Here is a 288,358-nt window from a genome sequence, read left to right as displayed (position 1 = left end):
AAAGCATGGTGCTCGGCCCTCTTTATCAGGGGTGGATTGGGCACGACAAAACTGGTATAACTTGCAGAGTGTTTCCGACCGCATTCGTGTTTTACAATATGAGGCTCATACTCGAGCCGGGAAAGGAAAATCGTTTATTTGTGCGGTACTTGGTGCTGCTTTAAAAGCTGCCGTGGAGTTCCGAGATGAAAAGCATTCGGCAGAAATCCAAACCATACAAGCATTACAGGAATCAGTTAAAGTAATGCAAGAATTGGTAAAAACTCTGCAGAATCAAATAGTGAACCTTGAAAAACAATTACAAAGAGAGCAACATAATACAGTTTTGTTGCAAATGGCTTTTAAGGAAGTATTAACATATAAGAATACTAGCAATACTGTTGTCCATAATTTGCCTCAAGAAAAAACTTTTCCTCAGAAGGAACTACAAGGATGTCACGGTTTGAACTAAAAATCCACCTGCGTCCGTGACAGGGGGCCGTAGGCCCCGGAGGGGCCCTAGGCCGAAAGGAAAAAGTTAATTAGGAAAAGAAAACAGCGGCAACGATCTAAGGAGGCACACTTATTTACTAAATACTATATCGAAATACAGGATAACACAATATAATACAATATAATTGAAAATTGAGCTAACGAATCAAGCAAAATAGGAGAGAGAATGAGTCCCGTAACCGAGAGGCCTACTGTAAATCTAGGCGAGACGGCTGAAGGCTCCCACACACTCCCCTGAACGCCAGAACTCGAAAGACGTCAGTCTGTTCTGCGACAGAGTTAATATAGAGTCCAGGTCCCGTGACCTATCGTGTTGTTCCCTGGGAGATGTAGTCTTCTTCTGATAAGTTGCAGATTCAGTAAAATTATTCATGCTTTATATGATGTTATGATGTGGAATACTGATAGCAAAAATTACAAAATTATTAAACCATGACATTCCACCCCTTATTCTACATCATTACATTATATTTATACATACATACACACTCATATGTATAATTGTGAATAATCAGCAACCTTATTTTTTTCTCAACAATCTATATTTATTCCATACAAATCCCTAAGTTGAGAACAAAACTCTATAACCTAATTTACTATTTATTAATTTTGAGAAAATGGCAAAACTGCCAGAAAAAGGAAAACATGTCAGCGGTAGAGGGGAAAGGCAGCGCTGGTAGGGCGTCCCCCACATCAAGGTGCACTCATCCTTTCCCAGCCACCACAGCAGATTTCCTTTTGACTTATACTTCTTTCCATGTGTGCTCTACACATGCATGGCCAGTGCAGGATATAGAGTCCAGATGGAAAACTTGCTTACAGAATGCCTAATTAAGGTATATAGAGAAAAGTGTTTCCTTAACATTGATCCACTCTATCTTAAGTCCTATACCTAATTGAACTATTCTGTAACCAATTGAAATATTTTCTGAGACTCTACCTATATATTTACAGGAAAATCATTGGCTGCACTCCCCCAACATCAAATTCCCTTGTGGTACACATTGAACATTCCCATTTTTGTCCATCACCCACCATGTGCACCCAGGTCCCTGGGCAAAGACAGTACCCCGGAGAGGTTTGCCCTTTCCAGACGCTGGAAGGACCCAAACTGTTTTTCCCAACACACTCTTTATGTGTACTACAGGAACCTTATCTCCCTCCACGGTACGTAGGGAGCTGGATTGGTTAGGACCATTACGATTACTAGATCCTCGAGTGTTGACCAACCAGGTGGCTTCTGCTAAATGGTTCTCCCAGTTTTTATACGTTCCACCACCCATTGCTTTCAACATAGTTTTCAACAACCCATTGAATCGTTCAATCTTACCAGAAGCTGGTGCATGATAGGGAATATGGTAAATCCACTCAATGCCATGATTTTTGGCCCAAGTGGTTACAAGGGAATTTTTAAAATGGGTCCCATTATCTGATTCAATTCTTTCTGGAGTGCCATGCCGCCACAGGATTTGCTTTTCCAACCCTAATATGGTGTTTCGGGCAGTAGCATGGGGTACTGCGTATGTTTCGAGCCACCCAGTGGTTGCCTCCACCATGGTGAGTACATAACGCTTACCATTGCGAGATCGTGGCAAGGTGATATAATCAACCTGCCATGCCTCTCCATATTTATACTTTTGCCATCGCCCTTCCCCCCAAAGAGGTTTCATCCTCTTGGCTTGTTTAATTATGGCGCATGTTTCACAATCATGAATAACTTGAGCAATAGCGTCCATAGTTAAGTCCACCCCTCGGTCTCTGGCCCACTTATATGTTGCATCCCTTCCTTGATGACCTGAAGTCTCATGGGCCCACCGAGCTAGGAATAATTCACCCTTGTTCTGCCAATCCAAGTCTATTTGAGCCACCTCAATTTTGGCAGCTCGATCAACCTGATGGTTATTTTTATGTTCTTCTGTAGCCTTACTTTTAGGCACATGAGCATCTACATGGCGCACCTTTACAACAATGTTCCTTATTCGGGCAGCAATGTCTTTCCACAGTTCAGCAGCCCAAACAGGTTTACCCTTTCGTTGCCAATTATCATTTTCCCACTGTTGCAACCACCCCCATAAGGCATTTGCCACCATCCATGAATCAGTATAAAGATGAAGCATTGGCCACCTCTCCCGTTCAGCCACATCTAAAGCCAGCTGAACAGCCTTTACCTCTGCGAATTGACTTGATTCTCCTTTACCTTCGGTGGCCTCTGCAACTTGTCGTGTGGGGCTCCATACAGCAGCTTTCCATCTGCGATGCTTCCCTACAATACGACATGATCCGTCTGTGAATAGGGCAAATTTCTTTTCGTTTTCTGGTAGCTCATTGTATGGTGGTGCCTCTTTAGCACGTGATACCTCTTCTGTAGGTGGTGTTTCAATTTTTTTACTCTCAGGCCAGTCCATGATCACTTCTAGAATTCCAGGACGGCTGAGTTTTCCCATTCGAGCTCGTTGAGTAATTAATGAAATCCACTTACTCCAAGTGGCATCAGTAGCATGATGGGTGGAGGGAACCTGTCCTTTAAACATCCAGTTTATTACTGGCAAGCGAGGTGCTAGAAGAAGCTGAACCTCTGTCCCAACTACTTCAGAAGCAGCCCGAACCCCCTCATACACGGCTAAGATCTCCTTCTCAGTTGGAGTGTAGCGCTCCTCAGACCCTTTATATGCTCGACTCCAAAATCCTAGGGGTCGGCCTCGGGTCTCTCCTGAGGCTCTTTGCCACAAACTCCAGGTGGGACCTTTCTCTCCAGCAGCAGTGTAGAGGATGTTCTTCACATCCTGTCCCGTCCGTACTGGCCCCAAGGCCACGGCACGGGCTATTTCTTGTTTTATCTGCTCAAAAGCCTGCTGCTGCTCAGGACCCCATGAGAAATTATTCTTCTTCCGTGTTACCTGATAGAGAGGGCTCACTATGTGGCTGTAGTTTGGGACATGCATTCTCCAAAAGCCCACTACTCCCAGAAAAGATTGGGTCTCTGTTTTATTTGTGGGCGGAGACATAGCAGTGATTTTGTCAATCACATCTGCTGGGATGTGACGACGTCCATCTTGCCATTTTATGCCTAAGAACTGGATTTCCTGGGCAGGCCCCTTCACCTTGCTGCGCTTAATGGCAAAACCAGCTTTCAAAAGAATTTGGATTATCTGTTTCCCTTTCTTGGAAACCTCTGCTGCTGTATGGCCCCACACCACAATGTCATCAATATACTGCAAGTGCTCAGGAGCATTACCCTGTTCCAAAACAGCTTGGATCAATCCATGGCAAATTGTTGGGCTGTGCTTCCACCCCTGGGGTAAACGGTTCCAGGTATACTGAATACCTCTCCAGGTAAAAGCAAACTGTGGCCTACATTTTGCAGCCAATGGGATGGAAAAGAAGGCATTAGCAATATCAATGGTGGCATACCACCTAGCTTCTTTTGACTCCAATTCATACTGGAGTTCTAGCATGTCTGGTACAGCAGCACTTAATGGAGGTGTAACTTCATTCAGGCCACGGTAATCTACCGTCAGCCTCCATTCCCCACTGGTTTTACGCACTGGCCATATGGGGCTATTAAAAGGCGAGTGCGTTTTGCTAATCACTCCCTGATTTTCTAATTGGCGAATTAGCTTTTGAATGGGGAGCAATGAGTCCCTATTGGTGCGGTACTGCCGTCTGTGAACCACTTTGGTGGCAATTGGTACCTCTTGGTCTTTTACCTGGAGCAACCCCACAGCAGAAGGATCATCTGACAGACCAGGTAAAGTTGACAGCTGCTTAACACCATTTGTGTTTACAGCAGCTATCCCAAAGGCCCATCGATACCCCTTGGGATCCTTGAAATATCCCATCCTAAGGTAATCGATTCCCAGTATACATGGAGCCTCTGGACCAGTCACAATAGGGTGCATTCGCCAGTTTTTACCAGTGAGGCTTATTTCGGCCTCCAACATAGTCAATTCTTGGGAACCCCCAGTCACTCCATGGATATAAATTGGTTGTGTCCCTTGGTGACTTGAGGGCATTAGGGTGCATTGTGCACCAGTGTCCACCAAGGCTTTATATTTCTGTGGTCGAGATGTGCCAGGCCACTTAATCCACACAGTCCAGTATACTCTGTTGTCCCTTTCCCCCCCCTGGCTGGGGGCAGGGCCCCTCTATTGTTTACCTCGTTGACTTGCAGCAACTGGAACTCTCCCCCGTTTGGAAGAGTTCACCTTGGTGGTTGTTTTGGATTGTAATTCTTTCACTCGTGCCTGAAGTGCAGAAGTGGATGAGTTATACCACTTCTTTATATCCTCCCCATGATTACTCAAGAAATACAACAAAGCAAAACGTATGGTCTTATCATTGTCGTTTGCTTGAATACGAGGTGTCTTATCGTTGTCATTTGCTTGAATACGAGGACGTCTCTTTTTTATGGTTGAGATTTTCGATGATACAGGTCGAGAGGAACTCATGTTGTTTAGCTCTCTCAATAGGCGATCGTGGAAATCCTGGTTTCCATCATCTGGTACCACCGTGGATTCATCTACATCAGGCACATTAGCCAATTTGTCAATAATATCACTTTGTGTTTCCTCCACTTTGTCTAACCTTTCCACTATTTTTTTTCCCATTTGGACAATGGCTGAAGTATAAAGCTTAACTTCTGTAGCGCTTATAAATAATTCAAGCTCCTGAAGTCTGCTAATTAGCTCATTTACAAGGGGCTTTCTTTCCCCTTTGCCATATACCAATGCAAGTGCACTGGCATGCTTTTCTGGAGCTGCCTTTGTAAAGTCACGCCACATTTGTCGTGGAACGTGGACTGCTTCAGGATCATGTAATTGGTTTGGATTGTTACGATTGAACTGGGGGCTGTAGAGCATTTCCACCAGAGCCCTTTCTCTCAAAAATTGGATACCTTTCTCCATATCAGTCCATTTCTTTTTCTCAGGCTCCAAGTCCCGTTTAAAGGGGAATCTATCTCTTACCGCTATCAACATCCGCTTCCAGAGGGTGTAGGACCGATTTTGGCATGTGCCTATACCTCTGTCCACACGTGAGTCCCTGGAAATGCTACCCAGTTGGCGAGCTTCACTGCCATCGAGCCACGCACTATTGGCACCATTGTCCCAGCAGCGAAGTAACCAAGTGACCATATTTTCTTTTGGCTGACGTGTGAAATCCTTTCTCAGATCTCGAATTTCACTCAGTTTAAAAGATCGATCAATAATGGTCGTAATACTTTGCTCACCTTTTGCTCTATCAGGAGTCCCAGGTGTTAATGTTGGCAGCTGTGTTGATGAGGCTGCCCCATCTATAAGTTTGGACTCGAGAAATTCTCGTAAAGAAAATTTAGCTTTTGGCTCCTCGTCTGAATCTGACCCTGACTCTGACGCTTGTGTTATTTCCTCCAGGCGACCTTCCTCCTTCTTCCTCTCTCCTAACTTTCTCTCTCCTAACTTTCTCTGCTCCTCTGACTTCTTCTCCTCCTCTAACATCTTCTTATACTGCTCTAACAACCTCTGCTCCGCCGACTTCCTCTGGTCTTCTGACTCCTCCTGCTCTCCTGAGTCCCCCTGACCTCCTGAGTCCCCCTGCTCTCCTGAGTCCCCCTGCTCTCCTGAGTCCTGCTCTCCTAACTCCCTCCGCTCTTCTAACTCCTTCTGCATTTTCTCTATCTGAGTTGAAACTCGTTTTGTTTTTCGCCCTCTTACAGGGGCAACCAACATTGTATCTGGTGCCCCCGGTGGTTGGTTAAGTTGGAGTACATACGGTTCAGACTTGAGGGTGTCGCATTCTGCCCTGAGGACGTTATAACTAGACTGGAGGGCGTCGTGCTCAGACTGGAGAGCGTTGTGCTTACACAGGAGGGCGCTGCGCGCTGCCCGGAGATTGTCGTACCCGGACTGGAGGTCTTTGTGTTTGGACTGGAGAGTGTCATACTTGGACCGGAGGGCGCTGTGCTCGGACTGGAGAGTGTCGTGCTCGGACCGGAGGGCATCGCGCTCAGTCTGGAGAGTGTCATGCTCGGACCGGAGGGCGCTGTACTCGGACTGGAGAGTGTCGTGCTCGGACCGGAGGGCATCGCGCTCAGTCTGGAGAGTGTCATGCTCGGACCGGAGGGTGTCGCAGTTGGATTGGAAGGCATCATACTTGGCCTGGAGGGTGCCGCACTCAGACTGGACGGCGTCATACTTGGACTGAAGAGTGTTGTGCTCGGTCCGGAGGGCATTGTGCTCGGTCCGGAGGGCATCGCGCTCAGTCTGGAGAGTGTTGTACTCGGACCGGAGGGCGCTGTGCTCGGACTGGAGAGTGTTGTGCTCGGACCGGAGGGCGCCGTGCTCGGACTGGAGAGTGTTGAGTTGGGATTGCAGGGAGCTTTTCTCATCCCAAAGTTTTGCTGCGTCAGCTCTAAGATTCTCTTTCTCGTACCAGATTGAGTCTCGTTGGTACAGGAGATCTTTTCTCTCAGCTTCAAAAACTTTTTCTCTCTCTACCTTCTCATCCCAAAGTTTTGCTGCGTCAGCTCTAAGACTCTCTCTCTCGTACCAGATTGAGTCTCGTTGGTACAGGAGATCTTTTCTCTCAGCTTCAAAAGCTTTTTCTCTCTCTACCTTCTCAGTCCAAAGTTTTTCTGCCTCAGCTCTAAGACTCTCCTTCTCGGCCCTGAGACTCTCTCTCTCAGCTTCTAAAACTTCCCTCTCAGGAATGGTATTGACTAAGGCCCGATAAGCATTAGCTAGGCCCAAAATCATTTGTGCCTCCTGAGATCTGCCTGAGCCACAACATTCCTGCCTCAAATATGCAATCAAACTCTCAGGATTCTTCAAGTGTTCAGGAGTGAAGCTCCATAACACTGAAGATGTCTGTCCTTTGAGAATCTCTTCAAAACCTCTCCACACTCCCTGCCACTCAGTATTCTCTGGTTCTAGGGAAGACTTCCTCCGGATGTTATAAATCCAGATACTGAGTGAGATTATTACAATAATCAACAGTAAGATCAGGGAGATTAAGAGTGTGACCCACTGATCATTCAAAAACTGCATAAAGGATTCATAGAAAGAAAGAGGAGCACGCTTAAAAATCACCATTTCTGTATAATTAGTTGCATTAGTTGCTCCCTCTGGAGCTGTATACAGATACGAAGTGAGCATTGCTAACCATGCTTTCAATCCATTATACAATTGTATAGCTCCATAAGGAAAAGTGGCTAGCTTAAACATGGCCCAATATGTTCGGAGCGTCTCAAAAAAGGAACCAATGGCACACAGTCCCTGGTAAAACAAATTTAGTAGAGAAAACATCTTTTTTCCTCCAATAGAGAGAAAAAAGTAAAAGAAAACAAAGCTCAGCAGTGTTTATAAAATATACCGGAGTATTGGCAGTCCGCCTGGACTTTCAAGGTCAAGCTCGCAGGTGCAGAATCCCAAACACGAGATAGCTCCTTAACAGGGAAAAAAACTCGTAGCTCTGTTAAAAGCTAAAAGAGCAACAGAAGAAAACACAGAAAAACAGCAACTCAATTTGCCCGCATTCTCCACCAAAATCTGTCACGGTTTGAACTAAAAATCCACCTGCGTCCGTGACAGGGGGCCGTAGGCCCCGGAGGGGCCCTAGGCCGAAAGGAAAAAGTTAATTAGGAAAAGAAAACAGCGGCAACGATCTAAGGAGGCACACTTATTTACTAAATACTATATCGAAATACAGGATAACACAATATAATACAATATAATTGAAAATTGAGCTAACGAATCAAGCAAAATAGGAGAGAGAATGAGTCCCGTAACCGAGAGGCCTACTGTAAATCTAGGCGAGACGGCTGAAGGCTCCCACACACTCCCCTGAACGCCAGAACTCGAAAGACGTCAGTCTGTTCTGCGACAGAGTTAATATAGAGTCCAGGTCCCGTGACCTATCGTGTTGTTCCCTGGGAGATGTAGTCTTCTTCTGATAAGTTGCAGATTCAGTAAAATTATTCATGCTTTATATGATGTTATGATGTGGAATACTGATAGCAAAAATTACAAAATTATTAAACCATGACAAAGGAATAAAGGAAGGGCTTGGCAAATTAGAGGACTCGCCAGCCCAATTGCGTCCTTTGATAAAAACTGAATATACGTTTGATAACACTGAGGATCTGGACCCTCAAATGAATGTTAAAGAAATTCCCTTTTCTGCCACTGAATTAGCAAAACTGAAAAAGGATTTTAGCCGCTCTCCAAAGGAATCGGAAACAGAATATGTATGGAGAGTCAGCTTAACTGGTGGAGACCAAATTATGTTAACCGAAAAGGAGGCTGAGGGTTATTGGGGGCCAGGTGTATTTTTGACTACTGGTAATAACCGTGCTCCCTGGTCCCTAACACAAAGGGCTGCCTATTGGGCAGGTGGTCTTAACCCTTTAGAAAGGGGAGACCCTCTTGCTGTTAATGGGACAGCTGATCAATTAGTGGAAAGTGTTCAAAAAGCTGCTTGTCTGCAAATGATGTATGATAGAAAGCTGCAGACACATCATGGATCACCTATGATGATGCCTGTTGATCCTGAACGGATGACTCCTTTAATCAGGGGGCTTCCAGAATCACTGAAACCTATAGGTATACAACTACAAGGAAAGATACAAGCTATGCCTCAGGGAGAAAGAACCCTGGCAGCATTAGAAGGAACTGGCACCTCAGGCCATTTGCAGTCAGGATATAAAGTATGGACATGGGGGGAGGTTGCCCAAGAGTTGATTAATTATGAAAGGAAATATGGGCCTGTGGCTTCTTCCAGTATATCTGAACCAGAGGAAGTAAGGCTCGCAGCAACCACCCTTGCTCCTAGGTCACCTAGTCCAAAGCTCAGTGGAACTGGAAGGGTCTCACTGCCAGTAAGAACGGGTAGGCGAAATATTGATCATAAACGTAATCGTCTCTGGACACTGGGCTGGCAAAAGGGTGTTCCACGAGATCTGATGAATGGATTACCCACAGTCAGGTTAGAGAAATTAGTTAACTTGTGGCCAGAACAAAAGCTCAAGGAAAGCTGATGCTTTCACCCCCTCCCCCAGATGAGTGGGAAGTGGGGGGGGGGGGGAAGGCAGTGAAGGGTGGATGTTTATTAGAAAGCTCACAACAAAAGGAGATCCTCGATTTAACACCTTCTGTCCCAAGGCCTCCCCACTCCTGCCAATTGCCCCTGTGAGTCACGATCCAGTTGCTGATAAGCTAGGGAAACACTTATCTCTCTGGCCAGCCTGTGTCTACTGACTCAGCTAACGAGGTGTTTCCCTAACCTTAATGAAATCCCTTAACAAATATCCTTAGAAGGCTAAGGACACCCCGAAAAAGGAATGTAAAATATACTCCTCGATGGATTGTTCTCTCATTTTTTAATTGTATTAACAAAGCCCCAAAAAGGGCAAGTTGTTGTCTTATTTTTCAGAAGATCCCCGTGGGACCTTTACTGAACACAGAATGACTGATAGCTGACTTTAACCATTTGTGTTTTGTGACAGAAAAGTTGAAGATGTGATCACGCTAGAATTCTGAATATACCTCTTGATTACATATTTTGGTTGCAATAGTATTACGTTTTGTTTGTTGTGGTTGTGGACTGTGATTGATATCAGTCCTTGGATCTGTTAAAACTTCACAATTTGGTTCATAGTTTCTTTTTCAGGTCATTCTGGATTTCTGGTACTTTCTGCACAGTGATAACCATTCCTTCTGATCCCTTCTTTTACCCCTTTTTTTGTCAAACTGATTATGATTTGCATGTAACTCCTCCATAGTGTTTCCAAATTCCTAACAAATTGGGAAATGAGCCAAGGGACCTATCTAATATCTGTTAGATGTGGTCACAAATGAAATCTATCATAAAAACTTTGCACTGATGTTTTGCAGTGTCACATAAGTCCAGGAGTTCCATACAAAACATGGTTGTTGGAAAATGTCTAAGTTTTGATAAGAGATGTGTATATTTCTGGGATTATCCCTATTATGGTTTATAGTGTGGGGTATCCTACACACACACCGTCCTGTGAAAAGTTCAATAGACTATAACAGTATTTTAACTTGCCAAACTAGTATTTATATCTCTCAGCAATTGAACTGCTTTGGAAATGCTCAAGTGGACAGCAGCTGACACAAATACCCCTATTTATTTGTTTTACTTGTTTATTTGATACTATTAGTTATTGTCACTGTCTTTGTGATTGTTAAATGTTTATGGTATATATAAGCATGGATTGCTAAAGGAAAGTTATATGGTATTAAGGGTGTTAATTTCTATTTTAAAGAGATCTGATATAGTGGTTTCTTTGGTGGTTTGCTAAAATACATGCCTGTATACTGAATGTAATTATGACCTTACGAGTAACCTTATGTTTAATGTGTTATCAATCAAGGTTTTGATTGAATGATGATGATTGTTAACATTTAATTCCCCCATATCACCCATCCCTCTTTTCCCTTATGCTTACTTTTTTTTTTATTTCCTCACCACCGTGAACGGTCATTTTTGCATCAATTTCAAGCAACCTTTGAGCCACGGGGTGGTGTGAAAGACAGAACTGGTTTTCTTTTGTTGTCTCAAAGCTTGCTTCATGAGGCCTTTCTGATGATAAGACTGGCGACTGCTAACTATCTAGGAGGGTGAATGGTGGGTGTTGGTGTGCCATAGTGTTTCTGCTTACGACTGCAAAGATAAGCAGAAATGGGAAGAGCAGTCTTTCTCAGGGGTGCTGCTCGAAGGAGTGGACCACTGCAGAAGGCGATAACGCTTGTGTCCGGCAACGGAGACCCCCCTCTTCCTTCCTTGCTGGCCCATCTGTGGCCAGGAATGTCACAAAAGCTGGTTGTAAATCATCTTTCGAGAAGTGTTTGCCTGTTTGTTTGGAAGTTTGGTATTTCCCCCAAAAATGCTGAGATGCAATTCTCAGACTTCGAAGAAGAAAAATTCCCACCGAAATGGGGGATAAAAGGCCCTCGCTAAACTGGGGACTTTGGAGACAAACTCCCAAAGACACCTTTGACAGAGAATTCCCTGAGGGGAAAACCTCGTCGGAAGAACCCCCGGGACCGGCTTGCTGCGGAGCTCCCTGACTGTCTCCCGTCCCCCGCGGTGATCAGACGAGTTCCTGAGATCAACGAACCTACTGTGTACCTCGCTGGACCCACGGTGGTGACTATCTCTTTTGCTCTCTGCAAAGACTCCTTGCTTATATTTCCTACTTTCCCTATCGCCTACCTTCCCTTCCCCATCTCCCCAAAAATAGCTAGGACCCTAATAAACTGGTTGGATCAACATTTGAACCGTTGCTTCTTAATCTCACGCCGGGTATACACATATCAAAGAACCTTGCCTCCCTCCTACAAATTGGAGCGAGACACTTGCTCATACATTGAACATAATATAAACAATCCCTTTGATGCCTGGAAGCTCCATCTTAGAAAACTGACCTTCCTCTTGCAAGGGTTTGATTTAGCGTGGAGGAGCTGCTTGGTCTTTTCTACTTCATCAGAATCATAAGAGATAATTCATCTCACCTAGCTGCAGACAGCCCTACTATTAAAAGCTGGGCTGGTCTTTCTAGCGTGTGGTACATTTCTGTTGGTCCATTCAAGACATCTATTCAGGATATAAAACCCATAATAGAAATATGAGAAGGGTTTATGTCTCTACTTTTTAGAAGAAAGTCTAAATTCACTCAATATCTGCTTTGAAGAAACTGACATTACTTAGAGGACTTACTAGTTCCTCCGTTTATATTGTGGAGAATCCATTCTACTGCTTAAGGAGACAGGCAAGCCTCCAATACAGCATCTAATGCTGGTCTTTCAAAGTGATACATGGGTCAGGTTTGATTGACAAAGAAGGCTATAAGGAATATTTAGATTGGGAGTGGGGTTAAAAATAATATGCAAATGGTTTTTTTTTTTAGCTGCCTGTATAAGAAAGTTGGCAGCTACTTATACTTCACCTTGGCTTTGGATATTCTTCAGTATCCCAAAATAAGGACAACTGTATTTTTTTCAGAGTACTTGGAGTTTCAGTTTCTTGATCTGAAATGTCTAATTTGAATTCAGCTAAAAGCAGCTCGACTTCTTGAAATACGGCAAATAAATGTCCTTTACAATTCAATGGGATTTGTTGGCCAGTCTCTAAATCAGGCAAAGGGAAGGCTTAGGAACACTGAAGGCACTGAAAAGCAGGTTTCGACACTAAAAATCTGTAGCATTTTTAAACACATATGAGAAGGGAGATATTAGGTAACTGTAATCAGAACCAGTGCAGAAATCAAGGATTTTCATGTGGTTAAGGAGCCTTACAGTCCTTTCCACTATAGGAAATATTATGCAGCTATTTCATGCGTATCCAAGAGCAAAAGTAAAAATCTGCAACCTATAGTAAAAATCTGTACCCATAGGGCTGCAAAGGAAACTGTGCCTACAGTGTCCTACTGTAGCATGCTTCCATTAACAAAATCTAATAAATAATAAAAATAATCTGAGCTTTTATAAAAATTACTCAAAAGCTTCCCTCTAATATGCAAAACTTCCCCCCAAAATCCAAATTATTTACATCTGTCTTTCACCTGCATTCTGCAGACCTAATTTCTCACACAGAGCAGCTCTAGAATAGAGGTAAAACTGAAGAGTTTATGAGGATCTCAATAAATCCTTTGTAAGCATTGCTATAATAAAGACTGAATCATAAGCATGCACTTTATGAGCTTTTTTATGAGCTTATATGAAAATTTTTGAATCCCATCTGACCAAGTGTCCTATCCACAGTGAGCACAATGTGTTTTAACATGCCCTGAGGGAGGTGTCTATTTGTGGTTCATTAATAAGGGCTGTTTTTCAAAGAGCTGTCTGTTATATAATTATAAAGAACACTAAAAAATGACCTCCCCATTTACATTATGAGGCTGTTCAGCATCTTCTGATGGCACGAAAATGGATGAAAACATCTGCACAGCTCTAGCTGTCTAATGAGACAGCTCTTGTGTGTTTTCTCTTGCTTAAGTTATGCAAGCAAATTTTTAAAATGCATTATATTATGTATTGGGTGTAGGGATGAAACATAAATTACACTAGGTAACAGTCTGTCTATCTGCAGACATGTAACATTGACCCCTCTCGTGTGTCTGTGTGTGGCACAGTGTTGTCTGGGAATTGCAGGATGCAACTGTGGCTGACATGTCAATAAGGGGAATAATACATTACAAGAACAGTGGCCGAAAGATGAAATGATTTCTTCTGATGTTGGCATCACATCTGAGCAAAGGTGGAGTTGCAGTGTGTTCCTTCCATCTCAGCAATCTGTGTGACAGAGCTGAGTGCTGTTTTCCTTTGCCTTTGTGAAGCAGCAGTGCTATTATCCAGCATGCAGGGAAAGGGTCGTTTTGCTTGCAGTGGGCTTTGAGCTGCTGGAATTAATGTTGCCCAGTAAAAACAAAACATTATGATGGCTCTAACGTTGAACAGTATATCAAAACATGGAAAGTGGCTTGCTGGATTATGTGAAGTGACTCCAAATGAACATTTTTCTGGTGTTTTTTTCCAGGAGATTATTGCTTTACTTTAAAGTTTCTTGCATTGGGTTGAGGGATAATGGGGTGAACAGATCTTGTGTTATTTCTGTTGGTAGCTGAATTACCAATAAAGGATAAAATTTCTTTTCTTTTTTGGCTTTTTCCTACAGTCTCTTACTGTAATCCTTAATTATGAAAAAAACACATAAATACCACCACACTGTATTTTCTCTTTCAGTTTTTCAAAACTAGTCCTTAATGTCATCCTCTTCCGATCACCTTATAACATGTGTAACACTGTTCCATTGTAAAAGTCATTGAAGAGTAAAATCCCAAGCTATGTTTGAAGTCATTACTATAGGAGTAGAAAAAGAAGAATTTTTCAAGCTTGTGATTAAATCTTCATGTATAAATTAATGTATAAGTGTTTAGTGTATGACTAATTGATATTTCAATAAATAATAAATTCCTATAGACTTCATCAAGTAAATAGGTTGCCAATTATCATGGTTTATTACTTGCTCCTGACGTATTTATATCTGTCTGGAAAACGCACAGCTTAGATCTGTGGTAGCTGACATCTCTTAATCACTTTACATCATTTATAAATGTAATACTTGAAAGTTATGTCTTTTTAAGCATATGAAAAATAGAGATTTCAGGTTTCTTATAAAGGAGGAACCCTTCAGATTTTGGTTGTGTTCAGTGTGATCAGTGTCTACTTTGATTTTTTTGCTTCTCTCAGCTTATGATGTGATCTTCCTCTGGCAGCTTTCCTTTGACAGTGTCAACACTTGCTATTGCTTGTTCATGTGTAAATACTGTTTAATAAGTCTCCATATTCATATGTTGTCATGCCGTGGTAGTAAAATAAGCCACCATTCTTTTCAGGTATAGGGAGCATCATCTTTCAATAGGAAGATAAAATAAAATGCTGAGGAATGCTGCCTCCTTGTTTTTTGAGCACAGTGAACTGAGCTGATGTGGAATTAACTAAAGACAGGAAAAAGATAATCCCACTGAATCCACCTCATGTGAATTACAGGCATCAGAAAAGCTTTTCATATGTAGAGACTAGATTCAAGAGCTCTCAAACACAGGGTAAAAAAGAGAGGGGAAAAACGTGTTGGTTTTCTGTGCTATTTTATTTTTCCCCCTGTGAGCAGCACACAGTCTCAGTGATCAGTCTGCACAGACATTAGCTCCTGGAGCCTGGAAACTATGATTCACCTCTATTGTGTCGCAAGTGTTTTGGGGAGGTAGATCTTCAAGTCCTACCAGATTTGTTCACAGAAACTAAACAATAAAGGGAAAATCTATTATGACTGCATAATGTTAAATATTTCCTACTTGAATTCCCTTCCAGGAATAAAGGTCAGCACTACACCCTTCTGACTAAAACAGGCGTCAGAAAGGTGAGATTGACACTGGTTCACAAGGAAAGTTTGCCTAATGGAAGTAAAATGATAGGGAAAGTTCTACTTCATAAGGATTATTGCATGCTTAAAACTCTTCCTTTCAACATGAATTTTAGAGGCACATGTTCTGATATGAGTCAAAGGAAGGCAGGTGCCCTGAAATCAATATTATCTGACCTGGTGCTAGGATCAGACAGACTTGCATCACCAGAGCTTTCTGATAATGAGAATGTCATGCGTCCTGTACGTTTGTGCCATTCTCCACAAACTGTCTACGGGCTGTGATTAACTCAGACTTAACTCAGATGCTATGTGTGGGATTTAACTCTGAAGACTCTTTCTATTGAAAAGTACAAAGATCTATAAGACGTATTGCTGTTTTTTACTGTAAGCAGGAAGAAAAACAGAAGTTTTTCCCAACTACCTGCAGCAAGATCAGGAGAAAGTGTGTAATAAAAGGTATTATTTATACAGTACCAGCAAAAGGGACTGGTGGTGGTCTTCTGCCAAAAGCAGACACTGAAAATGTCCAGGAAGTCTGACATACCACTGCAGCTGTAATTGCTGTTACTGCAGTAACTTCAAAGCGCAGCTAACACACATCAGCACCCCATAGTACTGGCTCTGTACTAACACAGGCCAAAGGATGAACCTTCCAATAAAGCTGTACCATTCTAAAGCAGAACAAAGTATTCCTTCTGCTAAAACTTGCTGATCTGTGCTAATCTGACATGTAATATTTGATTGCAGTGAGGACAAGCCAATCTCTTCAGCTATACGAGTATTTGCTGAATCTGAATTTTTCATTTACCTTTTTCCACTGCTCTGGTCATGTGGATGCCAGTGAATTGCAAAGGCCATTTATATATTCTGCTGCTGGACCTAGCTCTTCTCTGCAATCTACACTTTCTTCCACTTTGGTTGCTTTTTGTAATGTGCCATCCTAAAATACTTCCCATTGTTCCTAGATAAATTTTCTTGTCTTAACTGAAACAGTTTGTCCAACATCTGGATGTTTCCAGCATCTGGAATGACAGAATCACAGAATGGTTTGGGATGGAAGGGACCTTACAGATGCTCTAATTTCAACTCCCTGTCATGCTCAGGGGCACCTTGCTCCAGAAAAGAAAACATATCTGATTTCTCTGTTTGTTTTCCCTATCTATGCAATTCTGGGTCATGTTCATATTTACTTTACATATAAAAAAGAGATAAAAGCAAAGATAGTCTCCACAGGACAGTCAGGTGGAAGCCAGCTCTCTCCATGCCAGGTGCACAAAGCAGCTTGTTCCAGATAATCTTCATTTCCACTGCTTCTATTGGCTCATGACATCAGAGACAGATGTTGGTGTGTGGCAGTAGAGGTTAAATCTTCCCACAAATATTCTGTTCCATTTTGTTGCCGTGTGACAGATGGCAGCAGAGGGGCAATATGAAAGAATGGCATCTGACATGGAAGTGTGAATGAAGCAAATGTGTGAAACTGAATTTTTCCGTGAAGAAAAAATGACATCCATTAACATTCATCAATGTTTGCAAAACATTTAAGGAGATCTGACAGTGGATATCAGCACAGTGAGGTGGTGAGCAATGAGTTTTAGCAGTGGCGACAGAGACAGTGGTACATCTCCATTGGTGCAGACTGTTATGAGTGCAGTATCCAGGCTCTTGTTTATGGCTTGTGAAAATGGTGGTGACTATGCTGAAGAAGAGTGCTTTGTAACTGACAACTTGCTCTATTAAGTAGTGTCATTGTGTTCTTTGTATCCTTTGTAATTTCCATGGAAATAATAGGAAGCATTACTTTTTGAGTGTTCTTCAGTGATGAACATTTATTTCTCTATATTTAAATTTGAGCTTCTGATACCCACTTTGTAAAAACTTTAGTCTCTATATATGAAATATGCTATGTAAGACTTGGGTATGATTGACGTTGCTGTTATTACTGAATTCAACAAGAGCTGTGCTGAAATGACACTGTTGACTCTGCAGATTACTTCAGAGTTTGTTTTCCTGTGTGCACGTGTGAACAGGGAGGCGCCAAATGTTGACTGCAATATTTGTATGATCAAAACAAGCAATCACTACTAATTATTTGTCCCGTGCCCCCCTAAAATTTATAAATCAGAAGCTGAGTGGTGAGGCCTAGCTGCAATCAATTACAAATGTGGGAAATGTGAATATAGCAAAGACTTCATTATGACTCCAGTGCCTGATAAAATGAGGGAGGAAGGATAAAAGTAAAAATAAAGAAAGAGCTTTTACAAGTTTGCTTATACTCCAGGGAATTGCTCTATTTCCAAACATAAAAAGAATGCTTTGGCTTACAAGCATATGGCACACTTGTTGTACTCAGAGGCATCTAATCTGCAAAAAAGCAAAAAATATTCCAGTAGCTTTATTAAGGATTCTGTTTTCACCAGAAAGATATGTCCTGGCTTGGAATCAGTTCAGAGATGGGTTCTAAGGCTTCACCAAAGGCATAAAATGCAGAAATTACATTACCCAATCAGAGGTTCTGCCATCACTTCCCTTGGGAGCCTTTTTTAGAGTATGTTAGAATTCACTGTATGGAAAATCAGCCTAAAATGCCACTCTATACTTCAGTCTACTTTCTTTCTTCCTGCCCACCAAATGATTGTAAAAAAGTATTACAACCATTATCACTGAAGTACAGGCTTTTCTGTTTCTGAAACTTAGTTGTCCCTTCCCTGATTTTGAAACTTTTGGGTAAAAATAATGGGTAAAATAATAATTTCTTAGTAAATTTCCTATGACAGAATCGATTTGGACCTTTGCTGCTATAAGCTGTTAATGCCTCTACATTTAATACAGCAGGAGAATGCAAGGAATACACAGAAATGTAAAGAAGGATTTTTTAGAAAAAATACTGTCATGGTTTTGTAATTTTGTAATTTTGCTATCAGTATTCCACATCATAACATCATGTCAAGTATGGATACTTCTGTTGAATGTGCAGTCCACAGAAGAAGACTACATATCCCAGAGAACAACAGGAGTAACAATAAGTCACGGGACCAGGACTCTATATAATCTCGTTCCCAGGCTGGAGTGCCCTCCTTCTTCTCTCGAACTTCTCGGAGAGTGGGAAGCGTTCCAGCCGTGTCGCCTAGAGTTCACAGTAGGCCTCTCGGTTTTCGGAGACTCTCTCTCTCTGTTTCGTTCAATTTTGTCAGCCTTAATTATATTATATTGTGTTATCTTGTATTTCGATATCATATTTAGTAAAATAAGTTTTTCCTCCTTAGATTGTCGCTGTTTTATCCCACTCCCCTTTTCCCCCTCCTTTCCGGGCCCCGGGGGGGGGGCGTGGGGTGGCTTCCCCTGTCACGGGCATAGGTAAATCTAAGTAACCCGTGACAGATTTTTTGGTGGAGAATGCGGGCATAGAGCTTTTTAGCTTTTAGAACAACTCTCTCTTTGCTCTTAAAGAGCTTCGTTACGGGAGTGTTGGGAGTGTTATCTTTCCGTAGCTGCTCACAGAGAACGTGACCTTGAAATACCAGACAAATTGTCAACATTAAGGGCTGCTGCACATTCTCAGCATTGCTATCTAACTTTTGTGTAGAAAACAAAGGGATTTCTTTCTCCCTTAGAGCAAAGCTAGCTAGCTCTGACTTTTACAGAGCCTGCCAGCTATGAATCCACTCTTCATCCCAGTTGCTCTGTTTAAGGGATTGAAAGCAATTATGATCTTCTTAAAGTATTGGTCAACTATTAACACCATAATTTGGTGTTGTGGAATTGTGCAGATATATAGCCTAATAAGGTGGATACTGATGGAGACACCTGCCTGGTACTTTTACGAGATGTGGTATGGTCAGAATTTTGGCATCTACACCCCAGATGGAATTGTGAATCTTACAAACACTTGCATCCCAGATGGAACAGGCAATTTTACAAATACTTGCATCCCAGATGGAACAGGCAATTTTACAAACACCACCATGTTTAATTCATTGTACAGGCTAAAAAAACCCTTTTTATTTAGGTTGTACTCTCAGATTTCCACACGCTTTTCAATAACTGAGATAGGGTTCATACTTGCATTCATGTTATCACTATCAATGCATGCATATATGTTCCTATGCATTCGTTCTATGCGGAAGTCTCCTCCAGAACCAGAGAATGATGACTGGCAGGGAATATGGAAAGGTTTAGGAAAAGTCTTAGAAGCATGGGGACCCGCAGTGTCATGGGATTTCACTCTTGAACACCTAAGGGACCCTAAGAAATTAAGTGAGTATTTGGGTCAGAGATCTAAGGAGGTAAACCTTATGTGGGGTTTGGCTTATGCATACCGTGCTTTGTATCATACTATTCTGGAGAGAGAGAGTTTCCGATCTGAGATTCAAGCCCAAGTTAATTCTGATCAGTCACAGGAGGCATCAGTAGCAATATCAGTTGCCCCTGTGGAAGGCAAGAAATGGAAACGGGTGTCCATGCGTCTAGAACGAAAAGAAGGAGAAGCACAGGGGGGGGCAGCAGAAGACCCAGGTGCCGGGCATGGAGCAGTACCGAAAAAAGCAAAGGCAAAAACCAAGAGGCATGAAGAAGAGACTGATGATGAGGAGGAAATCACCTATTGTCGACCTCTGAAGCTGACTGAAATCCAAGGCTCAAGAAAGGAGTTCACACGGCGTCAAGATGAAGGTATCCTTGCTTGGTTGCTTCGCTGCTGGGACAACGGGGCCAACAGCTTGTCTCTAGATGGTAATGAAGCTCGCCAACTAGGAAGCATTGCCCAAGATGCAGGTATCGACAGAGGGATTAGCAGATGTTCGGATGGAGCTGCTACTCTCTGGTTGCGGCTGTTAGAAGCCGTGAGAGAAAGGTACCCCTATAAGGATGCTTTGAAGCCTAAATTTGATAGTTGGAATACTGTCCAAAAAGGTATTCAGCGCCTGAGGGAATTGGCCATGGCGAAAATGCTGTACAGCCCTGATCCAAGCGAACTTGACCCAGAGAGAGTGAGGGCCGATCCTGACATGTGGCAGAAAATCACAAGTACAGCACCAGAGAGAATTGCACAGTCATTGGTATCAGGATCTAAAGGATTCGTGGACAGATGGCCCCGAGTTGTTGAGCTGATTATAATGCTTCAAACCACCGATCAGCAGCTCCCCCAACTGCATGCCGCAGTTTCTGCCATCTCACGGCTAGAAAACCGAGTAGATGAAATGTGCAAGAAATTGTTTCCATCAACTAATTGTAATGATCCCGTAACAGTATCAGAAACAACTGATGAAGGTCAATCCTCGTACGGGCCACCAGGTCTAATGAAGGATCTGATCAAACTAGTCCAGTCCTACTCCCCACCTGCATCATCAAAAGTCTCAGCTGTTAAACGCACACGCTTCCCAGCTCGAGCAAAGAACAACAGTACGATTGCACCGCGTGTTTCCATGTGGCGCTACCTACGTGACCGTGGAGAAGACATGAGGAAGTGGCATGATCAGCCCACGTCTGCACTACGAGCACGGGTGAAAGAACTACTAGACATACCAACCACCAGTGGAGTTGCTCCAGTCATCACAGGTAACCAATAGAGGGGCCCTGCCCTCAGTCAGGGGAGGGAAAGGGATAATAGAGTTTATTGGACTGTGTGGATTCGATGGCCTGGCACATCAGAACCACAGAAATATAAGGCACTGGTGGATACCGGTGCACAGTGCACCCTAATGCCCTCCAGTCATGAAGGGACAGAATCAATCCATATTTCTGGAGTGACTGGGGGCTCTCAAGAATTGACTGTGCTGGAGGCTGAAATAAGCCTCACTGGCAAAGACTGGCAAAAACATCCTATTGTGACTGGCCCAGGGGCTCCATGTATACTGGGTATTGATTACCTCAGAAGGGGGCATTTCAAGGATCCTAAGGGGTATCGATGGGCCTTTGGGATAGCTGCTGTAGACATGGACAACATTAAGCAGCTGTCTGTTTTGCCTGGCCTGTCAGAGGACCCGTCTGTTGTGGGGCTGCTACGAGTAAAAGAGCAGCAGGTACCGATTGCTACAAAGACAGTGCACAGACGGCAGTATCGCACCAACAGGGATTCCTTGCTCCCCATTCATGATTTGATTCGCCAGTTGGAGAATCAGGGAGTGATCAGTAAAACTCACTCACCTTTTAACAGTCCCATATGGCCAGTGCGTAAAGCCAGTGGAGAATGGAGGCTGACAGTAGACTACCGTGGCCTGAATGAGGTCACACCCCCATTGAGCGCTGCTGTGCCGGACATGTTGGAACTCCAGTACGAGCTGGAGTCAAAAGCAGCCAAATGGTATGCCACCATTGACATTGCCAATGCCTTCTTCTCTATTCCTTTGGCCGCAGAATGCAAGCCACAGTTTGCCTTCACCTGGAGGGGCATTCAGTATACTTGGAACCGTTTGCCCCAGGGGTGGAAACACAGCCCAACCATTTGCCATGGGTTGGTCCAAACTGTACTGGAACAGGGTGGTGCTCCTGAACACCTGCAGTACATTGATGACATTGTTGTGTGGGGCGATACAGCAGAAGAAGTTTTCACAAAAGGAGAGCAGATAATCCGGATTCTTCTACAAGCTGGCTTTGCTATTAAGCGAAGCAAAGTAAAAGGACCTGCCCAGGAAATTCAGTTCTTAGGTATAAAGTGGCAGGATGGACGTCGTCACATCCCAGCAGATGTGATCGACAAAATCACTGCCATGTCTCCACCAACTAGCAAGAAAGAGACACAATCTTTCCTGGGTGCAGTGGGCTTTTGGAGGATGCACATTCCAAACTACAGCCTCATTGTAAGCCCCCTTTATCAGGTAACGCGGAAGAAGAATGATTTTGCATGGGGCCCTGAGCAGCAGCAGGCTTTTGAACAGATTAAACAAGAGATAGCCCGTGCTGTAGCCCTGGGGCCAGTACGGACTGGACAGGATGTAAAGAACATCCTCTATACTGCTGCTGGAGAGAAAGGCCCCACTTGGAGTTTGTGGCAAAGAGCCTCAGGAGAGACCCGAGGCCGACCCCTGGGATTCTGGAGTCGATCATATAAGGGGTCTGAAGAGTGCTACACTCCAACTGAGAAGGAGATCTTAGCCGCGTATGAGGGGGTTCGGGCTGCTTCCGAAGTAGTCGGGACTGAAACACAGCTCCTTTTGGCACCTCGACTGCCAGTGCTGAACTGGATGTTCAAAGGACAGGTTCCCTCCACCCATCATGCTACCGATGTCACCTGGAGCAAGTGGATTACGCTGATTACACAGCGAGCGCGAATGGGAAACCTCAATCGTCCAGGAATCCTAGAGGTAATCATGGACTGGCCTGAAGATAAAAAGTTTGGAACATCACCAGCAGAAGAGGTATCACGTGCTAAAGAGGCCCCACCATACAACGAATTACCAGAAAATGAAAAGAAATATGCCTTATTCACAGACGGATCATGTCGCATTGTAGGGAAGCATCGCAAATGGAAAGCTGCTGTGTGGAGCCCCACACGACAGGTTGCAGAGGCCACTGAAGGTAAGGGAGAATCAAGTCAGTTTGCAGAGGTAAAAGCTGTCCAGCTGGCCTTAGATGTTGCTGAACGGGAGAGGTGGCCAATGCTGTATCTTTATACTGACTCATGGATGGTGGCAAATGCCTTATGGGGGTGGTTACAGCGGTGGGAACAAAATAACTGGCAACGGAGGGGAAAATCTGTTTGGGCCGCTGAACTATGGAAGGACATTGCTTCCCGAACAAAGAATATGGTTGTAAAGGTGCGTCATGTGGATGCACATGTGCCCAAAAGTCGGGCTACTGAAGAACAACAAAACAACCATCAGGTAGATAAAGCTGCCAAAATTGAGGTGGCTCAAATTGACTTGGACTGGCAGAATAAGGGTGAATTATTTCTAGCTCGATGGGCTCATGAGACCTCAGGTCATCAAGGAAGAGACGCGACATATAAGTGGGCCAGAGACCGAGGGGTGGACTTAACCATGGACGCTCTTGCACAGATTATTCATGATTGTGAAACATGTGCCATAATTAAACAAGCCAGAAGGATGAAACCTCTCTGGGAGGAAGGGCGATGGCAAAAGTATAAATATGGGGAGGCGTGGCAGGTTGATTATATCACCTTGCCACGATCTCGCAGTGGTAAGTGTTATGTACTCACTATGGTAGAGGCAACCACTGGGTGGCTTGAAACATACGCAGTACCCCATGCTACTGCTCGAAACACCATATTAGGTCTTGAGAAACAAGTCCTGTGGCGACATGGCACCCCAGAAAGAATTGAATCTGATAATGGGACACATTTCAAAAATTCTCTTATAAATACTTGGGCCAAAGATCATGGCATTGAGTGGATTTATCATATTCCCTACCATGCACCAGCTTCTGGTAAAATTGAACGATATAATGGGTTGTTGAAAACTATGTTGAAAGCAATGGGTGGTGGAACATTTAAGCACTGGGAGAAGAATCTGGCAGAAGCCACTTGGTTGGTCAATACTAGAGGATCTGTCAATCGTGATGGTCCTAGTCAATCTAGCCCCCTACACACTGTAGAAGGAGATAAGGTCCCTGTTATACATGTAAAGAACATGTTGGGAAAAGCTGTTTGGGTCCTTCCAGCTTCTGGAAAGGGCAAACCTATCCGTGGAACTGTCTTTGCCCAGGGACCTGGGTGCACTTGGTGGGTAATGCAGAAGGATGGGGATGTTCAATGTGTGCCACAAGGGAATTTGATGCTGGGGGAATGCAGTCAATAATTTTATGTATCTATCTATATATATATATGTTTGCATGTGTAGTGTATTTTAGTTATTATAGTTGTACATTTAGTTATGTTACATGCAATTCTACTATTTAGCTATCACAATTTTACATACGTGTATATATATGTATATATATGTATATATTAACCATGATGTAATAATGTAGAATAAGGGGTGGAATGTCATGGTTTTGTAATTTTGTAATTTTGCTATCAGTATTCCACATCATAACATCATGTCAAGTATGGATACTTCTGTTGAATGTGCAGTCCACAGAAGAAGACTACATATCCCAGAGAACAACAGGAGTAACAATAAGTCACGGGACCAGGACTCTATATAATCTCGTTCCCAGGCTGGAGTGCCCTCCTTCTTCTCTCGAACTTCTCGGAGAGTGGGAAGCGTTCCAGCCGTGTCGCCTAGAGTTCACAGTAGGCCTCTCGGTTTTCGGAGACTCTCTCTCTCTGTTTCGTTCGATTTTGTCAGCCTTAATTATATTATATTGTGTTATCTTGTATTTCGATATCATATTTAGTAAAATAAGTTTTTCCTCCTTAGATTGTCGCTGTTTTATCCCACTCCCCTTTTCCCCCTCCTTTCCGGGCCCCGGGGGGGGGGCGTGGGGTGGCTTCCCCTGTCACGGGCATAGGTAAATCTAAGTAACCCGTGACAAATACTAAGATAATAATAATATGTCTGATAGGTCACAACACCTCACCAATCCATACCATGGTTGTAGATATCCATCTCTGGTTGGCATTTCCGGTCAAAACATCCTCTTTGGCTGCTGGAGCTTGAGCCAGGTCAGCCCTTTACTAGGTACAACCTCAAAGGCTATTGTCAGTGTGGCACGTATGTGTTCTGTGCCTTCCCTCTTTTCACATCATCCTTGCTGGGATATATCTGAATAATCCATGGCTTTCCCTCTGCTTACTGTCCCCGTGTTTCCTTCTCCACTAAACAGACAGCCCCACTAAATATAATCCCAAGCCACTGAGCTCTTTAGTTGAAGGAGATGTGGTCAGCCCACTTCAAGAGCTTTGTCTTGGCTGTGTTTTGCTAATGCAAAAAGGACAGTATTTAATTCCAAATGGCATTGTGAGGGGAAGCACTGAGTGTGTGATGTGAGCTCTGAGTAACTCAGCAGTGCCACTGTGTTGGTAGATTTGAACAACTGCACAAATGTAATGGATGTTGCTTTGAGTTCAGATTCCCATAAGGTTAGGCTAGACAGAGTGCTGGAGGACTACAATGGTGCTTAGACAATCTAATGTATCTCCTGAAATCTAAAATCTCTACCTGCCATTGAAGAGGCACTTGGTTTCCTAGGACTGATACAGAAAGATTAAATGTCATTTGAGGGGGAAGAGGAATTTACAGTGATGCAAGGAATGGAAACAAGATCTCATTTAACATTTTTATTTTCTTTTTCTTTTTCTTTTTTTTTTTTTTCTTTTCCCCAGAAGCACTGAAATGCAACCGTTAGGTAAGTTAGCAAAATCTTTGTTGGTAGTGCACATGATTTTGCACGTTTATTTTTCCATCTGAGGTAGTTTTCACAATAAAATTGCTCTCTATCTCACAGCCCAGCTGGGACTCTGTGGTGACACCATGCTACCGTGAAGCAAGAAAACACCAGATGGCCCCAGAAGTTGAGCAATCTTGAATGTGGGAACCTGTAAGTGAGGTCATGTCTGATAGCTGCTCTGTCACCTTCTGATTTTCTGCTGGGACAGATACTTTGGAAGAATATGCTTAGTGTAAAATACACAGTTCCAATTTGTAGCCAGGATACTAAGTGATTGCCTTTTGTCCTTAACTGGGGTTTATATTCTTTTGATATGTTTTTCTTATTATCTGATATATTACATGGATTCTTCAGATGTGGAATACCCAAATCCTCAAAGCTAAAGACAAATTGATTTGACATTTCAGATTCCTTCTCCCTGGAATCTAGATCATGCTTCTTTAGAAGGGAATACATTTTGTCATGGTCCAGACTAGAGTTTTGTCATGTACATTCACTAAACAGTCTTTTCCTTCCAAACCCCAATGAATCATCTCTGAATCCCCTAGGATATGCAGAGTGTTATGATGTTTACTCCTTTATCTTCACCATGTTAAAATGTGAACTGTGATGGGAAATACAAAGGATCTGGAGCTATGTTAAATGCATCAATGCATGCCAACCCGTGCCAAATTTTGCACAGGTCTTGCATAGTTGCACAGGACTAGGAGGTAACACAGCCTTTCCCAATGGCCACTGCCTCTCACCAAGGAGAACTGAGTGCACACTTGTGAAGTAGCATTGAGGGGATATTGCTGGCTGGGAGGGTGTGAGGATACTATAATGAACACAGCTGTTTTTCTCATTTCAAGTACAGAAGTTTTTTCCCTTCTTGTTTGCAGTCGTCTCAATTGTTTGATATCAGGGCTTTTTTCTTGGAGCAGCCTTGTTTGTTTCCATTCCTGCTGTGTTTTCTTTTCCCCCTGCATTCCCTCTATCTCCTCCAGCTGATGAAACTTGTCTGCACCATTTCCTGGACTCTGTGGCTTTACCTCCTTACCCTGCTATGGCCATGTTGACACAGTACTCTCTTGCCCTGATCCTTACTTCATGGGCAGCAGGTTAATGTGACTGAAAGGCAGCCTATTCCTGCTGTGCAAGCAGCAGACCTTCAGATTTAGTTTAATTGAAGATTTCTCTCACACTTCTATGTGCAAAGAAAGAGAACCATATAAGAAAGAGATCTCGTTAATTATGTTACCTGAATTTGTTTCTGACAGATGAGTACAGCTGACTGATTCAAAGTGGCAGCTGCAATCGTTTCATCCTTCAGTCCTTTGAACCAGATCAGCATTTTCCTTCTTCCACTTTGTCTTATATTTTGTCAGTCTGGGTCATGCTTTTTGCTCCAATATAATTGATATGATACATCGTCTTAAAAGATAGCTTGCTTCATCATTCCAGGCCTGTTAACTCTCCTCACCACCAAACCAAGGGTACAAACCTCTGCTGCACAGCTCTGGGGCTGCACCCACCGCCCCTGCAGCTGGCAGAAACCAACAGGAACACAAAATTACACCAAATTTACCTCTCAGTTTCATGGCTGGCCTGTGGCTTTGTACTGCTCCTCAGAAAGTGCAGGCCTTGCCCTCAGCTCACAGATGCATGCACCAGGCCTCTCAGCTGGATGGCTTGGGTAAATAGGGATGAGTTATTTCCCTTCTTTATTACTGCCTATACTTCATTTTTTCAAGCTAAAGTGAAAATGAACTTGAACAGTATCCTGTTGCAGTTTGCGAACAGACCCCTGCTGACTTCAGTGGATACAGGCCTGCAACCCCCAAAAGTCTGCCATACTTTGCTGTAACTGCTCACTTTGCCCAGATTTACACGTCAGGCTTTTTGGTCACAGATGTGATAGTGATTGAAAGCAGATGCATGGGTAGATGTGGCCTGGAAACAGTCTTGATAAAAATGAAAGGGGAATATCTAAATAAAGACAGTGGTTTGCTAATGAAATATCCTATAACCAATCTGATACTTTGCACATCGCAAATATAAATGTTGTGTCCACCCTTTACAGGAATCACTCTTGCACATTTGACAAACAATTCAGGATATTCTGCCTGCATGATCTCAGTTATTACTCAGTGGCAAAAAGTGAACAAGCCCAATGCCTCCCCAGATTGTCAGCTTTCTGGGAAGCTGAAGCCTGACCATGTGGCTGGGCAGGGATGAGCATGAACAAGCTGCTGCCTAGGGCAGCTGTCCCACAGTACTGGGCACGGGCTTCTCCTGGTCCCATTGCTTTCCTGCTCCATGTATAGGCATATTTTTTATGAAGGATAATAGAGGTGATGTATACTGGATGTGAGAGACAGAAAATGGACATGGTAGCATGAAAAGTCAGGCACATGTATGAGCCTAACTTGACTATTAGCAGTGCATTTATACATTTAGGCTGCAGAGTCATGAAATAAGCTCTTCAACTATGCCAGGTGGTGAGGGGCTGCTACTCATTTCTAAAAGCTTTGGCCATGAGAACATGGTGTAGTGCACCTCTGCATAACAGCCCTCTCTGCCAGAAAAAAAGCAGCCACAGTGGACTAGTGGGGAGGACTAATGGATGTGAGACAAAGCCAAAGCCACTTCAGGGAGCATGCTTGTGACCAGTCCCTGGCTGGTCCCAGAGCCTTCTTAGGTCTCTACCTATTTATTCTGTTAGAATAAAATCTCAGATAGGAAGTCAGTAGAGGTGGCTGCTCTGCTCTGTTTTGTGTTTGTACCAAGCCTTATCTAAAGATGTTGCTGTCCACACCTGTAGTGACAAATCTTTACCTTGGTGTAAAATAGTAAGAAAAATGGTAGGTGTTTGCCTTCTTCATGTTGTTTTCTCCTTGATCATATTCCTGCCTGAGTTACAAGATAGATGAATTTCAGTCCTGAAGTAACAACCATTTACCAGTGTATAAAAAATGGTAATGTAAAGGTCATACAGTTCCTATTTTTATTTATTCCAACCTTTTTTTGCATGTGTGTCTGTGAAATACACACGTTCGTCATTTCTAGGCTAAGTATGAGGGCACTTAGAGATGACACGCTGGAGAACTAAATGGTATTTCATATCACTTACAGGAAGTTTTATGCCTTCCACTGAGTCCTGCTTCATTGAACTTGTGATGAGGACATATGACTTTAAAACTAAAAGGACAAGGTGGTAAGTCCCAACAATTGTTTTGAATGACCTTAAAATTTATAGGATAAATTTCTACCATTTTCAGAATTCATGGTATGAGTCAATATCATATGATGCTTGTACATTACAGCCATGTTAGGTTAGTGGCCAGCAATCAGATTTTGACTGAATAGATGTTATATACAACAATCTCTACCCTATACACTTTCCAGTTTAGGCAAGACAGTAGAGCCTGGTGGCCATGTATGATGGCTTTCTGAGCTACTTATTTTATTCCTTTGTAAATCTGTTTAAATGCTCTAACACGAAGGGAAATATATACCTATATATACATATATACATATAGGAATGCAAATAAAAGTCTGGGTAAGAGCTTCTACTTGAACTGGAGATAATGAGGGTACCATGCTGTATGGCTATTATGATAATCCTAAACAAGGAATAGATGTTGGTTTTGATTTAAAATCAACTGCAGCTTTCAATTTAAAAATCATTTAAAAAGTAATATTAAAATTTAAGTAAAAAGCAGTAATGACTTCCATCCACGCTGGCCCAAGCCCAATATCTTGCTTAAGAGAAGTATGGTTGCCAATAACAGATTGTACAGTGCAATGAAAGTTCCTAGCACCGGAACATTGCTTTGCTCAGGTGCTTTATTCAGAACGTTGAGCAACATGTTAATAATTTAGATCAATGCTAGTACATCCAATAGTTTTATGACATTATGATTAGATTTATTCCTAATTTAATTAAGAAAACTGAGGTGAGACAAGACAAGGGAAAAGGGCAGACAAGGTGAGGTCTGAAAAAAGTATAACCATTATTGAAGTTCATCTGTATTACTTTCAATTGTTTGCATACAATTTTGTTACTAAACTAATAAACGGGGCCTATCATGCTCTTATAGCATTAACACTCCTAACAATGAAATTCTTGTCTTCACATGCAAGTTGCTTTCCCTTATTTGCCCATAGCAAAACTCTGAATATAACAGAAGGTACAAGTCTGATCTTTTAAGCTGGTAAGGTGAAAAAAGAAAAAAAGATTAATGCTCAAGAAACAATTCAGGAGGAAAGATTGCACTTAAAAAAGTAGGGCCCTTTTAGAGTTTCTAACAGATCTCCACCTAAGTATTACAACAAAGAAAATTTGCTTAATTATATAAACTGATGGGAAATTATAAAATGAGAGTGCTTCCAAAGGGAGGAAAAAGGGGGAAAAAAAGTGTAGGAAATTAACACAATTTTTTATACTTGAGCTATCGGTGTTTGATTTGCTATACAGGATCTAAGACTAACTGCTTTTTAAAGTGATATTGCTTATCAAATTGTGATTTCTCATCTGTGACTTAGATATGTCTCGAATCAGTAACTTTTTAGTATTAATCTTGACATTGTAAATAATGTATGACACTTTCTAAAACTAGCCCAGTTGTTCAGCAAGGTAAATTAAGCTCCTCAGACTTTGGGAGCCTCTTGCTTTTCATACAACCAATTTACACATAGTTCTTTGCGGGGTTAAGACAAGTTTTATTTCTCTCTGATATGGATAAGATGTGATTAGGGTGTGTGAACCTGTGGGGCCAGCCGTGTCTGTCCCCGTGAGGAGCTGCAGCCGCCATCAGGCCTCCCCTCAGCCTGCTCTGCTCTGGGCTCAGCACATCCGGGGTCCGCTGCTGCTCACACCCTTTGCTCTCTGGACCCTTCACCATTTTTGTATCCCTTTGTCAAACTATTTTTACTGAGCAGAAATGAGATATTCAGAGTACTCTGAGTTGGGGCTTACATGTAATTAAGGAGACTGTCAGGAGAGGAGCACTGAGACCTTCTCGGCAAAATCAGTGGCATTAGAGGAGCTGTCTCTGCAGGAGCTGGGCTGGCACTGAAACATGAGAGCGGTATTGCTATTTAAGTCTAGCCTTTTGTATACAAACTAAAAACCCCAAGTCATGGCAATTTCCTTATCTGCTTCTGCTTTTGTTACATGAGTCAATGCAAATAATTGTCTGGAGAATGACAGTAATTACGGGAAACAAAGCTCTAATGCTAGAGGGTCAAGCCCTCTATGCAGCTGTGACACTTAACAAAGATCTTTTTTCTTTTTTTACCCTTGCTGTACGGATGTGACCACTTCCTCTTCACCAAACAATTGGGAACCAACCGTTCTTTGCACTGAAATCATTAGACATACACAATGTCCAATTTTCAGTTTCTTTTTCCTCGAGAGAAGAGGGTCATTCTGTATTTCAGATTCCCGCTGCCTGAATGGCAGCTGCACTCATGACATTCAAGATGGAGATTTGTGAGTACTTTACTATTTTTGCATTCCTCAGCTATCCCATAGAAAGAATACGGTCAGCAATATTAATTTTGGTCACCCACAAGATCCTGGCCCATAGGCACCTCTTTGACATTCCATATCCACCATTGTTTCTTGGTATCTCTCCCAGGTAGTATTTTCCAAACCTGAAACAATACCCTCAGACATCTTTTTTTATTACTCTGTTGTGGTTTGCCTTATTTAATTACAGAGCCTGGGGAAATCCAGATCCATGTCTTGAGACTTTACTTCTTCAATCTAAGCCACGAACCAAAGCAAGCTGAAAGATCTGATTGATAGATCTCCCTGAAGACAAATGCAGCAAGGGGCAAGTGAGTAATGTATTCAGCTTATTGGCCTCCAGTGGAGGCACTCCAGTTTCTGTGCAGCACAGAAAAAAAAAACAAACAAAACCATCTCTGCCTTTCCAGCTTCAGGAAGATGCCACTCGGATTAACAAAGGAAAAGCGTGCATGGGATAAATGTATTTTTTGCACTTTGTGGCCTTATCATATAGTTTTATAATACTGCAGTGCTCTGACATTTATGTGCATAGACATGAGAATACCTAAGTGACCAATATCCTCATACAGTCATGACGTGCTTTAAAATGGACTCTGAAGTTTACAAGTTAGGTATATTTTACCAACCTGCACATTTAATGCAACGTCTTTAAGAGGGAACATTGCTGTAGTGAGCAGTCCTGCTGGCAGTCCTTGTCACAGCATCTGCATCCCATGCTCATGGGTCATTGACTTTTCCTCTGCTCTGGCAGGACATCGTCTCTGTTGGCATCTGCTACTTGACCTCAAGATATAGCTTACAGTATCTGAAGTAATGGCCTTGAGTAATTGCATACACACAGATCTGTGTTACAGGATAAGAGTTGAGCACAAAATGCAGTAGAATCCATCTGTCTCAAGACAATGTTTTTGTTTTTATGAGGGGATATGAGCTGAATTTCAGCAGCTTCTTTCCCCATGATGTCTATTTGTGTCTGCCAGATTTTTGAGATTTTAAAAGGTTAAAATGGAGTAGAAAAAGTCACACAAGGTTAATTTCACAATCCTCATCCAACAGCAGAAATAAGAGTAACTAACTGAGCTGAACACTGCTAACTGCTAACTGCTTGCATGGTTCTGTGTTCACATTTGCATGTTTTTATGCATTCATTTGCAGCTTAGCAATAATATGATAATTTGTTAATTCTTCAGCTTTGTTTGCTCGGGGTGTTTCCATGATAATGACAGTGTTTCAGGCTTAGAGGACCCCACTTCATATCCCCCAGACCCACATGCGCTACCTCTGTCCCCTGGCTTGGCTGCCTGTACCCAGCCCCCACACCTGGATGAGATGCAGATGCTGATCTCACATTGAACTCACTAAGGTGTGAAGAGCAGAGCAAGCTGAGCTAATGCAAATTATGCCGCTTTCAGGTTTTGTTCATCATCACTGAGGCATTGACTACTCTGCACTGGCAGCTGGTGGGGCTGATGCTTATGTAGTCACAAAACCTTAGCTCGTGCTACTGGCACTACCATGTACGGCACAATGAGATGCAGTATTAGATTTTGGTATGTGACCCTTACAAACAGAGAGACTATATAGTGACAGTGATATAGTGTCTGTGTGCCCAGATGCATAGTGCTATTTGAAATCAATACCTGTTAGTGATCAGGGCACCTCTGAAGGTCTGAGCCAATGTACTCTAATGCTTCCTCAGTTCAGCAAGTGGAGCTTTTCCCCTGAAAACCAAGGACAGAGACTCCTGCTGAGAGTCTAATAACACCTCATTATCCATGCTGATTTTACATAAGAAGTACTCAGACCATCTGCAGGTAGACTCCTACAGGAGCTGGTTAGAAAAAGCAGGGCTGAGCTTCAGTCCACAGGAAGCTGCTGTTTTACATGAACACTGCCTTCATTCCTCCTTATTACGGCAATGATAAACTGTCAAGCTTATCAGCAAGTTCTCCTCTGAAGTGTGACTTGCATATGCATTTAAAATCACTGTTTTCAATCCTGCCCTCAAGTTATCTATCAGTGCAAATTTTCATCATTGCTATCTCATAAGGAAATGTTATACTTCAATTAATAGCTCAAATAATTGTGCTCAGTATGCAATTTGGCTGACAGTCACAGCTTTTGGTAACTGTATGATCTCTGCTGTGGCTTACAGTGGAAAATCATATTATTACCATTTCAAGGTAATCAACATTTTCTCTGCAAATGCAGAAGCTGAGCAGGGCAGAGCTGTGCACACCAGAGTAACTCTGTGTAACATACTGCATTGCAGCAAGGCAGCTGATAACAGTGCAGCAAAGCACATTAGCTGTCAGACAGTACTCTGTGCTGTGGAGAATAGACTGATACCATGACATATTTTGTAATCATGAGGGCATGGGGGATTTTTTTAGGAGCTGCAGCATATTTCTAACAGGAATACCAATATATTAACACCAAATGGATTTCCTTCACTCTGGTTATTCACAAAATATCACTTTCCTATTTGCAGCTGTTGGTGGGAGAGCTCTAAGTGCAGTTTGTCTGATGACACATCCCATAGGGGCCGGGAATAATGGGATGAGCCTGCTGCAGCGACTGTACCCTGCTTTGAAACCAAAACCAACAGAATAGTTATACAACCACAGTATGTTAGGGTGATGATACCTTTTTGCGAGGATATTTTCATTCACATAAGCAGCATTTGGACATTTGTTTTCTCAGTGAATTTCAGTAGAAATTTGGCATTTAAATGTCAGAACTGCACCTTTGAAATAAGTAGTAATTTCACTGAATACTAGTCAGTGTTGTAGTAATTGCCACTGTTATGCCTCATAAATGAGCATGCAGGCACTATAGGAAGCATCAGAGCTCAAGCTGCTCCTGTAGGTAAGAAACCAAAGAGGATGCTACACTTCCCTGCCTCCCTGCAGACCAGTCAGTTTCCCCCTCGTAATTTGCCTTCACTTGAGCTGCCCAGGACTTTCCTACTAGAAAATCTACTTGTCAGTATATAATAAGGGTGGGAAGAAAGGTGAGATAAGCCTGATGGATGCATAAGTAAATCTGTGCACAGTAATCACAGCTTGCAGGACTGTCTGCCTGAACTTGCACCGCCAGCTTTTGCTTTGCATCATTTACTAACCCAGCAAAGTGTGCCACTCCAAGAAGGGGAGGCCTTTTTTCTCTACAGTATGTGGCTGCTGATACAGAAAGACTGGACAGTGAATTGCTCTCAACCAAAAATACCCCTAAACTGACCTTAAAATCTGTTCTGGACAATTGTTCTTACTGTTTCTACACAGAAGATATGGTCCATCCACATCGATCAGGGATGTACTGATAAGTAAGATTAAATAAGGTCTGAATATTGATTGACTCTGTCCATGCAGTAACTCATGCTTGGTTTGATTTGAGGGAGAAATAATTTCATTCTGTATGAGTACATGAGGAAAAATGCATAAAGTGCAATCAGAAACATTAGTAGGAATGCTGTTTTTAAATGGGAAGTGAATGAGGTTGTCAATATTTGCAGATTTGCTTTCCATTATAGTGAATAACCAAAACAGCTTTCAGAGTTTGAACTGAAGTTTTGAAGCTGCTTTTAAAGATCTCTCATCAACCACACAGTGATTCAAAAGAAGAGAATTAGGAATGCCACTTAGGTTCAGCAAATGCACAAGAACATGAATTACAAAACCAACATGATTTACAATGCACAAAAACAACAGATCAAGTAAACCAAACACCCTTCTGAGTCATATATTCCATTATATTTTTATATTTCATGTATAAAAAAAAATATATACTTAGCTTCAGTGGAAATGTAGAGAAGAGGTAATATCTGGCCAGTGGACTTCTGAGTTTGCTTCTGATTCAGAAGGAGGAATTTAACTGGTCTTTCACTTTTAAACTTAGCCATGAAACAACAGAAGCAATGTGCAGAGTAAATGTAGTCTTTAAAAAAAAAGTTTTATGTGGAAGGAAAATGTTCACGTTTAAGAACAACGGGATATAGCAACAACAGGCCACAAAGGTTTTGTTTAACTTATAATCACTTTGAATAGATGTAGATCGAATTCTCCCTAGATTTTCCTCTTGTTTGAGATGAATATAGGAAAATCCAGGTTCAAAGGTATGAAGGCTTCTGAGAAACAAGGGGTAATGATTGTCACTTGCTCGGGTTCATAACTTAAATATAATATTGCTTTTTTTTCCCTCAAGAAATTGTAAATTATTTATTTTGGCAATACAGATCCAACTTTGCGTTCATAGCTTCTATGAACATAATGATGCTGTTATTACACGATAGCACTGATTGTTTTTTCTCCAAGTAGATTTTAGATTATGGATTATGGCAGCTGTTCTCTTCACTATGTATTTGACTGTATATTTATAAGTCGATGTCATGCCTGTTTCCCTAGTGAAGAAGACTAAAAGTGAAATTCATTCAATACAAAGAGCCATTCAGAATTACCTGCCATGAGCAGTGTCCAGTTGAACACTGTTTCCCCAGGAGTCTTAAAAGTATAATCAGGGAGAAGTTTCAACTTGCTTTTCATTCTTCTTCAACTTTGGCTTCTTTACAACGGACTTCTGTAGCATCTATGAATACTTGTCTCATATTACTTCATTCCATGAACATATCAACACATTAATTAAAACATTTTCTGCTCCGTATTCAGGAGATTAATCTTCGGGATCCCAAGTACTTATAAGTTCAAAGATCAGCTGCCTGATATGTGTGTGAGGAAATACGGAGTTAACTAAAAAAATATAGAGGTGAGCAAACTACACTGTATTTAACAATATTGATATTCTGTAGTGTTGATCTGTACAGATCTACACTACTTCTAATTTTAGGTTGAGAGTCAGTTTTTGTTTGTTTGTTTTTTTCTTTTAACTAATCTAAAGAGATTAGTTAAAAATCTAGAGATTTTGCTTGGGAGAGAAAAAAGTGCAGTTCAGCTGGGAAACACCATTTTTCCTTGACTACTTTTTTTAACAAGTGGGTAAAAAAATGAAGAATACTGAGACAATGCTGTTTTTCTTCAAAAAATGTTTGGACAAAGGAAAAGCATTTAAGAAATATTTTTGGTGAAAGGAATGGGCTTTTGGTCTGGCTGGTGGCTAGAGATACCTTGCATAACCTACCTGGATTTGTGCAAAGCTTCTGATGCTGTCTTGCACAACATCCTTGTGTGTAAATTGGAGAGACATGGATTTGATAGATAGACTGCTTGATGGATAAAGAACTGACTGGGTAGTCACACTCAAAAGTGGAGACCAGTGATAAGGGATGTGCCTCAGGGATCTATTTTGACCAGACATCTCTATTAGTGACATGGATGAGTGCAGTTACAGCAAGTTTGAGGTTGGGACCAGCTAAGTGGTGTGAGCTACGTGCTGGAAGGAAGGACCTTAGCAGGCTCAAGGCCTGTGTTAATGTCATTCAGTTCAACAAAGCCAAGTCCTGCACATAGGCTGGGACAATCTAAAACACAAATACAGGCTGAATGATGAGCAGACTGAGAGCAGTCTTGTAGAGAAGGTATAGTGGGAAGGGTCTGCCCTTGGACAGGCATCCTACCCCTTGGACAAATCACTTCCAAGCATCAGCTGAAGAACTGAAGGATCTGTGTGTTTAGCACTGATTGCCGTCAGTGGACTAAATAGTAAGATTATCAGCAAATTCAACATAATTAGTATCACTGGTTTAAAAAAAAAAAAAAAAATCACCCAACTATTCCTGGTGAAAGGTTTTTTTTATGCAGAGAAGTGTGGTTTTGAATCTTTTGGCCGTTCTTACAAATTACTGATTTCTTGCATTCTTGTTTACACAGAGCCTTGACATGGTCCACTTTCAGTCTGCCTTGGTTTGAAACAGATACTGAATAATCATCTTACAATGGAAATAATGCATGTCCCATATCTTTTCCTACAAGTTGTGTTTCTGGGCACAGGTCTAGCAAAGGATCCACAGATTAATTTGTTCAGTGCTCAGTGAGAGTGTGCTAATCATGATGAACTAATGTGATTTTAATGGGAATGTCATAAGTAGCCCTATGCAAATTCTATTTTAATGTAGCAATTAATTGTACTCTGATTTTACCAAATGAGATAGCTTGCAGTGCAGCATTACAGCTTGTGCATCAAAATATTTTGGCCCCAGATGCAGATGTGTACTTTTGACAGGATCCTCTTACATAAACCTTGGAATTTGTGTGGGAGCCAGAATGCTAGAAAGGGAGAATGTGCAGAGCAAACCTGATCCCTTACTCTTGTTCTCTACTCTTCTTTACAGAGTTAAGTCCCCAAGTCTGAGGAGAAGCAAAATGAAAAAAAAACAAACCAGACATCATCTGAAGGGATTTTGAATTGTCGGAGGTGCCGTTGTGCTTCCCAGAGTCAGCTGACCACTTGGACATGGATTTTCTGGAGAGGCTGAATGATGAGCAGACTGAGAGCAGTCTTGTAGAGAAGGACTTGGGAGTACTGGTGGGTGAAAAATTCAACGTGAGATGGCAATATTAATTTATAAGCCTGAAAGCCAAGAGTATTCTGGTTTGCATCAAAAGAAGTCTACCGAGGAGGACCATGGAGATGATTCTCTCCCTCTACTCCACTCTTGTGAGACTCCACCTGCAGTACTGCATTCAGCTCTGCGGCTTCTAACACAATATGGACTTATTAGACTAAATCCGGAGGAGAGCCAGACAGCAGGAAGGAGCTGTGATTTGTCCTGTAGAATAACACATCACTCTTCATCCAAGTTGCACTATTAACCTTTGATATTTCTGTGGTATCTCTTATGGAAATAAATACTTTGTGTTTCTTATTGAGTAATTATGAACACTTCCTTTTTGTTCACATTTTTAGTGGGCAGGTTCCTGTTTATTTACATATGTTAAAAGATCATCTAAAGAATGTAAAGTCTCAGGAAAGATTTCAAAACAGTTCAGGTTCAGGCATGTCTGATTTAAGAGTCCTGTAGTATAAGAACATAATTATCACAAATGTTTTATCCTGACTTTTATCACAAAGCTTATACATCGATTATTGTTTGACTGATTGCTTGTTTTGAGCACATTTTGTCAGCTCAGGCCAGGAAATGCCTTTGAAATAAGGAGAGACCTTTAATGTGGTTTGACATTGAACAGAATGTAAGCCACATAGACAAACTGATGGAGCTGTGCTACAGTGTGTGGCTAAGCACAGCACCTCTCAACAGTATTATACTAGCTAGAATTTTCTACATGCTCAAAGCTCACAACAGCATTTTGCTACTGAACATCAAGGAGGTAAAATGGGAATAAATAATAAAAATAAACTCACTGATCATCTTGATGGAACAAAATCTGCTAATGAAAAGAAGATGGATAACACTGTGGGTGCAATGGTGTATGAATTTAGGTGTAATCAGAACTCAAAGAGCAGTTATCAGCTTGGTCGATTCAAAGCTTCACCTGTTCCCCACCTGCATTATGGGCTTTTTTGTACAGATGTCATCATTTATGAGTTCTTTTTATTCAAGCACAGTGTTGATTGTACATGATGAAGGATGGACGGTGCTAAGTCATATTCCAGTATCTATGATGTATTATCAGTCTAATATGCTTTTTCATCACTAATTCAGTGTTTACTTCAAGAAATTAACAAGCTCTGATGACTTTGGATATCCATTAGGAGCTAGCTTACCTTAAGGGAAGACTATCAACTCCTCTCATTGTATCCTGTTTCAGCCATGCTGAGAGCTTTGGAGGGGTAGATAAGGAGAACAGTAAATATCTTTTCCACTCATGATAAGCCTCAGAGTCACTGAAGTTTTTTCATATGTCCCTCCTTCCTGAGCATAGGTTATCATAACTAAAGCCTTGGATGAAGTAAGAAAAAGGGGCAGTTGGCTTATTTGGAAAAGAGTTGGATAACAACTGAAAATAACAGATCCAGAAGATGGTTCTTGATTGGTGTGTGCAATTTGTAGAAAAGGCAATTTTTTTTTTTTTAAATTTTTGTTTAAACTTTGGTTTAAGTAATAGTTTGAAGGTAGATTTGCAAACAAACAGGACTGGTGATGGCCCATTTTAAATTCATGATTTGATACTTCTCCAAGATGTGTAAAAGTAATTTGAAATATAAATATTTTCTGGAAAAAGGAAGGTATAATTGAGCTATAAACAAAAATACTCCAGAATTTGCAAAAAGTTCTTCTAAACATTTAATGACTAAAGCTTTCTAAAGCTCTTCCAATGGGGAAGAGAAACACGACTGCTATTAAGGCAGAGTTTGTCATAGACATAAGAAGAAATTTGTAAGATGACTGAATGTAATACCAAGAGACTGGGCTGAGTGATTCAGGAGGGTGTTTCTCGGTTTATATTCTTACAATCATCTTTGGGAGTGCCTTTGGGGCAAGATTTGGCAGCCTACATAGAAAGATTATGAGGAAATTGCAGTTTTTCATCCAGTCTGTCTTAACTCTTGCTTCTGCCATTTCATTTCCACCTCTCATCCAAAATGATGCCTATGATCAGGTTTTGTTATCCACGTTTTCAATCAGGATGAACACAGGCAACAGACACCTGAGATAATCCCACAGCTGTTAGAGACTGGATTTCTTTTTTCTTCAGGAAAGCACAGCTTTTGAATTTGAATCAGGGATGCATATGGAAGTCAAACAGTTTTTGGAAGTCAAACAGTTTTTGGAAGTCAGTTTCCTGACTGGTGCATGTTCCTGTTTTCTGGACAACACTCCCCTCCCCCAGAGCAATAAGAACCACATGCAACTCATACAAAACTTGAGCCTTCTTTTGTGTCTGTTTCCTGCAAAACATTTTCAGAGCAAATACATTCTGCAGCGTAGATGTCGATTACACATTTATTCCAATTGTTAGATGCATTGTCAGGAGCATAATAAGGATAGTGGGGATGGGGAAGATTTATCTGACTAGGAAAATCACACTGCGTTCAGACTCCCTGTAGAGCCCTTATTGACTCTACCGCCAGCAGAGATTAGTGCAATGCAAAATGGTTAAATAAGCGGCCCAGTACTTCCAACTGTTTAAGTGGTTCCAATAATTAGTAGTTCTCAGTCTCTCCATTTACATCTTTTTTTCCAGCTGGTAGGCCCATTTTCAAAAATATATCTACATGGGTTTGTGTGCCTTTTCAATACTTTGGAATTCAAAGGCTACTACTGGGCATTTGATCTCTTGGTATAAACAGTGCAATGTCTTCAAGAGAATATTAAAGGTATTAAGTTGGGGGCTCTTCATAAAATTACAGAAGCCAAGTTTTATATGTAAATTCATTTATTCTTTTATTTTCCATCATATAATCACTGCACCTAGTGTATTTTACACTGTATGGCAACACAAATACAGTAACATACTTTGCAATTCTCTTTCAAGAGAATTTCTTTCCACTGATGACAGGGAGAGCCTAAAGGTATTTACCCCTACCCTGACTTCAGCAACTGCAATTATTTAGAAAGATCTTGGTGTTTGTTATCTGCTGTGAGGCAGTATACATCTTCAGATGGCTTGGTATACTGCCACAGGTGGAAAGCAGGTGGAGGAAAGATGAAACTGAATTTCCAGAGAGTATGACAGTAGTCATGTTCTCTGCTTTGTATCAGACCCACAGGGTTATGCTCCAAGACTGGGATGTTCCTAAAGTAAACTATTTCTGTGTGTTCTTGGGTGTTTCATTTTTTTCTGTGTGAACAGCATTCCTTCTGCATTGGTCTGTACAGTGAGAGACTTTTTCTGTTATCTTCTTCTTGTCTGGATGAATGATAGTTTAGTTTCACAGCAGAACAGGCTTAGAATGTAGATATGAAGGTTAGACGGTGGTAGTAAGGAGTTATGGGATAGGTTTCAAGCTGTCTATGTAAGAACTGTCATTTCTTTAGACAGTGTGGGACCCTGAAGAAGAAAAAAAGAGAGAAATGGACTCTAAATTATTCTTAAGCAAGAAAATGCATCTGAGCTGCTTTGAGAAATCCCATCATATCAGTCAATCCAGCATCATTCTTCCTTTGTGCAAACTTACTTCCTACAAAGAAGCATCAGTATTTGGAACCAAGAGAACAGCATATCCTTTGGCTGTACCCTGCAAAGACTTTGGATCCAACAGTAAATGCACTGTAATTCATTACCAGCTTTGATTTATGTATTGCCTCCTGCCAGACTCCTTTGAGTCTGAGACTTCACTTCAGAGAACTATCCCTATGAGAATGAAGGGACCACTTTGCTTAATCTGTTTTTAAGCTGCAAGTGACTTTGGGGCATAAAATGACAAGTATTTATTGGGAGCTGTAAACACTGCGCAGAAGAAGCCTAACCCTGTAAAAACTGCTGCCTTCCAATCCTCTGACTTTGGCATCAGTGTAAACTCTCAGGCGAAAGGTCTTCATGCTGCTAGCTGGGGGAAATTGATCTCAGTTCCCAAAAAAACAGGAGTGATGTTGCTATTTGGGCACTGAAGTCTCTGAAAATTAGCAGCTGCTTTTCACTGCTGGAGTTCTGAAGAGAAGATTTAAAAAGCAAACACTGTTCTGGTGTTGGTGTGCAGGTTCAAGAGCTGGTGTTGCTGTTTGAAGTGTCATCTTTTCTTTCTGATGTTCCCATCTGAGGACTTCTCTTCTCTTTGTATACTTTCTTGTTCACATCTCTTTGGGAGTCATCCATGGGGCTTTGCAATATATGGGTTCTCATTCCAGAGTACAGGCAATGAAACTGGGAAGCTTGCATTATTTTTTTCCAATAAATTGTTCTCTGAAGACCTGTTTGAAGCAAAGACTTGAAGTCAGTGAGAATATCTTCCTTTATTTATATGAACCAGAATGTCAGCTTGGGAAATAAGCAAGGATAAATTAGCACAGCTGACATCTAGGTAATGCATATGTGCATCTGTATCCATGTTTGTGCTCCTGATGGATATAATAAACAGTAATCAAATTAAATCTTCATGTCTTTGTGGGTCTCTAAATGATTCATATTTTGGAAAAAAACAAAACACACAAAACAAGTATAAACAGTACAGGTGTTTAAACATGGAATTAATAATGAAAAATTTCATCAGTCACCATGTCTTAGCAAAATTGCTACAGTTCCTCAGTGCCTTGGGCAAATCTCAAATCCCTTTTCCCTCTAGAGTTTCAGCTTAATAACAGCTATTTATCTAATTCATAGAGAATCGAGGCTTTCTTGATAAATATTTTCCTCATGTCTTCAATCGTTGCAACTCCAGGTTTTTCAGCACTGAGATCTGCTGAAACATAATGTCAGCACAACTTATGAAAAAACAAAAGGCATATTTACCTTCTGTTTTTCTCTCGTGACCATTTGATTCCTCTCTCAAATTCTGTGAGATGCACACCAGCAAATTCTAATTCTGCCAAAATAACACAATGTCTTTCTCCTCTTTCCAGATACGTTACACTACACAATTATTTATTTGGATGATCAGTCTTGAATGCTCAAATTACAGGGTTAAAGAAAATCATGGTTAAAATGTAGCAGTTCTCTTCGGGGATATTAAAAAATCCTTTCCAAACTGTGTTTTAAGATAAATACATGAAGGTGGTGTCCTTCAACCCTGAAAATGGCTTTAACTGAGATATTATAGATTTATGTTTTAATCAGCAATAGCAAATTATTGCTGGCATTACATTTGTCACAGCTGAGACAGTGAAAGAAAAGCTTGTTCAAAACTGTGCTTTCTCAGTCTTGCAGTAAATTCTGTGATTAACACTGATATGCAGTCTCCTAAATACAGACTTCAAGCTGACTCCCAGTGAGGCACTGTTTCCCCCAGAAGAGCACAGATCTCTTTAGGTCTTATTTCACATGTACCAGTCCCAGCTGGGTGACCGCAGAATGTCTGATAAATGTGGTCCAAACACCAGCCTTCAGGCAGCTTCAGGTACTCCACCTGCTGTTGTCTAATCACAGATGATAGATGGTGTGTTACCTATCGATATATTTACCCTAGGGGAAGAAAGGAGTACAAAGAAGAAGAGGATACAATTCAGTTGCCATCTTCATAACTGGTATTTTTAAGTTTTTTTGTTTTTTTTTTAATGGTTCTGAAATTACTTCACTGAGAAATTTTGAAAGTGAAGTCTTCAGTCACTGCTGTTTTTCCTGTGAATCAATATGAAGTGGAAGTCTCAGAGAGCCACTTAAATCTTTGGGAGGAAGTACAGAGGCTTCTTGTTCCAACCTCACTCTCAGAGAGGACTGCGGCTGACCCAGATCATAGCTGCATGGAGTTAATGAAACTAGTTTTGAAAATATCCAAGGATGGAGACCTCACAACATCCATTTAAAATATTATATGAACATAGACAGCTTCAACTCAGCTGGGGAAGATGGTCTCCACTGAACCAAATACACCAGTACTGAAAGTTCTGAAACTTACATAGATGCCATTTTATTATGACAATGTATTGTCACGGGTTACTTAGATTTACCTATGCCCGTGACAGGGGAAGCCACCCCGCGGGCCCCCCCCCCCAGGGCCCGGAAAGGAGGGGGAAAAGGGGAGTGGGATAAAACAGCGACAATCTAAGGAGGAAAAACTTATTTTACTAAATATGATATCGAAATACAAGATAACACAATATAATATAATTAAGGCTAACAAATCGAACGAAACAGAGAGAGAGAGTCTCCAAAAACCGAGAGGCCTACTGTGAACTCTAGGCGACACGGCTGGAACGCTTCCCACTCTCCGAGAAGTTTGAGAGAAGAAGGAGGGCACTCCAGCCTGGGAACGAGATTATATAGAGTCCTGGTCCCGTGACTTATTGTTACTCCTGTTGTTCTCTGGGATATGTAGTCTTCTTCTGTGGACTGCACATTCAACAGAAGTATCCATACTTGACATGATGTTATGATGTGGAATACTGATACTGATAGCAAAATTACAAAATTACAAAACCATGACATATGACGTATAATATTATTTTTTTCTCATAGTTCCACTGAACTCAGAAGAGTCTAAATCACTGATTTTAACAGGATTTATGTACATTTCTAATGACAGTGCCTCAAACACACCATTTAAGAACAGTGGAGTTGGCTGCACATGAAGATGATGTTGCACAATACCATGAGCAGCATTAAAAAATTGCAGTGTCTTACTTTTTACCCAGAAGTATGAAGAAAAAAGTTGTCTCCTCTAACTTGGGGTCTGCCACTCAAGAAACTTCCCTTCTGCTTGAGGTAGAAGTTGCTTTTGCAGTTTTCTGTAATGTAAGAGCCCTTGGACACTCATAGGAGCACTCAGAGATTCCACCTGACCAAAAAGCTTTAAGAATCTTTTGCTGACTGCAGCACAGTATTTCTCAAAGCAAATTTGTTAAGAAATTAGCACTCTTTACGTTTCAGACAGCAGGGGTGGCAGGTAATGTTTGATGACATATTTAAATGCCTACAAGTTTTGCTATGAACACTCAAGAAAAAATATCACTTTTCATTAATAACACTAATGTATTGTCTGGCTATTATTCCTCATTGCAGGTCGTATTGCTTGGGACACAAAGCTATTATAAAAAGAGTGTTGAGGCCAAACCAATCATTTTCTGAACGATTCATTTAATTTGTAGCACTTCCTGTATTTTTAAAATTGTTCAAAAAAAAAAAAAAAAAGTCACATTTTGTGACATTGCAATTTCATGCAGTTCCATGCAATGCAATATTTTCATGCGTCTTGTACAAGTCTGGACACTGTCTGTCTAGTGGAGCCTGTAGTGTGCCTGTGCCCCTGTCTGGGTTGTTACTGCTGAGGACAGAAGAATCAAGATCTGCAGCAGACCCCTTCCACCACCACGGACAGACCCTGGTCTGCCTACGTGGGCCTCTCCAAGCTCCAAGTCCATGCAGTCCATCCCAGAGCTCCTTGATAGTCCCAATATCCAGGTGTGGGCTAGACACCTGTGAGAGGGATCCGACCAGTACTGTACTTGGAGTGAGGTGGGCACAGCACCAGTGAGAATAGGGTCAGCTCTCATTGTGCACAGCCTGTGAATACACACAGCAGGAGTATGGGGAGCGCTCTGTTCATGCCTGCCTTATCTGTGCTGAGAGCTGCCTGGGAGGATGAGGACAGGAGTGTTCATTGGTCCAGATCCTGCCAAGACTAGATGATCATCATGGAGAAAAACAAATAACCTACTCTGCTTCTTTGTCATGATAGGGGGAGGAGCATATTAGGGAGCATTCAGGATCCTGCTGACTTATCCGTCCTTTGGAGTGCTGGCAACCATCTGCAGTGAAAGGGCAGGTGTGTTTGGTGGTCTGGTTCTATCTGTATCCAGATATCCCGCTGCAAGACATAGGAGAAACAAGAACGAAGCAGCCACCTATTCTGCTTCAGTGTCCTTGTCCTCCACTGCATGGCCCTGCTCACCACATTGCTTGTCCACCAGCATGTTTTGGGACTGACTGTGGCAACAACAGCCTCTTATTACCAGGAGCTCCTCTAACACTTCCCACTGTTCCCACATTTGCTGTACTGGTATGATGGTAACAGTACCAACATGACCCAGTTGGGTGGGTCAAGCCCCTGCTGTTTAGGCCCTGCCTATGCATCATCTAATTTACCAGGGTAGAACACTGTTTTATCCCATCCCGGACCACAGCACACCATGCCCCAACTATGGCACCAGCCATTACAGGATTTCCTGTCCTACAGCTTTGCAGTCTCTATCCCTTTTTAGAAGCACAAAGAATAATTACATCTCATATATTCCATATCTTCTGCTCCCTGCTGCTACTGTGAGACTTCATTTCTAATCTGGTGTCTGAGAACTCTATTCCTAAATCAGGAGTCAATTTCATGCATCTTCCCTGCCTCTTCATCTCCTCGGTTTCCTCAGTTTGTTCTTAGATTTGTTTTCACACATCTTAGTACTGTGTTAACGCAAAGATACCACAAGAATCTTCCCTACCCTCAAAACTGAACAGCCCCCATCTTTTCCATGGGGTGTGTTTTGGATGGGCTGTTGTCACAGGGGCTTGATGCTGTAGGCAATCTTCAAGTCAGACACCATTGGTCTCACACCTCACCCAGGAGTGAAAGTCTTACAGCAAAGCCTCCCTTATGTACATGGAGCTGCCACAAATTGGAAGTGCCAGGCCCATGGTGTAGCAAGAGGAGAACCTATGGGGGAGCAATCAAGCAAGATCTGTCTCCTCTTAGCAACATCTTGCAGGACTATGCTGAAGTGTCAACGCAATTCTTGCCCTGCGTGAAGTTCCTAAGCAAGGATGAAGCACCTACAAGCTTCTTGAAATTTGTACCTTAAATTCTTAAATTCAATGGGATTAAAATCTTAGTAAGCTCTGATTCTTGAGGTTTTTGTGCTCTGTATATGAATAGTATAATGCTATTTCTTCCTTGCTGTGGAACTGTTCATTCAAGTGATCTTTGTGGCTTATGTTCATTTCTGACTCAGAAACAAGAGTGTTAAGATCACTCTGGATATTTAATGTGCATAACTTAAAAAAAATATATGTATGTTTTGAGAAATAAACTGTAGCAAAAACTGTTTTTAGACTCTGGAAACTATCTTTGTTTACAAGGTGGAAGCAAAATTAATCCAGAGTTTCTTTACAGTTTGAAAGCAGCAGTAAATTAAATGCTATCTTCTTTATCATGTTGGCGGTGCTGCTAAGAAATACATCATTACAAACAGGAAACCACAGTAGCTGCCTTGTACTGTGATTTCTGCATGGTTTCTAGCATTCGTTTCTCAGTAATCCAGGATTTCTTTAGCATAGCAAGAAGCAGAGAGCACATGGAGAGGTCAAAGGATAATTTCTAGCATGCTACTTGACCCATTCCTCGACTAGTAAGATCAGTCCTACCTTCTGTGTTACGTGAATGTCACGGAGAGATAAATCAGCATCACTTCTGTACTGTACACAGTACCCATCAAGCTTACTGCAAAACAGATTCCTTCAAACTAAAATCTTTTCTCAAACTTGGATTGCCTGTGCCCTCTCAGTTACACTGCTAGGCTGTTTCCATTGGCGGGGTACTACTGCATCACACACAGCAGTGGGCTCAACACTGAGTAAATCAACATAACAGCAGATTTTAAAAGGTGATTTTGAATAGCCATTTTGCCCATTGGAATGACTGACAACATGGAATCAGCTAGTGTGGACAGCTTAGGGATAAATATTTGACCATGTTGTGTTTTTAATAAAAGATTTTCTGAACCCAGAATCAGACCTCCTGTATCCCTTAAAGAAGAAAAAGGAGCAAAATCTTCCACATTCATTTCCAGTAGTTCCATCTGCAATACCTGCAGTTTCTCTTGAGTGCTCCTCAGTTCTCCATTTCCTAGCAGTGTTTATTGGCATCCTTTGCACATGAGTGAGCTCTGACCAGTGCCAGTGAGGTCTGACAGAGCAAGCTCGGTGCCGGGATGTTAGGTGTGATCAGCAGGTATGACCTTGTGTGAAATTCAACTCTGGGCAGCCTGGTCTAGTATTAGATATGGAGGTTGATGGCCCTGCCTGTGGCATTGGGGTTGATGACCCTTGTGGTCCCTTCCAACCCAAGCCATTCTATGATTCTATGATTCTGTGATTCTGAGATTCTGTGATTCTATGTCAGGTTGCTTTTTTGATCAAACTGGCAGTAGACTTGCCATGTATATAAACGGCTGAAGGCTGTTTTCACTGAGCATCATATATCATCTAGTTTTGAGAATCATAATTCCATGGAAAAAGCAGGGGGTGTCAATGTGAATAACAGTTCATTTAGCAAATGCCTCACAAATGTAGTTTATGGATGGATTGTCACTTTGCAAATGTGCAGCTACTTTTAACTACTCAGGAGAACCCTACATGAACATGCAAAATGGTAGTTTAAAATCTAAAGGCAAATTGTTGTCTTAAAACACATGACAGCATCAAGATAACTTCTGCAGCATCTGTGCAAGCCAATCTAAGTATGAACCATTTTTGTTGTTAATGCAGACATTTATTTGTCAAGTGAGCTCTGCTATATTGCAGAGAGTTCCATCCTCACTTAGGTCTCCACTTTTCAGAAGTAGTGCTTTGAAGGGCAGAAGTTAGCAGTTTTAGTACTTAGTATAATTTACATAGCTTGTTAAAATGCTTGCCAGACAAAAGTACTCAGATAAATTACAAAGAACTTGATTCTGGCCTGAGCAGAGTATCAGCTGATGATATTAAAATGCAAAGACTGGTTTTCATTTGCTCCTTGAATTAGCTTTGTGTTTAAGAACTTTTTAAGGGATACTTCCATTTCAATTATTGAAATTGCTGACTTAGCCAGCATTGTTCAATACAGAACATTTCAGGTATGCACTCACTGTATTTCCCAGTGAAGCTCATTTGCTTATGTTTTCTTGCCAGGGTCTTAATTTGGACCAAGGTGCCTTCATTTTAATTGAAAAAACAAACAAAAAACCAAAAACACACACAAAAAACCATTTAGTCTTTCATGAAGGTCTACATGGCTTATCTTCACTTGATAATCGATTGTGTAGTTGGTGTTCAGATATAGCTTAAAGGGGAAAATTGCAGCATTTTGCTTATGAGGAGTTATTTGAATAGTGAAAGTGAAGCGTCTTTACCACAGATATAACAGTCGATTCCTTTAGGGCATACAAATCCTTGCTTGACCTTTTGAAATAAATTAGCTACAGAGTCCAAGGGTTGGTATTTTGATGTAAAGGTTGCAATGAATGTCATCTGTCAGGTCTCTCTGAGTTCGTGGGATGCTCTGGGAGCTGCACTGCAGGCCAGCCTAAGTATTCCAGTGAAAAGGCAGACAATTTGCTTTTCCATGGCCTAAGAAGAAAGCCTGTCTAGAGGCTGTGGGATAATACAATCTCTAATTCTTTCACAATTTATGGAAGATTTCCCTGTGATGGCTTGCTGAGCTCATCTCTGTAAGTCCACAGTAGAAGTTCTGAGCATGTGTTCCTTTAGGAACATCCTCCCCTACATACCGCACATGGATACTCCTGTATGTGCGTCTGAGCATGTGGATAAACAGCAGTCAGTCACAAACAGCTCTGGTGACCGCATCCAGTTCCCATCTCTTTTCTCCCCAGTACAAGAGAGACATGAACATAGCAGAGAGAGTCCAGGATGATCAAAAGACTGGAGCACATCTCATGTGAGGAGAGTCTGAGGAAGCTGGGACTGGAGAAGGGGAGGATCAGGGGGATCTCATCAATGTCTATACATATCTGAAGGAAGGGTGCAATGAGGGCAGAGCCAGGCTCTTTTCAGTGATACCCAGTGCTGAGACAAGAAGCAGTGGGCACAGACTGGCACACAGAGTTCCTTCAGAACATCGAGAAAAAATTAATTACACTGTGGTGACGGAGCACTGACTGTGGTTCTGTGATTCTGTGATCAAGATGAAAGCCTGCTGGTGGAAAATGTATGTACGTGTGTACAAGGCAGATCCCTCCAGCAGCTGGGATCAGACACCCTGTCCACTAGCACATGGATCCTCTGGTCTCCCACTTGCCCACACAGACACACACAAATGAATGTCTCTGGTCCAGAGCAGTGTCCTCACTGGTAACCATCCCCCAGAACCCACCAACTCCCCAGTATCTAGTTGCAACTGCTTGGTCTTTATGACACCCAAGCCAAAGACCCCCATCCGGACAAACTTACAGGAACCTTATATGTGGTTCTTACCCTTCTTACCCTGTTCACCAGCTCATCAGGCTGGATCTTCATTACTGCTTGCACAGACAAGACACACAATGTACACACACTCGAGTCTCTCCATTTACTGTCATGTGGGCTTCTGGCCACTGTTTCCCAGCCCGAGGGCTGTCACTGAAACCCCGCCTCACTGAGGTGACTGGGGATCCTCCACATACCAGTGTGTCCCTCTGTTGCTTCATGTAATTGGGGATGGGACTTTAGTTCTACAATCTGACATGCTCTGTGTTGTCATCACTTTGCAACAACCAAACACTGTCCGCAGACAATTCCTCCTTACTCAGTGTGGCTCAGGAAAGGCAAAAGTTTGGACACTCATGCCTGGAGGGACTGCCCTGAGCCACAGCCCTCAGTGGAAGTCCAAGGCCTTGTCAGAAATTTCTCATCTCTTGCTTTCAAGATGCACTTTGTAAAGCAAACTACTCCCTCCTTCTTGCTCTAGATGAAGCCTAATAGCAGAGTGGAGTCTCTGTCCTTGGAGATATTCGATATCTGACTGGAAACAGCCCCAAGCAGCCCCCTGTAGGTAGCCCTGCTTTAAACTGAGGTTGGACAAAGCCCTCTCCCAGCTACGTCTGCCGGTGATTCTCCACTTCGGGAGAGGAACTCCTCTTTCTTCTTATACGACTTGTGAATGGAAAACCCAAGTCAAGTTGGTGTTTGCTTTTTCTATTTTCTTGTGCTCAAGTGGCAACAATCTGTGACTATGACAGTGGATAGAAAGATTTGACAGAACTGCATTGATAGGTAGGATTTTTTTCCAAGGTCACCTTCAGCTTAGTGAGGGTAAACTGATTTCAGACCGAAGTGGGATTTCTCATCTGAGTGCATTGGCTGCTTAAGATGATACTCTCCCAGCTCACAGGCCAGGAAGGTTGAGATGTCTGCTCTTATTACGTATCTAACAAAAATGCCATGAATCAAAGTTGAGGGCTTTTTGTTATATCACCACACTTTACATCAAAATATCTGAAAGGTACCCAGCTCTCCTTTATCCTGTTCTCTTCATAGTGGCTCTGAAACTGAAATTCTTTCAACTCAGGCAGAAATCCTTCATCGGCTTGGAAATGGAGCATCAAATACAGTCACTGTTGTTATGTAACTCATTCCATTTTTATTAAAGCATGTCTGTGTGACTGCAGCTTTCTGTAAGCAATACATAAATGAGGTTTTGAAACTCAGTTTGAAAAATAAGGCTTTATAAATTTGGCTTTGAAGCATCATTTTCTCTATCTATGATTTTCAGACCAAGACTGAAGTCAAATCAGCTTTAGAATACGATCTAAAACCTGGGATACCTCCTTCTTTGTACACATGGCAGAGTATTTGTTGGTTTGGAAATTCCCTTTATTGAAGAAGTCTTGGAGAAGAAATGCAAAATCTAATTTGCACTTTAAACACTTAAGGCAGATATTCAAGGTCAGTCAGTGAATGATCAAATAAACTATGAGCGTTATGTGTTTCAGCACATTTGATCAAGACAGTCAATAAACAAAGTTATAGTTCTTAGAATGAGAGACCTGAATACTGATTTCTTCATTTTGTTTGCTGCTGCACTGGAGTCCCTGGGAGGATAAGAACAAACTGGACATCTGTTGAATTCACTTCTCAGCAGAGTGACTGAGCTCCACAAAAGACCAAGGGGGATCATAAATGGATTTGCAGAAAGGTGTTTTCACAGCTGTTACAAAACTTAAGATTAACTACCGAAGATTCTGTAGACTCCTCAAATGAGAAGAAAACATATATTATTTTAAACAAATAGGAAAAGGTGTTTCTGATGACCTTAGAAACCCGGTGCCTTTTCAGCTGATAAGATGGAGAGCTGCTTTTTGTGTTACACATCTATAAAAGTTGTCATTCATATGAGCACAAGGTCAATTTGATAATGTGATAATGTTAGCCAGCAGTTAGTTCTATAGATACAAAGCAATGCCAGACTGAAGGAGCTTTATGCCATTCTTGCACACTGTGCTATTCCTGCTGTGCAGGCTGTCAGTGTCTATGTAGGATACTCAGTGCACTTCTGATGGGCAAAAATATTCTCCAGCCATTAAATATGTCCTTGTCCACTGTGCACAAGATAACTGTTCCTTTTGTTAGGGAATGCCTGAGCAAGGACTGGACTGCTGAGCGTCTGCTGCTATGCAAGGAAGCTTTTCTACCATTGGGGTTTAAACTCAGTTATCATAATATCAAAATCACACTCTGTTTTTTCCCCTGATGGTATTCCTGGATCTGACTGCTAAAAGTCTCTCTGATACCTCATCTGGATGGTGCCCTGTTATGGAAATGTCCTCCAGTAAATTGCGTGGTTTTAATCAATCAGAACTCTGAATGAACACTCGAAGCATCTTATTTTCAAAAGCAGTATTTATTTTTTGTTCATCAAGATAAGACACATTACATACTGCATAAGGTAAAAAATAATGCTACAGGAGCTGCATTTAACTGAGATAACAACAAAAAATATATAGAAAGAGATTGCACTTGAGAAAGTAGGCTCTACCCCAGAATACGCTAAATAAAAAGCTAGTGAATGGCGTTGAAATTATTTGAGTTTCTTTAGAAAAAGTATTTATATTAGAGGGTTCCAATTCCACCAATAGAAATGATATATATTTTTTCTAATAGCACTGTTTATTTTAAGTTAAAACAATATGTAAACAACAGAGCAATTATTACACAAAAGAAATAAAGGTGTGGAAAAACATCTCTGCAATTTCTGCTAATAAATAAAAGGGAAATGTTTGTCTGGTGCTTGATGTCAGCAGGGTCAGCACAGCATGAGGCTGAGGAGTTTGGAAATGCTCCACATGTTGTGACCAGTTGAGCGTACTTTTAAGAAACTAAGCATTAAAAGGGTAATCCTTATTATAGCAATCTCTTTTACAGCTGATTTTTCCTACCGGATTGTAGCATCCACTGCTTCCTGCATCAAATTCAGTTAGCCAACCTATTGGCTGTGCAGCGTTTACCAGGTTTCACACCATTTGCCTTGGTCTATCTCCCTTAAGATGCCCAAATCAGATTTCTAGTCTTTTTCTTACACAGTGAAAAGAGTGTAAACTCCCACATTGGGTGATTTCAAACTAAGGCACACTCAGGAAGGAGCATCTCTCTCCCTGCTGACCATTGAGGTGACTTAGGCCCCTATATGAGGCCGGCAGCCCCATGTCAAGCAGTGTGAATACCCCCCAGGACAGGGCTGTTTGGGATGCAGACTGGGCAAACAAGCAGAGATACTCGGGGAACGCCATGCATAGTGGATGCCTGATTCACATCTTCCCATGAGGGATGGGAATTACAGGACCCTCAGAGCACAAAGTCATGAGACAGATGCTTCCTACCACTGATGCTGTCAGGCTGGAGTGCTTAGGCAGTACTTGCAGTACAGCGTGATCAGGCATATACACTGGAGAGAGTGCGCTGTCTCAATAACAGTCAGTGCTGTCAAGATCTCACATGCAATCTTCTTCCCAAATTAGCTGAAAATTATGGAAAGGCTGGGTCAATCCTGTTATAAAGCTAGAGTCAGAAAAAGAATGAAGTCTTTTTTAAGCAGTTCTGAAATAAGAAATGAAGCTGGCAATCTTTGGTTACAGTGTTGTTCTTTTAAAGTGAATTGCTTTGAAAAATGATGAATCACTTCCCAACTCAGCATTTGGGAACGTTTTTAAATAGACATCTGGGAGCCAGAGAGGAAAAATTAATATAAATAATAATTAAAAAAAAAATCCACACATTTTGAATCTTAAATGTTAAAATACAAGAAGGAAAAGCAACACAGCATTTCTAGGGGACGTTTCAGTAAAGTTTTGTTAAAATGATTTTAAAAAAAGCACTTATAAAATACTTGAGCTGATAAAGAGGCTGTCAGAACATTACTGCACTTCTATAACAAAACTGTATATTACTAAAACATACTGGCTTAAAGAATCTCAGTATTATACTATAGCACATGCCGGTTTCCACTAATGTCAAAACTACTTGGCTCTTTCAGAGAGGCAGAAACCCAAGAGGCAACATGAACAAGATGAACCATTGCAGTCTGCATCTGCTGCTTAATGTAAAACATCAACTGTTAAACATGCCACCCCCATTCTTTCTGCTACGTTCATGATAAAACCTCCAGTTCTTCCATAACCTTCAATCTGCCTGTGTTTTACTCTGAACAGCTTCTGGAGCAGCATTTTATAGCCTTAAAGCAAGCTTGAAGATGGTTTCTCCTTTCTCATGGAGAGCACTTTCATAATATTTAAAAAGGCATAGGAAGCTGTCGTAGCTTTTACAGTGCTTATTTTATTCTGAGGTGGTGTTTATAATATTCTTGTGCTCGTTAATAAATGATGCATGCTTCCCATGGCAGACAGACATTGCTTAATGAGTTAATACGCCTCGGCAAAATGCAATCTAAAAGAAATTCACTGTCAACAGTTTAACCATGGCAATAGACATAGCTGAAGTGAAACAACAAGCCTCAGATAACTAAGATTAATGTATATATGACAAAGTTATAATAATCCATACTTAAAACAAACAAACAAACAAACAAACAAACCCCAAACCAAAGTAACGATAATTAAATCCCAAGCACAGTTTAGTTTCCCAGTAACACAACTACAACACAAATCAATATTTTCAACAAACAAGTGCCCTATCTTCATCGTCTGCTTAGGGAGACATGGCACTTCTCCAGCTATGGCAAGGAGGGGACTGGGCAGAGATCAGAACCAGCCCCAGCCCACCGGGATTTACCTGGGGGCCTGGAGGGCCCCATCTCACCATGCTTGCATGGATGATGACTCCCGTAGAGTCACTGTGGCAAAGGTGCCTCTGTACCCCCAACCACCGCCGGTGTCCCAGCATATGCAAAGCATTTACTAATTTTGGCACAAGATTTGCTTGAGGACAGATAGTGAGATTTGACTCCACTGGTGTTTTATTTCATGTAATAAAGGGTTTTCCTCACTGCACAGCACTCTCCTGGGAGGGGATGCTGTCAAGTTCATTTTCAGAGCTGGATTAACCATTTTACAATTGCATGGGCTCAAATTCTCCCTTCATTTATACCCACAAAACCCTACTGACAGGAGAGTTCAACAGGCAGAAATGGCAGCAGAATTTGGGTGTAGGAAATGGTGAGTGAGAGATTTGCAGAAACACAACAAATGCTCTTTCATTGCCAGCTCAGACAACTTCGGGGGGCTTTGTGTGCCTAAAAACTGTGAGTGACCTTTGAAAATCTCAACCCTCGGACTCTAGCTATAGCAACCGTAATTCTTGGATGCTGATATATAAACGCATGGTATACCTGTTTAGCTGCCATGGCACTAATCAGCCCAGCTATGCTGAAACACAGCAATCATTTCTTCTAATTGCAAAGGCAGGCTAGTAGCAAAGTTCAAATGATTAGTGACTTAAGGTCCTCAGAGCAATCCCACTGCAAAGTAAATGTCTGGTAAGCTGCAATTAGTGGGTCTTGTGTTTTTTTCTTTTTTTTCTTTTTATCGGGGTGGTCTTGCACTGCAGATACAATCACAACGATCGTGATGATCCAACTGTATATCTACTAAAGCCATGTTCTTTCTTGCTTTGCCTTTCTTTCGTGGATGCTCAGCCTCAGGGACAAATTTCAGCACCTGGGAGAATGAAGAGAAATGCATCAATTAAAAAGAACACTTTTAAGAGATCTGAAGAGGAGAATGCTGGGGAAGCTCCAACCTCATCTGCAACTTGCACACACACTTTTGCCCATGGACCCACACCCACCTGCAGGTTCACAAGACAACCTTTAGGCAGCCTGTCCTGGCAACACATCTGTACTGTGATGTTTTGTTCTTTATTTCTCCTTTTGGAAGGGAGGGTGCTTGGATTCTATCTTTGATTTTACTTTCTGCCCATCAAAACACATTTTTTGTTACACTTCCATCTGTGACACCCTGCTGCATTTCTGCTCCCAGAGCTTTGACGGATTGGATTATTTCCTCTCTCAGGTATCTTTGTATTATGCAGTTCCCTAACCATGTCCTAACCATTCTCCTTTGCATGCTGATTATCAGTCTTTTTTTTTTTTTTAGTCTTGTCTCTCCATTCCCACAAGTATTTGAATTGTTCTGACCCATCTTTCATGCATATTTCTGCTCTAAAGACCAAGCAAAGTTTTTCTGAATGCAATTTGAAATGTCTGAAGCGCATCTTTAGTATTGGTCCAAAACTGAAATGCCTGTTAAGAGGCAGACAAAGCTTGCACAAAATTTGTACCTAGATACCACTGAGTTTCTCTGGAATCTGACCATTATATTGGCTTCTCTTAAAAACACATGCCTTACTTGGAAAAGTCTCTTAAGAATTCCCTGTGAGTAATGTGAAAGGAAACAACAAAGCAAACAAAGCAAGAACAATATCCTAGGGAAATGTACGTAGCAGAAGAGACTTCTTAAAAACACCCACCTCACGAAACCGTAAGGGCAAGATAACTGCAAGACTCACAAGGAGAGTCAAAGGTTATGAAGAAAAGGAGCAACGAATACAAGATGCAACAAAGGAAATGATATTTGGGTGTAGGAAAAGAAATGAATCTAGAGTGGTTAAACACTGGAGGAGGTTGCCCTAAGAGGTTGTGGAAACCCTGTGGATTGTCAAAGTTAATAACACAAAACCTTGAGCTGACTCATCTAACTTTGAAATCCCATGCTTTAAATAGGAGATGGGGCTGGATGACCCCTAGAGATGCCTTCCAACCCAAATTACTATATGAAACTATATTTTCATGTTACTAGATGAAAGTGGTGTGGATATGTGGAAAACAGCTATAACGTTGAGTCTTATCTTCTGTGATAGTATATGTATGGTAAAGGCAGCATGGAAGTTGGCAAGGGCATGCTTAAGTGAGCCCACTGTTGGATTCAGGGTATCTTTGTAAGAACTTACATCCCCTCTGCCATGGTGGTGCAATCCTCTGTTTTGTTTCATTAGTTTGCTGTTGAAATGCTTATAGTAGTTTAATAGAAGAGGTAATAATTTCAAATTACAGTTGTAAAACTTAAGTGTTCATTTTGATTAAGTACCCAAGCTGAGTTCAGAATAGGAACATTTTAACTCTCCCATAGCATTTGTCTTCCTGAATCTCACAACAAACTGCACAAAAAGATATGCATCATTGTCAAACTTCTGCAGGCAGAGACTGTGAAACTATTTTCTTAAGGCTCTGTGACAGATCAGTAGAAATACCAGAGGCATTACCAGCCCTCTTCTTTTAGAAATCACTTACTGATGGGAAGCAGGATGAGGTGTCTGCAGGAAGGTGGGCAGGTTCTATTTTCTGGAGCCTCAAGCATATGTCATCTCAGAACCACACACAGTCAGCTACTGGAACCAACACACCTCAATCTTGGCAGACTGTTGTGAAGATGTGCTTGGCAAAGGGAGTGATCATCCAGATTAGTTTTGCCAGTTCACAAGGTGGACAGAAGTCTTTCTTGTTTATGACCCACCAAAGTCACCAGGCACATGGGGAGTGGGACCACTCAAGTCACGAGTGTCACAACCACAGAAACACCCACATCTTCTGTGCTCAATAACAGGCCTCATATTGTCACTCAGTTATTAACCTCCTTTTATTACAAAGTACATTCTGTTCTTTGACCTTAAAATATCATGCAGGAGTTGAGGTGCTCTGGGGAAGGAGAGGGATTAAGAGGCTGAGTAGATTTACATAACATTGGCAGCTTCAGCAGAATTCAGATTTCCCAAAAACTAAATGTGAATGGCATGCTTAATGTTAACCATGAATGCCTGGCAGAATTGGTGGGAAAGGGAGATGCAGGTGAGAAGCCTTCAAGATAAGACTATTTGTTCTTCACTGTTAATGCCTGGAGGATAGGAAGGCCATGGGATGCAACAAAGGAGATAAGCACTGAACACAGTATTATTTCATCCTCCCATGTGCGACAAAATTCACATTTCATCTATGTAATACCGAGAAGAAGGACTGTGCCTAAGACAGTCCTTTATTTTAACCTGTTTGGAAAATGTAAATGCAGAGCCATGCCATTAAAATAAACAGGAGGGGGGGGAGGGGGAAGGGCAGAGGGAAGAAAGCAGCAGAATGATAGTGGATCTGAATCAATTTTGAACTTTGACTGCCTCAAAATAGACGGTGAAGCCCAATAGACAACAGAACAACCCACTGCACCACAATGTCACTCAAATAGAAAGGAAAAGAACTCAGTCAGGCTTACAAGATTATGAAAGGGCTGAAAATAGACTGCATCTTCAAACATACTTTTTTGTAACTCTTGTTTAAGAAAACATACTTTTAAAATGAAGTACAGCTACTGAAGCTCAATCCATGATAAAATTCTTTACTTAAGGAAGCCTTTCATCAAAATCTGAAAAATTTCAGTGATTGGCACTTTGCAAGATCATGGGTAGGTAGATCTGCTTTTATCAACTGAGAGCAAATGGAAGTATGCAACGGGATGAGAACAAAGATTTAGTCTGTATTTAAGCCATCGCACCTCCTGGCAGCTTGGGGATTTTCCCTGTGTTTTATATTAAGAAACATGAGCACAGTATATGGGCTTTGCTGATAAGAGTAGAAAAATGAATTGGCAGGCACTTCCTCAGACAAGACAGGAAAGCAGTGTTTGAACATAGCTGAAATTGGACTGCTTTAATAGCTGATCACAGAACTGATGTTCAAAGCTTTCAGCCTAGCTTCCATCTAATAGTTTTAGTTTCAGCTAAATACGGAGAATTGAAAAGGATCAGGAAGTAAGGCCATTTCTTGTGACCACAGTAGTTGAAAGAAAACCCTTCTGAAAATAGCTGCTGTTTATTCATTCCATGGTCAGTTCCTTCAAGGTGAGGAACTACAGAGTTAATGAAATCAGTTCAAAGAAATTTTGTTTAGGACAATTTATCGCTCCCTTTTTGATGGGGTTGGTCAAATTTCTGCTGTATGAAAATAAGGAGATGGAGAAAGAGTGGAACAACCTAAAGACTTATTTTGTGTGGGTGAAAAGAAGAATAATTTTACAGTTTTCAAATTAAAGGAGCAATGTCTGTGATTGCTAACCAAGCTGCTGTGGCCCAGCTGTTCCTCGCAAAGAACACATAACTACAGACATACAGTACCCTTCAAACACTGAGTTAATTGTGGACATAAAGCTCTGTAACATATTAAAAAAATATAAAAAAGCAAGACATAGGACTTAATGTCTGAGATGGATTTGGTGTTTATGGGTAATACAATGAAAAGCATCAGGGTTTTGTAGCATTTCTCATGCATGAAAATTCATAGGAGCACACCAACACACTGGACAGTGCTTTTTGTAAATGGGCCTGAGCACTGGAGAGGTTTTGAGGCCAGCTGACTGTGGCAGCTTTGTTGGGACCGGCGGAGAAGGAAATATAAAAATAAAATGTTTACACAGTTTTCCATGACAGGAGTCTTGCCTGCTGATAGTGCACTGAATTTGGATTCTTTTAACTAAAGAGCAAAGCCATCGCCCAAAACAGCTTCTGGAGGCTGAAGCCAGGTAACCTCAGTCTGGAATTAGAAAACACCTTTTTAAGTCAGGCTGACTCATCACTTGGAAAGCCCACCAAGAACCTGAGGGATTTACAGTCTCAGTTTGAGGACATCAAAAAACAACCGTGTTTTCTAAGTATACAATACAAGATCAGGGCTTGCTCCGGGGACAGCAGAGTGCTCTCCAGCAGCCTGTGGAACAAAGGAAGTTACAGCCTCTAACCACAGCAGATCTATAAAAGCACTTCATGACCTGATTTCAGGATCAGTTCATGGTCTGAGAAAAGCAGGGCAGTGATGACTGCTAGGGAAAGGCCCATGTGGAGATAACATGTTCACCATGATCCATACCCAGCACTTCTTCAGTAGAGGCATCATAGTATCATAGTATCATAGTCTTGTGCGGGTTGGAAGGGACCTTAGAGATCATCGAGTCCAACCCCCGGGATTTGAACCTCTGTGTAGCAGAGCGGCACTTCTACCACTTGCGCCACAGGGGATTCGAACCCAGGGCTCCTCAACAGAGGTAACTTCAGAGGATTATTTACCTGTACCACCCACAAGTGGGTGTTAGGCTTACTTTGTTAGCTTGGAAAGGAGCCCAGCAGTTGACTCTCAGCTTTAGGTAAGCAGAGCCATATGGGGAAAACCACTCCCTCCTTGCTGTGTATCATTTACCTTTGAAGTCAAATAACAGTCCATTCTGGGTGATTTCTATTCTCACAAAAAGCAAGGAGCAATAGGGAATTCAGAGAATAGTTCTAACAATAAGAAGAAAAATGTGTGAAGATGCACTTTTTAACTTACTATCATTTGCTTTATGTAATGGTATTTGGGCAGCTCCAAAACTAATGTCTCCTATTTTGTTATGTTGGCCAGTGATGTCAGAGGTGGATGTGGATTTTTTATGAGTGCAATATGCAGACTGTTGTTCATCGCTGGTTAAAATGCATACCTAATGGTGGTGACTATACTGAGAAAGTGTTTTGTAGATGAGAATTTGCTCTATCAAATAGCGTTATTGTGCTCTTTGTATCAGTTGTGGTTTGCATGAAAATAAATAGGAGGCATTCTTTTCAGAGCGACCTATGTATTCATTAATACCAACTCCAGTAATATTCTTTGTTAAATTCTTGATCAGTAGTTTCAAAGCCAATAAAATCTCATTCAAAACTGTTTTTTCCCTGGTGAGGCTAAGACCAGAAATAATCAAAACTGTGACTATAGTTTACCAAATACTTGGTTGGCTGCATATTCCATAGAAAAATGATGGAGAGCAACTCTGGAACCTATTTGAGATGAATAATTTAGTGAAATTTGTACTTTGCAGGGCTTATTTTAACTTACAGCTATTCAGCACGATCTAATCTCCTTTTGCTCATCTAAAAATACCATCATTCTAGCATGCAAACCAAATTATATTTCTCTGAGGTTCATGAAAGAGGACACATCAAAAGCGCAAAACATTCAACACAGATCCAAGTTCTGATACAGGCAAAAGACCTTACTCAGCAATTTTTCAAAGTTATCTCATCCAAAGGTCACAAATAGTTGAGCTGTGCCGTTAGCATAAGAAACCAAGCATCATGGGAATGTGGTACATAATTTAGCGTAAGGACCTTTATTCCAGTAGGACTGTAGCCTAAAACAACAACACAGGCCAAAAGCTGTGTTCTTTCTTACCAGGCATAATTGCAGGATATGGGGAAGAAAATAAAAAGGGTTCATTTGATCATCAGTGGTAGCATTCAAATTAAGGGATTATTACTGTGAAATCACTGCTTTTAAAAATTATTTGGCTTAAAAGTCAAGAATTTGAAATGCTTACCAAAGCTACAATATTTTTGACATTCTAGATAGCATCAGGAGCCTCACTTTGGGTCATCTGGTCAAGCATTATGGCTCTGGTCCTTGTCACTGACCAGATACAGATGTTCCCTGTTATCCCACTGCCTCTCTGTCCAGACCTGCATCACAGCTGTCTCATTAGCTTAACTTCCAGATATCATCCTATGAACTTTCATTTTAATCTAGTAAAAAATGAACGTCTATTCTCTCCCTGCACCTCTTTGATCTCGCTGTTCATCCAGTAATCTAGCAGTCACTTCTGGTGCATTCTGTTTCCTTGTACTTGCAGTTTTTTGTATAATATTTCTAAGCATTATCTCTTGCCAGGTTAATTCTGTGCTTTTATTGCTGTAAGAACCTTTTTGTCTTCTTTGTATATGTACAATCAACTCTGGGACATGCAACAATCAAACTACATTCCTTGCACAGTGGTCTGATGATGCTAGCTCTTTTCAATCACTCAGTTTTCTTTGTTGAGTCATTTTTGTACAGTTATGTTTCCCTCTGTAAAGACAGGATGAGAATTATTGTCTGCTCTCTCTCAAGTGCCTCCTTAAGATTTGCTTAAGGTTTATTTCCCTGTGGAAAAGGAAAAGAGAAAAACAAGACAAAAAGACAAAAGCACAGACAACACCAAATTATAATTGTTGCACATCTTAACACCACTGAAGCATCTTTTCTGTCTTAGTCAAGTCCCATACCACCTCTTTACTTTCCCCCCTGTTCTTTCCTACCCAGCAACACTCTGCATAGACTTATTTCCCTTCTGCAGTGCCTGGTATCCCTCTGCAGGTCAGCAAGATGTTATGAAGTTGCAACATGAGTACAAATTTAAACCCTGTGGTTAAGAATTAATTGCATGAATGTCCTTTAAAGGCAAGCTCCAGTTAACATGAGGCTTGAATAGAGGTAAAATGATGGAAAAAAAAAAAAAAAAAGCAGAAAAACAAACAAAGCTACTTATGTAGTGCGTGGGGATAGGACTAGGGGTAATGGGATGAAACTACAGCATAGGAAGTTCCGCACGAATATGTGGAAGAACTTCTTTACAGTGAGGGTGACGGAGCACTGGAACAGGCTGCCCAGGGAGGTGGTGGAGTCTCCTTCTCTGGAGATATTTAAGACCCAACTGGACGCCGACCTGTGTGACGTGGTGTAGGGAGCCTGCTTTGGCAGGGGGGTTGGACTCGATGATCTCTAGAGGTCCCTTCCAACCCCTACAATTCTGTGATTCTGTGATTCTACACAGTGAAAAATGCATCAGTCTTTACTGTTGAGAAAGTAAGTAGGTAAGGGACATGCAATCAGCTTTCACCGCTTTATTTTTCCTTATGTGCCTCTTAGCTGTGCTGCAGAGTATATTGTTGGTGGAGGTTTACGCACTGTGACAAATACTGGTTGCTACCTTAAAAGCGTTTATTCCTCATGGAAACTCATTTCACATCTCATCAGTTACAGCAATGAGATGGGGAAACCGATTTCTTGTTTCTCCAAGGGATGAGCACACTGGCTGGATGGCACAGCTGCAGATCTCACTGCACAAAGTCCTGGTCCCTCTGGGTGGGGTTACCACCAGGTTCAAATTCCGTCTCTAAAAGGCAACTCCAGGCACTTCCAAAGAAATGCACTGCAAAGGGAATCATCCCTTCATTTCAGCTTCCCTTTAGCAAGTTAGATGTGAGCATTTGATTAAAGGGAGACACATTCATGTCCATGAATCATTCTGTCTTTGTACAGAGCCCTGCACCATAACTCAGCATCACTGCTGGCAGGCTGTCAGGGAGAGGCATTTTGAGACACTGCCAGCACTGGGCCTGTTTAGTTCACAGGGTTCATGACACCATGTGGTAAGCTGTGTCCATGAGCTCTGGTCTCAAGCAAACCCAGAAACAGTGGAAAACCACAAAGTATATCACAAGACTCCTGCAAAAGAAAACACACCCATGAAACTGGCTGTTTACTCAAGCTCTGAACCTTTTTATTTCTGGAAATTGCTGAGTACTCTGGTTAAGTTATGGCAGACTTCCAAGTTATAAAGAAAAAACAAAACAAAACAAAACAAAACAAAAACCCACCAATGTCTTATTATTATCACTTCTCAGGTCAATTAAATTGCCCCTTACTGGGGCATTCTCAGTTTCTCTTTCTCCCTGCCATTGCATTATTTCTTACAATTGATAGTCAAGAGCTGTATGGAACTGCAGCAGTAGCAGCCTGGGGAAAAGTGATTGCTATTGCTCCTGAGAGGCAAGGAGGGGATGCTGGGAGACCTTGGTGATGAACACAGCTCCAAGGCTTTGAACAGGAACTGAAAAACATCAAGAGCGTAAGTAGGAAACCTTGAAATCTCTCTGGACTGTAAGACTCTCTCTGAACAAGCACATGGCATTGGTGCATCCAGAGATACCAGCGTGCCGCTGCTGTGGTACTGCAGGATGCTGGCTGCAGAGTATGGGGTAGCTCAGAAATGTTAGACAACTTATACATGTTGTCCAGTTTTTACTACTGAGGTCAAATACATCCATGTGTAGGATATGTAGCTACGGCGGATCCAAGAGCTTGGCAGATGAAGCCCTAGCATAGCATTTAGTAAGTTTCATCTGACAAGAAAAAAAACACCCTGGAGTCTGCATGATTTGGTTTCAGTTGCTACAAACAGCAGTCCTTTGCCCTGCTGTCTTGTACTTCTTTTGCAACTGAATCCAAGTAATTTGAGACTTCCATTTGAACCTGGTTGACCTTGTCCCGGAGCAGAAGGCAAAGGTTTAAACAAAACTACTGGCTCTGTGGACTTCATAATGCATGAAACTACATCCTTTGTCATGCAGTAAAAGGCTTTTTGATTAAGGTTAGTGGGTTTCAAATTGGCTTCATAAAGAATAAAGCATTGAATCATAGAATCATAGAATGGTCTGGGTTGAAAAGCAGCACAATGATCATCTGGATTTAACCCCCTGCTATGTGCAGGGTTGCCAACCACCAGACCAGGCTGACCAGAGACACATCCAGCCTGGCCTTGAATGCCTGCAGGGATGGGGCATCCACAGCCTCCTTGGGCAACCTGTTCCAGTGCATCACCACCCCCTGTGTGAGAAACTCCCTCCTAAAATCTAACCTAAACCTCCCCTGTCTCAGTTTAGAACCATTCTGCCTTATCCTGTCACTATCCACCCTCCTGTTTATGCACTCCCTTCAAGTTCTGGAAGGCCGCAATGAGGTCTCCCCGGAGCCTTCTCTTCTCCAAGCTAAACGAGCCCAGTTCCCTCAACCTTTCCTCATAAGAGAGGTGCTCCAGCCCTCTGATCACCTTAGTGGCCCTCCTCTGGACCCGCTCTAAGAACTCCACATCCTTCCTGTACTGGAAGCCCCAAGCCTGGATGCAGTACTGCAGATGGGGCCTCACAAGAGCTGAGTAGAGGGGGAGGCACATGGTTCTAAATCAGGCGTGTCAAGAAGCTCCTCCTCTATACAATTAGTGCTAGAGAATTATGTGGAATTAGAATTATGCTTGAGGGAAATAAAGAATAAAACTGCTTGTGTGAGGCCAATAATAATAATAATAATAATAACAACAACAACAACAATAATAATAAAAATAAAAGGGAAAGTATTTTGAAATAAAATTAATGGACACATCTTTAGCATGTAATATGTGAATTTATCTGCATGACTTCCACTCATATTAATGGCAGCTGCTTGGCTAAATATTGGCTCAATGAGCTGTTAATTCATCCCTAAGGGTTTAAGTTTAAATTCAAAATTTCAAAAGCATTGTAATGCTAAAGCTGAAACTTTTCCTTACATTCATACAGTTTTCAGAGCACAAAGGAGCAGCATAATAAATTAGCAGTAATGTGTTAATCTGAATATTGAGTTTCCAGAATTTTGTGATTAATTTTATATGTGACATTCTGATTCTGATGAATACCTGGTTAGGGTGGTATTCCAGTGTGCCAGTACCAATGTTCCCAAAGAGGCAATGAAAAATAACTATTTGACCACAAGTTTAGGCCCAATGTTTTCTGTAGCTGCAGGAAGTTCTATTCCAGCAAAAGGAAGAACTTTTTTACTGTCAGAGTGATGGAGCACTGGAACAGGCTGCCCGGAGAGGCTGTGGATCTCCTTCTCTGGAGATATTCAAGACCCATCTGGATACTTTTCTGTGTGACCTACTGTAGGGAACCTGCTTTAGCAGTGAGTTGAATTGGATGATTTCCAGAGCTCCCTTCAAACCCCAGAGATTCTATGGTGCAGTAGTTGGCTTTAGCTCTGACACAGACGTGACACAAGATTCTCAGTTTATACTTCACTTCCAATTCTCTTAGAAGTACTCTGAATTTGAATTGTGCACTCATATTTAAGGCCTGAAATTCCACATAGGTTTACTATGCTAAATAAATGAATAAATAAAAATAAATAAATAATATATATATATTTTGTAAATCCGTTTTATAATTTTAAATTAATTCACTTTCAGTACTCCTCATACTCTGTTTTTTTGGTTTTTTTGGTTTTTTTTCTAAGGAAAAAGTTATTTGGAAAGACCTGAATGTCCCATAGGCAGTATTCACCACTTTGTATCTTTCACTGTGACTTCTTTTATTGCCAGTTTTTTCCTAAATGAAAGGATCCAAAACTTTTGAGCCATTTTCTTTAAAAATTGTTTTGATGTGTATCATCTGCTGTGTCTCCACTGATGTATGGTTTGCGCTTCTATTTATCTTTTCTGCACCTGCTTGCATATTTCTAAGCACCAACAGTCAGAATCCATACAAGTAGCCCACCTGTTTATCTGAGCCACAGTAAATGCTTGCTGTGCTATTCTGTTCACATCTGCTTCTGCAGAATACAGTCACTTGCTTTTTTTCTCACCATGTCTGCAACAAACAAACGTTTTCCTGAACCTCTTCACAATGATTCACCGCTCGACCTTTAGTCCAGCATCCATTCTCTATTTCCCCCTCTGCTCCTCTCACAAACAGTGGTATATAAATAAATAGTCAAGACTGCTTCTCCCAATGCTTGCTGTTTTTCTAAATTGCATTTATAAGTAGTTTCACAGGTCTGCTGTAAACCCTTGCAGCCTTCCATGCTGTGAAAGTACTTTATCTGCTGCATTATCAGTCATTTTTGACACTCTCTGTTCAGCCCCTTCCAAACTAATCATACATGAAGTAATGTTTCATCCCCATGCCGGGATACCCACAGATATTCACTTCTCATGTAGCAAACTGCTCATCTCTTCCACCTCTTGGCTTTTTAGCTAATCCATGACTGATCGTGTCTGATAGACTGTCAGACCTCTGAAGGAGGTGCCAGGCCTTTCAGCATTGCTGTATAATGCTGTGGTGCTGTATGAATATTCATTCATATGTAAAACATTCATGATTCATTTTATCAGCTTGCAGTCATCTAGGTGTCCTATGCTTTTAATTTTTTATTTTTTTTCCAATTCACTTTTCTACCAATGAGATAAGGCTTTTTGCTCCGTGATTACCAGGGTCATCCCCTTCATCTTGCTTAAAATTAGATAAAATATTAATTATTCTCTAGACCCAGCTGATATGAAGTAAGCCATACGCTGCAGCTAATGGTGAGAAAAAATACCTTACTTGGAAAATAACCACACTGTTCACAGCAAGGCAAAAGGTCTGACCCTAAACAGCCTCTGGATAGTTCAGCCCGTTTCTCCAAAGTTAAAGCCTTATGAGCACACATCACCTCCAGATTAAATGTCATAGAATCACAGAATCATAGAATGAATGACTTAGGTTGGAAGGGAACTTTATGATCATCTAGTTTCAACTCTCCTGCCATGGGCAGGGTTGCCCATGCCCACGTCCATAAAGTTCCCCTTAACATGAGACTTAAGTAGCAACTCAGGCTCTTAAAAGAAGTATGTGTTTAAAACTAAGTCAGCATGGCATAGGGGTGCTTGCTTTCAGACACTGTCAGTCTCATACCAAGTAACCTTCCTAGATATGTTCACTTTGGTGAACATTGTTTATGTCTGGTTTTGAAAATGTTGATTCAGAGGCAAAAAATAATCTCCCCAACAAAGGGAACTTGTTTTTTCTTGTTTTGCTACAAATAAATATTGTGGACTTTTTTTCTCATTCAGAATTTTGCATTAAAAAAATGCTGAGTGGGAAAAAAAACCAATAAAACTAAGGCTGAAAATTCAACTCTCCTACAGGCAATAAATCTGCAAGGGAAGAGAGTTTACAAACAGCTTAATTTTCATTTCCTACTGTGACCATAAGTTTAAGAGACACAGCATAAACCAAAAGGACGCACAGTCAAAAGCCTCAAGGAACAGAGATCTCTGTTACTAAGAAGTATTTTCACTGGTATGTGGCTGAATCGGTCCTTCATTGAGAAAATCAGTCCAATGTAAGCCTAACTCACTGGGTTTATGTGGTAGCATCCGTGTAGAGAGATGGAAGAAGATATCTCCATCTTCTAAGTTAATTTACCTGTAAATGTGCGTTAACATCTCTTCCTAGCACATATAAACCTCCTCCCACCCTGCTCTGCCAGCATCTCCAAATATAAATCCCCATTGGATTGTTTGCATTTGTTGTAGTCCCATCGCCGGTTGCAGCAGATGTGAATGTGCTCCATGAGGTATCGAATAGGGCTCCAACACAGAATACAAAAGCAATGTTAAGACTAAATCTAGGCCCCATCTCTGCGTGACGTGAACCTGTCTGGAAGCCCAGGCAGATCTCTCTCCTCAGGAAGGACACTGATCATGGTGGGTATTCACGGACACATCCTGGCCTCTCCCAGACAACAGCATTTCTGCCTGTCAGTGAAGTTTTGGCCTGCTTCACAATGCAGACACAACATGGCAATTAACACAGCATCACACACAGGACTGAGAAAAGCCTTCAGAGTTCACATAAACAAATCAATAAACCAAACAAGTACTAAAGGAAAGAAAATAAAAGTACCTCGTGATATTTTTTCACTGTTTTCCCAGACACGCATGTGCAGGATTTCCAATTTGAAGTCCCACAGCCACAATTTCCTCCACAGCGCTGGACAAGGAGGCAGCGAGGGAAGAAAACAGCATTTGTCAGCTTCAGTTCTTCCCTTAAATTGACAGAGTAGTTTCTCGGAGTGCAGCTATAGCGCTTCACATCATCATTCAGCCTGTCCAGGTCAACTGTAATGCAAAAGGGGCTTCATTAATAAGGTCTAAATGGGACGTTGTCCCAGTTCATACTGCTCCCTGGGCAGCCAGTAACACAGTGATGCGCTCCTTGTTGGGAAATACATGAAGTATAGCAGTGATTTCTGAATGGGTAAGCATAAACCCACCCATTTTAAATCATTACAGGTGGCCATCCTGGCTCTCATCCTGCCCACAGTGACTCCCGCACACAGGACTCACACAGACTATAAAGGCGATAAGAGAGCTTGTAATAAAACATGGGCCTGAAAGCTCAAGGCTAGTTATTTTATTTGCTGTGTCACTGACCTGCTGGGTGACAGATTCCACCTCTGCCACTCTCTTCCCTGATTATACCCTATTTAGCTGAAGTTCTTTTTATTCTGGGCACAATATTTTGCCCAAAGGGCAAACACTTTACAGCAGGCTCTTCCTATGGCCTGCAGATAAACACATCTGTAGAGCGATCCATCCCTTCCTCAGAAGGGCCGCTAAGACAGGCCGCTAAGACTCCTTGCTATCCTCAATTCCCTGTCTGTGCTGGTCGTGGATTGAGTCTGAATACTTCACTTTTAGATGCCTAAATCAATCTAAGCAATATTAATTTTAGCTTTTAAGTGCTACTATAACAGGCATACAAATAAATACAATTAAAACTAATGAGCTTCCCTGAATGCCAGTGGTTGGTTGATGTTTAAATGCCTGTTATTTCCGTGAGATATGTCATGCAAACAAGCAGTAAAGCCAACCATAAAAATAACTTATAGACTATCCACTGTGAGTTTAAGGGCTGTTTCTAAACTTTATCTTGCAAAGCTAAAATAAAATGTAAAAAACAACTTCTATAAATCCATTTTCCACAACTGTGACACAGTTAAAAGTAACACACTCAATTAATTTCATTTCCATAAATTTCCTGATTTATCTTTCCATTCTTTTCTATCTTTCTTCTTTTCTGTGGGATCCTGTCCACCAACAAAGTGTTTAAGACCTTATTAATTCTTTCAGGATTGGAGGATATGAGAGCCTGTGTTAAAAAGTGAGATCCTCCAGATTGAAACTAAGAACCAGAAAGAAAATAAAACACATTTTGAACTCATGAAGCTTGAAAGCTGGAGAATTCAGCTCTTTTGTTTTAAATTAAAGTCTTCAAATTTCAGGAAAAAATGGGCATCATAAACATCTTAATACCATATAATTAAACTTATGAACTTCTTAAAAAAATGAGACAGGTTGCACTGAGAAGATAAATTAAGCTGGACAAAGATTAATAACGTAACATGATTGGAGGGCACACAAGACAAAAAAAAATCCCCTCTCAGTATTTGCTAACATTGACATGAAGCAGAAATTGTTCAGATAAGTACTGAGGTAACATACAGATTTTCACGGGCATGTTGAATAGCTCAGCATCCCCTTTGGTACTGAGCATACCTGCACTGTGTTATGAACATGAAAACCTTCAAAAAAAGACAGAAGCACTGCAGCTCTTCATTCCATTTGTGATTCAGTCCTTGTCACAGAGTTAATCGTGGAAAAAGCTGTGATTTGTAAATATCATGCACCTTCACATTCTGGCCTTGAGGTACTCATTGGTTCATAGCAGATATGCAAGAGGCAAAGGTGCATAAATGTCATGAGCACTGCTACAAAAAATCATAGCAGCTCCACTTTCCAATATGTTATCTCACTCAAAGGGAATTTTGCAGATAAATTGTGATTTTATAGCAATTGTGATGCATCTCACTGTGAAATCTCAGTGGTTATGTCCAGAGATCTTGCATCTCTCCAGAAGAGGTATAGATCATCCTCCTGATACAAGCACAAAATCAATGGGGCTGCTGGTACATGCCCACAATGGAAGAAAAATACATCCCAAATGTCTACAGCCAGGACTTAGAAGACCAGAGAATATTGATTTTTTTGTTTTAACGGCTGATATTTTGTTCTCCACTGTCATTCTTCAAAGCCACCCCTTCTCACTTCAGCTTCCAAGGGTAATCCTCATAGGGAAGTGTTTCCCACTCATCTAAATGTTCTCATCAGGACCTCTGCCAGATCAGCTTTGCTTGCTGATAGGTGGCATCTATCTGCCTCATATTTGTTTCAGCTGATTGACACAAAGAAAGTAAGCGATGGAAAAAAAAAAGAGAGCAGAAAATATTCTGCCTTCAAGATTAACTGGATTTCTTGAGAGGAAAGCCCATAGCCTCCACAATCTGCACTGCAGCAAACCAGAGGCAGAGATGCCGATACAAGCAGGATGCTGCTGGGGGAGGCTGCCTGTGGATGCAGATGGCATTTGTGGATGGTGCAGCTCTAGACTGCTATAGCACAAATACTCAGAACTTTAATTCAGCATTGATCACCATGCCCTCTGTTGAGGTAGTAAAACAAGCTACGCTTCCGGCAAGAGCCAGGTCATTAGGGAGGGCCCAGACCCAAGTGGCATCAAGTGGCATCTCTGTGCAGGTGGAGATGTCCAGAGGACTGAACAAAATGTGCTCTATCACAGGCAGAATTTTCCCTCAGGCTCAACTGTTCTTAACCCTACACTGAGCTGATACCTATTGTCACAGCTGTTGTAATCAGCACAGGAATGAGTCTTTGTAATGAGACTGGCAGAGAGGGAAAGCATTTAAAGGACCAGGGTGAGGGTCCTTCCTGCAGAGAGCATTATATCTATTGCAGTGGCACACATATTAGCCTCAGTACTTAAGCTGCTCAGTTCAAATGGCAAGGGGTGACCAGGCAAACTGGAGGAAAGGCTTTGCTCAGTAGTGTGCAAAAGCCCAGTTTTGATGACTTTCAGAAGTCTTTGCAGTCTCTTAGGCTGCAGCTGAGTCAGTACTGTGGAGAGCTGTTGACTTGCTTGAAGCATAGGAGGGAATAACCAGATAATTAGGATAACTTTTGCTCTATGCAACATGAAAAAATCAGCTATTTTTGATGAGAGCTCAAAGCTTTCAACAGATGCATTTTTTCAGGAATTCCAAAATCAACCAGTGGAAAAATACATGATTTTTAGCCTATTTTTCCAGGTGAAAAATTTCCAGTAAACTACATGAATTCTCCCTGATTTAATATTCCCAGCATTCTGGAAATGACTTCTCTGTAGTCAAGACCCCAAAATGGACAGTTTTCATTTAAGATGTGAAGTCCCTTTGGTATATCACATCTCAGGCTCAGACTGAAATGGACAAAGTCCATGGTGGAAAGGTCCTATTGCAGTGGTGCTGAAATTATACAAATAATCATAAGCAGAGAAGGAAAGGTTAAATAACAGGTTGAAGACATACATACAAAAAGTCTCCTGGAGGCAAACCCCATCTTTTTGGCTTTGATCTACCAAAATCCTGTGCTTGGTGGGACAAGGTGACTGTGCAACATCTGTGAGCAGCATGTAGTGGTTGTATCATGCTGACACCCACCAACAGATCCCACTGCCTGATTAGCTTTAGACCATGGTTTGCAACCCCCTTTACAAAAAGAAAAATAAAAAATGAAAAAGAAAAAAAAAATCACATTTTCCTCTGAACCGCTCTCTCTGCTGGAAGCTTTGATATGCATTTTTTTCCCTGACTTGGGATTGTTCTACTGTCTGGAGCTTTTCTATTTCCTCATCCATATAACAATGAGATTTTACAGTACAGTCAGTTTCATGCATCTCTTCACTGCTGTGACTAAAACATAACCGAGCCTTGGCATGAGTGGTGTGAAATCCTGCTGCTTTACTTATCAAGAATTAAAACCACTAGTGTCCTTAATTTAAAACTACAACAAAAAGGCTCTGTAGACTGGATGCAAATAACTTCAAAGTGTTATTACAAAATGTCTGCATCAGAGATTCAATTTGAAGGCAAGTCAGGCATAAAAAGATGCAGTGGAACAGTAAGATGGATACTTGGGGTACAGCGTTTCCTCCTTCCTTTCCCTTCAGACTTACACTTAACCCCATTCTCATTTCTGACAGCACTAAAGTATGTGCTTACATTGAAACACTGATCCTAATGAGAGTTAAGCACTGAAATCAGAGACCACAGAGAGCTAATACCATGTCTTATTTAGAACGGACAGCTTTAAAGACTGTAGAGGAGAGAAACCCTGTGCTGCTGGTCACTGATTAATTCTAAAAAGACAGGCAGTCTGTTAAGGTTTCTGTTAACACAGTAAGGGTTCCAAACTAATGGTCCTAACATACTCCTATCTCAACGTTTTAACTCTTTTTTCATGCATCAGCCACAGACTGGAGCTGATGTGTAAAGGGATGGCAGGTCCCTCATCACAGTGTTCCTATTCCGTTTGTCAAGGCCATCTCCAAACTAAGCAGCTGCAGACCAGTCAGGCTAACTGTGGTAAAATGAAAGAGTGATTCTATCTGAAAACCATGTCCAGGCACTTGAAAGAGAAGAGGGTGACTGGAAACAGCCAGCATAGGTTTGCCAGGGGCAAACTGTGACCAACCAACCTGAAAACCTGCTCTGGTGAGATGATTGTCTGGTTGGAGGAGGGGAAAGCAGAAGGTGTTGCCTACCTTGATCTTAGTAACATTTTTGACACAGTAATATACAGCATCCTTAAAGCCAAACTGCTGAGATATAAGAAGTTAGGTGGAATACAAATTGGGTAGATAATCAGAAGTACAAGGGAACTTGACCAAGGAATCAGCAATTGCCAAGTGCAGCTGTTGCCTGGTTATTACAGGTGTTCCCCAAGTTCCCCAAGCCCAGGTCTATATTGCTAAAGATCTTCACTGGAAATCCTCAGCTTGTTTGCCAGTGCCATTCAGTTATAGAAAATTGTCCTTGTGCAGCAGAATTGTCTTTCAGAGGAATCTCAGCAGGCTAAAGAAATACGCAGGCAAGAACCCCATGAGGTTCAGGGACAGCAAATGGAAATTCCTGCACCTGACTTGGAATAACCTCATGTATCAGTCCAGACCAGTAACACCCCGGCTAAGCAGCAGCATTGCAGATAAAGATTTGGCATCCTAGTAGGCAGCAGGCTGAACATGAATCAGCTGTTTGCCCTTGCAGAAAGTGAATGCTCCCCTTCATTAAGCTATTGTGAAGCTGCAGCTAGAGTACTATGTTCGGTTTTGAGCTCCTTCAACAATAGAGAAGGATCAACAAACTTGGAATATAGTGAACAGGATGGTCCACAACAGCCACAGTGAAGCAGAGGAACTGGGTTTGTTTATTCTGGAGACTGGAGACTACGAATGGGGGTTCTCATATCTCTAGCTATCTCAAAGAGGCTACAAGGAGGATGGAACCATACACTTCTTCACAGTGCACAGCAAAAAGACAAAGGGCAAATATCAGAAGTTGTAGCGAGTCTGACTTTAGTTTATTATGAAAGCAATATGGATGTGTGGAACTAACTAGACTTTGGGATGACAGTCTGCACTATACCATGTTGACAACAGGCCACCTTAAGCATCATCTGTTTATATATACAGAATATAATGCTTAGGATTTCAAAGACATCAGTCTGCCTAATTTTCATTGTGGGATATACCCACATTGCACTGGAAAATAGAGAAGGGATGGCCCATCCCCTCACTGTCCTCCCCATGCAGAAATCTGCATTTTCCTGGGTCTTCTGCCAGAGGTAAGCAAACCACTGCCAATTCTTCTAAAATTTCTAACTCCTGTTCTCTTTTTGTCAGCTAAAGAGATGTGCATATGCAAGAGGCCTGCACTCATTAACTTGCTCCTGCTCATATTTTGTGCATCAGAACGTGGTGGAACTGCTTAGTGCTGTGACCAGTGTGCCATGCAGTGACCCAGAGCTCACTTCCAGATCCATGAATGTCTTGTACCCCTTATGTCCAGCATTTGTACTCCCCTGCGTGCGTCAGCTGTGTCAGGTAGTGCAGAATCACTGTATGAATGGTCAGAGAAATTCAGAGCAGCTATAGCTGCCTGCAGCTATGATGAAGTTGAACTTGAAATGGAAAAATCAGTCCCCAGTATATAGCAAACAGTTAAATCTTCCACTGGTTTAATTACTAGAATACACTAACATTGACGATATAATTCTTTTTCATACAGGGTGTTGATCAAACCCTGGGTTTTTCAGTCTTCAAAATATGGTCAAGGGTAATCAGCATTCCCCTGCATTGCTTAATGATACTGCAATAAGCAGTTTGTTAAATATACCTGAAAACTCTGGGAGCTGCCCAAATCTTTCTCTTGGGAGCTGGGAAAAGATGCTGTGATTTGGACTTAATTCAGAACCACAATGCCAAGATGAACCTTCTCAATATGGAAACTATTATTTCAGAAGAAAGAGAGATCAGAATTTCAGTGGGACTGTAATTGTCTGCATGAAACAAGGTTCACAATATATGGGCCTATTATAGACTGGCAAACTGATTATCAGCTGTGGTGTGGGTCAAGTAGCAAAAGCAGGCCAAACCATCCCTGTCATAAATGGACATAGCTTCACTGAAATCAATGGAATTGAACAGCTTATTCCAGTGATAAATAATATGCTGCAAGTTTCACTAGCTTTTAAAAAGGGTTTAATAAGAAAAGCTTTCACTGCAATGACTTACAATAACGCCATGAAAAGCATGAGGGAAAATCTCATTTGTTACAGGGGAGGAAGAATGTGAATGTAGATATGAATTATGCTGTGAGATGAAAGAATGTGGGCTATTTGCATGCAACAGACACCTTGGCTCCCAGCTGAAGAAGAAAGGAAGAATTGTACTGTTTTTTTTTTTTTTAGCGGAGGGAATACTTTGTATTAGCAGCTACTCTAGGAGATATTCCATCTACTCAGGATATTCACATGTGCCACGAGCGAGGTCTGGTGCACTGAAACTTGCTGGCTGCAATCCCAGAACCTTTCAAGGAAGTGTACATGGTTATCTGCATTAATTTATTGGCCACTGTTTGTAAACTCCTGAGAAATGACATTCTTGCGTTCAAACTTTGTTTAACTTCTTGCTAGAGCATTGCAACAGTGATAATTGCAAGGTAATGTTAAGGACATGGCGCTACTTGATATTGGGAACCTGCTTGGCAATGGATGGCAGAAATGTTCCACTAAGACTTGTGGTCTCATCTTGCTACTCTCCTTCTAAAGAACAGTTTGGAAGCGCTAGCAATTGTTCATGTATTTAACCTGAAAGTCGCCACTGTAGACAGATGTTATTACAAGAACATCCCACATGATTAATTTCTTCTGATAGCCAAAGGCTTCTTGCATCCTGTTTCTCAAAAAGAACATGATCTAAGGCAGGTGTAGTCTTGATCATTACCAGAATGAACCCACATATGTTATGAAGTCTATTTCTGAGAAGCATGCGTTTCTAAAGATGACTCCTTTCTTTATGTAGACATCATTCTATGATTAGGTACTGAATTGTTTCTCTTACCAAATTACTGACACTTAGGTTAGCTACAACATATTGGTGTAAAGTAAAAGGAATTATTTAAGGGAAGTACTTTGATAGGACCTGATTTTTTAAGAGTCGAGAATAAGCCTAAGACTGTAGATGACCCTGCCTTCCGCAGGGAGGTTGGATTAGGCAATCTCTTGATGCATTTCCCACTTCATCTAAACTATGATCCTGTTAGTTTCAGCTTTATTTCCTTAATGTCGATTCTTATCTCCGTGGAATACTGAATGGAAAATTAAGAAAAAATACTTAGAAGATGACATTTAAATGTCATTTATTACATATTCCTGTCATCAGAATTGTCATTCAGCAATGCCCACTCTTAAACTAACTCAATTTTCGGGCACAATTTGATATGAGTAAAGAGTTTGATAGGAGTAAAATCATAAGAGATTCATTTATATAATTTATACATATTCTGAAAGTACTGTGAAAGACAAGCAGAGATTACATCAAATTTTTCTAATCTGCTCCATAGTTGTTCTGACAAAGGATAAGGAATAAAACCCAAGCTGGAAGCAGAAACAGAAACGATAGATATCTGAAATAAAGGATGATTTAATCTATTGCTCTCTTTGCTGCAAGGTTATCTCAGCATCTATAAACATTCCCCAGAGATCTACAGTGTTTGTGTTTAAAATATACCAAGCAGTTCCAATTTAAAGACTTGTTAAAACTATTCCCTGTTCCTGACATCATCCAAGAACAACTCTTTAATCTTCTCAACAGTTTATGACTAAATAAAAATTCTTAACTGATTTTTTTTTTTAAGAAGTTGGTTGTGCTGAGGCACTTTTGTGCAGTGGGCTGCTAACACTCATGGAGTTTGGCCTTTACTTCGAAGACAAAAGGAAGAAAAAAAAAAAAACTGTTACGAAACTTTTTTTTTGGTGCTTATTTCTGTAGCCAAAACAAAATAAATCTTAACAAAACAAACCAAGAAGAATTAAAATAATAACTAGAAAAATCTTCAGATTTTTACAAAGTTTTGTAAGACAAGATAAATTACATTTATACCAAATGAAAAAACCTTTATAGATCTGAATTTTATGAGCAGTACCAGAAGATCAAATTGATGCCTGCGTCCAACGTGATCAGCCCACATAAAGCAGCAAATGCTATTTGGTATGTTTGAGGTCGTGTATATGTATGGGGTACAGAGTCACATACGCTCTAAAAATCAAATGAAATTTGGAGAGCAGAACAAGTTTTATAATTATCTTCTATTAAAAATTAAAACAAGACCTTTAGTTTCTTTTGGATGTGTGTCTTCAGAGCTGAATCCAGCCTCCCTGTTTCAAAGACCCCTAAATGAGATCAAAGTGATTTCAGAAATGATGGAGTTGCGGTCAGGTGACATATCACAGAACACAGGGTGTTGTGATTGTCTGAAATTTTTGATGAGCTAATGTGGAATTAAGTAAGGTGATCCAGCTTTCAATAGATGGATGCTCAGGGCTTTATCATAGGTTTCTTTGAAATGCTGAGCCAAAAAACAGAGACGGTCACTGCATTTTAAGAGATGCAGCCTAAATCGGCTGCACAACTAATACCCTGTATGAGTTTGCAATCATTCTGCTGCACCAAGGTCAACAGAGCCAACAACTTCACCACTTACACTCAGAATAGTGTGGCCACATGTAAACTACCCATCAGGAATGTATTTGGCTTCTGTCAACTCCTGATTCACGCCCAGCAGTGATGTGGGAGGATGACAAAAACTAAGCAGAGACCATGCTGACAATTTAAGTGATTCCCAATAGTACTTTTTTATTGTTATGGGTTTGATAGCTTATCTTCTCTTTACTTCACCATTTGGTGGATTATTTGAACTAACAGAAGGAAACAAGAAACATAACCCAGAAATGTGTTCTTTGCTCAATTACAGACAAAGATGTTAAGCCATAGTAATGTTTGCTGGCAACATAATGAAAAACAGTGAGATGCTCACATCCTAAAAAAACAGCTGCACATACAGGTGTCTGCAGCAGATGCCTCCCTAAGCACAATGTGATAAAAGTGATTATTTCTCACTCAACGAAGAACAATCCCAAACAGGGTATTTAACTGAGGATGATAGTGCAGGTAATTAGGAGCCCCATGCCTTACACATAAAGTAATGTTTAAGAGAGTGAAGCTGAGAACCATCTGTACTTTACACATGGGTCTATGTTTGAGTTTGAGAGCAGTTGTGGGCAGTTTTCAACCTGATTTCTCAGGACATGAACAAAGGACATTTCTAAGAGAAGCAAAGGAAAAGCCTGTTTTTCCCACAAAAGCTGTACTTTGTGCTTCTTCCTACCTTTGGACTTCCTGTCATGGTAGCTCCTGCCTCGATAATGGTGACCACTTTCTGAGTACAAATTCTCGAGATCTTCTTTCCAGGATTCTGGATTAAAGTGTTTAAGCAGATCTTCCACGGTGTCAAATGCAGCAATGGTCTGATCCAGGGCTTCTGCTGTGAGCGTAGGGTCGGTCACTGATGGAGAGGGATAGGAGACCCCCTAAGAGTGACATACATCTCAGTGTACTTGAAAAATTACACCACCGTACAAAACAATTAACAACAGTCCTATTTCATTACTGACTGAAACAGTTACTTTGGGCCATCTTTTGAAGTCCTTAGCTGGGTCAGGCTGTGTTATGATGTGTTTTATTCTGTGAGGAGAAGAGACACCATACTCCCATTGAAATCCAGGAGGAGACGTGGGGAGGGACAGTACTGCTGGACCGACCACTTACACTGTCCTACAAGGGGATGGTGGTTTGCCCATGTGCCAAGACATAAGGCAAATGCCTTTTGAAACCACTGAGATGGCCATGACCGCAGCACAGAGGTGCTTTACAGTGCTGGGGTGATGCCTTCACTGTTTTGCCAGCTCTGTTGGCAAATCTGTAAGAGGCAGTTCAGAAACTGCAGCAGAAAAAGACAAAGACAACAACTCCTTTAGATTTGCTGCTCTCCACCCCCCTGGCCACTTCAGACTACAAATATGGCTCAGTTAAGACTTGAAAAGATGGCTTTTTGTTCCCAAGAATTATATGTTATGAAATACTGATGAATGCTAATTCTTCCATTCTTATACAAAAAATAAAAAAATAAAAATAAAATATGCTTAAAGAAATGAAAACATGATATTTGGATCTGGGTAATGTAATAATGAATATTAGGATTACCAACATAGTGTTATCCTCACAATAATGTAATAATACCGCATAGAATATTATTTGTAAGCAGGAAGGGCCAAGTACCGCTTTCTGAGCATATCTGTCTCCTGTTACATTTGTGTCAAAATTTGTCTTTATAGAAAGACTGCAATTATTTCATTTTTACTGGAATTAATTTAAGCTTTTTTCTTAACTGTGATTTACAAACACAGTATTCAGAACGCTGATCCCATGTTTCTCCTTGTCTAAGGACAGCACCTTATAATATCTGTGTAAAATACACAAAAGAAAATCTAGTTGTTTTTCTCCAATAAATCACATAATAGAACACAAGAGTTTTGTTTGGATTTTTGTTTTTTTAAGTCAAATTATTGGGGCAAAGCTCTGGAAATGAAGAAACTCTTCCGAAAACTCAGCTCTAAAGCAATGTAGTAGAAACATGACATTTAAAATTAATGGTCCCCCCCAAATAATTTTTTGCCTGATCTCCCAAGAAAATACATATGTTAAACCATTAACCTTCATGATTACCTTCACTCAGTTGAGTAGTAATGAAAGGCTCATCGTATCTCATATGTTACTCATATGTTTGCAGGACTGAATCCTTCAACAGTTGCAAAAAGAGTTTTTGAAATAATCGTTTGTTTTGTCTTTGATTGTTAGTTGTATCACAAAACGTATGATCCTTAACATTTTATTGCTTTTGTTTTCTTGAAGTCCAAATTAATTATTATATACAAAAAAGAGAATAAATTGAAAGCATTACAATAGCATGGTCAAGAAAGCCAGGCTCTACCTTGCTGCTTACAGTCAGTAGCACAAGAAGTTTCAGAAGGCCCAGTAGTGCCTCTACAATGCAGTGCTAAGATGCAGTGCAGATGACTCTAAAAATTCATGCCCTCTGCAGAGGAAGGTACACCTTAAAGCTTCTCTCCTGATTTCTAAGTGGCCTGATAAAGACTGCCAAAGAGATGAGAGCCCTGGGAAATGAAAAGCTCCTGCCAGTGAAACACAGCATTGCTATCTACAGTGCTGTCGGTGTGCATCATGCAGTGTGCTAATGCAGTCTTTGAGGTTACCAAGGAAAAATGCATCAAAATGCAGCTAGCTCATTGAGAAGAGTGCATGGCTGGTCTGTACCACAGCCTGGCCATCCCCACTCCCTTTCAAAAGAGACAGAGTGCAAGGATGCTGAAGAATTATCAGCACAAAAGCTGGTTTGCTCTGGCAACTCAGTGGAGCACAACAAGGAAATCCGAATGTACCGTCATCCCTGGTGCCATTTCATAACAGATCTGTGGGTCAGACTGTGAATTTGCAGGGCATTTCAAACTAAGCAGCAGGGATTCCCCATTTTCTTTTCACACAAAAGCCCCTACTCAAGAGATTTGTGCAGCCTACTTTGCTTAAAGAAGAAAGCTTAACTTTTTTTCTCAGTGACAGCCAAATCGAGAGGAATTATTGGAACAGCCCAGATAACCTCCTGGCAGCTCTATCATGTGACAGGCCCAAAAGTAACTTCAAAGCTGCCAACCCAACTGCCTCTCTTTTGTCCTGCCAAGAACAAAACACAGGCTACAGAAGAGCTTGGCTCCTTGTAATCCGGCTTCTGAGATAGCATCCAAAGAGGACAAGAAGAGGTGAATAGCAAAGACTTTCCACATTATATATTTCTTCTATATTTCTTAAAACACATTTTTAGTTTCATGTGATAAAAAAGTATCTTTCCTGGCAGTGCTATTACTTGAAATTTCTACTGCATGTCCCCCGTTTTATTATATTTTCTATTTGTATTGCAAAGCTGGCAGGTTTGTCACTGTGCATCACAGTTGTTTGTTGGTCATGACATTGCATCACAAATTAAGAAAACTAACTTAAAAAGGAGTGCATTTTGTTTACTGGTTTTCTTTTTTCCAGGTTAGCCGTTCTGTGTTAGGGACAAAAGTACTGGTTTTAGCATTCTGAGGGATAACACAAAATATGGTTGTGTGTCTGATACAACCTTGGATGAGAGCACTTGCTCAAATTCAACTTTTCATTCTAAGCAATGTAATTAATCCAGATCCTAGAACTGTCCTTTGTGTTACTGTGGGTTTCTGGGGAAAAAACATATCAGTCATGCTAACTTACTAACTGCAGAACAAAATGTCATCTTGTCAGCATCTGGCAGGGCCAGGTTTGCCTTTCAGAACCCTCAGGACCACTGCAGAACACCTGAATGTTACTCTCATGAATAAGGTACCCACCCTTGGACTTTCTGCTTGGAATCTTTGGGATAAATTACTCAACCTCTGCACATTACTTTGAGGATAAAAAAGGGCTAGTGGGTGCAATGAATACCAAATGGAAGATGTTATGTTTGGTTGGATAGGGGCTTGTGTAGGAAAAACAGTGAAACTGGAGAGGATAAAGGAACTTGGGTTCTGCTACTGGTTTAGCTGTAAGCTTGTGTGGCTATCAGCATTTTAGCTGTGATTCTGGTCTCTAAAACACTAACAAATATTTAGAAATGAGTAGATGTAGAAAATGAATAGTTTTTTTTAAAAAAAATTCAATATGGAAAAAACTCAAACACCCGGATTACTGTTTGATTTTTATGATGTTAAGGAGGATAATTAACATGATGTTTAACATATACGTAATCTCATTTTCATAGTTACCTGATGAGGGAGCCCTCGCCTTATGTTTTCTAACATAGAATCGTTTGAGTTGGAAGGGACACTTAAAGGTCACCTAGTCCAACTCCCCTGCAATGAACTGGGACACCTACAACTCAATCAAGTTGCTCAAAGTCTTGTCCAGCCTGACCTTAAGTGTCTCCAAGGATGGGGCATCCACCAGCTCTCTGGGCACCAATGCCAGTGCCTTACCACCCGTACTGTAAAAAATTTCTTCCTTACACTCAATATAAATCTTCCTTGTTTCAGTTTGAAACCACTTCCCCTTGTCCTATCACAGCACACCCTACTAAAATGTTTGTTCCCTTCTATCTTATAGCCACCCTTGAAATACTGAAAGGCTACTATCAGTCTCCCTGGAGACTTCATTACTCCAGGCCGATCATCTCCAGGTCTCTCAGCCAGTCCTTACAAGGAAGTGTTCCATCCCTTGGATCACTTCTATGGCCCTCCTCTGGATGCATTCTGAGAGGCCCATGTTCTCTATACTGAGGACTCCACATCTGAATGCAATACTCCAGGTGAGGTCTCATCAGCGCAGAGAAGAGGGACAGGATGACCTCTTGCTTTGCTGGCAACACTTCTTTTGATGCAGCCCAGGATATATTTGGCATTTTGGACTACAAGAGCATATTGCTGGCTTATGTCCAACTTGCAATCCACCAGTACTCCTTTTCAGCAGCGTTATGATTTATCCTTACATACCTCACTTTGTACTGATAGTGGGGGCTGTCATGACCTTGCACTTGGATTTGTTGAACCTCAAGAGGTTCACGTGGACCCACTGCTCGAGCCTGTCTAGGTCTCTTTGGATGGCATCCTGTCCTTTGGGCATGTTGACTGCACCACACAAGTAGGTGTCATTTGCAAACATCCTGAGGGTGCATTTGATTCCACTGTAGCTGTCACTGATGAAGATGTTAAAGACCATTGGTTCCAGCTCTGACCCTTGTGGAACAGTACAACAGTGATCTCCATTTCGTCACTGAGCTGCTGACTACCACTCTCTGGGTATGATCTTGGAACCTCAGCCTACCAAATTTTTAAACAATATCGTATCAGATAAATTCTCAATTTCAATCCCATATTAGAATAAAAATTGAGTTAATGTCTTTTAATAAAACAGTCTCTTAGTATCTTCCTCTTGGCACAGGCAGAACTCAGATTCCCTAACATTACTACTCAGGACTTTCAACAGAATTAGTTCAAGGTTATCATAGCATTTGATCTCAAAGAACAAGTAGTAGCTGTAAACTCAAGGGCAACTGCGGATGAGATTGGATTAACTTCTTTTAATTCTGGCACTACAGGTTTTTTTCTCTGCTCAGTGTCTGACTTAGACACTAATCTGTAGGATTTACTCTTATTTTCTGCTCCTCCACTGGCATCTCCTCTTAACTTCTAAAACAAAGGTGCTGTCAGTAAACTCTTCCATAAATGTTCCAAACATGGATCTCACTGGACTCAAATTCTGCTTTGAGCTCTCGTATGTAAGAGGACTGCCCAGATAGAGAAGTCTAATGCTATACTGCTACTTCTAACAATGTGGGCCCACAATTTAAATTTACTTGAGAAATGTGGGAGGGGATAGATTTTTAACCAGTGACACAAATCAAGTGCAATGAAGAGAAAAATAACTGTACACTTCCCCTTTTCTTCCTTTTGTTTTCCTTTTCCTTTTATTTTCCTTTCCTTTCCCTCTTCCTGAATCACATTTCATTGCTGGATATGGAGACTTCAGATAAAGTGTTTTATTACAAAATCTTAAAAAAATCTTGTATGAAGAATGAAAAGCAAAATCCTTTTTTTTTTCTGTCAGCCTGTTTTTAGTTTTCTATTTAGATCAAGAACATTTCATAAATGAAAACAATAATGAGTTTGTATCTTTTATTTTCATCTTGGCAGGGTCAGTTTGGAAGCAAGAAATCTTTCCCAATGGCTGGTCACAACAGCTGATGGCGTACTTTGAATTTTTTTCTCCTTAAAAAAACATTGGTTAAATAGCAGGAGTTTGATAATCACTTATTTCATCCTCTGCCAAAGGTGAATACATGGTTCCTCTGTGTAGGAACTATAATAGTGATTTGGATTCTTGCGTATCAGTCTAGAATAGAAACAAACTACTTACTGAGACAGAACTTGTGACTGATTCCCAGTTGGTTTCTGAGGCTGCATGCTGGAAATCATCCTAAAGGGGAAAAATAAAACACAGAAAAATTCACTGTTAATGCACTGTTCACAATTAGCTACAGAACATAAAAAGTCCTAGTATTCAACATCATCTGTTTGAATTTTATTCCATGAAAGAAGAATTGCCATATATAATTTCTAAAGTTTTTCATGGGATAATGTTGCCTTCATTTAGGTTTCTCCCTTCTCACTTTCTGTAAATAAGCCCCTTATAAGCTTGTTGAGGAAAGACCAGGTATTATTATTATTTATAATACGATACACATTTCTCTACATAACAGGATCTAATCTGGTCAAAACCATTACATATATCTTCTAAGTAGTACTAACCACTTCTGTACATATACAGTCAGAGTGCAGTGCTGTTTCCCAAACTGAGCCATTATGAAAGGAATGTGGACATACCTTGGGTACTTAGTTATGGTGAAAAGCAAAGTAAATCAATCTATTTGAAATGCACTTCCAGTATGACTGTCCTCCTTTTGGTCTTTGTACTGAACAGGATTTGCTCATCTGTGCAGAGCACTGAATGACACTATGTCATTTAGACCAAGAAACATAGCCACTATACATTTACATTAGGAGGATAATATCACAACTCCTCTGGGCATTTATGATTAAGCTGAGCAAGGGAACAGGATTATATAATCTAACTTTGAATAAAGTGATCATCTAAGGCAGTGTTCTTTCCATTTACAGTCAACTAAACCCAGCATTTTTTGGATGCAAATCATCTGATCTATTCCTGATACCTAACCTGGGATGACATGAATTAGATACTAAAAAATGCATTTTCCTCTCCATTGTCCACATAGGCAGCCAGAGGTAACTAGCTTACATACAGATGTCAGTATTGTACACAGACATTGATCTGTGGTCAGCTGAATCCCAGCTCATTCATCCGACTAGTGATGGGCAATCATTACTTAAATGATCGGCATGAACAGACAGGTAAGGAAAATGGACTGAAGTGACAGTATACCAAGATTTTCATTTCTAATAATGGAATTCATCATGAATTTAAAGAAGATGGATCAATGTCTGATCTCATTTTACAGAGACAGTCTCTGCTGTGCATTTAAGTTGACAACTTAGAAAGGAGAAATGGAAGACACGCTATTCACCCGGTCCAGTCTAGACTCAGCACTGCATGGGACCATAGATACATGCACATACTTGTTATTTCTTATGAATTCAAAAGAGAAAAATCATCACATAATCTGCAAGTTCATCAATAAATTGATTCCGTTGTCAAGAAATAAGAGTTGCTTTTAGACACAAATTACATGTATCTGGTACTTAACTGTTCTTTGTTTGTTACAAAAAGAAATTAAAATGTCTTAAAAGACATAAAATTGTTTATACAGTATTGTTACTCTTAATCTTCCTTAATATTGTTCCTACAGCGGAACTATAGTGATTTATTTAGTACGTAAGATTGGTAGAAGTTAAGTACCCCCATCAAACTATAGTGTCACCATATGATCACCGAAACTGCAGGGCTATTAAAACATTAATAATTACAGTGGTCATTTTCTTCTGTGAATACAGAAGCAAAAGGTTATTGGAAAATTATTTCATGCAGGCATTTTATAGCAGTAAACAGATCAACAAATGCTATGATCAGGTCATACATAATTCAGGAGTGGTGGGTTACCTTGGCCAAATTTTCTGTAAATGTGATTGCCCAGTTATTGACAAGTAATGCTTTGAAGTGCATAGAAATGAATTTAAAAAGCTCGTGGATCCTCTGGTTGTAGTTGCCAGTTGCAAAACTTGGAAATCATTTCCTATCTGTCATTAACTTCCATTTATCATTTCCAGAAAAAAAGTGGCATCGAGTCCTGAAGCATTATTTTAAAACAGGAACAATCTGCCTCATTGAATGCTTGGAGACAAGTCTGCAGGCAAGGAATAATTTTGTGTTTGAAGTGACGGCCCCCTTGTGCTATCTAATTGTAGACATCAAAGCTCTTTCTTTAGTCTATGATTCTTTGAGATGGCTGATGACATGGAGCCCCTCCAACACCCTGAGATAGGCAGGTGGTACACACGTCTCTCTTGGATCTCAAACCTGATGACTGCGTATTTTGATTCTGTGATTATATTTCATCTGCATAAACTATTCACAACTAGATGGCTTTGTTCCACCGTCACTTAAGGCAGCTGCAGTCATTTTTGGCTTCTTAGAGCTTTTAACTTCTACAGTTTGAAAATTATTATTATCTATGGCTTCTGCTTGCAGCTATTTCAAGGAATGATATCAATGTGGTTCTCATCATTGCAAAAACTCCCTTCTTCTTCTCACCTAAAAGAACCTAAAGACATATCTATCTTCACTGCTGTCTGTTCAGTTCATACTGCCTCGTTTATGTGAATCTGCATCATGGTAACATTAGCACGATACAAGACTTCACCAAAAGCACTGCAATTATTGTTCTACAAGCAGCAAAACTACAGGTCTTTCATTTATCTTCTTGTAAGATATTTGCGAAAGTAACTATGCCTCAGGACGCCAAACCCTGTACATGTCCTCAGAGTTAAATATGTATGGACACTGACGTATTGTCCGTAGATCTGTTTCAGACAAAGATAAGCTACTCTCTTCCTCACAGACTGACACTGTTTGCACTCTGTATTTGAGCACTGATCTGAGTAAGTGAGATGGAGACATGGACAATACTTTGCTTCTCTGGAGGCTTTTACAAGTGGAGATTGTGAGGCCAAATGGCCGCGATCAAGGATGCATGAGACTGCAGATAGATACCACTGGCTGCTCAGAAGCTGAGGCTCAAGCAGTGGGGTTTACAAGGTCAGTGGGAACAGGGAGACATAAGGAAGATGCCAGGGATGAGGCTCGGCCTGTCAGAAGCCTGCTAGTCTGCAAAGCATAATGTCCATGACTCCCTTTGCTGTACCACAAATCCAGCAACGTGAGTCCTCAGAGACATGCTGAATTGCAGTCCGGTCCTCAAGTTACAAACAAGAAGTAGTTTCTGGTATTTCTGCAGGCCTTGATTTTTTACACACTTTATCACTGTAATCCAGTATTTTGTCATGCTGGTGCTGGAGATCTTACCAGGTGTGGTGCCTGAGACAGGCCACAACTGCAACAGCACAGGCACAACACTGACAGATCTCCCTCCAGATAAAGGAAGCAGCCCTGCATCTCTGTACACTCACTGCTTGTCACAATTTGCAGGCTCTGGGGCTAACTGGATTTAGTAAAAGTTTGTTTCTTTAAGGAAATTAAGGAGCAAAGGAAACTAGGGAATAATTTCCCACACAGTGTTTTAGTATAATCTGATTTCTATTCCAAAAGATAAATAGAAAGATATACACTTTGAAATACCCTTATTATGTTTTCTATCCATCATATTACAAGGTTTTAACTTTCCTATCAGAATGATATTTACTATTACTTGTCCTAAGGATGCTGAAGGATACCTCTTTTTCCTGCAGCAGGCTGCATTTTTCTTACCTACAGGGATGGCCAAATCACCAAACTGGAGGATGTTAGATTCAGACGATATCAGAAAGAAATTCTTTACTGTGAGGGTGGTGAGACATTGGAACAGGTTGCCCAGAGAGGTGACTGACACCCCCTCCCTAGCATTCAAGGTCAGGCTGGATGGGTGTCATGGTTTTGTAATGTTGCTGTCAATATGGGGCTGTGAGCAACCTTGTCTTGAGGGAGGTGTCCCTGCCTATCATAGGGGCTTGGAACTGGCTGATCTTAAAGGTCCCTTCCAACCCAAACCATCCCGTGACTCTGTGATTCTAATCTGAAGGCAGCCATATTCTAACTGGAAGTACAGTCATATGTTACCTCTGATGAAAACTATTACTGGAACAGATAAGAAATGAACAAGTGAATTTAACCTCATAGAATTTTCCTTCCTTTTTCTTGGTGTAGTCCTATAAGGCATGCCATCCACAACACCTAAGGTCAGTAACAAAAGGTCAGACAGCTACCACCAAGTGTCTTATCCCAAGCATGATACTATGATCCCTGCCCTTTAAAAGAAGGCATAAATTAGTTACCGAAGACCAATTGCCACTACATTTCAGTGGTACAGCCTTATCAGTTATGACTAGTTAACTAGTGCAAAATGACATATAAAATCACTCTTGATTTGCTCTGACACCTTTATTGCTTATAACTGAGCACGAAGCATAAGATGTTCAAAATTTCAAAGTGTAAGTCTGTAATAATGATTTAGGTTAACTGCGGTTTGATACATTTAAAGTAAAAGTAAGTCTGAAGCAGAAAAATGCATGTAAAGATGTCTGATCAATGCTTCTTTTCATCTTTTACCTAATTTTGGAATTAAACATTGCTGGTTGTATAGCACGACAGTGGCCAAGACCCTGACATTTAAATTATTCTTCTAAAAGGTCAGTCAGTACACGCTGAAATGAGACAATAAATGTGCCTTTGAAAAATCAGATGTCACCCAGCATTAAGGTGCCCATAAGCTCCCCATCTGATGCACACACCCATGAGGGAGCTCATGGGACTTTGCCATGCTGCACAAAGCATGCATTAGCTTTCACCACAAAGCCTGTTCTTAGATGTCTATGTACATAGGATTCTGTTTGTTAGTAGCAAATCCATTGCATGCTGCAGTTAAGAAAAATAGGAATTAATCCAAATTCACTGCAAATATCTGCAGTTCCCCCTTAATCATTTTTACCAGAATAGTACATTTTACCAGTGCATTTAGATATTAGGATGCACAGCTTGACACGATCTTCTACATTGCCGTTTCCAAACTTTGATGATTTCAAGCAGATCCATCATCATCAGTAGCTCAGTTCATTTTGGTCTTAGTTAGGCTTTCCTTACTCTTTCAAACTCCTCAGATTGGATGGCTGTCTCCAAGCTAAATTTATCTCTACTGCACTTACAGAAGTGCCAGCTTTGTCCTTTTCTTCCTCTCTGGAGTGTTCCTCCTGCAGTGCTTCTGAAGAGATGTTTTATCTCCTCTCAGCATCCGTTTTATTACGCTAACCAAGCCAAGTTGTTTTGGCCCTTGCTGAGAAATGTCTTCTTGTCCCCTGAAAGTCTCATGGCCATTCCCTGAGCACAGTCCAAGAAAGACGTTTTTGCCCTGTGTTATGTGGACTGCAGAAAGTATCCCAGTAAAGTTCAATTGCTGCCTCATTAGTACTTCTTTGCCTAGCACACCCACAGATATTCTTCCCCCAGCTATGCTGACCAGTGAGATGCCATTTAGCAACAAACGTTTTTATTATTAATCTCTGAGTGACCTCCTTGATCCTTACTGGATGGTTCCATTTCACTGCAAACCATCTCTCTCGTGTTCAAGGTCACCCAGTATTCCGCTGTGATATTCTGATTTTCCAGTTCATGGGCAATGCACCTTATCTCTGTGTGTGCTGAAAAATTCATTAACACACTACAGTGGCAGGTTGTGGTCTTGTCCTTCTGGCCAAAAATAAAGCTGATCATAATACCAATCCTTTAGAAACCCCCATTAGCAAACTCTCCCTTGTTGGATACTTCCTCTTGTATTACAGCAAACTGTATCCTCTTCAACTGCCTTGTGGCTCTTTTATTAATTGCCATCTCCTGTTAATTGCCACCTCCTCCAGATAAGTGACTGTCTTCTGTATGGTGCCAGGTAAGATCCTCATCTGAAGTCCGATTAGTTTTGTTCTGCAGAACTTCCTTCCTCTCAGACTATTCTTCAGGCCTCACAGGAGCTTCTTTAATAAACAGATGTGGATTTTTTCTATTTTCCTGTACTTTTAACTACATTCTCCAGCGCTAAGCACCCTGTAAGCTATCTAGGTCAGACTAATGAGTGTGCAGTAGCCCTGGCCACTCTCTTCCCATTGATGCTATATATTTCTCTGCATTTTCTATAACCTTAAGAGCCCATGTTTACTGTATCTCACTCTAGGGATGCAACCCAGGTGTGTGAAGTTAATAGTGTGGCTGCTCCCTGTGATCTTTGTATTGTATAGAAAAAGAGATTGGCTGCTGCCAGCAATTCTCATGCAGGCAGTCTGCAGTAAACAGCTCTGGTGTTCAAGTGCACCTGGCCACAGTACTGTCCCAGTTTAAGAGCATTCTGGTCCCTATGTGATTCCTTATGGTGGCACAGCTGTGGGGAGTGGATGGTGTCATGGAGCTGAAAGGTGAGAAAAGATTGGGCAGAACTATCCCCAGGAGATGCGAACTTCCAGCTTGGAGTTCAGCGCCCTTGAGAAGAGGACCTTGGTGGAACTGTCATGCTGACTGGCAGGGTTCTTGGAAGCAGCTCCCTGGTAATACGGGAATCTGCCCCGAGCCAAACTGAGAAAGCTGACACTCTGCTTGCCCTGCAGTGTCCAGGTAGGCAAAAAAAGTCCTCCAGAGTTAACAGAAGGCAGAGACAGCTGGTTATTTCAGGTTATTCATGTTGGCATGACTTATTCTAAAAGGGAATGTGCTGCAGGGCCCCAGTACATGGTTAGAAGGAAAGAGGACAGCTATTCATTTTCTTTCTTTCCACTTGGGTTTCTACCTGTTTTTATAGACTTATGTACATTGTATAGTCACTTGAAAATACTCATTAAGAGAAACAGCCTAATTTCATTTAATATTCCAAGTTTCCCATTGTTCTATAAGGTGTATCTCCTAAGTGCTCTGATATGCACAGTCACATTTGTAGATGAGAAAAAGCAAGGGGAATAATAATGATGATGAAGAACTCTAATGGAGCTACGCAAATTTAATTCCAAAGCTGAGGAGACGGTGTAAAAAAGGTACCAGAAGGGACCTTAGCTGTCCTCGCAGCAATCCCAGCCTATTGATTTTTTGTGAAAGATCCATTTGTTTTTGAGCTCTCTCCCAGAGGATGCTGTTAAATTCTGCAGTAAGCACGCAGCAGGAGCATGTGTTGTGTTTCACAGATAATGCAAAGCAAAACAATTTGTTCACCCTCCTGCCTTTACTGGAAGGCACTGCGTTTTTTAGGACAACATAAAAGGACTTCTATATAAAGTTTCTAAGATGATAAGAGCAATCATAAAAATAGCAAGAATACATAATCTCTGAGGAATACAAGAAACAATTTCTATAAGCTTTTCCAGGTTTTTGATGGGATCAAAAGCAGGTGATTAATTCAAGTAACAAGGGGTACTGTTTGCTTGGAATTGCCTTTAATTTTGGTCTAATAGTAAGGAAAACTTTTCAGACTGGGCTTTCAAACTCAAATCTATTGCACAAAATGATACTGCTGTTCAAGCTAAATATTGTTACCTTAAGTAGAGTCATGCTTCTCATTTCTTTTATGCACCAATCTTCTGAACATCAATTATAGATAATAGTGTGAATGAAGACTAGACAAAAAGAAAATATCTTTATCTTGCCCCCTTTTTGTAAGCAGCCTAACCAAAGAAACAGTCTGGAATTTGTTTACCAGTTTGGAAAATCCATCTAAAACATGGAACTGAAATGGCAGTCTCAGCACCAGCAAGGTGTGTTGGGGGTTGGACTCGATGATCTCTAGAGGTCCCTTCCAACCCCTACAATTCTGTGATTCTGTGTGTACTGTGTCAGCATTACTGCATAACACATTATTTAAGTTCAGACTGAATACAAGTGTTAACTAAGTAGACTAAGGCTGGCTGTAGAGTTACAATAGGCTAAATATTCTTAAAGCAATGGAAATTTAGAACAACAGTTTACTTCAGTTTAACACTAATGACCTAGAAAATGTCACAGAAATTGAAGCTGGAAAAAAAACATTAGAAGTTGGAAAAAAAATAAATTAGGTCTTTTAAAGACCACTGAATACAAAGAAATATTCCAGGAGTACCAGAGGTCAGTAGCAGAGGTAGGAAAGGAAAATAAGCTTTCATTTAGAAGAATATAAATGGAAAAAAAAAACAACACATGTCTAAACCAGAAATCATATTTGATGTCACAGACTCAGAAAGGAACAAGTGCCAAGAGCCTGGGCAGAGAAAAGAAGAACAATCTGCAAGTAATTTGGTAGCATGGCACACAAGGTGATACTTAGGGATACTGCAAGAATGTGGGGAGAAGGCTTTCCCTGCAGCAAGGGGATATCAAAACTCCCCAGAAAAGTTCATGGGTAGACGGTCCATGGCAAGAGGTGGTTTCTCTCCTCACTAATGGGGTGCAGGTGAACATCTGTATACCCTCTTGCCATGGGCAGGGCTGTGCTCAGAAGACCATGAGGCCTGTGGGCACCGCTGGCTTTGCTAGAAAACAATGACATGTTCTCAACACAAGGTTGCTGCTAAGACAGAAAAGCAAGGTATTTACTTCCACATATTTATTATGGAGATAAACTATCTATAAAGTGAGTGGAGTGTCCTCTTTTCTTCTTCCTTCTGTTATCTGCTCTGACCACTCTTTTTTTATTTTTCTTCTTCTTCTTTTTTAAATCAGAATTAAATAATGCTGTTTTTTTTTTTGTTGTTGTTGTAGTTGTTGTTTGTTTGTTTGTTTGTTTGTTTCCCTGTATAAACTCATAGATGCCACTGACTGTAACTCAATAGAGAAAAGACCAATCTTCTCATAAGAACTTTTGGGCTGCATTTACATTAGAATATAAAATGAGGTAGTGATCTATGGTGAATGGTCTGCATGCAGTATCTGTGCTAGCTCCCAAACTAAATGTGAGAATACAAAAAAGCCTGTACTTATGCTTTGGCTCTTGGCGAGTATCTTTGACTGCCAACTTTGCTGACAATCTGTGTTACAAGGACTTCTGTACTAAAGGGTTTGATCCTGCAAGAGTTTGTACTTAAGTCTCATTCTATGACTGATGGGTGGTGGACTTCAGTGGCATCTGGTATCAAGAACATGTAATGAGAAAATACGCTGTCTGACTTCTACAGCTGAAGAAAAACTCCACAGAGTGGTCATTTCTAATTAGGCACTGACTCATCATCAAACTGACAATACAGGAAAACAGAACTGCATTCTTCATGGTATTACAAAATATAGGAAATGTGATATATGTACATATTTTAATGCTGTATATATCAGTTCAACATGGATAGAAACAATGGTCTGGAAATCAGGGAACTGTAAGCAAAAGAGTATGATATCTCAAGCAATTGATCTGAGGAGATGTTTAGCCCAGTAGCACAGCGTTCACTGTAAGACAGTTCATTTTATGTAACTTTTTTGATTTTTTTTTTTTTTAATAAGATCTATCTCATCAAGTTTAAAGTGAACAGGATATATGCATATATAAGGAAAAATCAGAAACAGCCTGTGACACATCTGTCATCTACACTGTTATGAAGATACACGTGGTCTTTTATAAAGTGCTCGGAGTAAAACAGAATGCTGCAAATTTAACAGAGAACTATGTATTAAAAAAAATCTAAATCAGATTTATGCAACGCTATGACTGTCTTTGCAAAAAAAATTGCATAGCATGAAGGTCGTTTGTACTAGAAGCAATGTGCTGAGCTCAGAACAGTGCAGGCTTGCATGCACAGGGGCTTCTTCAGCACAAGGGAAGGAATTTTTCTGATGACCTGAAATTGCAGAGTCAGAGTGAGACTAAAAATTGTTAAAAAGAAGTGTAGAGATTGCAAGAGCTCCAGTTACAGTGCATCCCAAGGAGGAAGAATGGTAAGAATAGCCACTGGCCTTGTCCCAGCCACCAGACTCGTGCAAGAAGCAAAAAGCTCTATGGCTCAGAATGTTCTGATGCCAAGATTTGCTGTTTCATCTTCTTGGTTTGGAATCTGGATATGCTGTTCTCCATTTTGTAGTCAGACGGTTTCTTAAATTAGAGAGTATCTCAGGTAAGTCTGGCACATAAACAAACATCCAAACAGAACAGTGCTGCTGACAAAGCCCTTTGTTTAACGATCTGGCAACGCAGCCCACCTTGCTGGTACAGAATCCCTGACTGCAAACAGGAACAACGCAGGATGCCTCTGTAGTATCTTGCCAATGTTAAACTCATGGCACTCCACAAAGGACCTGTGTGCCTCTCTTCCAGGTGGGGAAATAGGAGCTGTGAGGTGTCTGGGCCTGCAGGGCCTGGCCCAGAGCCGCCACCATAAGGCTCATGAGAGCAGCAGCCAGCAGCAAAAAAAAAATAACCCAGCAAAAAACATATCTGTCTTCATGAGGGCATGGAAATCTCAAAAATACCATCACAGTCCAGCAAGGGGAAAGTTCACCCTGGAGAAGTGCATCCTAAAGTCTTTCTAAATTAAAAGCTGAGCCAGGAGATAAACCCAGGAAACTGTGGAGCTCAAAGACAGGTGGTGCTAACAGTTCCTAGTGTCACAGCAACCAATATGGCCACAGTCAGATGGTTTCAGGTGACACTGTTTACACAGACAGCCCTGGAAACTTTTCTTTTGCCCAAGGAGACTGTGGATGCCCCATCCCTGCAGGCATTCAAGGCCAGGCTGGATGCAGCTGTGAGCAGCCTGTTCTGGTGGTTGGGGACCCTGCACATAGCAGAGGGGTTGAAACTGGATGATCATTGTGCTCCTTTTCAACCCAGGCCGTTCTATGATTCTATGACTCCGTGATGAAACACCTGAGCCACCAGGTTCAGTTCCCTTCAATATTGTATGGATGCTGTAAAAAGCTGAGAAATGGTGGAGGAGTTTTGAAAAGAACATTAGATAACCTCTGCTTGGATGGGATAGCCTGATTCATTTGTTTATTTATTTATTTTGAAAGATTAAAAGCTGAAGACGGTTGTTACTGCTTGACTAAGCAATAAACAAAGAAGTGTGAAAGCACTCTACAGAGATCTGAAACACACAGACACCCATGACAGACAAAACAGATTTCTTAATCATAAATTAGGAAGGAATGTAATTGTATGCAGTGGTATTGCCTTTGAAAAGAGGATATTAAAACTGGTTATAAATAAATAAATAAATAAATAAATAAATGATGTTTTTCTGACAGTGATTTCTAAATCTATGGTTAAATGTCCCATGAGGAATGCTCCTACTCTTGTTATATTCAAAAATGGTAACAGATGAACAGCCAGTACACTTACAAAGCAGAAAATTCTTGTCCTTAGAGAAAAATGGGCCAATTGACTTCATATCTCTAAATTCTCAGATTGTATGTTTGGCTGCATCACATATTACAGAGTAATAACAAAAGAAGCCTACAACCTCTTCTAAATTTAGACATAGGAACCTTAAAATGAATTAGTATCATTTGATCCAGGACTGTAAATATTTTCCAGTGATTACAGCTGTTGCAACAAACAAGGCAAGGATTTAGTCTGCAAGCAATTAAATATGCATCACACACAATATTTTGTTTCCCCTGGTTTGCCAAAAATGACAAAAACACAGTGAACTGAGTGTTCTAAGGCTAAAACAGACCTGAAATGCAAACTTGGGCAAGACCAGTACTACTTGCTAGACCAGTAGCAAGATTGTGCTGCCAAGCTTTGTAAAATCCTGTTGACACATTGCTGCATAAATAATATTGTGTCATAGAAAACATAAAGTTGAGCCTAGGAGCCCACCTCTAGTAGACATGCAACATGAAGGCATGCAAGTCTTATTCTGAATTAAAAGAACTCTGCAATTAACACTTGCTGTGCAGTGTTTTCACAGGTTCTTCAGTGTAGGTTGGAGGTCCAGCACATTTCAATTCAACAGCTTTTGCTGGAGTTTTGTCAGAAGGAAAACCTGAAAGCAGACTGTCTTCCTACTCCTCTCCAACGCAATCAGCTCACACAGGAGTTAAATTGCACCTTCAGCTTTTGTGCAAAAGAGGAACAGAACCTGATCAACAGGAAACAAAGCCTCGGAAGAACACACCATTTCCTCTTCCCTTACAGCCAGACCAGAGTTACTTAAAAACTCTTCACAGCATTGATAAACAAGCCTAATGTCTAATTAATCTCTTACAGAATCAAAAAATGGCATCTCTGTTCTCTATAATTTTGTAATCTAGAATTAGATTTCTGTAAAAGAAAAAAAAAACAAAAAACAAAAAACACCTCTATCCAGTGTTACCAAAGCAAATAAAAGGTAAATTATTCATATATTATTCCACATGCTAACACTCTAAAGTTGGTAGTAAAGGACAGGATATGGATTTACAGAGCCAGGATTGTATTCTCAAGTCAGAGTCCCCAACAGCTAATGTGATGGACAGTTTAATGGGTGTTATTGAAGAAGTCTTACTGTAAAATCACCTTATTCTCATATGCACTGTGGTACTGTTTGGGGTAAACATGACTGATAATGACTGGATTTAATCTTACTCTTTAGGGTAGGTGTAGAGTGGCCCAAGTGTCTACCAATCAGTTTGTTACTCACCTTGCTAGTAACCTCCTATTGGTCAACTTTACAATAGATTTCAACTACAAGGTCTTTCCTAGGAGCCTTGTGGTGTCTTCCAATAGGAATGATACTGAGATTGCAATGGGGCCTTCCCTATTACAGTACTGAAATAACATATCCAAGCTATCATTTTCTGCTTGGTTATGCAGATGCAGAGAGCTGTGACAGGCATTAGGATAGGATTCTACCCTATCCCATGGCACAGTAAACATCCCACTTCATTTCAGGTACTGAAGTTTTAAATTCCTAACTTTCTGCTACCCATAAATGCCTATTGCTGATTAAGAATATTGCTTTATGGATAACCTCAAAAACCCTCACAACATATGGTGTAAGTAAAGTGACTGATTTAAGAATGGTAAACCAGGAAACGTAAATCCTTATGAAAACTAATTAATTTGCCCAGAACAGATTTAGGACAAAAATATCTTGAATACCCTCTGTCTATTTTTTTCTTAACTGTCACTCATTCACAAGCATTACAAATAGTTAGGAATCATGGAGTTATTTCTCTCATTGTCAGTGGTTACTTATAATCTTTCCAAAGTTCTGTGACACTGGAAGACTACCAGAATTGTATTCCTCCATATTATAATAGGGATTGCTTGATATTTGAAGAACTGGGAGAAGATTAGAATTTTTTTTTCTTTTATTTTTTTTTTTTTTCCCACTGACAGTGACCTGAGAAGTGTCATGGACATGTGAGCTGAGGGGACAGTACCATCTTTGTACTGGTCTTTTTCTGCTTTCATCTTTATATCTCTAACTTACCTTGGAAAAGTAGGAATTTCCTCTTTGTGTCACTGACTTCCTAAGGCATTCTTAAAACTGGCAAGTACTGCCAGCAGGAAATGCAGTACTTCAAAATCTAAGGCTGCTCTAAAGAAGTAATGTCTTTAGAGTCTTGCTAGAGTCAATGATTTGGGACAGGATGCTGGATTTGGAAATAACATGCTCGCATTTGTGTAATCCTTTGAAGTTGTAAAGTGCTACATTTTCTTGTCCTTGGCCCCTGCCATGAGTTCGGTGAATTCTCACACAGTGCATAACACACTATTTGATTAAAGATGTAGTATTTTCAGCAGGAACTGAACATAGACAGGATTGCTGTTATGTTAAGACAGATTGATGACAATGTTCTGTGAGGCAGTCACGCTTTAACTGAGCTGTCAGCAGTTCAGAGATGGAGGAGAACAAATGTCCAGCTCTCCACCGTGCTGTTCTAACAACAAAACTGCCAGGTACACATGCCTGCAGCTGGGAAAACACAGACAATAAGGGCTATTTTCCATTCTGATTAAAACAATTATTTTATCAGTTGAAGTCTGAACAATTCCTGTATCTGCAATTCTCCCTGTAAAAAGCAAGTGATACTTGGACATCTTCCTGGAAAAGATGCTTGCTGATGTAGCTTGATGTTGTTTGTCACACAATCTATCTCTGCTTTTTGGATTTTTTATTTATCCTTTCAAAGTGTAGGAATCTTTGCTTGTTTGGGTCTTCTGCTTCTCTAACTATTGCCTTTTGGCATGACTGCTGCCCTTCTCTTTACAAACTACCCTCTTTGACTGTATGTGCCTCTTAAATGCAAATGTTGAAGTGAGTCTTTTAATTAGGATCTTTGTTTGCCTCAGGAGCAGATAAGGTGAAACTGCCCATCTGCATGTGCCTTCTCAACCCAGTTATTCCAGCATCTTATCACTGAGCTATTTGACTTCCAGTTTTCCTTCTTTCTTCACTATCTTTTGTTCTCCTCTGAGCACCACGAGAACAGGAATGTTCCTGCCTATCACAGTTTCTCTTGTTTACTGAACCACCTTCCTTTCTCCATAAAACCCTGCTGAAGGACAAGTTTGACCTGTAAGATGTATTGATAATACACGGAATGCAATGCTCCTCTTCATATCTTGGTAGCCTGAGATGCGCCGTGTCTCCAGATGCATAGAGGCACGATTTCTCTTTTTACCATGTAATTTTATGTTGCTTTTTAAATCAATGTAGCACCTTGGCAAATCAAAATGATGCACATGGATAATCTCTTAGCCAGTTTATGTAAAGTTAAGAAAAGAACATTGAAGATTTTGGGCAAGTTTTATCTAACAAGAAAGGAATTAATTACTTATCTACTGAAGGATGAAGCTGTGGCCATTAATTTTATGAGGATGATATGCCTTGAGCAGAAGCACAGAAATAGGTTTTTGCAAGAACTTAAGAAAATATGTTTTCTCATATGAGTTTTGCACATGGATTGCATGGTATTTATATACATACATACATATATGTATATACATACACACACACACACACACACACACATATACATATATACACACATATATATACATATAATGCCTAGCATAGACAAGAAAAAAAAACCCCTAAATCAGAGAAAGAGAATCAGGACAACTAATAAAGCTTCCACACGTGTGAGCTTTGGCTTCTTCACTGTGAGATCTAGCTCATGTTCAACAATTTAATTAACCACGACATTCCCCCTCCCCACCCTATTCCTTTCTGTTCTACCTACAGAAATTTTCTGTGATTCTTTCTGTGGATTATCTAAAAATGGGGAAGGTGTTCATGCACCATTATCATGACTGTTGTTACATGTGATATATTATGTGGCTTTTCAGATAGAAAATTTTGTCTTGGAGATGGACGGGAAGTGTCTGTTCTGAGAAAGAAATGACAAACTAAAACAAAATCACAGCAGTGTTCATGCAGCTTTTGGGATGGATTCAGCCTTGGGGCCAGTGATAAAGAATCAATCATCCTTTATGGTCTTCATGAATCTGGTGACTGAATCTTCTTACTATCCTGTTAACTCTTACAAGGAAGTTTGCTTATTGATTTATTTAAAAATCTACATCCTAATGTTGCATTATACATGTAAAAGTATATTCTGAAACAGAGGGAGCCACTCAGTTAATACGGAATGAATGTGAGTAGGAGTATCATGATCAGCTTTATTTGGTACATTTAAATTTTCTGTTTGTGCTTTGAATTTTTGGTGTATTCTTGTGAGCTTAACAGTCAAGTACCAAATAGTTTAAATCTAGTATTTGAACCGGTCAGCATTTTTTGCATGTGAAAGTAATTAAATTTTATTAGTCTGCCTGTGCTGCTTTTACCCACTTTGTGATCAACGTTCTTTTTTTGACCACAAGTAGTGAACTACATCCTGAATGTTTGGCACAAAATTGTTTTTTTCTAATATTCCACAGCGGATCAAAACCTAAAGCTCATCATTATTCCAATTGCTTTTTTGTAAGGCTTCTTCACGCAAGAAACATCATTTTAAACAGGTCAAAATTATTTAGGATCTAGCACATTGATGCACATTTTGACACATAAACATATCATGGGAAAACTTCTGTTTTTACATCCATACATACATCATTTTAGGTTTACAATTCACAAATAGTCAAAGCTTGTCATTAATACAACGTAATATTTCCTAGTCACAAATGATACCAGAAAAGAAAAGAAAGGTAAAAGCAGATAAGTTTATATACATCTGTAAAAAGATGTATACGTAAATGTTTTTTACTTTGTATCTTTATACACATTTTAATTCCAAGCTTTCTTGGAGCTCTTGTTTACAACAATGACTTTAGTCACGGTTCCAAAATATGGATTTAATTTAAGACTAACGAAAGGATTAGCAAAGTAATAACAATTTACTGTGATAAACATATAATAAATATGTGCCTCTTCCAATAAACTTAAAATTATTGTTTTAATTAGCAAATTGAATCCAGCATTTTCTAGATGTCTCATTAAAATGAAATTAGATGCAGGGCAGGGAATTTTAATTCAAAACATTCACTTTCATTGTTGGAGCACGTTCCTGAATTAGTTCCTATATTATTTTAGTAAATGTCCCTGATAACGTACTTGTAAAATGTAGGGTCCAGTCTTGTTAACCTTCCCTTTCAGAATGAGGTCATTGGAAGAATTTCATTTCAGAAAGAAAAACAGGACAGTGCACAGTGACCTCAAGGATTATTTCTACATGCAATTTAATTTAAATTTCTACATCTCAAAACAATTGACACTGTATTCTTAGTGATTACTGAATATCAACTTGTTAAGCTACATAGAAGATCCCTCAGCTGAGGTAACTGATCTGAAAGCAAAGGCAGGATAAAATTTTGCACCTGTAAAGATATGGAAAATTCACATCTCCTGCTTTGAAGTGCGCCAGAGGCCTCTCTCCCAACAATGCCTACCTCCTCCTCAGCAGCTGTGTTAATAACAAAAGATAACTTACTTTCTTCTGTATCACATAAGTGTTTGCTGTGTAACACTATGTCCATAGACTGAGAAATTATATAAAGTGTGAGGAAAAAAGAGAATGGGTATGTCTCAGTGCTTTGTTTATTATAAATGGATGTTTCTAAGGTAACCCTCTGAAAAAGAGTAAAATATACTTGTTTGAGAAATTAGCACTTAAACTGATAACGGCAGGGAAGAATTTCAAACAAATCTGCAGTTAAGTGAGGCTCATGCCTAATAGCCATCCTGGGTTTGCTCCAGACCATTTTTGCTCTCAATCTGTGAAGCTTGAAGGAAAAGACAATTTTTAAAGATGTTCAAGGGAGACATTTCTCCATGTGGACACTCAATTTATGCCAACAAACTGCATAGATAGATACAGCAGGGGGCCTTGGACGTAAAACATCCCTAGACATGAGACATCAGCTGCACGTACTTACCTACTTCTGCACCATCACAGACCATCACAGAGTATGACTGTCTTCTTGCCATAGCAGGACACTTGACAACATAATAAACTTAGGATAAGCGACTGGACACAAGAAACTCACTAATAAGCTCCTGGAGTCACTCGACCCTGTAGGTTCCACCCCCAGGGAGTAAAATGGATTCAATGGGAAGGAGTGGATTAGGTATTAGGAAAAGGTTCTTCACCAGAGGGCAGAGGGCATGGAACAAGCTTCCCAGGGCAGCAGTCATGGCATCGAGCTGCTCAAGTTCAAGAAGTGTTTGGATAACTCTTTTAGACGTAGGGTTTGAATTTTGAGCGGTACTGTGTGAAGGGAAGATTTAGACTCAATGATACTTGTGAGCCTCTCTAACTCAGAATATCCTGTGGCTCTAAGAACATCAGCTGCATGTTGGATTTCCCCCCTTCCCTCCAAAACCATCCATCTTGTTCATCCTCCAGAATTCTTATTCCCTCAGACCCAGAGCAGAGAGGGCAGAGGCAGAGATGGGGAGAGGAGATGGGGAGAGGTGGAGCAAGAGGAAAACACAAAGAGAACCAGCGTTAGCAAGCAAAAAACTGCTGGATGCTGCTTTTAGATGCTCAGAGGTTGGTGGGGGTTTTTTTGTTTCTTTTTTTCACAGATGAGCTCCCTTGCCCATTGCCCCTTATCTTAGATTTGGGCATTTAATCGCTCCCATATATCCATATGGCTTTTGACTTTCTCCTGTTAGAGATCATGTTTGCATTTCTTCAGTCCAATTTTCCAGAGCTACTTTGAATTCTAATCCCAGCACCCTGAGTTGACTGAGCCTCTTCATCTCACAAGAGCTGCTTATGTTACATGCCTTGTTTTACAAGGGCAAATGCGATCTTTGTGGATATGAGTGTAATTTATGTCTCCTATAAAAAAATAATCCCTTTTTGTTTCTCTAAATGGTACTGAAATGTGAAGTTAATGCAGAAACACAAGTATGTGAAGATAATGAAGGACGTATTTGCTAAGCTTGGTGGAACATCATTTGTGCCTTATGCAGAGTGCTGAACTAAGTAAAAACTTGATCTGCATCAAATGAAGTGAACTTAACTGACTTCCTTCAAGATGCATAAATGAGAAGGCCAGGAAGCAATGCTGCAGTGTTGTCAGGCTGCGTGCACAGTTGGAGATACATACCCAACCATTCTGGCACCTAGCTCAGAAGATGCAACTGATCAATAACTCAAGTGAACAATCCAAATTGCTTGCTTAATATATATATATATGTATGTGTATATATATATATATATATATTTGGAAAATTTTCAGTTAGATTCAGGTATACAAAGAAAACAACTGCCACGCACATCTAAACTCTGCATATAGCAAGAAAAAAATAAGGAGGTAAAGATTTGCACGTATCTTGTGCACGCTCTTCCAAGAAAGCTCCCAGAAATAGCCTTGTCAAGGAGAAGGTTACAAGGGAAAGAAAAAAAGCAGCGAAAAGATCTTTCATTTTGTCTGATACGAAATGCCATATGTTTTTGCATGCTTCGTTAATGCTCCCTTCTCCACCGCCTACAAATGCACAATGAGTTCAACCTTCAGGGGTCAGCAGTGCTCAGCATATCTATGTGAACCGAGCTTGGAGAGTCTGCGGGGACTGTCGGATAAGAGCGGAATGGGCTGAATATTAATTCTGCAGTTTTAGGTAGGATGGCTTAGAATCTGAAAACCAGCAAGGTACAAATCATCCCCCACCTTGCTGTGATGTACAAACATTGCTGACTGCCCAGACAGTTCTCTTTTGAGAAAAAAAGATAAAAAATACTTCATTCGGAGGGTGCACTTGGATCATATTCTTGTGTATTCATTGGCTAGAGTATAAAATTCTCTATTTACTCATAGATTTGAAATTAGAGTAGCTTTTTTGGGCTTTCCAGTGCAGAGCATCCTGTGTTTTGAGCGATAACATTCATTGTTGTAAAGGCTAATGCTATCAGACTGGCTGTAAGTGGTCTGGAATCAAGGTTGCTAAATGCATCAGTTTTTATTGCTGTACTGAAATACAAGCAGGGTAAAGAATCAGCTTCACTGTCTCTTTTTTTATGCCCAGTGATCTTCCACACAGGGTTCTGCTTAAATTTTAGTCTGCGAAGATTACATTCAAATTAGAGTAAATTAAAGCTCAGGATTTAGAGAGCAATGCCCTACTCCACTATAAGCCTACCAATTTAGATGCAAGGGAGCACAGTCTTTATAGCTTTAGACTTGTCTTGACAATGCACTGTTTATGGGCTCTGTTTAGCATACATAGGCATACATGCATGCAAAGCTGAGAGGTTGAAGTGAAATGACTCAAACAGTGGACTTCTTCTGTTACAGCATTAACATTACTGCTACTTTAAGCCTCCTTATTCTTGTTAAAAACAGCAGTCTGAATAAAGGAGAGTAAGAATTGGAAAGGATATGAAAATATAATGATGACAGTATAATAAATTACTGCTTACCATTTCCTGAGTGTTTGCAAAATCTGCCTCTTTTGAGCTACACTGTACCAAAAGCATTATAATGTTAATCAGGACAATGCAAGGAATACATATTTCTATCAAAAATGACTTAAATTAATACGCATTCCTGCTCTCTAAAGGCAAAAACTGAATAAACATGATTTTTATCAACTGACTGAAACTGTACACGATACACTGGTAATGCATGCTTATACATGGTTAAAAATACAGCCTGAACCTTAGCAGCCTTTGCCTTGCATGTAGAATTTTATCACATGCAGAATAAACTGCTCTGCATCTAACTCCAAATCACAGCAGTAACCCCTGGAGTTATCTTTATTTGACCTCAAATGAACATAAAAAAGAATTTATAGAGCAGCCATTTCTTTCACTATTTCTGCAGCATCTGTCAAGGCACTGGCAGTGCAGCCTCAGTGCAGAAAGTGTTAGTGCTTCTGAAACGTATTATTAGTGTAAACCTTGGCCTGGACTTGACTTTATTTTATAGTTAATGACAGAATGTCAAAACTACTTGGAGACGCATTAATGTAGCCACTGGAATGAAAATGCTTCTAGTCAATTAGTGTTTGATCTAATACAGTTAGCTATACCACTCAGTCTTCAAGCATTGACACTCTTAACACTACAATCTGTCTTTCATCTATTAGACGGAGATGTGACTTACCACAAGGGAGTAACAAATCTTGAATCCTGGTTTAGCCACAAAGTAGTCATCGGATTTGAAGGTTATCTTTATCTGGTTTGTTCTTGATGTTATTCTTGGAGGTACTTCCTTGTGCCCACACCACCGTCCTCGTATAACTGTGCTGGTCTCTGATAAATCTTCCACTTCCACAAAGTCATACCTGGGAACCAATGCAAAAAAATATATATATATTTTTTAATTAATTCTGGTTCAGTTGGTGGTTGCAAACAGACAGGTGCAAAGCTGGAGATGAACTGACAACTGGACCTTTTCTCTGCTACAAAACACCAGGTTAAACGTTATACACAGTAGATACGCTTGCTTAGCTCATAATATACTAAGCTGCAAGCAACTGCTTGAGTGCTCAGATGGCTCCTTCTCGTATTCCTGGAGCATGACAGGCAGTATTTTCAGCTATGTTGTATTAGCAATGTGAGGCACTTAGATGTGCTTGGTGCACAATAAACACACGCATTGCACTTCATGTGGTGGATAAATAATTTAGAGATCTGATAAGATATCATTTGATGTAGGCTGCCCAAACAGAGCAGCTGCAAGCACTTGTGCACTTGCTGGTGGTCCTGAACTCCCTGCAGCAGCATTCACTAGCTCCAGTCTGCTGTGCTGGGGCACGAGCCAGAAGATGCCAGGGGAACAAGGGATAGGACATGCTGATGAAGGGTGACTGTTAGGATCTTCTTTGTAGGTGCTAAGATGCTCCGTTATATCATTTGGAATGACATTTCAGGCTTTCAAGCAGAAAATGGGGACTACTCTGCTGTTTGCCTGAGTGCTATCACCAGAAAAAGCAGCTCCTCTTGTCTGCACAAGGTCATGCCTTGGCCAGGTACGTCCCTGGTTGTCCTGAGTCTAAACTTGGCTTTGACAGGAGCAGGAAGCACCAAACCCCAGGGATGGGAGGGCATGGCAATGGCATTTGCTACCACAGCTTGCTTGTTTGTGGGCTTGGGTCATCTACTGAGTTCATTTATTGAACTGGAGAAAAAAAATAAATAAAAAAGCAAGTCAGAGAATACAGTCCTGATTTAATTAAATCTATGAAAATAACAGTCCCTGGATATCTGTGGAACTAAAAGTAAGGCAGCCAGCAAGGGAGAGGTGATGACAAGGTGGGCAGGAGGAGTACGGGCAAGGAAAAATGGAGAGAGCTGCCATCCTCACAGCAATGCTAAGCTTTAAAACCTTGGAGGTCTCCACTCCAGAAAGGCTTTTATTGCCCAGCCACATGCTCCTTCCAAAGAGGAGTTAAGACTGTTAAATGACTTTTAAATAACTCTTACTAGACGCATGCTGATGAAGAGCTCCCCATGCCCTGGGCCTGAGGACCAGGCGCCCGCCACTGTCCCAACTCACAGGAGATTAATAGTACTGTCATAACAGTCCTGCTTTCCTTTTTCTGCTGAGAGCCCATGTGAAAAAATCCAAGTACACTGCAATTTGAGAATATCAGCCCTGCTGCTTTTGCATCCACAACCCCCAAATTACATAGAACAGAAAATAACAGATTTGCCATAACTGAATAACTACATCTGCCCAAACCCTGCTGAAACAAACAAATGGTTTTTATGATATTAGAAAGTTACGTTCCAGACAGAAGTAAAGTGGTCTCTGGGTTCTCTCCACTGTTGTTGGCCAGGCCCCGCTCTCCGGCAGCCATGGACATGGTAGGCACAGCCCACCTGCTTGGCAAAGGGATCAATGTGCTGCCTGGGGGCTGTGGAGGACGTTTATGTGTGTGGAGTCACTGTCCCCAGAGGAGTCCACAAAACACACAGATGCGGCAATGAGGGACATGGTTTAGTGGGCAACACTGGTGGTAGGTGGATGGTTGGACTGGATGATCTTAGAGGTCTTTTCCAACCTTAATGATTCTATGGTTCCGTGAACTGCTAGATAAAATGAGGCAAATCCACAGAGTTCTGAGGTGGATAGTATTTCTCCTTTCAACAGCAGAGGCTTTGCTGCAAAAAACATGGAAGTAAGTTGGTGTAATCTCAATTGTTTCTATGCTTCTATCCAGAGCTCCAGAGGCTGGGGAACTTAATTGCTTTTCAGGATCATCTCTTATCAAGTGCCCACAGAAATCTAACAACGCTTCTAGAAAAATCTGCAAAGCCTTCACTATTTCCCCTCCTGCTGCAACAGCTCTGCAAAAAGGTACCTTTTCACTCAGCCTGAATGAATTTCAATCAGTTCAGCCTAATAGTATGCAAATTGCAATGATTAGCATTAGTGAAAAATGAAAACACTAGGAACTTTCCGGGAAAAAGAAAAAAAAGCATCAAAAGCAAACACAAAAGGAAGCAGAGGCCCTGAGTTACCCGTCCAACATGCAGAGTATTAAGCACATGCTTAGTATTCTCAGTATTTGATTAAAAACATGCCTAGCTGTCTCTTTACAGCAGCACTGGAGAGACTGTCAGGTACCAAAACAGAAGAAAGCACTTGGTTTTCAAGCATTAACAAAGAAATGTAACTATGCACACAGTAAGAACAGGCGTAAAGCCATCAGAAGCTGTCTCCCTGAGAAATTCCTCGCTCTGGAAGCAAATAAAAGTTTGCTCCAGGGAAAGTTTAGCTCCAGGGAAAGCTCTATTTCTGAAAAGAATGTGGTATTTCTCCAGCTTCTATAGACATATGGATTATAGGAGATTTTTGCTCTTCTCTGCATCCTAAATTGGCTGCTCTGGGAAAAGCAGCTGGACTGTCTTCCAAGAAGGTCAAAATCCAGAACACTGATAATGGCTTGACTTCCCCTCATTGTGCCACCCCCTTTAATGGCTCTTGAAAGGAAATACTCCATCTTTTTCCACAGTAAATTAGCCCTCTGTTTCATAGGTGCAATGATTTAAGGTCAGCCACAGTTTATTCACTACGTAAATATTAACAGGCCGCTTCTGTATGCATCAGATTCTCAATCTGGGAAAGCATTTGTGGTGCTAGGAGGTATCTCATTACTTTGCTGCTGATCTCAGACCAGCAATACCCGAGCAGAGCAGAAGCTGCCAAGACAATAAACGTGCAAGGGGAGGAGAGGCAGTTTCAGTCTGCATTCCTTTATTGCTAAATGGAAAGCTAACCTGCAGAAATGATTTTCTCTGCTGGTAACACACAAAATTAGCAAAGCAAAAGCACACACACACACAAATCCACCCCGTAAAACCCTACAGAGGTACGAAGCCCTATAAATGCAAATTAATTGCCAAAGAAGATAAGATAAGAAGGGGCTGGGTGTACAGAAATCCTAACAGAGTTCTCCACATAGATAAGGTGTAAATGACGGCATGATCAGGCAGAGAGCGGGAAGCTGAGTCTTGAGCTTTTGATGTAGGCAGCATCACAGCAATCTGGCTTTTGGAGTGCACGGCAATCTTAAGCCTTCTGAAGGACCAGATAGTTGAATAAAGGAAATAGAAACTAAAGAATTAAAACAGGATCATATTTACAGTGTTTTAGTGAACACTGGCAAGATTCAGCTCTGAGCTCTGCTGTCACAAAGCAGATTATCCATCTGGGTTAATCAGTCAGATCAAGTGAGCTTATGGCCACTTTGGCTTAAAAGAGGAAATCAAAGGAACTGTGATATAATAGAGTATCCTCTATTAGATATACCAGTATGCAGAGTATACTGATGTTTGTGGACCTATATTTTATGGTTTTAAGTGAAAATACGCCAGTGAAAAAGAATGTATTAAATATTAACAATAATTTGAAGAAAATCACCGTATTTTTCAATGCATTTTTATCTGTCCCTCACACCACAATACAGACATACCTACAAATACACCTACTGAAAAAGATGTTTCTGTCTATATGAAACATGACAGAGGTGACAAAGGACAAAATCCCATTAATGTAGCACCTGATCTGTATGGTAGCTGGATTTGAGCATGTAAGTGCCTTGTCTATAGAATGTTATAGAAGAACCAAAACCCTGCCCAGACTGCTTCAACTCCGGGATAGCTCAGTTTATGATAAGCTCAAAGACAGGTTGGAAGAGGCTCCTGAAAGCCTGACCCTTAATACAGGATCATCACAGATCAAGTCAGGGTTATGCAGAGTTTGATTTGCCATCTCAAGGCAAAGGTCATGCCATTAACCTAGAAGGTCATCAAGACCAACTTCCACACCAGAAGGCTTTACCACTCACCTGCAGATATCATTTTCAGGCTCCTCCAGTCCAAACTGATTATCAAAAGCCAGCTGGATCCTGGTGCTCTCCGGGGAGTGCAGCCGCCATGTCAGAAGGAGATTCCTGGGGTAACTGCTCGGGAAGCGAGGACTGTGGATGCAGCCATTCCCTGCCACACTGATGGTCTCTTCTTTTCGGTACAAGTCTGTGAGGTGATTGCTCTCTGTTAGTAGTCACAACTTGTAGAAATTAGTGTGTTGTTCCAGTTACAGGAAGGCAAAAAACACAACAGTTTATAAAACAGCAAAAATCATTTCCATTTAAAATCTAAGACTTCTTAAGACTTTTTAAGGTCAAGTCTAAGAGCATTCATTATTAAATAGAAAGTACAGTGTATAGTCCCTTAATTCTACCCCCGTTTAACAATAAGAACAACAGTACTCAGTGGAACACATTCTTTATTTTATGGTACATCTACAGTCACTTTTACAACAATAGTGATTTTATAACTCACGTCCCACCATTTTGATTTTAAAACAGAATTTATAACTTCAATAGACATTGCAAACATGAGAACAATCAAGCGAGGCAGAATCAGTTAAAAAGGCAAACATTGCTGTTTCCCAAATCTGGTGCTGTAGGGAGAGATGTTCTCTGAGCAAAGCAGCAAAAGCAACAAAAGGAGACTAATTTGTTTATTGGACTTAAGTATTTCCTCCGAGAAGCATCAACATGAACAGCAACTCCATGCTTACACCAACAAAACTGAAATCCGAATCTGACCCACCAACCATGTTCTTGAGTAACTTCTAGACAAATAGCCAAGCTATTTTCCAAAACTTTTGCCAAATTCCAAAACCTTTGCCTGAGCAAGTACTCAGTTGTTCCTAATGTTTACTCATACTGACGTAAAGCCTCAGCTGCTGCAAATCCCTTGTTCTGAGGACAGCAGGAATTGCGTCAGAAGTACCTCCTTCAGGTCACAGCATCTTCTCAACTGCACCATGTACTTGCACCATCCAGCTGTGATCAGCAGGACTGGGTTCCCAGCACCCAGTTGGAAAACAAATGGACTTTTGTGCATTGTCAGTTTCAGTGTGGTGAAATTTCAAAGGTCAGATCATCTCAAGGCAACACACAATTTCCACTGAAGACATTTGAAACTGAACCTCCATGTGTGAAATTACATGTCTACACACCCCGTACCATGAGTGAAGATCTTGAGCTGAGCTCCTTCACAGCACAGCTAGTGGGACTGGCAGGTCTTGACTCTGCCAACTGCACTGAACAAATTTCAGTTAACTAGTAGAAACATGTACACTATTTTGCAGATGAACGTCTAGAGCCTTGTGTCCTGATCTTAAACTGGACATCCATGTTTCTAAACTCTTTAAAAATAATAAATATATTTGTTTCTTAAGTACCCTTTGCAAAAAAAGAACCTAGAGAAACACTATAAGTTTCATGGTAAGTGAAATTACTTTTCAGGTTGCATTTTGCTGCTTCCCAGTTGTAAATATCTCCCTGCACAAAGCTGTAAGCAGACTGGATGTGTGTCAACAGTTCACTGTACCTTTCCAACAGGGTAATAATTCTAGCTTTCAAACAACCTTCAACTTAGAAAAGTCTCAGTTTCCTGTAAAAATCTCCAAAGATCTATTCGTGGCATCTATTTTTAAAATGCTTCCAATCAAGATTAAATGTTCTCAAATCCTGAGATACCCTTCCCAAGGAAATACAGCCTTGACTTCATAGCTCACAGAGCACAGAACTAGCAAGTTTTGTTTTGTTCTGTTTCGTTCTGTTTTGGCCAAGTAATTCTACACTTGAAAAGTGGAAATGCAGAGGAGATAAATACCACCCACAAATGAGTTTTGTTGCAGCTTTTGTCAGGAACATCTACACTCAACTCTGCCTTCTATTTTATTTATGTATTCTTCCCGGGGCAAACAACAACAACAAAACCCTTTCTGTTTTTAGCTTCCTAAATTTGGGATGAAACAAAATGTCCAGCCAACCCTACTTAGTTTCTTCTGAAATGCTGAGGACATCTGGACTCTGAAAACATGCAGAAAAACTCACCCAACAGTATTTAACAGGACTATGTCAAAAACACTCGCAGAGTTTAAAATAAAAAGAGTTCTGATTAAATCATATTCTGCACTTTTGAACGAAGCAATCATTCCCCAAATCAGATCAAAGTTTACTACACTAAAACATAGCAGAATTCCTTCTAAACCTGAGAGCGCTTTGCTTTTCTTTCTTGAGGGGTATACTCTTGCAATTTCCACTACCAACACACATCTCACTGTGCAGTTCCATGTGGTTCATGCTTCTGATGGAAAGGTTCCCCTTCCCAGTCAGACCTAACACAGGCTTTTACCCTGGAGGTGTCATCTGCTCAGATACGGGTGCAAGGGACTACACATTGAGCACACAGTGTGCTTATATGTACCTCAGACAAAAAATCTGTGCACATTACTTGGACCAGCAGTGAAGAAGGTATGCTAACATTGCTCTTGAACCACAAGCGACACATTCTGTCGCAGATTTTTATTCAACTTAAACTGTGAATTCAACAGATTGGGATGCTCTGTGGTATCCAATTGGAATAGGTGAACTGAGAAAGAAAGATGTACATGTAAAAAAAAAATCAAAGCACGGTGACTTATCTCTATCAGAGTAAATACAGTAATTATGGAGTGACTCAGTATAAGGGAAAGGCTGGAGGGAAGCCTGGGGAGAGGATTCTGAACAAAAGCATCACAGTATGAAGATATGGATTTTCCAGACAGAAAGAAACTTTGGCTGGCAATAAAGGACATAAATACTGTTTCTATAATTCCTCACATGAGATAAGATGCAAAGCTATTCAGAGCCTTCACTTGACACTGGAGCAGACTCTTCAAGAGCTTTTAAACAGTTTGATTCCTTCTTCTGTCCTCTTACGTTAAACTATGATTTGAAATGGTGCAGCCAGGACTGGAAGTACTATTTTCTAACAGGATTTTCAGTGCAGTTTTGCAGAGTTAAATGGTTTAGTTTACACACTGGAACACAACCATCCCAAACTCTGTTTCTGAAGGTTGGCCGCTCAAAAATCAAGTATCTGGAAAACAGCTTGTGGAGGTGTAAGCAACTCCTGTATTTCTTGTAGCAGTTGAGGCATATGACTAAAATGACAAGACCATTTCAAGCAGACAAGTATTGTCATCATTGGGTACACTTGGGGAACTAATGGAAATCAGATACTGGCCATAGGCAAAGTCAGAAAAACAACAACAACAAAGAAAACAGCCCTTGGTAAATATGGAGGAAAAGGAAAAGGCAGTGCCTCTTTCAAGGCACTGAACTGTCCCATGCTGTGATGCAATACAATACAGTATTATACAGTGTCCTGAATGCCATGTAGTAACTGTATTCCATAATGCTTTATGGGACTAAATAAAAGATGACAGTGGGTAATACACTGCCTGTCACATTTACTAAAAAGCACATAAAATCATTTCACAATGAATATAAGAAAGCGTTAAGTCACAAGCCGAAAAACGGAGGCCATTTAAGCAAAGCACACAAGGGACATACTCTAGATGGCAGGAGCTAGAAAGACATCCTTACACATGGGGAAAGGAGACTATTTCACAAGAAAGATGAGTGGGAAGGAAGCTAGGAGACAGTGAGGCAATTCCCTGCTGAGGGTGAACTGACTGGAATGCAACTTTATATTTCATTTTTCTAAACTCTGTTTTCTTCCCCAAATCCTTGCCCAACTAATTTTAAACTTACTGGTTTATATGATAATCCAGCTGTCCAAGTTAAAAGAGCAGCTGTATTTTCAGAAGTGATTGCCTCCCTCCCCTTGCAGGGGAGACTAGTGAAATATGGGGTGATGTTCAGCCCAGTATGCAGGAAATTGGGCTTTTCTGAAGACCCTCCCCAGCATGTGCACCCAGCACATCCCATGGTTTCTCCTTCTCAGCATGGATATGCTCTCCTAATGTCATGCTGCATGAGTAGCAAGACCTGGAAACCACAGTTTTACTGTGTTTGCTGTGGGTACCTGCATTTCCTATCAAGCTTTCATAATGTATACACATCCCTCTTAAACCTACTCCCAGTCAGGACGTCTGCTACAGAAAGAAGTTTGCTTTTGTTATCATCCTTCTACAAACAATGAGTTCCTTGATTTAAAATATAGGCAAACTTGAAATGCAAGTACTGCTTGACAACAGCTAATCTGCCATCTGTTCTTGGATATCCACTGAGCAAAGAGGGTCTGTAGGTTTCAATTACTTCACATAGAAGAATTCAGAGAATGTCCTTGTCTAAGGACCTAACCAATAACGTGGAATATTTCATTCCACTTCTCTCAGGTTTCTGGAGTTTTACCTTCACTTGCTAAGGTGTTTTTCTGTATATAAGTTTACTTCTGTCTTGCCTTTGTACTCACAGAAGTTGGCCAACATCAATAAACTCTTGACACACTGGTAGAGGCTGCAAGTATACTACACTATGACATGTTTTACAACAAGAAATATACCCTCTTCAGTATACACTCTTAAATCCCACGGAACATAACCCGATGAGTTCAACCTCTCTTACAGCTCAGGAGAAAGTTGTTGGAAACCACATAAAGTTCATTTCACCACTTGTGAAACTATTTGTTTTATTTTAGGAAGGAACCTTGGGAGTTTGCATGTGGGAGTTTTCCAGATATAACTTTCCTCCCCCACTGCAGTCTTTGAAACAAATACAGCGGTCAATGGTTTGTCACCAGTTTTTAAGCATACGAGACAACCTTCGGAGAGAATAATAGCTCTTCAGTTCCTCCAGATGAAAATTAGCCTGATCTAAATAGCTGAATACACTGAGTGAGAAGCAAAGAACAGTAAAACATTTTTGAATCCAGGCCACAAATCAGTTCATCCTGGGGACAAGCATGCCAAACAAGCTGTATTTATGGCAGACTGTTCAGATATTTATTGGCTTTTTTCCTTTTTTCTAATCCTCCATCTTCCTGCAATAAGGAAAAACTTTACTTGTTATCCATAAGGTTCTGTGTAAATCAGAGAAAAAATGACAGACTTCATGGTCAAAATACTGTATTTCATAGCTGGTCACAGGTTGTTGGGTTGGTATGAAACTGTAAGGTCATTTACCTAGTTAAAAAATGATATGATATTCTTTTGCTGGTGAATTAAAACAATAAACGAATCTTAGCTGGTGAACACCACTTTACAAGCCCTCTTGGAATGAGAAAAATAGTATTCCATGGCAGCACTTGTCCTAGACATGTCTGTCTTTTAAGGTAGAAGATTCACACACCTAGCTCATTTCTGCTCCTAAAGAGTCACCCCTGGGGGAATGCAGGATGGGCCTGCATAGGTGTCTGTAGGGTGGTGGAATGGAAGGGTTGCTGTAAATGAAACTGGAATAGCACAATACTAGACAGCAAAGACCAGTCAAAAGAATACTAAGTGGACAATTGGTAATGAAGTCAAGACACAACTCACAGTCTGTTACAATGCTTCTCACTATAATAAGCACTATTTTATTCTAATTTAATAATATTATTTGTATCACTGAATGGTCACCTTCATTACAGCGTTACGAATGCAGTACCAAAGAAATAATCCCCAAATGAAGTGCAGGTTGGCCTGGAATTCAGAGATGAAGACTTACTGTTCTGTGTCACCTCTGGCAGGCAACTTGCTGAGACTTCAACTGTGCTGAACGCTGAAAAAGCAAATCCTCACTGTTTTTTTAATGGAGTTATCAACCTCTGTGACATTTGCTTTTTGTGGTGAATTGTATTACTTGTCTTTACTTGACCTCTTGATAGAGATTTGTTCTACACAAGAGAACATGCTGAATGCCATATATTAAAGCAGAAGTGTCTACAGAAAAATAACATATGCTGGGCCAATGTATAAGGAAACTGCTAACTGCTAGTTCTTTCATGGGTTGTAATGTTGCAATGCATCTCCCTGCTGGACTCTTACACCAACAGCAAACTGAATGCATTTCTTTCTTGGAATTCCATAATTAAGTAGGAAAAGAGAAAATGTGTATGTCAAGACTGTGGAGCTGTCATTACGTGGAATAAGACTAATGCAAATTATGTCATGAGCAAGAGAGCAAAAATACAGAAAACCTTGGGAAAACTTGAGGTAAAAATTAAGGACTCATCTCTCCTGGTGCAGCAGAGGACACAAAGGAAACCCTGTAACCAAAGCTGAAGTTTGCAGTGAGTGGTAACATCTCCATGTCAGGATGGTACATAAAAAACTTGTTCTAATACTAAATAGCCTTAGACAAGATGAGGTCAGTTATACACACAATTGCCTTTAATAATGAATATCAAGACTGGCCTTCAGCTCATATCGTTTTTAAGTCAAGAACTAGGGAATGGGGATTTAGGCACACCAAATCTTCCTGTTTATGCAGTAATTTCGAGTAAGAAGGCCTTCGCAGGAAACTTCCATCATGTCCTCCTTGTGAAAACAGAGAAAATGAAAACAGACCCCTTTTTATATTTTTCCATATTTTTTTCATATTTTTATGACCAAGGACTACTTTCTTCGGAATTCTGGTATGACTCAAGTCTTAACAGAGGATTTTTCTGTAGATACTGTTTTAGAAATTAATTCAGATTCAACAAGATGTCAAACTACTTTAAAGAAAAATACAGATAAAAGGAGAGAGAAAATCTGGTCAAAGGGGGAAAAGTTTCTCATGTTAAATATATTATAGCAAACAGACAAGTAATTATTGAGTGGAAGGTCATATGTTAAAACATTACGCAGTAAAGAGGAGACTTGAAAAACAAATCAAGGCAATTTACTCTTGTAATGCGATGTTTCTTTACCCTCAATGTCATCACTGAAATACAAGATCCAAAATCTCTGGAAGGGAGTGAACTGTTTCTTCTTAAACTGTGAAGTCTGGCAATAGGGTTTGGGCAGACTTCATTTTTGCATCCCAATTTTGTTACGGTCCTGCTTTTAGTTTCTTAGGGTTGGTATATTGGCTAATTACATAAAGATAAGAACTTTTAAATCCTCACAAGCTCAGTGTCCTGTGTCTGACCTGGTACCAGAAATAAGACCTGGAGCGCTATGTCCAGTGACAGGCAATGCTCATCCAGGGAGAACAGGATTGGCCAGTCTACAGAGAAATAACTGCCACAACTTATCCCTCTGGACATTAGAACAGTTGGCTCAGAGAGGCTGCGGATGCCCCCTACTTGGAAGCATTCAATGCCAGGCTGGATGGGGCTGTGAGCAACCTGGTCTGGAGGGAGGTGTCCCTGCCTATAGAAGCAGGGCTGGAACTAGACGATCTTCAAGTTATTTACTAGGAGAGTGGTGAGGTCCTGGAACAGGCTGCCCAGGGAGGTTGTGGATGCCCCGTCCTTGGAGCTGTTCAAGGCCAGGTTGGATGGGGCCCTTGGCAACCTGATCTAGTAATTGTGGAAGTTTGGTGGCCCTGCCAGGCAGGGGGGTTGGAACTTCATGATCCTTGAGGTCCCTTCCAACCCAAGTCATTCTGTGATTCTGTGATTAAAGGTTCCTTCAGACCCAAACCATTCTATAATTCTATGACTATAAGTTACTTCTTCAGTGTGAAGTGGTCCATTGGTAAATGCTAAGGATAGGATTACGTTTTACGTCTTTTTGTTTTGTTTTGTTTTGTTTCTGTTTTAAATAGTAGCTTAGCAGGGGAATGGGAGCCTGTGTTGCATTTCTTTTATTTACTTGAAAGAGCTGAGAACACATCTGTCTCCTCCCAAGGGATGGATGGCTTCTGGAGGATGCTTCCAAGATAAGATGTCCATTTTCCAAGAAATGGTTAGAAGTAAAATGCACAAACAGTTCTTGGAGCAGAGACCAGAACCCAAGACTCAGCCACAAAAGAAAAAAGCCAGCAACTTTCCCACTTTCTGTCTCCAAGGCACCCTGTCCTGCATTTCTGGCAGTTTAGCCCAGAGCTCACAAGGACTCCCTTTCAGCTCACATGCCTGAGTCTTCTTATGATGGAAAGTACAGCACTGAGGTACTGAGATCTTTTCCCAGCATGGAGGTAGGTCACAGTAGGGCCCTGGCAAAGACTTTCCATCATTAAGATACACCCCAAGTGCTGAGAAGCATTTCCTCAGTTTGGAAAGCAATTTAAGTCTCATGTGCTGTGTACTTTCAGTGTGGAGCGCTTACTTTCCTGTAAGTGCTTTGGATTTTCTCAGAAGGTTTGGCATCAAAATGCTGCAGAGCTGTAATGTGAATAGATACTGCAATTGAACAAGGTTTCCAGGCACATTCGTGACATTCTTGGCTTTGGCCTTCTTTCATTGCTATGGTCTTGCATCAAAAGATCATCTAGAGGTTTCCTTAGTCCTGTATCAAAGACTGTAACTACATATAATGGAAATACCTGGTTGAAGAAATCACTCACTGAATGTATTTAGGGACTGATGGCTGGGAAGGTGACACTAGTGAACATCAGCATAGCCCACAAACTCAGGTGCTGCTATGCCACATGCAGTAAAAATCTCTTAATGTTGGCACATCCACATTCAAATCCCTATAAGCTGAAACTAAACTCAGAATTGGAGCTGGCTCTAAGACTTCCATTTACATATTCCAGAATACCAGCTACTTTCTGGAAAAGCAGCTGTTTGGCTGCTTACCAAGAACAAGTGATTCAAAACATTCTTTCTAGACTGTATGGAGAAATTTAAACAAAAAAGAACTGCTGAGAAGCTGTCGAGTTAGGCCACTATTCCAGCTCAACTCCAGGGGTACACAGCTTCGTGTATGTTATGCTGGTTAGGTCTCAACTCTGAACTGGGGTGAGGATGGCAAGTCATGAGAATCATATCATTTTTATTTCCTGCTGTGGAATTTACTGAAGGGACCTTACAAGGGAGTTGGACTTGATGAACTTTAAAGGTCCCTTCCAACTCACTTCTCCACTGTTGTGTTTCACAGCCCATCTACAGCTCGTCCTGGTTCAGCCTAACCTTGAATGTCTCAAGGGTCAGGTCATCCATCACCTCTCAGGGCAAGCTGCTTCAGTGCCTCACCACTCCTACTGCAAAAGACTTCTTCCCTATATCTGATCTAAATCTCCTCTCTTTTAGTTTGAAATCATTTCCCCTTATCCCATCACAGCAAACTCTGATAAAGAGTCTGTCTCAGTCTTTCTTATAGCTTCCCTTCTAGATGCTGAAAGGAACACTGCAGTTCTCTGACTGAGGATGTCTTGTTGGCTTTGTTCTTTGTCTATATGTGAACCTAACAACCTAAAAAAAATGCTGATTTTGTAGAGATTTTGATTAACACTTCTTATACAACAGAAACAATAGGAGAGAAACCCTCCTCTGAAAGTTTTACAGTGAAAGAAAGAAAGAAAGAAAGAAAGAAAGAAAGAAAGAAAGAAAGAAAGAAAGAAAGAAAGAAAGAAAGAAAGAAAGAAAGAAAGAAAGAAAGAAAGAAAGAAAGAAAGAAGAAAGAAAGAAAGAAAGAAAGAAAGAAAGGAAAGAAAGAAAGGAAAGAAAGAAAGGAAAGGAAGGAAGGAAAGGAAGGAAGGAAGGAAGGAAGGAAGGAAGGAAGGAAGGAAGGAAGGAAGGAAGGAAGGAAGGAAGGAAGGAAGGAAGGAAGGAAGGAAGGAAGGAAGGAAGGAAGGAAGGAAGGAAGGAAGGAAGGAAGGAAGGAAGGAAGGAAGGAAGGAAGGAAGGAAGGAAGGAAGGAAGGAAGGAAGGAAGGAAGGAAGGAAGGAAGGAAGGAAGGAAGGAAGGAAGGAAGGAAGGAAGGAAGGAAGGAAGGAAGGAAGGAAGGAAGGAAGGAAGGAAGGAAGGAAGGAAGGAAGGAAGGAAGGAAGGAAGGAAGGAAGGAAGGAAGGAAGGAAGGAAGGAAGGAAGGAAGGAAGGAAGGAAGGAAGAAAGAAAGAAAGAAAGAAAGAAAGAAAGAAAGAAAGAAAGAAAGAAAGAAAGAAAGAAAGAAAGAAAGAAAGAAAGAAAGAAAGAAAGAAAGAAAGAAAGAAAGAAAGAAAGAAAGAACTAGAAAGTCTAAAGATACATAATTAATATTCAGCAAACCAGTGATGGGACAAATAGTTGCATTTGTCTTTCTGGATTTCTACTGCAAAGTCCATGCTGGGAAATGTCTTCAGAAAACCAAGTTCTGTTCTTTAGCCAGAAGTTTCTTAAATGGGATGGAAAAATACATATAATAATTTCTCTTATGTAAATCAGTAGGTTACTTTCAATTTTCTTGCAAATTAGGGAACAATAAATACACTTTCAGCTGAAAAAAAAACAATCAAAGCAGAACTTGGACCTTTTATTGCATCTGTTCTCAAACTTACTGTAATGAGTTTATCTATTCTTAAGCTTGCTGATAAGAAGCTAAAGTGACAGAAGATTGCATGAGCTGATGAAACCACATTGAAATTTGTGAAAAGAAAACCATATTCAAAACTCTGCTATGGCTCTGTGGGGAATAGACAGTATACATCTTTATGTTCTGAACACAGTTGAGTATACTGTTGGCAAATCAAGAAGTAATTAAATAATCCTTCACTTTCACGGGCCTTCAATGAACTCTCACTTTTAAACAGATAACTGGAGTCCCCAGCGTAATCACATCTGAGGTAAAACCAAGCTTCTAAGTTGTACTTTGACTGCAGATTCAGTGAAACGTTTGTCAGAAAAGGAATTGAGCAGTTACAATGATAAATTCAGCCAACTTTGTCTCCAGATCTCAAAAGCAGGAACTCAAAGTAGTGCATTTCACTCTTCCAGCTCTCAGAAGACACAAGAGACAACATAACGTTAACCAGAAGAAAACATTAGCATCCAATCACACTGACTCTTCCAGAGAAAAACAGTGAATCAAACACACCCAATTTGCCCCTCGTGTGCTGAAAGCCTAATTCTGTGGATAAATGACATTAGTTGTTGGGTAGAAGATTTAAGAGAGACATTTGAGGCTGTCCCTTTCTCCTCTTGACCATCACTACATACCAAAAATCAGAGAATCATGACCCAAGCAGGTTCCTAGGAGTACATGGGATGCTGCACATGGAGACAGTGCTAAGCCATCAGGGCTTGCAGCCTGCGGGCTCTTCTGCAGCAGACCTGTGGTGGGAAGGTCTGCTCTCCATTTGCACTGTCTGGGGGGCCAAAGGTTCTACATCCCTGCTATCTAACCCCAGCTCTGCTACTACTGACATTGCACATCCTGTTGGACATCATACAAGTAGGTCCTGCCCACTGGAGAAGAACACAGCTGTGCTTCTTAATGTCTTAACTACTTAACATGGACTTGAACAGCTGTTTGGCCAGAGAGAAGCCTGATAAGAGGCTTATGTGACTGAGATAAAAAGGGTGAGAAAGTCCAATAAAAACTGTATTCTCATATCACTTCATTATCATAGTTATTGAATGGAGACAGGGACATACTGCACCATTTCCTAGGCAAACTTATCCACACTGATGCTTTGAATGAAGAAGCTCACCTTAACACACTGCAGACTACCCAAAAAAGTGACTTAACAAGTTAGCTTTGCATATTTTCATGGCATCTGGGATCTCAGTCCAGTGAGACAAAAATTCTGCATCAGTCTAACTCTCCTCAGAACATGAACAGAATGAACTGCAATGACAGGTTTTTTTATTAGCTTCAGCAACCTTGAGGTTACCAAATTACCAAATACTGCACCAAGAAAAGAAAATTTACCATACCACTGTGTAAAACTAAGTCAAGTAGGTTTCCAGATTAAAAAATAAATGAGGCAAAATAAATTTTCCTTTACTGTATTTATAGCTAAGAAAATAACAGTTACAAGCCACTTTACTCTTGCCAGGTTGAAGCTTTACCCAAAGGGGAAAAAATGTTAATGTGTTTGACCTCCAGGCTGGATGTGGCTTTGGGCAGCCCGGTCTAGTGGTTGGAGACCCTGTTTGTGGCAGTGGGGTTGCAGCTAGGTGATCTTTGAGGTCCTTTTTAACCCAGGTCATTCTATGATAATTCTATGGTGATGATTCTGTGATCCACAAAAGAAAAGCAAACAAAAAAATGAGCTTGGAAGAACAGAGATAAAAATGTGAAAATTTGGTGTCAAAACTGAAACCAGGGCACTGGGAGGGAGCAGTGCAGTTATGGCCAATAATTATATGTATTTTGATATGTTGGCTGAACAGACCTGTGAACAGCAAAAGATATGCAGCTGTGCTTTCCATTTTGATAAAGGGATTTGAGAAAAGGTTTCAAGATTGCAGAAAAAATCATCAATTTACATCTGCAGCTCTGTTTTCAGTCTACATAAATACATTCCTTGCAGGTTTTCAATAGGAATGTACAGAGTTGCAAGCAGGCATTGAATTAAAAAAACTGATCACCTCTCTCCACTCTCCTTCCAGAGACAAGTATCCCTTGTTTCACAATCAGGCCTCTGATTGTGTCAGATTTTGCCTCTGATTTGCCAGATATCTGGCAAATACCTTGAGGACACACTAAGAGTTGCAACCACTGAACCAGACAGATGCACTAGTTTCAAAAAACAAACAAACAAACAAAAGAACAAGGTCAAACATCCCACTAGTTTTATGCGTTTGTTGTTCTTTTCTATTGTTTTAATAAAAATAGTTAATGTTTGTTTGTTGCTTATATACATAAATTATATGATATATTTTACAAGGGCTTCTCCAGCAATAATGCTTCCTGTCCTATTATGTTGGCTCAAAATCAGAGGTGCATGTTGGTGGTATGGCAGTAATGCTTTCCCATCAACATTCTGTCCCAAGCAACAGATGGCAGCAGAGGGGCAGTCTGACAAAATGGCTTCTGACATGGAAGTACCTATAAAGCAAAGGTGTAGAATGGAGCTCCTCCATGCTGAACAAATGGCATCCACTGACATTCATTGATGCTTGCTGAGTGTTTATGGAGACAAAACAGTGAATGTCAGCATAGCGAGGAGGTGGGTGGTGAGTTTCAGCAGTGGGGACAGTGACTGTGGGTCATCTCCACTGGTGCAGATTTTTACAAGCATGGCAAGAATTAGGCTATAATTAAGGAAGTACTGCACCTATGACCTTGAGAATCTTCTAGCACAAACTATAATTAAACAACTGACATTTTCGGTGAATAACAGCTGCACTGTGTGTTACTAAATCAGTTGTGAGTATTGTACGCAGCGGTTTAGACAGCTTGGCAATGCTGCCCTACATTTTCTGACCTACCTATTGACTTGTTTTCAAGTGGTTTATTGGATGGTTGGTTGATGGTTGGTGGGTTGATTCCTGCTTCCAGCTGAAGCTGCAGAGACTGACGAGCTGCTGGACTGGCTGCAGCCATAGGGGATGGGAACCGACAACAGCTCAGGGAAGCTGTAGCAGCACCAGGGGAATCATAACCAGATGTTCGACAGCACTTACTTCCCACACCCCAGACTCGCATACTCAGTCGTCATCTTTTCACTGCAGAAGCCACGAGGAAGCATTAGAGCCATTACCCCTTGCTTTGCCCCTTGAAGGCCTCGTGGGCTATTGATGTGATGGAGCCCGTTACTGCATGGGCTGCCCACAGCCACACTCCCTCCTTAAGTGTTTTTCAAATCCACACGAACAAACATTAATCAAGATTTTTGCAGCAAATATTTGGCAAGAACAATCAGCTCTCTCTTCTTCCCTCCCTTTGTGCCTGGGTACAGGAGGGTCAGTGCTGCCGCTCGCTACTAGAAGGTGATAGCATTCCCAGAAAGCAACAGGAATATCTGAAATTGCAGGGAGCACCAAGGTCACAGCCTGCCAAGGGTGGGTAGGACCAGGTCTGATGTTTTCTTTTTCTTTTCTTTGGCTGCACAGTAAAGGTAGCAAGTCTTTCCGATTCATTCCCTTTAATTAGGGGATTGATAATCCCCCACCTGCCAATTCAGCTCTAATTATATGCACATTTTGTTGGTTATTTCATACATAAAGCTTCAAATAAAATCCTTTTCTTTTTTCACTTGCACTTTTTAATGGACACCGAGAAACATTTTGTCAAGAAAGAAATAAATGTTCCACTAAACTCGTCTCAATGGACAATTTGTTTCTTCATCGTGGCGTTAAAGCAATAAAGAAAGAATAAATATAAAATTCTCCTAAGAAATAAAATGAAAACACCCTAAAAATCCGTGTTTTAGACATACAAGGCTGCTAATAAACTCAGATCAGACATTTATAGACAAAGCTCATTTGCCAAATGCATTTTTATAAAGCAGCAAGACAACCTGGAACCAGACCACTTGCTTGTGTAAATTAGCAGCATCCTTATCATGGTCACTGCTATCTACACCAGCTGAGGATATAATCACAACAAGAAATGAAAGAGAGAAAACTGAAAGAGCCAGATGCAGAATCTGAGAAAGAGCAGGAGAAATAAGTGCTCAACACAGTCATACATTGAACTGATGATAAACTGCCATATCAGTTATGTTGATATCTGGAAAAAATTCAAAGTGTGCCTCCTTGAGCAAACCACTACAGCTGAATTCAGACAAGTTTATAGGTTTCACTCACTACTTCTCAAATTTTAACAGAGTTAAAATTTCCAAAAAAAGAAAGCAAAAAGGGCAGTAAGGCACCTTCGAAACTCTCACCCACCTGCACTGGGGACTCTTGATGACTCAGAGGAAACATCAAGTCATCAAATGGTGCAAATTGGGACTGTTCAGCAGATGAAACAGGAACTGGTCTCATTTATGAGCCTGGGGTTGAGTGCACAATGAGGTCAACTGCTCCTCTTTGGGCAGTAACAGGACCTTGAACTCCGTGCCTTGCCACAGAGCAATGATAGACACCTTTGCCTTCACCAGAACGTGGTGACCAATGCCCTGACCTATACAGTTTAATCCCTGCCAGGTTTCTTGTTATCTTGGTAATGTTTTGACCAAAGTTTTTGCCGTTGTCTTTTGAACTAGAAGACAGATGTTGAACTACGAGTTTCATGTTAAAACACAGTTTATCACATAGAAATATGGAGATGATGTGCCTCATTTGAATTTTTAAAATGAATGCCATCCCTTTACCATCATTTTATAGACATAACTCACAGACAGTTTAATGATCTTAATTCAAAATTCACTGAAAATCTTGTCAATAACAGATGCTTGGACAAGGTATTCAAGTTTGCTTACCTTTTTTGCCATTGAGCCATCTGAATATACATATTTTAATATAGCTTTAAATAAGTTACTTTTATGAAGCAAGTACTGAAATAAATACTAACTATTATTAAAAGTCTATAAAACAATTAGCTATGTGCTGAGTTCCCCATATTTTCCATGTACTGGTTGTTGTTTGTGTCAAGATGCAGAATTATGGCTTTTTATATCCCATTGCAATGTGTCAAGACATTCAAAAGGCAAAGAGGTCAGCTCAAAAAAAAAACCACTTTAATGGATGAGCTGGTCCCAAAAAAGCACACTGGTAATAACACTTTGTTAAAAGGGGTATTAAGAAGGACAAGATGTCAAAAGGAGAAGCTAAATTTAAAAAAAAAAAAAAAAAAAAAAAGATGGGGACTCTTTCCTTTATAACAAAACTGTGAGACTGAACAGCATATTGGATATAGGGATTAATTATTTTCTCCCCCCACAAAAACAAGAACTCAAAGTCTGGGCCAAGTATCAGAATAGAAAAAAGTTTGCTAAGAATGACCTTCTTGAGAACATAAAGCACAGCTGATTGCCTGGAAGGCTGCAAATTGTTATGCTCTCAGAAACTAAAGTAGTAAGAGGCAAAGGCTGTCAGAGCCTTTGAGAATTACCATGCATATCTAAGGTTAGTGGAAGGACACTACAAGTAGCATTACTTTTCAAATCCAATAGTGCCAGTTAAGTAAAGGTAGATTTCTTGGCTTCTGGAAAAGACAAGAAACATGCTACGGTTATAAATTAAAAGCATCATGATAGTAATAGCAGTAGTGTTAATAAGCTGTAACTTCCAGCAGACAACGACCAAGGATCTGTTACAGCAGATGTTGTCAAACATCATGGAGAACAGACTGTTTTCCTAAGTGACTAAGTAATGCACAGGTATCACAAAGGGAATCCACGTCATCTTGGAATTCAGACAAAGTTTACAATTCAAAGGATCGGGACACTGGATCACTTTATTGAGACAATACATGTACTCTTACCCATACTCTTTGACCCTCAGATTGTGGCTAGATCCGACAGTATCACTTATGCATCATATTCTTACTAAAGGAGCCTGAAAATGTGTCTTTTTCTTTTTTTTTTTCTTTTTTTTTTTTTTTTTTACAGGGCTTTACCCCTTCAAATTTGTCACAGTCCTCATCCAAGTGTTACCAAACATAGAATGAATGAATCCAAACCATTCCTGATCCCATGGTTAGAAAGGGAGCTTTCTTGCAGATGGCAACAGCTCTTCATCAAGCATAACATGGAGCACTGGTATAGTGGTAAAGGACAAAATTTTGATAGTTTTAATTTCTACACCTGTGAGTACTATGCATTCACAGATAGTTCTTTAGAATCTGGATACACAGGTAATATACATTTGTGCATGTATGCCTATGGTGATGGATATATATATATTTAAATAAGCATGTCTATGAAGAAAGTAGAATAGTTTTGAACAGACTCAGGCATTTACACCTATTTTTTACTCCTATTACTTTGGAAAGTTTTCTTAATGAGAGTAAATGTTATTAGAGTAGCCATATACAGCCAGCACATATAACAGAAACCAAGCAGACAGAAACTGAAAAAAATCTCAAGCCACAATCAAGTTGCAATTAGTAATTATGAAAGGCTCTCTTGTCATAAAATCCTTTATTCCAGATCCTGTTTGTCATTAAAAAGGAAATTGATAATTACAGAAGATACCCAGAGGCTTAAGCACATTCCAAACAAAACCCAGAAATCTTTAGAGAAAAGCCCCTGTTGTTTGTGCCAGAAGGAATTAGGGGAGGATGGTATCCTTGGATGTTCATGTCACCTCTCTCTTAGAATACAATCTTATCCTCCTTGAAGTTGTATTAGTTTCAGCATTAATACAATAGGGCTCCAAGTTTTCATTAATGCTGGATTTTCTTTCTGTGCATTTCCCCCATCTGATTTTCATGGTTGGAAAAGATGTGTGCTATATAAACAGATGGGCTTTTGCTACACCAGTTAACATGTTGATCAATCACATCATCTGCTGTGTGAGCTTTCCTTCCATTCCCTCCCCTCCTTCTACAAACACCCACAGAGAACTACCAGATTGTTTGTGTATCATTGGTCATGACGACAGACAACACATTTCTCAGTTACCCCTTGTGGTACCTATATTAGTCCAGATGAAATTTTTGCACCCAAATCAACCACAGATACACAATACCCAGGAAAACAAACCAACAAAGAACAAAATCAACAAAAACTGGCCCACAGCTTATTGGAAGTCTTCCACCAGGGCTGGCAAAAGACCATGCTGTAACTGTCAGGAAACACATCCAGTTACTTGATATCTCTTTGTGCCATGACTGTGGCTTTTAAAATGTATTACAGCAGCAACTTGCAGTCCTCAGGATTCAAGATCTTTTCCACACAAGACACCTCCTGCTTATGGAAAGCTTTTTTGCCAAAGTTGCCATGAGAACGTTGGGTAAGAAAAGAAGTAAAGATGGAGCATGAAAAACAGATCACTAAAATAATGAAAAGTAACAGGAATATAGGAAAAAAAAAAACCAACAGTCTCTGAACGTTCATTACTAACTCTATGTACATTGTGTGCTAATAGAAAAACGATACAGCTTTCACTCATCGGAGGGTGGAAGAGGAAGTGTGCAAGGCAAAGTGATATTTTTTTCAGAAGAGGTGAATTGGCGTAAAAATCAAAATGCCTTTGTGCAGGAAGTATTTTCATCAGGTCTCTCTTCTTTGGGGCTGACTCACACCAGTGAATTTCTCAGGTGGATTTTCAGTGGCCTCACGCCTTAGGAGGGGCCCAAGAGTGCAAGAACTGCAGGCAAAATGTACTCATGACTACTGAAATCAGAACTGGTCTCCTGGAAGTGAACACCTTGGGGAAGCTACAGGTTTCCTGCATGCCTGCAAATGAGACATCAGGGCCAGACCCCACGTTTTAAGGAAAGCCATAAACAGAATCACTGATACTTTATTCTGAGCATTTTGTAGCTGTAATTAAACACAGATTGTGAAGCTTTTCTAGCAGCTGTGATGCTGCTGTTCTATAAAGTTGCTTAGGAAAGATATGACACAGTTCCCCATCTTAACGCTGCCTTCTAATAAAAGTAGACACTAATTCCAAGTTGGATTCAGAGCACACAGGGAGAAAAATCAATATTTGGCTAAACAAATCAGGGAAAACAACTCCTTGGCAAAGTAACTGTGTTTTTCAGACTCTGATGTGCCTAGTGCAAATGCTATGGAAGGAAAAGCAAAGACTGGATTTTTTTTTAACATCCAAAAATGACACTAAAGAATACAAAACACAAAATCAAGTCCTTGACTGTGAAGGGTGGTTGTGCAGCAAGCAACTCACACTTCATACTCCCTGTGCTTGATGTTTCAGTGCGAGAATCAGGCAGAGGTGCACAAGGTCCCTTCAGCTGGCACACATACAAGGGGGAAAAGCTTTCAGCTATCAGGATTTGAGATGAAATACCATTTCAGTTTAATGCTGTCTGAAAGAGCTACAACATCTAATATTTAAACATCAAAGGAGTCGAACACATCCCAGCAAAACTATTCATCTTTTAAGTAAGTAGAAAGTTGAAGATGAGATTGAAGATTGCTCTGTATTATCTTACTATTGTTCAATAATCTGTGTCCATTCAGATGTTGAAAAAAATATACTTCAGAAGTAGCATCAGTACAGATAGAATCCACTTCAGACACTGAATTGATTCCTTTGAAAGAAAATGATTGAAGGATAGCATTTACAGCAAAATGAGCACAAGAGTAGGTGCAGAAAGGGAAGGAAGAAAACTGCTAAAGCTTCCCTTAGGGTGAAGAACCCCTTCACAGTAGACCTGAAGAGAAGGGCTTGGTGGTCATGGTAGACGAGAAGCTGGACATCAAAACTTCACTGAGGAAATTTCAGAGTAGTCTTGAGAGAGCAGACAGCATTTAACTACTTAATCAATAACCTAATCAAAGCAAACCAAAATCACTGTCTAAATCCACAATCAATAGGTCATGCTCACAATGTCATAAAAATAAATAAAATAAAAAAATAATAAAAAGGAAATAATAAAATGAAAAATGGGCACAAGCAACAGATTGTGTTATGAATCCAAGAATCAACAAGTATGTTATTGTCAGACAAACAGTTCACAGATGATAAAACCAGAAGGGAGCATCATGAACATCCATTATAACTTGCGGCAGGATATCACTATAGCCCAAAGCCAAAACGCATTAGGTTAGAAACAACAGCTCTGTGAGCAGCAGAACAAATGAAGATTGCTTTCCTGCTGTCTCTCCCTTGCTTGCTCAACCTTAACTCCAGCAAACAGAACCCAGAGTTTTCTAAAGCAGCGTTTGTCTGGCATGTTCAAGATGCAGCAAGACGGTGGCAGAATGGGAAGAAAAACCTAACGAGAAGTGCAAAGGCCTGACCTTCTACCAGGGCAGGCTCATGGTATGCATTTTCCAAGGCCAGTCCCACTTTTGGTTTCAGACTGAATATCTTATAAAGAGGGTTTGGGGAGTTAGGTGGGAACCAGATGATACCGAAGCTGCCTTCATTAAATCTTAAATGTCAAGATCAGAATGTAACTGATAAAATGTTTTTGTGTATATATATGTAGACCATGCAATTGTGGTAGCCAATAGTAATACATGAGAAAGAAATATGGCACTGTGGTTTCTTAAAAGATGATAATATTAACTAAACACAGGAATTTCTCCCAGCTTGACCTTAGCAGCAACATGAAGTACACATTTACAAATCAGATTTTTTTCTGGATGCCCTGAGGGATAATGAACAAAACTTAATTAAAATGACGTCAAAAAGTGATGGCACGCTTTCCCCACTAGATCCAGACATTAATTTAACTCTCCAAATACTGTGGCATTCTGGGGAGGATTAGCTGGGGAGGTGTTCACCTCTTGTTGGTTGAATAGGACATAAACAGATCTCAGGGACCATACTTGGTATTTAAACTGGAAATCTCTTTAGACCAGCGTAATACTGAATGGAAAAGGAGTGCAGAGAAAAGAGTTCCCAGCTGCATTAATTTCTAATCCTGTCTTTTCCCAGAGATCGTAACATAGCAAAGCCGTCAACATCTTTCCTTCAACTTTATTCAGGGTGACAGTACACGTATGGTTTGACAGATACCACAATCATTACCTGCCACCATTCATTATAGATCCCAACCACATTTCCTGTACTCTGCTTTGAAAATACACCCAGAGCCAAAAAGCAGAAAAACAGATAAGGAATTATAACAATTCATTCTGCTCTTAATCCTAAGCACAGGAAGGAGCATGTTTGTCAGTGCTCATTTGGTTGATGGAAAGGGTCAAGGTATGTAGAAGAAACAGTTGCTAATGCAGTATTATATAATCTTTCTGTCATAGGTAGTTTTAATATGCCCTTCAAATGGTATCCATTTAGAAAAATAAGAGTCAACATAACAAGGCAATTGCATTATTAGGTAAAGATGAGAGTTACAACTAATAATCTACTTCCCAGTTTGGTGCCAAGGTTTGTGCAATCTAAAGAATGCCCTAAAACAGCAGTAGTAAAAGCAGACATGCAGTAAAGATGCTCACGGCTACCATAAGGGCAAGTTATTTGTTCTGTATCTTTCAAGTTCAATTTTGATATATATATATATTTAAGATTAAATCTAAAGTTTCCTATTTAAGAGACAGACACATACAGTTTGATCATAGGGGAAAGAGTTTAATCTTGTGAAAGAATTCCAGAAACCAGGCAGGATTTTTCATTTGCAACAGTAGCTTGGCTTTACAAAGTAAGTTGCAGAAAGCTGCTATGGGAGCCAACACTTACTTCTTGACATTCTGAAATCATTCCGATCACACTTAGTCTGGAATAAAGCTAGGAGCAGATTTTTATTTTACATTGGTGTCTCTGTAAGTTCATTTTCCTTAAAAAGTGTTTTCGACCTCAAGAAGCAGCTATTCACAGGACTTCATCTATCCTCAGACAGAGACTGAAGACACTCCTTACCATTTCCAAAAGGGATTTGAAGTTTCTCAGCTGCACTTGGAGCCTCCACTGATGTCTCCAAAGTTAGCTATGAACCTAAATGCCTGGAAGAACACGAGATTTTCTCTTTGTTTTCTAAGAAGCACAAATAATGTATGCAAAATTCACTCCTTTGCCTTCCAGAACTATCTGCCCTAGCAGAGATAAGGTTGTGTGCCTTCAGTTGTTAAAAAATAAATTAATGGGCTGTGCTGTAATTGCAGAATGTGCTCCATGCAGGGGATGCTTGTAGGTCTGCCAGCTCTGGGATGGATGAAGGGATGACAGTGCTGTCACTCATGACTCACTTGGTTTGCTCTGTATCCTGGAGCTGAGAGCCCAGGTCAGGACAGTAGCCTGACAAAACTGCCTCGAGAGAAGTACGAGGTTCCACACACCGATCTATCTTCACACAAAGACAAATCAAACAGGATTCAATAGGAACTGAGCAGCGTCTTGGCTGGAAGTCCTGGATCTATGGCTATACTACAGTAAGCAGACGAAAACCTTTAGAATATTTTTCAGATGGAATCACAAGAAGAAGTTTTTCCAAGGCATGAAATGCCCCAAAGAATGAGATTCAGATTTCTGACTTAAGGGACAAACAAATTTCTAGAAGCCTTCTTTTGTTTTAAAGGTAAAGCTCTAATAAAAATGTCTTTATCACTCATGTAAGTTCTTCAGAGGTGCATTAAAACCAAACATATGGCAACAATTTATTTTAAAGGGCCTTGCTCATGGTCTTAACAGACAAAAGTCTGAAATTTATTGTTTGCATGCTTTCCCTTACTCAAGATCAAGTTGCAGAGTTATATATAAGTTATATACAATATATGTGGAGTATTGAAGGATGAGGACTATCAGGATCAGGAACCCACCTTTCTCTAAGATGGGATGAGAGTGGCAAACTGTCCCAGATCCATCTGGCTCCCTTGATATGCCTGTTACATCAGGGATAACACTGGTAATTTGTACAAGAGAGTAAGTAAAACTGTTTCAGCCCCAGTTGCTGCTCCAGCGAGCTGGTAATATCCTGATATTTATGCATGCAAGTCCCTGTGGGCATGCATATGCATACAGAGAAAAAGGAACATTACCTTCTGCAGAGAGCATGAGGCACCCAGCAGTACACACCAACACAAAGCACAGCATGGGTCCAGCCACCCTCTGCTGCATCTCACACTGACCTACCAGACAAACACAAGGCTAACGTGCTCACTGTGCAGTTCTAGGCTGGAGAAAACAAAATGCTGCCTTGTCTGTATTTTTGGTTATAGCTTTGTTTCCAGTGGTAGCCCACTTTGTTGTTAGAGTGAGGACTGTATTACGTCCAAAGCCATGGTGCTACTCATAAATATGCATTTACTTTGAGCACAGTATTGTAGGTAACTACAGTTGAGTTGCTGTGCTGCCGGGTTTGCTGTACAACCTAACTAGGAAGCATGGCTGAAAACACATGCCGAGCTCCTTACCAAGTCAACATTCACAAGCCTAGTAAAAGTGTCATATTCCTGAGGACTGAAAACAGATATTACACAATACTAAGCAGAAAGAAAGCTGAACAAATCACAGACCTTGTTACAACTCCAAGAAACGTGATAGAAGCCATTAGGAACAGCCCTGCTGCCACTAGCAGGCAGTGGGACAATGAAGCATTACTGAACACTCCAGACTTGTGATAATTCATTTCAGTTAACAGCTGACAAATTCTGTACATCACTGTGTCCAGTAAGAAACATATCTATGACAAAAGACTTACTGATTTGGAGGAAAAGAGTCCAGTAGACCCCTTCTACTTACTCTGCTCCTATTTCCATGTTTCTGACCTCTAGCATTAGAAGTATTTTCTCACTCCAGATCCTGTATTTGTTATGCCACATAGAAGTTGTATTGATTCTTTCTGGATAATGGGATACAGACTTGCACAGGCTGCCCAGGGAAGTGGTGGAGTCACTGTGCCCTGGAGGTGTTCAAGAAACATGTAGATGTGGCACTTAGGGACAAGGTTACTGGGCATGGTGTTGATAAGTCAACGTTTGGACTAGATGATCTTAGGTCTTTCCAAACCTTAATGATCCTATGATTTCAAGAAATGAAGCCTAAATCATCATTCATGCAACATTTGCATCCATCCAGGAGCCTCCTGCAGATAGGATTTCTCAGATATGTGACTTGGACCATGCTGCTCTATGCATCACTGACACGTTGTATCACATGACAAGTGTTGTATCAAATATAAATAATCTGTCCTTTCCTTTCTGGTCACCCTCCTGTTGATGCAGCCCAGAATACAGTTGGCCTTCAAGGCAGCACACACACACTGCTGGCTCACGCCCAGCTTTTTGGCCATACAGACCCTCAAATCCTTCTCTGCAGAGCTGCTCTCACTGAGTCTGTTTCCCAGTTTGTACACATATCTGAGACCCGACTCACATGCAACACTTTTTGGCTTTATTCAGTGGCTTCACAATTAACTGCCATGCCCACCTGCTGACACAACCACTGTCTCTCACTGGGATGCCCACTGCTCCGTACAGCCATGCCTGCCTCTGGGCAGCGAACAGGGCTGTTGGTTTCCCCAGCTCCTCTCAGGGGACTGTGGGGACCTGCCATTGAGGATCTGGGCAAGATCATAAAACTCATGGTGACCTCCTGTAGTGCCAGGAACCTCATCCAAGACAGGGGCATCAAGTGCTAAAGGGGCTGAAGACTGCTGTCAACTGTTTGAACTAGCTTCTGTAATTCAGCATCACCTCAGTAATGAGAGCAAGTCACATCTGAGAAGAAAAAGACCAGCCTTTGCCTGCCCCATGGTCAGCACTCTACCCACTCTGGAATAAGGATGGCTTCTCATACACGATTTGAAGTGGATGACTTGCATTAAGCTTTAGTGAGGAAGCTAACCTCAGAAAGCTGAACTAGTCCATGAACACTTCAGTCTCTCCTATTTGTGGGGGTTAAAAAAAGTGTTAAAAGATTCACTTTTCTTTTTCTTCTTCTGAACAAGACCCCATTTTTTGCCCCAGCATAAATCAGAATCAGCCCCTGTGCCTCCAACAGACTTTACACTAGCTGTTACTGGCTGCAAGCACTGACAGCACTGACAGCTTCACAGATTTACTCAGAATATGTTGTTTCTGCCTCCTTTTCAGCAACCATAAAGTGTGACTACTTGCTCTGAGCTCTTAGCGCGTGCTTGGATTTTGCAGGTACTCTTTCTCCTTCATTCCTTATTCAAAGTGTCCTCAGATTAGCACAGCTAGAGAGGGATAAAAAGGTTAAAACGACTAAGACTTGATTTTCTTTTCCCCTGCCACCATTTGGTGCTGCTATGGGACCACAACAAACATTGGCTCCTTGTCCCCTTTTTAATAAGGATAAATGTGACTGCCAGTCCCCATACCGCGTGACCACTCTTTATGTAAGAAGAAACACCATCTGCATACATTTCATTTTCAGGAGACAAAGCGCCTCGTTCATCTAACATCTCTCTGGGGATACCTATCAGAGTTCCCTCACCCTCAAACATCTGTCTGTGTGCTGGGCAGTGCAGGACACACCGAGATGTACCTTGTGAGGTGCTGGATGGACTTTGAGGGTAGGTACTGTTAGAGGCTGCTATGGGATAAGGGGGGAAGAAAGGGCTTTCCTCCTTCCCGTGAGCACTGAGATTTCAGCTCCTGAATGTGAAGCACATGCAGCCACAGCTCCTTCATCCCCACACAGATCACAGCACATCTCACCTGATGCACAGACACATGGATACAAATACATATGTATGTAAGTACATCTACCTACCTTACAGACACTCTTATCAGTGGAAAGAAGAGCACGAGCTGCTAAGCTAAGCACTGAAGACCTAAGCACTGTCAGGTTGGAGATGCCCATCAAACCTCCCTTCTGCTGCCCTTCCTCCACTGTGCCATAAATTACATGAGCACATGCCGGATCAGCGGGCAGAACGGGCACGGTTCACACACGAAGCAGGGATCCAGCATTTTGTTTCTGCAGCAGCAGAATTTTCTGCACTCAAAGCACAGCGAGCAGCTGCAGATGAAGTTACTAAGCACTCACACAGATCAGAAGCAGAGTCAAACTGGGCACATACAAAAAGAGGACCCCTGCCATGAGTGACCACTTCTGCTGGGTTAAATGGCAGGAGTTTCATCCCAAACTAAATGCTGCCGGTTGGGGTATTCTGAGATTTAAAGACCACATTTATGCTTCAGAACAACAGTTCAGGAATCAGAGACTTTCGAGGAGTGAGTCTTGGAGCCTGCACACTGAAGTACCAGCACAGGTTGGGTGCATGCCCTTGTGTCATGCTGGAGATAAGATACCAGCACGTTGCTGCACATCACCCACTGCTTTGCGGCAGAACTGAGCATGGGGCCCTCTTCTGATCATCTCCTACTGTTGAGAACTGAGCCTCTCTTATGCATATCAAGGATTTCCTACTCCACTGACTCAGCAGGGAAAGGACACACTGCACTGCCTGCCCTGGTTCGTGGAACTGCAGCTGGTCTGGTGCAGCCACAGGACAGCTGCATTCAGCTCTATGCTGATGCAAACACACAGCTCTTCCTTCAGACAAGTTAGGAGAGGCATATTGAGAAGGAAATATAACGTCTTGTCCTCACCACCAACTACCCCCTGATGAGTTTAAAGTCTACAGCAAAGCACAGAGGAGCTACAGCTTGTCATGCAAAGCCACCACAGTTACAGCTTGTCATGCAAAGCCACCACAGTTATCATGATCAAAAAACAAACACCCTCTTCCCCGGCTTTATTCCCAGAAATGCCCCAAATTCTCCTTGTCACCATTTTCCCAAACAAAATAATTACAACAACATGGCTTAGGGCAGATATTCATCTTGCAAAAATGCATCCCAAGCTGTCAAAGTGTAGCACGCTCATAAATCTTAAAAAAAAAAAATAAAAATCAATCAAACAAATGAACAAAAAACAGAGAAGGAAATCACTGTTTTCTTAATAAGAGATGGCACTCCTCAATTGTTCTCAATGGGTGTTGAGCTGAGCCAAGAATTCCTCCCATAATATGTCCCCCAATGGGGTTCCTAAGGTGCACTCTTGCAGCAGCTGGGGTGTGCTTGTGGGCAATTGCTCCATTCAAGCACAGAACTACATTGGTAAACTCCAGGACACAGCAAGGAACTGAGTCTAGCTTTAGAGGCATATGGAAAGTGCATAATAGTGCCATGGCTCATCTCTAGTAATACAGCCAGGTCCTGAAAGCCTCGCAACAAAACTTTTATGTCCTCCAACACCATGCCTTCCCTTCAGACACCCTTGCTCCCTCCTTCTCACCTTATTCTCTGCCCAAAAGCACATAAGACTTAAAGGCTGTTCCCACATATTCATTAGTTCATATTACCAACAGCACTTGAAAAAAAAATAATCTCACAAAATGTATTACCTGATAAACTGTTATTTAAAAGCAAGATCAAAACAAAATGCTGACCACACCATACTGAATTCCTCTAATTCATAGACACACACATTCCCACATGCACAAGTAGAAAACAGGTGACTACATGACAGTTTCAAATGAGATATATTTTAGTGAACACTATCTATCTCTAAGTGAAGACTACCTGCATATGTTGCTTCCTGAAAGTATAAATCTATATGCTATAAGCAGAAATACCTGTATTACTAATGAATCTACTTAAAACTCAACTTGTTCTCTGCATGTGAAATCCTCCCGCCACTGATGCCTTTGCCCTAGAAAGTCAGTTAAGAAGACAACATTCCACCTCCTTAGAGCGCTATTTATCACCAGAAGTGTTGAAGAAAGGACTTCACTGCAAGCCCTTGATGAAACATTCCTCTGAAAAAATAAAAAAGCACAACAAAAATCAATAAAACCTTTGAAGTGTTGTTCTGAAGTATAACTGGTCTCATTTTCTGATGTGCCAGCATAAAACTGACTTACAAGTGATTTTACCAGAAAGAGATAAGTAGGAACTGTCTTACTAGAAATGAAGACTATGATAAAATCAATAGAAAACTTATATCATCCTCTGGATTTGATAAACGTATCAAGAAGCTAATGAAGATAAATGCAGGAAGCATGTGGAAAAGTGAATGACAAAACCAAGTGCTTAAATTCAGTGCAGTATGTGTTCCACGTGGAATTTTGGAGGGGGGAAACTGGAACTTGAGCTCCAAGTTTCAGTGGTTGTGCCAGTCTTCTTGGAAAGTTAATGACGTCCCTGGCAGTCTCTGTGGCTTGCCCTGCTCTTAGATCACAATATCCCAAAGGACAGGACGCACCAAGCCCACAACAGGCTGTTCTGGCAGACATGAAAGTCTGTCACCATTTAATTAACTTCATTTTTTAATAGCATGCATCATTATCCTTCATTGAATTCCAACCAGGCAGTGCCCACACCCACACCACATTTATCAATTTGTACAAAGCACAACAACCTTTAGCTTCCATCACAGCACATGTGGGCAGTGTGCCTGCCACAGAGCTGCTCTGCACCACGAGCTCCTTGCGTTATTTGTTCTGCCCTTCACCTGAGTGCTGAAAGCTGTGGGATGGTACAGCCCTAATGGATCCTAACCGATGACTAATGATCACGGAGCCCACACAGACTGCTGGAGTAACTCGGAATCAGTGAATGATAATGCTACCTAATAGGGCTACAAATGACTTTGTCAACCTTTCTTAAACAAAAATTGTTGAGTCTCAATGTACAATGCGTACAACTCACCATTCCTCTTCAGAGCTCAGCAATGTCTTCTCCTCTATTCAGAGCCATCAGAGCACTCTTGGGACATTCATAACCATCAAAGTAATATTTTAGTTCCCTCCAATGAAAGCACATTTTCATGTTGCACTGGTAAGAATGGTTTTGACTTAACACATGTCATTGACTTCTGCCTCAAAATGTTTCACACAATCACTATTTTTCTTCTTCATATTATTATTCTTATATGTTAAAGCATCTTTACAAGATCACAATTCAAAAAGCATTCCTGGGAGGGAAGGCTTGAAGTATCCAGAAGAGACTGCTGCTAGTTCTTTCCCACATCCATTATGTGAAGTACAGAAGAAAATACACAGATTACTTCCGTACACTTCAGAGAAGCACAAAGCACTGTCCTGTCTCACAGAGTAAACTTCTTCAGCCTTTTTTAAGAGTAAATTCTGTTCCCCTTTCTACACACCCCATTCTAATTTTCAAACATAATTCAGTATTCCTGCAACCCTTTATCCAATTAAATTCTTAACAGCACACCAATGTGTTGGCAGCATCAACATGCCTGCAACACTCATCTCTCAAACCAGCCTCATCTCACTGTGACCTTCAGTCAAATATTAGTGTCAGAAATTATTAGCTTTGCTGAGTTCATTAGGTATTGCTGTTTATCTTGGAAATGGTCTCATCTGTAACCTCAACTGGTATAATTTCATACTCCAGATTATATGATTTTCATAATGATCTGGAATCAGGCTTTGAACAGCATTTTTAGAAAACCAGGGTAGACGTATTTATATTTTCTTAATTCGGGGGCACATAATTACAGTAAGAAAAAGATGGGCAGACACAGCAAGCAGAAGTAAGTGGCTATGGGCTCTGGTTAAACTACTGCTGACTTCTGTCACTAGATCACCACGTTTGCAAAAATCAGCACCCTCCTGTCTTATGAGCTACGGGATTTTATGTGACCAGATATAATGACAGGAATTTTGCTAATATTAAAATAAAGTGTATGTTTTAAATTACAGACACTGAATTTTCATGACCACTGAAACAGTGCAGGACTAATGTGGAAAAGCACTAAAGTGTCCACACCAGCAGCCATGGGCCTAGCAAGATCTCCAGGGTTCTGCAGATGACTTTCAGTGCCTTCTAAATGATCTTAATGGCCTAATCTTTTAATGCTCTTTAAATGCCTTTTGAAAACTTGAGCAATACTATGGTTAATGGGAAATAGCTATTCCAAAATAACGTGAGGGACCACTCGACATCTATGTTACAGTTCATTCATAATAACAGCCCCCAGACTCTACCAACTTTTTGCCTCAGAGCAGCTCTTAAAATATTCAAAATAATCAAAGTGACTGCTCTCTAGCTATATATCTCCATGTGTGATATATGGGATCGCAGTGGCTTTCACCCTATTTCATACCCCTGTAAGGAAAAGGATGGCTTAGATTCTTCATTAATATTTTGCAGGTCACTAATACACACTATGAAATGCAGCCTGAAGTGTGAAGGGAATAAATGAGCTTTCTGAGCCACTGGCAATTAATTAGTTTTGAAAGGTCATGTAGAACTGGTGAGCTCCTGAAGAAACAGTAAAAGGAAAAAGTGGCCTCTGCATATAAAAAAATAAAGAGAACAATAGAGAGAAAAGCAAAGTAACGTGCCACCATGGCTTCCCCAGGCCAACCTTAGGCTTTAGTTCTCTGCTTTGCTCACAGTGTGCGCACACTGCTTGGGTGTCCAGCTGAAGCAGGATACAAAGAGGAGAAAATATTTGACAAAGATTACAACTGGGTATCTAAAGTAAGAGCTGAAATACTGCCTAATGCCTCTTTCAGAAATCTCCTTTATCTTTGTCCCCAACCTGGATCACATCACCAGTTGTGTGGAACCATCTGTAGGGTGATGAAGAGAAGCAGAAATGAGCAGCAAGGAAAGCTTTGCCACCAGAGGTAGCAAACTGAAGTGTTCTCTTAGCAATAGCCCTGTCTGTTCCAGAAAGAATAAACAAATCTCTGAGGTGGCATTATTTTCCCCATGAAAATTTGCCTGAACTGACTTGCCTTTCATAGAATCAGGGAATTGCTCATAGAATTGGAAAACAACTTAAAGATCATCGAGTCCAACCACAGCCTAACTATACTACCCTAACTAACAGCCCTTGCTGTCCTTCTTTGGACCTGCTCCAGCACCTCCATGTCCTTTTTGTACTGACGTGCCCTGAAACTGAACTCAGTACTCAAGGTGAGGCCTCACCAGAGCTGAGTACAGGGGCAGGATTGCTTCCCTACTTCTTTTTCACCTGATGAGACCAAAAGAGTAGATGCTTTTTCTTTCTAGAAGATTAGTTGCTCTAATAAAAGCAATTGCCTTTCCTTAGAAACTGAGTGCAAAGTCAAATCCAATATTTACAGTCACCTGACTTGAGAAACATTCAATTTGATCACAGGAAAATTTAATTATCATTTAAAAAAAAAAACCTGATAAACTACTAAAGGGATGGTAGCAAAACTTAGTTACATTGTGACAGGAAAGAGTAACAGCTTTCTGCCTCACAACTGCTTCCAGGAGAAGCAACAAAGAACTTGAGATTCCACGTGCAATGCAGAAAACCATATCCAAGGAAACGATACCTTCTGCATCAGGCAAGTGCTCCATATAAATTGCTTGACTGTTTCCAAACTGTTTAATCTTTTATAAAGAAAGTGCATTCACAATATACCTGGCCAGAATTTTACTTTATCAGTTGATGGATACTGGCAAATCTGTCACGGCAAGCCATATGTTAGACATAGCTGGCAACTCCTCTGCTTATAAATCTGACTCTGGCTTTTATGAGCACTTGCTGAAGTCATGGTGATGAGGCTGTTACTTCACAACCGAATAATGCAGTTTTATGGCTTGTAAATTCACTACTGAAGGGTCTGACGTGAACTCATAGAAAACAGGAGACAGAATGGTTGTAGATGATGATGCAGTAAATGAACACCCTCACTGCCCTGGTAACTCCATGCTGTGTGTCATTAAAGGTTGGTGCTGCAGAAGACCCTACAGATTTGAGAAGTGTTTCTATGCATAACAGAAGCATTTATATGCAGTGTGCATTGCCTGATTTCTGCACTGCACTGAGAATAAGAAGAGAGCATACAGAGGCTGTGCTGTGTTTCTGTGTTCTAGCTCATCAAATCACATTTTGCTCCACAGTTATTTCAGTAAACCTGAAGTCATTCAGGTCAGATTTGAGCCTTTGGAATTTCCTGGGTTCGTAAAAGGAGCCAAAGGTCCTGGAAAAAAAGAAATAATAACAGCACAGAAACAAACAAACACAAAATCTTTAAAGAATGTAGGTGCTTTATAGCAAAAGATAAAGGAGAGAGGGAGAGACAGTGCAATATAGCACTGCAGCACAGCAATGTTTGACCCTGAACAAAGTGTTTACAGCAGATGAGGGAGGAGAATTCAGAGAGAAATACAGCAAGGAAAACTACAAAGTATAAAAGATTAAACTGTATTTCTGTGCTACAAGCCTAGCCCTTGGGTATTTCAGGGAATACATATTCTCAGATATTGTGTCTAAACAAGAGTCTGAAGAAAGCTATTTCTGCCAATTAAAGGCAGATTTTTCTGTCACCAGTGCTGAAATAGCCATTTTATTCCCTGCCAAGCTACAGATTACTTCGAAAGAAAAAAAGGTTTCTTTTTTATGATGATGTCTCTAAACCAGTTACAGCTGTCTAACAGCACAGATGTGGGACTGCAAAAGTGGAGGAAAGTTCACTGGATCAGTTCTAAAGGAAATAATTGCAAGACAATATGCTATTCTGGAATCTGCAGTCAGTGTACAAATGCTTTAATGTGGGCTCCCCCCTCCCTTCCCAACTGCAAGATCTGCTAACAAATGTAGGCACTGTTGACTTGCATTTGCTTGCCCCTGGAATGCATCAACCATGAGTGTACTGCTGTGCTGCCCAGAATTTTAATGCTACCTTATCACAAGAAGAAACAAACAAAACACCATGATCCTTATCATGATGATGTCCTGTCTCTCTTCTCCCATAATTTTCCTCACCTTTTGTATTTCCCGCAGTCAAAGTGAATACTTACAAACAAAGAAAAGCAGTATTCCTTTTCCATTTTCCATTATCTTGTTGGGTATATCCCATACATTATATAGAATACTTACCATGTAATCAGAGCACTTATTCACAGCCAACACTCAGTTGCTAGAGCTCAAGGGAACATATTTGAGCTATCTTTAAATTAGCTATCTCAGTATTGATAGCAGGGTAGCTATCATAACACAGTGCACAGCACAGCATGCTGAATATTGCAGCTGCTTGAAAGTTACCACAGGTATTTCTGGGAGAGAAGCAATGTCAGCAGCATTTGCAATAAGAGCTTCTTTGCATATTTATTTTAACTATCACAGGCTCAGAAATAAAGAAGAAAGGTTAATGAAATAGAGAAAGAGGGCTGAAAAACAACATGAATAAACTGAAGGAAGAAAATACAGCCTCAATTCCTTCATCCCTTAGGTTGTTCAAGTTATTAAGTAGTGTTATTTTCCAAATTACCATATAAAACAATCTTTTTGGCCTAGATATGCTCACATTGAAGTCAAGGGCAACAAATAATAAAATTTAAAATGAATGGAATGAGGCTTACAGTGGCAGAGACTTCCCAGACTTAAAACTGCATGTAACTGCAATGACAGACAAAAAGAATTTTGGAAAGCCACTACTTTGACAAAGCTCAGGACACTGAAAGAATCTAAATTTACAATTATGTAATGGACTCTCACACATTCGCTTAAATTTTCTCATAGAGAAGAATGAAAAGCATATGATTAGTTGTGGGTGAGAGAAGGATGTAGACCTGGTCAGCAGGATGGATGGACAGGGTGTAGTCCTTAGGCATGATGCAGAAGCTATGTCTAACATTCCTTCTTTTTTCTTCAAGATAAGGATATGTCCAAGTCATTAGTACTGGGAAATCACCCACGTTTGGAAAGTCACATCAGACATCTTGAACACAGCAAAAACCATAAGTAAAGTTGGTAAAAAAAACAATACAACTTACAAAACTGACTTTGAACTCTCTTAGTGGTCAGCCTTGCTTGACTTAAACCATTACTTGAGCAACTCGGTGCTCTGGATCAGAGATCTTGATGCAAGGGAGTACATACAGACAGATGAGCAGCCAGTCAGATCTTTGTCCTCCTGTCTTGAGATTTATGATGTATATATGCAGCTTAAAGAAACATCCAAGCTGACACATTTTGAGTATTTCATGCACTTAATCTTCATTTTCACTGAGACTGCTTCCCTAATTAGGGCATATATATGATCAGTGTGTTCTAAAGCCAAGAATTACCAGAGTACATGATGAAAGATCTACAAGAATGGAACAATCAGGGAACAAAGAAAAAGTTTTTTGAACTATGGCCTGAAACTTGCACAGAGCTCCAAAACTTGTGTGAACCTACAGTAAACTGAACCCTCTTTGCTCATTCCTGTGGATTAATGCATGTCAGAGGTCTTAAGCTACCCAAGTAGAGATACGGAATAAAAATGAGCCCAAAAGCCAAAGTCTATCAAAAAGATTTAGTTCATGAAAGAAACAGTGCTATAAATATCCATGAAAAGCATTCCTGGCAAGTACTCACCAGAGGGAGTGTCACAGATCTAGAAAGAGATACTAAAAATGAACACTGAAGGTTAATTTTCCAAGAGATATCAGATTTTCTAGTATTTGTAGCCTCTGGAGTCAGAAAGTGAATTTGATCATGTAAAAAGACAGATCAAGAGCTTGAACTGTCATAAAAAATGCTCTTGGGAAAAAGGGATGATACTGAATAACACAAACACTTGGTGTTTGTAAACCAAAGCTTGAACATCTACTCTTAAATAGAAAAAGTTACTTACTTAAACACAACATACACTTGACCAGGTAAATATTGTTCCCAGAGACACCAAGGCCACTCAACTGAGGTGCATGAGTTGATGAAGACACAAAAAAAAGGGCAAAATTATGCCATGTATGGCCTATCATTTAAGAACCTTGCTAACAACTCCCACTTGTAATAAAAGAAATAGACAGAAAAATCTAATTAGGCCATTACTGGTTAACTTTTTACATAAAATTATCTTTCCCTTTTGGAGAAATTGTCTTCTTTTTTTTATTTTATTTTAACTAATGCAGCATATTCATGGGTGACTATCTATGTCCTTAGAGAACAGTAACATTAGAAATAATTACCAACCATCTTAATTAATTAAAGCTGTTTTTCCACCCACTTAAATTTTTAATCTATTGCTGCGCTAGACAACTGAGAATTGACATACTGACTGTAAGGAACTGATTATATCACCGCTGGCATTTTCTGTAAGAGCTATGAACCAAACACTGACTTGTCCTTGGAAAAGAATGCAGTTCTAGGAACCACTCTTTCTGAGAAGATTTTTTTTCCAAATACCCAACCTGAAAATACTTCCACTCATGACATCCTCATTGAAGAAACGATGAAGTACAGACTAGATAAGTGGATTGTGAAACAGAGTGAGAACTATCAGGCTCAGAAGGTTGTAATCAGTGGTACAAAGTCTATCAGGAAGGTTGGCCATTGGTGTATCTCAAAGGTTGGTATGGTGACTTTTAACATTTAGAACCTTCATCAGTTACCTGAAATGACTGGACAGTGTGCACCCTCAGAAGGATCTGATCAGTGCGCACAAATAATTGCTGCAAGGAGTGAAGCAGACAAACAGAACATTCTCAGTGGTGTCCAGCTGCAGAAGAAGAGGCAATGGGCACAAGCTGAAATGCATGGAGTTTCATATATTTTTTTCACCATTAGGGATGGTCTAAAGCTGTAATAGTGAAGTCTCCATCCTTAGAGACATTTAAAATTCAATTGAACACGTCCCTTGGTAATCTGCTGTCAGTAATCATCCTTTGAGCAGTGGAGGGTTAGGAAAAGTGTCCTTCCAAGCTCAGCTGTTCTGTGTTTCTTAGAATCTGTGAATTTCTTTTTTCTCATATCTAAATACCTTGCTTCCTATGGTATGAAAGTACACGGCATTTCTGAAGCACAGCAATGCCTGCCTGTACACAAGTAGTCAGCAGAGTAGCAGATGCCTTTGCAGTCATGCATTAAAATGCATGGAACTGTGTAGAAGTTGTACCAAAATCTGTTTTTGTCCAACAAAGAGGACTAACCCATGTTTCTCCATAAGACCCATGTATCCTTTATGCTTTTTTTTTTTTTAATTATTATTATATTATTGAAGCAAAAGAATAAAGGAGTGATGTGCATGTTGTATGCATCAGGAATGTTGGAAAGCAAAGTGCCAGTAAGCAAACCACATCTGTATTGCTGGCATATCATTTTACACTATTCATGGCTGGAATGTGCTAAAGTAGCAAGACTCAACTGGCAGCCTGCAAGGCAACTCGAGTGCCTTCGCTCAGCTGGACGATCACTCCAGGCAGCACAAAGAATAACTGTCTGGGTAGCCTGCAGGTCTACAAACAGTGCTGGCTCCAAGGGAGCAGATGGGAGGTTGCTGTTCCTGTGGGAGGCAGGGGAGGAGGGGAGGAGCTGCAGCTGCCAGGGGTGAAGTGCCTACCTCAGCAGGGAAAAGGTTGGAGCAGGCTGCCATTGCCCTGGGGTGGTGGGGAAGGCAGCTGCTCGCGCATGAGTGTGAAGACAGGCAGGTGCTGTTTGAAGAGCAGGTGGAGGGCCAGGGGGATCCCTCTCTGAGATCTTGCAGAACGAATCTAGCTGCCAAGACCACACTGCACAGGTGTGTATCCACAAACCCCTCCTGTTCCTAATGTCACAGCCCCACAGCACCTAACTCATTGCTTTCCTTATGGGCGTGAGCACGCTGCCCTCTGCCCAGATGTCTGCCCAGCTACAGCCACCCCGGAGCCACCATGCATCTGGGAGACTTCAGGAAAAGAACTATCCATCTGATGTACCTCTTACAAACCTGCATATTCTTCCATTAAGTACTTTGACACATGGCATCACTAGTGCATGTTTGAGATGCATCCTATCAACAGGAAGAACTGTATGCATAAGAGACATAAGCTCACTGTCTACCAATAGTCTGTTAGTACTTCTACTGGCAGTCTCCTGTCCTCTCAAGTTAGATTTTACAAGTTAATTTTACTTTATCATGCTGTTTTTCAGTGCTAAATTGCAATGCAGTTTTTCACAGATATAAGATACATCTATATGTGTAGATAAATGCAGTACGAGACAGAAAAGACACAGTGACAGGATTTATATTAAAATGCAGTTAGTAGCTTGGACGACCTAAGAGATAACATGTTGGAGACAGGATCTGAGGAAAACCTATCTGATGTACAGACTGTATGTGCTCACTGCATCATAACTGCACACAGGTATAGAAACTACTGTGCCAGCTTTGCCACTCCTACATGCGATAAAAACTTTCAATGTGTAATATAATTTCAAAAACAAAGGCAAACTCCAGACTCTAAATCCTTACATATATATATATGCTTATAAGGCAGGCTCACAAAGCCTGCCTATGTGTGAAGTGCTTGAACTGCTTTCTCTGAGAGTCCACTTTCTACTGAGACTGGAGTGAGGTGCCCATCTGCTCTTCTTAACTAGAGATATATTTCCACAATGATAAAAAGCTGCCTGAAAAGCTTTAAGGCACAATAACTTATAACAATATAAATGAAGGCAAGTTATATGTCAGAAAATCGTTTTTTAAAACACATTTCTGATATCAAACCAAAAGCCCAGCCTGAGATGTAAATATTATCTCCAGGCAGTGGCCCCATATAGCATCACTAATCCCCCAGGATCCACAGCTGCAGTGAATATTTTCTACCCTGCAGGGAAATTACACATCTAGCAGCTGCAAGATGCTGGACAGATGGCGAATTAATGCCACACACTAAAGATGTTGAACACTTTGTGGTTATCTATCCTGTTTTGTGGGACAAACAGAATGACCGAATGGGTGACGTGGCCTCAGCTGTCAGAAAGGGGACTCTGCTCAGTAGGTGTCTGAAAACAGCTGGGAAACCTCCCTACACGCTCTATCCCAGGATAAGCCAGCTATAAAATAATACTTGATAAACGAAGTAAGTACCCAGAATTAGTGTGAACCTTCCTTCCACTGACCCCTGCAGTACCATACAATGATGGGAAGTGTCACAGTATTCACTTTCCATGTAGGGAACTGGCAACATGTTCAGTGGCAGCGATGGAAATGAAATCCAATGCTTCAGTCTTGGCTCCATGGCAATCCATCAAGTTTTTACTAGTAACGTGACTGCAGCCAAATTCCACACAGGTTTTCTGACAATGTACATTTCTCTGTATATTCCTTTCAATCTGTTTTTTGTTTGTTTGTTTGTTTTTATGGGGGAGAAGAGCATGAATATGGCTTTTTATAGGATGCAGGAAGAGGATAACTCTTAGCAATGCCCAGCTCTTTGTTGCAAACATGGTCACTACACAACAGGGAAACAAAAGCCATTCCTACATTTTTTAATTGAAGAGTCCTGCTGGGGCTACAGAAAGAGTGGAACATCACAAGATGAAAAACAACCTGAAATTTAAAACAACACTATAAAACAAATGATTATCTGCTTTGGATTATATTTAAGCTGTCAGTGTGCACAGGTAACAATGCAAACTTTCTTCACATTACCCTCCTAACATTCTATCTCCTGGATCCATTGGGATCAATTCTGGGAGCACAAAGACAATTCTGGGCCCATAATCATTGAAGCTGAAGCCTCAACGGTGAGGCACGTGATAGCTGAGCATGATGCAGTACCACTCATGTTATTTTCAATCTTTCCCATCCTAGAAAATACTTTCTACCTTTGTCTCTCTCAACACTAACTTCTCGTGGAAGTTCTCCCTCTCATGTCTGACACTGACCTTGTCTCTCACCCTCTCAAAATCTGCTCACAGCTTTGTGCTCCATGTCCCCACATTATCAACTCTGCCTGCATGTTTCCATACAGCTCAGTCATGGCCATGGCACAGTTCCAGACCCTTTTGCCGTCTTGAGCTCCTTGAATCTCAGTGCCTGCCCATTGGCACTTTCATCCTTCCTGGAATCATTAGACTGTTTTAACACAATTCCACGCAGGCAAAACGTTCACAGAAAGGCCACAAACTATTGATTGAATAAGGGCTTTGCAAGAGCCCCAGATCTGCCTCAGTGAGGTTATGCGCTCCAGGAGGAAACCATCTTATGGACAAAGGCAAGACCCAAAGGCACTAAATTTAAATAGTCTGACAATAAGATATCACTTGAATAAGTTTCAAAGGCAAACACTGATTTCCCTTGTAATTGTAACCAACCTGCAACAGCTCTATAAAGGACATGGAGTTATTCGAGTGGGTCCAGAGGAAGTCCACAAAGATGATCAGAGGGCTGGAGCACCTCCCCTACCAGGACAGACTGAGGGAGCTGGGGCTCTTCAGACTGGAGATGGCTCCATGGGGACCTTATAGCGGCCTTCCAGTACCTAAAGGGAGCCCACAGTAAAGCTGGGGAGAGTGTTTTTATAAGGGCAGGTCAAGGGGAAATGGCTTTGAACTGGAAGAGGGTAGGTTTAGACTAGATATTAGGAAGAAATTCTTTACTGTGAGGGTGGTGATAAACTGGTTACCCAGAGAGGTTGTTGACAACCCGTCCCTGGAGGCACTCAAGGCCAGGCTGGATGGAGCTGTGAGCAACCTGGTCTAGTGGGAAGTGTCCCTGCCTATAGCAGGGGGTTTGATCTAGATGACTCTAAAGGTCCTCTCCAGCCCAAACCATTATATCCGTACTCAATCCTATGATTCTATCCTTACTCAAAACACAGCCCAACCAAAAAAATTAACACTGGTGCCCATGAAGGTGCCATCCTGCCTTTGAGCAATAGCTATAGCTCATTTCAGGCCACACAGTGTTTTTATTAGGTGGCAGGGAGCAGTCCCCACAGAGACCAGCTGTGCACCGTATCTGGCCAGTGCTCAGGGCAGGGCTATCACACATTTCCTCTGGGAAAAGCAGCAGCATTCACCACTGCCTTGCACCATGATGACAGAAGCAGCTTTTTGGCAGACAGAAGGGTGTGCATGTGATGATGGCTTCACCTGGTAGGCCTGCATCCAGCACGACACACCATGAAATATAGTGGGCATGCTACTGCCTGTGTAAAAAACACAATGAGACAACAAGTACTTCAGTGATATATGGATCAAAACAAGCTCGTGCATAAAATTAGAAGCAATCTGTAGAACTGTAATTTCCATTCTCTCACAGAATTGAAAAGAGGGTGATTATTATAGCAGCAATTGCTAAGGCTGCTATATCTAAAGGTCAACCTGCAATTTCATTACCTCTACCCCCCCAACAAATAACACATAACAAAGACCAAACTATTCATGTTTCAAGAGCTCGTATCTCCTTCAGACATGTCACGCAGTATACAAATCAGAGGCCAGAAGCAGTCACTTGTTATAATAAAAGTAGAATGCTTATTTGTAGGTACATTTCAAGTTGAGGAGCTCTAATGAAACCTGGGTACATTTTTGTGTCAGCCTGTTTCACGCACATCAACAAAACAGCTTTCACTTCTTCTAAAAGAGAAATTTTGAACCCTATTAACCTCCTCTCTGTTGTATCAGAAACATGAGCACAGCAGCATTGTTCTCCTGGGCAGGGACCTGAGAGTAGACCTTTGACTGGGGACTGATCCTTTCTATAATTTTTTTCAGTCTGATCCATCTCAGTGGCTTTGTTGAACATGACCAAAACCAAATCACATTCTTTTAGGATTAGAATGCTACCAAGAGCAAAAAGTGAACCACCTAAATCATAAACTGGCATTGTACCTTTAAGATTGCAAAAGCTTCTTCTGAAATAGAAGTGATGATATCTGTTGGTTTCAAGACACTTTAAAAATTGCTAAATGTTTTGTGGTTGTGCTAAGGGAAAACTGAATTATCTTCTTTCATAACAACTTCACCTTCTAAAAAGTACCATAAATGAGGAAATGATATACTACTTCAATATGATGCCCAACTATGATGCCCCACAAGAATATATCTGAAATTGTGGGTGATAAACACTGTAATACTGAACATTATATGAGACTGTGAAATAAAATCAGGGAATCTGCAGTGCATTAAAAACAATTACCAACTGAACTAAGATCAGTGACATGACAAACTGCAATACTGGAATGCTTTTGCTTTCTTGAACTGCTTTCTCTGCTTTTAAGCTTCAAACAAAAGCCTGACTTGGAGCTTCTCAATTTCACGACCTTCTACTACTTCTACTTGCTTAGTCCACAGCAAAGGCTTGTAGATAAATATATCAGTTAAGTTACTTTGATGGTATAAAACCAGTCTGAGCCTCTTGCAGTGCATTTTATTAAACAAGGTCAGTGCACAAAAGGTCATGTACCAAGATCATCTCAACCTAAAATGTACGATTCCTTTTGACAACAAACAGTATTTTTTGTTTTTTTTACTGGCTGGACAGGAGTGTTTTAGGTAAGTCAAGAAAATAAATTTTACAAGAAAATAGATTTTAATTTGCTCTTTAGAAGGTCTTGCATCAGAGCACAGAGGCCAATTAAAAAGCTGATCTTTTTTTTTTTTTTTTTTTTGTTGTTGTTGTTGTTGTTGTTAGCAAATATTTTGACAGGAACTAATTAGAAAAGGGTCAGAAATAATTTGTTTCATCTGAAGCTTCCTACAAATCAAAATGGCTGAGATTTTATACTAATTCAGTCCTAAGAACGTTGTCCCTTAAGTTTTTCTAAAAGGCCAAGTGATGGACAGGAACATGGTCTGAGACCACTACTTCAACCTGCCTTTGTCTCAGCAATACCCCACCTGCTTACCACTGAAAAAAGGTATTATCCAAATGGTGCTGACTGAAACAGATACTTTGAAGTGTCAAAAGCTATGGCAAAGGGTAGCTCATTTTTAAAAATTATGCACATATTCAAATGGCAGGGATACATGTTAAGGAGAAAAGAAAAATATATTGTGGTTGAAGTCTGGCATATGTAAAACAGAATGTAAAACAGAACACTCCTGCAGGGGAGACATTGGTAGAGTCTGAGTTACAATATGCAATTTAGATACACAATAACATAATGCAGATATTTCACGTATTTCACAAGTTTAGAATTTCTTCACAATCACAGTATCTTTGAGAATCCACTGTATTAGCCAGATATCATCCAGCACACATTGCTACATGTGGCTATACAATTTCAAACTCCAATAACAGAGTCAATTTTTATTATCCTATGTCTAATGCAGCTTTGCCTTCAGAAGAAGATAAATGTGCACCGTTAATCTGTAACTCCTCTCTTCCTCATGATAAAAGGAAGTCAGTACTTTCCTTTTTTCAATTTAGAGAGAAATATTTGCTTTTGTGGGGCATAATGTAAATCAACTGCTTTCTAAATGCATAAATTCCATGTACACTGGGATTTTGCTTCAGAATATCAGTTTTGCAGAGCAGGTGCAAATTCTTTTTAAGCACAGTTAAGCATTAGAGAAACATTAACTTTTACTACAAAAAGCAGTTAGAACTTCAAAATATTTCCTATGCAAAAGTGATATGGAAAAGCTTAAAGCAAACCAAAGGTAACATCTCTCACTATTCCATACAAACAGACCATGTTACAAAGAAAAAACCATTTGAACATTTATTTATTTTTAAAATGAAAATCTTGCCATGTTTGAAAATAGGAAAGAAAACTGAATATTTAGTTTATAACAGGAGTTTGCTTAGTACTTTGTGAAACCCAATGGAAACCCATTTATCTACCTGCAGAACCAGTAGCTCTTGTAGACAGAGCTACAGCATCAGAATCACTGCAGCCACCATACAGTCACTATCTCACAACCCTGCTAGGAACAGAACTTCAGCCTTTCCATTCAAGAGAGCCCCATGGACAAGCTTGAGTCATATGAAATCAAGCATCAATGCCATGCTGCCATCAGAGCAAGAAAAACACCAATGGATGGTCAGTACCACCTACCAGAGATACCCAGTAACAACAGTCACTTACTTGACACTAAGAGAGAAAGAAGTTTGCTTGACTGGGACAGCTACTCTAGCCAACTCAGGCTGTGAGAGCCCTGTGATCAGGTTATGAGAGGACTGGAAAATGCCTTGCACCAGTGCCAACTTTGGTATGTCTCAACATATACATATTTAGCTAAGTATATTCAAACAAGAAAAATCAGTTAAGTTCTTTTTGCTTCAACTATTAACTGAGATGCAAAGAATCTCTCACCTCATGAATATAATAAAAAAATAAACAAGAGTTATATGTATTCCGAGAACAAATCACAGATTTTCATAAAGCCTTCATATGGTCTGGCAGCCCCTTCTGCTTATGGTCAGGCCGGAATTGTTGCCTCTCAGTTGGAGTGAACCTCCAGGATGATGCTTGACCTTGTGATCACCCCTATTTTCCTCCTGTAGACTAATTTAGCAGGCAAGGTTTCATAAAATCTGTGCCTAACACACTTTGGCAACGTACAACTTGATACTGTTTTCATTTTCACTGGCTTCTGGTAAGTCTGGCCACTTCTGCAATTTCAGTTGATGCAGCAATCTAGGATTATCCAGGGACTGAAATGTGCAAGTGATATGGTGCTTTAAAAAAAATCCAGAAAGGCCTCCTGCAGGTCAAAGGAAATTCACTCATTTAGCAACTGAGATCTCCTGACTCTTGGCCACACTGGACTTCAGTATGGAGGCAGATCTGAGCTCCACGTGTTACAGGAGATGCTGCAGGCCCCCAGCGAGGTTTGGGTCTGGCACAGGCTTCAGCAGAGACTTCAACAACAGGCGTGACAGCTGAGACAGAGGTGGAAAGGCTGGAGCTTTCCCCACAATGGGAGGAGGAAACCAGCAGTTTTGTTGCTGAACAGACTGGGGACATATTTTGGCCACTGATTCTCCATAGGCTTGGAAACAGAAAGATCTGCAGTAAAGTAATTCAACAAGAAAAACCACAATGAAATGAACATAATGACGGAGAGGAATGCAGGCTCGTGCAAAGATGCAGGATTTTTAAGTAGCAAAATCCAGAAAAAGAATACGAAACTGCCACTCATTTGGTTGCTGAAATTTTATTATCAGTAAGACTGAAAGTGGGTGGTCATGTAACTACCTTGCCCCAATGTATTTACTGAGAGGAATGGACCATTCCTTCTCTCTCCTCCCATTTTGAGTCCAAGGTTAAAACCGCATAGCAAATTTTCTCACACTCTCCATCAAAGAAGCAAAACATGTTATATTACGTAAGATAGTATCTATTCAAGCATTATGATCTAAACCAGAGGTATCATGTCTACACTTGTCACCCCAAGGCCATTTCTGTTGCCAACAAAGACAGGCTACCCTGGAAGAAGAGTTCATCCTCTGTGCACCTTAGGACAGGATGCATTTGCATTTAGATGAACCAACCTGGATGACATAAATTCCTATGTAAGTGTGTCATTTTTCTTGTAGCTTCCTTTCTACACAAATTCAAGACAATTGCAATGAACAAATACGGCTAAGCAAAAAATTGTCTGCATCAGTTTAAGGCAACCTAAATTTCTCCATTAGCCCAACAGTAAGTGTAGGCCTGAACTCTCCATTTTATGGTGGGATCTGTGGTGAGGATATGACAAAACTACTGACTTCTTGACTTGTGTAACTCTCTTGCTAGGGGATGGCTCTCCTTGCCCCAGTACAGCTTCTTTACAGCACTCCTATTCTGACTGGAGAGCATGCACAGCCTGTGCCAGGGGTGAGAATCAGCTGCCATAACTTGTTGTGCTCAAATGCTAGAAGGCAGCTGGCTTCAGCTCTTCTGTAGCAAGCAAAGTGATGGAGATGAGAGCCAGAGGGGAACTGCAGTACTTTGGGAGCTCCTTATAGCCCCCCTCCTCTGCTCCCTTGATCCTCATTAAATGTTTGCTCAATTCATCAAACTTATTCAACTATTGTTCTCCCAGCTCAGCTGTTTTGCAGGGACTCTGACAACACAGCCATTCCTGGTGGACATCTGTGATCCTCAGCAATATACTACAGAAGAATGTAACACAGTACAAAGGGAAGTGAAAGAGGAAGAAATGGCAGAAGGCATGGGGACATCCAGACAGTACGACACAAGACAGAATCTCCAACTTTCATACCCACACATGAAAGAGAAAGGATAGGAAACCACCTTGGAAGGGCACTGCCCTGCTGAATGCTTTATGAACTATCCACAGTTTGAGTAGTAGTTTTCATGTGCTACAGGGAAAAGTGAAGAGTTGTTGCTACAGAATTCCTGAAGCATAAAATTTAAAAGCCTCTCAAAGTTTGGTTGGAGATATTTGTGGATATTGCAAAGAAATCAGGAGTATGGTATTGTGGACATGCATAGGGCAGACAACCAAGAACATCTGACTTTTATCCACTATGTCTGCAATCTCTTCTTATGAAGGACTCCAATGAAGATTAGTCCTAAATAAAAGGCAGTCACTGAGTAGAAGACCATGAGCAACCGAATGGATGCTTACAGATCTCATGCCTTTTGATGAGCTTCAACTGTCTGTGGTCTAAGCACTATGATGATGGACTTCAGCTCTCCAGGATGCCTCCTCATCAATTGTAGGTGAGTAAGAATCAATTAATAAAAGATGAAATGGTTCCAAAAATTAATTGCTTAAATTAGACTACTGCGCTTGTATGCATCTGTCAGTAATAAACCTATCTAAAATTAAATATAAAACAATACCTATTAATAACTGAAAGAGTACAAACTTGTCAAAGTTTTAAAACAAGTCATATAATCAAAGTGGTTTATTAGTAACAAGTTAAATGGAAGATAGTGATTAAGCACCTGCAGTAAGAAGCGTGAAAAAGGATTCTGACAGCACTACTCTCTTCTGCAAATACACAGATAATGTATCTTTCTTGACAGTTTATTTAAATAATTTTGGTTCACTGAATAATTCATTCCAAGCTGAAAACAACTAAGAGCTGAGAAAAAAAAAAATAACATAAAGATCCTCAGACAGCTTGCTTTCTAACTTCATCTTGTGAATAAAAACACAGGGTGTGAAGATGAGCACTGTAGTTCTAAAGCCTTGAAGGCAGTTATCAGAAATAAACAGATCAAGTCATTAATTACAGGCAAGTTGTTTTTTTTTTTTTGTGGTTTTTGTTGTTCAATTAATCACTTTGTTTTAAATGATAAAGCTTGCAGAAGAAAAAAATATATATATCTAAAGGCAAAACATACTCCACACATATGAGGCAGTTGTGACTCTTGAACAAAAGTTCAATGCTTTTGAACATTTTTAAGCTAATCTGCTGTTTTGTTGCCATGTAAGTTGGGACATAACAAGAACAAAAAACTGTTAACCAGGGAGAGTTACACTGTTCTTGTTTGTTTGTTTTCTGAAAATACATAGATGTAGAATTTGAGCAAATGTGGAATTTCTGGATCACCCAAGAGACTTTAACTGTGAGCTATCAAGCTATCGGTTGACAGATTGTGGGAATTCTTTGCTAACAGATCAAAACTGCTGCTAAGGTCAGTGCCTTCATAGAGAGGGCAAAGGCGGTGTCATCCTGTGGCATCCCTCCTCTGTCCTCGAGCAGGGAGGACTTAGTGCAGGGACCACAAATTGAGCTGGGTTTGACATAACGAGTCCTGGCAGGGAACAGAGGGCACTAAGCTGCACTTCACATACATAAGGAGCAGGTTTAGCAATTGCAAAAGTTTCCCATGTAAATCAAGACACCAGTGTAGTGGTTCAGATGTCAAAGGCCTACCTGACCCCTGGTCTGAACTCTAAACAAAGTCACAAGCATTCTTCAGTGTGCTTTGTATCCAGGAGAGTTTTCACCTTGGTTTTCCACTCTAACATAATGGGAACAATGTTTCCCTGCTTTCCTTGCAGTCATGCAGGAATAGTAAGCACGTTCACAATTGGATGATGCTTTTGGCTGTAGAAAAGCATGTACTTAAATGAAATGGACTGAAAATTCAGCATTAAAATCAACAGAAAAAGGAGGCAGGAAGAGGCATTCAAGACTGCTTCATTGCTCCCTCAGAAGCAGATTAAAGTCAGTGAATGGTTGCTATGCCCAAGCAAAAGCAGATTCACCTAAGTAAAAAAGAAGAAAATGAGCAAAGTCAGTGTCAAGGATTCCTCTTCCAAAGATGAGGCTGCTGCTATATTTGCTTTCTGTTAAAACTCTTCAAGCTGTAAATTTAAAATATCACAAGACTTTTATTAGTTTGAGAAGACAAATCCATGCTGCTTAATTCGTATCCAGAAGAAAGAGAAAAAGAAAAAAGATTCACCAGACACTCAGTTATGCAGTCATTTTTTAGCTCTGCTGTGTTACTGCACAAGAGAGATAAAGTGCCATCACTGGGGAAGCTTTGAACGCGGCAATGTAGCTAGCAGCCTCAGGGGGGCATATCCTCAAATAGGGTCACATTTCACTCCCTACACCAACGTTTCTCAGCACATTGTGCTGGAAATGAAGGACTGGAGGGCTTCCTTGCTGGAGTACCAGGCCACTATCTGCAGCAACTCAATGTCTGGAGACACTCAAAACAATTTTCTTCAAAGATGCTATTTCATAAAAACTTCAAGACATAAATGAAATTTGGTCATGTGAAAATTCTTCATTCACAAGAAGAAGTATACTGTTTGACAGCCAGCAAGTCTGCCTTGCCTGGTTCTGCAAGAGAAAACCCGAGTCTCATCAGTACCACAGGGAAAGCAGTAGGAGTGAGAAAGATTGCAACCAGTAGTGGGACACAAATGCTCTGTGTGGCACAGACTGCACAGGGAGGTAATGGAGTCACCATCCCTGGAAGTGTTCTAGAAAGGTGTAGTAGTGGCACTGAGGAATATGGTTGGTGGGCATGGTGGGGAAGGGGTGACAGTTGGACTAGATGATCCTAGAGGCCTTCTCCAAACTTGATGATTCTATGATTTTAAGTGAGGCTGCTGTGTTTTAAAACAGAAGCTGTTCAGGACCCTACCTGATGGAAAACCTTTTGTGCTTCACAGTTTCATGGGAAAAAAAAAAAAAAAAAAAAAAAGTAAAACATGAGGCTGTTCTCCACAAAACATGCAGAATCTTGCTTGTTCCTGACTGATGGCAGAGAAGAAGAGGCTGCATACACCACTGCTCCCTCAGCAGCCACCACTACAGTTTCTAGGGTGGGAAAAGTATTGGTTTTCAACACACCCAGCCTCCAAGGATGCCTTTCCATCCCCCTGCACAGTCATAAACCCTATATGGGGCATCTCAGGGCAGTCCCAACCCCTGTGGTGCCCATGCCCAAGTGGTTCAGGGGACTGAGCAACACATCACTCACCACACTTGTGATCTCCTCTGTGGGGAAACATGAGCTGCTGAAGCACCCTGGCTTCCCAGGGAAGGCAGCAATCAGCTTTCCTGCTTATCTTGTCTGCTTCTTCCAGGGTGGCCCTGTGTATCTTAAGTACAAAGGGTTTTGCAGACACAAACAGCATTCCAGGGCCTGCACCACTGATGTTGGTGGGTATGAGTCGTTCCTGGTGAACACCCAAGCAGCTCTGTCTGACTGGAGCTGGACAAAGCCATCTCTCCTCAGGTTGAGCTCCATTCCGGAATAAGATCAACTCTTATTTTATTTTCAGTGAGAATCATTGTCTTAAGGCAGGATTTAGTCTATGGAGTGGGGAAAAATTACTGGGAGAGATGCAATGAGATACCACTGTAGAAAATCAGTAAAGCATGATAAAAACACTACAAAGTAAGCCAGACTGAACAGCAGTCCTCCAGAACAGGTGTCCTACATTCAAGATTTATAGAAGTGTTAGGAGTTCAAAAGGAATTACTCTAAAACGCCATACGATTTACTAGACAGCGCTAAACTTTCTATTAGCATTTTGACCTACCATTTATAAACTACAGCAAGTATGCAGCTTTTCAGTGCAGAATACGTTCCAAATTCAGCATGTGCTTTTTTCTTGTTTTCTATTTAAAGTTACATCATGAGTTCTCTAAGCCAGATAGAATTTATTTGAGATTCTCATCTGCTAAGTAGTAGCGATCCAAAAAGACTTGAAAGGTCTCAAGATGACATTTTTTTTCCCTTTCATTGCTAGGTTCTTTCAAAAGGTGCAACATACTTGCCATGAACAGTTGGCCAGCTGCCTGGTGCAGTAAAGGGAAGTTAAGAGCAAGCAGCTGGACCTGCTACCTCCCCTCCTATTACTGTAAGGAGAGGGAAGAAGGGAAATCTTCTATCCTGAGAAGTATTAACTGAGCCGCACAGACCTGCTGTTTTGTATGTTCTGGCTGCTGTGGGAAGGCAATGGTGAAAGTTTCCAGTGAACAATCCAGAGGGATGAGGAAAAATGTCACCATCAGACAAAAGGGAACAGGAAGTAAGAACACAGAGCATCTTACAGCAATGCTGGGAAGTCTGGGAAGAAGTTGTCCTGTGTAGACAATGCTGCTGAACTTGCAGGTTCCCTTCCCTGCTCCAGGGATCTGCTCTGTGGGATGCACCGAAGTCATAACCAGACTGAACCAAAACTCAGCCTCTTCCCCACATTATTTCTCACAGATGCTTAAGGAAAGCAATCATTCTAGCATTAAAATAAAACAACAGATACACGCACATGTTGTAATCTGGTGTTGAAAAGAAACAACAGAAACCATTCAGATCTCAATGGATATTAATCCTTTTGTGTACTATCACCACCCACTGAAAAAGTACAATTGGTTTGGTATTAAAGAATGTTTACATGTGACTTTAATTTTCTCACTTTTTTTTTCTTTTTTCTTTTTTTTTTTTTTTTTCCAATTAGCAGGAGTAGGTTTAGGATGTTTAATTAAAAGTAACTTAAATAATTGTTTCATAGTTTTAGGATTAAATGCTTTCATTCTCCTAGGCTACAAAGACTACAATGTGTTTGTAACCAAGAGGTAGTGGGGAAGATTAGACACTTCTCTGAATGCAGTCTTCCTCCAGAAAGTCAGCAAAAGTGTCATTGACAGCTTTCTATGCCAGTCACTCCAGCTATGTGCTGCTTGGCTCACAACAGATACAAAAATGCCATCCGCATGTATAAGCACAGCCAAACACTACAGCATTGCTCCCTCACACCTTATACCCTCTGTTTTTCATCTGCACAGGGACAAGAATGAAGTCAAGTTCCAGTGCAGAAAGCAGATATTGTGGAATATGAGTAGCACACTATAAATCTATGAATCTATGAACACACTTAAAGTGAGCAAAAACACACTTACAGCATGTAATTACCTTGTAGAGCTCACTGTTACAGGATACAGAAGGGGGTAACAGTCTAAATGAGTTAAAAATAAATAAATAAATACACATATTTGCAGATGATGGATTCATCACAAGCTATAAAACATGTTTTAGATGCAAATCATGGCTCAGCAAGTCTCTACAGTATTGATTACTGAAAGTTGGAAGAGTTTAACAGAGTAAATGTCTCTAGATTTACTCTGATGATTATATCCTTTGGTTGACCCCTGTGTTACTGCAATCTGTGCACTACTGAAAATAACTTCTGTGCGTGCAAGGGACTGCAGCACAAAAGCCAAGAACTATTTTGCATCAAGCACTGACTCTTTTTACGATGCTGGACAAGTCATTTGGCCTCAGTTCCCTTTCTGCAGTGACCACCTTGCAAGCACTTTAAGACAACTAATTAGCTAATGTTATAAATGTTTTAAACAATGAATACACTGGATGTAAACAACTGTTCTCCCTTAACAAGCCCAGAAGAAAAATATTTCCTCTAAACCATATTTATTTAGGAACCTGTACAAAGCTGTAGCTGTTATAGCAACTTCACATTTCCTTCTTTTAAAAGAATCTTTATTAAAATAACATATTAAAACAGTACAGCCTTGAGGGTGAAATGGATTAACAAATGATACAGCCAGTTCCACTCTGCTTCTACATTGCACAAGCTTCAGAGAAATGGTAGTTTACATGGATCCAAGCCAGGTGTCACATTCTCAGGGATGGGACGGTACATATACAGTACTCACCAGATGGATCTCATCTCTGAGGCTCAAGAACACAGACACAGCTATACTACAGTCTGTAGCAACAGCAGCTCATAGCAACTGCTGCATTATCTTTGAATTAGCTAATTTGGATAGCTGTAATAGTACAGGTGCAACAACATAAAGTTTAGGATGCATTAACTACCAAAGATGCCTTGGCAAGCTTCCTTGCCTGTCCCAAGCATTATGCTTCTTCTAGTAGAATGATGACCAATCTAGTCCAACACTACACTGGGTATGTGTGAATACAGTAACTGTAGTCAAGGAGAAATGGACTTAATGCATGGAGTAAGTCACAGTGTAAATTAAAGTCCTGAGTTTCCTCTAGTCATGTGGGCTGGAATGACCAAGCACTATTCCACATCAACATAGTGATGCTGTGTATGTGAAAATAAATATCCAGTTCTGGGCACTAGTCTTTCTTCATATCAGATGTGAACTATTTTTGCTTATCCATCCTTCATTCATCTGGTCTTCTATTTTAATTGAATCAAGCAATAAAACTATCAGTGTGCTATGTAAAACGCCTTAATGAGGCTGCCGTCAGGGCAAATTAAGAGACAAAAGGACCCATAGTTTATCACATGGTTTATTGCTCAGAAAAATAGTGTGCTTCAGCTATTATCACTACTACACTACAAGTTATAACAGGAAATCAATAAGGATAAGACAGAGAAATGTTTGCATTTATCCCTGAGGCACTGAAGAACTCCCCTCTTTTATGCAAAAGGAAAAAAAGTAAATTAAATAGCTGCAGTGTCACTGAATGATGTCAAAAAGCAGGTATATTATTCACAAAACAAGTAATGCTGCAATAGCTATTTAAGACTTGAATATTTTAAACTAAACCTACCTTCACTGAATTTCCTATCCCACAAATATCAGACTTCAGGTAAATACACTGTAAGGGCAAATTCTCCACCCAGAAGAAAACCAACCAACCATGACGCATCTCCAGCTGCTGCCAGGTCTTACATCCCCTACATTTCTTGTGTAACCACATATGCAAGACCTCTTCTTACATGCATGCACCCAGTGATGCTTTTCACCGTTGTGAAAGCCAAATTGCTTCAGTGACTGCTTATTCCTCCCCAGATCGTTGCCTCCCAGTTTCTGGAACTGACCAATTACCATCTGTCAACTGGTGCATCTGATTTAATAAAATAACATTAATGAATTATTGATAAGTGATTCTGACATTCCATTCCCCTTCTCCCCCATTACTCAACTGCAGCTGTTTCTGCAAGTAGGAAGACATAAAAAATATACTGAGCTTTTTCAGACTCCCTCGGTGTATTTCTAAAATCTTTGCTGTATCACATACAACGTATACAGAATTTTTAATAGTAATCTATAACACAAAAGAAGAAATAATAGCAGTTCATCAGGACAGATTTGCTTTAGATTTAACCATGAGCAAGAAGTGCATCAAATCCAGTGAGAAAATTAACAAACAAACCTTTACAACCCTCCTATCTCATATTCTTGTCTACAGCCATACAAAATTTATCATCAGTTTGATAAAGTTGCCAGACTGTGCTACCACATTGACCCACTCTTACTGCATTGTTTTCTCTGTCCCATACTGTGCACTGGAAAGATGCTAAAATCCCTTCTGATAAGCTATAAGGAAAGGCAAATCCACTTTTGCAGAGAGGCAAGTTCACAGAAAATAGTTTGGATTCCTATTTCTTTTTAATTTCTCACGCATCCTCAACTCTCTCTCATTTCAAAGACTCTTCTGTCATATATTGCATATACTAGGTTATCTCTAGCAACAAGACAGAAACACAGAAAATGATATCCCACTGCTTTCACCTATTCCACTGTCCTCCATCTAAGACATTTTTGCATGCAGTTGTGCAACATTTAACATGTGCTATGAGCTCTTCAGAGCAATGTACGCTTCACCATACCAATTAACAAAGAGACAGAAACAAAGCAGAAAAAGTAATATAAACAAACATTTTTTTTTTCCTAGGGAACAGGGGAAATAACATGTAGGAATGAAGAAGGATGACAGGCCTGAATGCTACAAATAATCTGATTTTTTATTTGAGATTTAGGGTCACGTGTGCTGCTTTCCCATACCCATTCTGAAGTGGACAGCCACTAAGTGACTAAATATTAGAGTCATGGAGCAGTTCTTTCTTTACAGTTTTAGAGTCATGCCAACTTCTTTTTATTTTCTGAAGAAAATGATTCTTTTTATTGATTGGAGAATCACAGAATTGTTGTAAAAGACCTTAAAGATCATTGAGTTCAACCACAACCTAACCATACTACCCTAACAAACAACCCTCCACAAAACCATGTCCCTGAGTACCACATCCAAATGGTTTTTAAACACATCCAGGGATGGTGACTCAACCACCTCCCTGGGCAGCCTATTCCAGAGCTTCATAACCCTTTCTGCCCTTTCTGTAAAGAAGTTTTTCCTGATATCCAACCTAAACTTACCCTGACACAATTTGAGGCCATTTCCCCTTGTCCTGTCACCTGTCACCAGTGGGAAGAGACCAGCCCCACTCTTGCTGTAAGCACCTTTCAGATACTGGAAGAGAGCAATAAGGTCTCCCCTCAGCCTGCTTTTCACCAGACTGAACAGCCCCAGTTCCTTCGGTTGCTGATAAATCAGGACAAGTATTTATTATCAAGTTTTTCACTGAAATGAAATTAAGAAAACACTATCGTACTGTAATATGTGAGCAGTTAGGGGATGCAGACTTCTGTTGCATGAAACCTACCTTACTATCACCTTAAAATTCTTATTTGGGGCAGTTTTCTCAGGATGAGCCAGTGATGGAGGGAAGACCAAATTACAATCATGATGTGAGATGAACCTGAAGGCATCACCAACTCTGATCCATTTCAGTGAGACATTCCTCAATGATGGGTAAAAAAAAATAGCTGTAAGGTGGCCTCAGGGACTATCAGAATGTGTGTCCTTGAATCCCTTGGAAGTGTGCATTTCACTGAATCTCCCTGTAAACAACATGGTATCACTTTTCACTTTCAATTTTTTATCCATTCTGGCACACTGTCTCATCAGCATTTCTCCTGTAATCACTAATTGAGAACATATGTTAGCATTTTTCAGTATAATACTTCATGTTCTATACAGAGACTTCTCTGACAAAATTTCCTTGTATCTCCAACAAGTTGAGGTAATACTGCAAATACTCTCCCAGAATAAAGATTTGCAGGGCTCTACACATGGTAGGACAAAAAGATCTGTATGCTTTTCAAATAGATACGTGTCCTCCAGAGCCAGAGGACTTAACAGGGTAGATGTACTGCTGTCCTACAGCTATTCAGGTTTTGGGGAACTGACACGAGTCCTGAGGTCATACACTTCCAAAGTTTTACATGAGGCTTTCGTTAGTAATGAGAGCAGGGGGAAGCAGAAATCAGAGGGAACACAATAGACCTTATCAGGTGGAAGGCAGAAGAAATGAGTCCCTTTTTACCTTTTGGAGAAGAACTAATTCCATATTTCCAAACAGAAAGGATCAGACTCAACGAAGTGGGTGGGGAGAAACTTTGTGTATAATGACAGCCTTCACTGGAGGGTCCAAGATAAAAAGCAAAATAAGCACTTCTGGCAGAGCAGCTGTGTTATGATCATGCTTCTCACTGGTAGATCATAAGCTGCTCTGTGTCTGGAAATCATCCTAGGATATACCGCACAAGCTGCATTTGATTTCATGTTACATCATGTTCTAAAGATTACTAATTCAGTGCAAAGTTCACTTGAAAAAGCTGAGTTCTCTTCAACCACATAAGTGAAAAACTGTCTAAAATCAGTGTAAGAAAGAAATTTGTCTTATTACCTTTAAAAGCTGGGAGATGTCTTTCACACAAGGGCAAATTCACATATTCCTTAGCTAGTACACACCTTCTGCTCTCACTGCCTTTACAGCACATATTTATATTTAAGGCACAACAAGCTGCTACAGTTCGAAGACAAGCCTAGAAAAATTCAGACTGAAAATGAGATCAAATTAAATTCTGAACCAGTGGAATAATTTAACAATGGATTCCAGCAATTTAAGGTCTTTAAATAAAAACAGGGGTTTTAAGTGACCAAGAAAAGGAAGTAATGAGAAAATGAAGTAATGAAAGAAAACGTAACTCTAAACTTAGTCAGAAATGTGTCACTGCAACAAAGGCAAAGCTCAATGAAATAATATAGTCTGCTGCATGAAGAATGATGGGCTAATTCTAGTGGTTTCTTCTGGTCTAAAATGTGCTTACACATTCTGCAGGAACTTTTCTTGTGGAACAACTGCCTACAATGAGATAAATAAGCCTGTGTTTATAACAATACTGTAAGTCCACTACAATATCGTCATTTGAACTACTAGTGTAAGTATTACTGGCCAACCCATCAGGCCAGTCTTTTATAGCATCCTAGTTCTACTGGAATCACTCAAGCTGCAGTGATGTGAACCAACTGCAAGATCCCAATGACTCAAACATGGACCCTTGATTTAGAGGTAAGAGTGCTGGTGAGTCTTTCCACTCAACACAATGGAAATAATGATAATGATGTAAATGGGCTTCAGTATAAAAGGAAGATTCCTGTAAGTCTTTCCGACCTAAAAAAAATATTCAGGCTTTTATTGCAGCCCTACTCATTCCTAGATCATAATACATTTGTTAATGGAAACAAAGTTTAGTAATACCAAACCTATTCAGCTATTCTGAAGAAATGAAAATACTGACCATGGCTCACCCTGTAATGACATGAAACTTTTGCTGAGAACCTTTTCAACTCTAGCTGCCAGGACCTAGCAGCACACTCTATGATCTCCTAAGCATGAGGATTTGACAGCATTTCTTGGAAACAGATATTCACCTTTTGGCAACTGGGTCAGACAAATTTTAGAATCAGTCCCTTGTTTACAATGTATCTGCATGGACACAAAGAATAAAAATCCATGCATTATGCTCTACTGAATGTAGCTCAATTCTCCTTTAAGGTAATTAAAACAAGTCAAATAAAATGGTTTATTTAACGCTGCCATTTATCATATTGTGTAAATGCCTGCAAGAAGAAAACAAATTCAGAAAGTATCTATTTCTAGGACAGTAATTAAACATGAGCTTAATGGCACTGATGTCAATAAGATGGAAGCACACGCTTAAGTGTTGTCTTTATTCAAGGCCTTAAAGGAAGTCTCTTAATAGGCTCAAAAATGGGTGCTGGAAGGAAGGATGCACTCTGATGGAGAATTTTACTCTACGTAAATCATTGGAGTCAGTGTTCTTGCCAACTTTATTCAACTTAAGCTAACATAAAATCCAAGAGATGCAAAGCTTTAGAGCTCATGTTTTCTACCTCTGACACTAAAACACATCAGTGGGTTGTATATACCTGATATTTAAGATCGACGTTACCTCCACCTTCTGCAAAAGACCATGAGGTAAAGAGATTCTAATCACAGAATCACAGAATTGTAGGGGTTGAAAGGGACCTCTAGAGATCAAGTCCAACCCACCAGCCAAAGCAGGCTCCCTACAGCCATGAAACTGGATTTTAAACTGTGCGCAAATATTTATCCTTATTTTCAGTCAAACTTTGTTAATGAGACTTCTGCTTGGTGAGCCGTTACTTTATAACTACAATATGCTTGAAGCACACACTGTAACAATAAATATACAAAGGGATCCGATAACGAGTCAGCACATTTACAAGCAAATAGAATTTTAAAGCTGGCTCCCATGTGAAAGCATTAAATCTACACGTATGTTTGTCAATTCCCACTAGTGGATTTTTAGCCTTCTAGCTAATTGGAACCAATGTGAGAAAAGAGGGAGAGGTTTTAAGATATTGCATTTCTACACATTAAAAACAGGAGGAGAGCTGGAAGAAGAGACTCTGACAACATTCAAAAAAAGGATGCAGAACTGGAGCACCCTGATCTGGCACTGGGGAATGTCTGGATGCTGACTTGTGCGACCTGGTGTAGGGAACATGCTTTGTCAGCGGGGTTGAACTCAATGATCTGTGAAGGTCCCTTCCAACCCCTACAATTATGTGATTCTGTGAATCCATGCTGGTTCTCATCATAAATACGAAAAACAATTAAGAAACCATGTTCTGTTTGTTCATTGCTCACAAAACAACATAGTGTCACTGAGAAAAGTATTTTAATAACTTAAGAATACCATATTTAGCTATCCTCTTTGCTCGTTTTCAACCACTGCTGTTTGCTTGCACAATAATATAATATTCCTGTGCTAAAATTGCAGGGAAGACTGCTAGTTTTGTGTTCCAGAAGGGAATAAGAAACAAAATGACTAGGAACAACTTCCTACTAGCAAGGGTCAGGTTATCAGTACGTAAGATGACCATTTTCTATGAATATACCAAGTCAATTCTAAACTACCCAAAATCAAGGACAAAGACCATCTAGGAATAAAGAGACATAAAGCTGGCACTGTCATACCACAGTCAAAAGTATAACAAGGCTGTTAAGCAGCTTTGTTACAGACATAAGGACTAGCACTAACACAGAACAGTTGAGTGTTGAGTTAGTTTGTATAAGAGATTTTGTAACACTAGATAACAACAACAACAAAAATAGTTTTCATCTTCTCCATTTGGATTCATAGCCTTAGAAAAATTCAGTCAGTTTAATGATTGTTTCTATCCAATTTCGTTCAGGGCCAAGTTCTGCACAACAGAAACGATGGTGGCAATGTCATTATCTTACAGGGCACATGGTCAATGTGGAAGTGCCTTAGCATTGCTCAAACTTATTAAACCATTTGTCTCACATCAGATGCAACCAAATACTTTTCAGAAATTCTCTAAATCAGATCTTCTATCAACTGAACTTGCACGAGTGAATTTATTGTGTAAATAAATCCTTATAAGACCTCTATAAAAACACTGTTTTCCACCTAAATTAGGTTCCACCATCTATTCCCAAAGAGGACCAAAGAAATAACCCCATCTCAGTTTTCTGTACAGTGTTATTTGTACATCCTTTCGCTTTTGCATTTCTATTCATGATCTCTTCCATGCCTTTTTCTTTTGGTACGGTTTGTTTATTCAAATAAAAGATGTCTCACCGGTGTAAGACAAAGCAGCAAGACAAAGTTTCCACTGGATGTCTGCACTTCTTTACATTTGGATTTTTTGTGCATCAAATTCTAAAGCCTTCCAAATTTTTAAAAGACAACTGATTAATAACTGTGCAGTTTAAATATGAACTATCTGTGGGAATGAAAGTCCAACCTAGTAAACATGTCTTTATCACCGGTAGATAGAAAGAAATGTCAAGGGCTGAGTAAGAGCTAGCTAGCATCTCTTCTTGAAAAAGGATGAGAAGAGGGATTCCAACGTACAGTAATTGAGTTGTAAATGTTTAAACAGAAATAACATTTTGATACCCTGAAAATAGAAGTTTCTGCTTGCAACTGTTTTGGATTCACACCTGTCATACCTCCTTCTACAAAGGTATTCAGGACCTGTTCAGACACTCACCTGTGCTGCCTATCATAGTCTACCTGCTTTAACAGTGCAGTTGGACTCAATGATCTCCTGAGGTCCCTTCCAACTCCTGTGACTCTGTGATTCTGTAATACAGTGCTGAACAAACCTTACAGTCTTACCGTGTATCTACAGAGATTTAAACCTTTAAGTGTAAGATCCAAAATGTAATTTCTCTCTGTCTCCCAGGCTGTCTCCTGCCTTAAGACAGGTGTTAAGCATATGTTCTACTTTAGAATGGGAATTGCACATTTACTACATTTAATGACATTTTGCATATACATACTCTATCTCCCTTACTGGGACACAGAATCACTCTAGCCTCCTCCTTTCATTAATTTATCTCAACCTTTACCATTTTCAAAGTTACCCTTCTTCTTCTGACTCTTCCATTCTTCCTCTATTGGTTTACATTCTATCTGAAACACCTGTAACTCTCTGAGAAATAAAACATTACTCAGTGGCGATTTCTGCCAGCTCTCAATACTCTGTTCCCACTGAAATCACTGCTAGCTTTACCATGCCCTCCACTGGGACTAGTGCTCAGGTCTGACTTCATGTTGCAGTACTTCCATAAATGGACTTCTACGTATAAACAAAATCTATTTTTTAACACTCAAACATGCAATAACATCACTAGTGTGAATTTGCTCTGTGCCTATATTCCTGTTTCAGAGGATTCCTAATAACTATTGAATCTGTTGGCTAAACTGAGGATAAAAGCCTCTAAGGTATTACATTTCTGTTACTTTGCTGAAGGCAGGCAAGAAAAAAGGGGGATATTAATGCCTCTCTGGGAAAAGAGAAGCAGCGTGAGCTTTATGGTCAGCAGGCAATTCAGAGGGAGAAGGTTTCTCTATGCCTTAACACTGGGAAGTTTCAAATGCAGCTCACGTTGCACAGTACAGCCTACCAGCGAGGTACAAAGCCCTAAGAGATCAGGTTGCATTACTTCTGCTGTTCAAAGAATTACATTTTATTTGAATTCAATATCTAAATAAAGCTTAAACCTTAACACAGCGAGATTTGGACATTTTATATCTGTATTTAGATAGGTTTATTTTAAACAAGAAAATGCATTTTAAAACAAATTATGAATACGTGCAGGATTACCTACTTCTTCCTTGCTTTTAGATCTGCCAGCCAACAAGGGGAAATGGTAACTTACAACACACGAGCAGTAAAAAGCCATCAAATGTATGACATCCCACAGTTCAAGGTACTGGAACACATGTGGAAGTCGATGACCACATGAGCTATAGCAGCACATCCTTATTACAACTATCCTCCACGCCTTTTGCTACATTACTGCACAGTGTTGCCTGTATTCTATGTCACCAGGGAAATGCTGCACAAATACTACTTCTCACCAGAATGAACAGGGTTTATAAACCCTGTACATGCTTCCTATGTACATCTTCTTTTTGCAGGAGGCCAAGAACAATTGCTGCCCAAGATTACATCTTTGATAGGTCAACAACTGAAAAAAGCCAGAGGGATTGATTCTGCCCAGCTCCTCTGCACATCTTTAGTATCTCATGCTATGAACAAATCCTGAGCTGTTACCAGGTGAACTGTTACAGGCCCAGGGAAGAAATCTGCAGGCACAGGTATCTGACTCTGTTCCAGTGGGTTCAGATCAGATGAGGGAAAAGGGGAAAAGGTGCAGAAGCTTCAGTTACACACCATAAGACAAAAACAACACAACCATATTCGGTAGTAAAGAAAGTAAAGGGTCCATAAAGGGTAGGTTCATATTTGCCCTTAAATGCTCATACAACCTGCCCATACTCAAAGCTATGCTCATTGGGATGCTACTACAAAAAGATTAACAATGCCCTGCATTCTGGGAGCCAGCATTCACCCCATCAACACACACACACACCTCCAGCACTTACAGCTCAGGCTCAGCTCTCACAACTGTACTTCAGAGAATCACAAACTCACTGAATCATAGAATGGTTTGGGTTCGAAGTCATCTTTAAGGTCATGCAGTTGCAACCCCCTGCTATAGACAGGGACACCTCCCACTGCAAGTTGCTCATAGCCCCATCCAGCCTGGCACTCTCCATGGCAGGGACATCTGAGTGACCTGTTCCAGTGTCTCACTGCCCTCACAGTAAAGAATCTTTTCCTAACACCTAATCTAAATCTTCCCTCTTCCAGTTTAAAGCCATTTTCCTTTGGCCCCTCACTACCTGCCTTCATAAAGGCACTTTACTTTGGCCCCTCACTACCTGCCCCTCCCCAGCTTTCCTGTAGGCCCCCTTCAGGGACTGGAAGGCCAGTGTAAGGTCTCACCAGAGTTTTTTCTTCTCCAGGATGAAGAGCCCCACAACCCTCTTTGCCTGTCCCAGTAGGGGTGGTGCTCCAATCAACAGGCATCACCAAGAGCCGTGATTCTAGCTCATCCCAGAAGCTTGTGACAAATCTTTCATAAGTCATAACCTAACAACATTATGAGGTCTAATCCAGCCATCAGCAACAACAAATTCTGATCTCTTAGAACTCTAGAAACATTGAATGGTTTGGGATGAAAGAGACCTCAAGGATCATCAAGCTCCAACCCTCATGCCACAGGAAGAGCCACCAACCTCCCCATTTAATACTAGACCAGGCTGCCCAGGCCCCATCCAACCTAGCCTTGAACACCTCCAGAGACGGGGCATCCACAGCCTCTCTGGGCAACCTCAGCTGACTTCTGTACATATAAAAAATTGCTAACAGAAGACTTTCTACAAATTCATGCTCTGTAAGTACATTTAATAAATGCCCATGATTTTTAACACAGGGAAGGAAAATCTATTCTTAAATCTGTTCTTATCCCAACATCAGTGCCAACCCTCCCCATTTTATCACAAATGCAGTGGCAATGAAGGTATTTCTTGAAGCTGACACTCTCAGAGTGATGCATCGCCATCACCTACTAGTCAGAAATAACCAGGATAAAGCCATTGTTCATCACTCAAGAAATCTTTAATCTTATCCTAAAGACGCAACATTTTGAAGAGTTATATTAACACTTCCATACTTCAGGGTGTGATAAAGACTGGCATATTTTCAGGTTCTCCTCTGAGCTTGCCGTACTGGTGACCTACTTGCCTGGACTTGCTCTGTGCTGTGTGATAAAAGAACGTGCAAGCAGAAGGTAATTCATCCTGCCTGAAGATGGACATCTAAAACATTCAGGATGAACTGTTCTCAGCAGGTGCTCTTCTCTCCCCTTCAATTACAAGAGAAGCTTAAGAGAAACCCAGTTTTTTAGACAATCAAAGTTTGCTGAGACTGTTTTCTCTATCAGCTATATGCCTGCCGCATGGAAATACACAGGAAAGCAGAAAGAATCTGAATGTCTTTTGTCTTCCCCCTAGGAAGATGAGGTATATCTAGTAATGTCTGTTTAAAGCTACTTCGTCTCACCGTATATTTGTTACATACTCTGAATTTTGTGATTTTTAAGATGACAAATTTGCAATAATGAAAATGACTGTTTTGACTGTGGTTTGCATCCAGCTGTATTTGGATAGAGATCAGAATTCAATTAAAATGTGCAGATCCCAGCATTTTAAATAGCTCTTAGTTAAATAAAATTACCTTAATTGTGTTGAAAGTATCCAAAAAAGAACAACCATAACATGTTTTGCATTCAAGTCTGATTTAGTAAATAAAGGAAATACTGCCTATTAGCAAAGCATCAGTTCTCCTATGTACACAACAGCACCCACATTTACAAAACGATTCCCGGACCTCAAAATTAAATGAATTGAAAATGAAAATAGTTCTGAAAACATCTGCACAGGTATGATCCTAACATGTTCTTTGTTCTTCTCTGCATTGTTGACTTCATGCACTTAAAATTCTTACAGTCAGTTGTTCCTGTTTAGTACTTACAGACTCAAAGAGAAAATGAGCATTCTCATTTCAATTCTGTTGTGGAGGGTTTTTATTTTCTTCTTTTTTAAGCCCGAACTCATTTCTCAATTTTGAGTGAATTATAAGAAATGAAAAAAATATATATATTCACTCTCCATTTGCCAGGAAAACCGAAACCATGAGTAACACGAGTGAAATTTCTGTACAGCAACAATTTAAGCCTCAGATATTGAAAAAGCACCAAGACCAGTATTCAGTCCATTGTAAATACAGAAGATAAAGTTAGTTTATGAGATATGGTTACAAAATTTAAGATGACCTTAAAAGATTAACAGCTTTCCAATTCCATGTGTAATTAAGAAAACAGCAATACTTCCAGTGGTAAAATTTCTTGTTATCTAATGCCACATATTCAATAGCTTTCAATACATTGCAATATGTTCACTACTTCAAGTACACTGTCAGGATTTCAAATGCATTTCTTCCTCAAACCAGATAGCACACTTTTTAAATCAACAATGGCTTTTACCACATAATCAAGGCCTACATTTAAAGAGAAACTCCAAAAGCAAACATGAAGAAGATTATGCTGATTGCATAAAATTTGAGCAGAATGGTCTCCAGAGCGTGGCAGACCAAATAGCCTCCATTTTCATTGAACAGATGTAAACAATACAAAAAGCAAACAGATCTCCACAATGCCATTAATGTTATCAAGATCACATGACAACAATTCTTCCAAACAACACAGGTTTTAAAAGACTTTCACTGACACGTAAAGCTTGATTATAGCTGAGAACAACATTTACTGTTGTCATACAAAAGTTTTAAGTCCAGACAGCTCTAGAACTCTACAAGTATAAAAGTATAGCCTGCTTTTCTATGAGGGCTGCACCAAAAGAAATGTCTCCTGTTTTATGTTGTTGGCAGAGGCAGATGTTGGTGGTACAGCAGTAGAGGCTGAACCTTCCCACCACTACTCCATTACATTTTCTTGCTGTGTGACAGATGGCAGCAGAGGGGCAGTCTGACAGACTGGTGTCTGACATGGAAGTGCAGATGAAGCAAAGGTGTGGAACGGAATTCCTCCACACAGAAAAAAAAAAAGGCAACTAATGACATTCACTGACCCTTGCTGAATGTTTATGGAGACCAAACAGCAGATGACAGCACAGAGAGGCAGTGGGTGGTGCATTTCAGTTGTGTTGATAGTGACAGTGGTGACATCCAGCAGTGCAGATTTTTATGAGCATGGCATGCAGGGCTTTTTTGTTCATCACTGGCGAAAATGCACAGCTCATGATGGTGACTTTGCTGAAAAATAGTGTGTTGTAGCTGAGGGTTTGACAGATCAAACAGTGCAATTGTGCTCCTTGCATCTATTGTAGTCTACACAGAGATAGGAGGTACTGCTTTCAGAGTGACTTACACATGTCTATCAGAACAATGAAATATATTGCACGAAGTTTATGCTGAAAGTTGTCAACAGAAATGTAGCATTTGGACACCTGGAGTTACACAGAGATAAGCACCTGCTTATTTCCCATGCACATCAGACATAAAGAGTGGAAATAAATGAATACGCAATGCTCTGCACTTGCTTGAGAGAAGTACTAACTGTGGTGACATAGGAACCTTCTTATTGGCTGATGATGTCATTCAGTCCATAGCAAGGTGTGTGTTTGTTTTCAAAACAGAATGGGGTGGAATTTTTATTTTGCAATTAATCTGGCAGGAAGAGCTCTAGGAACAAAACACCGATCAAACAGCATATAGGCCACATATTATCTTTAGCATGTTCTGTGGGAACACAGAATATTTATACAAGAACCAAATAATTCTGCACACTATTTTATTACCCTTCCACAGATGGACTAACTGCTAAACACACACTGTGGCAGGTCAGGAAGCACCATTCATTCTCTCCTAGAAAAACAGGATGGTGGAGAAGGTGTCAAAATATGATAAGGTCCCCAGACTGGATCCTTGGAAGCCCCGGACACCAAATCTCTCCAAAGAAGACATTGGACTTCTTGAATTTCTCCAAGGGGAGGACAACCGAAGCTGTCTGAAGTGTATTAATTATATTTTAGTTTGGAGGGTGCCAGAACAAGCAGAGGGAGACACATTAATCACCAGACAGTAATAAATCCTATAAAAGAATAATTACTAATTCACATGCTTAAAATCAGATGGTATCAGCAGCTGCCTCCATGCTGACTGAATGATCCCGACAGATTTATAAGACACAGTATCAAAAACTGTTTTCTCTCATGATTCCTCAACAGAGTTTCTTTGCATACAGAACAGTCTCCAGCTACCAGAGTTAAGGAAAGGCAAACAAAGACCTTGCTTATCACGTTTTCTGTAATATTCCCTTCTCTTCTGCTAACCTCAAGGGAGAAAAGCCATAACTATTTTATACATGGGTTAGCTAGTCCTCTTCCTTCTCTTCACTGGTAAATGTAAAATATGAATCCCTAGCATATAAATCTAGAAATACCTGTTCATATCAGAAATGTGGATCTCACTCAAACTATATTAAGATTCATCATAGAGTCAGATCCCCCTTAGCAGACGCCTAAAAATTGTCCTATTATGAGAAAGATTCCAAATAATGCATCATAAAAGCTGTAAAATAGATCAGCATTTTATTTACTAGTCATTAGTGGGAGGGGAACAGCAGCTGAAATCACACTGCACTAGTAAGGTCATAGTTACAGTAAATTACTTTTGTACAAATGGAGCTCAATCACCTAATAATTAGAATTGCATGATTCCAGATCTTGGAAGGCAAGGCAAGGGTCTTCAATCAGAGTAGATCTTATACAGTAGCTGAAAACAATACACAGGGACACAAAATGACACAGATGTGCCTCTCACAAGGTGGGAGTAGACTGCTAGTCCCATAATGCTCAGTGAGGAATAAAGAGACCAAACATCATCATCTGCTCCTCTTAACAAAAATGGCAGGAACTGCAGTAAGGCTGGCATGGTGAGGCACCAGACTCCTCACTGCCACAGTTCTGCCAACCCACACAGGCTGGAACAAGAGGATAACCTTCTGTGTCCAACAGCATGACACGGATGAGGTAGTTCAAGGACAGGCAGAAAGGATCCTTAACACACTATTCAAATCCTTCTTTGTTCCATGCACTTCAAAATGTTGCAGAATCAACTACACTTCTCATCTAAAGGGATTTTAAATTCAATTTTTTAAATGTTTGAGGTCAATATTACATGTTTAGTCATGCTGAGAATTTTTATTTTTTTTTTCCATTTTGCTAATAACTGAAATGAAAACATCTCTGCTGCTAAGATCTTCCTTTTTTCTGGTTGCTTTCCTTTGCATTATTATAAGTGCAAACATTCAGATAAAGACTAGTGAGGACAGTGCTTTGTTTTCAATATAGTTAATCCACTGACTGGATAGATAGTACAAATCTTCAACTCCCAGAACTGCAGAAATTCACAGCTTTCTTTTGCTGTGTCTCGATGTCAGTAATGAAAAATTGTGGATCTGATGGGAGGGTGAAAGGAGGCAGAGCCAGACTCTGCTCAGTGGTGCCCAGTGCCAGGAAAAGAGGCAACAGACACAAACTGAAACACAGGAGGCTCCCTCTGACCACCAGGAGCACTACTGTGCTGTGCAGATGATGGAGCACTGGCACAGGCTGTCCAGAGGCTGTGGGGTTTCCTCCTTGGGGATATTCCAAAGCTGCCTGGACGTGGCCCTCGGCACCCTGCCCTCGGTGTCGCTGCTGGAGCAGGGCTTGGGCCTGAGGGACACAGAGGTCTCTGCCAGTCCATTCTGTGATTATGTAAATAATATTTACACACAACAAATGAACACAGAAAATGTTTCCCTCCTAACCATGTGAGAAGAATAGAAACAGAAGCCCCATCTGGTTTCCAGGTTGGCTGTCATCTTTAGAAAGAAATGAGAAAGGCAGCTCTGGGTATTTCTGTTCCTGTTTGGCCAATCATTTTGAAGGCCTTTTTGAACATGAAGTGCAAGAAATACACTGTCAAAACTACAGTGACATGTACTTAATTTGTAATTACCTGGCTGCAAAAGCATATATGGAAAAATATTCTGTCTCACTTCTGATAAGAAAAACAAGTGACACTTTTCTACTCAGTCAATATTTTGACTAATGGCTTGCCCAAGGTAAGCTGAAAAGCAATCTACTTGACAAGACTTGACTTTAAGTCCTGCCACACTTGGTGATAGCACAAAAATAAGGTAGCATCAGGAAACAGCATTTCCACAGGCTGTGGAGAGAAATCCTCAGACAAGATCCTTATACAAAAATAAAAGGCACTACCTGCAAGCTTTAAAAAGCACCCTCTCTGAATCTACTGACAAAGAAAAAACCAAAAAGCCTTTAACATTCCAAAAGAAAACCACCAAAACAACCCACAAATCCAAGCCAACATACCATTATGTATATTATTATTACTTTCTTATGGCTTTTGACTGTTTCCTTAGGCACCGAGTGAAATCAAACCTGAGAAACACTCGAAGATACAAAAAGCAGGATTTCCCCATTTTGCGTCTTTGGAGGGGAGGCTGCCATTTTATTTCCACTCCATGGAAGTTATTTTCAGGCAAGCATGCAAGACAAGGTATCTGACTTTTATGCAGGCCATAATATGGTTGCTTCACATGTTTCTCTGCTCTCCAAAACAGCTATCCACATGTCCTCAGCTCCAAGTCTGCGACATCTCTGATGATGACAGTGAACAGGAGAGCAGTGGCAGCAAAGCTGTAGCATTTTAAGGACTAACACACCCACCCGAGTGAGGATCTCCAGTCTTTGTCTGTGAGTGATGAGGGCTGGAGTTGATCCTTTTGCCTTTCCAAGTGATTCAGTCCTTACAGTGAGCACAACGTGTTAACCATAGTGTTACTGCCAGAAGCAAAAATGATGGCAAATGCTCATGCCCACTGATCAGGGTTCTCATCTCACATGTGCCAGGATCGGGTAAGGGAATGAGGAAAGAGCAGGCTGAAGAGCTGTGCCGGTCCACTGTGCATCCTCCTCAGCATGCCATGATGGGAAGAACATGTGTTTGGGAATGGTCCTTGGGATCTGCACTGGATGTCACATGAGAGTCCCTTCTTTCCTGGGATAGTTTCTTGTTTCCATGTTGTCATGTGTCCTCAATTCTGACAGGAGGCAGGATGTACGTGTGGAGGTGGGAATGCAACATCACAGCCTGACTGCTCTATGGGCCCAAGGACTGACATAGGACACCTCTCATTCAAGTGTGCTGCAAAGAGTAGTTGACACAAAGCTCCCTTGTAGCATCCATTTCTCAGTGGCAACATGTAATGTACTTTGACGGTACTATACGGCAGATATCAAGGAACTGGCTCTGGAGGTTCATGTGTTTACTTATGCAAAAGGAGATCACATTTACAGTAGGAGCGGCCGGATGGTTACTACATGATGTGAGAATTTTACCTCTTGCTTAGAGGCACCTAGTTCAGTAGATCTAAGTTGTATGAATCAATCATCTTACCCTATAAGCAGCCTAAGAATACCTCTGAGAGCTCTTGCAAGCAGTTGGCTGCACACCAGAATCTCTCCTTGAGTAAGAACACCTCTCAAGATTCACCTGGGACATGATGATGCCTTGCCAATAGATCTTTCCTAAGTGATTTACTGTTTTAAGCTATACCAGCTTTGCTAAGATTTCATCTTATATTCATTATGCACCCCCTACCCTCTGTATAGCAAAAAATCAAGGGAACCCAGCCATTTCATATTGTCAAGTCATTGTCACCATGTTCAAATTACCACATTATATTTATTTTATATCAACAAATAACTTTCTGCTTTCCTCTTACAAGTGAAGTTTGCAATGCTTTAGTCTCCATCCACGACAGCAAAACAGCACTGTGAAAGTCAAAGCAGCAAGAACACAGGCCCACAACCTGATTGAGGAGAAGAAACCAGAGTGCAGTAACGTCAAGGCTTTCTATTGATTTCAAAGCAGCAAATTCTCTGTAGACTTCTGTGATGAGGTTTAAAGCCTTTTACTGACATTTTGATGAGTTAGTGAAATCACTCCTATCAATGCTTGTCCCTGCTGAGACACTGTGATTAAGAAGCTGTGTTGGTTCACTTCCACAAAGAATCTAAAGGCATTATTACCATTTACTCGCTGGTCTCATGCAGCACTGCTGTCACTCATCTACTGAAGCAAAGTATTTATCGTTCAAACAAATTCCTGGCTGAAAAATTAAGACCACAAGGGTACAGAAAGGGCTTCCAAATTCCACAGTACATCTGGTAATCAACATTCTGCGTACCTATTTTTATTCCTATTTTTATTCCTCTGTAACTACTCTGGACTGCTGCTTCATCCTCAATACACTTTTATTGTGAGTCACATCAGATTAGAAACACATGCAGCTATGAGAAAAATCATCTGTAACCGATCCAAGTAAACAATAACAAAACCCACACATACTACACTATAAGCTTCTTTCAACTAAAGGAAAGAAAAAAAACACCACAAGAAAACAAACATAAACAATACAAGACACTTTAAAATACCGACAGGTTTCCTTAAGGTCTTGTTTAGAATTGTATTGCGGATCAAGTCTCTTGTAGGATATCCTGTGGATGACACATGAGATCGTGAGTATAGGAGAAAAACCATCCGGACACGGTGAACCCATTGTAAAATGTGCCTACATACCAAACTATAACTGAATTCCTAAGCCTCTTCCCTTTATCCTGCATTCATTCACATGAAGTGTAAGCCAGACCCCTCTGTGGTAAGAGCTGATAGAAGTTTTTGCCATTGATTTCAGTACAACGAAGGTCAAGCCCGCTATTTTTCAACTTCTTTCTGGACCACACCGTTTAATAAATATTTTTATAGACTTTTAACAACAGCAAGTCCCAATGCACAGCGGGGCTAAAATACATTGGCAGGAAGTTCGCACAGAAGGTAGAAGTGTGTCCTCCTGTCCCAACTCCAAATACACACAGCTCTGACTGCCAAAGCAGAAATTAGGGATGTTGGCCTTCACAGCGTGGGACAAAGATCAAAAAGGAAGCACGAAACTGAAGATTACTCAAGTACAATAGGAAGCTTGAGATCATGTAGGATTTATTCACTACCAAAAATACTGGAGCCAAAGCCACACTCCCAGAAGAAAATGCATCCAGTTTGATACTGTAAACAGGACGCTTCCTTAGCTTTGTAAACAGGAGACTGATTTGAAATAAACTGCCAAGGTACCTAACCCATCCCATTCCGTTTAGCTGAGAGATTCTCACCAGAAGCAGTGATATACGTGGCCTATTTTATCCAAAATGTGGTATAACATAATCACCCTCTTAAAAATAATCATCAGCTTTTTTCCAGGTGATTTTTGGATACAATTTGAATCCAAAAACTGAAAGGAATACTACTAAAATTTCCTGCATTAGAAGGCAAAGTCTTACTACAGAGAATGCCAACACAGAACCTTCATGATATTCCTTAGCACTCATTTAACTTAAGCAGCAAATCTCTAGGCCCACAGATTCCAGAGCAGGCAGAGGCAGATAGTCCCTTCCAAGAGCTGGGAACATGCTACTGACAGCTGATGGGCACCTCAAGGTTTCTTAACTGTGTAGGCAAAACTGAACATTGCTACATGAGGAATGAAAGGCAAGGAGAATGGACACAGCTGGGTGCACAGCTGTGGGAGAAGAAGGTGTCACAGCACCTACTGCTGCTGTGCATGATGAACAGGGGAATTTGTATGAATGTGGGGGAGAGGGGACAGAAGGGATGAGCCGAGCAACTGCTCCTTCTGAGGGAGGGCATATTGCACCCACCTTCTATCAAACTATGGGATGGCAGAGGCTGGAAGGGACCTGTAGAGGTCACCACTGCTGCCTCCTGAACAACAGGGAGCTGGACATTATCAGATGTTTTGGACTCTGGTACCTAAGGCAGGTGCCTACTTTTCCTGTGTTAAACCAGACTTGTGAGATATCTGCTCTCAAAAAATAAGCCTACAATTTGATGTAGATATATTTTAATATAAGGAAGATGGTTCACATGAAAAGTCTGGATCACAAAACATTCAGACTTCTGCTGCACCTTTTGTATAGATGCCATTATTAGAATTACAAAATGAAAGCTATTTCCTACCCTGCTCATTCACTATTTGCCAAATAAGCTTCTTGCTGTACAGATAATACATATTTCGTAGATCTGTTCATTTTATGTAATATCTATATCTTGTCTAAGGAAAAAGTGACAGGAATGCAATGTAGTGAATTTGCATGTTATTTTTGTTGAAAGAACTTCTGGTTTTGACAACCCAAGTCCCTATAAATTTCTCCTTAATTAATTTTAAAAAATTATCTGCACACAGAGCACTTCAGAACTTCCACTTCCAGCCTGGACAGTTGATTAACACCTTTACGGGTAACTGTTGGTTTCAACTCAAATTCCACAGATTATATGGCTGGTGACATCATGCAAAAAGAACCTCAATTGTATGGAACAGTTTGGCTGGAATTTCTGTCTAGCTGTTTGTTGTTCAGCTGACATGGAAAGTCACACGAAACCTGCTATACTGCATGTTCCCTCCTCATGTCATCTGACCTATGTATTGTGTACGTGCATATAACCTATACAGTATGTAAAAGGTACAAGATATGTTAGTGTATGCATACACATAATACGCCTATGATACACAAGTACTATATATATACATTATTTCAACAGAATGTTTGACAGATTCTGCCAGTAGTTGTACTCTTGCTTTATAAGACAGTTAGTTTAACTGCACGTGGCCACATTCTCATATGAGCTATTCAAGCTTTGCTACCATAGAATCCTGTAGGATGCAGCCTCTGGTCCTTAATGGAATTCTATAGATCCACAAAGTAAACCACACAAAGAATGTTACTTCACTAATAATTTCCTATGAGTTTCCTATTTATTCCTATTCCTCGGTGCTTTACAAAATGGGATCACAGTTAAAAAAAAAAACAAACATTATCTTCACAATTTTCAGCAGTATTTCATTTCTAGGAATCAAAGCAACAAATTATCTGGTTTTCTCTGTAAGCCCTTTAATAATTATCTGGCCTAAGTTTCATGCAAATAAATGCATTAAAGAGAAACTAGAACTGTTGGGAGAATGGCTGGAGAGTTGTAAGTGAGGCAGCTTCCACTATGTGATAGCCATCCACCTAGCAAAATACATTTCAGTGCGTAACTGGAGAACTCCTCTAACCCGCTTGCTGCTGAATCGGGGATGCAATTCTCATGTAATATCCCTTGTTACTCTTCAGTCCAGACAGTTAATTCTACAGATAAGACGCACTGTCAAAGTTAAACAATCAAAGAACAAGTTGAGTTACTATGGGCAAAATAAGATTTTTACTTTATTTTCTGGTAATCTGATGAAGGTTGAAAGGTATTCTAGTAATTTTGCAGAGGACTTAACTTTAGGTTAGCTGCTACCACTTCTCCAGGGCGGTAAAATATAACTTATTTATAAATAAAATATAACTTTCCTTTCTATTCCTTTGGCACACAAGCAATCTAAGGCTTGAAAGCCACTAATTTTTCGATTCAAAATAAAAATCACAAGAACTCAGAAAAACTTAAGTTGTCTGATGTTACGGATTTTCAGATCCACTTCAGGAGATACTGATCCTACGGCTTCCAGTTGTTCACATACAAAAATGATCTGACACTATGCCTTTCATTTAAACTTTGGTTTTAAAGTTGAAAATATGCATAATGGGGCTTCGTATAAGTATACAGATTAGGCATGATTTTTTAGACTGAGTGTTCATACAGATGTTTGCTCACAACAGATAACAGCGAACAACTGATCTTTCAGCTGGAAACCAGACAGTAAACATTATTTAGCACTTCTCATCTCCGCTTTTCATCTCCATGTAGACATAACCAAAATATCAGACTTCTTGCAATTAGGTAGAATTATATGCATACCACAACTTGGTAAGTGAGGTAAATATTATAAGGGTATCATCTCGAAGCTCCCCGTGTGTAATTCTGACAAATTTCAAAGGACTTAACAATATTAATAAAGACTTTAAATAAATACCATTTCGTGTGCTATAAATGTTGTTGGCATCTCCACAATGCTTTAAAATATTGATTTGTGCTACACTGGACAGCTGAATCATCAATGCCTGTCCTTGCATGAGGGCAAGAAGATGTCTTGTAAGCAGATTATTTATATTTTTAATACCTTCAGCAGGAAGTATAGTTCAGGTTTGGCAATCATTAGGACTGATTTTGTACGCGTTGCCCTTCATCTATAGACTTCTTCCAAAAAGCAATCTCAGTCTGCACTAAGTGCAATTACAAACAGACCAACCTCTTTTACCTGGAAGAGGAAAAGACAATCTGGAATCTTGAGCAGTAAGAAGTTTGTTTTGGCCAGAAGCAAGACCAAGGCTCCAAATTATAGCTCTGTGTATTCAGTACCTCTGGTTTATCCTACTTGGAGGTAACAGAAAACTGAAATCCAAAGGATTGTTTTCTTTTTTAATAAAGTGTGCAGGTGGTCTTGGACATGCCAAGATAGAATATTTTTTTTAGAGAGTTTAACAGATCTGGCTTTCTTTGCAGTATCTCTTAATTCCACAACGTAATAATCATGATCATCAAACCCAGGACATAATATTAAATTAGTTTTTATACTTGCTATGCATTTTGAGAGAGACTGTTGGAACACATTTCTCCCAGCGTATTATGTGCTCTTAGATCCTATTCCATATCACTATATCTGCAAATACTTACAATGCAAAAAATACTGTCTGCCTCACTCAGCAATGCAGTCCACATGTCTTTAATGCAATTCCATACCAGACCAAAACAAAACACTGAAAACTGTAAAAGACAGAAATACTTGTGGTGGCGGACAGCCAACTATGGTCTGAACACTTTGCTTCTGAGCTTGTCTCATGCACGCAATATTTGGAATACAGCTCATAACCTTTGGCGGTACAAATATAGGTCTTTAGTCAACAAACTCAAGCAACAGTTTGGTTCAGTGGAGTAAGCTCAGGCCTGTTGGCAGCTGAACTGCTTTAGATCCTATAAGCAGATGCCCAGCTCCATTGGCCATGCGAGAATACTCTGTCCTTTACTGAGGAAAAATAGAACTCCTGAGTGCAAGTAGAGAGCAAGGCAGGGTCTAAGTGGAGGTTTGTATGCAGTCCTCCTCAAGTTGTGTTACCTACTAGTTACATGGATAATGCCCCATTAAAGGGCTGCAGAGCTGTGTGAGCTCTGCATCAGCTCACTTCTTCCTGTCCATAGGTAGCAACCAGCCTGGCTACCAACTATACAGACCACAGGGGTCAGTCAAAAGTGATACACAGCTTCACAAAAATCTGCCTTTTCCAGACAACAACACATTGCCTGGTGCCATACCTGGCACAGAGAAGGCTCAGTCACCTCAAGGTATAAAAGTCATCTTTAAGGGTATAGAGCAAAGATACCTGACCACAACTGGGAAAAAGAGTAATTAACTAAGCATTTCACACAGCCTTGTGCTCTCAGTCACTCCAAAAAGAAATTTCCCTACACAAAGTTTTCTTCTGTGCAAAACACACTGTCAATAATGTGAAAACTTTGCTCACATTAAGCATTAGATTTCTCCACTGACTAAACAGAGGAGATCACTGTAAAACACATTTTAAGTCTGAAGGAGATCAGCTCTTTCGAGGTTAAGATGGCAGGCTAACAACTCATGAAGTTTGATAAAACACGCAGCCATTTTAAAGAATGAAACAGAAATAATGGATGTGGGCTTTTATTGCAAACACATTTTGTATTGGATTAAATTTGGTTTCCAAGCTCCAAGCAACTGCAATTTTGTCTCATTTCCAGTTTTGCTATCTCAGTTTTAAGAAGTCTCTCCACCTCATCTACACCACCATGCACTGACAAGGGAAGGTATACAAAAGATTACTAAGTTCAATATGGCTCCAACTCTGAACCAAAAACATCTTCCAAAGTCAACTGTATACCCCTTACATGCACTGTATACACTCTGAAAAATAAACACTGACAAATGCAGAGTACAATCTTGGACATGGCTCAAGTAAGTGGGTTCTTAAAAAGGATTTACAAAAGATATAAATGCTGGCAACTGAAACACATTAACTTTAAGACTTGAACCGAACTCTGCTCCTTTTCAGGAGAACATCTCACATTTCCCTCTTAGGAGGTACACTGCAACAAGCAGGCGCAGATCCTCTCACACGGCACTGGAACACAGCCTGCAGATCCCACAGCAGAGGCTCTTCCCCTTCCCAGATCCTAAAAGTTCATCTTCTTTGATCATGAGCAAGTTGTTTCCGAAGGTGAATCAGTTGTGTCAATGCTTTGCAGCCCCGCAGTCATCCACCACAGGGCCACAGTTTCGCAGCACCTGAGCGGCCGAGGTGGTGGCGGCTCACAGCAGGCAACGAGCCCATGTTAAAACACAAAGACTGGGACCATCATTCATTCCATGCCCTCAGTGTGCCATGCCCTCAGTGACAGCCTACAGCCATCCTCCCTGCCACCCACCATCACTGGGCATCACTCTGCCAGCAGTGTGGTTGGCACTAACGGGGAGCACTGCCCCCATAGACCCCAGCCAACAGCCCACCCCAGGCCCAGGCCCCTCTGTCAAGTCTACACTCCAGAAGGAGGAACGTGCACCGGGAGCTGACGAACGGGCTGCCCGCACAACCAGCGCCCACCGCCCCGGGGCCAACAGCCCACGGCCGCCACGGAGCCTCGGGCCGGGCTGTCAAGGGACGGGCGGGCTGCCGGGACGTCCGCTCTAAGTTGCCCCCAGCAGTTCGGGAGAGGCCGCCGTGCAGAGCCACCTCTCCACCCGCACCTCCCTCCCCCCGCCCGGCCGTCCGCGCTCCGGGCCGGCAGCCCTCGGGGCGCTCTCGGTGCTCCGTCCGCAGACCGAGCCTTCGGGGATCAAAAAGGCAGAGGGACACTCACCATCCCTCCTGACGTTGGAGGAGCGCAGGGCTCTGATAGATCCGCTCTGGGCAGGGGCGGTGGTGCCCTGACGGCTGCAAAAGTTCGCGCAGACGACGGCGTAGAGGAGGAGGAGGATGAGCAGTTGCATTGGGATCCGCTGTGCACGGGACCGCGGCTCTGCGAAGGAACGCGGCTCTGCCCGCCGAGCTGCTGCCCTCCCCGGCTGTGCCTGCCACCCGCACTGCGTGCGCTGCTCGTGCGGGCTGCCGAGAGAGTTGTGAGCCGGGCAAGAAAACGAAGTAAAACAAAAAAGAACACATAAAAAATCCCACCCGAAACAGCAGTCACAGCCGCTCGAGTTACTCCCACAAACTTCCTCCACGCTCAACTCTCCGCCGCGCGTCTGTGCCCGGCCGCAGCGGCAAGGTGAGAAACCCCCGGCGGGCACCGCCGCCCCCTCCCCTCCGGCGGCCGCTCCGTGACCCGGCTCCAGGCGGAGCCGCGCTCCCCTGCGGCCGCCGCGGCGGAGCTCCGCGCCTCGCACCGCCCCCGCGCAGCGCTCCGCTCCGCTGCAGCCGCCGCCGGGGTGTGGGGCAGCGGGAGCGGGCGGCGGGCACAGCGCCGATGGGGGGAGAGGCGGCCCCGGGGGAGGGGGTGGCCCGGGGGCAGAAGGAAGGAGGCACGGAGCCGGGCTCGGGCCGCTGATGGATGAGGAGGCTCCGGGCCGGGTGGAAGTGTGGGAGTGTCCCGGCACCCTCGGGAGGGCTGTGGCGTTGGGCAGGAGATCGAGGGAGCCGAAGAGTGGCTCGAAAGGGCTGACAATAGCAGGGCACGGGGAAATGGTTTTAAGTTAAAAGAGGGAAGATTTAGGTTGGATGTTAGGGGGATGTTCTTCACTAGGAGAGTGGTTAGGCCCTGGAACAGGCTGCCCAGGGAGGTTGTGGATGCCCCGTCCTTGGAGGTGTTCAAGACCAGGTTGGACGGGGCCCTGGGCAACCTGATCTAGTAAACATGTATGTTTGGTGGCCCTGCCAGGCAGGGGGGTTGGAACTACATGATCCTTGAAGTCCCTTCCAACCCAGATCTTTCTGTGATTCTGTGAAGTGTGGAAGTGTGTTCAGGAGTAACATTAGCTGAAGGAGAACAGCATGTATCCCTGCGAGAAACGAACGAGCTCCTCTGTCATGCCCAGCGCTATCCAAAGCTTTTCATAAAAGGTTAATTCCTGCTGTTTAGGAATTAAACTGAGTCTGACTCTGATTGTATTACGGCCTGGATGAGAGTATGCCTGAACCAAAGGTCTGTGAGCGGGCTGTGATCACATCACTGTTTCAGTGCTCCTTTTCCTTCGAACATTAAGTCCAAAAAACAGGCAGGAAAACTTTGGGTTCTCACTGTTCCCTAATAAATCCTTACCTATTCAGGTTATTCCTTAGGGTGCTTCACACTGTCCCAGCCAAGTCTGACAATGGGCAGTGTGCTGCCAGACCCTTATATATGAAACAACACCTCAGTGACAGCAAAGAGTGGACATAGAGCTGTATTGGGAGCACAGGATGAGGCCTGCCGCTCACAGTGGGCGCCTCTGGCTGTATGAAACACTCTCTCCAAAAGCGTGCCAGTATAACAATGGAACTGAAACATCTTGCATGTCTTAAGGAACCAGCAGGGTGCAATTCTGTTCTGCATAATTTGTGGTTCTTGTCCCTTTTATGTTCACCCAAACTGGCAGCAGATCTACCCCAGTTCCCATGTGGAAGGCAGTGGGAAGGCTCCAGCCGTGCTTCGCTCATGCACAGTGTGCCTGTGCTTTAGGTGCCCAGTCTGGGAGAAGTGGACAGGCAGTGGGAAGGTGGCCAGTCTGACTGTTCAGTAGATGCATAGTAAGAGGAGGGTGAAGGTGAGGAGCTCTGAAGATGTCTTCTGTTCATCTTGTCAACATGTCAGCTCATTTCTCAGTACAATGCAAGGAGCTTGCAGAAAACGTCAGGTGGATCCCAGCTACCTGTCCCTCTTCTGACTGCAGCCTCTTTCTAAGATGAGGGAGGCCTACTGCCCTGAGCACAGTACTTTGAGGAGTCCTTCCCAGTGCTCTCAGGCTCATACTCGGCTCCCTGGAGTCTCTGGCTGCTTCCCCTGGGACGTATGGTGGTCCTTGGGAGGCAGCCAAGGAGGAAGAGGAGGAATGTTAGATCACCCTTACCCAGGAGGCAAAAAGGCATTTGTCAGTATCTGAGCACTATATAACTCAGTCAGGAAAGGGCGCTGTTTCCAAGGCTGTTCCTCCTGCAGTCATCTCAATCCATACGTATTCATATTACTCATACCTTCTGGTCATTTTCTGTCCCCATGTCTCCTTGGTTATGCAGGTCAGCTTCAACGCACAAGGAGGAGGCTTTGGCCTAAAATACCCCACAGTTCTTTGATGTGCTCCCTGGCTTGATATAGGCAAGTCTGAATTTCCTCAGGCTGACCAGAGCATTGGTTTTTTGGGGTGTTTGTTTTGTTTTGAAACATAGATACTGCTGTGGTGCTTGAGATGAAGTTCCCATTTGTGCAGCAGAGGTACAGCTGAGTAGCTGAGTGTACTTGTTGCTTAGAGAACTCTCAAGCAAAACAGCATCGGGCCTCATAAATTAGACAGTGATGAAAACAGCCGAGTGGATTCCAGCACCCGTGGCTTTGATATATCACAGGAGGAATAGTGTATAACTCCTATCACACTCTCACAGAACGTTTCTCCTCCTCCCTTTGCAAAGCATGGGATGCTGCTATCTTTGCTCTAAAAGTGAAAATGTTTTTGCAGGAGAAGGATTTGAGTCTTTCTCAGGTCAGAAAATCAATCAATCAATCAATCCAAGCAGTGTTATTTGCCTTGCTTAGGTAATTGTTTTAGTACCAGTGTCAGAAATCCCCATTTTGTCCATTTGATGTATAGGTGTACATCAGAAGGATTCTGGAATGGAGCAGGAAGGCTGGCAGGCACTGGTGGGCCTTTGTAAAATGAGACTGTGCTTTGTTGGAAGATACTGCAGTTTTTCAATTCACTTTCAAAAGCACTAAACCCACTAAAACCTGAAAAAGTATCTTTATAAGGAAATGTCATAGAATCTCATGTAAAAAGGTGAGAAGTTTGGCTTGTGTTCAGTTTTAAGAGCAGATCACTGAAGCATCATTTCATGGAGAACATCCCAGTACATTGGCTAAACTCTGTTCTAGAGGTCTGGGAGGATTTGAAGTATTCTATAAAGATTTCTTTAGGAGGATCATGTTTATCATTTAAACAGTAAATCATGTTTATTGCATAAAAGGACATATGGAAGTGTAAGTGTAGTGACCTATGTGATTACCAATCTGTCATTATGACTGAGATCCTGGTAAAATAGTATAACAGTTAATATGAGGTTCAATTAATACAGATAAAAATATATATAATCAGTGCTAATCAACCTAGAAAATCTTGTCATGCTAACTTGGAAATCTGGTTGACAAACATTATAGCCTCAAATTACAGCCTTCATACAGCGTTTTACTTGGTATCACAATGCAGATGACATGAAATGAAAGGCTTGCATACTAAATGTTTTCAAGATGCATTAAATGAAAGGTTTCAAATGTTTGATAAAAAGGGAAACACCATTAAACCAGTTATTTTCAGGAGGGCCCCACTCTGGCTAATTTTTGGTTCTGAATTTATTTGTGTTTTCAGCAGCAACCTGAGGAAAACACAGTCATTACTCATGACTTCTGCAGATGACAGAAATCTTGGGGTAGCAATAGAATAATTTCCATTGATGGTGTTATATGGAAATAGATGTGTAGATGTGGTAGAAATATAAAGCTGAGAGCCGGCATAGCTGATGTTTTAAAACAGCCAGTGGTAGATATACCCAGTGTTCATGGCATCTATCTGACTTCAAGTCTTCTGGATATGCCTGCTGTAAGCCGGTCCCATAGGTTCTGATTGTCATAAAGAGGGTGGGTTGTCATCAGAGGGCAGTTTAACCTACTAATTTTAGGTGTCTGTGCTGGGAAGGGTTTAATTGTTTTCTGGCATTTCCTATTTCTTTTTGCTGGCTACAGAGAGAGCATAGGGAGTAAATATATTTATGGTTACTGGATGAAGTTGTTAATTCTAGAAAGCACTGGTGCAGGAAAGATCTTGGAGGGTGGATTATCAAGGAAGTCAATAGGCTGCAGCCCTCACTGTCGTGTCTTGCTGGCTGGCAGATGCTCCTGTGTCACACAGTTTGTTCACAGGGCACAGATGTGTTGTATGCCCAGCCCTTGAAACACTGGAATTATGGTAAATAAATAGCAAACCCCACAATCTTTGTGCATTACCATGTGAATCCTCTGGTGTTTATTTAAAGAAAGAAATATTGTGGTGAAAGTTGGGTCTGGACAATTATGATTAAAATTAAAAGGCATACTTTGAAGTGTGGCAAGCCATGGAAGTATCAAATCTGCCGTGTATTCTTCTGGATGAATGGTTACAAGGAGTATTTAGGAACTCTAAAACTATTGATCACTTCTGAAAGGTCTGCAAAAGTGGCAGAGAAAAAGCATGTTCATGTGTCCCATCCTACAAACCACAGATTTAATTTGTAGTTGGTTCTGCAGTTACTGGAAAATGATAACTGAAAATATTTACCTGCAGGGGCTGTTTCAGGGCAGCACCGTGACATTTGTTGTAGGAGGGCAGGCAAGTGGTGACAGTGATCCCATCCCCCTGTTTATAATCTGTGAATGATTTGAGAAGGAGCAGAGGTGCAGGGCGTAGAATGGGGAAACATCTCAAGACCGCTAAAAGCATATCTGAGCAAATGAATGTAGTAACTATGATGGCAGACCAAAAGAATGCAAGGAAAAAGGTGGACCAAAGCCGTTATATGTCTGGAAACAGCAGTGAGGGCAGGGTGATGTGTTTATAAGATAATCACAGCACCACACAAGCACTGGGACACCAGGTGGAGTGCAGCGCAGTGATGAGCGGCCCAGATTTACTATCTGAACTATAGGCAGCACTTCAACAACATATAAGCAAAACACACTGTGAAACTGTGCACTTAAAGTGTGGAGTTTATCAAGCAGAAGCTCAAGCAGTGCTGCCTGGTACCACCAGCTACATACACACTAGGAACTTAGCTTTGATTGATGGCAACTTCTTAAAATGCTCTTGACATTCGATCTGTGCCACAGCCCTGTACCCGATGCTGCTGTTTGTCCTCCTCCAGCAGCCAGCTGTGGCTGCTCATTTCTCTGCCCTGCTCCTGCATGCAGCTTTGGTTTTAACCAGCTTTTGGCCTTCCCCCATGCCTGAACTGCTGCTGGATGCTGTGCCCTCCTCTCTTTATATCCCTGCTTCCCTTCCCAACTCTTAAACAGCTTTTGTTAGATATATGCAACTTCTAGTTCCTCATTGCAACTGCCAGAAGCAAATGGCACACCACTAACGCACATATGTAAGGAGCAAAAGGAGCTCTGATATTAAAGATGTTTATTACATTTTGAGAAGTTACCATATCACTCAGACTCTGCCACTAGTTCATAGTGACAAAGCCAACAGGCACACAGTGTGCAATGCTCAGGGTCATGCTTTCAGAAAATGAATATGAACCACACCAAAGAAAAAATGTTGCCCTCCCAAGGTTAAATAGGATTTTTTTTTCCCCACTGATATCATCAGAGCCACTATTTAGATTTAAACTCGTGTTCAAAAACAATGACTCAAATTTTTCTTAATAAGAAAATAATAGCTTCAAAAAGGCTACATTCCTTATATGTCCTAATTCCCAGGTTCATAGGCCTTAAGGATAAAAAGATCTTTATCAGGTTATATAGTCTGATTTCTTCCACACAAGCCAAAGCGTTTTTCTATCCATTGTCCTGCTTCGATTTCTCAAAAGCTACCTCGGTATCTTTTAGACAAAAAAAGATCAAAAGTTGGTTTTAAAAATGAAGAAAATGCAATTTTACACTATCTTGAAACGGAGAATACTGTGATATCACTGACGGGTATTTCAAGAGATTAATTACTTTTTTTTTTTTTTTAATGTTGTCTTTTTTTCCTCCGGATCCTGTACAGTGTATGAGTAGTGAGCACTTATCAGGATCTTCATCTTGGTCTCTTAAAATATTTGGATACAAGTAATTTGAACCTACTGCTTTGGACTTAGAAAAACAGCTATCCTCAAGCCACAGTCACTTCTATCTAACCATCCTTGTTATTTCTGTTGTTTCCATTGTTATTTCTGTGACCATTTCATTTGCATCTGTCAAACTGAGGTCAAACAGATTTTGTTTCTCTTGGATATAGCTGGAGCTAGAAAATCATCGTCTAGAATTTTAGAGAAATTCTGGGAATGTTTCATTACTGGCAGCCCAAGTCCTCAAGGAAAAGAGGTTTGTTGTGAGAATTTATGTTTTCTGACTATTGTAGATATAAAGTATGCAGTGTTAGTAATACAGATAAGAGTGTGCTGTAGGCACTTCTGACTGCCATTCTGTCCAGACATTTAACTCAATTTTTTTGTGTTCTCTCCTCTGGGACATGAAGGAGAGCAGTGAGCTTGACTTGAGCATTTTCCTTCCCAGCACATTTTCAGCATAGCTGGGAAGAACACTCTAACATTCTATAAATTGTGGTTTTGTGTCTAATTAGAACATACCACCTAGGCAGTGTTATAAATACTAAAATGCATTTCACTGCTGAACCCTCATAGCAGTGACTCCTCTTGGATTCACAAAGATGGAACACAAACTTCTTGTCTTCTACTGTTCTGCAACATGTGCTCAATTGAGAAGATTTGCCAGCTATCAAATGTCTTCATTTTTGATTAAAGATTCCTTCTCAGCTTCCTGTGAGCTGGAGTTCTGAGGAGCGATCTCAGGACATGTGTGATGAGGCCCTCCATTCAGCCACTTGTATCATAAGAATTTCAGGATTTTGTAAGAAGTAAACCTTCCAGTTACATAAAACTTATCCTTCTAAGCTATGTCCTGATTTATGTCCTCCTAGTCATAGATTGTCTTTCATTCTTTGCAATTTTATGGAAAACTTCATGAAACGCTTACTCATCTTGTCAACAGTTTTGAAACCACTGATCCATGACTCTGGATTTGTCTTGCTTTTTTTTTCTCTTTCCTTGATGGGTAGTTTCATTCTCTTCAAAGTCTACATGTCCTTGTACAATGGAGGTACTTACTAACTTGAATGTCGAAAGCTTCAGTTTCTGTTTTTACCATTCTTTTTAACTCAAGGGTTTTTCAACATCATCTTACAAACGAGGAGATTTCAAGCTTGCAGTAAGAAATGTACAGCTTACAATGCTTACAATAGAGAATCACTTTTCCATTGCTAAACACCTTAGTCATGTATATGGTTTTGTGCTTGGAAAGGAAATCTGTCATACTTACTCTTGAGATGCTTGTGTTTCAGATATAGCAGGATGAGAACTTTTTGTCATTTCACAATCAATAGACACCATTAAATGGAAAAATCCTGACCTGAAGGTCAGAAATGATAAACTGGGGAACGAAACTTTTAAAATGTAGTCTGCACTTACAGATTGGTGGTGGGTTTTTTGTTTGTTTGTTTCAGGGAAAAGAATCTTGCATCATGCCAAAACCAGAATGCATGTAGAAAACAGTATGTGTATAAAATACGGAGAAGAGAGGGTTCTAGGGAGACTTCATTGTGGCCTTCTCATACTTAGAGACAGGAGGGAGATTGACTTTCTACACAGCATGATAGTAATAGGACAAGGTGGAGTGGTTTTAAACCAAAAGAGAGAGGATTTAGGTTAGATGTTAGGCAGAAATTATTTACTCAGAGAGTGGTGAAGCACTGGAACAAGTTACCTGAAAAAGTTGTGAGTGCCTCATCCCTAGAGGTGTTCCAATAAGGCTGGATGGGCTATGAGAAGCCTGGTCTTGTGGATAGCAAATAGTCCATGGCAGAAGGTTGGAACCGGACGATCTGTAAGGTCCTTTTCAGCCCAAGCCATTCTGTGATTTTGTGATTGTATGTTTCTATCGTGTAAGAAACAAGATTTTCTAATGGAATTGATTAGTTATTACTGAAGAAAGTACATTAAGTAAATTCTAATTTGCTGCTTTTAAATATATGCAGTTTTAAAATCAGCTGGTGAAGAAAAAATTGCTTTCAATCAACCTCAGATTACAATGCACAAGAGTATAAGTCTCAACATCTCAGGGGCAGCAATATGATTTACCTCTGGTTCCAAATTAGTGAGAATACATTCACGCTGCCCAAATCTTTCTTCAAAACACATTGTCATAAAAGATGGTGAGTTCACAGTTTTATGCACACAGTACATTAACATAAACTAGTTAACCACCTGGCATTGGTTAAGCAAAATTTATGCTGATACTGCACTAATGACCTGGCACTATCATTAGACTAAATCATTCTCCTGGGAGAGAACCCAACAAAGAATACTAATTCAATGCATTCCTAGGAAGTGGCATGTACAGTAAAATATATTTTGTCATTTATCTAACTCTGTTTTCCTTCAGAAGTACTTTGTAAATTAAATACCGATGCCTCTCCAGAGGAACAAAGGAACCAGATAAATATATGCACTGAAGGGAGACAAACAAGAGAATGATTTGAACACAGTTACAATTATTGTGAGCATTTTTAAGTTCCAGTGTAGCATTTTAACCAGTATAGGAAAAATTTGCTCTGAATGTAGGCTTAGTAAAAAGCCTAAAAGGATACACAAAACCTGGGAGCTTCGACTTGGTACACACACCACAGGTTTCCTTTATAGCCTGTGCGAGAAAGGCATGCCACCAGAGGGTGCCTTATCTAACAGAACTTATTTATGTTTATCTCAGTGTGTGTTGCCCCATCCCACCCTGAATGCCTTTCACTTTTCCTACTGGCTGTAAGGTGGCTCTGTGTGTTTATTGCAGACTTAATGGTCTAGCTTAAGGAAGCATAAGTTAGGGCAGATAAATTCCAAAGGTTTGTGAATCTTAATTCTGTCTCCTTTTGAATATGTAGGATATATTGCTCTAATAATTATATGCAAACCTCTTTTTTCAGGGGATTCAGTACACAGGAGGGAGGAAAATGAATAATGTTTTTTCAATAAAATTAATATATATTAATATATAATATATATTAAGATATCTTTAGGGCTTTTACTTCATCTATTTCAGTGTTGAAAGTTATGGAGTGAGGGAGGCAGGAGTTGGATGGAAAAGACAACTAAGTCCATGAGGCAGTTGTGGGTTTCTTCGCCTGCCTGTTTGTGTTGCTACACAGATGATGTAAACCAGATTTCTCACAACTGACCTCTGATGCTGTGTTTCTCATTTTACTGGAAGCCCAGCTGGAGACGGTAGGGTCTGACTTGAAGAAGTGCAGACCATGCATAGCTGTACTGGAAGTTAACAGTTGTTTCTTGAATGTGTGTAGTGCTACATAATGCTAAGCTTTATAAATCTTAGTATCTAAAGCTAGTAGAAATTCTTTACCTTAGTCTTTCAGCACTCCATTCCCATCTGAGAAAGGGGATGATATACTACACATGGCAGCACCCACGTTAAATGTATGTATTCTACCAAATAAGATTCTGTGTATAACCACATCCACATTTGTTACAGACAAAGCTAAACATTTTTGAATGACAGTCGTGTGTAGGATGTCTATCCAAAAATAAGCCCAGTTGAATCCTGCAAGCGCCTTTTTCTCTTTTTACTGGCACTAAGGGAAGTACAACACAATGAGTTTGCGTGCAGACATCAGGGCTGCAGGTGCCTGGAGGTAGGTCAGGTGAACCCTACCTTCTGTGGTGCTCGCATTTTGGGTTCTGAATAAGGCACAGACTGTATAAGACAATTAGTTAGATCAAGGTTTTTATTAGATGGCTTCATAATAGATAGGCATGAGGGATGAAATTAAGGTTGCGCAAAATGCCTTTGGCATGGCAGTCTTATAACAGTTATTCTCTGGGAGTGAAAAGATGTCAGGCTGAGGCAGACACTTGGAATGCTGCATTTAAGTTCAAGAAGGGAAAGTCTGAAAACAGAGTCCTCTGGTAGGAGAAAAGGGCAAATGAATAAGGGGTTTTACCAGCTCTGCCTGAGAGACTTGCAGCTTCCCTGGGTTCAGTGGCAGGCAGGGAGCTTGTACAGTAGGTAGCAGACACATGTGCCCACCTAATCTCCACTCCCTTGTTCTTCATTCCTCTGCAGTTCATAACACATTGCATTTTCAAAAGTTTTTATAGAAATAGCCCGGTCATCAGAGCCTTCTGCTGGAAATCAGTGGGGTATTGTTAACATCTGTGCTGTGTTATTTGTTCAGTACTGTTTGTCCATTGTCATGTGACACAAAATTATCAGCTAACAAATGGCAACCCAAGTCAGTGTTTAACTCATTAGTCTAAAATGTTGGGCAAGATTTTTTCTCTTATTCTTCCTGATAAAGCTGAACTGTACCCTTGTACACGGTGCAATGACTTTGCATTACAATGTTACAGGCCTGCTAAAAAAGAAATGGCATTAGCTAGGTGAAACTGCTTGTGCAATACTGTCACTTACAAAATCTCAGGCACAACAGAGGGATTACAGGCTCTGGGAGGAGATGGTTTTACCTCTCCATTCATGGTTTCTCACATGTAGTTCAGGTTAAATTACAAGGCACATGTCGTGTGTCCTTCCAGTATAAATGTCTTAGGGAATGTTACGTGAGCAACAGAAGATCTCACAGGCTCACTAAGCATTAGCTACCATTGCCTTTCCTTCCTCACTTCCAGTCCTCCACACTGCTCTGCATGGCAGAAGTCAGCAAGATTGGACATTAGAGGCTCTACTGTAGGCTCACCCAGGCTGTATCACAGTGGAAACTCACATTAAGCAAGGGAGAATCTTGAGCTTCTTATGAGCCATTATGAACCCGCTGAATGGTGTATGAGAATTTGGTGAACTTCTGAGGCAGAGCATTAGCATCTAACATATTGGAAATGGGCTTTGGAGACATGAATTCTAAGGCTGACTTGATTCAGTTTACTGCAGGATGCCAAAAAACTGATTAGGACCCATATTTCAAAAAAAGCCTACTAATTTTGGAAACATCATTTTCAGAAGAGAGCAGTGGCTACGGGCACAGTAGATACCCAGGCATTGCAATTGCACATGCATTGCAATTGCAAATTTACTTGGGAAGGGAGAGGAGAAACGGACCATGAACTTTTTAGTATTTCCATTAACATTGATCAGTTCAGCACATAATTGGGCGTATTTGCATTATTGCCATTCTCTATTCTCAGTTAAATACAGGCACTGGGACTGCTCAGTGTATTAGATGTTTCGGAAAGATCTCCTGTTTGTGTGGCTATCCTGCCAGCTGCCCTATATCAGAAGTCAGCAGAGATGCAAATAAGTTGTGTTTAGCAATGTCATCTGAATTAACCCAGTGCAAATCTGCATGGCAGAAAAAAATCAGAGTCCTCCACAGACATATACAGATGTTTTAGACTGAGCATGTTAAGTTGTTGATGCAAACCTTAGACACCAAGCAGAAACTCTGATAAAGAAACCTAAGAAATATCCTCTCTTAAAATTTCAAGATGATAGAATCTGCTGCAAGGGCCTTCAGTCAGCTGTCAGCGTAAACCAATCTGGAACAAAATCAGCCGAGTCACTGAAATCTGAAAAGAGCAATTTGTAGAGGGCAAAATGGTCAGGTTTCTTGCTTGGATAAGAACAGATAAAAGAGGTTTGCTGCAGATTTTATGAAAACATTCAAACAATGTTGTCTGCTCAAACCTTACAGTTTTAACAGAAAGGGACAGAAATGGAACTTAAGAAGCTGAAAACAGTGCTATTTGTATAAGATTCTATACTGGAAATTATGCACTTATCTTGACTGTATTCTCACAGCTGACATTTTTACTTATTATCTACATAGTATTCATTACTTACTGTTTCTTAGAGTAATTCGTTGCATGCTTTTGCACACATGCACTCTGCCTTCTAATGTATTTGCAGAAGGATACCCTATTTCATGTTTACCATCAGATATAGACAGAGTTAAAGAGGAAATCATTTCTGGTAACCTAGCTCTGTGAGTGAAGCAGGTAGCTAATCTATAATTTACAGTCTGATCATTTTTGCATCATATTAACTTAGTGCTTTCATATATAAAGTAAGGATAATGGCTTACTACAGAAGGAATAACAATGCACGCTTCTAAATTCTCTTGCAGAGGACACAGAAGAAAAAGACAGAGAAGTGTAAGGGACAATATCTCTTTGCTTGGCAATTCCCCTTTAAATCTGTCACCCTTCCATAGTGTAAACAGAGATTTAGAAGACAAAAATGAGAAGTGTTGCTTTTATGTTATGTATTTGAGAACCACAAAGAAAAAATGACATTCAAGGCAGATTTTCCTTCTTGGTTTGGAATTCAGTTCATAACAACAGTGGGAAGAGCTAAGGTTCAAATAACCTAATCTAAATACTGGTTTGTAATTCATAAAAGTTAAACAGCAAGTGATTTAATATCTTAGCTTTCTATCTGTTTTCAGATGCAGTTTCCATGTGACTGCCAGCCATGAGCTGTAGCTCAAGCAACCGATTATTAATGATTTTTGAGCTATCATGTACAGCTTTTATGGATTGTCTTATTTTTGTCCTGAGTTTTAAGATGCTCTGAAAGATCATTTTTTTCCCTCCACTAAGGAGTGGTGGAAAGGTCTTTGAGCTTATTTTTACCTAGAATGGATCTACAGATAGAAGTTTATTTGTATTTTTTGGTTAGTATCCATTAAACATTATTCGTTTAAAAAAATTGAAGTCTATATTTTTACACATGCTGCTTTGATAAGAATATTTCATAGTTTGAGTAAAACAAGCTCCTGGAAAATTATACCACTGGTAGCTTTTTGTGAGTACTATCCCTCAAGTGGTAGTCTCCCTTCTTGCAGGAGAAAGTATTCTTCACACCTGCCAAGTTACTCTCAGTTTCAGTTTATACTCAGTGATTTGAGACTTTGTTTAGGTTGTACAGAAGTGTCAAACGGAGCCAGTGGAATGAAAATGCATTTGTGCCTTCGTTTGATTTATAATTCAAATTGCCTTCCTTCCTTTTCCTCATATCTTCCCAAATTCGTGTTCTTCCATTTTTTTAAGCTATTCTTAAACTTTGTTATGCATGTCTTAAGTTTCCTGAAGACAAGAATATTGGCCTATGCTGTAGTAATCTTCCTTAATTGATTTGGGATGTCTGCCAGTGTCTTATTATTCTGCACTGATATCTTTATATGACTGGCTTTTATCCAAGTGCTGTCATCTTTCTCATTTTCTTCATCTCTCCTTGTGTTGAGACAATATTCTTAGCCTTTGAGTTGCTCCTTCATCCCTTGTGCTTGCAGTAGAAAAGGTACAAAGGGCAAACCTGCCAAATAGTGAGATCTCCTTGCTTGGCCTCTCTGGTACATTCTCTAACTTTTGGTTAAGGCAGTTGTTGCATGGCAGTCATCCACTTAATAAGACTATATCTAAAGGTTTAATTAATTTACTACAGATCAGTAGTTTGGTGAACTTATTTTTAGTCTTCATTTCTTCTTGGTCTTTTACCTGGTTTTGCGTTCTATATTTAATTCATTAAGGAAATCATCGTGTCCATAAAGCCTTCTCATCAAGATTTTGATTTCTGTAAAACATGCTATAAAAAAAGGCAATTTATAAGCTTTAATGTAATTGAAATTCAACTTGGTTTTATACTGGGGATTGTTTTGCTTCCATCTTCATTGCGAGGCTCATAATGCATTTCATGTCTTTTAAAGTTTAAATGCTGTCCCAAATGAACAGACAGAACTGAAAAATTCCTATTGTGGTTATATTTGATTGCCTTTGTACGGTCTCTGTCTTTCATCACCTGCTGCAAAATGGGTTCTGCTCTAAAAAGCATGGAATAAAACTAGTTGTTCTTCAGTGTCTTCCTATAAAATATCAACAGTAACCTACAGGGGAAGAAATATAAGACTCAACTGCAGTTACATTCCAAGGCAATCTCATATGTGCAATCAATTTCCTCGATGCATATTTTGTTATCCTTTTAATCCAAGTCCCTTCTGAACCAAATAGATCATTTATTTATTTATTTATTTATTTTTCTCATTTCAGTGTTATATCAGGCCCTTAGTCCTTGGATTAGTATGGCAACCATATCCAGCACAGTGCATTAACATTCCCTTAGCCAAAAATGTGTAGCTAATTCAGTCTGTGGAACTAATGGGATTAGTAACAAGACCTTGTCTAAGGTTAGCATTGATAGATGAAGCATTTGCTAAAGAGAGGCCTGAAAATTTTTGTTTCCTTGGATTTATTATCTGATCAGCCAGATGCCCATCAGCAGCTTAATGAAGACCTTGTAGCTATTCTTTCCTGTCTTCAATCCATGAAATCATCAGTGATTCATCTTCTATGTCTATTAAGACCTAATCTTTTCACATATGGAGAAACTCTCATGGATGAACCCAGCTGGACCCCAGCTGTCCAAGTGAAAGGAAAAAGATGGTTTATTATCTTCCTTTCATAATCAAGATTATGATTTTGGTGACTGTTTTTAGAATTGTAGGTTCTAGAAAGCATATATACAGAAGTTGGAGAACTGATAAATGCTATGGAATCTTTAGAGGTGAGACCATAGGGAGGTAATTTAGAAGCATTACATTTTTCTTGGATCAGTATGCAAATATTTATGTTTAGAAGTAACACACAGTAACTGACTACTATTATTTTTCTTTTAATATTAAAATAATAATGAATTCTCAGGCTGTTAGTATATTTTATGTAATATACTCTGTGGAACTGATATAATTACAATCAGTAATACAAACTTTTAGTCCATATTTAAAGTAGTATCTGAGTAGCTCATCATTTTCAAAGTATGTTCAAATCCATAACACCTTGTTAGACATTATTAATTATAACTTGCCATCATTTTACAAAATTGGAAACTATAGGTTCTTTTTACACTATTTCTTTCAAAGAAGTGCTGTTTTGAAACCAGATTTACCATCTGACCATGCAGTTCACTACAGGGGATGACATTAGGGCCAGATTTTGGGTAAGCCAGCTGCTGCACACAGCGGGAAAATCTCTAGTACCTGCTGCACCGTAAAGTGCACCCAAAGGTTCCTTTATCTGCAGTGACAGCAGATCCACCCCAGCAGCACATGTCAGGACATCTTGATATTTCTTGCCTGTATTTGCAGTGACATAATGGGTCCAATATAGTGTGTGCAAGAGAACCTACAGTTCTTCCTAGGAGGGACCAGTTTACCATTTGCATGTGAAGGTGGTTGCTTATAAGGATAAGTTAGTTACCTGGAAGCAAGTCTCCAAAAATTATGTTTGTCAGAACATTGCTGTGACCACACAGCTCAGGTTTAGTGATGGACACCATCGCTGGGACTCAGTAACTTCCTCTGTATTACACAGAGAGTAAGAGATAAAGTAGGAAATTAAATTCTCTATTTCTATGCCCCAGAATAGTACCATAGATCTCTTGCTTTTGTGCTATGGAATAGCTATACTTGCCAGTCACATAGCACTATCTATATTGTAAAAGTAATATAAAGATTAACTAGTGAGTGTTCACACAGTTCTTAGAAGGCAGGAGATGATTATTCTCAATATTCAGGTCTTAACCCTGAATCTGAAGGCTGCAGCATTTAAGTAATACGGATTATAGGTTTGAGTCTTCTGTTCAACTTGGAATTCAGGATGTAGCATCATAGAAGATCTTCACAAGGTCTATCCAGATGACTCAGTAGGCTCTTTTACCATCTTTTCCTATAATTAGCAACAGAAAGTGGTAAGTAGCGGGGATTTTTAAATTCTGGCTTTATGGTTCTTCTAAAACAGATACAAGGTATCTGGACAATGTCTGTTTTTTTCTTCTCTAGCATTTCATAGTTACCTAAAAACTTAGCCTCTCAGTTCTACTAAGCAGATTTAGTCCCAAAAGGCATGGAATACATAAAGATTAGTCCGGGCTCAAGTAAAAATGGAAAGCGTAGATTGGTAGCATTGCATAAGGAAGGCAGCCTGATCAGCATAAAAGAGGAACAGAATATGATACCAGGTTGGGCTATCTCTTAAACCTCTTTAGACCTCAGATGGCATTAATAAACTACTTAATCTCTCAGGCATGTAGCATTATTATGTACAAGAGAAGAATACAATGCTCCTGTGTGTAAATTATTCTGTCCTCAGTCTATAGATGCCTATTTTCATGCTCTAGGGAGAGTTTTCAGTTTGTTTCCAGATTCTCTCAACTTCCAAAGATGCCAGAGTAAGCATAGCTTACACAGGCAAATAATTAATATGATACTAAAAAGAGTAGATAGGAAAATGAGCTACCTCTCTAAATCATTGCCACAAAATCTAATGAGGCTAAGAATTCGGGATCAAACAGAGATGATTTATGAGTATTTGGGCACCCAGTGTTGAAACAGTCAGAATTGAAATCAAACCCAATCTGAAAGAAGTAATTGGAAATATTCAGTATATTTCCATATGATGATAGGAACAAGAGATTATCTCTGTGTTAAATTATTTTTTACTTATATTTCCTCTTAGGAGATGGGGGAGGCAGTTTGCTGAGGATGGAGCTCATTGTGTAAATGAGAGGTAAAGACTTTTAAAACTTTCATACTTGCATAGTTGCATGTATTACAGTTACAACCTTTTATCTGTTATGCCTGGAGTGTTAGACAAAAACTAATTCTAATCATAGTGTGATTCTTTCCTGTGGTAATTTCTGGTATGTATAAGTGTGAAATACTCTTTGTCAAATTATTTTTTATTCTCTTTTTAATGGCTGGGAAAAATGAAGCAAGGTGGGAACTGATGCCTAATAGCCTAAGAATCAGAATGGAATTTATGAGTTCTTTGGTGTGTTTCAGTTTTAGTTACAGTGAATTGATACTTGATTTCAGAGACTCTGGAATTACATTTACATCTGCTGTTATTCATTTCTGAATTCAACAAAGACTGAAACAGCTTAATTGGAGCCAATAATATTAATGTACAGATATGTTTCCATGTTCAGAATAGAATCCTGCAATAATCACCGAAGTGGAAACATCTCCCATCGCGATAATCTCTTTGTTGTGTTCTTCACTGACAAATTCATAGAGCAGCAGCATGATCCACCAGGAACTCTTCAAAGCTTATTGTACAGTGTCATCTCAGTCATTTTCTAAAGAATGCAAGACATACTGAGCATAAGTTTCCTTTCTTTCTCCCAACAGCTTCTGCAGTATTTTTCATGAAGAGATTTGCTATGTGCTTTGTTTTCTGTTCAAAATTTAAAAGGCTGACAAATTGCTCTGTTTAGAGTCAAAGATGGTTCCTTCTGTTCATGAATCCATTCATTTGCTATTAGTATGTAAAACGAAAGGACAATTCTATGGACGTAGGGTAGGTGCAATAGGGCAAAAGGACTGAAGAAGGTTAGTTAATCCAAACTCCTGGCCTGAAACAGGATCTAAAATTTGGTGGTTGGAACTAGTCATTTACAAAATATGTCTGTTTAGAAGCAGTGAACAAGGTAAAAAACTGATAATTAACTGCTACTCCTGAAGCTGAGGTTCTTTAATCCATACTTCTCTTCCGGTTAGCACAGCTGCTGTTCTTTGGAAATGACATTGCCACACTTAACAAAACCACCATTGTTCTGGTTTTGGACAGTACATAAGCAAGTGCCTAAGTACAAGTGTAACTGTCATTCCAAAACTGTATTAAGTCTGTGTCATGGTTTAATAATTTTGTAATTTTGCTATCAGTATTCCACATCATAACATCATATAAAGCATGAATAATTTTACTGAATCTGCAACTTATCAGAAGAAGACTACATCTCCCAGGGAACAACACGATAGGTCACGGGACCTGGACTCTATATTAACTCTGTCGCAGAACAGACTGACGTCTTTCGAGTTCTGGCGTTCAGGGGAGTGTGTGGGAGCCTTCAGCCGTTCGCCTAGATTTACAGTAGGCCTCTCGGTTACGGGACTCATTCTCTCTCCTATTTTGCTTGATTCGTTAGCTCAATTTCAATTATATTGTATTATATTGTGTTATCCTGAATTTCGATATAGTATTTAGTAAATAAGTGTGCCTCCTTAGATCGTTGCCGCTGTTTTCTTTTCCTAATTAACTTTTTCCTTTCGGCCTAGGGCCCCTCCGGGGCCTACGGCCCCCTGTCACGGACGCAGGTGGATTTTTAGTTCAAACCGTGACAGATTTTGGTGGAGAATGCGGGCAAATTGAGTTGCTGTTTTTCTGTGTTTTCTTCTGTTGCTCTTTTAGCTTTTAACAGAGCTACGAGTTTTTTTTCCCTGTTAAGGAGCTATCTCGTGTTTGCGATTCTGCACCTGCGAGCTTGACCTTGAAAGTCCAGGCGGACTGCCAATACTCCGGTATATTTTATAAACACTGCTGAGCTTTGTTTTCTTTTACTTTTTCTCTCTATTGGAGGAAAAAAGATGTTTTCTCTACTAAATTTGTTTTACCAGGGACTGTGTGCCATTGGTTCCTTTTTTGAGACGCTCCGAACATATTGGGCCATGTTTAAGCTAGCCACTTTTTCTTATGGAGCTATACAATTGTATAATGAATTGAAAGCATGGTTAGCAATGCTCACTTCGTATCTGTATACAGCTCCAGAGGGAGCAACTAATGCAACTAATTATACAGAAATGGTGATTTTTAAGCGTGCTCCTCTTTCTTTCTATGAATCCTTTATGCAGTTTTTGAATGATCAGTGGGTCACACTCTTAATCTCCCTGATCTTACTGTTGATTATTGTAATAATCTCACTCAGTATCTGGATTTATAACATCCGGAGGAAGTCTTCCCTAGAACCAGAGAATACTGAGTGGCAGGGAGTGTGGAGAGGTTTTGAAGAGATTCTCAAAGGACAGACATCTTCAGTGTTATGGAGCTTCACTCCTGAACACTTGAAGAATCCTGAGAGTTTGATTGCATATTTGAGGCAGGAATGTTGTGGCTCAGGCAGATCTCAGGAGGCACAAATGATTTTGGGCCTAGCTAATGCTTATCGGGCCTTAGTCAATACCATTCCTGAGAGGGAAGTTTTAGAAGCTGAGAGAGAGAGTCTCAGGGCCGAGAAGGAGAGTCTTAGAGCTGAGGCAGAAAAACTTTGGACTGAGAAGGTAGAGAGAGAAAAAGCTTTTGAAGCTGAGAGAAAAGATCTCCTGTACCAACGAGACTCAATCTGGTACGAGAGAGAGAGTCTTAGAGCTGACGCAGCAAAACTTTGGGATGAGAAGGTAGAGAGAGAAAAAGTTTTTGAAGCTGAGAGAAAAGATCTCCTGTACCAACGAGACTCAATCTGGTACGAGAAAGAGAGTCTTAGAGCTGACGCAGAAAAACTTTGGGATGAGAAAAGCTCCCTGCAATCCCAACTCAACACTCTCCAGTCCGAGTACAGCGCCCTCCGGTCCGAGCACGACGCTCTCCAGTCCGAGCACGGCGCCCTCCGGTCCGAGCACGACGCTCTCCAGTCCGAGCACGGCGCCCTCCGGTCCGAGCATGACACTCTCCAGACTGAGCGCGATGCCCTCCGGTCCGAGCATGACACTCTCCAGACTGAGCATGATGCCTTCCAATCCAACTGCGACACCCTCCAGTCCGAGCACAACACTCTTCAGTCTGTGCATAATGCCCTCCAGTCCGAGCATAACGCTCTTCAGACTGAGCACAATGCCCTCCAGACCGAGCACAACACTCTTCAGTCCGAGCATAATGCCCTCCGGTCCGAGCATAACGCTCTTCAGACTGAGCACAATGCCCTTCGGACCGAGCACAACACTCTTCAGTCCGAGCATAACACTCTTCAGACCGAGCACAATGCCCTCCAGACCAAGCTCAACACTCTCCAGACTGAGCGCGATGCCCTCCGGTCCGAGCATGACACTCTCCAGACTGAGCGCGATGCCCTCCGGTCCGAGCACGACACTCTCCAGTCCGAGCACAGCGCCCTCCTGTGTAAGTGCGTCGATCTCCAGGTCAAACATGACTCTATTGACTCGTTGTACACTGACCTCAAGGCCGACTACAACGCCCTCAAAGCCAGTCGCAGCACCCTCCGGTCTGTGTACGACGAGCTCCTGTCTGACTACGACGCTCTCCAGTCTGAGCACGACGCCCTCCAGTCTAGTTATAACGTCCTCCGGGCAGAATGCGACACCCTCAAGTCTGAACCGTATGTACTCCAACTTAACCAACCACCGGGGGCACCAGATACAATGCTGGTTGCCCCTGTAAGAGGGCGAAAAACAAAACGAGTTTCAACTCAGATAGAGAAAATGCAGAAGGAGTTAGAAGAGCGGAGGGAGTTAGGAGAGCAGGACTCAGGAGAGCAGGGGGACTCAGGAGAGCAGGGGGACTCAGGAGGTCAGGGGGACTCAGGAGAGCAGGAGGAGTCAGAAGACCAGAGGAAGTCGGCGGAGCAGAGGTTGTTAGAGCAGTATAAGAAGATGTTAGAGGAGGAGAAGAAGTCAGAGGAGCAGAGAAAGTTAGGAGAGAGAAAGTTAGGAGAGAGGAAGAAGGAGGAAGGTCGCCTGGAGGAAATAACACAAGCGTCAGAGTCAGGGTCAGAGTCAGACGAGGAGCCAAAAGCTAAATTTTCTTTACGAGAATTTCTCGAGTCCAAACTTATAGATGGGGCAGCCTCATCAACACAGCTGCCAACATTAACACCTGGGACTCCTGATAGAGCAAAAGGTGAGCAAAGTATTACGACCATTATTGATCGATCTTTTAAACTGAGTGAAATTCGAGATCTGAGAAAGGATTTCACACGTCAGCCAAAAGAAAATATGGTCACTTGGTTACTTCGCTGCTGGGACAATGGTGCCAACAGTGCGTGGCTCGATGGCAGTGAAGCTCGCCAACTGGGTAGCATTTCCAGGGACTCACGTGTGGACAGAGGTATAGGCACATGCCAAAATCAGTCCTACACCCTCTGGAAGCGGATGTTGATAGCGGTAAGAGATAGATTCCCCTTTAAACGGGACTTGGAGCCTGAGAAAAAGAAATGGACTGATATGGAGAAAGGTATCCAATTTTTGAGAGAAAGGGCTCTGGTGGAAATGCTCTACAGCCCCCAGTTCAATCGTAACAATCCAAACCAATTACATGATCCTGAAGCAGTCCACGTTCCACGACAAATGTGGCGTGACTTTACAAAGGCAGCTCCAGAAAAGCATGCCAGTGCACTTGCATTGGTATATGGCAAAGGGGAAAGAAAGCCCCTTGTAAATGAGCTAATTAGCAGACTTCAGGAGCTTGAATTATTTATAAGCGCTACAGAAGTTAAGCTTTATACTTCAGCCATTGTCCAAATGGGAAAAAAAATAGTGGAAAGGTTAGACAAAGTGGAGGAAACACAAAGTGATATTATTGACAAATTGGCTAATGTGCCTGATGTAGATGAATCCACGGTGGTACCAGATGATGGAAACCAGGATTTCCACGATCACCTATTGAGAGAGCTAAACAACATGAGTTCCTCTCGACCTGTATCATCGAAAATCTCAACCATAAAAAAGAGACGTCCTCGTATTCAAGCAAACGACAATGATAAGACCATACGTTTTGCTTTGTTGTATTTCTTGAGTAATCATGGGGAGGATATAAAGAAGTGGTATAACTCATCCACTTCTGCACTTCAGGCACGAGTGAAAGAATTACAATCCAAAACAACCACCAAGGTGAACTCTTCCAAACGGGGGAGAGTTCCAGTTGCTGCAAGTCAACGAGGTAAACAATAGAGGGGCCCTGCCCCCAGCCAGGGGGGGGAAAGGGACAACAGAGTATACTGGACTGTGTGGATTAAGTGGCCTGGCACATCTCAACCACAGAAATATAAAGCCTTGGTGGACACTGGTGCACAATGCACCCTAATGCCCTCAAGTCACCAAGGGACACAACCAATTTATATCCATGGAGTGACTGGGGGTTCCCAAGAATTGACTATGTTGGAGGCCGAAATAAGCCTCACTGGTAAAAACTGGCGAATGCACCCTATTGTGACTGGTCCAGAGGCTCCATGTATACTGGGAATCGATTACCTTAGGATGGGATATTTCAAGGATCCCAAGGGGTATCGATGGGCCTTTGGGATAGCTGCTGTAAACACAAATGGTGTTAAGCAGCTGTCAACTTTACCTGGTCTGTCAGATGATCCTTCTGCTGTGGGGTTGCTCCAGGTAAAAGACCAAGAGGTACCAATTGCCACCAAAGTGGTTCACAGACGGCAGTACCGCACCAATAGGGACTCATTGCTCCCCATTCAAAAGCTAATTCGCCAATTAGAAAATCAGGGAGTGATTAGCAAAACGCACTCGCCTTTTAACAGCCCCATATGGCCAGTGCGTAAAACCAGTGGGGAATGGAGGCTGACGGTAGATTACCGTGGCCTGAATGAAGTTACACCTCCATTAAGTGCTGCTGTACCAGACATGCTAGAACTCCAGTATGAACTGGAGTCAAAAGAAGCTAGGTGGTATGCCACCATTGATATTGCTAATGCCTTCTTTTCCATCCCATTGGCTGCAAAATGTAGGCCACAGTTTGCTTTTACCTGGAGAGGTATTCAGTATACCTGGAACCGTTTACCCCAGGGGTGGAAGCACAGCCCAACAATTTGCCATGGATTGATCCAAGCTGTTTTGGAACAGGGTAATGCTCCTGAACACTTGCAGTATATTGATGACATTGTAGTGTGGGGCCATACAGCAGCAGAGGTTTCCAAGAAAGGGAAACAGATAATCCAAATTCTTTTGAAAGCTGGTTTTGCCATTAAGCGCAGCAAGGTGAAGGGGCCTGCCCAGGAAATCCAGTTCTTAGGCATAAAATGGCAAGATGGACGTCGTCACATCCCAGCAGATGTGATTGACAAAATCACTGCTATGTCTCCGCCCACAAATAAAACAGAGACCCAATCTTTTCTGGGAGTAGTGGGCTTTTGGAGAATGCATGTCCCAAACTACAGCCACATAGTGAGCCCTCTCTATCAGGTAACACGGAAGAAGAATAATTTCTCATGGGGTCCTGAGCAGCAGCAGGCTTTTGAGCAGATAAAACAAGAAATAGCCCGTGCCGTGGCCTTGGGGCCAGTACGGACGGGACAGGATGTGAAGAACATCCTCTACACTGCTGCTGGAGAGAAAGGTCCCACCTGGAGTTTGTGGCAAAGAGCCTCAGGAGAGACCCGAGGCCGACCCCTAGGATTTTGGAGTCGAGCATATAAAGGGTCTGAGGAGCGCTACACTCCGACTGAGAAGGAGATCTTAGCCGTGTATGAGGGGGTTCGGGCTGCTTCTGAAGTAGTTGGGACAGAGGTTCAGCTTCTTCTAGCACCTCGCTTGCCAGTAATAAACTGGATGTTTAAAGGACAGGTTCCCTCCACCCATCATGCTACTGATGCCACTTGGAGTAAGTGGATTTCATTAATTACTCAACGAGCTCGAATGGGAAAACTCAGCCGTCCTGGAATTCTAGAAGTGATCATGGACTGGCCTGAGAGTAAAAAAATTGAAACACCACCTACAGAAGAGGTATCACGTGCTAAAGAGGCACCACCATACAATGAGCTACCAGAAAACGAAAAGAAATTTGCCCTGTTCACAGACGGATCATGTCGTATTGTAGGGAAGCATCGCAGATGGAAAGCTGCTGTATGGAGCCCCACACGACAAGTTGCAGAAGCCACCGAAGGTAAAGGAGAATCAAGTCAATTCGCAGAGGTAAAGGCTGTTCAGCTGGCTTTAGATGTGGCTGAACGGGAGAGGTGGCCAATGCTTCATCTTTATACTGATTCATGGATGGTGGCAAATGCCTTATGGGGGTGGTTGCAACAGTGGGAAAATGATAATTGGCAACGAAAGGGTAAACCTGTTTGGGCTGCTGAACTGTGGAAAGACATTGCTGCCCGAATAAGGAACATTGTTGTAAAGGTGCGCCATGTAGATGCTCATGTGCCTAAAAGTAAGGCTACTGAAGAACATAAAAATAACCATCAGGTTGATCGAGCTGCCAAAATTGAGGTGGCTCAAATAGACTTGGACTGGCAGAACAAGGGTGAATTATTCCTAGCTCGGTGGGCCCATGAGACTTCAGGTCATCAAGGAAGGGATGCAACATATAAGTGGGCCAGAGACCGAGGGGTGGACTTAACTATGGACGCTATTGCTCAAGTTATTCATGATTGTGAAACATGCGCCATAATTAAACAAGCCAAGAGGATGAAACCTATTTGGGGGGAAGGGCGATGGCAAAAGTATAAATATGGAGAGGCATGGCAGGTTGATTATATCACCTTGCCACGATCTCGCAATGGTAAGCGTTATGTACTCACCATGGTGGAGGCAACCACTGGGTGGCTCGAAACATACGCAGTACCCCATGCTACCGCCCGAAACACCATATTAGGGTTGGAAAAGCAAATCCTGTGGCGGCATGGCACTCCGGAAAGAATTGAATCAGATAATGGGACCCATTTTAAAAATTCCCTTGTAACCACTTGGGCCAAAAATCATGGCATTGAGTGGATTTACCATATTCCCTATCATGCACCAGCTTCTGGTAAGATTGAACGATTCAATGGGTTATTGAAAACTATGTTGAAAGCAATGGGTGGCGGAACGTATAAAAATTGGGAGAACCATTTAGCAGAAGCCACCTGGTTGGTCAACACTCGAGGATCTAGTAATCGTAATGGTCCTAACCAATCCAGCTCCCTACGTACCGTGGAGGGAGATAAGGTTCCTGTAGTACACATAAAGAGTGTGTTGGGAAAAACAGTTTGGGTCCTTCCAGCGTCTGGAAAGGGCAAACCTCTCCGGGGTACTGTCTTTGCCCAGGGACCTGGGTGCACATGGTGGGTGATGGACAAAAATGGGAATGTTCAATGTGTACCACAAGGGAATTTGATGTTGGGGGAGTGCAGCCAATGATTTTCCTGTAAATATATAGGTAGAGTCTCAGAAAATATTTCAATTAGGTACAGAATAGTTCAATTAGGTATAGGACTTAAGATAGAGTGGATTAATGTTAAGGAAACACTTTTTCTCTATATACCTTAATTAGGCATTCTGTAAGCAAGTTTTCCATCTGGACTCTATATCCTGCACTGGCCATGCATGTGTAGAGCACACATGGAAAGAAGTATAAGTCAAAAGGAAATCTGCTGTGGTGGCTGGGAAAGGATGAGTGCACCTTGATGTGGGGGACGCCCTACTAGCGCTGCCTTTCCCCTCTACCGCTGACATGTTTTCCTTTTTCTGGCAGTTTTGCCATTTTCTCAAAATTAATAAATAGTAAATTAGGTTATAGAGTTTTGTTCTCAACTTAGGGATTTGTATGGAATAAATATAGATTGTTGAGAAAAAATAAGGTTGCTTATTATTCACAATTATACATATGAGTGTGTATGTATGTATAAATATAATGTAATGATGTAGAATAAGGGGTGGAATGTCATGGTTTAATAATTTTGTAATTTTGCTATCAGTATTCCACATCATAACATCATATAAAGCATGAATAATTTTACTGAATCTGCAACTTATCAGAAGAAGACTACATCTCCCAGGGAACAACACGATAGGTCACGGGACCTGGACTCTATATTAACTCTGTCGCAGAACAGACTGACGTCTTTCGAGTTCTGGCGTTCAGGGGAGTGTGTGGGAGCCTTCAGCCGTTCGCCTAGATTTACAGTAGGCCTCTCGGTTACGGGACTCATTCTCTCTCCTATTTTGCTTGATTCGTTAGCTCAATTTCAATTATATTGTATTATATTGTGTTATCCTGAATTTCGATATAGTATTTAGTAAATAAGTGTGCCTCCTTAGATCGTTGCCGCTGTTTTCTTTTCCTAATTAACTTTTTCCTTTCGGCCTAGGGCCCCTCCGGGGCCTACGGCCCCCTGTCACGGACGCAGGTGGATTTTTAGTTCAAACCGTGACAGTCTGAGTGTACATATTGTGTGAGAGACCAAATTTTAGAGTTATTTGGTCACCTAATTCTCAGTCTTGTGCTTTAGTACATTTCTGAATCAAGTCATGATCATCCTTCAAGCACTTATCATAGGAAGCTACTTTGCAAATATTTTTTATGAAGTTCTCTGAGCCCTGTGAATTAGGCAGACTTCAGGGTAGTCACCTTAAAGACTGGTACATGCTGATTCCAAGGTGTTGAATGGATGACAGGGCAAATTAGTAGAACAATTGGATCAAATACCCTGTAGATTTAAATTTTAGTTTTCCACTTCCAGCAGTTTCTTGTTAACGGTTTGTCGTACAATGCCTCAACGACATGCAGCTTGGTGTTACTGTTTTAACCCTGTTCCCCGGGGGTGTGTATGGGACCCTGTTCAATATCTTTACTAATGACCTGAATGAAGACATTGAGTGCACGCTAAAGTAAGTTTGCAGATGACACCAAATGTAAATCTGACTGGGGGTGGGAAGACCCTACAGAGGAATATGGGCAGGCAAGACAGCTGGGCTAAGGGCAATGGGATGAAGTTCAACAAAATCCAGTGCCAGGTCCTGCACTTTGGCCACAGCAACCCCAGACAATGCTACAGGCCTGGGGCAGTGAGGCTGGAAGACTATGTAGAGGAAACAGACCTGGGGCTCTTGGTCAATGCTCAGCTGAATGTGAGCCAGCAGTGTACCCAGGTGGCTAAGAAGCACAATGGCATCCTGGCTTGTATCAGAAGTAGTACTGACAGCAGGAGCAGGGAGGAGATCATTCCACTACACTCAGTTCTAGTGAGGCTGCACCTCAAGTACTGTGTTCAGTTTTGGGCCCCTTACTACAGGAAAGACATCGAAGCCCTGGAGCGTGTCCAGAGAAGGGCAATGAAGCTACGAGGGATCTGGAGCACAAGTCTTACGAGGAGCAACTGAAGGAATTGTAATTGTTCAGTCTCAAGAAAAGAAGGCTCAAGGGAGATCTTGTTGCTTTCTACAACAGTGTGAAGAGAGACTGTGGTGAAATGGGGGTCAACCACTTCTCCCATGTAACAAGCAATAGGATAAGAGGGAATGTCCTCAATTTACACCAGGGCGATTCAGGTTGGATGTTAGGAAATACTTCTTCTCTGAGAGAGTGGTTAGGCAGGGGCACAGGCTGTCCAGGGAGGCGATGGAATCACTGACCCTGGAGGTGTTCAAGAAACATTTAGATGTTGTATTGAGGACCATGGTTTAGTGGGAAATATTGGTAATAGGTGGATGGTCGGACTGGATGATCTTGTACATCTTTTCCAGCCTTGGTGATTCTATGATTCTGTGCTTCTATGCTTCTTGTGCTTTCCCTTAGATTCAATCCATGATGATCTCCTAAAAGTCAAGAAAAATGATGTAGAGTTACAAACCCAGTTCCTAAGCACAAGTGGGATTTTTTCCAATTTTTGTTTTGACATTAAAGTTTATAGGAACTTACTAATTGTTCAGGATTATTTTTCAGTCAGTTATTTCATAATCTTTATTTTTGGAGAGAACAGCATCTTTTTCCTCATCTGGGCTGTCAGGGAAGTGGTATGACCAGCACACTGCAGTTTTCCTCTCATTGCTTTCATTTAGTGAATGGGTGATCTCTAAAGATTCTTTCCAAATGAACTGTTCTATCTTTTTCTATTTTAGAGGTGTCTTGTGTTGCTAGTTCTGCTTTATGGATGGCAGCAAGAAGGCATAATAAAAGTTAGAAATGGCAAGATTCATTTTATTTGCAGAAAAATAGTAATGAGAAAGATACTAAAATCTGTTTCTATGTGCAGCTTTATAACAGATATAACAGATTACCTCAGTTGAAAAGCAGCCTATCTTTGAATACTAAACTGCATTTATAGTAGTATAAATTCTACAAGTTCCATAAGAAAATAACTTGCTGGGTAGGCACAGGAAGGCCAAACATAGTTTGTAAAAAGAATCCATACATATTGCTGAGCAAGCATTAACTCATGGGCAGTAGTGATTTGCGTTTCATTAGTGATAGCCAACACACCTTAATTTTTTTCATTACATATCCATTCAAGGGAAGCAGAAATTCTGTAACAGTAGCAAGCCATACAGTTTTTGAGGTTTGTATGCAAAAACCCTTGTTCATCGTTCCTACTTTTCCAGCTGTACTATCTATCTGGGTTAATAAAAAGCACTGCCATTACTTGCAGACTTTGCCATGCTGACGTTCTTAGGCGGTCATGACTACATTACTGCTGGAAGCTCTTCTCTGGCACTTCGATACATTGTACATAGAATGAGGTAAAACTAATGAAGCCCTGAATCTAGAAGGTGTCTTCAGCTTTATTTTAAACCCTAAAGCATTCATCTTCAAATGGAGCCCCCTTTCAAGCCTAGACTTAAGCACAAAGTTAATTATTTTGCTGAGTGGGAATGATAATGAAACAGAGTGGCACAAGAGAGGGAAAACTTGCCAAGAGATTTTAATAGTGCTTTGCTTATGTCCACCTTCTCAATGTACTACTAGGACACCCATGGCATAAACAAACATTAATAAAAATAAGACTAAAGGAAACAAGTAAAGTAGAAAAAAGTTTGAATGTAAAAGTTAAACAGTGAAAAATAAATGAAAAATAAAGTTTCTTGAGCAATCTTTAGTAGTAAAAAAAAATGGTAAAAAAAAAAAAAAATAGGATATATAATAGTTACCTGCTCTTCTTAAGATGTATGTTACTGTTATGTGAAAAGAAACTATGAATTTTACCATTCTCTGGGACAACGTCTAATGCCATTAAGCATTTTCTATGGTACTTTGCCAGCTATTAGTATTCTGTATTACAGTAAAAATGCAAAGCCATTTACACAATAGTTAATAAAAAGCCATATTTCTGTGGACTTTCATATTATTTTTCAAACATTATCACTGTTTATTTTTACAGATTGGATCAGATGATTTGTCCTTTCCTTAGTTTATTCAGCTTCTTACCCATTGTGTTTCAGAGGCCAAGTATTAAAAGGGAGCCATTAAAAGTCATGACTGGTGCTGGCTGAATATTTTTTACCAGTCTTGTCTGAGCATCAGCGAATAGCACTAACTTGAGCTGAAATGGCAAGCAATAGGTTTCCTAGCGATTCACTATCTGCAATTGTTTAAGAACAGAAAATAGTAAATTTTAAAAGTAATATGGTTGTCTGATAAAATAGTAATATTTTGAAAATATAGAGTGTTATGTTAAAAATTGTTGCAGTGACTAAGACTGGATTATTTTCAGTTAAGCCAACTTCCAATTCCTTCATTACATACCAAGATCTTTTCTAAATGTATCTTTTTTTTTTTTTTTTTTTTTTTTTTTTTTTTTTTTTTTTTTTTTACCTTTTGCTATTTCTATAGATTTCTCATAAAATTTGTTGTATGGTAGATTGTTCCCATTTTTTTAGAGTACAGTTGATGCCACTGAAGAGATCCGAGCTTTTGTACTGCCTTACTGCTGTCAGAAATTCATCCTCTTTGTCACTGATTACAAATCACATCAAATCAGCATTGTATGTCCTGTACAATTTTTGGTCATTGGTTTTAAGGAATTTTTATGGATTATTGAGGTTCTGAAGGAGAAGACAACCTTGATTACTTTATTTTTCAGACCTTGATATATAGGAATATTGATGCCACAATGCATGCTATCAAGTGGCTTATAAGCCCAGCTCTGTAGTGGTTTCTTGAGATCTCAAGAGCAAATCCAGATTGCATAGCATCAAACTTCTTGATCACTGTTCCCATGCAAGATTTGAGAACAGGAAACTTGAAGTTTTCCTTTTATGCAACAGCATAGTTGAATAGTTTCCTTTTATGCAACAGAATAGCATTCACCAGCATCATTATGGAGACAAAGTGGGAAACATATACATGAAAATGTACCTGTGCTTTAGGGATCGTTTATGCCTGAAGCAGAAGCTCAACACTCCTCCCTGCTGTCTTTCATCTTCCTTTACAATTTGGAAACTGGGCTACACATGTCAGCTTGTGAGAATGTGGGTAGTAAAGACTGCAGTAGAGCAGAAACAAGAAAGCATGTGCAGATTTTAGTACAATTGTAGCTAGTTTGCTTCTGCAACCTAAACTAGATACTGGGCATCAGTAGATCACATTGCAAATTGCAGTGTGGGTATAGTGAGTTCAGGAAGATGTTTCAGAGCATGTCTGAGTTTTGGGTTTCTCACAGCTCAAGCTCACATCTCTGATCTACCAGGAGATTGTCTGATCTAGAGAAGGTATGTGCATTACTGCTTGATGGGACTCTTCTGAGGGAATAAGTAGAACCCTAATTGACTGCTGGAATTGCTGGGGCACTCAACAGGGTAGTAAAAGCCTGGATCTGGACTCTACACTGGGACTTATTTTCTCATTCTTTCTTCTGTCCATAAGATGTAGGTACAGCAGTCAAGAGAATGGGGGAGACTAGAAGTGATCTGAGGCTGTAGGGTGAGAATCTCTTTCCCATTCCCTTTACCAATACTCCATTCCATCTCTCCTGTCTCCTTAAGTTGTGCAGTCACCAGCCCTTCATCCATCTTTCCCTCCAGGCCTCGAAGGACCTCTCCCTGAACTTGTGCTTAACTCTACACAGCCACTCACTCACTGCTATCTCTGAGGAAAGCAAGAAAGAACTGGAAAGGTAAAAGTGAGAAAGCTGGAGATAAAGTGAGTTTAATAGGTGAAGAAAAAAGCTGCACACAAGCAAATTATGATCAGGAATTCATTCATTTTTTCCTATCAGCTGGCAGATGTTCACCCATTTCCAGGAAAGGGTTTATAATGTGTAATGCTTATCTATGAGGACAAATGCTATAACACTTAACCCTTCCTCCTTTTACTCACATTTATCACTGAGTACAACCCATTATATGGAGTAACCCTTTGAACGTGCAGATTGTGGGTCATAGTGTAGGTATAGAGAATTTTGTCTTTTTACTTATTTGTATTTCATTTGCAACTTAAGTGTACAAGAGACTCAAAATCCATCAACCCATTCCCTCAAAGACACAATATGTATACATACATACATATATATACATATAAAATAGTCATTTTTGTAATTACTTGAATCTTTTTGCATTATTGTACTTTATAAGGAAGAGAGCAAAGATTTTATGAGAAAGGAAAAGTTAGCACTTAAAGTGCAAACTGGTGGCACACAAAGGTTTTATCAATAGTGGAAAGTGTTCTATAGAACCATTTCTCCATTGTCACTTCTATAGAAAGGGAAAAAAACAAAGCATGCACTGAATACTAAGCATCAACTTGTCAAATCCCAGAGACTTTCAATCATGTGGGATTTATATTCTGTTTGTATATGCATGCTGAATTTGATGATTGTTTTTAAATATCAATATTTTTTTCTATGGACTGTCATTATTATGGATCTTATTTTCATTATTACTTTAATTAGGAATAACTGAGATTTTAGGGAGCTTTGGGTACACAGTCTTTTAAAAGCAAGACATAAGTAGACCAGACCTTTTATATATTTATATTTTATTGAATTAACTGCCTCCTTTAGTTAGTTTGATATGTATTTCATAGAAAAACTGTTCTTTCTCTTTCTTAAGTCAAAAATCAAACTGAGTAAAGAGAAGGATGTCATAGTTTTAGCTACCCTTAAGAAAATGTATTTAAACTGTTGAATTCACTGAAAAGCAGACTTCAGATTGAGGAGAAGTAGCCACATCCAAAGAAGAAAGAAAAAAAGTTTTTGTGTGACTGTATCAACACCCATTACTGAATCATATCCTGGCTAGATTGTAATGCATACTGCAGGTGGAAAAAAGAATATTTGAAATGAAAGCATTTGATCATTGCCTCCAAGAGTGGACAGCCTACACCAAGGTATAATTAACAGTGCAGTGGTCTTTTTTTCTACCTTTGGCTTTGTGAACAAAAGAAACAGAGAAAAGATATGCAGGGCAGAACCAAAGGTAAAAAGTTCACAGTATCACTTTAGAGTTAGAAAATGAAAAACTGAACATGAGAAAAGCATTCTTAAACTACAAGAAATATCATGTAATGGTACAATATTCCCAGGAAAGCTGCATCATCTTCAAATGCAGTGTGGAACTGGTTGTGTGGATTTCCTTTGGGATTATTACAAACACTGAAGAAAATTCATTAGGCACATGTATGAAACTTGGAAATTACACATAGTCAAATGGTAACAAATGCTTTTTTGAACAGAAGAAGTCTAGAAGTGTTCTTGCAGTTTTGGTAACTCAGAGAATGGATTCTTGTATGGGATCTGTTTTACTATACGATCTGCTAAGCTTTAAGAGTAAGAAATATTGGTTCAGGCAAAAAAATCAGCTACAGAAAAGAGTTTTGTACTGAAGTAAGGGAAGCTATACTAGTTTATCTGTACTTGTGATTAAAACTAGTCAGTACATTCTCTAATTACACTTTTTCCAGCGGCATTCTAAAGATCAAATAAAAATGTATGCTCAAAATTATACTTCTATTAAGACAAATATTGAAATCCCTCAGGACAGAAGTTTACTCAGGTGATATGCATCATACAGTACAAGAGGTAATGGCCTAATCAACACTGTGAAATTGTACCAAAAAAAGTTAGAACTACAATGATAAAATGTCTATGTGGGTCAAGACTTTCACATCAGATTAGATGGGAAAGATATTGTGCAGTGTTAGTTCTGGGACTGCTGGATACAATCTAGACCAGCTGAAAAAATACAGAAGATAGGAGATGAATATCTCATTTGCTGTTTAGAGAAGTCATTACACTAAAGAGTAATTACAGCCTTTCAAATCCAGTACTTCAGAAATTACTTTATCTCACCATCAGATCAGAAGATGAAAATGATTGCTTCCCTGTTATGCCCAAGGCTTTTCTGAGTTGGAGTATAGCTGACAGTTAACACTGTGCAGGAAATTATTCTTAGATATTAACTTCATGGCATGAAGACCATACTAATGTGAAACCATTTCTCAAACAGGTGATTGAAATGACTAAAGATCTTTATGCTACCGTGAGAAGAAAACTTTGCAGCTGAGCACAGAGACATAGAATTAAATGACTATGAATATCTTGCCACTTCAGAGGGCCTCTAAGTACAGCATAATTAACTTTTTGCTTCTACCATTAATTTTATGCAATATATTTTCTGACCAATTGAACTGCTTCCCAAAAACATTAGTTCAGACAGAGATACTCCCCTGCCTGAAGCTGTTTTCACATTTGTATATTTTGAAGCCCTAAGCACAACAAAGGCAATGTCAGCTACATAACAACTTGCATAAAAGGGATGCAGTTATTGCTTTGTTTGATCATCCTTTTAGAAACATACCTACTCCTACCTGATGGATATGAATTTTTGATGATACTACCTCCACAAAATACTTGTCTTTAAAATAAAAATATATGGATTAGTTGATGAACCTGTCAGTGAATAAGGAATGGATGGTCACATTCAAAGAGTTGCTGTACACAGCCTGATGTCCTTCAAGAGCTGGTATTGGGACAGATATCATTTAACATCTGTATTGGTGACATGGACAGTGGGCTCAGGTTCACCCTTAGCATGTCTGCAGTTGACACTAAGCTGAGTGGTGCAGTCAGCATGCTGGAGGGAAGAGCTGCCCCTGTGAGGGACCAGAGCAGGCTGAAGAGCTGGGCCTGTGTGAACCTCATGGAGTTAACAAGGCCAACTGCAGTGTCTTGCACCAGGGCTGGGGCAATCCCAAGCATGAACATAGGCCGAGTGGAGAATAGACTGAATTCATACATGCACTGAAGGACTTGGGTGTGTTGTTGGACAAAAACAGAACATTTTTGAATGATGAATGAATATGTTTGTCCAATAGTTAATTCCTTCAGTTCAAGCATCAGGTCTAGTTTTCATTTACTTTTGTCTTCCATGAGTTTCTAGTCTTTTGGTTTCTGTAATAATTTTGATTTTCTTCCTCTCAGATTCTGTACACTGAAACTTTCAACTAACTTCTTGATTTTTTTCTTCTTTACATAAGATTAGATTGAAAAAGTAACACAGGTTTTCATAACCTTCTTCATCTATCTTTCAAATTTACCAGTACTGTGTCTTTAAATGAAGATATTCATGGTCTTTCACAAGTAGTCCCATCATCTCCAGACAGGAAGATCACTTTCTAATTGTTACTGCCAGAACAGTAGCAAGAACACAAATACAGTTTACATTTGCCCAGTTTGCTGCTGCAGAACTGTGTTGGTATTTTCATCACTTTAATGAAAAGAAGATGACCTTTTAAAGTAATTACATCCAATAACAACTCCATTTTAGTGTAATAAATGCTCTTTGCTCCTTAATTTGTATTATTTGATTTGTAGCAATGCAATAGCAGGATAACTAAATCTAAGCTAATCTCCAATGAATATCATTTAAAGAGTGAAATAATATATTTTCAAGCACCTGAAACAAGATGTCAGTACATATAACTCTGTCCTCTACAGCAGTGGCCAGATCTTCTTCCTAGCCATAACTAAGTATGGCCACTGAATTTAAAGAAATCTATATGCAGACATCTGTCTACAGTCCTTTCCACTTTATCCGGGAATTACTGTTTCTCTACGTTCTGGGAAGTGTCTGTGTGGAGATCCTTTCTTTTGCCAGCTCACTGCAGCCTGTTGCCGCTGTCTGCACAGCGAACACCCAAATGAAGGCTTGCAAAGTCTTCCATATACTAGCACTTAACAGGCACTTCTACCAAAAAGGCCTCAGGTGGATGTTTTTCTACTAAAGCTGAAGTGTCAGAGGGCACACAATGCCTTTCACTAAGATAGCTCTTCTCTAGACAGTGAACATCTGTTCTCTGAACAGCATGTTCATAAATGAACTGGAGTGGAGAGTGAGCTCTGGGGTGATAAAGGACTTCTGATGATACAAAGTTATTCAAAGTGAAAAAGACAGGAGCTTACCATGAAGAACTACACAGAGATCTTATGAGATTGAGTGACTGGGCAATAAAATGAAAGATAAAATTCAGTGTGGATAAATGTCAAGTGATACATTTGAGAAGAAAGACTCTCAGCATTCTGTGTAAAATGATGGGCTCTGAGGTGACCGTTAATGCTATAGGAATGAAACCTGAAGTTACAATGTACAACTCCGGACAGATCCCTGAAAGAAATAGTAGTGTATTATGCATAGCCATTGGCAAAACAAGCAAACAAGCAGACAAAAAACATCCATCAGATCAAATCATGGGGCTTATTAGGGTTGTGAGTCTGTTTGGAGGCCTGTAATTAATGGTACTCCCCAGCGGTAATTAATGGTACTCCCATTACCATAAATACAGAGATATGTGGGAATGCGCAATGTTTTTATTTGCCTATCTTGTATGCACACACGCACACATACAAACACACGTGTGCAAGTTCAGATAACTTTTCAGTAGGACAAGCCTTTCTCCAGGAGAGAAACATCAAATAGTTCACTAAACACTGACTTGTAGTCACTGATATGGATGAAATTTCTGTACTAGAGAAAGAAACAGCAAACTGTGTGAAAGAAAAGGTTGGGTGTTACCAATGGAGCAGAGAGGAACAGTGACTGAGGAGACCTGTCAATGGCTGTGAACCAGTGTCTATTCAGTCTGCAGCTCCAGTACTTATGAATATTACTTCCCAGGTTGCTATCATCTATATATTTCATAGTTCTCCATCAAAGATCAGTACATAGATATGATTACTGGAAAATAAATGGATCTTCAAAATCTATTATCAGGAAACTGACCAGAATGTGATTCTCCATGAAGAGAACTTGTTCTATACTACACCATTCCCCAAGGATTTATGGAACTGTATCCATTCAGAAATGAAAAAATAAAGAGCAAGATAAAATATATATTCTCTTTGGTCATTCATGCATGCTTAGGCAATAATACAGATCAAAAGGCAAAACTATCTAATCTCCACAGTGAAACTGAACTAATTTTTTTTTAAGATTTCCATCAGAAGATTTGATGGCAGAACTACTTGGTGACCTTCTCAGCCCTTCCTCCCACCTGACCTTCATCACTTACGTTCTTTACAGTACCACTAAGTAAACAGTTTGCTATGGAGAGCTAGAAATGTGCATCACAGGCAGTCTTTGTTCCTCCTTTAGCCTTTGTAAATGTTAAGGTGATTTCTAGAGGACATATGAATATGGACAAACTGTTGTAATCGGTAAACATATATTAAAAAAAAAGAGAGAGATCAGATTTATTTCAGCAAAGAAAGGTTGATTGCAGAATTCGGATTGTCAGAACACTACAGTCAGTTCACAGAAGCATAGTTATCCTCTGTGTCAGGGAACACAGAACTAACGACAACGTAAGGATTTGTTCCTTGCTGGAAACTTGAAACTGGAATACACCATTTGATGTTAGTTCGATATTTATTTTGGTATGTGGAAGATTCCCGAAAGGACATTAGATTAAAACCAGAAGAACTTGCAGGATGAGGACTTCAGTGGAACAGATTAATTGCTAGAAGAAAATAAATGATATTTGGATGACACTTATTAATCCAATGAATTAACATTGTGCTCACTTGTGTTTATTTTTTCCCTTAAAAATCAGAATTTGTCAGGAATGAATAGGAATCTAAATGAAACAGAATTTAAGTATCCCAAAAGAGTTTAATGAATAGAAGGAGAATGAAGTCTTTTTGATTGCCTATGTAATTCTGGCCTGCAGTGATGTGCCAGCACACTAGGGAACAGTGTGGAACAGTGAATAATAGAGAGCTAGATAATAGGGAAATAGAAATTATTAATTACATCTACTGCTAGAAGCATGGAATGTCTTATATTATCCTACAAAGAAGGAAATGCATCTTGAGGGGGCAAGGGTAAGAAAAAATTTCCTTTGGTTTACGTATTACTATCTTCATCACTTTATTTCTTGATACTTCTCTATTTCCTTTTCCTCTGTTTCTCTCTGTCACTTCTTGTGTCATCAGCATCTATTTCAAGGTCCTCTAGCAAATGTATCTGCCAGCATCCTCTCATAAGGCTGCATGAGATGAGTTGCATGTAACTGTTCACAAGGTGAAGAGCTATTTTGTGCTAGCAATGTTGTATTGTATTGTAATTAAATGATAAGATCTTAATTGAGAATGTTAGTAAATGGCTTAACCTGGAAGGGAATCATAGAATCATAGAAAAGCTGGAAGGGACCTTTAAAGGTCATGTGGTACAACTCCTCTGCAATGAACAGAGATATCTGCAGATAGATGTAGTGCTCAGAGTCCCTTCCAGCCTGGCCTTGAGTGTCTCCAAAGATGCAACATCCACCACCTCTCTGAGCAACCTGTGCCAGTGCCTCACCACCCTTATTTTAAAAAAACCTTTTCCTTCTATCCAATCCAAGTCCCTCTTATTTTAGTTTGAGACCATTTCTCCTTATCCTATTAGAACAGACCTTCCTAAAGAATCTGTCCCTTTCCTTCTTATACCTCCTGTCATGGTCTTCTGGTTTTTCGCTGGTATTCAACACCGCAATGTAATGTAGTGCGCTGGTAGTTAAGGAACTAATGCAGTACTTTTGTGGATTGCTGATGTTTCTGGCCTCTTGGTCTCAAAAGAAAAGAATGAACTACAGCTCCCAGAAGAATTCACTTTTCCATTTCCATTTTCTGTTTGAAGGGAAAGGCAAAACTGACTGGGAATCACAAGACTTCCATCTTTTGGCTTTCTGGCAGCTTTTCCTATAGCACTAGAGAGAGGCTGAAGTAAGATGTGGACTTCTGTAAAATGGGAGTGATATTATTTCCCATACATTATCCTTAATGTCTTTTCAATTTAGTTTAAAATCTGTTTGGGGTAAGACTACGTTTTGCTAGAGGCTACACACCATATCTACAATCCTGATGTTCGTGTGCAAGGGAACAGATGCCACACTGCAGGGAAGTAGTCTCTGCAGTGACCACTTTGCCAGCGTGAGTGGGAAAGGTCACAACGTGTAAGATCTGTACCATGTACAATGACATGCTTTGTGTATCTAAATTGAAGAGAGAGTCTTGAATTTACTTGATGCCTGGTGAGTAACATAATGTAAATTCCAGGGGGGAAATAATCTTTACTTGACATATAAGAATCTAATAAACTCGGATTTGGATAATGATGTCTGAAAAATGATCACACAAAAAAATGTCTGAAATTGTATGCAATCAAAGATTCTAGATAGCTAGCACTGACACACATCTCACATTTGCTGTTAAATCTGTGTGTGTAGAATCTGGCATCAAAAACCTGGAACAGGTTCTTGGAAAGTTCTCTTACAGCAAGGGCTTGATAAAGGAAGAACAGTAGATTTGGCAAGCCTGAGAAGCAGTCCATTGCTTACTTTTTCATGACCTTTGTATTCACCTTGCTGCTGTGTAAAGGCACAGAAAGCAAAGAATTTCAGAATGAAGCAAAGAGGAAATCTGTTCATATTAAAGTCCTGACATGTTCCCTTCCTGCTCTGATTTTGTCTTGAAAAATAGTGTTGCATCATGATACAAGAACTCGGGGGGAGCTATAAAGATTATAATGATGTCTTTTTGCTGTTACAGAGTGGGGTAGAATAGAAAATGTTGAACTAACTAAAACCAGAACAACAGAAATAGAGTGTTGAGACTACTATTTGCATTCAGTGAAATAACAAACTTTCTGAGAAGCTGCTCCAACTTCTGGCCTGTGAGGCTAAAGAGGCATCCCTTCTCTTTTGGAGCAGATTACATTAAAACTCTGTTACAGTCAGTGGAGAAAAACAGGAACATTTAATGGTGCTATACATCCTTATGGAAGGGATCTTCCACTGCAGAACTACTGATCAGTCTCCACTCACTCAATTTCCTACAAACATCTTTATAGATGTATCAGCAATGGTGAAAGGAGACAATTAACATACTTAAGGACTTTGTTGATTCTTGATGCTAAGAAGTCAGAATCAGATGAATGATAAATACTGTATAATAACAATCATCATAGAAATACCAGAGAAGAAAATCTGTATACTACGTTGGGATCAAGAAGGTAGCACTGTCCAAAAAACATCTGGTAGGGCTGCATACTGATGTCAACAAAACTGACCTTGTTTGTTGACCGAATGGCATTTCACCCGAGCAATAACTACCTATATAGAAGCCAGTATGTTTGGCAGGCCAGATACCTCAGCATACCTGAAGTGCACCAGACACTCAAACTTAAGCAAGTGAACTATTCTGTTATTAACAGATAAATGCCCACTGTCATGCATAGTCATCAGAGATGAGACCAATCTCTTCTCATTTGGAAATGCATTGTGCAAATTCCACAGCTTCTGAAGTTGGCTTCCTTTTAAGTCAGTGGAGAGTTACAGGTGCTTTTAGGGATCATTCATTTAACCTGCTTCAGACATTGATTTAGGATGGAATAAATCATAACTTAGAATACAGCACTTTTTTTGACAGCAATGACAGGGGGACTCTTGGGTGTAATTTGGATATAATTGTGGAATGATGTAGTTCAGTGAAACAAATCCCATGCTAGATTATGAGCAATAAACAGGAAGTTCTGTCTCACACATTTTAGCCATTTTTATTTCATCCACGTTTCTGTTATTATTCAGATTAACACTTTGATTGTTTTGTGTTGAGCTAGAGCTGGTCTCAATTAATGCCATAAACTAATGCAAAACACTGAACTCCATTAAAATAGGTGGCAGCTTAGATTTTGCTATGATCTCCCTACACAGGCAGTTCTCAAGAGTTGATGCAGAGTACTTGCTCCGACATGAGCTCTCCACAGGCTTATGGAAAATACCTGTTGTGGCACCTGGATCACCTGCTTCTGTCCTCATCCTCCTTGTCATTCCTCTTTTCCTTCTCTATTGTCTGAGGGTTGCAATATTCAATGGCTGAAAGCTTGAAGTGGGGCCAGACCTCAGAAGAGGCAGGAGGGTGATATCCTCTCTGTGGGTCTGGAAGATGCCCAAATTTGTTGGTTCTCACAAATCTGGAAGCTGCTGAGCTAGGAAAAGCCCAGATGGTAATCAGGGAGCTCTTTGGTATGTTTAAAGCATCTCTGCTAAACTAATTTAACTTTTCCAGAGAAAGCAAAGAGTCAGTGTCTCAATGGGAATTAGGTACCAGTCACACCATGTGCATGGAAGTGTATGACTGATTTTACCATTTGTTGTCCTAGACAAGTACTGCTGTTGTCAAATATCCCTTCCTTTAATGTGACACAGCTGAAGTTCTTGAGCTGAGGAGGATGTATTACTCTGTGTGGCGCTGGGTACTCAGTAATGGTCTGCAACCAGGAGAAGGTAGGTGAAATGGTTGGTTTTGTCCCAGGCTGAGATAGCAGGATGGCTTCAGCTAAGCATGAGTCTGTGCTTTCCTTTCTCTCTTCATTTGCAGCACGGAGGTGTTAGCTTACCTTGAGCTGGCTCCAGCTGAAGAAATAAAGGAGGTTTAATCAGTTGCAGCAGTCGTCTATTTCTCAAAAGCATGATCTAGTCTCAAATGATCTTGCCTCTCCAGCCAAAGAGTTTAAAATAACTTATTCTCAGGATTTGATCAATTTTAATGAAGAAGTTGTTCTGAAACTCAGTTATTCCTACAAAAATGTTCAAATCTAGGCACAGTCATTGTTTTGGTCCAGAGGACAGCACAAATGAGAGCGCTTGGTGTCCACCCCAGGAAATCATTTCTTCCATTTGAAGCAAACGAATTTTCCTTAGTCACAATATGCTACAGCTCTGCTGGGAGCTTCTTTGTTTATTTCTAGTTACAAAAATGGAGTTTGAGCAGTGTTGAGTGTGTGTTGTTTCCAGGTAGCCCTGTCCTGTGTCTTCAACTTTGAAGGGTATCCAGGGCATGTTTTCAGTCTGCAGTTGATGTAGACTGGCAGCAGCTTGTAAGAAATCCCTTGGGCTTTCTTAGCCTAAGGACTAAGGTCTTTTAGTGGGGAGACAAAAACACAAATCATAAAAGCAGAGAAGGAGTGTTTTTGTTGGTGCATCATGTACTTGTCTTACATACCTACACAAACAGGTTCCTGAGGCAGTGGGTAGTGGCGCAACCAGCACGTATAAACTGATCACAACAGGGGGTATGAATATGAGTAAAATGGCAGAAGAGTCACTGGGAGAACTATGTTGGCAGAGAAAGAAAAATACTCAAATGACTACACCAGTATGTATTTTAACCCAGTAAAAAAAAAGGTAAGATGGCTGAGAAGCAATGTACGTAGTGACATAGATATAGACGTGTTGCATTCTTACACATTCAACCAAGATTTACAGAGGCTGCTCCAAAAGTGATGCCTCCTATTTCATGAAGTTGGCCCGTGACATCAGAGGTAGAACTTGGTGGGATGACAATAGAGATGGAACTTTCCTACCAAAATTCAATCACGTTTCATTCCAGTTGGACAGATGGCAGCAGATTTGCTCAATCAAATGGTGTTATTGTCTTTGTATCCATTGTAGCTTCCAGGGAAATTAGTTGGAGGCATTACTTTCAGAGTGACCTATGCAGGTACCATTTTCTTCTTTCAAGTGAAAAAGGGCATTTGCTTAATAGATATGCAAAAATGCAAGGTGACAAGAAGGCACATTTTAAACAAAGAAGTTACAGCATTATCATCCTGGGGATTTTTGATAATTAAACTGAAAACCATCTGGAGTAGGAATCTGACAGTTATCACTAGGAGAATACAAACTTCCCAAAATAACAGAGACTCTCTGATCCAACCCTTTGTACTCAGATATGTCTAAACATGGTGCTCTTATTTTTTAAAGGCTGTGTGGAAAGTTAAGTTTCAGCCATCTAACAACCATTTAAGGTGTTTTTAGTTAGATCTCATTGATGGAGTTTTATGCTATAATTATACTGAATAATAGGCTCAGATTTTTCTGCCACCTATTTCATGAGTTAACATACCAATGTGTGTGTTTTCTGTTTTTCTACACACTCATTTAATACAGTTTCATTTATTGCTGAAATGATTTAGAGAAAGATTAATAATGTGCCTTTGTTGATACTGCACCCTTGTTTCCCTCCTGCTGTGAAACAAAGACTCGTAATTAATCAGAAAAGAAAATAAATGAATTCATGACAGAGTGTTTGATGCCATTAGCACCAATAAACCATGTTTTCATTTCTTTGTTGCTGGCAGATTTTTTTAGACAAGTCATAGGGACTATTTTATGTTACCATTAGAAGATCAAATATATCTTTAAATATTTCACTTCTCTTTGTATCCATTCAGATTTACAGATTAATGTCTTCAAGTATTTTTGGATAATAGATGTCTCTAATTATACACACATAGTGTGTAATATTACCCAGTAGATAAAATTAGTATATGATTTAGATATGGACATTGAAAAGAAACAAAATCAAACACTGGGAAACAGCCTTGTATCATTTTGGACTAGAGAACTGAGTATAGAGGGGACATGTGATACTTTTAAACATGGAAAATATTGCAGTGAAGAGATTCAAGGTTCACAGTAACCTTGGAAGGAAGAAAATGATTGGACAGAAACAACAGTGAGAGATTCACTTCAGGAAACACAATAAGTTTTTAATGGTAAGAGAAATTGAGCACTGAGAATAGATTGCTTGAGGAAGCTGTGAAATCTCCATCACTGGAGTTTTTAAAAACAAGATAGATAAATACTGGTCAGGAATGATTTAGGCAGAAGGGGTTGTAATGAAGGACTGGAAGATGGACACCTCCCTCTACACCAGGTTGCTCAAAGTCCCATCCAGACAGGCTCCTCCTTAATATTTTCATTAACGACCTGGATGCAGGACTTAAATATATGCTAAGTAAATTTCCAGACAACACTACACTGGGAGTAGCTCCTGACTTCCTTCAGGGTTCAGAGAACCCTTGCTACCCTTGCAGAAGAATGTTGACAATTTAGAGGGCTTTGTGATAACAGAGTATGAAATTTAACAAGAACAAATGCTAGATCATGCGTCTGGGGTGGGGTAACTTATTAATGTTATATATACATACAGGCTGGGGCAAAGAGACTGTAGAATAGAAGCTCAAACAATTTCTTATATTTCATAAACACTTCAGAGATGAAGCACAACATACACAAGAGACTAAATGGAATGTTTTCACTGAAAAGAAACATTATAAAGCTTTACTCATTCTATCTTTGCTTTAAAATTTCAATGATGAGGCTCATGAAGCACCTCAGACGCACTTTAGGTGTAATCTGAAGACTTCTGATGACATTCAAAATCTTTCTACTACTTTCTGATGGGTTCACCTCAAGTTTTTTTATGAGGTCTCATAGAGTAATTCCTGTTACAAGGAATTAATATCTGGTATGACAAATCTAGCTTTTATTCTGGTCAAAGTTTTTTTCTATTCTACACTTCACTGTGCGTGGCCATCCCTTCTATGATGGAATATAAAATGGAATATAAAACACAAGTGTAACCCTATGATGATTCTATGTTTTGACAGGGGATTGCAAAACTATTAGAAAGAGTATCAGTTAAGAATTTATAAACAGAATGAATCTGAAGACAGATTGTTTCAGACTCCCTTTTAGTTGTTGTTTCTTCTGTAGTTCAGCACAGTTCCATGTAAGTTTTCCACAAGAAGCAGGAAAATTTGACAAAATGAGAAACTTTCAATTAGCAGTCGTGCCTAAAGCCACATTTGTCTCATACATCCTGACTCTAATAACAAGCAGCTGAGAGTGATATCTCTTTGAAACTTGTGTGCCTGTACAGCAACAAAATCCAGAGGTGCCTACAGGAGGGAAAATCCAGGATGAAAAGCACTTTTTTTTTTTTTTTTTTGGTTGCTGGTATTGATAGTGATTGCAGTGTGAGGGGATTTTTGCTCCTTCCCTCAGGGAGCCCTGACAGCCCACATGGCCATAGCTCTGGAAATCTGTCTCTGTGTTTTGCTTCATCTGCTTGTAAAACTGAACATTTGTGCTCACTGCTAAATTCCAGTTTCAAACATATTGCAGTAGTTACGCAGGTAATTCAAGATGTTATTTACAGTTTAAGAACAAACAATGAGAAGGAAACACTTACAGAGGAGGATCAGTATCAGTAGTGCAGGGAAGGGCAACAATCAGAGAATACGAGTGAAAGCCAGATTCATTTTAAGTTCTTTGTTTCTGACCAGGAAGGTGATGAGCAGCTGGGATAATCTGTTGTGGTGGCAAGATCTTCATATTTTCGAATATTCAGGCACAATCTGGATCTTTTCTGCTTCATGCATTGCTTTCAAGTAAAGGACTGGGAGAAATAATGCAGGAAGTGTTATAGAAAAGGCTGGGTTATGTGATCAATGTAGTTTGTTCTGGCTTTAACTTGTGTAATAGCTCTTTGTCTAGTTTGCTTGTGACTCTGAATGTAAAGTCTTCCTACAGCAATTCCTACTGGAGTGAAATACACTTAACAGTTCTTTTGTTACTTATCAGAATTATATTCAATTTCTAAATACTGGTAAGGCCGTGCATCAGTATGTTACAGACAGTGCATCAAATTGTGTCCAGCTGGTTTGATTAAACTAGCCACGGTGTTAGGCAGCAGTTGTTTCCACTTCTGCTTAGCTGTATAATGTTTTAGACATCCTTCTGTAACTGATTTTTAATACTTCTTTTACTGAAATCTACAGTATGGTATAGGATCCCTTTAAAACAGATGTTATTCCAGTGATTCAGCCAGCTCCAGTTACTGATAAGAAATGGCTGAAATTCCTGCTTGCTCTGTGGAAAATTTCAGCACAATCCGAGAAGCAGAAGGTGGTTCTGCTTGCAAAATAGCCTTGTTTGTCTCTTTTAAAAGAGAAAAAAAATGCTTTGGCACCTGTTATGTGTTGAGGATTTATTTTATTTTGTTGGTGGTTCTCTTTTTCTGAATTCTTTTCATTGTTTCAAGCACTTGGCAGAGATTCACTTGAGCTGTTAAGAGCAATAGAATGTTGCCAAAGCGACTGGGCAGATACTGGAGAGGACTTGTTCCCAATATTAAAGTGTATTCATTCACTGTCTCTTTGCTGGGACATCTGAAGAGCATTGACTTGTGGTTTGACTTGGAGGTGGAAGCGAAGAGCAGTATGCTGTTGTCATGCCCTGGACATGCACTGAAAGGAGCCTCTGCAGCTGCAGTCTTCTCTTGGAGATATGTTGGTTCTATGATAAGAAATATGTGCTCTCCATAGATTTGATGACTCTTTTCTCCTGACCAGAAGGCACAATACACTCTCCTTTACTCAGATTTTAATAGATGTTATTGTAAACCCAGCTTGTTTCTCTCTTTCTAAGAGAAGCTTTTTAATCCTTTCTTCTTTATGAGTTTCTGAGGCTTTGGAATCATTTTCTGTTGCTTTCCCTAATTCACAGAGCTAGTTACAAACTTATAGAGATTTATCAGCATTTGTGCCCTTAAATATGACTAATTTTGGTGAAAGTAATTGTTTAAGTACATTTTATAATATTGTAAAATTAAAAAAAAAAAAAAATCAGAAAAACATCACAAATTCAAACCAGAACTAATATGTTTTTGTCAGAATCTGTTCATTTTTGCAGATGAATTAGAGATTCATTTCTTTTTCTGACATCTGAAAATATGCTTGATAGAATTTTTGTCTTCAAAGAGAGCAAGGATAGTTTTTCTGCCTTCATTCTCATTCACAAAGCGAAATGTTTTGCAGAAAGCTAGCATGAAATCTAACAAAACACCAAGTTCTCCAAAGTGCAGACTTAAAGTGTCTGCGTTCAAAAGAGCCTGACAACTTTTCCCATGTCTCCTACATACACCACTTACTTTGTATTTGGCTTATCAGGAAACTGAGCTTTGTGAAGATGCTCTAACTACTGAAGACAGTCAAGAGCTGACAGTAACCATGCTGACAGATTGCTCAGAGAGCAAAAGGCAGCTTCTCAGCTGAATTGTGATTTTTTTCATCTTTTCTTGGAAAGGCACATATTTCCAAATAAGATGGCTGCACACAGTTGTGGAGGGGAGACCCAGCTGAGCTCAGCTGAACTCACAGAGGAATAATCTCCTTGTGAATGTCACAGTGTGACTGGAAAATACCACTGGCCCTTTGGCTCAACTGTAGTTGCTAGTTTGTTACTTACATACCAGACCTGAATTTTTAATGTCAGAAGTCCATAGCTCACCCAACATCTATTTTCAGATTCTCTTCATGGAGTAGTGTGCGGATGTTGAAGCTTTGAGTTAGACACCAGAGAGAGGAGGCGGTGAAAATAAGAGATTTTATTCAGAGAGTTCTAGGCTGAAGAGTAAATGACAGGAGGATATATTTCTTAATACAGTGACGATCTAACACTTTATTTTGTATGCAGTGCCACACTGAATTCAGTGAAAACCAAACAAGAATTGTAATATATTGTAACAAATCTTGTGATTCTCACCTTGAATTATCTGTTGTTTTCAGTGGTTTGTCACTCAGCACAGGCTGACCTTGGTTACAGGGTAACAGGGGACCTTGTCTACTTAACAGAGCTAACAAAAGACACTGTGGTGTATACAATACACATTAACAATGACTAAACCACACACAGTGCAACTTTAAGAATGAATACTTGTGGACTCTAATCTTTCATTATGACTAATGGTGTATATTTCTTTTTTGGGGTCAGGAAAACCAGGATACAAAAGTTCTGTCTCTTTTAAGTGCATAAAACTAAATGAAGTTTCCCTAAAGCACTGATGTTAGAAGGCAGAAGAAAAGGAGAAAACAGACAACCAACATAATGGAAAACGAAAATATAGGCCTACTAGGAAAATGAAGAGTGTAACTTGGAAATATATGAGAGAAATCATCTACAAAGGTACAGAACTTGGGCTAGCAGAAGGCAGTTGGCTTCACTGCCACAACTGGCACTGCTGGCACATTTCACTTCTCACTTCCACCCTAATAAGCACAAGAGAACATGTATGTATAAGAAAATTATACAACAAGGAAGGAAATACTGTACTTTGTAAAAGAAAAGGTTAAAGCATTTATCTTCCCATTACTCCTTGCCAGATAATTTGTTCTGTAAAACAATTATCTGAAAAACTTGAAACACTTTAATATCCCACAGACTACATTTGTGAAGGGAAAAACAGACTTTCAGATATAGTGATCCCAGATAAACAGGGAGAAAAGTTATGACATTTTGTGACCCATTTTCTGAGCGTAGAGTATGGGATTATAGCCCAGAAACACCACATTCTTACAGCTCAACTCATATTGCTACAGCTGAAGAAATTAGTTCTAATCATTCAACTTTTGGTACGGCTTTCCTCAGCCATGGGAGGTGCAATGCAGTCCCAGTAGGGTTTCTTATAGTATGAAAGCCTAAATTCACGCTCCAGAACTGCCGATGGTATTATTTGGCAGAGCTGCAGCAGTTTCATTTCAGAGAAAACTGTGTGTTGTAACCACCTGTTTTCATGAGAGTTTAAGGCTGGTGTGTAAGGGATGCAGCTCCACTGATTTCTGAGCACACTGGTACAGGCCTAAACACTCATCTTTGTACAAAGAGTATGTTAGAAATTCTAGCTCCAATTCCATAAAGGCTGTTTCCTCATTAAAAACAAATAGTCAAACCAGTGATCAATTTATTTTGCAGGAATAATATCTAAAAATATAGCCTAGAATAAGTTTAACATAATATTGGTATGTGTGCTCTAATTTGCACCCAAAAATGACGCTGCAGATCAACACTTGTAAAATGTCTGTTTCTAACAGCATAGTCTTGGATAGGCCCTTTTCAGGAGAGGGAATGATTTCCACAGAGAGCAGCTGTTTTACAATACATTCTTAAAATTCCATTCCTACAGAAATCTCACCTCACAGCATGCTTTGCTATGCTCATACAAACATGTAGGTGTTTCTTTTCCCTTCTCTTGCTGTTCAACAGTGGCATAGTTACAGGCTAAACTTCCACTCTCAGGCTGACACAAATTGCTTTATCATTATTGTTTTATTTTTACAGTCATTCCAAGCCTAAATTTCCTCTCAGCAGTGTGGCTTTTTATTAGCCCTTTGAAAACATCAGGTCAGAAAATTCAAACCATAAAGCAGCCATTACTTGGTTATTGATGCTAACCCTCTTGATAGGTCTGGGGAACTCAGGTACGTTATGTCTGGGACTTAAAACATTTTTTCCTTTTCATTTCAGCATGCAATAACATCAGAGACATCAAGCTAATCTTTTTGGTTTCTAATCAGTATTGTGGATACATTTATCTCAGAGACTGAACCTCTCTGCAGCTATTGAGAATTTCAAGTTGAAACGTTAATGATTATAAAAATGTCACTGAGATGACATAGTGCCCCTTTCTTCTTCCTACAGATTTGCAGAAAAACAAAGTAACTACAAGTAGCACTTGTTCATCCAGGTGAAGTACTGTATTTCTGAAACAGTTTTGCATCCATAAATTGACTTAGTAAAGAAGCTATTCTAAATGCTACTAGCCATTGTCTGCATAGATTGACCTGTTCTGGTCAATGCCCTCTTTCCTCATCCTCCAGAAAGTGGGATGTCCTGTCTGGTGTTGGAGGATCTCATTGCCAGTTTACTTCCAGGGTGTGCTTCTTTTATATGCGTGAGACTCCAAGACTAAACTTTTATATGCGTCAGACCTCAAGACTAAACTTTTCTTGTGGGGTTATTTTCACTTCCTTTGTGAAGACATCTTTGTTGTCCACCAGTCAGTTCCAACAGAGAAAGCTGAGGGAGTGGAAAGAAGTTAATTGTTTTCTAAATGAGCATATTGGAAGTCAGAAATTATTCTTAAATGATCGACTTTGGCTTTGTTCTTCATTCCTCCTTTCTCATGATAGAATATCATGGAGATTTCATGGCCAGCAGGCTGAGGAATGTAATCCTTCCCCTTTACTCTGTGATCATGAGACCTCACCTGGACTACTGCATCCAGATGATGATCTGGACTACTGCATCCAGATGATGATCTGGACATGATGAGAGACATGGAACTGTTGGAGCACACCCTGTAAGGACAGACTGAGAGAGCTGGGGCTGATCAGCCTGAAGAAATGAAGGCCCTGCGGAGACCTGAGAGTGGCCTTTTGGTATCTAAAGGGGCTATAAGAAAAAAAGGGGACAGACACTTCAGCAGGATGTGTTATGACAAGACAAGGGGAAGTAGTTTCAAACTAAAAGTGAGGGACTGTATATAATGAAGTTTTTTACAGTAACAGTGATGAGGCACTGGAACAGGTTGCCCAGAGATGTGATGGACAGGTTGCCCTGTCCTTAGAGGCATTTACATCCAGTCTGGACCTGCTTCACTGCAGGAGATTTGGACTAGATGACCTTTAAAAGTTCCTTCCAACTCTAACAGTTCTATAGTTCAATGAAACAACACTTACTAGAAATTACTTCAGTTTGCTTTCAGAGCTCCTTGGAGCTGTTAAAGATCGTATTGAGAGAAACTATCCCCCAAACCTCCCTTCATACAAGCTAGGATTTTCACACAAATCTCTAACTCCTAGAACTCAGGCTCCAAAGAGAATATTAAATCATGTGATGCAATAAATCAATGCTGCTTTTATTTATTTACTTATTTATTTTTCCCAGTAGAGGTGTGCACTAAAAAAAAATGTAAAAGATTTTCTTTTCTTGATAAAGAAGAAAGCCTCTCTCATCCACTCACAAAACAACCTTAGTGCAGGGTGTGGGGAAAGACTGCTACTGATGCTTGAGAAATTTAAAAGAGGCAGAACAATTTTTCCATTCCCTTCTCTTGAAGGAGCAGTCTCTGCTAAAAAGGAAATAAAATAATCACGGGTCAAGATTCAGAAACCTTTAATCAACATTGGTCAAGTCTTTTTTCCCTATTTTCCTCTCTATTAATTCTGGAATACATCTGCACCAATGGAATTTTTGAGCGTTTTGGCCAATTTGTCTGAAATCATATAAATAAAATCACTTTTCAAAGTTAATGCAGGATTGCAGCATCATTGATCGCCCAAGAAATTACAGAATCCAGCACTTTCACCTACAATCTGTACTTCTAAAACCATTTAAAATTTAATAATCAACCCTGCAGCCAAATGCATATGTACAATTACTGCGTACCATTGTAGTGCATATTCATTAAGGTATCATACACAAAGACTTGGGGTGATTTATACCCATCCTGAGCATTCATAAGCAAAACAGAAAAAGCAATAACAGAAATGTCTCTCCCAAAACTTCTGTATAAAAATTGCTGTGTACCAGTTTATTGCCTAAGATAATGTCCATCAAAAAGCAGAAATAATAGTGTGGGATATCCACCATATCATAGGTCAACTTGATTGTTTTAAACTCTGAAGCATAAACTTTTAAACTAATGTTTAAAAACTTCTTAAATTTCCAACCGCATTAACTGATATAATACCCCTGAATTGGCAAGTTCTCTTTGTACCAGTTATTTTACATTTTATGAACAAGTGGAGGCTGAAAATCCTTATTTATGGAAGTGCCAGTCAGATTAAAAACAATGAATACTAGTGTTTAATTCCCCAGTATATTTGCTGTGCAGCAGAAACTGTTTTCACTTCACTTCCTCTTCTCTTTCTATATGAAAAGTGTGTTCATTTAGTCACCAAACCTTGACTTCCCTCTCGTTTGAATTGAAAGACTTAAATATCATATCAGCACACTCCCTTTTATTTCCCAGTTCTTGCAGTAATTGCAAAGGAAGATGATTGCACAGATCTGAAAGTCATATTGATATTGATTAGACCTGATGTTGTTAGTTATTAGCAAAAGCCTGCAATGGAGATAATCACAAATTGTCTTGCAAGAAGAGGCAGGGCCACTTTCCCAAGCTTCTATGGCAAAGAACAAGCCACACAAGCTGAATCTGTCTGGATTCATACTTGAGTCTTTTACTTCTCTGTCTTACAGATAGATCTTGTATTTTTCCAGAGATGTTTACTGTTGGAGTGCATGAATTGTATGCCATCACCTTTTTCCTGATCTAGAGAAACAATCTGTTTCAAGTGCTTTAATTATGTAAATACTTGAAGACAGTTTTAAACCTTTTCTCCCAAGCATTTTTGAGACACTTAGCCTTTCATTGTTTGAACTTTTCTATTCCACTCTTTTAAAGTAAAGTATTAGCTGTTTCTGCATGAGTTTTTTTGTTTGTTTGTTTTATGTATGTGTGCATATGGATTTTACTTTTAATATTTGATTTCTTTTAAATAAGGAAAAACTTTTATGGACAACAACTATTGATTAAACTTTCCGAAATAATGTTTTCCTCCTCATATTTGCAGTGAAATTAAAAGTCAGTACTAGCACAAATGATAGTTTGCCAATAAATTCAAACTACTTTGGCCTTTCCTGGCCCTTCTAAGACAGCTGACTCCTAAAATAAATGACAGAAGCATTTTCAAAGCTGCTAAATAATTCTGATCCTGCTGAAGCAGATACTGTCTGGCATGAGAAATCTTAGAATTGGTGAATCTGAATAGAATGAAGTAGCTGGTTGAGCAGAATTTGTTGAAAAAAACATAGATAAAGAGTTTAAAATAAAAAGGGAAATTTATACTGAAACAGAAACATACAGTAGCAGAAAGATTTAATTTACTCTGCCGTGTAGTAAGCAAAAAGGCATGTAAAAGTTGGGTAGACAGATTTGACTTGTAGATCAATATTCTGTTGATCTCTGTCCAAAGAACAATTAATCTCTGCAGTACAGAGCAAAAGTAAAGGGGAATTTAATGTCAGATCAGTTAACCACATTCTAAAATTGAAAACAACTTGTAGTATTTTTAATGATGGTTAACACAAGAACCTCCTAGCAAGTGACAACAACTGGTGCATTCACTGCAATGTATTAATTACTTATGTCAGTCAGCATCTCCCATGCTAACTGCACAACATTGGTGTCTCCAGCATTCTACTTAGAACTATGTTTTTCTATCTGAACTTCTTGGAGAAAAAATTAATTTTATTTATGTTCTATAATCTCTGTTTATCTACATAATTTGCCTTCTGGAGGGAACAAAACTGTTAGGGAAATAAATGTAGGCACAATACTGTTTTTATGTTAATGCCCATGAAAATTCCATCAGCATCATCTTGTCATTGGACACCAATCTGTAGACTTCAAAACAAATGCATTTGGAGTTAAACAAACAAAAAACATGTAGGGAATAGCAAAGGGGAGAATAGCAAAAAGGAGAGAGAAAAAGTAGTTAGGTAAATTTAAATCTTTCAAGGAAAGATTTCTTAACAGGTATGGAACAAAACATGTATTCAATGGCTAGTGGAATTGCCTATGACTAGTGTCATTGCCTGTGGAGCCAGTTCTCCCCACATGTTGCTCACAGGACTCGCTCAAATACTCTTTTGCTCATATCAGATCACAAGAGCAAGTCTTATCAGTATTGCTTGTGAAATCTGAGGAGGGAAACAGACATGCATACCACCATGCACTTGGGCTTACTCCAGTCAGTTTCAGGCAGCTACCTGAGATGTGACTGAGGAGTACCACCATGGTCCCGGTACCACTGTGGGTCATATGATTGCCTCCTCATACAGCACTGGGTCAGATCTCATGTCCTACAAACACGTATGCGATATTTTAAGGACCACTGATGTCCATTTCTTTGTATTAAAGGGGAAGTTAAATAACTGTCACTTTTGCCAGAACTTCTCATTAACACCTCTTGAAACAAACAGGACATAAAAATGTTATTTCAGGCTGGCTGGGAATTCAGGAAGAATCAGCTAAACAAATTTTGTTTTTCAAAACTGCTTCCAATGAATTGACTAGATTAGTCTCTAAAGATCAATGAAAATTCTTTACCCATCACCAACTGATTTTTTATATCTATATGTTTATAACTAAACATAAAACAAAACTACAGAGAGGATACTTTAAGTTTGCAGTGAGATAATAGTGGAAAGGATAGAGAAACAGACAACCAAAGTACCTAGTAGGGCAGTATGTTCAATTAGAAATCACCTTTTAAAGAATGTTCTTTTTAACATGGAATAAGTGCAAGACAAAGAAGTATTCCCTTAGCTGCCAAAAGTACAGATATAGCTTCACTGCGTAAAGAATAGAAAGAGAATCTCTTGCCTTTAACTGAGACAACTGGCGCAAATGCAGGTAAAAACCTAAATCAGCCATTTCTATCCCTTAGCCAAAAATGAAATGAATTGCTCCTCCTAAGGATCCTACTGAATACCTACAAGACAGGAATATTCTCAAGTGCCTCTTGATGCCACAGTGATAACGAGTCTATTTCCATGACAGAGGCACTTAGAGCTTAGCCTACTTCCCCATCTGCTTCAAAACAGCAAGGGTGGTGCCATGTGTATGAACACCTCCTCCAAAGTGCCAGAACAAATGTTACTAGGCATGTTCTAGAGTGAGCAGTGGAGTACATCAGAAGGACAGAATGCAAGACAGATTCGCTTACTCAGGCAAAGAGCAATACCAAACCAACCATCTCTTGCTGGATGGTGAGTGTTGGCTTGCCAGTGGTTATTTGTGGCATAGTGTTCAAAGCAGCTATGCCTGTAAGGCTGCCAAAGGCAGTTTTGAGTCATATGTACTCAGGGAATGATCTGGTCACAGTAGAAACAGCCAGAGCAAGCAGTTCAATTTAAAACATACTGCCAACATTTCATTTTTAGACTAGATCTGATTGTTTTGATTATTTGCAAGTTTTCTTCTTTGGGGTCACAATGTGAGCTAGAGATAACAAAAAACATGGATTTATCAAAAGCTCAGTGCAATGAAATGATGGACAGCCAGTGTTTATTCTCACAACTCTGCAACAAACTCTTCAAACTGAATAGCTGTAGCAAAGACCATGGAAGTGTACCCATTTACACCTGTAAAGCAATCTGACCTTTTTGGTGATGTGTGTTTTCCTGCACATAACTCAGGTCAGACTCACTTGTCTCTATTTTCCTGGTTTCCTATTTTTAATGGCTGCACTTTGCCCTTTTAGCCAGAGGGATTTAGTAAGAGAATGCAAAGCGTTATATTATTTTTGAAAATGAATCACGTTTATGTCCCATCAGTGCAGCAATCCTTCCTTTTACACTAACGAGCTATTAAAACCTGTGTTAGAGGATCACTAATCTTTCAAGAGGTTAATATGTATCTCATCCAATTCTAACACTTCCATGACAGAAGGGGGAATTTGGGAACAGAGCACGTTTTATTAAAATGGAAAGGAAACATGCATGCAAAGAGAAGTGCTTTGTCAAGTCTTGGGAGAGCCTGCTGTTATTTCAGATATTTATACTGGAATAAAAGCTTTCTCTCTGACCCCATTTTTTTCCAGTCTTGCCCTGAAATGACACCAGACTTTTGGCATGATTACAGGTTAAAAAATGCACAGCATCACAAGGCCAAAGATGGGTCAGGGAAGCAAATGTTAATAGCTGTGACCCATCACAGCAGCACCTTGTAAGAGGCATCTGCTGTGTGTCAGCAGGTGATTGGCCTGCATGGAGGATGACCCACACTGGAAGAATCAGGAAAGACAGAGTCATATGTGATGCCTGGGACTCTTATGTGGTAAGGCTTATGCTCAGGTTCTGTAACCTCAGTATGAGCTACCAGGAAATCTTACTCGGAGAGGCTGTGTGGTGCCGTGAGGGGAATGCGTGTACACTCAGCAATTACACTTGAAGGGTGCAGAGAGAAAATTGAATCCTCTCCAGAGATAAAGATGGAATGTGCCCTTACTTTCATCAGAGGAAAGGAGTTTTGGTTTCCTGCCTTCTCTTTGTTTGTGCCCTTGGTGACCTCTGCAGGTGTATTTTTTCAACAGCCAGTGACAAATCAACCTCCAGGCCACAGTATCCCACATCAAGTCATACACACTGCACCTTTCTCAGTCACAGTCATTGCTGCTTTGGCTACATTTTGGCCTCAGAGATGGACCTTTACATTTTGATTCATTTGTGATAGACACTTGAACTATATACAGTTTGAAAAAGGATTCAGGATACCCAGCCATGGAACACCCTGTATAAGAAAAGTGAATGTCATATGGGTTTTCTAGCCACTCTTCTCTCCTGTCAGCACTGCTTCTCTGCAGCAAACAACAGCAGCAGGAGATAACACAATGCTGTCTGCTCCGTGCAATGCTGCGACCCAACAGAACAGCATTCCCATTGAGGTACCAGGGAAGCTACCTGAACCACAGAGATGGATCCTCTAACGGGCCCGGAAAGCATTAGCAACCTTTTTCTGAAACATTTGGAGAAACACTGAAAATGAATGGGTGATCTCCCACTGCCTGTAGGTGACATAAAACTCCGTGCTTTATGCAGACCCACACAGAACAGGGCTGCCTTGTTTTTCTGCTCTCGCTGTCCTAGCCTGGCTGAATTACTGTGGCAAAGTAAAAAAACACACAACATTAGCAAAATGGACTTGGACAGTTATGGAGATTGCTTCAATATGTTCTATATAGCAATCCCTGATAAACTTTCAGGTAAATCGTTATCCTTGAGCAGATTGTGGTTTTTGCGGTGGCACAGTAATTATTTCATGTTTAGTGTTGAATCACACCTAGTAATTTACTCTGATCAGCAAAGAGTGTTCCAATGGAACAGTTTGAGTGGATGGTGAGCAAATCTTCTGCATCAGTCCCCCAGCTACAAGAGCGCAAGTCATTGCAAGCACTCATCAGAAGTAATTGGATGTTTCCAATTTCTCAAAATCATCCAGAATTTTATATCTTGGTCTGATTTATGCAGAGACAAAATAAACTTCCTTGTGTTATTAGGTATGGGCAAGCATCACTTCTAAAGCCCCTGGACTGGAATGGGCTTGGCAGTAAACAGTAAGGTCCTGTGTGTTTCTCATTCCCCTTTGCCCATTTCATTTTTCCTACTAATGGGATACAGTGAGAGTTTCTGTGGCAATCGTGTTCCGTTTATAAAGGGGCAGTGACATAATATTTGTGTCTCTGTTTTGGTGCATGAAGATGTGTCAAACTCCAGATCAGTACTGAAGTTTGCTGTTCTAAACCTTCTGTTGCTGTTTCTGAACATACATCACATAGACAGCATAGTCTGTGTAGATGGAAATTCAGAATACTACAGCACTAATAAAAGACTACATAAAGATACCTTTACAAGATACTCCATGTGAAAATAAGAGCAATCTTCTCTGCTGATGAATAGAACAATTCACAAGCAAGATCCTAATGGAACTTGCACCCCCTGGATATAGTGACCAAACCTGTCTTGACTCAAGATGCCTGAAAATAATTTCCTGCAGTTTGCTATGTGATAATTTAGGTTTCTTATTTCTAACTCATGCTATTCTATTAATCAACAGCCTTATCTTTGTCGATTAAGCAGGTTACCTTGTCGTAGAATGATATTAAGTTTGTCAAACAGGATCTGCCATTTGTAAACCCATGCTGAGTGGGCTTGGTCATATGGTGTTTATAAGATGAACAAAGACCACATCTTCAGAGGACTACTATGAAACCTGAGTCATTTATTCTGTCAAATTGTTAGAACTAGCGTTCTGTTCACTTTATGCATGAAATTGTGTTTCGAGTCCAGTCTAATCTTTGAGTTATTAGTGCCTATTTTGGTGGAGTTTGCTGAGAACAACAGTCTACAAAGAATTGAGCTGAAACCATCAACTCATTTTTGAAGCGTCGTGTCCATCTTTCAAGTCATAGCTTACTGATGATGTTCCTATACTGCCTGAGTTAAAGCTGATCATTGAAAAGCAAAAATCTGTTTGTCACTAACTTGTAAATTTGTAGAATAGATCTGATTTCTGACACTCTACTGCATGATAAATTGAGCCTGAAAAATCCTTACCTTCAACTTCACAAAAAGTAGTCTAGGCATTCAGAAAGACAGCTGAAGGGTTGAAAGACTTGACACTGAGAACTGGGATGGATCTGCCAGGCAACAACTGTCTATCATGTAGTCTTCTCACTCTGAGCAGTATTTCAAAAATTTCAAAAAAAAAATAGGTTCAGACCTCCTAAAAATATTGCATGTACAATTTAGATTGCTTCCACATAACTGTTCATCTTCTGAATTTCAGAGTTATTGCTGTCATCTTTAAACATAATCAAGTAAGGAATGACAATGAAAAGCTTCTGGCACTTCGTCAAGTGTGTTGGTACTCTACCCAGGCCTACTTGCAAACCTGGTGGTAAAAAGGCATTTAAAGTCTCTCAGCAGTGAATCTTCTTTACAAGGTTGTTTTGTGCCATAGCAAATTGACATCATGCGTAAAATTTTTGCCAGTGTTATTTGTTGTATTTTTAGAGCCTTATGCATTTTTAATAAGGGGTTCACTCCTTGAATAAATCTACACCTAAGTAATTGTGTGATTTCTGCAAATGTGATTGTGAGTCACCCTGATTAACAGTCTGTCTGAGGTGGGAACTGGGATTATAGCAGTGTCAGGGATGGAGAGAATGCAAATAGATATATTCAGTTTTTCAGTGCTGTATTTTTTTCTCTTGACTGGGATATCAGACCACAAAGAAGACTAACAGATAGATTTATCCTTGTGACTATGTTGTTTGCAAAAAAAATCTGCCTCTAAGTGTGCACTTTTGCCTATGTAAGCCCTATGGACACACAAATAGATTTTTCATTTCTTACTGACAGCAGTTCCAGGGCATCTTGGAATAGCACCTGCTAACCTAAGGCAATAAATAGGAAATAAAATTCAATTTTTGCTAGGTAGTCCTTGAGAAGATGAATTAATTGAGATTCTGAGATCATTCTTACTGTGTATTACATTCATTTTTTCACATTGAAGTACTTTTCCTTTGTAAATACAGGTAGTGCAATCTGGAAAGATAGCATAGTAAGCTTTAATACCATTTGTGTATGAGCTTTGACTAAAATGGAAGCGTACAAATAAAGGACAATTTAAAACTCATTTATTTCCATTTTTGAAAACAAATTAATAGTAGGAGACTCTGTGCACCATTAGTAGTTGAGTGATGAAAAGTGATGTTCAACAGTATGAGATACAAGACTAGATTGCAAAATATGTGGGCTGTAGTACTGAACATGTATTAGGATGTGCTCAGAAATGGGACTTCATCTCTTAAGCACTGAATAAATCAGGTATAACTCTGCTGAAAGCAACTGAGCAAAATCGGAGCTTTTCCAGAGGAAAATTGGAACCATGGCATTAATGTTTCACAGTGATTGAGAAGAGCAGATTCACTCTCTGTTTCTCATATTCCTTTGAGTCCGTAGCATATTTGCCAAGAATGTCAGACAGGGTTTGTACAGCGATAATAGGGGGAATATGATCTTAGGGTGGTGATATCTTTCTTTCTTTGCTTAAACTTTGATAAATTTAATATGACGTGGTCATTTAAAACCTAGAATTTTCTAATTTTCAGTAGTTACTATAGCCAGAGGACATACAGGAGACAGTTGTTTCAGCATCTCAGGTTTCTGTTCACCCAAATGGGTGAGTTCCTGGGGCTGTGGTTGCAACTGGAAGTCTTCCCACTTTCTCTGGCCATATGATGTGAGAATCATGCTCAGGCTGTAAGCTACTGGACCACTCAGCAGTTCAGTCTGGGTGCAGCCTATATCCCTGACACTGATCAACAATATCATCTTGATGAGTGCCTTTGTTGAGCTACCCAGTTTTTATAGAGATTGGTTGCATCAATAGGCTACATTAATCCCTGTTACCTATACCCATCTAAAAGTTAAAAGCTTTTTTGTTGGCACACATATGTGTCATGAATTTGTGTGTAATATCAGCGCTATGAAGTGTGATGAGTTTAATAACTTATCCCTCCTTAGGTATTATTCAGGCACCTTTTTAAATTTAACTTTATCTGCCAAACAACTAAGCATGATCATTTCACTCTTAGAGAGCCTTCAGAAGGGAATTTATTGTATGTGATAAGTGATGCCACCGCTAAGATGTAGGCTTTGGGGTTTCGTTTTTCTTGAAAGAAGATATCTAAATGTTACTCATGCCTACATTCCACATGCTGAACTACATGCTCTGCTGTTTGCCTTGGAGACCAATATTCAGCCCTTTATAAAGCCACTGCAGCCATGTGTATATGGGCGTAATTAACTGATGGCATTGTCGTTCTGCCTCAACTGTACCAATTGAATAGAAAACTGATATTGAAAGCAGTGATATGCACTACGAACAAAACTGCACCTTCAATTATTCCAGGTCACAAACTCATGCATAAATGGGAGAAGTGCTTTTAAAAGTCTTGGTTAATATGTTTTTTTTTTCCATCTCAGTATTTCTAGCAAAGTCAAATACATTTAGTAGTTCTTTTTTTTTTTTTTTTTTTTTTTTTTTTTTACTTATAATGGCTATAGGATATTGAAAACTTCCATTAAATGCTTAGGAAACCTGGAACTGACATTATTAATTTATTCTATTTACATCTAGAATTTGTTTCACTAAAAAATATTAGTTCATCCATGAAGCTGTGTAAGGCATTAATATTTTAATTCACATCTGTAGTATTATTAGGGCTGAGTGAATACCAGTGACACTGAAAGAATAAATCAGCAGCTGTCTGATAAAAAACTATCAAATCCTGAAAGCTTAATGTTAAATATCTTATCACGTCTCAGAAGGACAGTTAAGTGCAAAGTTGGAGTGCAGGAAAATGGACATTTTATTAACTTTACGGAATTTGATGCTATTATTAATAACCCATCCTAAGGTATGATTTAATGGAATTAAGCTAATATCATCAAACTTTTCTGCAGGACATGAAAAAAGTAGTCTAATAAATATCTAGGAAAAAAAGAAGAGAAAAAAAAGAAAAAAAAAAGAAAGAAAGGTTGGGGAGAAGGAAAACACTAAAAATCAGAAGCATTTTGAGTTTTTTATATCAGCTTTCTTCTTTTATGGTTTCCTCCTCTGTAATATTCACATGCAGCGGTGTTGGTCTTCCTTTTATTTTGTAGTCATTTTACACTGACTTAGGATGAATTTCAGTGGTACAGATTCAGAGGTAGTAAAACTTGTTCAGTTCAGTGGTGCAGGTCTCCTCTTGCTTTGGTGGCTTATCTGCAACCCCCATGCAAATGGCTGTGTTTCCTTATGGTGCCTTGAAGGACTCTACCTGCATTCCTGAAGCAGTTCATATGGCATCAGAGTTTTATTCTTTCAGTTCTACTTCAGTTCTGTTGTACTCATAGGCTCTGGATGATAGAGAGTTCTTGGTCTTACAACTTGATCCCATAAAACCTTGATTGTGCTGTACACAGCCTTGGTACCAATAAATTGAGATAATTTCTACTCATCACATAATTGGAATCGTGGTCACTTCAAAATAGAGCAGTAATAACATAATGGAAAAGAATGTGTCAGTTTGTGTGTGTGTGTAAGATTTGACTAATGGAAAGAAATATAACAATGCAATAAGATTGTGAGGCTTATAGAATAATAGAAATATAGGAAAATAGGACTAAAAAGTATTTTTGGGTGTTATGGAGAAGATGTATTCCACTATCTCCTCTAAGAAAGATGGATCTTGACATAGGCTTATTCAGTTCATTATTAAACAACATCTTCTCTTCCTTCTTGCAGACTATTTCAGTGCTTCACTGCCTTTACCGAGGAAAAAAATATCTTCTAAATCCTCTTTAAATTTTCCTTGATACAATTTCAACCCATATCTTTTGTACTGGCTGTCATTATCATGAAAGACAGGCTATTTGCTTCTCTGTTTTGTAGCAGTCCTTTGCTATCAGATACCTCCTGTCTTCTCTTTAGACCAAACAATTTAATTTTTTCAGTCTTTCTGACTTAGTAGAGTTTCATAGTTCTCTCATCATTCCTGACATCCTCCTCTGGATTTTCTTCAGTTGAAATGTTTTTCTCAAAACCATGTTCAGTTTTACAGCTACCACAGTTTGAAAGGAATTATTCCACTTTTTGTAGACTGTTGTCTTCTCTGTATGACCCAGGGGTATGCTGCTTTTTTTCACAAGAGTGGCACTGTTGACTCATGTCCAGCTGCCATCTGCTATAAACTCAGACCCTTCTCTGAAGTTGTTTTTCCTAACCAGTTGTTCTCTATCCTGTATTTAAGTGGATTATTCCTGTGCAAGTGTAATACTTGGCTCTTGCCCAACTTTGAATTTCATCTGTTATTTCCACATTGTCTGTCCAGTTTGTCAAAACCACTTTCAGTCCTTATCCTGTCCTCCAGCGTGCTTGCAGTAACTCCGCTTTCACATTTATTGCAAATTTAATAAGCATAGGCTCTATTCCATAATATAAGTCACTAGGAAAAATACAAAACAAATCCAGAAACAGGTGAAATTTAATTCTAGACAACCTTACATTTGATTACTGGCAACTATTTTCAAGACATGGTTCATATATGTATATATATATATACATATATAACTTGAATATGAAAATATCATTTGAGCTACTTTGAGTAAAATTCATAAACAACAGGCAGTGCATGTCCAGAGATGTCTTGAATATCTGAAAATTGTGTATTTTTGCTTGTAGAAGTAAATTAGATTGATTCAGCACAAACCGGTCTTGACAAATAGAGAATAGCACATTTTTGTTTTATTTTCTAGGTGTTTGCAGGTATCTGGATTAATGACTTGTTACATAATTTCCAGGGAATTTAAGATAAAGTGAACTTAGAATAATTCCTTGTCTCTTACTATTTCCTTATTTCAATCAGCACCATTTTCAATCTTTCTTACAATCTTCACTTCAGCTCATTTCACTTTGCCCCTTTTCCCCTCCACAGGTGCTCAGAGATATAGTCAACAACAGCTTTGATTCAGGTATTTATTTATCTGTACTGTAACTATTTTATCACATCCAATGAATCTGGGTTTAAAACATAATTTTAGAGAAGCTGAGTGATGTTAGGTGCACTGAATCTTTGAGGACAAGTGTGTGTCCCTAAGCATTATGCTACAAAAATACAGTTGTGTATCTAGAACTAAGCAGAGGAGGCTTGGTTCTATTGCTTATTGAAGAGACAGGAAGGTGTTTAAACCACGATCCCAGTGAGGGTGCTCTCAAAGCTACCTATGTATTTCCCTTCATTTATAATCAGCAAGTGAACAGAAGTGATACCGGTGTAATCAGAGGAATGGGGGACCTAGCTTAATAGAGGCAGAAAGAGGACAAGGTTACTGCTGACACTGTAGATAACTGTTATAATTAAGACAGTTATAAGACAGTGCATAGGTTTGCCTGCTTGGGTTACTAAGGCTGTAGTTAATAATGTTGTTAGTTGCTTTGAATAAATCAAAGGTGAAAATTAATGGATTTTGCCAACATGACTGTTTGAGTTGGAGTTTGGAAGAACTTTGTTTGAGAACCCAGGCTGACACAACAAGTTGTAGAAAGCCCAACCCCACCCCACAAAATATATGTAAAAATAAAAGAGAAAACTGGGGAGAGTGAAGTCTGTTCTCCTTACTAGAAGCAAGGGTAATTAAGATAAGTGATGTGCTACACATTTAACTACATTATAAGACATGGGTGGCCAGGGAGAAGAGATCACATATTGATCTATATTACATAAACTGCCAAGCAGATTAATGATTCTGGGAAAAATAATGATCAGAAAAAAGATGAAGATTTTTCTTTCCTATAAAGACAGATACAGACAGTTTAACCTGCTATAACAGCACTGCCAAACAGACAGGAACATCTGTTTGTGTTGGTGTGACAGGCAATGGTTTTAAAGGTACCAGGTGCCAGGATTATGTACCACTAAAAGATTCACTTTTTAAGCCCGCAAGTTCTGTGCTGGCAAACATCCAGAGGGATCATACTGAAAGATAAATTCCCTATGACACAAATGGCATGTATTCATTTAAACTGAAGTGTGAAACATTCTGGAACTGCTATGACAGTGAAGAATTCTATTTCGCCTAATTATGAACCAAAGTTTTCTCTGCTGAGAAGCTCAGCACTGCTGTTAAAAGAAAGCTGCCCTCACCATGATGAGAGATGTCATGTTGCATTAAAGAGATCTCTGAATAAAGAACAGCCCGTCAAAACCTAGAAAAGATGAGTGAATAAAGTCATTTAATTTTCTTCAGTATATCTTGAGAAAATATTTTCCAAAAGTAAGATTACATTCTTGCTAATCAGCAGAAGGAAATGTAAGCACAGTCTTGTTCATTTAACTCAACTGAGATCAAGAATTGAAATTCACAGTGCTTACCTCTAGTGAGCTACTGTTGGGATACAATGTCTGTGTTAATGGCTGATGTTGGAAGATGGCAATCCCCAGTTTGTCAGTGTTTCTACCGTTCCTCCTCAGTTTTGTTTTTCTTTTTTTTTCTTTTTTTTTTTCTTTTCAACCATTTTTTTCTTAAAAGTAGTTGGGAGAAGCATACTTCCTTTGGGGAAGTGCTCTTATTTCCAATCTGCTGCTGCTCAGAAGACATCTGGAGGTCACTTTGAAACACAGTGTCCCTTTACCAGCAAGTTTTTCTCAAATTAACAGGTCTTCAGTGAGCTGCTATCTAACTGATCAAATGGTGAAAATAAATGATTTATGAGAAAAGACTAAAATAACTCTATATGTATCACTTGGTTAAATTACAATTACTCTGCCTTTAATAACAATCTACGAGTATTATTTGAGGAACATATGTTCCAGGGATGGAGATGAATTGTTTGCTGTTATCCGGAGACCTATAACTAGAAATAAAGCTGCAAGAGTGATACAAAACCAATCAGTGAGATGATATTTGATATCCCTTTAAGTCACTTAAAATTAAGATTCATGCAAAACCAATTTCCTTGACAAGCAAGTTCATCAAATATTCACATCAAATTTTCCTATAAACAGAAAGTACATTTGCATGCCTAGATACTCTCTATACATTTGCAGCAGATAAAAATCTGCTTAAAATGCCTTTGGTTTCAAAACCATCCACTGCAGAGACAGAGGTAACAGCAAGTGTCTAGACAAACGCTCCTTGCCTGCTATGAGTAGGTCACTCTCAAAGTAGTAATCAATGAACACTTGAAGAAGGGTCATCAGCAAGTGATGATATAATCCTAAGGAAGCCCAATTTCTAGCCAAAGAGAGGAGGAAGACAAATAAGTGAGGAGGCAGAAATTGCTCTCACTGGATTCTGTTGGCCCGTGATATTGCCCCAACACTATTCCACTGTTTGAAACAGGATTGTTTCAAACCATTCATCATGCAGTTGTACAAAGACTGAGCTCTCTTTCAAGCACAGCAGTCACGAACTGAGTTATCCACCAGAACTATCCATCAGCATTCACTGAAATATGACAACTGCTCAAATTCCTTTCCTTTCCATTTTCCTTTCCTTTTTTCCTTCCTTTTTCCCTTCCTTTTTCCTTCTCTTGCCTTCCCCTTCCCCTTTTCCTTCCCCTTCCCTTTTCCCTTCCCCTTCCCCTCCCCCTCCCTCCCCCCCTTTCTGCCTCCCTCCCTTCCCCTCCCCTCCTCTCTCTCCCCTCCCCTCCCCTCCCCTCCCCTCCCCTCCCCTCCCCTCCCCTCCCCTCCCCTCCCCTCCCCTCCCCTCCCCTCCCCTCCCCTCCCCTCCCCTCCCCTCCCCTCCCCTCCCCTCCCCTCCCCTCCCCTCCCCTCCCCTCCCCTCCCCTCCCCTCCCCTCCCCTCCCCTCCCCTCCCCTCCCCTCCCCTCCCCTCCCCTCCCCTCCCCTCCCCTCCCCTCCCCTCCCCTCCCCTCCCCTCCCCTCCCCTCCCCTCCCCTCCCCTCCCCTCCCCTCCCCTCCCCTCCCCTCCCCTCCCCTCCCCTCCCCTCCCCTCCCCTCCCCTCCCCTCCCCTCTCCTTTCCTCCTTCTCAATTCCTCCCTTCCTTCCTCCCAACCTCTCTCCTTCCTTTCCTTCCTTCCTTCCTTCCTTCCTTCCTTCCTTCCTTCCTTCCTTCCTTCCTTGCTCCACATGGTATAGAACAAGATACCCTTCACTCAAGTTTCTGAGCCAGGACTGCTTCAGGAAGATTTAGTCACGTTTCTCTTTAAGAAACGTAATTTTTTTTGTGAAGGGGGCCTGCAGAATTAAAATGAGAATGAGTTCCAAGAGTTCTTTACTGTTAAAAAACCTGCCATTGTGTAGTAAAGCAATCATTAACAACCTGGAACTCTACTGAAATTCAATAAAATTAATATGATTCAGATTTTGTGTCCATACATGAAAACAAGATTTTCACTGTTAATAGATTTTCAGTTTTTTATAAACAGCTACTTTAGTGTAAAATCTTGAATATGACAAGACACAGTTACTTTGGTGCAGTTTCTTGAGTTGTAAGTAGTCTGAATTGCTCTGTAATATGAGTTTGAGTGTGCTTTACAGCAACACAGGAAGTTTGTAAGGCACTGTCATTGTCTTTTTTAGGACTTTCTGATGAAAGGGCCTTCATAAGAATGCAGAATAAGAACTTATACCCACTTCAAAGCTCCTTTATACTGCCAAAGTGGCGATTAGTGATGTTTGTGCAAATGGCAATCAGACCCATGTGGTTTCAAACTGGTTTTTGATGTGTGGAGAGCATCTTAGTCGAATTATGCTGTGTGGAATTACTTCTCATAGCTACAGCAGCATTAATTTTTGCATGGCTAAATATGGAAAAAAGATTGCATCCATTGGCTGTCAAGTGAGAGACATTTTAAAGAATAAGGGAAATTATTTACCTTAATGTAAAAAAAAAATTAAAAAAAAATTGTTGTTTTGGTGGGGTTTTTTGTTTGTTTTTTTCCCCATTCTGATCACTTTCTATGCACCTTTGTCAACTTCATAAAATTCATTGTTTTTAAGGGAGCTGCTCTTCACTTTTGTTTGTTTCTTCTGTCCTGCTGCAGTTAGAGATTGCTTTCTGACACTTGCCTTGAATGTCTCTTGGTGGAATCAGGAAAACCAAGGCACAGATGGAACTGAACTTGGCAAGGGATGTGAAAAATAACAAGGAGGGATTCTATAGGTACAGTGGTCAGAACTGAGAGGTAAGGGGGATTGTGTCACTGCTAAAAGGGAGAACTGGTTTCAGCAGACATGGAGGTGGCTGAGGTACACAAAAAGATCTTTGACTCAGTCTTCACTGGCAGTCAGGGTTACCACACCTCTCACATCTCTGAACTTCTAGGTATGGGTCAGGGTAGCACTGTTTCCACAGTCAGGTGGAAATTCATTACTCGGAGGGCAGTGAGGCACTGGAACAGGCTGCCCAGAGAAGTTGTGAGTGCCCTGTCACTGAATAAATTCAAGGCTTTGGATGGGTCCCTAGGCAGCCTGATCCAGTGGGTGGTAATCCTGCCTGTTGTAAGGGGGTTGGAACTAGGTGATCATTAAGGTCTCTTCCAATCTGAGCCATTCTATGATTCCAAAGTTCTAGTCTAGGATAGGAGGTGATCTCACATTATTCTTTGAATGCAGTGGGAATGCAGAACTTCAAAGAAATTTTGATGTGACACAATATGTAAATACTGATGTCTACAGTATTATGATTACTGAAATAATCATTTCTGATGGCGTTCCAGGTGCAACAAATACAATGTGAAATATCAAGTTAATAATTGAAGTAGGAAAAAAAAAGACATGGCTTGGCTCATAAAGAGTCAACATGATGGCTTGTTAGACAACATGAGACTAAGGAGTCATCAGCTATTCTAGGATAAAAGAAATTTAGATGCAATTAGTGCTGATTTCTCTGTTGCATTTCAGCCTCTATAGATTCATATGTCTAGAGTATACTTCTTTTCCTAGTGCGCATTCAGTCCAAGCTGTAGACTTTAACGAATAAGGAAATGACATTAATAATAAGGAAGCATCTTAAAGATTCTATGAAAGTTTTTCCTAAAATAGTTGGCAGTAGGCATGAAAATACTTATGCAAAAAAGTAGTGGAAAAAAAAAAACAACTTTTGGTGTGTCTGGAAAATGAATACAGTTTTTATTGTTTTTTTTTAATGCAGTAGATAGAGGACCTGTCAGCCTGATCTCAGTACTGGGAAAGGTCATGGATCCAGCTATCTAGACTGTGATCACATGGTGTGAGCAGGACAGCCAATCGACCAGGCCTAGCCAGCATGAGTTCATGAAAGGCAGCTTACACTTGATCAATCTGATCACCTTCTAGGACCAAGTGACCAGCCTGGTGGATGAGGGAAAGGCTGTAGACGTAGTCTAGCTAGATTTTAGTAAAGACTTTGACTGTCTTTCATAGCATACTCCTGAAGAAGCTGGCAGCCAGGGGCCTGGACACTCATAGTCTTTGCTGGACAAAGAAATATCTGGAGAGCTGAGCCCAGAGTGTGGTGGTAAATGGAATAAAATTCAGCTGGTGACCAGTCATGAGTGGTGTTCCCAGGAGTAGATATTGGAGCCTGTCCTGTTCAATGTCTTTATTAATGATCTGGATGAAGGCATTGAGTGCACTTTCAGTAAGTTTGTAGATGACACCAAGTTGGGAGGAAGTGTTGATCTGCCTGGGGTTAGGAAGGCCCTTCAGAGAGATCTGGACAGGCTGGATTGCTGCGCTGATGCCAATTGGATGAGCTTCAAGAAGACCTCAAGCTGGGTTCTCTACTTTGGCCACAACAATCTGATGCATAAGTACAAGCTTGGGGCAGAGTGGGTGGAAAACTGTGTGGAAGAAAAGGATCTGAGGGGTATTAGTCACCAACTGGCTAAACATGAGCCAGCAGTGTACCCTTCTGACCACAAAAGCCAAGGGCATCCTGGTTTATATCAGAAAGTTTGCCAGCAGTAGCAGGGAGGTGACAGTCCCTCTGTACTCAGCACTGATGAGGCCATACCTTGAGTACTGTGTGCAGTTTTGGGTCCTTCACTACAACAAGCACATTGAGACCCTGGAACATGTCCAGAGAAGGGCACCGAAGCTGATGATGGGTCTGGAGCACATGTCTTATGGGGAGGAAACTGGGACTGTTCAGTCTGGAGAGGGGAGACGTTATTGCACTCTACAACTGCCTGGAAGGAAGGTAAGGTGAGATGAATGTTGACGTCTTTTCCCAGGTAACAGCAATTGGCTGAGAAAGAATGGCCTTAAGTTGTTCCAGGGGAGGTTCAGGTTGAATATGAGGAAAAATGTAGTCCCTGAAATAGTGGTCTGGCATTGGAGTGGGCTTCCCAGGGGAGTGGTGGATTCACTGTCCCTAGAGGTCGTCAGAAATGTGGAGATGTGGGTAGTGAGGGACATGCTTTAGTGGGCATGTTCGTGATGGGTTGATGTTTGGACTAGATGGTATTAGGGGTCTTTTCCAACCTTAATTATTCTATGATTCTATGGTCCTACGATTCTGCAAAATGCTACCCATATGCAGAAGTTACACAAAAGAAGGTATATTGCTATCTTGGAAAACTGTCAGTTTATGGGTTTTGGGCAAAGAATGCTATGGGTCGGAAGGAATGGGATATCCCTGCAATGATACTGGATTCATAGCTAGCCATACCTATTTCCCAAATCAGAGCAAATAGGGAAGTGCCCTGTGCTCAGCTCTGTGCTTTCTGGTGGTAAGGACATGCTGAGGGTGCTGCACAGCTGTGAGCTCTGAGCATTTCCCTGCATTCCAGGATTAGTTTTCCCTGAGAATGGACACAATGTAAGATTCACTTTCTTTTGATTTTTCTTTCCTGAGCTGAAGTTCATATCTGTCTTCTTTCCCTCCTGCTCCAACCCTCTCAAATGGGATTTGGAAGTATTTATGATGTCATCAGTTATTTATGGTGAAAATTCCAAGGGACTGAGCTGAAAAGCCCTGTGGGCTGGAGGTCTTCTCCTTCTTCCCACGTTGGCACCATTTTTCTATTTTCCCACTGTGAAATTGTGGCCTAGGTCTGAGAGTCCTGCAGGAACATCCGCTGCAAAGAAAACAGTACTTAAACAAGACTAATTACTTTAGTCATTACCAACAGGGATTTGGATTTCTAGGTGGGATTAGGTGTGTACAAGATTCAGCTTGAAAGTTATTTTAACTGTTCTTTCTTCCACCATGCTGCACTTGCAATATTGTCAGAAACCATATGTCACACCAGCCTGGAGGGAATTTTTGAATCTAAGATTTCATCCCATTAAGATTGGAATTTAAAAAAGGAAGCTATGATGCACACTTAACTATTGCAATCCTACTGAGTACTGCTGTAACCGGAAATTAATTAGGAAAGATATGTAGTTACGTAGGTAGATAGATAGATAGATAGATAGATAGATAGATAGATAGATAGATAGATAGATAGATAGATAGATAGAAAGAAAGGACAGATTGCTGAATAGATTTTCCTGGGGTGAATTTTGCAAGTTATTATATGGGCTGACATTGTGGACAAATTGGCTGGGACTTTGGGAGTATATGTGTGATTGATATTCTATCACTTGCAGAGTGATGACTTCAAATAACAGATGTAGAAGCCTGCAAAAAGAACAGTATTTTAAACCAGTTAGTATAAAGAACAAAATTATGTTAATAAACAGGATAGAAAAAATGAAATAACAATTAACATAAAAAACACTTTTAAATAGGGACTTTTATTAGCTGAGAATCTATGTTATGAAGGCAATTTTCCTCAGAGTGGAAATTAATTTGCTTTACTCTTCCAAACAAAAAATGAGGTTGGATTCCAGACATTAAGGGAAATTGTCTTGACAGAATAATCATATAAAAATGAGGGCAGGGAGGGAAAACATTTAGATATGAACTTAGAGTTATCTAAATGACAAAATGATCATTAAAAGGCATAGTCTGTTTACTAATGATTTTTTTTTCTTTTTCTTTTTTTTTTCTTTTTCTTTTTTTTTTTTCCTAGCAATAGGCTCATAATTTCAACACAGAAGCAATTTCAGATTTTTCCAGGTGTAACTTTTCCCTTGAAAAGTTAGAAAATAAGACCACAGTTGTAGTCTGTATGTATGATACCTGGTCTGGCTAGTTGAAATCAATAAAGCCATGGCCCAAGGTTATATCCAGATGGACTAATGCAAGTGAAAAGCATTATGTAGAGAACAGCGATGCTGGAACTTGTTTGATTACTGACCTTTCTTCATGTTTGGTATTGGCATCTGTGCAGCCTCTCTGTCCTAAAAGACAATGACTTGGCATCACTTCTCATACTCTTCCTGTTCCTTTGAAAGCCTTTAGCAGTAGGTTTGGAAAAACAGTCTCTGCTGCTTCCTCATCTAAAGAAACAAATTGATTGTTCAAAAAGTTCATCTAATTTCAAATGTAGCAGATTTATGAAAAGGAAAGAGAACTGCAGAAAGAAGATGTGTATTGACATGTTAATAATGCCAACTAAGTACTGGGACCACAATTTTAGACTCAAAGTTGGAACTAGGTATATGATTCACATGTGAATAATTTCATAGGTAAATCATATCTTTTGGTCTTAAACATATAGCTGCATATGCATATATGTCTACACTCAAAAAATACCGATTAGAGTGCATATTATGCACATATTTTAAAACACCGGAGAATATTCACAGCATTCTTTGAGAAAGTGGGAGAATGGGAGCAAGAAAATGTCAAAGTCAATTTTCCTCTTTACTGAGATCCTTGGAAATATAATGGAAATTGTCTTTCTACAGTAGTTTACTATTACTGAGCAACCTTGGGAGTTCAAGTAGAAAATCAGTTTCCAACTTCTATGGATGGATGCATAAAATTTCTGCTGGACCCACCGAATAGATCTACATACTAAAATACATCTTATCTTTAAACTCTTCAACTTACTTCTTTAAAAATGTATATATATATTAATACAGTTCGCCCAAGATTTAAGCATTAACGTTATACACTTTGGAAACAGTCCATAGAGTGAGAAGCTGTGAGAGAACAATATAAAAGATAAATGCAGTATAACACGTTACTGGATTGCATATGTATATATATCTGTACAGTCTTGCATTCACAAAATCAAGCAGACAGAAAATGGCCAAGGTTTTTAAGAAATGAATTGAAGCCCCAAGTTGTTTAAAATCTCAGCTTAAGTGCTAGATTCAGTAGGGGCCTTGATTCAAAGGGAGGAGATGTGTTCTGGGGATCAGTCTGACCTTCTGAGGCTTTATCTTCCAGCGCAGCAGTTCTTGAGAGAATATGAAGGCAGAAGCTGTAATTCCCTTTTCAAATGGCATGTGGAAAACAATCCTTTTTATGTGACTGTGCTGACAGAACTGAGCTACCATCCACTCATGCTCTGCTTGTGTCACTTTGTCTTTAATAAGGGAAATTCCTACAGTACTTTTAAAAGAGATTTCTCTTTATTTGTTCAGGGTTTAATGTTCATTTCTATACATTACATATTTTTATATTTTTAAATATATATATAATTTATATAATTATATATATACACAATCTATAATACATAAATATAGCTTATATAATTCATATATACATGACTTACATATTTATTTTTACTTCTGTGCTTGTTTTTGCTTAAATTATAGCTGCCAATTTACATTTTTTTCTTGAATTATTAAGATGTATACACCAAGCATGCCCATGGACTGTGGTATTAATAATTTTCAGGCAATTATGGCACAACAAAAAACTGTACAGATAGTAATGTTGTATGAACGCAACCCTGTACTAACCCATTACTTTAGCAGAGCATCGGAGATGTGTCCTGACTTAACTCATGCACCATTTCACACTGTTAAAGCAGCCAACTCTCACATTCTGTATGTGTTAGTGGTGTTTTATCACCTCCTTTGTTCCAGAAATTAGGAAAATAGAAATGAAAACCAAGTACTTGTTGGAGGGACTCTATCTTCCAAAAATGCACTGATCATTTTATGTGATAAATATTCTGGACAGGACATAATCTCACAAGCTGCTGCTTTTTGCTAACCCATTTTCAGAAATAATCACTTGAGAAATGGAAGTATCAGACAATATAAAGTCAAAGTCAGTTGAAAATGTTACCAAACATCCATGGTATGATGCTATTTAGGCTTTGGAGAGCTCAATTGCAGTGTGTTAATGGAAACACCAAATGCCAATGCAATTTTTCTGTTCATTCAGTTCCATGTCAGTTCACTGTGTTGGTCTGACAACCACTTTGGGTGTTTCCTCCATTGGCTTTTCATATCATGTGTGATTTTTTTCCTGTTCAGTTCCTGATGAGGTCCCTTCCAACCCGGGTCATTCTGTGATTCTGTGATATGTGAAGGAATCCTAAGTAAACTAGTGATCATCTACATCTTCCTTTTCACATGTTCATGGTTACTTTCATTACCAGAAAATATAGTATTACTTTGTTAATGTTTTGCTTTAACTTATAGTCCAATTTTCAGGGCTTTCCTATGGATCAGTGGCTTATTGTTCTGTAGGATATGTTTAAATAGATTGTAATTGTATGGATACCAGCAGCCATCATTGAGCCAACAGGTGTGTGACATACATATGTCTATGCTGCATACTGCAGAGTTGCAATTACTGCCCATATAAAAGCCCAGTATGTTGTCATCAATGCAAATATTTATGCTAATTTCATGGGGAACACAGTGAAATTGGGTATGAAATCTTAGATATTTGGAAATGTGCATTTTTTTCTCAGTGGGCAGTTGTTCAAGATACGACTAGATGATGTGGTGAATCCTCTAATTTACATCCCTGTGCTGGTGCTGCTACATTCAGTTACTGCTCATACTGAAATAAGCACATTGTAAGAGTTAAGGAGGATTTACTTCTTGTCTGGATAGTTTAAAGGTTAAGAATTCCACCTGTTTTTGCAAGAAATCTGCTCTTACATGTCATGTCCCGTTTCTTAGCTCTGTAAAAGGAAAAAGACAAGGCCAAGTGTTCAGCTGATTTGAATTTAAGGCAGCTACTTTGAACTGTATGGACTTAGCAGGAGCTGGGAACCCCTCTTAATTAACATGTAATTTTACTCACTCTTCAGGAATTGTGATTCAAATTAAGTTGAAATCATTAAGCTTCTTGGAGACCTGAGTGATGTGAATTGAAAATGTTCTGAGACTATGGTTTTCTTAGGTTACACGAATGACAGTTGAGGTGATCTCCATGACAAAATGTAGTGGCACTGAAAAATGGGAATGAGCAATAGGCACATGGCAAAAATCAAAGCAAAACAGTGCAGGGAAAAAGAAGTATCAAGACTGACAAAGAGTTCACTCATTTTCACATGGCAAATAAATAGAAAGTTATACTGATATTGCACACATGCCTGAAAGCTCTCCGTCTCATGCAGCAGAATTAGACACACATGAATACTTAAATCAACAGAATTTTAATGCATGGCCAAAACAAACTCATAATGACTGTAGTATATCAGCTATGTTGCAGCTGTCTCTGCTACCAAAGCTTCCTTCTTCTGTCCTTAGGGAATGATAGCTCACTTTTGAAATGTAGAATTCCCAAGAAAAGGAAAACTATTTAAGATAGTAAATTAAAAAATAATAATAATAATGAAAATAAAAATAGTGGTTTGGTGGTTTGTTCACAAAGTAGAACGTATTGTCAGATAATGGACAGATGATCTGCTCATAGAAGGCCATGTGTTTCCTTCTGCTTACACTGTGTCAAAGTGAACAGAAGAACCTAAATCTTGTAAAGTACCTTATGCCTTGCTGCTTCTTCTTAAGAGCAGTTCTGATTTAAGAAGTTAAGGAAGACATAAAATAGAGTGGTGATGGGGGGATGATGAACAGCATAACAATTTCAGAGTAAAGCAATCTGTGAAGTCAGAACTTGGGGACGGGGTTGGGTATACCAAGAACTGTGACTTTGCATGGGCAAGTGACACTTCCATATCTAAGAACGGAAGAAAGCAGGATGGAGATGAGTGGTGTCTTCCTTCTCTTATAATATAGACTTACTTCCTCCCATTCTTCACAGACATTAGACTAGGCATGGGTGAAGCTTAGGGCACTTCTGTTTTCTTCTCTTCTAGTTTTCACCCTGCCATAGTAGCTGCCAGACCTGTTGGCAGTTCAACCTCAATTCTTCCCATCCAGGTTGCTCTGCATTGTGATCTGTAATCTGCTGACTTCAGAGAGGTGATGACTTAGGTATGTAAGGCTTACAGTAAAACTGTGTGTTGTCTTTTATCTTCCAATGATTTCTGCATGAAAAACAGTGTTGTGTTGCAGTACTTTAATGGGTCTTTCTTTCACCGTACAACATTTCCTTCTACTTAGAGAATAGGCAAATAAAATGGTAACTAAAATCTGCTAGGCTTAAACATCATTGAAGTTTTTGCAAAACAGTTGTCTGGTTCATGAACAGTCCTATTTAGTCTGTTTGACTTGACAGCACCATTTAGTTACATCTCACCAAGCCCATGGAGACATGAAGGAAAATGGAGACAAGATGACTCTAAATAATCTTTTCTCTGAGGATGAATAGTTCTCATTTTCCTTGTCTTAGACTAGCATAGAGCATACAGAACACTAGCAGGTATTGGGGAGTATCAACATCCAGTGTTTATAACCCAAATTCTGATTCTTTTGGTACAGTCAGATACGAGCCAGGAACAAAGTTAGGTGTATTAAGAAAACTCATGGAAAAATACTTAAAAGATAATTGAATTTCCTTTCTTCATTTAAGTTGCTTTTGAATGTAGAAGTGTATAATCTTGTAAATTTATAGAATTCTCTATGCTTGGTAATGCTTTTCCACTATAGGCATTGCCTCATAACATTTTCTTTATAGTTCTGAGACATATAAAGCTATTCACATACAATATTGCTCTGTCTTCTTCAGGTCTTATTCCTTGATATATAAATGTACTCATACTTTGTACTCATATTTTATTATAGCATTTAGAATTGGTTACCTGACTCATAACATTACAGCCATATACTTGGGTGATTTTCTCATACTTAGTAACTTTTATTGTTGAATTGTACTAGTGGGGAAAAACTCTGTAGGTACATTTGAAGGTACTATGTGCTATGTGCTAAGAGATGGTGACAATAGTGATGGTGATAGTTATAATAGTTTATGGAGACTGATGTTTACGAAATTGTTGATTTCCAACAGTGAGTAAGCCAGAAAGAAGATAAAATATACCCCTTTCTCACGCAAGTTAAAACAAAATATTTTGTACAACATTTTAAAAAGTATTTTAAGTTTGCATGCTTTTTCCAGGAGGAATTTGCCTACTGTTGTAATGCAGATTCTTGAGTTAACTGTTCTCATAATTAATATAAATGCAATTGGACATCTAAAAGAAGATGCATTTTTCTCATTTCCAGTATGATTACACTTAGCAAATGACAGAGAAAGGCATGTTTGACATGCAATCCCAGTCTCTTCAATAGCTGCTTGGCTTCCAGATGATGCCCTATACCTAGTGCTTTTGTGCAAAAATTTATGAGTAGTGTTCTCAGCTACACTGTTGCTTTGATGTTTCATGTTGTTTTTTTCAGTTTGAAGAACAACTTAGGTGCCCCAAATGAAATATTTTCACTTTTTCATGAGTGTATTTGTACTTTAGTAATTAAAGATATTACCTTTCTAGTCCTTACCTGGCTTCAGAGAACAAGAAACATTCTAGGTTCTTTCTCTGACACCTTTGTTGGAAGTTTCCAGTCTTTTTATTGAACTGTTTTTTACTTTATGCTCATGTAGAACCAAGTTGCCTCTGAAATTAGAAAAGAACTAACGACAACTATGTTCTCCTTATAGAAAGTTTTCTTAGCAGTATACAGTAAGTGTTTATGTGGACCTCAGGTAGTGGCTTAAATATTTCATACACTACAATGTTTTGTTTGTTTGTTTTCCCCTGAATCAATGATTACAATGCCTTCTAGTGAAAGAAGACCACAAGAAAAAATGTTTGTGTATCAAAACCAATCAAAGCATAATGCACTGCAGGGATCATGATGCCCGGTTCATAGAATCATAGATTCATATAATGGTTTAGGCTGGAAGAAACCTTTATCATCTAGTTCTAACTCCCTTGCTATAGGCAGACATTTCCTTGTAGACCAGGTTGCTCGCAGCCCCATCCAGACAGGCCTTGAATGCTTCCATGGAGGGGGCATCCACTACCTCTTTAGGCAACCTGTTCCAGTGTTTCACCACCTTCACAGTAAAGAATTTCTTCCTAATATCTAGTCTAAACCTAACCTCTTCCAGTTTAAAATAATTTCCCCAAATCCTCTTGATACATGGCCTTATTTATTGGCCCCCCAGCACAATAATGATGCAGAGCTCTTAGAGAGGGTCCAGAGGAAGGCCACTAAGATGGTCAGAGGGCTGGAGAATCCCACCTATGACAAAAGGTTGAGGAAACTGAGCTTATTCAGGTTGGAGAAGACAAGGTTCCAGGGAGACCTCATTGTGGTCTTCCAATACTTGAAGGGAGCATATTAATAGGAGGGGGAACAACTGTTTACATGTGTTGATAGTTATATGACATGGGGGAATGGTTTTAAACTAAGATGGGACATTTAGGTTAGATATTAGGAGAAAGTTTTTCACACAGAGGGTGGTGACACACTGGAACATGTTGCCCAAGGAGGCTGTGGATTCCCCATCCCTGGAGGCATTCAAGGCCAGGATAACGTGGCTCTGGCAGCCTGCTCTGGTGATTGGCGCATCTGCCCATGGCAGGCTGGTTGAAACTAGGTGATCTTTGAGGTCCTTTTCAACCCAGGCGATTTATGATTCTGTGATTTATAAGTCCCTCCCCAGCTTTCCTGTAAGCCCCCTTCAGGTATTTGAAGGCTGCTATAAGGTCTCCACAGAGCCTTCTCTCCTCCCAGCTGAAGAACCCCAGGTCTCTCAGCTTGTCCTCATAGGGGAGGTGCTCCAGCCCTCTGAGCACCTTCGTGGCCCTCATCTGGACCTGCTCCAACAACTCCATGTCCTTCTTGTGTTGGGGGCCCACAGAACTAGATTCTGTACTCCAGGTGGGAGTCTCATGAGAGCAAAGTAGAGGGGCTGAATCATCTCCCTCACCCTTCTGGTCACGCCTCTCTTGATGCAACCCAGGATACAGTTGGTCTTCTGAGCTGTAAGTGCATTTCTTGCTCATGTTGTGTCTTCCATCAACTGACACCATCAATGCTTCTCCTCATGTCTCCTCTCAAGCCTTTCTCCATCCAGTCTGTGTGTGTGCTTGAGGTTCATTGATCATGACAACAGCTCTTGAGACTGACATGACATTGTCCATCCTTGCTAACATAACAAGGTCGAGGTTGATTCCAGCTGAAAAGTCTCATTCCAGGAGTTGTAACCATTTTAGATTGGTCATTCATCATAACACTAAACTAGAATGCTTGAATTGAGATGAGGTACTACTACTGAGAAAAATCTTATATTTGAAGTACTATATTGAGTGAAATAGCAAACAATGACCAAAATACTGATAAAGCTGAAAACAGCCTTTGCTCATCTTTGACATCCATTATGGAAGGGATAAGTTCAAGGCCACTGGGAACCACAGTGACTATCCAGCTTTAACCACCATAAAAGAACAGTGAAGAATCTGGACATCTAAGGAAAATTAATTTATAAAAAGACAGTGGTCCAAACTTCAATAATCCAAATTTAACTCTCTTTGAGAAGATCTGTTGAGCTCTTTCCTGAGTACACCTGGAATAGGGGTCAGACTTGGCCATATTTAGAAATTATTGCTTCTTTTATTGAGTAAATTAACTTATAGCCCAGAAAATGTGTAAAACATTCCCCAACTTTAATTTCTCTCTTCCATCTTTATATGTTTATTTTCTGCAAGCGTGGTAGGTATCATTGCATCCCACATGGAAAAATCTTGCTTTATAGACAAGGTCTCTTGGTGCACTTTCTTTCCGGTCACCTTGTGTCTGGTTTTCCCCTTTTCTATGAAGTTTCAGTGTCTTTTGCATTTTGGTCTCCTGTATGTTGAAGTGTTCAGTGTACCTTGTACACTTGGATCCACAGATACTCATGAAATCTGTAACAGCACAGGAGACTGTACACAGGCTTTAATAAAATCCAAAGCATTGGATAAACCTTCTTCTAAGAATAAAGCAGTCAGAAGAATGCTTGGTCTTTCAAAGCGTAGGTACATCTTGAAAAAATCTAATCAATTCCCCTGAAAATCCTTAGTCGTTAGTAGTACCTCTACTACTCTCAAAATCAATAGTTTTAATTGTGACCAGCTAATATCCCTTGTTTGTTGTCTAAGAAAATGACAATATTTTAGGGGAGCCTTTCTTTATCTCTTTCCAGTCTTTGTGTGTGCAACGCGTATTCAGTCTTTTCAGAAAAGGTTTGACTTCATTTGTAGAATTAAAAACTTCATTTTTTTATCTCTAGTTAGCTACATTTTTCATATAGTTAAATCAATATGATATGAAAGTATGACATTATTCCAGTTCTTTAACTTATTTTTCTCATGTTGGTATGAGCCTCTTATATGCTCTTTATTCATAAATGAGCTGATATAAAGAAGACAATATTTCAGGATATCTGTACTATCATCTATAGTTGCTGGAACATCCTGAATTGATTGTTGGATAGTTCAGCCTTGACTGCATGGTATCACAGTGCTTGTGTGGTGACTGAAAATAGCTGAGCTGTAGATTTTATGGAAAAAGAACAAGTAATTTGCTCTCAATTTATATCATATTAACCAACTTCTTCTTCTTCTTTTTTTTTTTTTTTTCCTTACAACTTCTCTGGACATCTTATTTCACTGTGTTCATTTGTCACTTTAATGTACCTAACTCAAAATATATCAAGACTAGGGATCTGAAATGCATTCATCTTGATTATTTAGGCTGTGCCTTCAATTTTATAGACAAAAAGGAAATAATAAAAGGCTTTATTTGTTCTCTGATTGGATAAGTATGTAAGCACTTATCAAATAAATAGTTACAGAAGCAATTTCAGATGCATGAAATTGAAATTTGTTTTGCCATGAACATAAACTGTGAGTAGAAATTAAGTCCAGGTGAATGAAAAAAAAACATAGCTGGGGGAGATGCAGCTACAGACATAAATAAGACTGCATCCTACTGGCATTTTGTACTGTTTCCCTTAGCTTTACTGTCTATACTTTTGGGTTCATTTCCACCCACATTTGAAGTCTCCCCGCTGCATCTTAAGCTCATTAATTCATATGCTTAATTCACTAACTAAGGACAGGAATTGTGCAAAAAAGCCCACTTTAATGTTTTTCTGGATTTCTGGCTTTGTGCAGCAAATTAGAAACAAATGGGAGGAGGGCGGGAATCAGTATGGGCTGAACCAAATACTGCCAACTTCCCTAGGAACAAAGAGGAAAAAGTGGATTTTTTTCATAAAATTGTTCAAATTGAAATAAAACAACTTAGCTTAATCAATACAGCTCACTTGAGACACCACTAAAAAACAAACAAATGAACAAACAAACACACAGACAGACACTAAATCTAAAAAAGTGAGAATGCAGCTGTCATAGGACTGTCATGGTCTTTTTTTTCTTTTGTGTGTGTGTGTGTGTATATGTGTTATGCTTACATAATGTGTACAATAAGAAATGCTGACATACTGGAGCTCCAGCTTTTGATGACTTCAGTCATGGCCACAGCACTCACACCCCTCACTGATATGATGATGGGCAGGACAAGCTCACTGCTGAAAACAGAAGGGGAGAAGAATGTAAGAAAACCACAGGATGCTTGGATAATAAGCCCAGGCCATACATATTGCTTTAAGCAGTTGACACCTTGAAGGTAGATATCTGAGATATCTCAGGATGAGAGCAAGAAATGCTTTTTCAGTTTTACAAAATATTACAGTATTCCTCATACATTCCTGTCTTTTCATTATCGTTTTTGTATCTTACATTTGAAATGTCAATCTACGCTCTTAATTAAAACATCAGAGAGGGTTATTTAACAATTTTTTTTAAACTTATCAGTCAAGTGACCTACTGACTTTACTTACACAACACTGACCACAGTCTATGTTGTGTGTTTGTGTATTCTGTTGTGCTAGACAAGACTCTCTTTATTGGAAATCTACTAAAATGCCTGAAAATATCAAAACTGAGAAGACTTTAAAAATGGCAATAAAGATTAGGAAATACTGCACTGGGGTAATGGGGAGCATTTAAGAATGGAGCGCACCATACTTTGGAGGAGAACAGACCGTGCCTTTAAAATTCTGGGTTCAAATGAAAGGTGTTAGTGTCCCTGTGACCGGGTAGTTAGTTTTCTGGCTCTGGGACTGAATGTTTCTGGCTCAGATCCACTTAGTGCATTACCGTGGAAGCTGTGTACATCCAGAGGTCACGTTGTGGGTGAGATGCAAAGCGGAGGTGGCCACAAAATATTTCAACATCTTTCAAGCTTTTATTCCCCTTCTGCTTTCAGATAGAGCTCTCTGTACCGTCCTCTGTTGTGCCTTGCGCTTCCAAAGTGCACGTGGCAGCTGAGGTTAATTCTGAAAATAAAAAAGATAGTCCATCTTTCCTTTGGATGCTCTGTGCCTTTGCAAAGCCACAGTTCATACAAAGCTCTCTATCCTAGTCATTTTTATTCTTCATACTGTGGTCATTAGTATCTCAGTTCTCCAGAATAGCCTTACCTTAACATTTTGATTTTTTTTTTTTTTTTCCATGATCATTTCTACAAAAGTGTCTGTGTAGATTAGATTTGGTAAATCTAGGAGTAGAACCCTGTTTTTTATATTGCTTTTATATCAAACATCCTTTTTTGTTTTGTTTTGTTTTGTTTTGTTTTGTTTTGTTTTGAAATCACATTCTATCACCATAATTCTGAGGAAATTCATATCCGCGTGCATTGCTATGGTAATGATATCCATTGTGACAGTGAGAGACATCTACATTAGGAGAAGGGAGATGATGATCTCATTTTTAGGTGCTGCCAGGGACTCCCAGTGGATGTTTTTCCAGTGCTCAGGTGAATTTCTCAGTTTGACTCAAGTAATCAGGTTTCTCTTCATGGAGGGAGGTAGCAGGCTGTGTCCGAGGGTACCATATCAAAGTGCTGGGTGATGAGATTCAGCACCTCTTAAAAAACACCAGCTTCACAGAAAGGCAATCTTGGTTGTGTAGAACCCTTCCATGTAATTATCTATTATAGGATATGTGAAAATCTGTGCCAGCAGTGATCCTGCTGGGACTCTCAGTGGGAAAGAGTGTGATTAACAGACAACACAGCAGCAGGCAGCCAGGATGGGCTCAGTCCTGAGGGAGAGCTGGATGGCTTCATAAGAAATGTGTCCCAGTTAGGAAACAAGAAGTGGGTGCACGTGCTTAGTTAGTATCTGGAGAAAAAGTTAGGAAAATGGAAAAAAGGGGCTTAAGTTTTTGTTGCTTTTTCACTGGGGGAGGGGGGGCGGACAAGAAATTGGTGGAAAAGAGGTAGGAACAGACTTGTGTGGCCCAAAAGCCTGGTCTTCTGCTTAATTTCAGGGAAACCAAATTCTGACTTCATGTTGACTGCTTGACTTCTGGATCTATCTGGTCTGGGTGAGTCTTGTTTCTCTTTTTCTCTTGCCTACCCCATGGTTGTCCATAGCTCCCTCGTGGAAGCTGCAGCTCCTCACAGGGACAGCAACAGGGCCCAAGGGAACGCATTGAGCTGTGTCAGAGAAGGGGCAGGTGGGTGTAAGGGAAAGGGTCTGCACCAGAGGGTGGTGGGCATGGAACAGTCTGCCCAGGGCTATGGGCATGGCTTGAGTGCCGGAGTTAAGGAGACAGTGCACTCAGTCATCAGGTTGGATTTTTTGGTTGTCCTGTGTGGTTTCAGCAATTGGACTTGATGATCTTTATGGGACCCTCACAGATTGGGTTATTCTAAGATTCTGTGATTCTACCCTGCCTGATTAGACAGCACTGAAGTCAGGGTCAGTCCCTGCATACTGTCCCTGTTTGCAGACCACCAAAGGTAAAAACATCCTGTCACAACAGTGTCTTTCAGGCAGTCCAGCAGTATGTATTTTGCTAATAAAACTCACTTAAAAATGTTTTCCCTTTGTTTTTATGGATATTCCCAGAAATAGGCAGCATGATATCGGCCCAGATCTGATCACCATTGTGTGAGACATGAGTACTCATGTGTGGCTGATAAGCTGAATAAGCTGAAATGTGGTGTTTCCTCACTCTCTCTCTTGTCCCCACAGGGGGGACTCATCTCACCTGATTTTAGGGTCTAGATGCAGTTACATGGCCAGATGCATCTGTGATTGTTTGGAGGTGTTGTGTACAGTCATGACCATTTCCATAATGTTGGTAATATAGGACTTATCAGAGTTCTGCACCTCTAGAAACTGTCTGTAGGAGGCTCCAAGGGATATATAAAAGCAACTAAAATGGCATCAGACACCTAAACTTAGCCCACTGTGTTTGTGCACAGTGATAACCATCCTGCTTTCCCTTAACAGCAAAGTTCTACTCAAGGAAACTTTACTGCCTGCCTCAGCAGATGTGAATCTCATTGACACTCCACTGGCAGCATTAACCAGATGTTTGTTGACAATAAAAGATCTGTGATGACTAGTTCAGATGTGCATACCTGCACTGCAGACATCCAGAGTGAGGCAGGTAACTACAGCTGGTGACAGGGCACTGCTGCAGGATGGTAAGCATCTGCACAACCATTGCTCAAGTGAGAATAAAGATGTGCAGCACCAACAAAATCGTGTAAAAGCAACAGAAAGCAGTGGGGGTTTACAAGAAAAAAATAAAATGATTATATTAGAGAACAGTAGGGATTCATGCTATTTTTCTCTTCTCATCTAATTTGATTATTTGCTCTAACATTCTATACTGTAATATCAGAGTACTCAACGGCTGGCTCTTAAGGATTTTAGCTGAAAGAATGTCTAGGATAAAGTGGAAAAAAAAGGCAGAAGATAAATATTTTTTATGAAATCATGTTTAACTTTCATGTAAATTACAAAGTACAGAGAATTAGTCTATAATTCTTGTATCACAGTTTGCTGGAACTTACCAGAAACAAATAAAAGACCTAATCTTACCACGTGGGAGGAGGCAAGGCAAACTTCTAATTTTCAAAGATACCTTCAAACTTTTCCCTCCCTTTGAAATATGCATGTAATTATGCTTCTCACCTCTGAAACTTTCTGAGTGAGAAAGTTCCCTTGAAAGTCCAGAGCCTTGATCTTTAATGTGGAGTTTTTTGAGCTGTTTGATCAGTGTCTATGGATTAAAGCATTAGCATTTTAAAGGATATAATGCTGAAAATGGTTTGGGCCTGATTTTGTAATCACCCCGCTTGGCTTTCACAGGATGCTGAGCTTTGATTTTGTGGTCATCAAAGTGAAAGATAGTAGTCATCTGTGATGTGCTATTAGTACAAGTTCATGATTGTTGATCTGAATCTCCCGTATAGTTTGACAGAGTTCGAAAGAAAAGCAAGAATAAAGAAAGGAACATTCACCTTTCTTAGTAGACTGAAAGCTAATCATCACTTCTGCTTCTTGGTATCTTATTTGCCAAATAATACTCTACAGGTCATTTGCATTTCTCTTTCACAATCAAGTCTGTTAAAAAGCATGAGTTATGCATGCAAGAGCTTTCCGCTACAATTTTGCTCTCCTTTCACATTCATGTATACCTTGAGTGATAAATTAAGTCTGAAGATACAACAGGCAAAGCTGTGAAATGCATCTCATCCTATGGGGTCCTTTTCTCAGCAATACAGAAATGGAAGATGTCTTCCCAGGTATTCAGGAACATTGTGTTACCATTCCCAGATTTTACAACAGAAGCTCACCACATTCAGAGTTAATATATGTAATTTAGGATAGAATGAAGGATGTTTGTGCTTGTGGCATGAGGGAAAATGCCCACTGGTATTTAATTTCTATACCTTTTGTCTGGTTAAGAAAGCATATGGCTTGTACTAGAGTTCTCATACCTCATTAAGCATAGAGAACTTCCATCAATAAGGGATGGCGTCACAGTTAGGTTGAAATGAGTTTAATGTGTGTATTCACACATACTGCTGGTCCCAGCAGAGTTGGGCCAAGTTTATGCTGACGACGCTTCCTTTTACCTACCCATCAGAGCAACATGGGGCCCTTCCACCTAGCAGGGTGCAAGGCAAAGTGAGCCAAGGTCATATGGCCAAATAAATGCTTGGGATCAGCCTTTCAGTTGAGATTTTCTTCAACAGAAAAGCTTCTAGTGAGGGATTTTGAGAAGGGGGAATTGTTACTGTTGTTTTTTAAAACAAAAGCCTTTTGTGCATCTTGGCGCTCTCTTCTTAAGCTAGGCTGACAGGATTGCTCCATTCATCCTTTCTGAGCCATGCAGGATTTTTCATTTTCATCCTTTCTGAGCCACAGAGAGCCTTCCCTCTGGACTGTGTGTCTGCAGGAGGCTGGTGCTTGGTGGACACTCTGAAGCTTTGGCCTTGCCAGTCCTCTCAGCCACCTGCCTCCCTGGTTGGTAGGAAGGGCAGGGGCTCTGGTCCCTTCATAAGGGGTTTGGTGGGAGGAGAGCAAGACTTCTTTTTTTTTCTTTTTTTCTGAAAATGAGACCTTGCTATATCTGTATAGAGATATTAAAAATGCTTCAGCAGGGGCAATTCTGGCTTACACAGCTGCGATGGAAAGCAAAGACCAGCAAATCCCATCTGGAGACTGGTTTGTTGATGGGTGAGAATGGTTGATGTAGCAAATTCCTTTTTTAAAACATTTTTCAACCTGTGACTGTTTGCAGTAAGTTTCAAACCAGACTGTATCAGCCAAGCAGAATACGTGTTCAAACTCTGCTGAAAGCCTGCAGCCAACAAGAAAGATAAAGGCATTCTGTTCCTCACACTCTGCAATAATAGGGAAGGCATTAATAATGCTGAGTTGAGAAACAAGCCCTCTGCTGAGATAGCTTTGTGCAATAATAGCAAGAGCCTGTTCATGGTCTCAGTGTACTCTTCATTTACTAGGTACACTCTGTACAAATTATGCAAACTTGCTCAAGCCCCTGGAAATACAAAATTCACCAGCTAATTAAACAGAGCTTGACAGCACAGTAGTGACCACTTCACCTCACATCCAGTGTCAGAGAGGGAAGATAATATTGTGATGTAGGCATAAGCATGTGCTAGAGGACAGATGGTATTCAGTCTGAGCTCTGTGCTCGATTCTGCTCGAGTTCTCATGGGAATCATATTTCTGATTGAACAACTTGTCTCCATTAATAATATAAATCTAAAATTTGGTGGGGATAGGCAGGACTGTCTCTTGATATAGATGAATATTTAGCCCAATCTGTGTTAAATTTTGAAAGTACCAGTATGTTTCTGTAACATAAATAATTCTGAGTCATATAAAATACAAGGAAATGGATGACAGCTAGTGCAGAGGCAGCAGCATCTGTAAAATAAAGTGAGCCCCAGGATGCCTTCGATGTTTCTTCTAGGAAGTTTAGATTTCTATTTATTTATTTACATTCAAATAGTTCATAAGATCTGGAAGATATATTTCCAGTATATGATATTACAAACATTTCAGTTGTCCATGGAATAGGGCAACTTGCTTTCTGAATGTCAAATGGGACAGCAAATGTGCAAATATTTGCAGTAAAAGGTCCTTAGCGAGGAACTATGCTGAAAACCAAGTCATTGGTTAAGATTTCATATGGTGGTCATAATCTCCAAATAAAACTAAAAGAAAGCAATCAATCAAACAAGCTCCATGAAGCATATTTATGAAGTTGTGGAAACTCTGGAAGGAACTGAAATTCTTTTGGTGAGCAGCAGTCTGGGGCATCCTGTCTTCCAGAAAACTTTGCCATGTTGGCCTCCCCAGAGATTTCAGGCTCACATGAAAAAGATTGTGTCATTGTGCTTAGCATTAGTTTTGGTCTGTTTTGTTCAGTCACTGTGCTCCAACACTAACCACAGCAATGTGAAGTATGAGCTAGTCCAGCACTGCAGCATATCGTGTGCGTTCTAACAACACTAGTCCGTATTTGTATCTATCAGAGTTTTTAAAATTGTGTTCTGTATCTGAAAAACTTACCAATGTTGTAACTGTAATAAAATTATAAATACGTGTGTTATCTGCAAATCCAAGCTTTTGATAGATGTTTGCAATTTTTTTAGTGCTGTATTGGTTATATATATATATATTTTATTTTGGTTGTATTTTTATTTTCTCTTCCTCATTCAGAGATGTACATAGGTACCAAGTATGTCTGTCTGGATATGAAAAAGGATATGAAAAGCCTTTATAAATGTTTTAAGAACTGACATATTTCCAAAATTGTTTTCTGTACAATATATAGCCTATATAGAAAAATGACTGGGGGGGGGGAGGGGGGAGGTAGAAAAAAGGAAAGCTTTACCAGCAGAACCTTTACATGCCTCTCTAGTGTCATTTGTTTCTATATATTTTTAATGAAAAGCAGGGAATATGAACTGGATTTTATTGCCTTTTTGAAAGAGCGACATATGGAATTTTGTTCAGATTCATGCAGCCTGAAATGTATGATCTAACTCTCTCCTAGGATTCCTTTCTAAAGGTTCTTCCAAAAAGGATCAGTGATGAAAAGCATCATTCAGAAGTGTTTTTGTAAAAGGAAGATTATAAAGAGGTTGGAGTCTTTGTGCATGTTGAGATATCCTGTTGTTAATATCATAGCATTTTCATGTAAAATAATGGTAAGAAAAATGCTCTTTCTCTGTCAGCATTTTTTGCTTTTTACTGTAAGAACAGATTGCTCTTCTCCTATCTGCACTGAACTTGCACCAGCTGCATCAGAAATTCAGCACAGGAAGGGAAAAAGTCGTTCACCTTGTGGATTCAACTGCAGAAAGTACTCCTCATGCCTTTGACTAGAGACGATCAATATAATGAAGGGCTACTTTCAGGTTACGTAACGTTGGATGATGGGGTCACACATTAGGAGCTATTCCAAAAGTAAAAAGGTTTAGCAAGGAAGAAAAGAATGAAATGTACTTTCTTAGTCTTAAGTTTGGCAGACAAAAAGTACTTGTTCTTGACTTCTATGTTCAGTTTGCTGCAATTTTCTAAAACATCTTGGTTTGATGGTTTAGCTTAAAGCTCAGTGTCTCATAAAAACTAGTTTTCTAGTGGAGTCCTTTTTGACAACTAATGTTTTGTGAATTCCTCTAGAGGAGTGTAAAGTACTGAGTTTACCTTATAGAGATACCTGTATAGACTCACAGCTTCTTTGATGGTTGAAGTATATCCAAAATTAATTTCTCTCATCTGGAAGTAGTAACAGCTGCTGAAGAAAATGGAAAATAGTAGCCTAAAAAAAAGTAAAAATATGCATGTGACCTTCAAGATATACTGTACAAAATAAGAGAGCATGTGCAGGGTACTACAAATGACCTAGAGATCTTAGGAGTCTTGCTAATATCCCCACTTCTGAAAGTCCTCTCTTCTTTAGGAATTTGAGAAGGGAAAGATGGAGAAGGAGAAAGATGAAAAAAATAAATAAATAAATTATATTGTGTAATAGACTTTGTCTTGGAGAATATCACTGTTTTGTAATGAAAAAGAAAAAGGAATTTCCTGGGTAAAGGATAGGTCAGTTGAAATAGATTGTGGCCACAGGACTTCAGGCTGGAAATTTTTAACCCTGTCTGCATTTCCCAACATCCTTGCCAGCTCAATGACCAAAGCACAATATGACATCTGAAAGGGACCGTCTTCCCTCATAATACTTCATGGAATGTGTGGGACAATCTAGAAGTCCAGACTGTGGAACAAAATGGATCTGTGGACCATTTTCCTGCAGTGGCCTTGAGAAGGGGTAGGAACCATCACAAAATAGGATGTATTGTTCAGGATTGAGCCAACATAACCCACTTCATGGGAAAAGTTGTGTTTTTGTCATTCACAGTCACACCTCAGGTTCTCGTTTTGTCTACACGGATGTGTCTATGCTTTTACTGGGGTTCAGATGTCCTGGTCCTTTATTCCTTTCAGTTTCCTGGAAGCCATTCACGTGAATCCTCATTCAGCAGCTCTCATCTGCACTGGTTATTTGTCCTTAGACCAGTACTCAGGAAGAAAAGAAAAAAGCACAGCATGGGAATGATTTACAAAGTCTGACAAAACACTAAAGCAATATTTCACACATCACTCTGATCATGAAAGAGAGCTTAATTTCTGGAGGGAACAGTAGTCATCTAACTAATTGATTTAAGCAGAATATTCACTGTCAAGGTCAGTCTAAAAACACAGTGATGCAAGATATATTTTATTACTTGAAACCTCAGTGTTTTAATTTGATTATATTACTAGTTCCATGTAAATGTATTAACTAAGAAGGCATGATTAACTGAATAAATTTTAGAAGTGATGAAGATGCTGGTATCGGCAGTAGCAATTCAACTGTTAGAATCCAGACACTGTGTTTTTACCTATGAAGGCAAAAAAAATAAAATCAAATTCTAAGGTGGAACTTCTCAGAAAAGGTATCTGAAAAATATATCATGGCAAAGGAATACTTCTGCTTTGTCTCGACAGGGAGCAGCCTCTGAACAAACAACAGGGGACCAAAAAAAAAAAAAAGGACAGCTAGCAGTTTTTTGAAGGTCAAATTAACCTTGGAAAGTAAATCTGGGGAAGGTAGCTCTAAAACAAATTCCAACAGCAGAGAGCAGCACTGCCATGAGGTCCTATCTGAAAAATCTTTGGACACTGACAACTTGCATTCCCATTAAAAAACAAACAAGCAAAAAATCATTATTTGTATTTTGATAGTTTAAATATAATCAAAATTGTCTCTGCTTCAAGGACTTGAAGGGTGAGACTGAATTCCATTATGTCACCATGATCACTTAATGCCAATCACTTTAAAGGCAAATGCTTATTCAACAAATAAAGAATGCCGCTACAAAATTCAGTATTTTTTTTTCTTTTCTTTCCTCCCCCCCCCCCCAACCCCCACCCCCCACTGTTTTTCTACTTTGGGGCATTCAGCTGCTCCTTGTGAATCTCTTAAAATTTCAGCCAAGCTTCTGATTTTAAATGTCCTCTTTGAGGAAGGAAAAAGCTGAAAATGTTAAGAATTAGATTATATCAGTCTGGACAATAAAATCCAAGCATGCTATTTTGGAGAATGTAAAAAAATAATCCAGTGATTTAGAAAGACAAAATCAATGTACCTATGAAGGATCTGCGTGCATATATATAATTTGATCTATATTTGTGATGCTTTAAAATAAAATCACAAGTCCCTTAAAGTTAACAGCAAAGGTCACCTGTTTGTAAGGAGGCCTTAATGTTGCCTTTGATGATATTCTATCGTCTGCAAGGGATCAGGGCTGCTAAGCCTTGGCACTGGTGGAAGAGGCCATGTTAACCCCTAAGCCAGTCCTGAGATTGAAGAAGGGAAAGCAAAGCAGACTGAAGTGACATGGCAAGAAAATACTCTGAGTACAGAGCACAGAACTGTAGGAGTTGGAAGGGACTTCTAGAGATCAACAATGCCAACCCCCTGCTAAAGCTGTTCCCTACAGTAGATTACCCAGGAAAGCATCCAGGCACATCTGGAATATCTCCAGAGCAGGAGACTCCACAGATTCTCTGGGCTGCCTGCTCCAGTTCTCCATCACTCTCAGAGGAAGTTCTTCTTCGTGTTCTTTTCAAACTACCTTGTTCCAGTTTGTGCCCATTGTCTCCTGTCCTGCCATTAGGCACCACCAAAACAAACCAACACCTCAGTCTTCTCCTTTCTGAACAATCCCTGGACTCTCAGCCTTTCCTCTTAAGAGAGATGCTCCAGGCCTCTAAACATCTTTGTGGCCCTCTGCTAAACTCTTTCTGATAGTTCCCTATCCATCTTGAACTGAGAAGCCCAGAAATGGACACAGTACTTCAGATGTCATCTCACCTGGGTGAAGTAGTTGGGGAAGGATCATATACCTTGACCTGCTGGTTATGTTCTTTATCATACACCACAGGACATCACTGGTCTTCTTGGACACAAGGGCACACTGCTGGCTCATGGCCAACCTGCTGACCACCAGGACCCCCAGGACCTTCTCTGCAAAGCTCCTCTCCAGCAGTAATGATGCATGCAGTTATTCTTGCCCAGTTGCAGAACTTTACACTTGCTCTTGTTGAACCTCATCAGGTTCCTCTCTGCCTGACTCAGCAGTCTATCCAGGTCTTGCTGTATGGGTGGCACAGCCTTCTGATGTGTCAGCCACTCCTCACAGCTTCGTATTATCAGCAAATACCTCCATGAAGGGGTGGTAAGTGACAGAATGAGAAGCCTGGATGTGAAACGAGTGTCATTGGGCTAGCACAGGTAGTGACAAACTGTCCCTCCAGCCCAGCAGGCTGTTTCTACCTCAGGCATGGACAAATCTAGTCCTGAACACTTCGTATTGAACAGGATCCAGTTAAAGATTTTGCTGCAAAAGGCTCTGTTCCCACTTCCCTGATAGGTGAGAGTAGATATCAAGAGCATTTTTTTGCATCTTTGAGTTTAATGCAAGGTGCTGTGAATAAATCAGACACTTCAGAATTGCTTTGTAACTACATAAATCATAAATGCCTTTTCCTCAGTTATTCTGCTCCTATATGTTCTGAATGAATCTAATCGCTCATCTTATTGCAGAAAGGATGAAATCTGTGCTACTTGATTTTGATAACCTCACTTTTTACTACCTGAACTTTTCATTCCAGTTTTTCTGTTGACAGGAAAAACATCCAAATGATACAGTCCTTAAGACAACTCACTTCTCTGAGTTATATTTTTTTAAGAAAACATGAATAGGACCTCTGCTATATAGTGTGAGGGACAAACACCATTGAAGAATGCATAACTGTATGAAAAGCAAAGCTGTAGAAGCAGAACAATATCCACTAATCATAGTGCTGTGTTGTTAGCCAAAGGAAGAGTACATTTTTGTATTGAACTACATATTTAGAAAAGGTCATAAAAATAGCTTACATCATTATGCTTTTGCCCCAGAGAAAAGAAGAAAAAGTTTTAGATCTCTGTGAGACAGGCTATAAAATATTGATCAGGAAGGCAGCAGTGGCGGCCTAAATTAAGTCATAAGTTTACCCTTAAAACCTAGTTCTGCAAGCCATCACAGTTTCAGGAAAGCCCATTGAAATCACTGTGATCGCTACCATGAGTCCTTATTTTACAGAATTAGACATTTTGCTACAGTACAAGAAATTCCTTATGGTTTGCATGCTTATTGAAACTATTATGTTGTATATACACTGAAATAAACTCACATCAGTCATTGATATGAATAGAACAGATCAAACTATTCACTACAAATCATATTTAGTACAAACTTTGTTTTTGTACTGAGCAGGAAGTTGTCAAAATCTCAAAAATGAAACAATTCAATGTGCTCTTCTCACCCAGTGACCCTTCTGTAGTTTATGCTAAGGTTAGTTATCAAAATCTAAACTATTTTTGGAATATCAGAAAGCAGGATTTAAGGTGTTGTAGCTGCAAGCTCTTTGAAATGGCCTCCAACAGTTTTTCTAGCTTACCAAGGCATACACCAGCCTTCTCATTGTCAAATGTCTTCTTCTAACTCAGCTGGATGTAGGAATGAGGCTTTGACAGTTTCAAAACAGCCTGTGGTTGCCAACGGGGAGGAAGGTAATGTGCTGCTCCAGGGCACCATTCCAGGTCGAGTCCTCCACTTGTGCCATTTTACACAAGATTTTTTCTAACAGAGATACCAGCCAACAATGGAGGGAACAAAAAGATTTTGGTCAAATATTTCCCATTGAATTGTATAAAAGTAATAGGATAAAACTATTTCTAGGGAATAAGCTCCCCAGGAGTTGAAATCTTTGGAGAGCTTTATTTCCTCAGAGTTATGTGAAAACTGATGCACCAGCTGTAACATAACTTTCTCCCCACTGGATTAATTTCTAAAGCTAAGGGCTGAAATGCAACTGTGAAGTTTATTATGTGATAGAAAATTAGTACTAATATTTGAAGAATTGATAAAGTGTATACAAATTAAGCTACTGGAGACCAATAAATACACGAATTACTAAAGCTGCAAAACTCACAAATATTGTAGGACAGTGTAGCCTTGTACAATATGTTCAGATGTGATATTGTTTACAACTGGTTAGCTAATTAAATCCAAACCTTTGTAAAACTGTATTATATGAAGATTTACTTCAAGAACTGGCACAGTTAAATTTTATGACTGGCAGCTTTCTGTTACAAGAATATCTCTTTTTCCACCTCAGGACTGTAGTAGATATACTACACTATTTTCTAGCATACTTCTTTGGTCATTAACACTATAATGCTCTGGTACATTCTTGTAAAGATTGAAGAACTGATCATAATATTTAAGAGAAATAGTTTTCCTTTGTAAAGGCAAGTTTATCCAAAAGAGAAACAGAAAATCCAATTGACTGGCCTCAGAAAATAAAAATGTTAATGATTATGATATGATTTTTTCTCCCCAGTTTACAACAGAGACCAATATAAGAAGTAAATAACAGAGTATTAATAATGCATATCCTCCTTTGAGTAGGAAAACGTTGCAGGAAGGTGCTGAAATTGCCTGTCAGGGTAGGTCCAGACAAGCTATGCCACTAAGCAGAATCATTAGAATATATACCAAGGTTACAGTCTTTGTCTGTACACTCCTCTCACCACTGACCCAGAAAAAAGCAAAGGAGTTTCCTATAGGACTGCCCAATCAGAGGAGGAAAAGTGGTCTTCCTATTGGATGATGCTGAAGATCCTACAGTCTTCCACATGAAGTTATGAAGGTCTTCAGGATGAAGTTACGAAGGTCTTCAGAATGAAGTTATGCAAGGTTTCTTGAACAGAATAATTTAAACCCTTGTCAAAATTAGCAGCACTCTGTGCTAATGATACAAAGAAAATGATGAACAGACTCTCATTTTGACTAACTCTTCTGCATCTGCTTGTTCAGATCACCTTGACACTGATGGTCATTGGTACAACACAGATAGACATGGCCATAGTAATACACTGTCTCTTGATGATATGATAATGAAGTTCCTGTACTTATCTAGGCCATACTCAGAAATATGACTGTTACACATGATTTCTATGAGATGCAAATGCCATGTATTCATCCCCAGCTGAAGAGAATTACTTCCAGCTTGTTAATTTTTTTCGTGTCTGGAGCACAAAAAAAGGAAACTGTTTTTCTGCAATAGTGTTATTTGTGTTTTGATGCAATGAGAATTACATTAGGAGGCAGCTTTCATCTTAAGTTGGAGTCAAATAAAGTTTTATTACATTTCCATTGGTGTCTTTAGGAAGAGGTTTGCCAAGAGTTAACCTCGGTTAATTCTCATACTTTGGGTTCAGCTGGAAAAAAAATGAAATCCTTACTTCTTCCAAGGCTATTCAAAATTGACCAATCTATTAAGACTTTGGGACTTCTGCCTTTACTTGTGTGGAATAACACTTCAGGGGCAGCTTGTAATGCTGAAACCCATGACCCAGATGTTTAGGCATTTGCTTCCTGTTGCCACAGGGCTGTAAGGCAGCTACGAACCTTCTATCCATCTGGGCTAAGTGAAGGAACATTCCATAGTGCTTCTGTGGGATGTAGGACCAAAGCCAAATTAAAAAAAAAAAAAAAAAAAAAAAAAGAATTAGCGTTAATAATAAAGTGTTGATTAACATCTTTTATATATTAGAAATTGTGAAATATAGATAGATAAGAGGGGAAAACACTTGGAAAACATTACCAACTATTTAGAAGAAATGTAGTAGTTGCTTACGTTAGAGACCACACTTTGTCTTGTTGCCTTTGACATGATGGGAATGTGGTAATTGTGATGGGACTGCAATAACTCCTAGAGGTCCCATTTGTCTACCTTGTGTGTATGTTCTTGAAAAGAGAGGTCCTTGAGTAATAATCTTGTTAATGAAACACTCTGAAGGGGATCAGCTGCCAAGAACCATGTTTGTATTGCTACTATTATAGAGCAGAGAAAGAAGCTTACTTTTTGGCAGGGATTGACTGGAGAAGCAGTGTTACATATCTTGATATTGTAAATATTACTGCAAATTGTAAGGAATCATCACTGAGTGGCAATGTTTCCAGTACTGTTCTGCGTGGATCTACATAACCAACATACACAGTGACCCAGAAACTAGTGAAAAAAAATAGGCTATAATTGCCGATTGATCAGACTACTGCTGAATTTCACACTAGTTGGGCCTGAACAGTGTGTTCTAACAAAGCCTAATGCCAGATCATGCATTCAGGAAAAGCTGAAGCAGACAAGAAGCTGGATTCCTAGGAGAGGTTCATCACATCTAAGATGTGATGCCTCAAATGTTGCTCTTAACATCTCAGCTCATCATGCTACACCCACTTATAGTCAGTAGATAGAAACAAGCATCTCTGGAGTTCAACTGATCTAAGCTCCGTATAGATGTCTAAATCCTATGAATTACTCCTAAAAGTATTTATTGCCTTTCATGGATTATACTTAGTGAGACTTAGTGCCTAGAATTAGCCTGCCATGGGTAAATTCTCCCTACACATGCTTCAGGAAACCAATTTTCTCTTTGCTATTGATCACAGTGATCCTGTATGCAAGAGCACAGGCAAGAGTTGGTTCACTGCAGCTTGACCAATTGTCAGCCATGAGTTCTTACACTACTTTGGCAATTATTTAATATTAACAGGAATATTAATATTGGTATTGTTTTAAGCTTATCAGGGAGTCTCCTGGTTTGTCTGCCTCTTTGTATGTTCATGCAATTAGGCTTTTGTGTGCAACTGAGAAGGAAGCTAAGGCTGTCTGAGCACAGTAGTAAGAATGAATCTTGAGCCATGGGAAGCAGCAGGCCCAAAGATGTGACAAAGTTCCTATGGGGATCTCAGCTGCATCTTCAACTTGTTCTTATTCTGTAGCAGACAGTCAGCAGTTTGGGAAGCACCTGTGGTCATTCACTTGTCACTTTCTGCTAGTACACATCTCTTTCTTTCAGGTCTTTGAGAATGAAGCTCTCAGACACCTAAGGTTTTGAAATGAGGTTCATGAGTCAGCAGTGGTAGTCACAATTGCACTCCAGAGCATGCTAATGAATTCAGAAGTGCCATACTGTTTTGTATAATCTCAACCATAGAAAGGATAAAAATCATTGCCAATAAACCATGTAAGAACAACCAATCTGACTGCTCAATCAAAGCCTGACAATTTCACTAGCGTTTCTTTCCTGATACTGTGCCCTTTTAGCAAGCAACCCAGCAAGAGAATCTCAGACAATGGCCCAAGCAGCAATGAGAGTATTATAAGAATAAAACTGTACAATCAGAAGGCTTCTCAGTTGTTTTCTTGCTCCCAGCCTTTCTGGCTCAACAATAATGCAAATGTTATCAATACTGTTCGTACACTAGTATACCTGCACAGACCATTTGATCAAATTTTGCAGGATTTCATAGGAGCTAAGCTAACTTTGGAAGAATTTTGATCAAGATATTTTAATGTGTTATTGGATAATGATGAAAGGACTGAGAATGTACATGAGAAAGCTGATGCAGAGCTACCTGCAGCAATGGCACTCACAGTTATTTTATCCACATTCACACAGCACTGGATGCTGTCTCTATGAGAAACTTGTCCATAGTAAGCAGGAGATAATCTGGAACCTTTTTTCACCATCTCTTCTTTGCTGAAGCTTTATGAAGTGTCTTGCTGTCCTTACTCTGGCTCACCTCAGTGCTGTGAATTCCATTGGCATCTTTTGGCTTCGAGGAGAAGCATGTGGAGCTACATGGTGTCCATCTGCCTGACAGGCAGAGCTCTATCTTCTATGTATTCTTTCTGCTCATGACTGATGTTTCTGTTTCATTTTCCTTTTTTGTTTGGTTTGGTTTGATGTTTCGTTGTTTTTTACTTGTCTGCAATATAAGAAAAGAGAGAAGTAGAGGCTAAAGAACGGCAGGGATATTTAGTCCATAAGCACATCTACTACACTTCAGAGTTACATAACTCTTTCTTCTGGGAATAGTTAAATCCTCCTCACTCTGGAGAAGCTGTTTACAGGTTCTGGTAATCAGAATTAGATCAATTCAATCAATACCCAAAGAAAAGTCCTGTTACTTCTGTTATTGTCATTGGGAAGGCTAAGATGAAGTTGCCAGTGCTGTAATACCTTGCTGCACTAGTGAGGGTGATGGGAAATGTTTCTTCCCCACTGCCTAATTGAATACCAGTACTGTTAAGAACTGATAGGAGCTGCTGCCAGAAGCAGCCATTTGTAGAACATAATAGCAAGTTTTATCAAGCCTACAAAACCAGAAGCTGTGTGACATAATGAGATCGTTACATAAAGCTTACCAACAAATGACAGAAAAAATACCTCACAGCACTGAGGTAGTGCTGATGAAGCCTGTCTGACGGGCAGTGGTTGTAGGAAATGGTGCAACGCTGGTCCAACTGAAAACTGCAGAGTTTATGACAGACCTTGTTTACAGCATCCAAGCTGTGATGGCAGGCCCTGATCATCAGCTGTTGCTTCTTTAGATTTTGTTTGTTCATATTACCCCTGGAAAAGCCTGAGTGTTGGTAATATGGAAAATCTGACTTGTGGCTGCCTGAGGTCCCAAAGCAAGGTCTGGAATGAAACTTGTGCTTATTTAAGGATATATTTCTTGGCAGAATTGGAGAGATGTTACCACAAGTTCTTTGCTTTCAACTTAATTTATATGGTTACAATAGCCTGGAAAAGCTAATAACATGTGCAGTCAGTATGTTGGTATGTCTGAGAAGGTTTACATGCATGGGGAAATCATTACCAAAGAGAAGAATGACACCATAGAGTAGCAGTGAAACAAGGAGTACCTGCAGCCTGTTTGGTGGCTGCAAACCCAAAGAGAAGGTCAAAGGCTCCACAGATGTCAAGTGTGAATTCAGTGCAGTATTTTTTCAGTGAGTATCATAGCAAACTCACCCTGTTTTTCCTGCCCAAAAGAAATTTTTAGGATAACTTGATAACAGGCTGCTATCAAGTAAATTTGGATCAGTTCAGATTGAGTTTGGATCAGTTCAGATTCTTTTTTTTTTTTTTTGCAATGAGGATAACAGATGAGGAGTAGGAGCGGAAATACAGGAAGATATCTGTCAAATAATGAGATCAGCATTATCACAGAACTGTGTAAAAATTTCTCACATTATGTGAAAACATAACTCACCTCCCCCTCCCCCCCCAACATTTTCAGTGAATAGGTCTGCTGTCTCTTCTTTCTAAAGGAAACAATTTTGGATACTGTTTTTCATATCAATTAGTACTGAGTTAAAATTGACTCACCACCAAGTTTAGATGCTGGTATTTTCTATCTTTTAGATACTGTGACTTTTGTCTTGGTCTCATGAGTGACTTACCTATGCAAATCCCAGTATTCCATGTTGAATGAGCATGTTTGCACATTAAGATAACCTGTGAATAAATGGCCTCCATAGGCAGGCACATCTGGAGAATTATTTGTTTTATTTTAACACTGAGACCCTGTCAATTTATAGTTGTATTTTGGTTTATACTCATATCCTGTAAGTTGTCCTCCTGTCTATGTAGAATTACCTTAATTTAGCATTGTAGTCCAGTCCTAATTTCCTCCATCCTCCTGACATTACCAGTCTATGCTAGAGGCAATTCTCAGCACCAGTGAAAATGTTATGGTCAAACTGGAAAGTGGTGAGGACCAATCCCATAAATCTTGTTCTGACTTCAACACACCAAGACAGTGCCCAGCTGTACACTTGTAAAACTGGTGAGGAGTGGTCTGAGCAGTGAGCTACAGCAGGACTTTCCTTTCTAGCAATCATAAAAGATAGAAAGTGAGGACATAATTCATATGATTTCTTTATAGCCAGCTGATGATATTTTTTCCCAAAACTTGTTGGGATTGCTATAGAAGTCACAATTTATTTTTTTAAAGAAGTATGGTGTTTTGTGTTGTTTAAATTATAATTTTAACTTTTTGAACTGGTTGTATTTAAAATGACAAAGGTTAGAAATTGTTTTTTATAAAGCAGAGCATAAAGGAATGCGGAATTTTAGAAAAACTTCAAACACAAATAATGTTACAATAAAAATTCCAACTTCTGTCAATATTGAAATAAGGATGAGTCAAGGCTTTCCTGCCTGTTCTCCAGAGAACCAGTATTTCTCTTTACATTATGAAGTACTATGCCAACTGTCTAACTCAGAACTTTATTGCCCACGAAATCACTTAAAGATGGAAAGTATTTTGGTTCCCATGACACTATAGAGAGAAATCGGCTGAAGACTGTGATTTTGCAAAAAAGATTTCACCACAAGGTTCCTATATAAAAAAATATTATAGCACCTTCCATTCCAGAACTAAAAGGCAGAAAGCCTTCCTCATTAAACAGCTTTCTCTGCTGAGATTAATAATACTTAACAGTCGCATAATATTTTGCATCCCCCAAACACCGTGCCAAAATTAGGGATCCTATTTAGTAGCTCGGCATGTAACTTCTTGCTAAGGGAATGCTGATAGCAATCATAAGTGCAAGTATCTTTGAGTTAAAAAAAAAGAGAGAATAGAAGAACCCGGCAATTTGTTACCTAAAATAATGCCCATGATTTTAAAGGACTCTTATTCTTCCTCTTACAATGATTAGATACCATCCTGATAAATGCCTTTGTACTTCTGAAGAAAAATAGACCATCAGTGTGTTGTCATTTTGGCTGAGCTCCTAGGAATCCTGGAGCATCTGAAAAAGCAGCTGAACAGGAGTTTCTACATAATCATTTCTCTTATGCCTGTCTGAATAGACTGGTAACTTCTGCTGTGTCTCCTTAATGAGTGATGTGAACAAATAAGATGTCCAGTAGTAAGTGTTAATGATTAGGGTCTGACATCCAGAATATGTACATTTATAGAATCATAGAACCATAGAATCATTGGATGACTTGGGAATTTCTTCATTATATCCAATCTCAAACCACCCTCTTTTAGTTTAAAAGAGCCCCTTGTCCTATCACTACATATCCTTGTAAAAATGTCTCTCCTCAACTTGTTTCAGGGTCCCTTTAGGTACTGGGAGGCCATAATGAGGTCTTCCTGGAACCTTCAATTCTTCAGGCTGAACAACCTCAACTTTCTCAGCCTGTCTTCATAGGAGAGATGCTGCAGCCATCTTTGTGGCCTTCCTATGGACCTGCTCGGCAAATAGAGATAATAGAAAATTTGTTTCAAGATCATGGTCTTCCTTGAAATGTAAACACTAAAATAGGCATCCTTGAGGAACTTGGGTGGAATGTGCTGATCTTGTACTGGTACACACTAAGGAGCACATGTATCATTTTAAAACACTGAGTGGCCCACTTTCTGGGAATGGGAACATTTGTCTTTGCTATAGTTTGTAAGTGGCAGACAGAAGTGGGACAGCTGGAATGAAAGACATGGATGTAATGGCCTGTTTAAGTATGCACAATTCATGGAACTCACATTCTTTGGCTATTTTTGGATTTGAAACGCTGAAATTTCATGCTTGGGAAGACTTGGGTATCTACAATAATGTTCTCCTATGGTGGTCCTCAAGTGTAAATTCCTACTGTGAATATGGCCATGTGCAATATGAGCACCTGTGTTGTATGCTGTCCAAAGCAGTGTTAATTTTTCCCCAGAGTAGGGCAGAAGAACTCACAGCAGTAGAATCTGTGTAACAGTCTGTACACAGCATGAGATCTCCAGTCCTATGTGAGGGAGATGAGATTTTGAACTAAAGCACAGTTAGCACCTATTCCAGAGTGCTAACAGCAGCAGTTCTAGCTGGGTAAAGGCCAGATTTCTGTCATGTGTTTAATGCCCATGTCCATGTCAGAAGTCACCAGGGGTTCACAGACTCTTCAGATACACAGCAAATATAAGAGTTGCCTGTTAGTGACCAGCATATCACTGGAACTGTTCAAACAGAGCCAGAAATGTTCATTTGAGGGGACAGCCTGCAGAAAAACTGCTTATTGACAACAAGTACAGGAAACCAACAAAAAGAGGACTCATTTAATGGAATTATAAAGTTGCTGTGAATAATAGGAGTCTGGAATTCTCACAAACTACTCCTAAGGAAGAAGCTTTTTCTTGCTTCATTTAAAATCTAGTAAAAATCCTGAGATGGAAAACTTCCATGCTCTCCAAACTTTTAGATTTGTTCACAGTTTATAAGACTGCAACTTTGCATGGTCTCAAGCATGCAAATATTTGTTTCATTTTTGAGTCATGCTGAGATCCTGGCTGTGTTGTCTCATGTGAAGATGTTCTACAGGCCAAGCAGGAAAAACATATTTCCTTTTACTGCCTTTCAGTTTCCCCAGATGTCAGCTATTAAAACAAATTAATGGAAAAAGCATACAAGAGTGCTACATTCCAGTGTCCTTTATGGTAAGGGTGATGAAGCACTGGAACGGGCTGCCCAGAGAAGTTATGGAGTCTCCTTCCATGCAGATATTTAATACCAATCTGGACACATATCTGTGATCTGTGAGGCCTTTTGTAGGGTACTTGCTTTAGCAGGGGTTGGACTTAATTTTATCTCCTGAGGTCCCTTCCAACCCCTGCAATTCTATGATTCTATGATTCTTTGGCTTACCACCTTACTGAAGCAAGGTAGTAGAAGTAGATTTCCTTCCGCACAGACTGTCATCTTTTCAGCATAAGATTACCCTATTTAGATAGACAAGCAATAAAATATTGATAAAACATTGCACTAGTATCCCCTTTTTCATACAGGTGGATTGGTTGCAGTGGCAGGAAATAGCAGAGTAGGATGGGTACAAGTTGGCCAATGTAACAATGGTATCAGAAATAGGCCACCTTGATATAACCCCATAGAAACTCCTAGTCCCTGTGAAGGTTTCAGGTCTCAAGACAACTTAGCCTTTCTCTCAGGTGCTCTGTCAGTCTTATCACTAACCTTATTATTTTCCCTTCGCAGCCCCAGCCCAATGATTGTCAGCCTCCACTATAACCTCTTCATCTGTTCCCTTTCTTCAGCAGTAGCTTTGGTCCACCTCCTTGGTGTTCTCTGATCATTTGACCATGTGTTTTATCAGAAAGTACGAATAGGCACTGATACTAGCCCTAACCCCCAGTATCTCACATATATCCTACTATCTTAATCAGCTGCTAGCTGTACAACAACCTGCTGGCTTTAATTTCAGTTTACATATCCAATATTTCCTCTCCTATAAATCCTAATAAGTTATTTTCTACCCAGCTATAAGTCACCATTTTCCCTTCCCATCCCAGTATCCTTTTGTTTTTCTCCATCTTGCTTTGACATTACTTTGGGAGCTATTGGTAATAGGTGAATGGTTGGACTGGATGATCATTTAGGTCTTTTCCAACTTTGGTGATTCTATGATTCTATGACATTCTCCATAAAACAAAACAAAACAAAACAAAAAAACCCACCCTTGCACAACCTAGGTGCCTGAAAGATGATCACAGAATGGACAAATTGCCTCCCAGTCTCAGTGCCAGCCCTTCTTGAGTCCTGGATATGCTCTGTTACTCTGGGTCTGTAGCACTGACTTCCCTTGTGCCCTATGGCTTCTGTGTGGGGAGAAGATACAGCATTAGGAACTAAAATTATAGGTCCAAATATATATATATATATTTAGTTGTGAGAAAAACAACTTTTCAAAAGCTCTTTCTGGTTAAGTTTTCATTGGGTTATAAGCCCCCACTCCATAGAATAGGTTTACTGCTGTTCAAAGAAAATGTCACCATGATTTTTTAACATGGATCAAACAGTGTATTATCTTCCCCACATGCAGACTTGATGCAGGCTGAACTGTTTCTGAAAGAGAGAACAGGTCAAGGTCTATTATTAATAATAAAAAGAGGGATTTGCAGTGAAAGATGCCTGCCAACCTGGATAGGGAGAATTGTAAAGCACAGTCACAGTATGAAAACGGTAATCCAGAAGCTGAAGTGGAACAAAATTTACAAACCCGAGTCAAATGCTTCTACATTCTCAGAGAAACATTTATTGAATGCAATTACTCAAATTCAAAAATTATTCAGTTACTCTCCATGAAGCACTTCAAAATCACTTGAATTAAACTGAGAGATTTAAAGACTGCCATTTGATATCTGTTTGTTAAAATCAATATATTCCTGAGGCAAGTTTAGGTACTGATGGAACTGACTCTTCCAGTGGAAAGAAAATTCCATTAAAAGCAGAATGGGATGATAACTGCTTCATTTATTCCTCATTTTTTATCATAAGAGCTGGCAATGACACCAACTCCTTGTTCCAAAATTTGCCATACTGCTCAAGTTGGTCATAAGGCTTTATGCACAGGACAGGCTGTATAAAAAGCTTCAGTTTTTAAATAATGAACAATGTAGTTGGTTCCCATGTGGTTATATTATTATGTTTGAGGAAACAGTGCACTTAAGTATGCAGAATGTGTGATGAGGACCAACAGACTGTGCTCACTGCAGTCCCGTTCCTAAGAGACTGCTGTACTTCTGCTGTAACATAAAAGGTTGATGTTTTCCAGTTGAAAAGATGAATAATAACAGTCTGGGTTGTAAGGAGCAGCTTGTGTTTTAGGATTGCTTGCCTCTTTCCATAAATAATGCTTTGGTAATACTCAGTACTCAGGTCTCGCTTATTTCTGCATAGAATCGTACTAGAAATATCCCTTGGGTATTTATGAGAAAGAAATTGGACAGGAGATTGCTCAGGTTGAATATAGATATCAGATTCCTTTCACTTTATTTTAGATATCTATGGTCTAGATGTTTGTATGTGAGGTCTTTCTGGGAAACCTTCGTAATGAACAGAAGCTTAATTATGCATTTGGTCTGTTCTAGTAATTTGTCTTAGAAGTGCCTGCCTACTTTTATCTGTAGTGCTCTTAATGTTCAGTAACTGCAAGTTCAGATAAAGATATTCATATGTAGTCAGGTGAAGGCTCCCTTGGTGCTCTTTCTGTTTAGAGGTTCTAGTGTCCCATAATTTCATGCATAGGTTTGAAATTTGGATTGGAAGGGTCTGGCCTCCAGGACCAAATGTGCCATTTGTCATTTCTGAAAGCCTGCCCAGATACAAGCCCTCTGGGAAAAAATGCAATTTACACATGCTGAGACTTGCTGTAGCTCCACAATTAAATTTGCTGAAAAGTCCTCCCATACTCCTGCACTGAGCATTATTCAGGCAGGATTTATCTTATTTTCCTCCAGCTTTTGTAGTTACAGATCTGTCCCTGCCTGACTGGGCAGAGCATCTCTTGAAGCTCTTCAAACTGACCTTTGGGAAGCTGGAAACAGGGAATGAGGAGGCAACAGGAAAGAAGTGCACTTCAGTTCAAGGAGCCTGAGGCTGGCAGAAGGGAGAATGAGGAAGAATGGGAGTAAGGAGTGGACTAGCAGAGTGATAGCACTGAGAGGAAGGTGACAGGCTGAGGAGCCATCATACAATGGAAAATTAGGGTCAAAAAAAACAGGTTCAAAATAAGGAACATGGGAATGGAAGAAGGGGCTTTTAGTCTACTTCCTCCATGAGAAGTGATGAAGGGCAGAGACAGACCTGAGACAAAACAGAGGGTGATCCAGTCCTGGCAGAGCAAGAAGAATTAGCTTAGAGCTCCAAAACCTGCTCTGCTGTCACCAGGTCTTTGTGAAACTCCTTGGCAAAGTGCGTCCCCTGTTGTCCTTCAAGCAGCCTGCCCACTGAGCAGTGCTCTGCAGCTGTGGGGCATCTACCACACCCTGCCTTCAGCCCAGATTACATTGCTTCTCTTTTCAGCATGTTCTGAGGGGTAAATGCCTTTCTTTCTCCCTTTGAGGGATTGAAATCAACTGCTTAGTTAAAAAGTTATGGCCTTTAAACTTACGATCACGGTATTTTTTTCCCCACATTCATTAGTTCTCATATGCACTTATACCTGTATTGCTGACTACCTGCATTACCACATTTCAGTGCATTATTGCCGTATTATCCATAATGTTAAGAAGTCATCTAGGTAGAGACAGACATCTGCAAATATGGAAGGAAGCCAAAAAGGTGGTACATCTACCAGACCCTGACCTTGTGAAAAGTGTCTGATAAAGCATGGCCTGCTTTCACCATTGGGAGATCTCCACAGAGAACCTAAGCCTCTGGGGAGCTGTGAGGGCAGAGCAGGCTGCACCTTGCTGTTTCCTACTAAGATGTAATAGGTTTTATGGGATTGCCACATGCACATTTGCCATGTGCTTCTACTGACATAATGCTTAGGCTTTGTTCTTTTCTCTTTCCTGAAAACACATATTTCATGTGGAGGGAAAAAAAAGAAAGAAAACACCAGTGGAACAATGAACAAACTCCCCTGTGGAGAGCAGGGCCCAACCAACAGAGCAGCCTTATAAAAACCTCAAGGATGCTGCTTTGCATTCTGCTCTCATCTGGTGTATCCTAAGGAGACTTGCTGCGAAGAAGCCTGGGAAGATGCGCCCTGTTTGTGAATGAATAGCAGCTCTTTCCATTTACAGCCGCTTTGGTTCATTTCCCTACATAAGCACAAAAATAACCACTTTGGATCCTTAGTGAAAGGAGGGGGAGGGAAAAAAAAAAAAGCTCCCAGAATTAACTCCGGGAAAGAAAGCCAGGTGCCATGGTTGCATTATATCCAAATGAGATGCAGCTGTTTAAATGTAAATATTAAACAAGGGAGAAGAATGCCTTAATTAGCCCTCAAAAGGAGACAGGAAAGCTGTAAGAATGCACCTGACACTAAGCAGTATGAGATAAACTCATTTCAGCTGTCATTGAACTGACTGTTAGGAGGCAAGCAATGCTATTTTGTGCAAACAATGTAAAATGCTTAGGGAACGGCAATTAGCATCAACACGCATAGTGTAAGTGAATGCAGCCTGCTGGTGTTTACTTGGCTTTGAATTGCTAGGGTTTGAAGTAAAAAAAATAAAATAAAATTAGCTATGCATTACACACTGGAGATTTTATTCCAGGTTTTATGTACGTTACCAAGAAAAAGGCACAGTGTAGTGGGAAGAAAAGAAATCATCAATCTGACACTAAAAGAAGATGTGATATTCTGATGTCATTTTGAGTTTTCTCCTTTCTGGCTGAACAGTTAAACATACAGATTGGGTCTGTGAGAGAAATGTTCATATAAATGGTCCATCACATAACTAAAGCCGAAATTAACCAATATATTTGAATTAGTAATGTATGTGCATTACAGACTGTCTACAAGAAACTGAAGTGTATAAACATGTTGCTCCACCCAATGTATTTTAGTTGTAGGATATATTATATTATCCACTCAGTAACCTTGACTATTAGCCATATTTTGTATACTTCCTATACTCATGGGAGTTTACCTCAGTACTCAAGGTTTACTTATCTAATCTCTCAAGACTTGTTTTATTTGAGCTGATATTCCAAGCAATTGGATGAAGCGATACAATAAAGACCTTTGTTACTTTTTCTGAAATAGTCAGTTAGAAATTTACATAGTGATTAAAACAAGAACAAGGAAAAAAAAAAAAAAAAGAAAAAAAAAAA

General features: G+C 40.2%; 3 protein-coding genes and 2 long non-coding RNA genes across 9 annotated transcripts in view; 3 read left to right on the top strand and 2 right to left on the bottom strand.

The window, feature by feature from the left end:
- Window positions 1-792, bottom strand: part of LOC146762836 (uncharacterized) — an 18,493-nt gene extending 17,701 nt beyond the window's left edge. For both annotated transcript variants that reach the window (XR_014949161.1, XR_014949164.1), the window contains exon 1: window positions 685-792. This is a non-coding gene — a long non-coding RNA (uncharacterized LOC146762836). The remainder of the gene's footprint in view (window positions 1-684) is intronic.
- Window positions 793-8,479: 7,687 nt separating this feature from the next.
- Window positions 8,480-9,582, top strand: LOC146762835 (uncharacterized; the record flags this gene model as incomplete). The annotated part of the gene is made up of 1 exon (XM_085538602.1): window positions 8,480-9,582. A coding segment is annotated over one exon (1,023 nt), but the record flags the coding sequence as incomplete, so codon positions are not given.
- Window positions 9,583-21,103: 11,521 nt separating this feature from the next.
- On the top strand, window positions 21,104-25,587 carry LOC146762834 (uncharacterized). The gene is made up of 2 exons (XM_085556051.1): window positions 21,104-23,550; window positions 24,390-25,587. Exons 1-2 carry the CDS (start codon window positions 21,114-21,116, stop codon window positions 24,824-24,826), a joined length of 2,874 nt encoding a protein of 957 aa, XP_085412177.1. The 5' UTR covers window positions 21,104-21,113; the 3' UTR covers window positions 24,827-25,587.
- A 5,819-nt stretch (window positions 25,588-31,406) lies between these two features.
- LOC107308378 (uncharacterized) lies at window positions 31,407-38,044 on the top strand. The gene is made up of 3 exons (XR_001552779.3): window positions 31,407-31,527; window positions 35,884-35,980; window positions 37,503-38,044. It is a non-coding gene; the product is annotated as an uncharacterized LOC107308378 (long non-coding RNA).
- Window positions 38,045-52,290: 14,246 nt separating this feature from the next.
- On the bottom strand, window positions 52,291-183,250 carry PDGFD (platelet derived growth factor D). Of its 4 annotated transcripts, none has more exons than XM_015852243.3 (8): window positions 182,862-183,250; window positions 108,381-108,585; window positions 104,189-104,369; window positions 103,504-103,545; window positions 83,887-83,946; window positions 78,215-78,416; window positions 68,278-68,492; window positions 52,291-55,577 (listed from the first exon to the last, which is right to left on the bottom strand). In XM_015852243.3, exons 1-8 carry the CDS (start codon window positions 182,989-182,991, stop codon window positions 55,443-55,445), a joined length of 1,170 nt encoding a protein of 389 aa, XP_015707729.3. In that variant the 5' UTR covers window positions 182,992-183,250; the 3' UTR covers window positions 52,291-55,442. The 4 variants fall into 4 exon arrangements, with proteins under 4 accessions (XP_015707729.3, XP_032298071.2, XP_032298072.2 ...); XM_032442180.2 differs by having other exon boundaries at window positions 108,381-108,567; XM_032442181.2 differs by lacking the exon at window positions 103,504-103,545.
- Window positions 183,251-288,358: the final 105,108 nt, after the last annotated feature.

Source organism: Coturnix japonica, chromosome 1 (assembly GCF_054131305.1).
Source record: "Coturnix japonica strain WE chromosome 1, WE-NBRP24, whole genome shotgun sequence".
Taxonomy (NCBI): Eukaryota; Metazoa; Chordata; class Aves; order Galliformes; family Phasianidae; genus Coturnix; species Coturnix japonica.
This window is presented reverse-complemented; position numbering and strand designations above follow the sequence as displayed.

Excerpts from the sequence above, each read along its gene's own strand:
- LOC146762834 (XM_085556051.1), top strand. The coding sequence starts at position 21,114 with ATGCCCTCCAGTCATGAAGGGACAGAATCAATCCATATTTCTGGAGTG. Across the intron at positions 23,551-24,389 it reads CTTGCCACGATCTCGCAGTG|TATTCCACATCATAACATCA; the intron begins GTAAGTGTTATG and ends TTTTGCTATCAG.
- PDGFD (XM_015852243.3), bottom strand. The coding sequence starts at position 182,991 with ATGCAACTGCTCATCCTCCTCCTCCTCTACGCCGTCGTCTGCGCGAAC. Across the intron at positions 78,417-83,886 it reads CAGTCACAAGTTCTGTCTCA|GGGGTCTCCTATCCCTCTCC; the intron begins GTAAGTAGTTTG and ends TGTCACTCTTAG. Across the intron at positions 55,578-68,277 it reads CAGTGAAAAAATATCACGAG|GTGCTGAAATTTGTCCCTGA; the intron begins GTACTTTTATTT and ends TCATTCTCCCAG.